This window comes from Rissa tridactyla, chromosome 3, assembly GCF_028500815.1.
Source record: "Rissa tridactyla isolate bRisTri1 chromosome 3, bRisTri1.patW.cur.20221130, whole genome shotgun sequence".
Lineage (NCBI taxonomy): Eukaryota > Metazoa > Chordata > Aves > Charadriiformes > Laridae > Rissa > Rissa tridactyla.
Genome location: NC_071468.1, coordinates 40,904,726 through 41,148,518, shown reverse-complemented (window position 1 = coordinate 41,148,518; position 243,793 = coordinate 40,904,726). Strand labels below are relative to the sequence as shown.

Sequence of the window (243,793 nt, the reverse complement as noted above, 5' to 3'; positions counted from 1 at the left end):
CCCACCTTCCTAGTTTTTCCTCTCCTTCCCCTACCGCGTTCCCTAGCTACGGGATGTGAGGCTAAGAATTTCATCAGATGACGAATCACTTAAATGGTGGGTGTTCTGACAGGACCGTAACCCTGTGTAATCGTTACTGCGAAAGCGTAACCCAAATTTACTTTGACAAGTGACACACACCTCGTAGAGTTAACATGAACCACCTGCATGGAAAGAGCCTCCGTCCAAAGCACAGATACATCTTGCTTAGGCATAAGAACTTTTTTTTTTTTTAACAATACTGTAACTTAATAATTTACAAGCTGAAACTGATCACCCAGTATTTGAAATACGTCACAGCGAGTTACAGTTATCACTAGGACTTCACAGCAAATAAAACTTGTAGCTAAACATGCACAGATCATTATATATACAGTGATAAAAAAATAACGATGTACATTTTCTTGTAAGAAGAAATTAAGTAAATTCTTTGTGCATTTCAGGATTGAAACATCTAACCTATATAAAATTACTTTAAAATATGAAGTAAATATTTAACCCAAAACTTGAGAAATCTTTCGTAATCTGCAATATAGCCTTCTCATTTCTCTTTTGCTTTCTCTGACACAGAACTTAGGAATTTTATCCTCTAAGATATTTAACAGTAATGTGCAGATATAAAAAAATACGTCCTTTGTGGCAAGCTTGAACATATATATATATATATTTACAAACCTCCAGAACAAATTAGCATTAAAAAACACAGAAGTAGCAGATTGACATAGTGCTTTATTTAAGCTGTCTGTACGAAGGAAAATAATGTGCATCCCTATCATATACGTGTAAAAATACTAAGGATGTACAGTGTACAAAAACAGTTTCTCGTAGTTATTTCACATCCTTGTGGGTCATATACTTAAGGAAATAAACAGTTTAAGTATGACCAACAGTAATACGGTTTCTTGGGTTCATAGTCGTGTCTGCTTAATATCCTTAACCATATGACTAGATCTTGCATGGATCTAATGAAAGAACTAGCAAGGTCAAGAAATGTCACAAACTCTAAAGCTACAGGGAGGTAATTCAATTACCAATTTAGAGGTTTTTATTTAAATAAATACTTTACATTTCATGCTTGCCTGTAATGCACTACCAGGAGCAAGATAAGGAAATTCTACTGTAGACAGTACAAACAGTAGCAGCAAAGTGTGTACATTGAGGTGTAATATATAGACCCTGCAGTTAGTAAGGAAAGACCTTACTTTTGTACTCTAGGAGAAGCACATGGCCCCTGCAAGAACAGTCAGCTTTAAGAAGCTGCAAGTAAAGATGGGAAAAAAACCATAAAACAATACTGGAATAAATGTTCTTGAAGCGACAGGAATGTACTGGAAGATGGATTAGTGTGGAAAGCGAAGCTGTGTGCAAAACTGCCAAAATCCAAACAGAAATGACCTATTTCCTCCGAGATGGCTGCAGTACAAGAGGGCATACTGTATGTCATGGAGGTCAGTACAAGCTGGAGTCAAAGTCTGAAACGTATTGTGCTCGAAAGGCTCGCCAAGGTAACCAGCCACCACCTCCTGTCCGAATGCAACCACAACTGCGAACAGCAAAAGAAGAGCTTCAAAAGTTTCCCTCGGCACCCCTGGCCCATTCGTCTTCCATCCGTGTCTAACACTGGAAAGAGAGAGAACCCCCCAACCCCGGGCAGCACGAAGTGGCCACTGGCTCCCTCCGTAGCATAAACTCGATCAATGACGTTTTGGAAGGCAGGCAACACAATGCACAGCAAAGTCTTAAAAAGGTTTTCAAATAATTCACTGACAGGTATTTACCGCGAACCGCATTCTAACTAGCTAGGCGATGGCGAGCTAACCACAGGGTTTCTTCCGCACGCGAGGACGGGCTGGCCAGAGGCACGGCGCCGGTCGGGCATTAGCTAGAGGTGCCCTGTGTCAAGAAACTTATTGCTATTACAAGCTGAAAACATAGGGGGGAAAAAAACCCACAGGCATGTAACACAGATTTTGAATCACCATAGTTTTAGTCTGTAAGTACGAGGCCTTTGCAGAGAACTAATTAATGCCCGACTATTAAATACTCGGTTATTTCAGTCACTCACTGGCTGTGTCGGTGCAGACACCTCTACGCTCCCGGTGCAGAACAGACCTGCAACGCGTTTGCTGCGCTCCTCTCTCTCCGTAGAGGGATAATCCCTACACGTGTTTAGTGTTACAAGGTGACAGAAGGAGATCCTACGTAGTTAGAATATACATCACGATAATATATTTCTGACTGATTATCCATACTACAGATAAAACACGAAACATGAAAAATTGTCTAAATTAGTCTGCATCTTTAGCTGCCTTGCTTAAAATGCCCGTCTACCCCTTGATCGTCCCAGCACATGCACTGCCAGCAGTGGGCTTCATGCTCGGGCACGCAACTTGCCGCATCAAGAGGCGAAGGCATCTGCGTAGGAACATCTCGCCTTTCAGACTCACCTACTCATTCACACCACGCAACCGGTAATACTCCGCGATATCACAGTCTTCGTGGGAGCTAACAAGACCCGAATGCAGAGATACTTCAAATGATAATCCCATGGAGTCAGGGTTTTCCGACGTCGTTAGCAAGGGCACGTGCAACGCTATCGCTGCATCACGTAACGTCCCGACTCCTAGCACCAAAGGGTTTATTATTAAGATTATCATTGCTGAAGATCAAAGCTGAAGTTTATGCACACCTTCTGTTAGATACAGATCTTCGGAAATGGAAAGACGTTCTCCTATCAGTTTCTTGCGACGTTTTAAATTCAGTCAATCAGGTACCACGGTTACACGTAACATGCTGGGTTTCGGGACTCTTTTGGGACTCTTTTGGTTGAGGGCAAGCCTTGCTTGAGAACAGGCTGATCCCAGAAATTTACTCTTTGAATTATTAAAATAAAGTGCTTTTCTTGTAATCACTGTGGTCTCGTTGTTCAAATGCAATTCCTTCATATAGAACAGAAATTTTCTATTGTGTTGTCAGGGTCTTACATCACCTTCATCCTCAGTGGAGCACAAGATGTAGCTTTTTTGTCTGTTTTTAACCCTTTGGCACATGAAGTTGGAATTCCTCACCTCCATTGCCAAACAATTAAAAGACAGTATTTCATTCACAAAAATCTGATTCTAAGCAGTATGTACAATTTCAGAGCCTTGTTAAAATTTCCACATGGGAGAAAAGTGCATTATTCCCTTCAGCTTGTACAGTCCTTCCATATATTACAAAATTAACTGCTATAAGCCTGTTCTATCTAAGATGTAGCAGCATTTGCAAACATGACACATACAATCCTTATCTCTAAAAATAAATACTACTGCAGTATAACCAAAAAAAAAAAACAAAAAAACCCAACCAAAAACAACAAACCCCCAAAGAATATTCAGAGTTAAACACCTGGAGAAAAAGCTAATTCACAAACTCAAAATAAAACGAGTAAGGCAAACACCTGTTTACCTTGGTGCACACATTTTGGTGAAAAGCAATACCATTATGCCTGTCTACATTCTTCAGCCATCAGAGGTGATGTATATCATGAAAGAAAAAGAAAAGCATGAGAAAGATGTTATCTGGTGCAAATTATAAGACCCCTTAAACCACTTCAACTGCTGCTTTTATGCCTTCATTTCTTGCATGTATAATGTTCGATTCTCCATGATTGCACGTGAACCTGGAAGTTCTAAGTGGCAGGCTGGGTGAGCCCAGCCCTTCTGCTTCTTCTGTAGTATCCAACAGTAATTAAAAAATAATATATATATATATTTATATATATCAACAGTTTAAGTCCTTCTCTCAAACGTTTCCCAAACAAATTCCAGCCAGATGTTAATGACATAGACCTGCTTCAAGTAATGATATGCCTAACAAAAACCTTGCATATGTACATCACCACCCCTACGTTTCCTTGTTCTAACCAGCACAAACAGATGCAAGAAAGTGTTATAGACTGGTCTTTTTAGACTAATTACAATTTTGATTCATCTTCTGGAAGAAGATAAGCTGGACCAACACGGTTTTTTTGTTTAGCCTCCACTGTGAGGAAAAATAGATGACTCCTTGTGCACTAAGTGTACAATGCTGAAGCCGAGTCATCTACCTCCAAAGAAACTGTTAGTAACTTCTTGACGTTGCTATTAGACTGAGACTGTGGGCAGCAGCAACAGCGGGAGAGCGCAGTAGAGAAAAATCTCATATTTCATGCAAAACCAAAACGGATTTTAGGTAGGTCTGGGAAAGAAACTTGTTCAATTTGGAACGGTCTCTGAAAGTGCCCCCGCTATCTTAAATAGCATCTAGTACTGGTGGTGATGTTCAGGAATCATTTTCAGTGATAAACCTAAGATGACAGTGAAGCAGCAGAACAAAAAAGTTATTCTCGTCCACTTGCAGAGTAGGAAAACTGGGGGAAATGCGGCCGCCTCTCATTGTCCATGCAGTCCATACCATCCTCGTCATCTGTATTAAGGAAGAAGTTCAAAATGTCATTATATTGGCAACAAAATTTTATTATTCACCTGAAATGCGGTACATCTTTCGGGGTTCAAAGCTGAAGGTAAAGGCTCAAGTTAAAGTAAGACTTTATTAATGTGAGCTTATGCTCATACAGTAGAATGATTCCCACTGAAAGGACATCAATAGTCACTGAAAGGACTTCAATAAGTCACCATTTATTTCAGGGTAGGTTGGTTGGTTGGTTGGTTGGTTTGTTTTATTATGACTATCACCTGAGAACTTCAATCATTACTACCCCTTCTAGGCTAATCGAAACATGCCAGCACGTCTCGCTTCTGGCAGCCAAGAAGGCGACTGAAGCAGCCAGTTTACACTGGTTCTTAAGCTGAGTTCAGGAAGTCATAGTCTTCCTGTAGATATCTTTAAATATTCCTCCATTTCAAAGGGAGTTAAAGGGAAGAACAGCTACAAAATGAACAATTCTTGCAGGTTCTATGTGTTTCAATTCTTACATGTTATTTTTTAGTAAACTACTTATTTTTACAGTATTTACTGGGATCAGAGGAAACACGGACGAAGCCAAACTCATAAATATTTTTATTTACATAATTCCTGCAGTGCCAATGGAAACCAAGCACCAGATGTTGCCTAACTCTGAGAATTTGGATCTACACTCTCACATGGATTTTTAAACAGTGCTTATCCTTCAAGACTCCTATTGAAACTGTTATTCTAATGATGTATTTATTTGCAACCTTTCAGAATCACGTACCTTTTGTATCTTCATATATTCCATGAATAAAAACTAGCGTTAATGCAGCTTTGAGCAACTGCTATGATTAGGCTGCTTGACTTCAACAGTGAGTCTCAGTTCTGTAACTTCAAATACAATCTGCCCTTTACACTGTCAATTTAAATTAGGTTAGTGTACAGAGCTTGTTTGTTTTGTTATCAGTTTGATTACTCTAACTACAAGATATAGTTTCAATACTCACTTAGTGTGATTTGTAAAACTTTGATACCTAAATAACTGGCCTAAATGCTATGAAAATTATTTCTGTAACTACGAAAGATCTTTAGTTCAGCTGGAACTTTCCGATACAGAGTTACCAACCTTCCATCCCTAAAACACATTTTGAGCTCCTTTTGCATAATTACATCAGAAGGAGGTGATACCGTATTGTAGATAATATAATTACTTATAGATTTTAAAGAAACATAATTAAAAATCATCATTACTCATTAAGCATAAGAATTTATTATTCTTACGATGGGGCTGGGGTTGCAGCCCATACTAAGTTTCATTCTGCAGCAGCCAGACCATGACCAGAGGCCAAGACAGGTACTTGAGGCAGGTAGGTCGTTTCCCTGCTTTGCTCTGAATTCAGTAAATTTAAAGCTAAAGTCTTGGTAGCATCCACATATTTTGTACTGTTCCAGCCTTCGATGGATAAATAGCCATTCTCGTTGCATATGTGGAGTCTCAAGAGAACGGACTTTCTGATATTGAACTAACAGACTCCAAGTTAATCCACATTTTAGCAAAATTTGTTCAAATTACAAATATGAACAAATTCTTATCAAGATAGATGGGAGAAGAAAGGTTATTTTTTCACAGCAGGAAGACTTAAAATCCCTTAAATGACTGTGTTCAAACATTACAAATGCAAAATACAGAAAATACTCCAGATCTGTAAACCAACATAAAACTGTAGCTAAATCTGGGAATGGCAAAATACCAAAAAATGAGATAGCTCTATGGAAGGGTAATCAACCTTAACTATAGCCTTTATTGTCTACCTTTGTGATCTTCCTTCCCCATCCTCCAATTAAAAAAGCAAACAAAAAACCCACAACAAACCAAACCTCACCTAGAAAGGAAATTCATGCAAGAACTCAGCAACAAGATTTCAGCTGCTCTGAGTGGGTAAGTAGCTCTGTTAAGCCCTAGCTTGGCCGATCAGATCACGATTCTTGTGTGTAGCAGAAGATGACAAAAATACAAACTGCAGTGAAACTACGTTCACTCCAACAAAGGAACTCCGTGCCAGGCCCAGCGCAGCAGTTATATCCCTATTAATAATTTCTTTAAGAGCTCCGCTGAAGCACAGGACTCGGTAGGAAATTTCATTTTCAAGTAATTTATATCTACACGAGAGACATCAACTTGTCTCTGGCCGCTCTTTTTTTTAATTTCTTTTGGTCTTCAAAGTATTTTAACATATGCCTAACTTCCTAAACTGAGACAACCCACTGAAGTCACTAGCAGTGTCCACATGCTTAAAGCAGGGTCCATGTTTCAAATACTTTGCCAAACTGGGACCTTAACTCCCAACCAGCAAACATTTGAAGCTGCTGTTTTCATTTATTTAAAAAAAACCCAAACAAACAAAAAACAAACAAAAAACCACCCATGCAACCCAGAGTGATCTAATATTCTAAGCTTTGTAATTACTCCTTTTTCAAAAGGGCACTATAATTGAGAGTTACTCTTACACACTTCCCTATGAAGACTTTTACCAGTAGCAGTGAGAACAGCTTTTCCATTCAAACTGAAAAAACCTTACACAGTGCTTTGTTACGAACTAATTATTTTTGAGGTAAGCTTATGCATAATTTCTGACTTACATTTTTCAGGCGGCGTTATTGTAATAGTCTGAGCTGTAAATTCTTCATCGAAATACCTGGTGTCTGTCTCAGATGTCACTTGAGGTTTAAAAGGAGGTACAAGCTGAAAGAGATCAAGGAACAAAATGAAATTACTATACCTGAAACCAGCAAAACTACTACCAGGAAAACAAGTTCTTTTTCCCTATGCCCCAGATCAAACCTCCCAGTGGGTCTGTGGAGAGGCACCCAAATCTCTAACTTCTAGCAAGAGACAGAAGCCATTAGAGTCAATCCCAAAAATACTAGTTCAGAATCCAGCTAAAAGCCCAACACAGTTAAACTCCAAGTACTGCTCTCACGTGACTTGCAGATAAACTGAGCTGCATAAAGATAATTACCCAGAAACCCTTCAGGCCATTCTAATTACCCGCAGAGATGTCAGGCAAGGGCACCTCTAGGTACTTCACCTCAGCTGGGTGGTATAAAGAGCTACGGCAGAAAGGACTGCAAAGAGAACACAGTAAGCACAACGCGTTTTTTTTCAGGGTGAAGGCCTACATCTAAACTTACCTTTAGAAGAAATTATGGGAAAATAAATTTTGTATTTGAAAAAAGGCCAGTTCATGCTTAAGTGAGTTGCTGGATCTCATCCTGCCTACTGCTTTCACAGTACAGTGCGGTATTTCCCAGCATCTCTAGTATTTGCTCACAGCTCACAGGCAGGACTTCTTGCCCCTCTTTTGAACCAGCCTTGCTATTCACCTTCTCCTCCGGAAAAACAGCCTACAGGCCACAGATTTTAACTGGAAGGCATATTCAGTATGGAATATCACACTGCATGGTGCCAGTCAAAAACAATACAGCAGTTTAGCATGGCATGATATTGCCATGGAGGGGGAAAGGAGGTGCAGAAGACAATGTTTTGTTTTGTAACTTGGTGCCCTTTGGTGTTATCTGCTCATAGGCAACTTAAAATGCACACCCTGAACATGGTGTAGCAATTTCCCTTTCTAGGAAAAGTTAAATTATGGTTGACTGATATTATCAGACCTTGTGTGTGGTTTTCTCTATTTTCATGTTATCTCTCTCCTCAACCAGAACACCAACAACAAATAATTAAGTCGCTAATTTACCCCAGAGCAAAGGAAGCAAAACTGCTGTTAAACCCCTTCCCCTCACCGAGGTTCAATGCACTAGACGTGATTTACAATACATAATGCACATTTCAGAAACTCTTCTTTTTGATGATAACTTTTTACAACAAGAGTCTTCACTATTTTACTATGTTCGATGCACAAGACTTTTTTGGGGTTTTTTACAGCTTTTACTGCATGAACCACGAATGTTAGAAGCAGCTCTGGATCTCAGTGCTAACCAAAGGAGACTACACAATTCACAAACTGAGCCATCCAAAAGCCAAAGCAAGCTAGCCTGCCCTAGGAGGACTAGATTGTGCAAGTATGTAGTGCTGCACAACCAGCCAAAGAAAGAGCTCTTTCAACAAGATGTTCTTCACACTAGATCTCTATCTAGATAATTATTAATTCCTAATACTTTACAGTTTGGGATTGTTTTGATCAGAGATCAGGCCTAAATGATTAAAATATGGTAAAGTGCATAAATGGGGCATCTAAACCACAGCAAAATGAAAGCAAAAAACCCTAAATGAAAGCACATGTAGATGCATATACTCACACAAAACCTCTCTCCATTTTTTATCGCCATTACAAATGCACGTACAAACTCCTATTGTTTCCAAACCCAGGTTGAAAACTGCCGCCCAGTTCTATTCATGTTTTCCTTCTCCCATAGGACATACTACACTGACAGGTGGTAACATGAAAGCCATGGTAGCTGGAGAAAGATACCTTCACTGTACCCTGCAATATGAAAACCACACCAGAATGCTGGGCGGTTCTTTGGCCATGGGACCAGATTCTGCCTCCACCCCTCCCTGGATACACCTACAAGTCCTTCAGAATTACCCTTCATTCAACAATTTGACTCTTTTTTTTCCAGCAACAGTTCATTTGTCCTTTTGAGTTTATACTAAGAGTTCTATTTTATCTGATCCAAATCATCAGTAACAGTCCAAGCAATTATTAAGCAAAAATAAATCCATCACTTGCATATACTTATAACAGTACAAAAGATCTGATTAATACTTTAGAAAACTAAATTCACTTTTCACTTACATTTTCCTGAATGTAAAACATACAACAGCAGAGGCGGTTTCAAGTAAAGGTTTTGGGCATAGTAAGACTAATGCTTAAGGAACTAACATATATAAACTCAACATCAGAAGAATCTTCCAGGTATAAATCCAGTTACATCCGGTGTTTAAAAACAAAGTATTCTGCTTTATCGTACAAATTCCTGCACTTTTATGAAAATTATTTTTGTATGCATCCTGGCCATCCCAATGAATTCTGCACTATGAAAACAGATTTCCAAATCTGTTGTGTGTGTATGTCCCCCAGCAGAGCAGCCACACGATTCCTAAGTACAGAGTTACTGCAGTGGAACATCCCAGACTGCCATTTTTCTGATGCCTCAGAGAAGAACATGCAAAAAGTCAAAAAAAAAAAAAAGGGGGGGGGGGGAATTACATGAAGCTAAGTAATGTACTCTACTCAAGGCCAAGTAACCACCAGACCACCGCTGCACATCCTTTTAAGAGACTTTCTGCAGTTCTCAGCAACTGAAGTAAACATTAGGTAAATTCGGTATGAAAAATATCCACTAGGTAACAGGTTATTATAACAATTTTACTATTTCCCTGATTGGGATTATTTTTGCAGATCAGAAACAGAAAATGCCATTTCACAAGAATTAAAACTCTTCATATGAAAATACAGGCTTAGGAAAAACTTTCTTGTTTCTCAAGTCAAGGACAAGAAACAATGTCTTTCCAATGGCGCAATGCACATCTCCACTCTTACTACGAAGTAAACCAGAGACCTTTCATGCTACAACCATTATGTGAAGAGAAGGAGAAAACACTCCCTATGCAGTCTTTAACAACTGTGATTTAGGTCAAAGTAGTTAATGAAACATTAAAGGAAGGGCAGGGGAAGATCATAATATATAGCAATGTATGGACGTGCAACCAGAGAGGGAAAAGATAATGCAATAGCTGACACATTTCTTCCTCAAAGTTACTGGCTAATTACTGGTTTACTCAAGGCTTCTTTTCCTTCTTTTTTTCTTTTTTTTTTGTCCACCAAAACAAACAGGCCTCACTACAACTTTAGATCACCCCCTTGTTCTCTCCATCTATCTGAAAGAGTAATGGTTATGAAAATACTTTGAAAACCTTATTTCAGAAAAAGCAGCACAGTACTAAATGACTCCTAAGGAACAAATAATCACAATAACAATTTCAGTCAGGTATGAAAAGCACCATTAAAACAAAATTCGTCAACCACAGGTGATGGGAGGAAGTTGGTGCTCCGATTCGATGCTCAGTAGCTAGGATTAATAGAAAACTGTTTATCAATAGCATTCAGTAAGACAGCTAACGAACCTTCCCGTTATGGCAGAAGTTTAGCTGACTGGGGAGGTGAAACAAGTAAACACACCGAACTCCAGGCTGTAACCAGAAGGGAGGAATCCAATTGAAATTTATGTCACTGGTGTTTTGAGATTCATCCTTCTTACAGCAGTACCTTTCATATCCTGGACATTAAAAGCAGTCGGAAACTTCAGTGACTGCAAAAACAAACCATGCAGCCACGTGGCTCTCTGCAACAGCTTAGGCTTGCGTTTATACAAGCTGTACCCTCACATACACCAACCATCCCTACAGCCTGTGGGAAAGAGGAAATGAAGATGCACAGATACAAGTCAACAGAGAGCAGCAGGAAGGTTTCTTAATTCTTTCCACACACTTCGCCTCCTTCCCTCACAGCACCATTTCCACCAGCACAACTATGAGGATGGCCAGAACTGAGCATCACTCCTTTTGACCTGCTCTACCCGACTCACACCAAAACAACTGTGGCTACAGTTTTGTGGACATCCCACTCCAGACTCTGGACCTGGCACCACAGGCACACCTCACCTCACCCCAAATAAATTATTTCTCTGATCTTCATATCATTGTTGGGATACTTGCAAGACACAGTCTCAATTTTAATGGGAGAATCTCTAAAATAACTTACTGGTTCCTGTAGAATTCTTACAAAGAAATGAGGAACCAGCACGTGGAGCTTAGGCATCACCTCCAGAAGAAAATGAGAGAAAGGCAGTAAGAAATCCTTTCCTAACAACCTTTCAGACAAACCAGGAGCAGAGTATGGTATAAATGATGCGCACAAGTATATGCAGAGGGACACGGTACTTCAACACCACATTCGGGAGACTGGAGACAGAACCATTCAAGACAGATTTTGCAAGGCATGTCACTAACATGCCAGGCCATGCTACAGAAATTTGGCAATCATCTTTTTGGAGGATTGCCACCTTTGTTCAATAATGGTTAGATTTTACTTAAAAGCAGAAAGTAAAATCACCACAAATTCCAGCTGTTATGAAATTGTTAGAAAGACAAATAAGGTGCAACTGCTGCAGAGATAACCACTGAGATTGACACAGAGCCTGCATAACAGCTGAGAAGCTTCACCATACATCCCAAGGGAGACTGAAGCTAAGGCTCAATGACAAAGAACAAAACACCCAACGTTAACTTCAGCTCTGACGGTCACAACATGAAGATGCCGCTCTACACCCAGCGGCATTTCATGTTTGGTGCTACAAGGAAATGGTGTCCAGCTGCTATCGCCACAGCTTTTCCCCACTTCTGACTTGAGAAGTCACAAAATCCAAGGGTTACGTGAGCACCGCAAGGCACAGCCAGTACCTGTGTCCAAAATGAGTAAGATGAGCTTTTGTTAAGAGCAGGCCTTGTCAGTCTGCGTGAGCATCGCACTGCTCGGTCCCGGCTGCCAAGCTTCAGTATGGGATGATTTTCCTGCACTAGTGGTCTGTAGAAATCCAGGCAGAACACACTTGAACCAGACAGGAGACTGCACCCGAGCACCCGGGAATTTACTCTAAGGACCACAAATACAGATTTCACGTGTGTGTGTCTGTGTACAAAGACATAAAAGTCTAAACTCAGTGCAAGTTAAGTGACTATAAGAGTTGATGTTCAAGACAAAAATCCAATTTCACACCCATCTGTCAAGCTGAATCTGCCCCAGCCTTTTCCAAGGCTTAGTGTTAGAAATGACAGCAGAAGCAATATCAAATTCTTAGTGTCTTTATTAGCTCTGGTGAATGGCACTTCCATTTGGCATCCATCGAGAGCAGTGTGTGAGAAACACCACTGTTTTTCCACAGTTGAAGACCTGGGAAACTTGCCACCCATCTCTTGGGGGAAGGCGAGGGGCAGGTACAGTACCTGACTGTTACAGTCACACGGAGACAAACAGACAGGCTCTGTCCTGCACCTTGAGCTTTCTCATGCTTACTGAACAATTACACAAATACTTCAGTATGAGAGAAAATACGTAATGTTACTTGCTCAAAGACAATCTGACAGGAATCGTTTGTCTTGGTGTTGTACAGGAAGTGGCTGAAGCTACCTGAAAGGAACTGCAATGCGCTCCATCTGCCAAATGAATAATATGACACTTAACAACATCAGTTTGATCTGCCTTTTTCTTTCAATTTAAAGGGAATTTTCCTTCCAATGAACTCAAAATTAACACTACTGTTAGAATCTCATCCACCAACAGACTGCAGCCGAACAGTGTTCCAAGATGAAGTGTGAAAGGAGTAAGAGGTGCAGCTATACACCACCCCCACTGAATTATTCATTTAAATAAACTAGATAGCTAGATTACAATCTCTAAACTCCCAAGCACACTCCTTCTTTATATGATTTTATATATATATATTTATATATATATATGAATTTATATGAAGCATTCTTTATGTATCATATAAGTAATAAAGAGTGAGCACTGTTGTTCAATTTCAAGTTTTATCCATAAGGAATAATTATTTGTATCTTATGGTTCAACTTCAGCATGACATTCCGAGTTGTCCAATTAAAAAAAAATAAAATCACTGCCACATCCCAACATATATGCCACTTCTTTACTAATAAATTACCATTTATGAGATTAACTCTGCTTTTCTCACAGCTTACGTATTTTGAAAGTAACAAAACAGATATTTCAATAATGCCTTGCATTGTCATCATATGCTGTATCTCAACAGCTTCCATGCAGTTTATTATTCAAGTCTGACATACACCAGAAACTGTGTCAGTTGTTACAGTTCTTTCTGGTTATGAAAGTTAATTAAGTATTGGTAATTAAGTGTTCGTGATCTGATGTCCAGAAATCAAACTTCCATCTACTTTAAACTTTCCTGAAGAACCAAAACGGTAAAGTTGTTATTTTCAAGAATGAAACAAGAGACAGATTAGGCAAATCAGAATGGTGAAAAAAATAAATCATACTGTGAGAAGAGACTGGGGTCACACATCACTGAAATATACCCTTGTACTTCGTCACAAGCATGCTCAGCTGGAAGTTCTGAAAACATGTCAATTCACAAAGAGACTTGCAAATTCAAAAAAAAAGAAAAGTATTTGTAATAACAAACTAGCTACCTTAATGACATTCCAAATAAACAGTCTATTTTCACGTAAACTGAAATTTATTAACTTACAAAATAACACAATAAAACATTTTAAAAGGATACTAGCAAAGCTTGTCTCAAAATGTGATGGTTTTCTGTTGCGTATCTGTTAATATGTGTTCCTTCATTTAAACGTCTTCTAAGCTCCCTTGAAAGCAAATGCTTGGTGACCCTAAAAATCATGCAGAGATACTAACAACGCCAACTCTTAGTTCAGCCTTCCAGCATTAGGTCCTCAACAATATTTTAACGAAAAATACTTAAGTCCTTTAAAACACTGTTTTTCCTGTCCTAACAACAACTTTTTGTCCTTTTTCTGATATTAGCTCAGTTACCAAAGGAAACAGGAGCTGATGAGATTATGCACTCTGTCAGTCTGTACGTCCTTCCCTAACAAATTACAAATGGCTGGGCAAACACACCAGGACAGAGAAAAGACTTGGCACATACACTTCCCACAGTGTTTCTGAATCTAGTTTACTGAATAGAAGAGAGACATCCCTGTCCATCCGCCTCAAATTGAGTTTCCACTGAGGGAAAGACAGTAATTTGAGTTGAGCTTCAAGCCAGTCAGTAAGCATTCATGCAGGCACTGGTCCATCCCCATTCCCGGCCCAGAGGCCGGCAGCCTGCTGCCCAGCCTGGGAAATAACCTGTGGACCCTGCTAGGACTCTGCATGTGGTGGTCCTAGGCCCGGGGAGGAGGAAGAGCTGGGATTTCAGTGGGGTGGATGGACACACAGCACAAATCCACAGGAAGGCAGGCTTCTGCAGGGGGTTTTGCCCCTGGACAAACTCTTTTCCAAGTGATACAATGCTGATACGATGGCCAGAGTGAAACCACAACCCCCAGGACTACAGCAACACCCCTTTGTATATTTTCCTCCCTGTAAATTCAAGTAGCTGGGGGAAGGGTGGTGATCAACCACTAGGTCTGCCCACGTAGTTTGAAGTATCACTGGAAACACAATGAAAAGATCAGACTGGTTAGCAGTTTTCTGATCTTTTTACTACTTTGCATGGCAACAACACAAAAGCAAGTAACGAGGGTCATTTCTAGAGCCTTTTTTGCACTGCAGATAATTGCACAAAAATAGTACGACTCAAATAGCAACAGCCTAAAACCAGATGTTGGTATTTTCCTATTTCCCTCCTGCCCTTTCCCTTAAAATCCGATACACCAAAGTACTTAAACGTGCATTTAAGATCATAGCTATACTGCAGATTTTGCCAGGCCTGAACCCAAGGCTTCGACCATGGGATTTTATCCTCTGCTGTCGTTGTGTCTTAAGCAAAGTAAAGGTAGCCACAGATGAAGGGTGAGGAGCAGCTTCTCACAGCCGTCGGACGTCATGCTGAAACGTCAGACGTCATGCCCGTCACAAGCGCGGGTGCCTGCAGCCAAGTCAGACACCCCAGCTTTAACCACTACTGCCACTTGCCCCTGCTCCCTTCCCAGTACTAACAAATAAATTTGCCAGCACTCCCTAATTTGCTTCAGGAACAATCGGAGGTATCATCAGAAATCAGGAGATATATGTATCTCAGCCCGAATTCCCATGTGGCTTCTTTCTTCTTTCATCCATATCACGTGCAGGAGGAAACCCAGGCTTCACTGAAAGGTCTGGCTCTCTTTTGACATGAGGCTACCTGAGTGCTTCAAGCTGCAAGCCTGAAGACATACCCAAATTCCTACCTTTAAATTAATGCCCATGTGGTTTTTGTTCAGTGAAAGACCTTAGACAGAACATCCGACAACTTAAGAATATTTTTGCATCCCAAATAAAAATATGGTAAAACAATTCTTAAATGAGTAACAGAGAAATTTCAAAAAGCTTCCTGATTCTAGCTAAAAATAAAACAAATATTTTATTTAAAAGTATAAGGGGCTTTTGAAGTCTTCAGAGTTTGCCAAACTATTCAATTTCTCATACTCAGGCACAGAGATGAAAACTCATCAGGGCTGAGATGATCACAGGAAGAACCTGGCACAGGCTGCTCTCTTTCATATGCCCTCATGGTTTTTCTGCCAAAAATAAATACATCTGATCACAAATGCTAACTATTATACATTTCTCATCTAAAGGCAATGACCTTCTCTGCTCCAGTGTGCCATACAACATTTTATTATCATTGTGTAGTATCAAATTAGTTTAACTAGTTAGCAGTATCAGAGAGCTAATAATTCCATTTGACCATTTGGATCCATTTGACCTGACAGAGCTACCGTTTGTTGCACGAAATAATCTAAATTTACAGATATATAATTCCATCTTTAATCACACCAGTAAAGTGATAACCTAGTAATCTCTAGGAAAACATAGATAACCTACTTAATCTCTAGAAAAAAATGCTAAAACTAGTGGCACAGGAGCATAGTGTGCACATGTAGAAAACTATCCCCCAGCAACTATTTGGAATATACGTGATTTTTTTTTTTGTTTCCATTACTCCGACTGCGAACTTCAGTACTTTCATTGCTAACAGAAACACACTCCTGAAATGCAGCCAGAAAATTACAGTTTCATGGTGCATAAACCTCAGGCAAGAATACTGTGAAATATTTTTACTATGCAAATAATTATATCAACTATCAATTTCATCAAATGACCCCACTGCTGAAGACTGTACTACTAATAATAACCAGCAACAGAAGCAAGCATAGAATAAATCTATTTGAAAATCAAATTTGTTTGATGCACATTCCTCACGAGGTATTTTAGAATACCAAAACCTCAAAAATATTCATATTAGCACTCTAATAAACATACTGAGTGAAAGTTCATTAACTTTATTATAACGTTTGAAGTTTTTCTTTCCGAGCACACTCAGCATACTTCAGAACCAGTAAGACTGCGTGTGCAGAAGAAACAACTGGATATTTTAACCACCTAGACAAATGGCTTCATAATCGGAAGAAAACTATTTTTAATTAAACACAAAAACATACTGTCAGAAGTAATTTTCATGAGTTATTTTTCCATAAAGAACACATTGTGTGTCAATACTGCACAAAGCAATTCCTATGATCCTTGAAGTTAACTGTTCAACTGAGGAAATTCAATTGATTTTTTTTGACGGCAAATTTAGTTTCTCAAAGCAACAGCAGACATAGTAAACAATGAATGACTACAAGGTCTCCAGTTGTAACACTCCAATAAGCCATATACACCTTATTGAACATACAAGCAAAATACCTGCATTTATATATTTTTATATAATTATATAAATTTATATATGTATTTATACCTGCAAAATACCTCCTTTTATTTTAATAGCTCAGAATAAGATCCTGACTGAACGACATTTGCCATGTTGATTTGTAAAGACTCAATGTGCATGCTTAAAAATTAAGTGTTTCTATATTTTCTTAACTAAATACGATGTTGAACATAGTGTAGAACTGAGAGCTCTATTTCTAATGTAAAACAATTAAGAAATCTTTCTCACCAGAGCAAGAGTAATGTAATAGCTTTTTCTTTCTCACTCACTCCTAGCACATTGCAATCCAATCAATTTTAGTGGGGGTTTTTTTAACCCCAGAAAGGTCCTCAGCTTGTATTTTTAGATTTTATCCTCAAAGTGTATCTCTACCATGTCCCTACAAAACTAACCAAAGGTTGAGCTCATAAAGTAATCCGATTAATATACGTGCTCTGATTATTTATTTTAGAGTTTCTTGACACCTCGTGATACTGCCAGGGAAAAATCGCACATGTATCAAGTAACTTCAGAGTACCATATTTTATATCATCGTGTACAGGCTCTTATTTCAATTCCGGTATTTGTTGGAGAAGTACCACACCAACAACCACACATTTTTAAAATTCCAGTTCAACAACAACTGAAAAAACAGTTTGTATCATTGACATTGTAGTATAAACATATTCTGCTCACTCATATGTCTTCCATTTTCCTTTTATTTGAACAAAGGGAAAAAAAAGGAGAAAAATCTATCATTTAAAGTTACGCAGCTCAACTGGCAGATTAACAATGTAAAACAGTTGGGGGAAAAAAAAGACTTTATCAAAATAGAAGGAGTTTATAGCAACAAGTAAATTCTTACACACGTACTGAGAAAAAAATCAGCTTCTGTATATGAAACAACTTAAGTCAAATTGCGTTTCACTACTGAGTAAGACAAATTCATTTTCTAAAATCATCCCCAAAGTGTTGATCATTACAGGAACAGGACCGGGTTTAGAGAAAACTGTTCCAATTGAATTCCCAGTACTCACTTTCTCCACAAGCTGTTTTGGCTCAGTGTTTTAATGCTATTTTAATTTCCTTAGATATCTCTTTAAAAAGAAGTTTGAAAAAGATTTCTACTTAAAGACAAACAATCAGAAAGTAGATTTTTTTGCTATGAGTCACTTCCAATCACTTCATTTTCCTATTTCCGTAAAACACCTTTTCAGTAAAAGGCAGAAATAAAAAGAAAATTCAGGATAAACTTCCATTACGTTTTGTCACATTCTCTTGAGTCATACACCCACTTTTCTCTTGAAGGTCCAGGAAGAAAAAGGAAAGGAAAAGATTTAGACATTTACATAATAAAAGAAAAATCTTTGCTGTGTTTAGCTTGGTTTGCAAAATTTATTTTTGGTCCACTGACAAGTTATTACTGAAAAACAAAAGATTAAGTAAGTACACCTAGTTCAGAATAATTACTCATTTGTGTCAACACAAAAAGTTGCAAAGAAAAACATGACTGACTTCAGAGAGCAGCAGTCCTATGACTATCGGTTGAAACCACCTTGCAGAAGCCAGATTATTCAATGTCATATAAAGACATACCTTTTTATCATATACATCTTGCCAATTTACTCCAGCAAAGAAGCTATGACGCATGATTTCTTTTGCATCATCTGGGCCTCCACCAAGTCTAAAGAGAGCGGAAAAAAAAATCATATTAAACAAGCGTTACTTTTAAAGGGAGACTAGGTTCTTGTGATGATTAAAGAAGTCACAATTTGTTTTTGACTATCTGGGAACAATTCTCTCATATTTAATATGTAATTCTCACCTGTTTAATATGGATTCAAGTGATCTCAAGAGAAAATGTGATAGTAGAAGTACCCATGCCATGGTCTATTCTATTTGATTATTCCAACTATGGTGCTCACTACTGTCCATGATGAGCCTTTTCAATAATTCATTCATTTTAAAAACATACTTAAGTTTAGTTTTCTTGAAAGACCAACTAACATTCTGGCACTATTAAAACCCGAAACCAACCCAACAATGCTGACATAAAATTTTTCCAAGGAGGTGCCAGGCACTGAATCAGTAATGACTCACACATCATTTTTATACAGTGTTCACTGCTGTTGCATCTGGGTGCTGTAACAATTAACCAATTACCATAAAATAGTCTCAATCTGAGTCAATTAGTATAAATTAATAAATTGTAGGCCTGCTGAGAAGGTTATTTAAAGGCCATTGTAAATAACCACACTATTCACTGTGGCCCATAGCTTGCCAAAGCTAGACTGTGGCAAATCATCTTCGGAAGTGAATTACACCTACTTTGGGTGGACTTGCCCAAGGTGATTTGAGTTCAGTGAAGTGGCCACCACTGCCAAAAGAGGAGGGTCCCACCCCTGCCCATACCTCTCCCCTCTCGCTTGCATCTACAGCATCATTCCCACTGATGACTGTGAGCTGAGTCAGCTCACTACCCTGGAAAAAAACGAACCCCGCAGTGAGAAAATGAGAAAGAACTGGCTATTTTTTGTCACATTAGCAAGTCAAACTTGACTCTACAAGTTTAGTGAGCTCTCTTGAGCTGCTGCTGTTGATGGAGAAAGAACCACACATCCAGTGAAGGGAATCTCTGCCCCTTTCAACAGCACGAGGACTTTCAGGACCGCTCAGCTCTCATCTAACTTCTTCCTGAGACTGGCTATCCTACTGGTCTAGCAGAGAGAAGCTGCAACAGAAAAAAAGCTAATCATAACTGAACAAGCAGCCCATGCTTGTTAAATATCGATGAGTGACACAAGCAGTTTGTGTTTCCTTAAAAGGAACTGCTAAAGATATAAAGACAAATTTTAAAAACAACCTTTTAAGTAAGATAAATTACTCTCAAAAGCATTTATTGCAAGGAGCAATAATTCCCACAACCAAGAAAAGAGATCTGTATTGGAATTACCCTGCTGCCAAATTACACAAATATTCTGGACTACTACCTCAGTCTTGCAATAACTGGGTGTAAAGTTCTTCTCATTTCCAAGCTGTATTCCTCTTTGTTTCTCAGCTACTCATTGTAAAATTCTCTATATCTCTGCAAAGCATCCCAGTTAGCCTGCAGTCTCCAGACTTCTCTCGGTATCTTTCCATCCAGCTGCTCAGAGAAAAGCTGAGTTGCAGTTAACCTCTGTGCTCCCACACTATTTAGCATTAGCTAGCACCAGAACTTGAATATGAATAAGCTTGTAAATGTAACACTACTGTCTGCAAAGATTAATTACGAGGAAGTATCTTTTCAATTCTAAAGGTTAATATATTTGATGGGTCAGATTGTTTGGAGGTTAAAACGCATTAGGAGTTGCTACAGGAACAAATTTTTACTTTGCTCTCCATGTATTTGGCTGGTTGGTGACAGTTTGCTTTCACTGCACACAGTAAATTCAGTCAAACAGGCACTGCTGGGCAGCAGCAGAAAGGCTGACCGCTTGAGCTCTCCTGGCTGCTGCGCTTGGCTATCTGAAGGCAAACCCCTCAGAGAGACACAGCAACCAGTCCTGCTCCGAGTGCCAGTGAGCAATGCCTGCTACCAAAAACTTCTTGGGAACAAACTGAGGATGAAGGAGGACTAGAAAGACAGACGGACAGATGAATGCCCACAGCCTTAAAACATGCCAAGACACTCGCAAGAACAACAGAGAGACTGGGGAAATAAGGGAACCTGCAGACAACTCTCACCGATTTACAGAGATTTGTTTTAGAACCACAGGGGACTGGACACTGCTGGCCCAGTGCAGGAGCCACTGGAAAATGGCTCTTCTAGGCCACAATCCCAGAGGGAAAAGCCCACAACAAAAGGGCACAGGCAGCAGCTGGGTGATACTTGCTTTCAAACCACTGTATTTAAATTTCCCTCAGAAAATGTATTCTTTATCAAGTTACTAGTTTACATGGTCTAATATGTGACTTATTTACGAGCCCTAATAAAATTTAGCTGTGGCGGTCTATACATGTCTCCTGGCATGATCACTTCCAAGATAAAGTGCTGTAGTCCCCATGAGACATTACAGACAACTCAGGGTTAATTCATATTCTGAAAAACAATTGAGAGCTTTCCCTTTCTTTCAGTATACAATCTAAACCTGAAAAGATACCTGTGTTTGCTGTGAATGATTTTAAAAGTGTTATCTTCCACATGCTTTTTCCCCTTTTCCTTGTTAAACTCGCTTCATATACTGTTCTGCATTGAAAAAGTGGAAATCTGAGACAGTATGGCTGCATATAGCCCTCTCCTGTGACTGACAGGTCCTTCAGCCAGGAAGACCAGGCACCACTGGCCTATTTTTACATTACTCAGTATAATTAGCGTATTTATTACACCTGTATACCCAAGGAATTTCACTTACCGCTTATTTGGATCCTTTATCAGAAGGCCTGATAGTAATGATTTTGCATCTGCAGAAAGAGTTCGAGGAAATTTTATGTCCTCCATTAGTATCAGTTCGAACAGTTTCTCATGATCTTGGTTGTAGAACGGTAATCTTCCACACATCATTTCATACATGACAACTCCTAATCCCCACCAGTCCACTGCACGACCATAGTCGTTATCTTCCAACACCTGAGACAGAAAGCAAAGGCAGCTGTAAGATGTGCACTACTTCAGACATGACCATTTCAGTCTATTTGATGCAATTCTATACTAATGTGTTTCCAAGACTTTATTTTCACAGTGTGCTACAAGGAGTCCGAGAACGTGGTTCAATACATGCAACTGCAGTACTGACCCAGGCACCTGAGCTCACTCGAGTTCCAGGCATAATGAGAACCATACTGCTAAAAGCAAAATAAAAAAATAAAGAATGACCTGCTCAAAATTATCATGACTACGTTTTCCCCCTTCCTATGTCCTCTACCATCCCATTTATAGTGTACACAGCTTTAGGAAGAGACTCTTCATCTACAGGCACTACTGCCTTGGTTAGCATTCTTCTGGGATAAGAACTGAAGCATCTCCTTGCTCAGTCACTTCCCTCTCTTCACCCCACCTGTAAGAATAAAGCCTCACATTTAGAAACACTTTAAGCTTACTAAGACAAGCTTAGCTTCTTGATGATCTTTGTTTATATTAAAAGTCCTCAATGCCTTTCTCCTGACAGTTTCATTCTGTTCCATGAAATAGTCTGTACTAATGCAAAGAAATACCACAATATTTATATGATACTATGTTTACATGATATTATATGATCACAGAAATATGGTAAAGTTTATGTAATTTGTTAACATAATGCCTCCAACGTTGTGCACCTAAAACCAACCTGCCCCACAGCCCTTCTCCCAGCAGCCCCAGAGAATTGTGATAAGGAATCCAAGCAGTGTGTCTCGACCTTAATGCACCTTCATATTAAATTGTAGAAATGAAGACAACATGACAGCAGCAAACACCCATAATGAAACCATAAGCAATAAGGAAAATAAAGGCTACTGAATATATACATATATAATTCCATTTTTTGCGAATTTCTAGAAGATCACACCCTTGGATTCAAAAAAGATGCAACAGTTAGAAGTCAATAAATGGTAATAGAGAAGGCACTACAACTGTACATGCCAAATTGCCAATATTTGCTGCAGAACGATCTATTAAAGAGGCAAAAACCTTAAAACAAGAAATTAGACTTAAATAATAAGTAGGTAGAAAGATAAAGAAATGCAACTGGTACAGCTGGACTATATTTATAAGATTTAAATAATTCTTTACAAAGAATTGCTTCTGTATTGCTTTGTAAAAGGCAGATGCTGAAAGGCAGCACATATGATTGACTTTTTTTAAAAAAACCAACAAACTAATCCACAGAAAATAAAATACTTTTTACAACACACAGACACACGCAATCACCACCACAGCGTTCACCCAGATTCAAACTGGAAGTAGACACACAAGAACAGTCATTTAGATAAACAGTAGCGAAAATCTGGTGATGTGCAGTAAGGCAACCTCTAACAGACCAGAAATAATCTTTTTCCACGGGTACGTTACCATTACTGTGATTGTATAAAAAGTGTAAAGATGACTTCCAATAATTTCCTCTGAAGCAAGGGCAGACACAGTCCTCACCCATCTGGGGACACTAAGTGGCCGTGACCACATCATAGGACACATTCACTACCTTCGTCAGTCCTAACGAGGGGTGTCGAGCTTGTTTCTCTGCCTCTCCTTTTTCTCCCCCAGGAAATCCAACCCTGTTCTCAAGTATCTGGTAGACGCTATTAGCAGAAACAAAATGCAATCTAATCCAGTGTAGCAATTTTGACAATCTCACAGTAATTAATGCATTCATATTCCTAGTTTTCACTGTCCTTAAGGATTAGTAGTAGAAACAAGATGAAAAGAAGTGTATTACAAATCCCTCTTGTGTATATAAGATTAAAAAAATCATAAATATTAACACATTAACACATACTATTTACAACTGTGCCAAAACACACAGACTCATTACATCATTGATATTTCCAAATAGAGGGTGAAATTTTGGGAAGTGTAAAATACAACAAATTATCTGAATAAGTACATATGACAAAACTAACTAAAATAACTCCTGCATTTTAAAATTAATTAAATGTTTTATGAGTTTGAGCATATTGCAAGCTATTTGCTGAAAAACTGTATATGAAATCTGTGACGCTTGTCTTTAAATCACCATTTCTTCTGCCACAGAATAAAAGCATTATATATTTTTCTACTATATCTATTAGCCCTGTTACTATTTCTCCTATTTGTACAGTTAGCTAGCCTTTTCCTTTGAAGCTAGCAAAATATGTAAAATTGTGAGGCAGTGGTAGATTCTTTTTACAAGTTGAGGTGTGGTTTGCATGTGTGATTTATAAAAGAAAGCAATGGGAAGATAAAACGTATCATTCTCTGAACAAGGCAAATCACATGGCCAACAGCTAAAGCAAACTGTATCTGGGGCTTTACCTAATTTATGCAGGACTTTACCTAATAATAATAAAAAGTATGAGCAACCTTTTGCTGCATTCCCACAACAGCAACAAAACAGTGGTACAAAGAAAGAGCCAAATGTGATTTTTAACCTCTTTTTACATAAAATCATAAAAAAGCATAAAAGCCGGATTAACTGCCTCCCGAACCCGCATATCACCAGCCGGGTTCTCATCCCCAGCTGGCAAAACTGGCAACTCTTTATTTTTGTTTAAATACCTGGTTTACAGCCAGCCAGACAAGCAAGAGCATCAAAAGGGTTTCATTTAGGCGAAGGGAAAACAGCCTGAAAATAGTCTAAATAAAGCAAAATGCATCTCAACTTATTTTAATATAAATGTAATAAAATTGTGCATAATGCGTTCACAGTAAATACACACAATTATTTTCTTTAAGTAATTTCTACTCCTCATGGTGCTAAGAAACTCCAGGATTTGTAGACTGTGACTAATCAATGGAAGTGCTGGAGTCCAGCAGCTCCTACGACCAAATCCATACAATTAGGGCAGGCATGAGAACATGTCTATACGCACCGCCCTAGCATTACAGAATCCTTTCCAAACAATTCTTGGATTTGAGGGATTTGGTTTTAATTACACGAAACATAGGTCAAGAAAGCTTCAACTCGGTGCTAAAATGAACAAGACACACAGCTGCAGGCTTCGTATACCCATGAATAATTCAGCCTTTTGCCTACCGTGAGGTGGATACCTGCTTTTAAAATGCCGCCTTTGGCTGCGAGGGCTGATACTGCGAGGGCTGATACTGCTGTCCCTCCAGTATTTGTGGGGTATCCTTGTACATGTCGGGTACCAGTCTAGAGCACTTCGCCAGGCACTCACACAGTGGAAAGTTTGATGTCTTGGACTTTGTACGGTTCCCTTAAAAGCTGCCTCCATCATCTCCAGCCAATTCTTGTCCCCACCTATAAGGGCCCACAAATTTGTCTTTAAGTGAAATACACTGTCCTAACAACCCAGTCCCTTCGAGGTCATACTAGGAAAGGCAGCAGGGCCACCAAAACCATCGGAAAGGGCACAAGCTCAACCACTCTGGTATCTGTTTTGAAGTAACATATTCATACTTCCTAGGGGTATCACACAGAACCCATAAGCTACAGAAAGAGCAGCTACACCAAGTACATACTCCAGTGAGGTGTGTTTTCATGGAGTAAAGATGAAGTTAGGTGCTTTCTTGCACAAAATTTGTTTAAACAGTCAGATCACTTCAGATATATGACTCTCCTTCTTTCATCTGCTTCACACATGTGGGGTGCCAAAATCCCAAGCCACCTCATCAAGATCTAGGTGAGGTTTTAGGAGATGAGAGCGCCAGCACAATGCAACTTCACTGTGTGGATAACATATATAGTCACTTATCCCTATTTTACACCTCACGTCGTCACTGTACCCAAGTGACTTCCCAGTGCCGAGTAAAGCAGGAGGTGAGCTGACTGCAGTTCATCCTGGATGATATCACAGATTATGGGAAATTAAAACTCAAAAAATTAACATCATTTTTATTACTTAAGGGAATCTTGCTCCCTTAGTTTTTAGGTCTCTGGTTCAATAACTGTCTCTTTCCAAGGCAGTGCCAGCCTAACTCACGCTCACCACAACTTCCCTTACCTTGCCGAAACTATGCAACACACTACATCCAGAGAGTAGACTAGTACTAAGAAAAAAAGGGAAAAAAAAGGTTTCGCCCTGGGTTATTTTTCACCTGAATCAAGTTTTCTGACCTAAGCCACTCAATTGCCACGTGAAGAGTTGTAGCAGCACCACTGAGAACACCACGGCAGGCAGCGTCGGATGCGGCATTGCAGCAGAAATAGATGCTTGTCAAACTCTGCCCCAAAGTTACACCACAGAAGTTACTCTGACTCTGCCCATTATTCCTGCACACACAGGCAGCTCCAACAGCTGTAATCACTTCATGGGAAGATCAAGGGCCTGATTCTCTTCACAACCTGTATTTCTCTAAACACTCCAGCAGTTGTCCTGGTTTCAGCTGGGATAGAGTTAATTTTCTTTCCAGTAGCTGCTGTGTTTTGGATTTAGTATGAGAATAATGTTGATAACGCATTCTTTTGGTTGTTGGCAAGTGATGTTTACACTAGTCAAGAACTTTTTCAGTTCCCATAGAAGCTGAGAGGGAGATGAAACAGGACGGCAGCGTAACAGGGCTCCAAAGTGAGCATAAACTCATTTGCTGCACTGAAACCCTTGTGGTTTTTACAGGTTGATGCTCCTTTAAAACTTACACTTACACCTGCAACACAAAGACACAGCCTGGGTTTAAACGGATGCTTTTAAAAAAGCTGCAGAGGTGCTACTGAAGTTTGTGTTTTTCCAGTCTTAGATAAATATGCAAGAGGTTAAGTAACACACGCACTTTCTAACGAGCAAGAAACATTAGCCAGGCATCTGCTTCCAGGCACACGCAGGTTACTTTAGAGCTTTTATGGATGTTTTTAGAGGCACTGGACAACATTATAGTTTCAGCTAAGGGAAAGCTATTTATTCACCTTAAAACTTTAATTTGTATTGTGGTCTAAAGGCAACCCAACTCATTTTTAAATTTACTGAGATAGCAGGAATAGCCAACTGGAACAAGGGAAAACAAAGTATTCTCCAGTGACTCCACCGCCTCTGGACACTTTGGCGTTTCTCCAGAGTATCATTGGCAATGGCCAAGTATACGACGGGACAGTGTTTCATACAGACAGCAAAGACCATCAAGCCCTACATACAAAATAAAAATTTCAGTTCACAGCCTAAACTTTGCCTTTGTGATGACTAAGGCAACACAAACACGCTGCAGTGCCGCTAAGAGCACAGTAATTCAATTGTGTTTGCCCCTCACACATAACAATTCATTTTGCTGACAAGTAACTACAGATCAGAAAAAAAAAAAATTCTTATATTTGCATTTATTGACAAAAAAGCAATCTTATAATAACACTCCCCACTACTGAAAAGTCCAGTGTCTTGGACTCAAAAATATTAATAAAAATCATTAGTACCACTGGAAGTTTTCTCTTTCCCAGAAAACAAAATCCATTAAGACTTCCTCCTCTACTTCACCAGTGGTAGCAGATTTTAATCTTTCGGTTTACCAGTCGATACATCTCCAGGTGTCCTTTGCTTTAGGTACATCGCTCCTTTAAGAGCCTAACATACAGTCCACAGAATTTTATGTCCATTTAATTTTTATGGTGAAAACCAATGAAAAGATATTTCTTCAGTTGCCAGAGCCGAAAGTTTCTGGGCTACAGCAGCTTGAGACACATCTGCAAACTCTTATTTACAAGGGCTTGGGGCAGAGACTTAGCAAGCAGGCAATTAAATGAGTCAGCCAAAGAGAAGTCGATACAAACATATGCAACGCTTTTACAAGATTCTGTGAAAATAAATTTTTTTTAGGAGGTTAGCCAGCAGTATAACAGGTGACCATAAGTCTGTGCCCATCTTAAGTCAATCATGTATTTCCCCCTGCCTTCAGTGAAACTAGGATTCTCTGATACTTCACTAATCACAGAATACTGGACAAGCTGTGACTGCCTCAGACGCAAACTGAGATGAGTGTAGAAAATCCCTCAATTCTGTTTTTACTGCATTTTCTTGAAACAAAACATCCCTGATGAGCAGCCTCTGGAAGATTTTTGGTTACACAGCAGAAATTCACACAACCAAGAAATGTAGTTCCCACAGACCTCTAAATGGCAGTTAGTTGCTGTAAATTCTGGACTCTGGAAGCACAGAAAAATTTAGCAATAACCTTGAGCATAATAAGCTTCACACAATTCTTTGTCAATCTTGTAAAATCGGGTTGACAGCTTAGATTTTATCTTTAAAAGAACAATATCAAAACACAGTATTCATACTTTCTGCTGGATAACGAGGCAACTTATTGGAAAAGCAATTACATTTTTGACCAGTTATGGTTTCTGTTAATACATTAAATATAGACTTTCTGATAGGACATCACAAATAGCTTGTTGCTCAATCAATAATTTTGACAGAACAGATGGGAAAATATTTAAACATCTAAACAAACTGTCTGCACACCTATGTTGTGAAAGAAAACTGAGAACTTGGATACACCAATGTACTGTTAATTTAAGGGGAAAAAACTGTTTTCAATTAACCTTACAGTTCAGGTGGAGTGTATGTTCTTTAAGTATTCCTGGTAACCCTTCACACGTTTTTATCACTGCAGTTGTTGGTCTGCTAACAAATATTCACCCACGTATTATTCAACAAAAGTTAAAAAGTATATTTGCTAGAACTTTCTATCAATTGCGGAAACAACTGCAGCAATGAGAAAGTTTATAATCTAACACTAATGAACAAAGGTAACGCACATTTCTAGAAACAGACTTTTATCCAAATGTATGAAAATCTTTCTTGCAGAAAGGTATGTTTGCCAAGTACTATACCAATTTAGTTACTGTAACTGTATTTTGGTATGAACAGTGAAAGCATTGCTGCATCAATAGTAAAAAACACTTGAATGAATAGTCATTGCTTTTATTATACAGAGCTGAAAAGACAAAATGTCAAGGTTATAGATACCCTGGGAAATGGATACCTGAGAATTAAGTAAATGAAGAAAGTTTTCTATTATTTTCTACTGCTCTAGTTTTTGCGGGTAGTTTTTCTCCGTTTTGTATCTGGCTTGCGCTGCTGTCTTACTTGTAGTCCTAATGCAGACCGTCTTCCCAATACGTTTTTGTACTAGCGATTTCCCCCATCTTACCTAGCTTTTCATTATGTATCCTTAAAAAAAAAATAGGAAACTAAAATTTTTTTCATTTACTGGTGCACATTGTGCTGCACCAGAAATGGTGCATTCTGGTATAAATGTGAATTAAGCAAAGCCTCCAAGAGTAAAGAGCATGCAATATTAATTAATATATTTAATCCAAAAAAAAAACCAAAAGAAAAGAAGGAAAGAAAAAAAATTTAAGCTATTGCAGTGCAAAAAAAGTATTCTCACAAAGGACTGTAAGAAGTCAATGGCAACCCTGGCAAACAAAGAAACAAACAAAACCCCTAACCCCCTCACCCCACCCCCCCAAAAAAAACCCCAAGAGCCTACCAAAAATCCCAAACGAAAACAAAAAAACCCAAGGAAAGAAATCCCATTAAAAAGACCCCTCATAGACACCTTTCATAGAAGGTAGCAAGTTAAAACAGAAGATTATTTCAGTCTACAGAAAGATGGCACTTGTCTCTCATAACTCTACCAGCTCGGAGCTGTTGGAAGAAAAACTGCAGACCTGTTCATATCTGTATTAATTATCACTGCACTAGCAGTAGTCTCCATAACATACACCGCCATAAGATGCAAGCTGTGTAAGAAGTAATAAATAATGATAATGCTGTGATACTTCTTTCCGGTTGTTCATTCTTCCTGAAATGATTTTGAATTTTTACTGATGTTAAACAGCATTTGTTCAGCTTTTGTTAACGCTTCATTACTCTTGGAAAAACTAAAGGCTTTCGCTGAGATGGAAATAATGTTTGCATTGATTAAATGAAAATTAATGGAAAAAAAGCTTCAAGAATGTTATTGAAATAGTCTTTGTAAGAATTGTCATGCTTATTTGTTTTACACAAAAATGTGGGGTTTATTAGAAAATTGCTCTCTGCTTTAAAGTTCTGGTTTGAATACAACAGTTTATTTATGGGCAGTGCGGAGCTAATCTTTTTCTAGTCTTTTGTTTGTTGTATTATTTTTGCATATTTGTTACATCTTTCCCCTTGAGAAGCCTGATACTTCATGTGGACAATTAGTTTTTGTGTCTGGTGAGATTAACCAGATTGCATGAAAATTCAAATTCTTGTTACATCATTGGTTATCTGGCTTCAGGAGAAAGTCTAACTCTTCTGCTAATTTATCTGTTGTTGCAGCAACTCTTCTGTATGTCTAACTGAGCAATGCTTCCATGCCCCTTCTAAATGCTCCCCATCTTTTGAGCCTGATACTGGTTATTGCAAATAAATGATGTTCTGCTCTGGACATCCTGCCTTGTCCACATTCTATCATGTTCATCTCAGGGCCCTGCTGGCAATGCCAAGCTGACAAAAATGCCCAAATTCAAATCACTACATTTTTGACGACTTAGGAGCATAACATGACACAATGTGGTACACTAAAATACAATAAGTGATAACAAAACAGAAAAAAGACCACATTTGAATTTTCATGACATGCTAGCAGTTCAAGATAAAACAACTTTTTGCATTTCCATTTCGTTGCAACATAAAAAAAAAAATAAATGTGGAGTTCTAGTGTAAAGAGAAAATTCCACATTGTGAATCTCCCATAAATCAAAAAGGAAAACTATTTTCAGGCATAGATGCTATTGCTCCTCATACCCCTCACTGGTCCTCACCCAGAAATAAAATGTAGCCAAATATACAACAGACAGCTGTTCAAGAGCACACGCCAACACTAAACCACATTTCCACAGGTAAAATAAATTCTATTGTGCTTCTGCTAAGAATCAGAATATGCATGAAGCATCTAGGTAAACAGAGAGTAAATAAACTTGAACTACCCTTCTGAAGCCAAAAGAAAATTAGTTAAGCAAAGCACAACAACATAACTACGGTGTTTGGGTGCTGAGCAAACTAACCATACTTTCAGGAAAATAAGTACAAGTTACCAGAAGTTGGGGCTTTTTTGGATTTAAGCAAAAGCCAACAATCAAAAGACAAGCATTCTCTCTCACCAGGAAGCAGTAATGTCTCATACTGTAGCATAAGACAAACACCTATTCAATTATAAAGATTTAGCAAATAAATATTTATCAGATTAGATACTTCTTATTTTATGGAGTAAAACACATCTCATCATTGAAATTTTTTAAAAAGGAATCTCTTTTTGTGTGTTTGTTTATATCACACAAATGTTAATACTCCATTTAGTAATGCAAATGAATAAGCAAATCTTCAATCCTCATAGTAGGGTAGGTCCTTGGATGTGGATGTTATTTTTTTGTTGGTTATACCTTCTCTACTTAGTTTTACATTTGCCTGCATGACAAAGAAGTAATGCTACCTGTTACAGATCAGCTGTAGTTGTCCAGCTATCCCCATTACATGCTTAATTTATTTACCATTGTAATAAGAGGTTTAAAATCTTTTTCATGACATCAGAAGCAAAATATTATCACAACCTACAACACTACCAATATGTGACATTAAAGAATGACCCTTTTGATAGCATTCTTTGAGCATGGGAAGCAATTGATTTGAATGCATCATTTTAAAAGGAATTAAAAATACAACTGCCACCTTTCCGAGTCTCTGGCTAAAACTTATGTTCCATCCTTGGACAAAACAACACTATAGAACATACTTTATACACACTGAACATCCATAGGTTTCATTTCTTTCTATCAGTAAAGTTCTTTTGGGTGGTGGGGTTTTTTTGGGGGGGGGAGGGGGCACTCTATTTTGTTCATTCTAACTTGGCGATCAAAGAATTTTTATTTTTACACTATTACAGAAGTGCATTTTTCTAGGTTTCCAAAACCACCTTATTCAACCTTCCCCATCTGTCACCATCTGCTTCTTTTTAGCATGTACTTTTTGTGTGATCACATAAGCATGTGAAAAATAACTAACATTCAGATGATTGTCTGCTGGTACATTTGAGGACTGGGCATAATAAAAGTGAACTGCCAAAACGTACTTAACACTTCTAATTTTGTTGGGTCTTGCATGTAAGCTACATTTGATTTTCAAACTGTTTTACAGTTGGAAAGTTGATCAGGTACTCTAACTCAACAGTAAAACTGAGACTACATAATTAGCTCAGCACTAAAAAGATTATATTCAAAGAGAGGAACAAAACCCAGAAATACATCCACACGAGTTCACACATCCATCCTGACTGAGTCTGTCTGCACAATGTTGCCTGAGGCACAGGATAAGATGCTACAAGCAGCCTACTTCTGGACAGCCACAGACTGTGTCTTCTCTCCAAGACACTACAGGACAAGGAATAAAGGACTCTCATAATTACAAGGGTGGATGCAATCTCTCAGAAATGCTGGAGAAGCAAAGACACTAAGCCAAGAGCAGAAATACATTGAAATGCAATGCGATTCTGTAACAATGCGGCAGATACTGCTTCTAGGTGCAAAGTAACTGGAAATTGCCATCAAGGCACAAAAGCTGAATGGCGGAAGTGTCTATTTCCAGAACTTTATCATGCTTCAGCAGGGCATTTCTGATTGTAAATGCACTTCTTAATACAGTTTTAATGTGAAAAGAACAAAACAGGTCTAAAGCTAGAGAAACAAACTTAACCTCCTGCCTTTCAAAAACACATTAAGCTCACTGTAGGAGGATTTCACGTATGCAATTCTTTCTGTCTTGTTAGAGCACCCTTACAGGCCTCTCAGGTCTTTAGCAAAATCACTATGAACTAAAATACCAATATATTTATATCAACACATACAATTTGATGGAGTGTCTTATTATCCGTTCTCTAAAAAATGAATTAACAGAAGTGAAGAAAATAAAAAGAAGCCTAGTAAGAACAGGAACTACCCCTTCCCCAAAATAAACCCAAAAAGCCACCAACAGTCTCCATTAATGATCACCAGAGGTAACCAAATATGCAAACTTGCGCTTTAGAGCACGATGGAAGACAGAGCCTAACATAAAGTTTCTTTTCCACTGTCTCTCTCAACAGCATTGTTCCAACTCATAGAAGTTCATAGTGGACTTAAAGTCTTGTGAATGCAGATGCCATTTAGCAACATCTTAATAGCCGCTTTCCCATAATTTGTGCCATTTTCCACAAATTTTCCCCTTTTCCCCTATTAGCTTTTCTCTTCAGTAGTTCTGGAGGTGGAAAATAATGGCATATACCTATTATTTATATAAAAGTTGCATAGAATTTCAAAAAGCACATTACTTCAATGCCTCAGTGATCTTTAAATTCAAATGAAATTTAAAGGAAAAGGAGATAAAAATGAAACTGCATCAGCCACAACAAAAATTATTCTGTCCGTCAGTTCCTCTGTATTCCTAACCAAACAACTCTCCAGCGAGCTCCTCTTTAAGTTGCTCATCAATTTCTCCTGCCTTTTGTCTCTCTCTGCAAAACATTCCAATAGTTTCTATTAAGAGAAAATTAACACAATAACATAACTGTCTTTTGTTCAAGCTCTTTCCTGACCACAACCACATTTTTCCCCATCAGAAAAACCTTCTCTATCTCTAAGCTGTGTTTTCTCGCCTATCTACCTGTGAGATCATTAGATTCGTTTCATGAATTCCTTTTACTTCCTGTTAACCTCCCTTGCTATCCTCCTTCTTATTTTACTCAAATTCTTTTTTTTCTCTCCACATTATTAAAAAAGAAAAAAAGAAAAAGAAAAAAAAAAGTAAAAGAAAAGGCCTTGACTTTTATCCATGCAACTTCATTTTCTCTGCAACATAACATGCTGGTCTTTTTACATCCTCACCTCAGCATATCTCTCTCTGTTGCCCTGCCTCAGTTTGTTGGCTCAGATGTTGGCTACTTTCATCAAGTCCTTTGCAAACAAGCACCTTCATGCTTTTTCCCACACCTGAAGGAGCTCTTCTGTAACATTCACATTGCCACTTCTATGTGCTTAAAATCCCTGTTTAAAACACCGCTTTGCTATGATGTCTGCAAAAACTAAAAACATCGATTTTCATGCAAGTCTGTTTCAGTGTATTTCTGTGGTTCTCCCTCTGCCTATACATCACTTAGTTTTAACTCCTATCAGCCAAGCTACATGGCAGATCATCATATTCTCAGCCAAAAAATTTACCAGACTGCCTTTGGCAAATATCCTGATCCAACACAAGCAAGCTTTAAAAGAATGAAATAAATGTAAAGTTGCACCAGTGACAAAATGCTTTTTCTGCCTCCGCTGCAACATTTTATAATCTGCATATACCACAACATTCTTAGAAAATTCAACTTCAGTTCCTGTAAACACAGCAAAAGTGCTTTTTCTTGCTATAACCGTCCCTGCAGTACAGGGTGCTGTGCTTCCCCTTGCTGAAATTCAGCCACTGAACTTTGACGGCCAAGCTCTAGATTTTGGGTCACAGCAACATCAAAGCCATACCCTTCCCAAAAAGAAATGCTGGCAGCAAGAAATTATGTGATAAGTGAAGAAAGACAGCAGTTGCTTCTTGATAAAAGAATTTTACCTTTCATTTCTCTGAGATAAAACTCAGGGAAATAATTGATTACATATGATCTCTCTCACTCCCATTTCTAAAAGAAAGATCACCAAAAATTACCAGACAATCAAGCATTGTGTAACTTATCTTAATATTTCCTGTGTCTTCCACTGGTCTCATTTTAAAGTAAGTTACAAGACATGCAGATCTTCTCATGCCTATAGACAAAGGCTATCAATCTACTCTGGTCACATGCCTTTAAGTGATAGTAACTGCATAAACTATATTGAAATGGTCTTCCTATATATTTTTTTTTTAAATAAAAGACTACCATTCTTATAGAAGAGCATTCATCTACCTAGTCTGTACTTTTACACTAATAAAACTTAACAAGGTCCTACCATTTTCCCCGTTACTAGAATACACCTAAAAATCATTGATTGTCTACATTTATGAACAGTCATTTGATTATCATCCACTAAGTCCCTTACAGACTTGTTCATAGCCAAAACATCTTCTCTCCTGTTATTAAAAAGATTAAAAGCTTCAAAATAAATTTCTGGTATTTAAACTTGTACCTCCTGTGACACCAAAACTTAGTACCACAGTGACTGCCGTTCTGTAACTAAGACTGTGCACTTACTCCTAAGAACCTGAACTGAAATGCAGAGAGCCAGAACTGCAATCTCATATAAGAAATTACCCTTACAAATAATTGGAGCTGCAAGAACTCTTATTTCTCTGCCCAAGTAGCTTCATTTCCTGAATGTTCTATTAAAGAAAGCCTGTATAGGTCTGTATCTTTATTAGCAGGTCTTTGATCCTTGACGATCAACTGAAAACTATTAAATTCCGAACTGCTTTTAAATGTCTTGCAGGTATATTTACAAGTACAAGTACTTTCTCAGTTTTATTCTTTCTTTATAAAGCAAGTGATACTGTCTGGAAAAGACATATGGTCCTGTCCTGCCTCTGCCGCTCCAAAACTGCAAAAGTAACATTTTGTGGACTTTCTCTGAAAAAAATCAAGAGTACATCTGTGCTTCCTAAATGGGATCACAATTCGTCTTTTTCTCATTGGATCTACGTTTATTGTCTGACATCACAATGATCTCTAATGTGATAGCATACTCTGAAGGATAACAGTGGAAACAGACTCCTAAGAAACAGTCTCTTCTTCCTGAAAAAACTACTAAGGAATGAGAAATTATAAAATATTTTATGCCTCTCAAATGGGGAATACTGCAGATTCTTAGAGCAAAAGGAACTATTAAGTATTACCACTACACTTACAGACAAAAAAATGATTCTTGCATAAGTTCTACTGCAAATGATAAAGGAATTTCACTACTTCAGATAACCAAATTATTCTCCAAAAAGTATATAATTTCCCAAATAAAAAGTTAACTTACTCATTCTTCAATAACTGTGACCAAAATGTACATCTGTACTATAAACATATATATAAGCCCTGCTATTTGACAGTGGCAACTATTTTCTTCCTAGAGAACATATTCATACCCTACCACCTTTTATGCTTAGCACGTAACTATGTAAGACAAAGCACAGTCAATACTACTTTAGTTTTCTTTAAACTGTAGAATACTGGCATTGGATAACAGGGAAGAACTAGGAGAGGACTATGGGAAGGGAATGTACCTGTGGACCACCTAGCTGGAAGCCCTGCAACAGCACAGTGCTTGGTGAAGGTACACATAAACTTGCAGGTGGGTGCCATGAACAATAAATCGGTGACGGTCCAGAAAAGTAATTCTAGCTCCAGACATGAAAATTGGCTCCAAACTGGCAATCTCATTACATTTTTTTTTCCTGTGGCCCACCATCCATTTACTGTTCATTTGGACAGGGGCATTTTTCTATCAGCAGCCAGTCTCAGATACTATATGAAAGGTCAGGCCCTATCAATGTGAGATGAAAGAGCCTTTTCAACAGAGCGTGAGAAGGACTACTTTGATCTCAGAAACAAGGTTTGCGTAGAAAACACAGCAACAGGTATGCTTATTTTCCAATTATGTGTAGTTGTGAAATCACCTTGGGAAATAATTCCATATGGATCCACAAGGACACCTTCACCTGACAGAATGTGATGGAAGGAGGAAATCCACCTTACCCTGGCTTAGCTACTTCCCTATTTTCCTGTTGGAAGCAACTCCAATCTAGTTTTTGCAAAAAGATGGAATAGTGAGCGGGACTGTATGCTTCAAACAATGGTCCAAAAAGCATTTGGAGAACCAAGCTCAAGTTCTTGTTTGGAGCTGAATCCGCAACACTGAATTAATACAAAAGAAAATATTAAGTCAGTTCTCAGGCTGATTCCCACCAGTGCAAGGTTCCTGGGACAACTGCTTCACGGCTGGTAGACAGCAACCTCAGGTTACCCCTACACATTACACAGTACACTGTCCCAGTGTCCTCTACCACCAGCCAACAAGTACATGGGAAACTGAATGAAAAGGCCCGCAGAAGGGATGCACCCATCACAACCAACCTAGATGAAAGAGGAGGATGCAAGGGTATTATTAAAAGGACAGATGCTGAATGGATTTCTCCACATAACTGGAGAACATCTTGCTTCTAAAGAAAGGCTAAAAGGTATCTGCCTTTACACTTATCACAACCAGGCAAAACATAAGTATATGCTGCCATTTGTCTTGGGATAAACAAGCAGGAATTCACTGTGGTAACAGGATTAAAGTCCAGCTGTAATACTAGGTTCTCATGATCTGCAATTTGTCAAAGGTAGTAAATCCTTGGCATCTGGTAATGATTTCTGTGGCCTGAACTGCAGTGAGAAGTGATTTCTGCACATTCATTCTCTGGCACATGCACATGAATAGACTGGAGGACCCAGTCTCTTGATGGTCCCTTTATCTGTCAGCTGTCCCAGGTATAAAAATGGATACAATTGTCTCAGGTGAGCAACTATCCAGCCAATGCACCAGTAAACACTATTGTAGCAGCAGAGAGTATGAAGGGAAAGTGCATTTTTTGCAGTAGTGTCCATATAGTGCTAGCTTCACCCTTTTAAATAAGAACGTGTGAATAAAGGTTGTTGAGTCTTCCTATGCCATACCAGTAACCTGTCTAGGCTGCTTGCTCTAAACCCTTTACCTCTGAGGTAAAAGGATATGAGTTCTGTGGCTCCCGGGGTTAATGAAGAGTCAATTTCTTTCAAAAGAGATTTGTACAGGGTGGGTCTCCAAAAATATTCATAATGCGAGGTGGAGGAGAGGAATGGGACTGCTAGAGAACAGAAAGGCAAACTGGATCAAGTAACTTGTGGTAAGTGTCTAAAACCCAGAACGATCCCTTGCCAAGTTCAATGGAAGAGAGCTAACATGTTTCCAAAAATGAGACATGGAGAAGCAGATGAAAGCAACTGATCAGGATATTTACACTCTTTGAGAATGTTTTCAAGACAGCTGACAAGAAGACAATGAGGGGGTAAGAGCTGGCAATGACACCTGTAGTCTATGCCAGTGATGACAGTATCATCCCTTGTGTTCTTATTGAACAGATTCTTGGTACAGAACACAAGAAAAGTGGCCACTGTACCAAGCCCAACAGGCGAATCTGCAACTTCTTCTAAGTAGCCATAAAAAATTCAAAGCAGGTTAAGAATAGCTCTGGAATCCTTAAATGTAGATAACTAATGAGTGTCCCTGCACTAAACACAAAGGAGATGTCAGAAATTGCCAAACAGGATACCAACAATCTGCATCTAAGTCTACCTTGGAATCTGTGGGACAGGATTCTGCAAAGGAGACCAGGTATCAGTGACTTTGCCTTCGTAGCTAGAGCAGCTGGTAACTCACCAAACAGATGAAATGAATACACTCAACCAACCAAAATCATTTAGGTACTTCAAACCTGCAATGTGAGAGCATGACTGCTCAGATTTCACTGCTGAAAGAATCAAGGAAGATGGAACCAGATGGATGAAGTTAGTGACTCCTAAGAATACTGATGTTTGCTTTCTGGTTGGAGAAAAGGAACGTATCAAAAGATCTTGCTGTGATCCAGAACGGTGGGGAGTCCCTTGAAGGACACTTCTTAAAACAAATGGTAGAACTGAACGGCCTTGTAAAGCCCTTTAGGTTGACTAGACGACTCAGGTCAATGAGCCATCTTGAATGCTGACAAGAATGGAAATAAGGGCTAATTCAGCATCCACAGAATCCTTGGCATTAAGTAAAAAAATAATGCTGTCTTTCACGTAAATACTGGAGTTGTGTTTGGCAACTCCAGGGGAGAGGCAGAATAACATTTCTGAGCACCACAATCAGTACTGTTGACTGAAGCCAGACAGGACAAAATCACAATTTGGATATTGCTTCCCTTGTTTTTTTCAGTAGGCATCAGTGGCAGAGCTGTCAGCACTAATACTGGAGCAGATCATTTGGGTGACTTGAGCTTCTGCAACAGGTTCTCAAGTGGCCAAACCAGAGCTGCAAAGGGAACCAACACATTGTCTTCACGTCCATCTTTTTATCAGTCCTCAGGAAGTGTGATGTTTGGCACTCCAAGTGCTAGCTAAAGGTAAAGATGGGGTGGCATGCTCTGGGATGCCACTTCTGCTCACATACTAGGAAACAGTTAAGTTTTGGTGCCCACCTCAACCAGTTCTGAGGCTGATACACTCAACTGTTTTTAGCAGAAACATCTAAAATTTCAGCTCCCTCTCCCTGCAACTAGGGGAGTTCGGATAAAACCCAGCAAACTCAGTACCTGCCTATTCCCCCTCGCCTCCACTGAGTCTATATAAACACCAGTTACGCAGCTCAGTTAAGCAGGATCATATGTTCCAAGTGACAGACAGATGGAAGATTATTTTTGAAGAAATCATCAGAAGATAAAACTTTAGCAGAGGAAGGCAAACATGAGAAAGAAAATGAATGTTAGAGGCCTTTTTAAACACTAAGAAGCACAGCATCGATATATATACAATCACCACAAAGAATAGTAGCACATACAATTCTGAATAACAACTGCCTAGTATTAATCGGGCAGACCGTCATTTCTCTACTACAATGAACAGTTTTCAGCATATAAACATCACAGTCTAGAATTAAATGAAAAGTAAACACTTTATACTGCATTACAAGAATATATTCTAAATCATACCTCAGGTGCCAAGTATTCTGGAGTACCACAGAATGTTTTCATAGTTGCTGCGTCTGTGATTCCTTCTTTGCAAAGTCCGAAATCTGTAATTTTTATGTGTCCATCTTTATCCAACATTAGATTTTCTAACTGTGTGTTGGGGGAAAAAAAATGTTCCCTTAGTATTTCTTAATAGCACAGGCCGATGCATTACACAATTTTGTAAAAAAGATACAGAGTTACTGCTTGCAAAAGAATGTAATTTGTTTGCAATTAAAAAAAATATTACAGGATCTATTATATCACAGCATTTAACAATGTTTACTGTTATACAACTTAAATAATTATTTAATACTTTAATACAGTTCACAATAGTAAATCCTGGGTCAATCAAAGCGTGACCTTTCATTCTGAAGTTTTACAAGTTTGATGCATCTGCCATAGACAGAAAGAAAAATAATTCTCTAAATATTCTCAAGATATAATCAAGTAATTCAAGGTTAAAATCACGACTAACATTTGGTAAGACTTCATAGGTTTCCTTTGCTGTTTCATGACCTTCAGTTATCAAGATGCATTTTACTTACTATACTGTCATGAAAGAGTTAGTATATATCCATAAATCCTTAAAATATCTGCATCTTCCACAACCTTTACAGTAACAGACAAAAGAGAGGCTACTGATAAAAACGAAACCCTGAGGTAAATTCCTCCTTGTATACTTGCAATGAACACTATTCTTGAATTGTGTATGTGTACTTCTGCACGCTTTTTAAATACATGATTCTTGCTTTGAAATATGAAAACAGAATGCAGCCTGTTATGAAGTATTTAAAGAACAGGAATACGAACTGCTGCCATATTTACTGTGGACTATCTCAAAAGCACGGCTAACATCACTTTCCCAAAAGCTTTTTATTAGCAATACTTTAAATACAGATAGAACTAAAAACAAGTAAAACATACTTCCAAACAGATTTTCTCAATAGATAAAGGGTGGGTTTTTTCTAATTACAAGGTGTGTAGTGAAAATACCAACAAAAAGCAATGATAGCCCTCTCTTCCTAAGTCTGCACAAAGCCTGAAATACAATTCAAAGGTATGTATTTCCTGTTGAGTCTAACAGTATCATACAAAGAAGACGCAAAGTAGATGAGAATAGCAATAGAAAATTAATGGTGTCAACTTTCTCTTTCCTTATTATTTAAAATTTAAATAAAAAATCATGACCTATTATTTCCTGACCAGACAATTCCATAGTTTTCCAAGATGTCACAGCATCTCACGTTATTACAACAGATTCTGCTACAAACAGGTAACCCGGTATTTTGTTTCTGCCTGCCTCCCTGAGCAGAACTTGCCTACCATTGCCTCCCTCTCCTCGGCTCCTGGACAAAGGAGTCCATGAATGAACTCCACTAGTGCACATGTATAATGGGAAAGCACAATTTCCCATACAAGAAATTAAAGGCTTGAGACAGAAATAGAATAGCCTGGTTGTGGAATTTAGAGGTTCTTCCCACATAAGTTAATGTTCCTGTTGAAAGCAGAGGTTATTTTCCATAGAACACAGCCATATTGTGTCACAGAGTACCTGGAGCTTCAGGCAACAGAGGATACACAACTGCATACGCAGGCAAATCTAAGACAAACTACATTCCAGTATTATGAATCTTTCACAAGACACAAAAGACAAAATAACTTTAAAATTAAGGTTGGAATTCTTTTCCTATTGAAGTATTCTGAATTGTTTTAAATGTTTTCAAATCATACAAGAACATAACTCTTTGGTGAGATAAACAGAATGCAGTCACATTGTCCCAATTCCCCATTTCCCTTGTTTGGGGACATTGAGAATTATATTTGAGATTTGTGTTGAAATCCAAGTTAAGTTATAAGTAATGGGGGAAAAAAAGGATCAGAAATTTAAACTTCCTTCAAGTGCTATCACCAAGGTATGCTGTTTCTTTTTTTAATCAAGTCAAGTAACGTACCTATCTATAGATTACTGTATCAAATGGCTTCCTTTGGCATATATAGAACTTTAAACTGAACACAGATTTTTTTTTTTCCCCCATTAACTCTGAATAGTGCAACTTTATAATTACTTCGTGTTTGTCCCAATAGTCTCTGCAAAAACAAAAATTTGATTACTTTTTTTTCTTTTTTTACCTTGAGATCACGGTACACAATCTTCCCAGAATGCAGATAGTCCAGGGCAGAGACAATTTCTGCACCATAGAAGCGTGTGCGGTCCTCTGAGAACACCCGCTCTCTCGACAAATGGAAAAACAGCTGCAGGGTAAACAGCAGGGACAGGATTGTAATAATTACTGATTTAGTGGGGGAAATTAACACAAACATAAAACACCTCTCATCACCATATTGTGATGATAGATAGTGTACTCTCAGTGGACACTCAGCACTCTTAGACAGCAGCTGGCTTATCTTTTCCAGGTTTCCAAAGGGAGAAAGCGAGCTGTTAAATCAGCGTTTTAATCAATATACCAATCTTGTTTAAGGCATTCTGCTTGCTACTCATTTAACCTTCAGTTACCAGAGGGGGGTGCGGGGGGGGGGAAGAAGTATGCAGCAACATCATTCTGTACTTCTCCCTCCACCACTTCCTCAGATTTTTATTTTAAGCCACTGAGAAATATCATTAAAATACTCAGATTCTGGATCCGCCTTAAGTTTTCCAGTATTTTAGTAACTTTTCTTTGAACTAAAAAAAGTCTAGTTCTTCAGCAGACTTTGACTGAACAGGTGAACTGGCATTTTACAGAAACAGCACGTTCATACTACTAGCAATATTACTAGAAAAAGCAAACCAACTGCTTAGGGCTTATAAAAATGAATCTATGTACTTAGTGTATTTCTCTGCTACAACGAAAACATTTCTTTGGGGTTTTTGTCTCTAACACTTTATAAGTGACAGCACTTTGCAGACACTATTTCAACTGAAGTCTTTCAGTGAAAAATATCAGTCATTACATACTGCCAGTAACTTCAGCTGCAATGAAAAAGTGCAAGGTGACATTCTGTAAGGTTGTCGCATCTTATTGGATAAAACGTCACCCTCAGAACCTGGAACAACACCTAAAAAAGCAGAATTTGGCTATGAAATTTAAATGCTTTCTAAAATGGTTAGTTTTATTTACTGTGTTAAGAAAGCCTGGGAAAGTCCTTAAACAACCATTAGTGAGTACATTTCTGTATTCTGCTTCAGACCAAAGGGTCCGCCTGCCTTACTCGTTCAAGTTACAATGTTTTTGGTTTTACCACAAGAGCTAAAAATCAATAAAACAGAAATACAGAACACGTGATCATTTATAAATCAAATATAGACAAGGAAATCCATAACAACATGGGTTTTTTTTATTTTCACTGTTGAAAATATCAAGTAGGTGAGAATTCTGAAATGGTAGGCTAGGTACAAAAAAACCTCCAAAACCAACCAACCAAAAAGCCAATAATGTGCTTAATCTGTCACTACCACATCCTACTTTACACCTGTAGGAAATCTAGACTGCTCACATGGCACAGAACTGTGTAAGAACTACTGCAGCTATTTTCAGTATGCAGACTTTTCAAAATGTAATTAAAAAGTCAATCCTATGAACACCTAGAAGCCAACTTCTTTCCTGACAGTTGTACTTCAAAAAATGTTCATTATTTCTGCTGAACCTAAACAAACTTCCCACTACACTGAACCCTTTGGCAGCATATATTTGTATAAGCAGAGACTTCACAAAAACAGAAACTGCAGTATGATTTAAATGTATCTGCATTCCCCTTTCAATTTCTTTTTGAATTCTCAAGGCACCCTATATAAAAATGGAATAGCTGCGTGGCAAGGAGAATCATTATTTTGTAGTTATTTCAATTGCTCCTGCTGCTCTTTCCTTGTTTAAGAACCAATCCCTGGTGGTGACATCAGCCCTCCGTGTAGTAACCTGCATTCTCTACTGAGGACTGCTCAACTGCCAGCTTTACGCTGGGCAAAAGACCCAGACAGACTAAGCAAGGAAGGCTGCCTTCATGAAGTGCCTCACACATTACAAAATCAGGAAAAGAATAAATATTTTTCTCAATTTGTGGGGTCTTTTTCACACATTTTTGCAAGATTTAAATAGGAAACAAATGCCACTAAGTAGATCTTCATCCCAATAAAGCAAAATATAAAATTTATGTAATTTATGCATTTATGGTTCTTTTGTGGTCTCTTTCATAAGTAATGAGCTCATGTCACTAATTTTTAAGAGTTTTATTTGTTTTGATAGATTCAAAGTAATTCAAAATAAAGGCCAAGTTTCCGATCCCTATTTAATATGTACAAATAGCAAACACATTCCAAAAATTTATAATATAACCTCCAGTTAGCCCTACCTCCATACCTATGCAAAAGCACTATTGCGATTTTCTCTATCAAAGAGACTAATCTGGTAGCTGAGCAGCAAAGTCTTAGAAAATTTTAAACCTCAAGATACTTGTCATCAACAGATGTATTTGTTTCTGTAGAAAAGTCTCCCAATTTGAATCTGATAGTTGATAACCTGACAAGTTAACATAACAAATTTATTTTCTTTTGTCTTTATTTCCAACAAAATATTCTTGCTATTCATTCAAAAGGCTAACTTCAAAGTAAAATGACCAGCGAGAAACAACTAGCAACAGCTCTGTTTGCCAAAGAGACTATGAGTTTCCAAGTCAGTTTATTTTAATGTTATATATGACACTACAGTCAGTCAGTCCAATATGAAGCGTTCTTCATATTGTTATAGCACCTAGCAGAGCTGTCATCAAACCACGCATGCTAGTCTTGAATGTACATTTAGATATAAAAATGCACGTTAAAAGTGAACTCATACACTCAGATATACGCTAAAGATACTAATGCAAACTTCAAAATTATAATAGAAAAATCTAATTCAGTGAGATTACAGCATTATTTTCAGCTAATTATTTAGTTGGTTCACTATTTTGGAGTAATTATGCCACCAGGCTCTATTTACAATTGTGAGAACATAAAGATTAGACTCACTAAGTGAGAGAAGGAAAAGAAGAAATCTGACGGAAGGTTATGAAAAAAGCTTCCAACATTCATACTATTTATTGACTTACAGTTATTAAATATGTGATATAAAGTCATTGCAACTGCAACAGAAATAGCTTTGGCACAAAGAAAGCCATTTTGCCCATAACATTTTTGATGGCATACACGAGGGTGCTATAGTTACAGTGAGGACTGGAGCTATAAATTTCCTGGTATGTCTTTATTTAAAACTGAACAACGATGTTTCTATGGGTTTTTTCCCTAATAAAAAATTTTAATGAAAAAATTTTAACAAATAAAAAAAAAAAGATCAAACATAAAAAGTATATTCAACTGCAAACCCAAGCATGCCAAATATATAAAAGACACAACCTTATATCAATCGATATGTTAAACTTCTACACATGCTAGTGACCTATTTAGCATGTTGAAGGTTGTATGACTGGCTCTTGCTGTTTGCTCAGCTCTGCAATCAAACACATTTTATATTTGACTGTTGATTTGACTCTTTTGCAAAGCATTTGCAGTAGCAGTCTTGAGATTTTGAATTATTTGTTTATTGTTTCAGACTTTATACTGCTTCTAGGTACATTCTATACCCAAAGAAATACAGGAGCCTTATCTTGGACTATTGTAATTTTAGGCTAAGGAACATTCTCTCATTTATTAGAGTTTAGGAAAACAAAACCAGACACAACCAAGACAAAAACAACAAAGCTAAGAACAATATTCAGTTACTTTTCATTAGGTAGGTTGTAAATCCTCTGTCTTTTTTTCTAGACAGTAATAGCACTTGTTCAATTACAACAAACCATTTAGTTCTCTCTTGCCTAATGAATTGAAGTAAGAGCTGTGGAAAAAAATTGCCAAGCAGAACAGAGATTCAGAATTCTGGTGTGGAGAAACCACCTGAACAAATTCTAGAGTCTAATTTTATTATACAGATAATTACCAAATAAGTTTGTTACAAAGTACGGAATTTGGAATTACCCTGAAAGTGCAAAGCAAGGAAGTTAATCAACTTATTAGTCAGGTGAATTGGTGTACTCTGCAGAGTAAAGTATGTAATAGATTTCATTCCTAAAGCTTTTCAACCTTTAAAGCAAAATGTTGGAAATAAAAAATGGGAAACATACACTCCAAAAGTATTCCCCAACAATAAAGAGCCATTCTTAGAATAACATTTTTGTACCACAGTTTATAGCATTCTATATGGCCTGAAAGTTGGGGGAACACTGTAATGTATTACCGACGTATTGCAATCACATAGTACTCAAAATTATATATGCTACAAAAGGAAGAGCAGGCAAATCAATACTACCAGGAAAACCATCAATACAGCATTAGTCATTTTTTTTCAAAATGTTAATAGGACAAGAACAGCAAAAACTGTACAAAAATGAAAAGGTTTTCCTGTCTTTAAAGTAGGCCTGTTTTCATCTATAAGTACTGATAGTTTTACTTATTTAAAAATATGTACATGAATTTTCTATATTTTGAACCAAGGTAAAGAACACAGTTTATCATGCAATACTGCATGTACTTTTTTAGCACTCACTCATAAAATATGCCATTTCAAAGACTTGATAATGAATTTGGTCATCTCAACTAAACCAGATGAACATTTTTTTCTAAAATCTAATGTCAACGTCTTAACACTACTTTAATGTAATTCCTTCAGTATAACAAAGGCATTGAGAAGTAATCATAATGCTAGAAGCATCCTTCTAGCTCTATACTGCAACATAGTTTATGACCAATACACATTGCTAAACCATTCATCCACAGAGTCCAATACCAACACAAAAAAAGTTAAGCTTTCAGCCCACAACAAAGATTTCAAGATTTGGCCCTTAAACAGAAGAAAATTAACTGTGAAAATTGTCAGTATAAGAAAAATGTATTCAATGTTTCCATCTGAATTATTTGCTTGAAAAAATCCTCTAATGTTTTGCTTAAATATATTTAGCTACAGAACATGGTTTTTTTTTTATTTAAAGGAAGTCAAAAGAGAATTCAACACGATAATACTTTGTACATTGTAAAAAAACACACACATAGACCAGCAGAACTGATGTAGTTACATTTTCATTATAACGTGTCCCCTTATTAACTGAGCCTAACTAACTTGAAGTTACATAGGCAAGGTAAGGCAAAGATAAATTGCTACTATTCTGGTGGGATATTAAATCTAGACTTTTAACAGCTATAGAAGATTCATCATCTTAACACAATTTCTTCTACAGAATAAAATTCAGTGACCCCTTATGTGAATGTTTTCCTTCCTAACCATAGGAAGAAGAACTGAAGACTCCTCGTACTGACTACACTTTTTATTACTGTTGTAGGGTAGAAGCCTCAATTGTGGCATTTTCTTGCTTTCACCTGTGTGAGAGTCAAGAATATGGAAACATAGTTCAAGAACTCCTTCATTCAGAGGACTGTTTGGGTGATGTGCTCCTGAAAGACATAATCCATGAAAATTCCCAAGCAATTGACTCAGGCACAACTGTTTAACTATAAAGAAATGTTTAATCTAAAGGAATTTTAAACAGAAACACACTGAAGGTAGTACAGCTCTGGAGAGAATCAAAAGCAACGTGGTACTGCTACAGTCAATTTCCCACTGGAAGAATATAATTAGAAGATGAGTTTTCAACACCTTCAACAGTGAGAAACCATTGTAAGGAAATGAAACTTCCTTGGAGCACAGAGAGAACAGCAGAGGGAATCAGCAAAAGAAAAAAGTCTGTGTACCGCATAGGAGATATGCTTCCCAATGGCTAACATGCTGGCTAAACTTATTGTAACTTACCTTCAGTAGTTCTGAGTTAATAACAAAGCTATTTTTACAAACATTTCTTAGGAGATAGCGACTGAAGTCTGAAATTCACAGGAAAATTCAGTAAGATTCAAGATTTTCCTATTAAAAAGGACAGCTTGTCCAACTTACTATTCCAGATCTCTAGTCAAAGAGAAGCACATAAGCAAATCAAGAGAGTTTCTTCAAAGAAAACTGCCTACTCTGAAAGGCCATTATTTCCCACTGTGGCAAGAACTTACGGTTAGCTTCACGGAATTAAGGAACCATCAGCAAAGAACATGAGCCACACTGACAAACTAGAGCATCATCCCTGGAAAAGAGCGACCCACTCTTGGCAAAGCACACTGCAATCATCCAAATCCCAATAAGCAAAAGGAGGCTGCCACCAAGAAACCCATGACACGAGATGTTTGCAGCAGTTGCCACAAAGGTGCACCACCCAATGCAGAGGAATGCAAGATTCAAGCCTAATCAAAACACAGACTATCCTCAGTCTTAAGAAAGAAGTCAAAAACTTTCTCTGTGGCCTGCATTCTGTTCTGCATTCAAATAGGACAAAAAGATATCTTTCAAAAAGGCGAGTATCTAAATGATAGGCTGACGTTAAAAACATACTTTCCAAGTGCAACCCCTGAGATCACAGAAATGCAGTAAGGTCTTACACAGAGGAAACTAGGAAGAATTAGCTAGTTTATAAGGCATCACTTTAAAAACTCATTGTAGACAGCACAGACTTAAAATTGGTGACATAAGTTCAATGTCAAATAAGCCAGCTGAGTGTCCGAGAGAAGGCTGTTATCCCAGTACTGCTGAGGAAGATTTTTGTGTCTAGTTCAACTAGCCAAAATGGTTCAACACCTGTGATGTCCAGAACTGAGTTTACACATATTGAGTCAAACAAGTCATCCTCCCATATGAGAGCCCTATAGCACCACGTTGAGCCATGGCTGGTAGAGGACGGCCATGGATGAGTTAGGATGTAAATGGGCCTCAGAATGGGCCTACAAATTGCCAGAGAAATGAATGCAAGACAGGCCCTCGGGGGGTGCGCAGACATTAGGAGCAGAGTTGAAGACAGTTTTATTGTAGGAGAACACAGCAAAAGGATAACACAAAACATGGTATCGTGCTGCAATAATTCCTGGATGAAGAAACAGTTTTCTGATAAAAACAGCTAGTAGAAACACTCATTCCTTTAACGTTACTATGCAGCATATAGTAGACAAAATAAGGAAAAAACACTGGTTCACATTTTAAGGAGATACAGGCTGAATAGCAAACAGCACCTAAAAGGTATCTAAAAGCCCTCTTCTTAGATTGCAATTCCCTTTAATTCCATTTGATGGGTATAGTTTTTGATATTCCATTCTTCAGTAAACAAGTAGAGGACAGTAACAGTTTAAAGGCTAATGACACTGTAAGAAGTTTAGCACTTAAGTTGAAATTTCCAGAGTACATAGCAAGTGAGGGGGACAAAAGTGATGAAAAATATGAACACTCTTTTCTCACAGGTATTTGCAACAGCGATAGCAAAGAAGAGAGCACAGCAATCATAGAATGTGTTGGGTTGGAAGGGACCTTTAAAGGTCATCTAGTCCAACCCCCCTGCAGTAAGCAGGGACATCTTTAACTAGATGAGGTTGCTCAGAGCCTCGTCAAGCCTGGCCTTGAATGTCTCCAGGGATGGGGCCTCCACCACCTCTCTGGGCAACCTGTTCCAGTGCCTCACCACCCTCATCATAAAGAACTTCTTCCTGATGTCTAATCTAAACCTACTCTGCTCTAGTTTAAAACCATTGCCCCTCATCCCATCTCTACATGTCCTTCACATTAGGGCAAAAAGACGACTAGTCAACATTATTTTTGCTTGTTTGCACCAGATTATGACCATTTCATGCCATAACATGCTATAATATGCTTGATGAAAAAACATCAAGCTATTTGTAGCTATTTGTAAGCAAGTTATTTGTAATTACTTCTCTACCAAGAAATTATCTTTCAAGATACAACAGTCTAGTTTTTCAATAATAGAAACTACTTTTGACAGCATAGATATAAAACACGCCTACATTTTTTTAAATAAAACAATTTTAAATTAAAAAAAACAAACCTTCAAAAATACTAGAAAGCAAAAATGGCAAGAAAAATTATATCCTTTAGAAAGTGTAACCCAGTGACAGCATTACCATTACAAGTGCAGAACATCTTTTTTAAACTTACCTCTCCTCCGTTAACATACTCCATCACAAAACACAAACGATCCTTTGTCTGGAAGGAATATTTCAAGGACTTGCAAAGAAAACAGCAAAACCAAACCAATTATCATCTTGTATTAACCCAATTTCTTGCACTTAAACTGTAACAAAATTTAATTTTATCCTCTTATGCAGACAATTCTGATTTGGTGAGAACTTTCAGAGTAATTAAAAGTGTAACTTCCTATCTGGAGCTTGAGATGAATTAACACAAAACCCTTCATGACTTCCCTCTGCCACGTGGCCATTCATAGGAAAACACTATGCTTATTATAATCAAATACTAAATAGTTACTAAAATACACAATTTCCTACTGCATTTCTTACTGCTATACAGGGTACCAGCTATTCTCACGCATCATATTTAACATAGTTAAATGTTGTTGATAAATCCCCATGACATAAAGACGTCTGCTTCCACAGTCCCCATGAAGAGAGAGGTCACCATATTCTTTTATTCTTTTTAATTTCTCCCAAATAAAATCTTAAAAGTGATCTTAACCTCCATCCTGCTTTCATTTCCAAAGCAAGGGCTCTCTGGTTTTGCATACTATGCAATGTTAAAAACACTGATTGCCAAATGAATATATTTATTTACTTATAATTTAAAAATTGTAACAAACATTATTATCTTAATTAAAACTTTTGCCTTATTGATGTTGAATTGATTTTGCTTGGAAAAATGATACCACAGAAAATCTACAGATGAAGGCTTGGCCTAAAAGAAATTAAATGCAGTAGAACCACACGTAACAAAATCAGAAGGAGACTCACATGACTTAAATACTGCATGTCTCCTTTAAAATATTTGTTTAATAATATCAGAAAGATATAAAGATACAACTACAGTGATATTGTTGCACAATTTGATTGGAATTACACCTACTCCTGCTTACCTTTACACTCTAATTTAAGAAAGTTTTGGTGATCTCATTTTTCTTGATTGAATTTCCAAGAATATGGCCAAGCAATGTAAATGCAATTCTCTGCTTTCTAAAGGGTTCGTTTATGACTTTCTAAATAGGAAAGCTTCCATGTTATACTTTGATATTTTAAAACAAAAAAGAAACATTTTTCCCTATGTTAAAATGCAACATGTTATTTATTCTTTGAAATCAATGAAAAGATTTTCTAATACATTCTCAAAGGAGTCAGAATTAATTCTACAGAACAGTCAGTTGTAAAATTAAAACTATTAATCATAATTAGTCATGAATCTCAAACTTTTCATCTGCTTTTCAATATTTTCCTTCTATTAAATATTAACCATATAAAGACAAAGATATTGAAGTAGGGAGGTTTGACTTCTGTTACTCCATGGGCTTATGTTAAGCAAGTAGTTATTTTTATAATTTTATTGAATTCTTAATTAAGCTTTCTTGGTAAAAATCAATTACTTGACACTATGTGAAATCAATAACTTTTATTTTAAAAGTGTTCATATACAAAAATTGCACGACAGTTACATTCTACAATTAAATTTGTTTTCAGTGCAGTTAAGCTTTACAAAATTACTAGAAACTGTATTTCTGAACTCTTAAACACATATTCTGATAAAGGATATCACAAGCACCAGGTAGGTACTGCTTGCTTACAAATCATCATGAGGAAGACTTCACATTTTGTCTGTAAATTATGTTCATAACGGCATACCCATCATGTTAAAAATTACCCGCTAATACACTTAAAACTAATTCCTAATACTTACTGTTAAAAAAGGGTGTCTGGTGTTCTTCAACACTCTGCTTTCTGTAAGCGTATGAGCCACTTCATCCTGAAAAATAAAGAGTAGAAGTATCTCTGAATTAAGATATAAAATTGTTATTTAATTAATTATGAGGAAAAAGTCAACACTTCCAAAAAGAGAAAGCTACAGTACAGTTTTGGAAAATGTATCAACCTGAAAGAAACATGAAAAATAATCCACGTTTTTTGAGAAAAGATGTTAAAGTAAATTTAAGTTTGGCGAAATACAATTTAATGTATTTTATTTGATTTGATTTTTCTTATTTTCTTGCTTTAAAATGAAGCCTTTAACTTTATATCCAATGCAGGGAAGGAAGAAATGATAATAATACTGGATTTGACAGTTTAAAAATATAGTCATCACAACTTTGCAGTCGTGGTATGAATCATCTGAACAAGGTATCTACAGAGATCGAATCCATCTGCAAGAAACATAGAGGTAGTAACTGAGAGGGAGAGAGTAGGAGGAGAGGATGGCAGGAGGAGGGCTTGCCCTGTGCTACAACAGCAGGCAGCTGCTAAGGACTAGGCAGAAAAGCAGGGCATTTAGGAGGTTCATATTATGAATGCACAGCCATTTTAACGCAATTCTCCATGTAATACATGCTGTGAATCCTCCCTCCCCAGGCTGCCAGGGGCTGGACCTAAAAAGCCTGTGAGCCACTGGGGTGGTTTAACCATTTTCTGTAGCACTAAGCTACCGCTGAGTATTATATTATACAGAATTGAAGACTAACTTAGCGCGACTCCAACCATAATCCTGCAGAAGTAAATATATTTAGTCAGAGTATACTTTATTATTGCTACAAATAATACCATTATAACATTATTGTACTGCACGTGCTTATCAGACTATGCTCTGAAGATATGAAACTAGAAAGTAAACACAGATGTCAGGAGTTTTAAATCAGACTTTTAAAATTGTCAAAATAGGCAGTTAAACAACAACAGAGTTAGTGGTAATAAATTATGATGCCATTTAGCTGAATAGCAGTGCAACACTGAGTGTATACACTAAAACCACATACTGGGGGAAAAACAAAAAACACTTCAAGGAAAAAAAGCAAGCCTAAAGTTTTATTTATTTATTTTTAGACCTCAGTGATTCACCAGATATGGGGCATAAAAAGCTGTCAAAGGCCAGTTTTTCTCATACTGCCTCAGAAGTTTGTAATACTGGTAGCAATTGCCTTGTAAGTGTGACATTAATCTGTCATGAAAATTTAGGATCAACAGATTTAGTCTGAACTGGGCATATGCTATACAGCCTTCTAGATACAGCTGTCAATGCACTACTTTTCTGCATCGTATTATCCTAACCGTTACAGGTATGACCTTCTATAGTGTATATTATATCACATTATAGGCTGAGTTGGGACTGCAGAGCTATGCTAGCTAGTGACTGCATCCTTAGCACTGATCTTCAGAGTTAAATGTTATTGATAAATCCCCATGACATACTTACACACTGACTGGACTAGACAGCTAAGTTCAGGCTCAAGTCTGCTTTTGTTTTTAGTTTGGGGAGGAGTGGAAAAAATGGTATTTGTTTATGTGCTTATAGGGAAAAAACCCACAATCCCTTCACTTGTGAAGATCTGACCATAGTCTATTTTTTATTCTTTCATCAGTTTCTTATCAATGTACAACCATACTACGGAAAACTTAGGACGACTCCCTTCAAAAAAAAATTCCAGTTCTGAGGAAGTCAAATTTACAAGACTGAGGTACTCCCATTTTCATCATAGGATGAAAGGCATGTTTCCTCACACACTTCATCGTCTTCTAGTCTACAAACAGGCAGAAAAACAGACCCTGGTCTGTGTCAGGGAGTGCTACGTTCTGCCCAATCTATCACTGAGCTAGCTGTCTGTTTTCAGGTAAACAGATCAATGAGCAGTTGCATCTCTGATCTCTTCAAAATTTTTCTGGCTTTATACGTGCTCCTATGAACAAGAATTTTCACTCAACAGAGAGAGACAAACTTATCCGAGAATCAGTTTTAAGCCTCCTATAAATTCAGTGAGATTGTAGCAGCCGGCAAAGTGAAAGGGAAAACCCTAAAATCAAAAAATGTGTTTTATATTTTATTGATACGAAGAAACAAGCTGAAATGCTCTGAAGTCTGGAAGGGTATAAACAAGCAGCAGCAGAAGAGGAGCTCATAGCAGTCAGACATAAGACTCCCCTGGGGACCCCCTGGGTGCCGCGGGCAGGCAGAGCACTGGGGAAGGACGTCAGGCTGGAGACTGGGCCACAGCATGCAGTGACCAGATAGACCCACAGGGCAACCCACAGAGATGGCTGCCATTTATAAAGTCTTACAAGGAGGGCCACTGAGATGCTCCTTCCCATGTAGCATCAGGGGAACGCAGCAGCGATACCCTCTTTTCTTTCTGTATCTCCTGATAATGAAGAAGAAAAGGGCACTCTCTGTTGCTGTTAGTCCAAATCGTATACATGCCGACCAGCCTGCCAGTGCACGCGAGACAGCTGCTAAGGGCGCACAGAACTCACAGGTCAGTCTCTTCTCTGCTGAAGACATAAATTTAAGTCTCTCCCCCTGCACGTGGGCTGGTTTTAACAAAACTCAAGGAAATATAATTGGTTTTAAGGTTTCTACTCCTCTATCAAATGTAATCGAAAGTGATCAACATCACAAATATAACACACAAACATAACAAATCAAAAGTTATTAGAAAGTGAGTGACAGACAAATGAACAGAGATAGACTGCAAAACTCTGTAAGCCCTGTTTTCAGAGGCCAATAGGAAAAATAGAAAAATCTGAAGGATATTTTAAAATAAAATATATGTAAACCACAGTAGTTCCCATCCACATTCAGTTTTTACAAATACTGGTATTGTTAGCCTCAAGCATTCAAAATTCTCAGTCAGATCCACATTCCTCAAAAACCTCCTTACTTAATAATTGGGATTATTTTTAATTGAGACTCATGGTGATAAAAGCATGTAGGTTTCTTGCTTTCAACTCATTCTGTGCAAGTGGGATTCAAAACTTTAGCATTGCTAGAAACAAAGCTCATAGTAGATGATCTTTGAGTTTAAACTTAGTAAAATTATGACCAAGCACAAGAGCTAGTAACACTAAACTAACCAAGTTTAAGTGAATGGACAATGTCAGTTTAAACCACTTCTTCAGACATCAGCTTCAGACTTTTCTTGTTCCTCAAAAACTGAAAAAATGAAATTGTTAGTCCCATGCACAACCATCTTATCCAACATATCAGGAACAGAGCACAGATCCATAAAATTAATTGCATTTATCTCAATAAACCTGCAGTTGACTTATAATTTTTTTTAAGTATATAATATACCCTATAATGCACTTTTTCTTGTTTTAAACTCAGATTGCACTATCTTCCTGCCCAGTGAACTCTGTCAATGTTTTAGCAAACTCTAGATTATAAGACACTGGAAAAAGGCATGCAAAATGGGTACACGTACGTTTTTTTGTACTCTTGTTTTCTGAAGATACACACATATTTCTATCAAATTCAGTTGCCATTAAAAATCATATACACCTTATGTATTGGATATTGACTATTCCATTAAAAATATTCCAATATTAAAACTATAACCTTCCTTACCTTTGCAATAATGACTTCTTTTTTCAAAATCTTCATAGCGTAGTATTTCCCACTAGCCTTCTCTCGGACCAGGATAACTTTGCCAAACGTGCCTTTACCCAGTAGTTTTAAATAGTCAAAATCATTCATTGTCTATAAGGAGCAAAGAACAAGGATTAGCAACACTTATGCTATGCAGTTCCAATATGCACACAAGTGTACCCGCATATAACCAAATACTGTTACCAATATAATAAGAACAGTTTACAAAAATAGGTACACTTCTATGATTGAGTTCATAATAGTTAAGCGTATCCTTAAACTGTTACAATATATTGGTCAATACTATTATAGTTCTCTAAAGTCAAGTACTGCACAGTATACTACATACACACACTTATTTTCACAAAGCACACACAGAACAAAGTCTTAGCCTATACCCGCATTTCATGAATGCTCCACATCTAAGAAAGCTCATCAACTCATGTACAACCAGGGACACAAAAACGTGGCTTATCAGTAGGTTTAGTGTAACACCAACCACTGCATTGATGGCTTTTTTGAAACATACCTGACCCTCACTGCAATATTATACCAGTAAGACTCTGCAGCAGTCTTTGCATTAGAGGTGGACTTTTAAATGATCATTTTAGTTCTGCAAGTTCATTTCATAGCCAGTTCAGGAGCATCAACCCTATGGTTTATGCATTAGATGCAAAGATGAAGATGTAGAAAAGCAGCACAATCTGAGAATGCAGAACTGCACAGGGTCACCTTGGATTGACAGCTGGGCTCCTTTGGCCAACTCAGGGCCAATCATTGGTTCCCACTGTGTGTTTGCACAGCACATCTTTCAGTATGCTGGGTTACTGGCTTGGGTGCAGCACCACAGAACCATACGCAGAACATTAAGGCACCCAGGAACCTTGAGGAAGGCAGTCAAAAGCTCTGAAAGGCAACACACTCACCTACTGTTGTTATAGTACTGTCCTGCAGTATCAATAAACTTCCCTTCTTAGTGAAGGGAACAACACATTTATAAAGAGTAATTATACTCCAAGTGTCAGTTTCGCTAAATTACGTATGTTTAATCCTGCTCTGTGTGAGGAAAAAAAAACATTGTGGCTTATCTTTCATCTTCCTAGTGTCTCCTTCTATCACTAGTTGCAGTGTCAGACAGTTTTCTTGAATACTGATACTTGTGTCTTCCACAATGGAATCAGTACTTTCCTTATCCCTAACAGAAACACCCCTAACAGTGCCTACATACCTCACACTTATTCCAAGTGTAGAGCTATCGGGCATACCCCTTGGTGTGCAATCACAAAGAGTGTCAGCAAAATATATTCTCTCCCGTGAGAAAGAATAAAGGGCAAAATTTCCTTCTGAAATTATTTATTGCTTTAAGTGCAAGCACATGATATTATTACTGTGAATCTAAAGTTGCTGTAGACAACCTGCAAAAATAATTTATGAAATTGCTCACTCAGAGTCAGTTTAAAATCTGCCCACTTAAGGGGTAGAACTTAAGTTCCATCAACGACATCAATGTTGGTTAGCTTTTAAGTGTTTAACGGGCAATTTAAAAGCTACAAAAATGTCTCTAACAGTTTACTTAAGGTAACATCTGGATAGCTGGATATTTCAAAGCTTTATTAAAGAGAAGATGCTTTCCATATATCAATTTTCAAGCTATATCAGCAGGAATTAAATCTTTTCCCCATGTAATGGTTGATAGCTTCTAAGCAAACTGACTTTGGTGAATTCCATTCTTTGTTCACACGTAAACATATTTAAACATTTGCACTGATAGATGTTGTTTTGCTGCCAAAACCACCTCCCGTCAGGAAGAACAGAACTGCATTTATCCCAGTAAGAAATATGAGCAACAGAGATTTCAAAGGCTCAGTATACATTTTACCTAAAGTAAAACCACACAAGTGAGTTCAAAGTTAAAGTTTATGACCACAGACAAATCCTTAAATGGTCACGTTTTCCAAAAACTAGTAAAATGTTTTACAACAAGCAAGGCATGATATAGGATGTAACGTTGTGATACAAATACTATGTGGCTACTAGTACTTAATCAACTAAAGGTTAAGATTTCTCAAATATCACAGTCAGTACTTTGGAAAGTCAGGTTATCTGCTTCGATAGTTCTACAATAACCATCAAGCAAAACCAACAGCCTTTGTGCTAAAGCAATGAAAACTGACAAAAACACATGAAAAAGTCTTCACCAACAAGTGTTCTAGCCACACTGCCCGAGTCGCAGAAGGCAAAGGCAGAGACTGTGAGAATGAAGAACCACCCACAGTAGGAAAAGATCAGGTTTAAGACCATCTAAGGAACCTGAAGGTGCACATATCCACGGGACCTGATGAGATTCATCCGTGGGTCCTGAGGTAACTGGCAGATGAAGTTGCCAAGCCACTATCCATCGTATTTGAGAGCCGGTGAAGTTCCTGCTGACCGGAAAAGGGGAAACACAACACCCATTTTTAAAAAGGGAAAAAAGGAATACCCATGGAACTACAGGCTGGTCAGTCTCACCTCTATGCCCAGCAAGATCATGGAGCAGATCCTCCCGGAAACTATGCTAAGGCACATGGAAAATAAGGAGGTGACTGGTGACAGCCAACATGGCTTCATTAAGGGCAAATTGTGCCTGACAAATGTGGCAGCCTTGTACAACAGGGTTACAGCATTGGTGGATAAGGGAAGAGCCACCAACGTGATCTACCTGGACCTGTGCAAAGCATTTGACACTGTCCCACACAACATCCTTGTCTCTAAATTGGAGAGACATGGATTTGATGGATGGACCACTTGGTGGATACGGAATTGGCTGGATGGTCGCACTCAAAGAGTTGCACTCAACAGCTCAATGTCCAACTGGCAGTCAGTGACAAGTGGTGTTCCTCAGGGGTCAGTACTGGGACTGGTGCTGTTTAACATCTTTGTCGGTGACCTGGAGAGTAGGATTGAGTGCAGCCTCAGCAAGTTTGCTGATGACACCAAGCCGTGTGGTGCGGCCAACACACTGGAGGGAAAGGATGCCATCCAGAGGGACCTGGACAGGCTTGACGGGTGGGCCTGTTAGAAACTCATGAAGTTCAACAAGGCCAAGTGCAAGGTCCTGCATGTGGGTGGGGGCAATCCCAAGCACAAATATAGGCTGGGTGGAGAATGGATTGAGAGCAGCCCTGAGGAGAAGGACTTGGGGATATTGGTGCGTGAGAAGCTCAACAGGAGCTGGCAATGTGCGGTCTCAGCCCAGAAAGCCAAACCACATCCTAGACTGCATCAAAAGAAGCATGGCCAGCAGGTCAAGGGAGGTGATTCTGCCCCTCTACTCCTCTCTCGTGAGACCACACTTGGAGTACTGTGTCCAGCTCTGGGGACCTCAATATGTGGATGCCCCATCCCTGGAAGTGTTCAAGGCCAGGTTGAATGGGGTTTTGAGTAACCTGGTCTAGTGGAAGGTATCCCTGCCTATGGCAGGGAGTTAGAACTAGATGATCTATAAGGTCCCTTCCAATCCAAACTATTCTATGAAAAATCCAAAATGCATTCAAAACACAATTCAGGCAGAAGATGAGTGTATCTTCAGTCTTCAGCTATCGCATTCCCCAACAAAGAATGGCCAACAGCTTTATTGATAAAGAATACTGAGTCAGCGACCATAACAACTTATCACTTCTACACAGTCAAAAATTTTATGGGATCATAAGCAGTGTCAAAGCGGTAACTTTTTCCCATACTTCCGATCTTCTTTGAGAAGCTGGATTTAGAGAGGGACCATCAGAGTATGAATAAAACCAGCTCAGAAAAGCAGCCCTTTGCCCACACACAGTAGGAGGATCTTGGCTCAACTGATCACAGACATGGGTTTGATGCTAAGGGCAGCAAGCCAGTCAAATCGAAAGACTCATTCGCCCAAAATTTGCTTACATAATGTTCATCAAAGCAGTCATGAATCTAGCTGCAAGCTCAGTGAAAACAAGTTAAAAAATATATGTATATTCATAAGAGGAAGGTAATAGCTTTGCAAGATTTTGAGCCGTGGCTTAACAGCAGGTTATGGCAGTAGTGCTAGTTCTAAGAATAAAGTCTCCTGATGCTCTCAATCTTTAGAAGCTCAGCAGAAGGCTTAGAGATGATACGCGGTGCAGGGTAACTCAAGTCTGCCAAAGAACACAAGACCTTAGGAGATAAAAACACAGATGCCATAGCTAAGGGTGTACTGAAAACTGGTGGAAAAATGGAAATACTTCCTAAACGTGAGGGATGTTGGTAAGCAACTTTGCAGGCTCCAGTAATATTGGATTCTTTCTCCTTGATAATTTCCTATCTTTTTCATTCCTACCAAACTCTGAGGATTGAATCTTTTTCCTCATAACGTTACTTTTTCGGTTCCTCTGAAAAATCTATTCTTCACTCATTCTGCACCCTGCAAAACAAGTTTGTAAACAAAGGAAAAGCAGTGAAGCTACAGGAAACTTCACTAACCAAAGAACCTTATGATATTCAGCCTTCTGTAAAGCCTCTTTACTCCCCTATGGATGATCTGTTCAAGAGAATACACCCTACTATAGCCGTTGAAAATTCCTACCAAGGAACTAATTTTTAAAAATTCCTGAATTGCACAAAGATTGTACCACTTGGAGCGTTCATCTGACTTCAATCAGGACGAAACTCCACTTACAAGGAATAGTACAGCAAGAAATAAAGGCAGTTTGCTAAGAATTTTTACTGCTCCAAAATTTACAGATGCTATTAGTATAAAATTTAAGCGGCACACTGACACCATTTTAAAAAATTGCAAAAAAACTAAAGTGCTTTTGGTTCTTCTAGCTAATCTGGCCAGAGATGTCGCTGTCATGCCTGTTCAAATCAAGTCCCACATCCTAAAGACTCTTTTCTTCATAAACCTTTTGCTACCTTTTTAGAGAAGAACAGGCCCACTCCTCTCTGTCTTGTTTCTTAATCTGATTATGCTCTTCTACTCATATGTATACCATCTGGTGCATGCACAAGCAAAATTCACTGGGCTTAGATGTAAAATCAGGTGACAAAACAAGCTTGTAGGACACATTGTGCAAAAAAACTCCGAAATGAAAAGAAATCCAATACCAAAAAAAGCAATAAAAATGCATTAAGTTGTTATAACTGAAATGGTTCTGATTATATTAACAACTACAAAAGCTTAAACAGAAGCTTTTCAGAAACATTTCGACAAAACAGAAACAGTTCTAAAAAATACATATTTTTCCCAACTCCAATTAACACCAAGAGAGTGACAACTCCCCGTCATTATAGTCACTTAATATTTTTAATTCCAAAAACTTTTGAGAACCTTTCGCTGAAGTCTTCCCGCAGTCAGAAATCCACTGTGGGATTTTGAGTTTGGGCAAAAAAATATCCCTGCTGCCATCAGTATGCTCTTCACTGGCTACAAAAACTCCATTCTGCTCTATTTTAGATGTCGAATACCACCATTTTTCATTTCACCTTTGTTTTGTAGAGTTTGCTTTTGGCTTGCTGCCAGAGCCATTAAATATTCTGCAGCACTGCACATGCACTGTCACAGCACCTTATCTCAGCATTTCTTAAAGCGTAAGCAGCAAGACAGGAAGAAAACTGATCCTCCTCCTCCTGTTCCCACAATCCCTTTTGTTGTATGGGAAAATGCACTGCACTGTGAACAAGGAAAGCATACATTCCAGATAAACTACTTATATTAAACAGCATTAATTTTGATACCTTGAAAATGCTTGTTGTTATGCAGCTGTTTTGTACTCCACTAAGAGGATACACAGGCTTGGAATAGTGCTCAGATCTTTAATAGAGCAAACCCAAATCCGTTCCACATAATCACACTGCCTCTCAGAAAGGCTGACACATCTCGAACGCTGCCTCTGTCTTGCTGTCACTTACTGGAGCACAACCATTAAACATCTATGTCGCAAGGCTAAAAGTTCAATGTCAACCTGACAATGTACGATGAGAGTATTGTTACAGCTGTATATAATTAGTTTTTACCTTTTTCTATAGTGGAAAAAGGTTAGAAAATTGCATACAATGAAGCAGCATGAACTATGTTTGCACTGCAAACTCAAGTTCTCAAAAGTTAGGACATGCTAGAACTACGATTTCCTATGACACCTTTGTTATACTCATCAGGGTATAGTTTTCAGCCACTGGTTTTTCTATGATTCTTACTTCATATAGTGCAATGAACAAAACATGCTCTATGATAAAGGCACACGTTCACTATTTCTTTTCATTGTTCATCGTTCAAAGGCATTCAGTTACATTAGCCGTAAGACTATTTTGCTCTGTCAGCAGACTTCCACTCAGTTTTCTACAGGTTTCACTTCCAGCTAGAAAGAATAAAGCCAGTCCTATAGAAACAGGTTATTATTTCTCATGCAACTTCAATGCATTTCTTGAGTCATGTCAATCCTGTATAGTAAATGAAAGACATCCATTTGAATGATCCATTTTTCAAAAGTAGTCTGTACTTACAGCAACGCAAGACAAAATGGAAACACAAAATAACAAGCAAATTTTTGTGTAGCACTGAATCTTTCAAACATGCTCTTAGTTGTGTGTTTACCCTGTTGACTCTGGAGATCTAACTACAAGTACTTTATAGCCAACAGTGTACATATTCCTACTTACAGCAAAAGCTCTGAAGGACTGCAAAAAAAATAAATCACTGTTTTCTCTCACTTCATTGAAAACTAAAGCAGAGTTATTTTCCCAGATAGCAAAAAACAAGGTCATTAAAAGCCAAATCCTGCTAGCCTTTCTCATGCAAATTATCTAATTTGTACTGGGTATTATTTGCATGAGAAAGGGGGCAAATCTACTCCTCTAAAGAAAATATTTTATTACCATACTTCTAAAAAGAGTAAACAAACAAAAAGGAAAAGATGAAAATAATATTCAAACAATAAGCAGAATGTTAACATGCACCTGAATGGTTGAACGTTGTTTTTCAGAAGTGCTGTATCAGATAGCACAACAAATAAATAAAACTAGAGCAGTTCAGCTTTATTGAAATAAAAAAAACAACTACTTTTATGCTTGTAATACACTGAAAATTTTGTAGAAATACTATTCCACTTATATTGTTTTACCCAACTAAACCATTCTATGGAAGTTATTTACATATTAGTCTTGTCAGTTATTTTTTAATCTCATTACCTTTCTTTTATGATGGGTTGTTGAAGCATCCATCTCCTCTTCTCCTATGTTGTCTATCTGTGAAGTTGGACTACAGTTCATCCTCTCCTCTTCTTGCCTCTGAAGTCTGTCTGCTACAGCCTGGATTGCTTCTGTCCATTCTTCCCTATCATGAACAAGCCAACATCCCTATTAGAAACTCATAAAATATATACAGATAAATGGTTTATAACGTTTTTCACACATTACATTGCTTCAGTGTTTAATTCTCATGTTACACAGCAGAAGACTGATATAAATTAATCACTTCAGTCTCCTGCCAAATACTGAATTATGTTAAATAAAGCTGAAGTTGACCAGCATCAAAAAGGATCACTGCACAGTTAGTTTCAAGAATTACCAGTGTCTGATTTTGTAATATTTTAATAGTAAAAACTTGAAAACACTTGCTCCAGGTGTAATACAGCTCAGAGCATAGAACGTCATCTCCTATCTGATACTATCTGATAATAACTTGCTATTTTAAGAGACATTTTTGCCATAACCCCTCCCCGTGAGACATTTTCACAGAAAATAAATAAGATTTATTAAACCACGCCACGTGTTCAACTCTTTGTCTCCTCTTAAAACTCAACTCTTTAGCCAATTTCAAACTCCCCTGAGAAAGAGGCCCTCAAAGATAATTCAATTCCTACAAGCTTCATAAAAAACAGTGGCTGCATGGAGGGGCAGGCCCAGATGAGGGTTTCCGTGGAGGGACAAGCAGGGGCAGCTGAGCCCATGGCTACTCTGCGTGCTGGGTAACCAGCCCAGATACACCAGCCAGCCCATCAGCACGCCACAGCCCCACACCAAGTGCGGTACCTGCTGCTTTTTGCTCAGCCAGCAAGGGATATGGGAGGAGTCTGGTGGTACTAGTGAATGCACTAAGAGGTACTTATGCTACACACATGGAAGAAAGACAGGGTGGAGAAACAGTACCAAGGTAGAACAAAAAAAAATTTTAAGTGAATATACTACTGAAAGAGAAACAACGGAAAAAGCAAAGTCATTGGTTATTTATTGATACAACCATATGAATAAAGCCAAATCATAGTATTAGTCTCAACAGGACAGATGCCCACCATGGGAAGACCCATGGTCCAAAAACCAGAGACACAATACCGAACATTTTAGCAAGGCACACCATCCCTTAACTCCTAAATGCTTTTGCTGCATTAAAAAAGTTAATTCTTAAGAGTTTGTGTATGTTTGCTGAAACAAGAAAAACTAATAAGCAAATATAAAATAAATTATAACAAACATACCGCTTTCTGTGACAAAATAAAAGGAGCATATTAGAAGGAGTAAAAGGAAAATTTAAGACGGCAAAGCTGGAAAACACTTCAATGCAGGCTTCTATTGTTCAAAATTTTAACACTTCAGAGACATATCATGACATAGTTTTGGCTTATTTGAACATACTCATCCCACCTACTCTCAGGCAACTCTTACACTAACTATGAGCTCAGATAATATTTTACAGAAGCTGACTTATAAATTCTTCAAATAACAGTTTAGATGTACTCAGAATGTCACAGTTCCAAGTGCTGATCACTGTGCGGTCCCAGCAGAGACTGTTCCGAGGCTTCTGCGTAAAGAACACATAAAGCAAAGCAAAAATAAAACCCTCACCGTTCCTCTGGAGTGTCTACATGGAATGTCCTCTCTATGACAGTGGTCCACTGAAGACATCTGATAATGAATGTGTTTGGCTTTGGTCGCTCTGTTTTCATTAGTTGACATTCTAGAGAAATACATAACATTGCCTCTTTTATACATTGACAGTTAACGGGTGAAGAGCAAATAAAATTACTTAGATAAAATACATATAGCTTATGTATACCTATCAGCATGTATCCAGCACATATAAGGAAATACAGAATGGCAATATAACCATGGGCTTGAACGAAAGGTAGCAGGTAATAATCATAAGGTGAAGAAAGCGTTCAAAGGAACTGATGGAACTTGTACTGTCACCCATATAAAGAGTGCAATCTCCATTTGCAAACTAGATCTGCGTTATGAGGGTAAGAAGAGTATTAGATCCTGGATTGCTCTAGTATGCCAAGGTAACAGCAGTAGCCACAGGCACATTTTTCCATCTGTACCTGGCAGGAGGAATATGACATTTTCCCTTCAATGGTAACCATGCCACAATTACCCATGCTACTGTCACTTCAGGATTAGATTTATTGCAAAATACCCTATCTGAGAAAATTCAGATGTTGAAACTAGTCTTGACTATTAAATATAGAACAACCGCTCACATGCCCCCAGTGGAGCTGCCTCAGGAAATCATCTAGTTCTCTCTGTGCCCCAAGGCAGAATCAAGTCTACCTATGCTATTTCTCATAAGTATTTCTCTAAACTCTTTCTACAATCCCTGAAAAGTAGTAATTTCAAAACCTCTGTAAGCAAACTATTCCATCCAACTATAAGGAAATTAATTATTTTTATAGGTGGAAGATTTTTCCTGGCATTTAATGCAACTGTTCCTATAATTTAAGTGTATTGTTTATTGCCCTATTGACTAATTTATTTTATATTTTCAGCAGGTATCCCTTTTAGACATTTGAACACTATTTTATCTCTCTTCAGTCGTCTCTGGCCTAAATCAGTTCAACCAATCTGTCCTCACAGGTTGTGCTTTCAGATCCAAGATCTTCCTTGTCACACAAACATAGAGTAGACTGCCTATTACTCCTTTGTCACAAGACCACATCACTGGTAACTCAGGCAATGGTTTAATAAGACTGTGTATTAGATTTTACGATATACCATACCACACTAAACATTACGTATGCAAAACACTGACCTACTAGAGCACTTTATTCATGCAAACATACTTAAACATTTTTGTGATGTTAAGGTTACTCTGTCAAAGGTATAATTTGTTTTCCTGCAGCTACCACAGAATAGACACAAACATCACATCTCATGTTCTGGAATGCTATCACTTGTTCAAAGCTGATCCGTATCAAACGTGTGATCTAAAATGATTTATCAGGTTCACAGATCAGTCAATAATAAATACGGCAACAGAATTCCTGTTCACTTACAATCCACTGTAACTTCCTTTTGGTAGAGCTACCACATAGCAGTTGACCTGCACCTTTTACTGATGTAGTTGACTATTCTAAACAATCTGGGACACGATCATCTAAGAAACAGCCGCTGCCTCCACGATATAAAGCCACAGCAAGTATCAGCAGACTTACTTGTACTGGACCATCCTTAATACAGGCATGAAAGAACTGATACTAGGGGGGGTCTTTGTGAGGACACCTTGATTTAAGAACTTTCATGCATTTTTTTTATTTGAAAGAGAAAAGAAGGGTGGAAGTGGATACGTCTGCTAACAGGATTTCTTTTCTGCAGCTTAGCAGAACACCTCAGAAGCTTGACAGACACATAGATAAAAACCAAGAGAGGAATAAATTAAATATTGCACTATGCAGGTGTGTATGGCTCAAACCTATACATTCACTATACATCTAAATATTATTATGCAAGTCAGAGCTCACTGGTCAAGGTGATGACTTTACATTTAGCAAACCTGCATATACTGTGGAGACTCAAAAGAGAAACAGTAATCCAACTTCACTGCTTTTATAAACTCAGCTAGGTCTTGGATGGGATGAGAGCCATCCTTAACATTTAGAGGAAAGAGCTAAAGCAGGATGGACACAGGACGAGGAAATTTAACACAACAGCTGGAAGAGGAACAAGGAGGACAGAAGCAGATGATAGGAACTTGGGGAGCATGATGAAGCAGAGCTGCTTAGGATACTTAACCAGGCTTGTAGCTGCGTCCAAGTATTACTCATGAGATCAAAGAAACCCCCATCTTCAGGGACATGGAAGTCCAAGTTATGATCACAATGATGGTGAGGTTAGGGTTAACAGGCTATTTGTTTTCTTTACCTCCTCGGCTGTAGCTCTAAGGAATGTGTCGGGCTACCTTCATAACAGAAGAGTCGAGAAGCATTGTCTGCTCTAAGATTATCTCATCCTACTCCTGACAAAACCATCCTCTCATCTTTAATGCTATCACACTTCAATCATGTAGGCTTGAAATTTTCTTTGCTGGGTGTCTGCCTAAAGCCGCACACTGCTGGAAAATACTACTTTTTGGAGACGAGACTTAAAACTTGGCAAACCAAGACCTTTGATATCCTTTTAGTATTCCTGTGAAAATGTAAGGCATCTGGACACACTACATGTGGGAGGGATAAGAGTGCAGTGGGAGGAGGGTAAAAAATTACAGTAACAATTACTAAAGCACAAAATCATTGAAAATATATGCATTGAGTATAATCCAGAGGCTACGGCTATCTCCTGTCTCTACACCTGCTAAATGGAAAGCTCCTTCTCCTATATACTTATAATGCCTCATCCTGTTCCTCCAACAACATGAAAAAGAAACTACCTCATTGAAGCAAAATCCAATACAGAAAGATGGCATCCAGCAAGTTATTTACAGAAGAGATGTCGGGAACAAAAGACTAGGGAATAAAAGGAGAAGAGTGGAAATGGGACAGAAAAAAAACTGGAACCTGCATGAGAAAGAAAAACTTGGTGGATAGCTAGAGTAGAGCTAAACTGGATTAGCTAGTTTAGGAACAGGCAAGTAAAAGAAACTGCCAGGGACAGAAAAGTAAGGTGACTGTATTAGGGCAATCTGAAGGCAAAAATGTACAGAGTCAAACCTGCAGAAACGTCTGTATGAATTAAAAAGCACATCCTCTCCAGTGCTGAAGATTTTGAATTTCACCATTCATTTTCCGATTGCAAATACATACAAAAATGCATACAATAAGATGCATTAATTTAAGTTTGCCAACTCAAGCACCTAAAAATTGGAACTAATGGAATTAAGCCTGCCTATGTCCGAATGCTATCTATAACATGGCCTTTATCTATACATATAGTATAATAAATATATTTTATATATTAGTATGTACATTATGTAAATCTGTATCTGATATGTAGACGTATTATTGGTACTATCTATATTATTTTTTTCAGACAGTGATGATGTGCATTAACAACAAGAACAAAACATATGGACGCATATACTAAGCTCTGTAACTACCAAAGTGTATTCACTCCTTGAGTTTTCATTACAAACTAAATCAATTAGAGGTAATAAAAAATACCTTAGCAATTGAAAATGATGCTGAAAACACAAAAACCCAAAAATGCCATTTCACTATCACTGAAGGATGATATTGAAAAATAAAATCTAGCAAAAGTTAATGAGCTTTTTTTAATATTCTGTTAAAAGTGGCTAAAGATTTAATTTCCTTGTGGAAGGTTAAAATTAAATATGTTCGTATCCTTCCCTTCTGAATCAAAAATGTTTCAGAAAGAAGTGGAGGACCAATGTATTTCTAAAAGTGGTGTGCTATCCATCCTTCTGAAGTAGACAAAAGTAACAAAGTCTGCTGATATTTAGTACACCCACACGCTTCATGTGCTGCTGTATACAAATGCATGGGCTAAATAACATTCCTGTCATCATTGCAACATGAATAAAAACTGCTTTGTCAATGTCTTTCACCTACAGTTGGGGAGGATCTATTAAGATGAATAAGTACTCTAATACACAGTTACTGCTAATTACCAAAATATTTTTCTACTAATCACTGGAAAAATCATAGTAGTTTTAGACAGAGAGATTAGTTTGGAAACTACAAAAGCACAGAAGAACGAGTGAAACTGGCTACTGAGAGCTGGCTCCAAACACTCGAGTGATAGTTGGGTCATTACCAAGAGTAGAGAACACTCTACCATAATGTCTTCAAGTTTGCTACTATACATAAACATATGTAATTAAAGGGCTGAATCTCAACTCAAAACAGTTGGAAGTCTAAATTATCATGCAAAAAGATGAGTAAGCCAGTAAACAGACAGACTCAACTTTGTGTTCTTGTATGCTAGCCATCTACAACTTGAAATTACACATTTTAATCCTAAAGCTTTCTGTCTTGCTGGGATTAAACATCGGTCACAAGAATTTTCCCTTTTAATATTAGAGGGGATGAAAAACCTTGAGGGAGAACACTTGTTCAAAGCAGCAAAATACAAAATCAGTAACAGAAACTGACAACTCCGTTCCAACAAGTCTGTAGCACTCATTTGGCCATTTTGGATCTATACAGAAAATGGAAAAAAATGAAGTAAAACCAGTATAAAGAAACGCAATGGATGTTTCTCAAGTATTGAACTTCTCTTTTTAAAACAAAAAAAAAAAGGCCAGGAACATACCAGAGGTTAACTTTTGTCTCCATAATCCACAAACAATCTGACAATTCTAAAATGTTAGACTGTCTTTTTCAAATAACTGCTACTATCTAAATTAAGTAGTTATGCTAGTTAAACTCTCCTGAGCAACTCTAACTACAAACTGTATTTCAAAACGTTCTGTTTACTTTACACCATTCTGAACCACAGATGACAAAGTTTGCTTGAAGCTGTAATTACTCTGCAAAGCTGGGAAGCCAATTAGAGGGCCTGAAACCTGCCAGTTCCAAAAAAAAAAAAAAAAAGCACAGATCATCTGTTCAGATTTTATTAAAAAGTTTAAAGTTTGAATTCTATAACTTTAACCATATAATCACCAGTGTTCTTCTCCTCAATACATTCATTCAGCATAAAAACTAGAAAGAACACTAATACCATTTCATTATTTCATATATGGAAGCTTTCAACTTCAGCAGAATTTGTTGATATGGCTAGACAAGAATACTAAACATACAAGCAGCCATAAAAAATTGCACTAAAAAAATGAACAGAAGGTTGCATATTTGAGAAATTATTTCTAATATAGACTGAGTTTTAGCACAAAAGATGACTTCCTGTGATTATCATACAATAGAAAAGAAATAGTGTCAAACCACCGCTTGCATTGTTTAGAATATATGCACTTTTTAAATATATAGAGTGCTATACAGATATCGGTATTTATGTATCTATCTGCTTGCATTACAATTTAACCTCAGTTTCTTATTCTTCTCTTAGTCTTTCCTTCACAAGATAAACACTTTTGTCCCAACCTTTGCCTATTCAATTGCTACTCCCATTTTTTCTTTCTCATGTCAAAATTTAATGAACACACTGCTCAAAAATACCTTTTTTCATTACTGCTACTCTGCACTCCTAATACACGCTCTTCTCTGATGACCTTTTCTGTTAGACAAGTAGCAGAACTAATACACCATTTTCATAACATTGAGACAGATACATGTGCTTTTGCTCACATACACATGAAATGCCATGGCTTTTACATATATGTACAAATATAGGTGTATGCACACACCCACACACGCCCCTTTAGTTTGGTCCTCTCTTGGTTGTCCCACTTGTTTACCTCCTCCCTATGGGAAACCTACTTTTCCGAGGCTTTCCAAAAGGCTCTGTCCTTTCTCACTACATTTTATCTGCGGGAAGCATGACACTAAAAATAAATTTGGACACATAGAGATTTACATGAACAATTTAATATCCCTTCTTTGGTCCCAACAAATGCAGTTTTCCCCTAAAAATGTCATCCCCAAAACTGTTGAACAGATTATTTTTCTCCATTGTCCCTTTGATCGTAACGTTCTTCGCATTCCTCATTTCTTACCCAGCCCTATCACATCAAATATAGGTATCTTTTCAACATAGTCTGGACAGACCACAGCCTACCCTCATTCTTGGTATCACCGTTTATTCAGTATCAAAATGCCACCCATACTTCTACTGTTCCAATTTCAGCACCGTTTCTCAAAAGCATTTCTAATTTCTCTCGGTTTGCCAAACTGGTTCTCTTTTAAATCCTCCTTAAAACTCTCCTTCACCATCTCTTAAAAAACAAGAGGGCGAAAAGAAGGGAGAAGAGAGTAAAAATCTAACCTTGACAATGGATTAGTTGTTGATGCGCTGAGACCACTGCCTGTACTACAGGCTAATACTGTCTCATTGTTTTCTCATACTCCCCCCATCTGTTTGCATCCATCTGCTGTCCCTTGTTTTATATTTGGAATTTTAGCATTTTGGAGCAGGGACTGACTTTTTGTTCTGTATGGGTAGAAATCCCACTTCTGTGGGTCTTGGCTCATGACAAGTACTTGTATGTGTTTTGATAATACAACAACATATATGACTGCATAATAAACAAAAAAATTAATTATATTCATTGAAGCTGAAAAAGATCATCCTTGATGCACTTCATCATGCTGGAAAGTCTTTTATTTTCAACATTCAAAAAAAACACTGAAGTAGCATCCATGTCTTTCTGTCATTACAACTAGTTTGCTAGTTGCCCCTTCATGCAAAGAGGAAGAATGAAAATAGAAGATTTCTGCATGTTATTGTTGGGGTTTGCCGGGAGTTTAGTTTGTTTTCACAGAAGACCATAAAATTATATACACCTTTCTCTGTCTTTCATGCAAACACTCCAATTCTATTTATGCAACTGGATATATCACACCAGCATAAAAACTCTCAGACCTGGCTATAAACGTCAACTTTGACACGTCATGCTCATACCAGACCCTATTTAGAGATTATTGGAAGTTACAGTATGCTATATTGGTGTCTGAGAAAGCACTGCCCATTAAAATGGAAGGATAAGACCAAGGAACTCATTTTCATTTAAGATCCAAGCGAACAACTGAATCCAAACGTCTAAGTCAAACGAGAGAATACCAGCTATACCAACTAGAAACCATTCAGAAAGCCTCCCAAAGAAAATTACTGGTCCAGTTTTCCAGGCAGCTAAACATTTCCCCATCCAACAGAGACAGTAATATTGGTTATACGCATTAAATTTGAGTTTGAATTTCCACAGATGTATTTGCATATGCAGTACATTACACATACATTGCCTTTTTCTCCCCACAAGTATTTTCAGTGATGAGCGAACATTATTTATTCAATCGCACCATTATTATTTTGGAATTATATGAATACTGTAATAATAAATATCTACAGTTACATGCTTACCTCTGGGTTCATGCCATCCAGTGTTGTGACAATTAAAAAAATCTAGGACTTTAAACTTAAATCTCATTGAAAAGTCAATTGTGGAGTTGCACAGAAGGTCATGTCTAATGCCAAAGTATTTTGATGCACAATTTAATCTCACTTAAAACATACATATATATTTTCCTACCCATTTCTTTAGAGACTCTCTTCAGAATTCTTTATAGCCCTAATATAACTACCCTGAAACCTTTCAATTTCCATGTTTTGAAGATTTTAAAATCCCCAAAAATAATAAAACCTTGTCTCTGGCCCACTGAAAGATTAAAACTAGGAAAAAGTAGCACAGCTTCTCCATTTAGAATAGCCAAGGTTCATCGATAATCATTTCTGCAGAGGAAAAATAAAATAAAATAAAATAAAGGAAAACATGTCATAAAGTGTTACTTTCTCATAATAAGTAGAATCTGCTTTTTCTTTTCAAAGGCAAGAAAAAGGGTAGCTGTACCACAGAGTGCTTAGAAAGTACTATCTTTTGAGATACGATAGAAATTCCAGGTGACATCATTTTTGGCTAAAGCTCAAAGGCTACTGTGAAGGGATACAGCTCTTCCCAATTATTCCCTATGTAAAGATCAAAATGAAGGCAAAGGGCCAATTCTTAGAGATGCCTCATCCCAAATGTGCTACGTGATTACCTACATACTCATTGCATGTGAGAAGTATTTTTTTATCAGTAAAGCCACAAATGCTCTTGAGCAAAACTGAAGCAACTGCCTCTTCTTCCCCACTCTGCTTTCTCCAATAATGATGACCATCAAAGACCAAAGTGGTTTACACAAAGCAGTATTGCTTCTACTTAGGCCACACTGGACCATTTAAAAACAGCATTGTGAGGCCATGTTGTTTTTTCAGGGGTGCCACTAAGGGTATACATCCTGCCACCCAGAGTACTAGTTTTGTTCGAAAAAAGCATAATGGAGTTTTAAAAGCCAGGACATTTTTTTTCAGGCATCTGCCTGTACAGAGAAGTTATACCAATCGAATCCAAATTATTTTTAAACTGGTTCTGACTGCATAAATGCCTAAGCAAAAGCAATTTACATCAACATATTTTATTTTGCAGTTGAAGTGGGATAGGAATGCACACCCACTCAGTCAGTCAAGAGCATGTCTTCAAGCTACAATAGCTTGATTACTTGCAACTGCTTGTCTCTACCTGAAAAGAGCTAAACTGATTTTGAACCAGCCAATTCAGGTAAGATCACACTTTTGAATTTACCTCGGAAAACCAGTATCAACCAGTTTTAAGTTTCCACAACAAAATTCCCACTAGTATAATTACATCACCTTAATTTATCTTGAAGTGTATGGTTAGATACTAAGCGTCAGGGGATGAGCATTAAGGAACTAAAAGCATACTTCAAATACACAGCTCTCTGAACTCCCATGTTAAAAAAATGACTCTGTTTGGTATCAAATAAGCTGGCTCCACAGGACAGAAACCAGAGTGATTCCTACACACTGTCCAGTGCCACCAGATCTGGCTGATTTGTTCACTCCTGCAACCTTGTGGCAGCTCCACAGATGCAGTGCAAGGTGCTCAACGCTGACTTTCGCATGTGCCCAAAGGCAGGAGAGCAGCAGCCATGAGGACGCAAAGCCCCTGCCCACGACACCCAAGGGTCAGTCACGTATCCCCTGCCTGGGTTCAGCTCCGTCTAGCCCACTTCCATCATACTCTTCAGTCAACTCCATCACATCTTCAGCGGCACACTTAAGCTCCGGGAAGAGAGATCAGCCACCCCCATCTCATGCACATGTGGTTCCCCTGCATTTTGGGCAGCCAGCAATGGGCTGAAGCGTGCACATGCTGCCTCAGGCTCTCCCTCTCTACATAAAGCTTGTACCCGTTTACATGTCCACTTCCCAATTTCTTCCCCCCACATTTCCTCCCAGATCACCCCAAGGAAAAGGGATGGCCTCTGAACACTCTGTTCTGCAACAATATGTAAAACAACTTCATTCTCTCTGGCCTTCCTGTCATTCCCGACGGAGTATGCGGACGACACAAGACCAAGGAGAGAGTAATGCTCACGTGCAGGATTTTAAAGTTATCTTGGAAGAGATCAGGGAGACACTCTAGGCAAAATGATACCAAGCCTTTTGCAAAAGTAAGCCTGGTGTCGCAGGAGTGGAAGGCAGCGGACAGACACAGGTGGAAAAATATCTCTATGATGGAAATAACTAGTTTGACAGAGCTGGATGTAGAAGTTTTAAACAACAGAACAAGTATCATACAAAGCAGAGCTGTGCAAACTTTCCAGTGTTCAACTCCAACAGCACTTCGAAAATAATACCACAGCCTTGGCCTTTTCTGCTTAAATAACAAGCTGTAAGCAAGAGCCAAAGATGTCTATCATTTAGAGAGCAAAAAGTAGACTGAGACCACACTCTCACTTTACAGATAGCTACAAAGATTACATGAAGATAGGGCTGTAAAGACATATCTTTAAGTCCCTGCCAACCTAATCAAGATGGTATTAACAGTGATCTCACACTCCATCTGCCTGGCTAGTAATTTATGAAAAACGTACTTCACTATTACAGGAAAAATATGTTGCGCTGCTTGTGGCCACAAACCTACTGCAGCAGCCCAGGAACTCTTGGATCAGAGGCCGTGAGACCAGTTCTTGACATTTACCAGGTACTGCCAATGAGACCTGATTCATTCAGATAGTGGTTTTGTTTGTTTGCCCTACTGACGATCTCATCTTCACACAGATAAAATAGCTGATGAAAAACTTACAGTCCTTTGCAATTTAGACTGCGATATCATAATGCTTTATATTTTCAACTTTTCCATGTGTCATGTAATTTTGTACTTCTTATTCAAGATCAATCATAATCCATTTAATTAAAACCAAGTTAAAAACTAGAATCTCATCCAAACATTTTGAATCTAGAAGACATTTGGCTTTTCATCCCGTGAATTCCACATAGGTACTTCACTTAATTTTATGGGATTCTTTTTATGAGTGAAAAATCTCCCTATTCTTGAACTGAGCAGCAATCATTTCCGATTAAATGACTCCTTTGCCTGCCAGGAAACAGCAAAACTCATCTTGCTTACCGAAACTGTATTTCTTCAATTAATATTGCATGCCTGTTCCTTTAGCTTACATTTCCTAAGAATCAGACCTATGGGGCTTGCTAGTTGCAGAACGGATTATTTTAAATTATTTTTTTTGTGGGGGTGGGTAGTGGTGGTGATGATGTCATTTTGGAAAACAATATGAAATCTTCCAATTTCCAGTAAGGTGAAGTTGAGGGGCAGAATTCTAATACCAGAATTACACAAGATGACCCGTAGGTATCAAAACAAAAAAAAACCCACCAGTATCAACACACTGGAATTAATTGCTAATTATGCATTTTTTTGCTTGGCAGAACCACCATTTGGATCATCCTTCTAGTTGCTGCAGCAAAGGAAGATTAGATATGCGATGAAGAATATGACAAAGCAGGACAAAAAACCCTACTGCAGTTCTGCATATGTTCTGTCTGCTGTGATCTGGGGAAAAAGTATCTAGGAAACTACTAACTGCTACAAATGTGTAGATTAGGACATTCAGAGCAATAACTAAGGAACAACGGCCTATGATCCTGTCAATTCCTACTCATATGAACAACTGAAAGACATCGCTGTTTTTTACACAGAATAGCAATGAGGCAAACAGAGCCTCTAATATCATTAAAGGCTTGCATGTCCAGTATCGTTTGGAAGACTTCTGTCACAACCAGAATATGCAGTTTTCCTCCTTTAGTTACGGGACAAGACATGGACTTGGATTGTATACAAGGGCTGATTCAATCTCAAGAATAATTTTAGCAAGAAAACAGGTAAATTCAATCTCAGTAGCATTTCTTCCATCTTCAGCACCCTTTTCCTAAGTACACATGCTCTGGTGGCTCCTATACTCCAGTATAAAACTAAACACCGCCATTTATTGTATTGCAATACATTAACATGATTTTGAAAGAAATTGGATAAATTTTCTAGCATTCCTTTGAAAATTTCTAGCTATGATATCCACAATTTACACTCAGGGAGATTTTTTGCTACCTTAGTTTTGCTCCTCAAATACTTTCATTTCTGTTCAGAAACACTCTTCTACCAATGTTACTTTGCCAGCTCAAAAAAAACCTCCAGATTTTTCTTTTAGAAACATTCTTGGAAAACAAGAAATCAAAATGTCTACACTTTATCCAACAGATACACACTTTGTAGCTTTGCTAATATATGCAAATTGTCTGATTGCTTGAAATTACTGATTAACCAGGCTGGAGAGCTGATTACCTGATTATCCAAGAGAAAAATAATTTAGCATGATTTTGTGTCATTTGACAGTCTAGATAATTTTCTAATTAATTTGAGTTTTCAAGCGAATTCAGAGATACTACTGAAAAAGAGAAGAGGTCAATAATCTGAATAAAGGTAAGCTTTCCAGGAATTTGCTTCTTACAACAATTATTTGTCAAACGTTATTGTTAGTTACAGACACTTCAGATGCAACACACATAAAAATGAGAATTTAAGATTTCCAAAATATTCAAAAAACAAACCATATTAAAATCTTCAGTGCTCTTGTAAAGATATTTTGTAGAGCTGGACATAAGATTAGTATTGCACTGGTCTGGCACACGGCATCAAACTTCCACTGTTACCAATAAATTCTGAACTACACGTGAAGTAATATGTAGCAGATATTTTGTCAATATGCTGAGAGAATAATAAATACTGGAAGTACATACTTGCCACTGAAAAGTTGTTGAGTGGATATGGCAGATCCACATCCTGGGGCTTCTCCTTATAGCCTATGAAAGAGCCATCTGTCTTTAGCAGGAAATATCTTGGCCGCCAGTTTTTTATATATTCTCCTAAAGGAAAAAAAAAAGTTCATTAGTACTGTAGAAAAAAACCTTTGATATTAAAACCCATAACATATTATCAGTGTCTAACACTAATTATACCAAAATCTTTTCAGACATTTTCAATTTACAGAGGAAACCTTAACTCCCTCCAAAAGAAGAGAAAATGGAACTGCAGTGGTAAGCCTGGACTATACAATGATGCCTCTGGAATAAGCTACAAGCACACTATAGTAATATTCTATAATTCTAAATTTTACCACACTATACTCTTCAAAATCCTACATATTTATACATACAAACACTTCAAAGTTTGCTGCAGGCAAAAATAAGCACTGCAGCATGACTTTTAACAACAAAATGAAATCTAAACTACTACAAAGTAGAGCATTTTTCCTGCTGAGCCAAAGCAAAACCAAATAATTTCCTCAAAACATACACTAAGCAAATACAAGAATACTGGGGGTAATGGGAAAACCTACACAAATTATAGTTAACAAATACATATGAAAGCAACAGGAATAAAAAAAGTTGAAGCCAATTACCTTTTAAGAAGTAAGTCCACCAATAAACCCACCACCACCACCATCCCCCCAGCCCAGTCTACGCAGAAGATTGTGCTAGCCATCAGGTATTCAGGACCAGAAACACAGGGAACAGTTCAGCAATAACTACGGAATAGCTAACTAAGGAATAACAGCTTAATTAATGCCACTTATTTGCTATTTATGGGTGAAAAGTCTCTTTAATAGCATTATACTTTACAACGCCACACCAAAATCTCAGCAACGATTTCATTTTTAAAGTGCAATTACTCAGTTAAGTACAGGTGAGTTTAGATGTGCCCAACTTTCCCTGTCTTTGATGTCTATCGACTCTGCAAAGTAAGTAATGTATGTACAACTACTCATTAAGCTTTAAATAAGTCACTATTTCATCATTATACAAGTGAACATTTTAAGAAAAGAAGTGTATGTAACAATGCAGAATTTCCAGCCCTGCCTAGGACTCCTCACCTTTTGCAAAATGCTCAGAACTCATCAGTCCAGGGGCAGCACTGGTCCTGGGCTAAGCCCCGCCCTGTAGTGCCATTTACCACCTCAGCACCCTATTAACTGTAGCTACGTAGCTTTTAGACAGTTCAAAGGACAAAAAGATGTTTACATCCATACGACATGGAGGTGATTCCATTAAAGGCTAATCTAAAAATTAATTAATCGTATCTTCACATTTCCATCAGAGCAATAAACTAATTGTCACTGAAGTTCAACATGGCAGTTCTTAATACGGCCTCGCTGAACTTGATCACAGCTTGTAAGGATTTTGACAATGCCCGTGGATTAAAAAAATCTAACTGCGGCCATTAACATTTCTGATTTTCAAGATGTATTTAAGTAGAGAAGCTGGATAGGGAGTAGGAGATGGAGAGGAGGAAAGAGTGAGAAAAACGAACATCAGGCTATTTGTGCTGACTTATGTTTCCTGGCCCTCAGTAGCAAAACTCTTCCTATTTAGTCCTGCTTTTAAATAGCAGGGTACCTGCTTGATTTTGTTATCTAGACATTTTCACGTAAGTCAAAAGAAAATTGAAAAAGTCAACGTGTTACTTAATTCGACCACAAAATTAATAGAGCAGATATAGCGCTAGTTACATTTGTATTGACTCAGAGCTTTCTATCTCAGATCTCTGGTGCTAGTTCAGCTGGGAACATCCCTACTGACACTGCCAGTCTGAACTGATTTCTCAATGGGAAATCTCAGCTAACATAAAAGCAAACAATTAAAAAAAACCAAACCAAACCAAAACAAAAAAGCAGGTATGAGATATTTTTAAGTCAGAGAAGAAATACAAGTGCACTATGGAAAAACAAATGTGTAACTTTAATACCAACAACAGTGGAAATTATGTCATCATTACATGAACAGGTAAGAACATTTCTTGAATTAAGTTTGCTGAATACTTGAAAATAAAATAATCATAGGCCTAAATAAAAGTATGACTTGTATTTTAAGAAAGTTTAAAACATGCCCTGTGACAAATTTGCTGAAATCTGCATGGCCTCAAAAGCTGAAGCTACAACAAAATCTTATGTATCAGATCATCCAGTGTAAGTTTTAAGAATATTAACATCCTAGTTGCTTTCTTAAACAGACCATAAAGACACTCTTCTTTACAATTCTAGGAAATTATGTCTTACTTAGTTGTAACAGTAAGTGACTGTTACAAGAGAAATTGCCTGTTACAGGTTTAAAATCTATCACGATTAGCCGTATCTAGAAGGTGCATTAACTGGAAGGCAGGCACCTAAAACCACTGAAGAAGAGTTCAAGGACAGCATGGAGAGAATACCAACGTGGCTAAAACAGGTCAGCCATCCAACAGTTCAGGTTTCAATGAGTGTCCTCCTTCCTGTAAGGAATAAACTGGACAGAGAGATAAGCAAACTGCTCTAAAATCAGAGCTGACAGCGTAAGTACGGTCATTAGTCACTTCAGGAAAGAACAGAACCCTGTGCTTAGTTACATACATACTCTCCAGAACTAAACCTGTAGAAGAGGAGCTCGTTCTAGCAGATGCCCTTAGAAACCCAGCGCAAAATTCCCTGATCACTTACTTCCTCTCCTCCTCTTAGGACAACACTTTAGATTGCATTTGACTTCTACTAGGTACCCAGAGTCTCTTAATGAGAAAACTGAACAGAATTTTGATCACCTATTGAGTTATGCAGCGGATGTTCTGCCTGAAGAAAAACCGTTAGACGAGCACAACTAGCGCTTCCAAGCTCCTCTGAAGACAACTAGCGACTTTGGACAAAAGCTAGTCACAAGAAGATATAAATATTGAATGTCGTATAAGTACCAGTTTATCCATGAGCACAGCTGTACCTCTGTCTTCACCCTGCTATAGTCAGACACAGGACATGTAATTTAAAAGCAATTGCAAAACACTATGGCTTCATAAGGATCCATCTATTTCTTTTATAGACCTATTTCTTTGAAAACTGTTTCTCCTAATCAGCTACCCAACGTGAATCATGGTCAGACCACTTTTTTCAAGATGTCTGTACAAACATACATACACAAAACCCCTAGTTTTGTCTTGAAATGACCAATATTCCAATCCCTCTTCAAGGTCTATACATGAATATTTATAATCTGCTCTTTATTTATTTTGTAATTTAATTTACAAATGGGTGAACACTTTTGAAGACTAAAGTAAACAGTGGTATCAGTGAACAGTTCACTTAGCTGCTCAAGTGGCTTAATGGCTCTCAAGATGCACTCTAGGTGCTCTCTTATAACTGCCTTCCTTCTACATAATCTGCTTAAAGATAGAAAAACATTTCAGTCCATAGTTCTTAATAGACATGTGCTTACTGAACTGCTTTGAAAGAGAATTCCTCCATACAAAAAATACTAAAACACAGCAGACTATTTGAAAAGAAAAAAACACTTCCACACATCTTCTAACTTGCCAGCCCCGCATTAAAAAAAAGGAAAAAATAAGTATATTTTGCAGTATGAGCAATATTAAATTACTTTAAATATATTTGGAGTGTATGTTTATCAAATACCTCAACATAAGCAAACAACAGTAAATTTACACCTGAAATTCATTAATTAAAGTGAAAAGAAATTCCATGAGAAAGGAGAAGTCCAGCCAGGCTAACCAAACCAAAAGATATCCTGACAATTTTATGAAATAGAGCTGCCGTACTTAAAAAAGCAGTGGATCGCCGTAGAGAATTAATCAGTTTGTACCCTGCTTCCTGCTGAGTTAATGTAAGCTAAATTATTATTTTGCTTAAATTTACACCCTTCTAAGTTGAAAAACATGTTCTTTTGGGATCTGTTTATTAGACAGTAAGAAGAGGTCTCTAATTTCAAACACTGCAGTGAAGAAAGCCAAGTAATTGCTACATCATTTTTAATTCTAGTCAAAGTTGTTAAAGCTACTTGAGAAAAGGGGCACTAGAATATATATCTCACAGATATATACAGACAATAAATACATACACACACACCTAAAAAAATACAAATTGTAAATCAGTTTTCGTTTGTTCAGGTCTGCTTTTTTAATAACTACTAAGAGAATGCACCCAGAAGACGAAATAAGAGAGCAGTATGTTCTTGAAGCACAAGAAAATGCAATCTGATCTTTAGGCAAAAAGCTCCCTCATAACATGCAACTCTTTAATTAATGTTGTATTTAATAATACACTGGCTAACAACAGTAACAAAGAATGCTTAATGAAGGTGTGTTTAGAACATGACCCTCGCGGCTGGCTCTGTATTCGCCTCTGTACTGCAACCTTAATGATTTTTCTTTTTTGCCTTTGACAGCTAGTAACAAGAATCCTGCCTTCGGGACATTTCACAAAATATGTTTATTCTAGTGATGCAGTTTTTGCAGTTTTGATACTGCTGAGGAGCTTCACAAAGAAGAGCTTTCTAAGCAACCTGACTACTATGAGTAGTCAACAAATCTGTGTTAGACAAATGTATCACTCAAAGTTCATAATTTTTTTACTTCACCTCAGAACTCAGACTCTTCAAACAGATACTTCACCCCAGATTTAATGGTTGCTAATGTTAGTCTCATCACTCGCAATCCTTAAGCATATGGAAATTTAGCAATTCTTGAAAAATTATTTAGTAATTTAAAATTAATCTTCTTATTAAAAAATGTATTTTTTTAAAAAAACACTTTTGCAAAACAACTACATTTTTCAATATGTAAATGGTTTCAGAGGTGTGAAGGAAATGTCTTCAATATACAGTGCTGATAGGCAACAGAAACCTGAGTTCAAAAACTTGCTTCCTAAAAAGAAGCAACAGCTGCCACACAGACATAAGTGAGATTTAAGGGAAGGAGGAAAAAAAAAAAAGAAAAAAAAAAAGCACTCTAAACCCCTCCAAGCAGAGAATACCAGAAATCTGCCTCTTGTCTGTGTCATCAGTTTAACAAAATGGATTTGATAGAAATAATACAAAAATATTGTTCTCCCTTCTTTTTTTTCTTTTTCCTTCTTAAGGCATTTTTTTGTTAAATCAAACTCCAGTTCCCCTACACTAACATTTAATAAGTAGAGGGGAGAAAAACTGAATTTATCTAAGAGCGCTTAACAAAATTATATAAAAGTAAATAAAATAACCATATGCAATTTTTCTCTAAAAGAAACAACTGTAATTAATGTCTGGTCAAGTAAAATCTCAGAAGTAACGTCAGTGGTTTTGAGATTGAATTTACTTACCTTGGCCCTCTGAGGGCAGTGTTACCTAACACACGATTAGAAGCATCAGCAGACTATTTGATTAAGTCAGTAGACACTAGTAAATGTAAAGCACTTCTGTTAAATATTTACTTACTTCTGATTTCATGATAACAAATTTGCAATACAGTTCAAAGCTACTGTAAAAAAATAAATGTTTAAAAAAGCTAAAAAGTATACCTGTCCTCATGATTCAATATTGGTCCTTCAATCTAATGTAAATGTGTAATTATACATCATGCAAAAGATTTGACAAAATCTTATTGCATACAAAAAAATTAATTAAACTGTGATTTTTCCTAACATGCCTTAGCATTTTAAAATCTATTTTTATTATATACCCCCTCCCAAGTATTTGCCAGCAGTTCAAAGAAAAGCAATATTTGGAACTAGCGCTTTCTGATTCTTTTACGCTGAGACGGTGATTATTTATTTATACTAACTGTTTTCCCACAGTTCCCAGTAATGCTAAATGACATTTTGAGCACATCTGTACCTACATTAGACAAACGAATTTTTCCAGTCACAACTGGGAAAAAGGAAACATTTCACGCTATGTGTGGGCATCAGCTTATCCCACAGCTAAGCTTCCATCAAGTTTTCCTGCAAATTGGGGAATTAAAGTGAAAAAGTTCCAAGTACCCTTACTGTCCATGACACCGCAAGGATCCAGTGCAGATATAAAGTCTGGTCAATTTATGTTCAGCTATTCACAGCTGTGTGGCCAGAAACCAGTGAAAATCACACAGATGTTAAGAGCTTGCAGAAGGCACCAAGCAGCCTTGGGGACAAGCTCTGGGAGCTCCTCTGCTGGGCAAGGGGAGAAGAAAGCAGAGAGACACCACCTCCTCCGTGCCAGCCAAGATGGACTGAAGAGCAGCCAAATGATAGGATCTTTTTTCCTGAAGAAGTCAGTAGTAGGTAGTGATCAAAGGGCTCCTACGAGTAAAACAGTAATTCCAAGTGGAGAAGTAGAGTCACCAGGCAGAGCGAAGCCACAGAGCGGCTCTCCATGGTCTCAGCGTGCACATCTGCAGCCAAAGCTATGGTAGGAGGATGAAGCTTCTCAATAGGAAGTTTTTCCCTGCTCTTACTGTGGGGTTTTCTTCCCCTCAGGCTCTAAATGCAACCCACAAACGTGTTCCAGCTAGAGGCTCACCAGGGTTCAAATCACCACCCACCCTGATTTTTTCATTACGGCTACTGGCGTGACTCAGTGTCCTATCTTGTATAAATGCAACAGTACTTCAGCTCCTGCTGTTTATTCAAGCCTTTCCTGTTGCATTAATAATCTTTTCTCTAAAATATCTAAAAATCTAGAGGAAAATATTCAATAACAGTCACACATACCGCTATTCAAACGTCAATGCAGTTTTCAAACTGAGCATCTACAATATCCACACAAAATTACTGATGTGCTTTGGCATCTCATGGAAAATAAATGTTCACAGCACATACTCAATTTTCATATGCACAAAATTTTGTCTTTTTAAAAAAATCGTACCAGAAACACTGAGTTAGCTGACATCCTGACAAATTGAGAATTGACCTTTACCATGTCCATTTTGAGCCAACAGGAAGAAAAACTTGCCAGTTTCAACATCACTCTCACTTCCCCTTCATTCTTGAAGAATAAGAATTAGAACAATAAATAAATTAAATAGGAGTTGATATTAACACATGCTGTCTGGAATAACAGAGTTCTGTATTGCATCAGCATCCCTGAACAACAAAGGAGATCAATATTTCCTAAATATGACTGTTATTCAGGAATGGAAAGCCAAGGTCTATGTCCGAGAAACACTTAGGGACGCTGCTGACATTTTAAAAATTTCTCTCTTGTATAAGGCTTTATAGGATCAGAGCCCAAAATGCTGCACTATTTAGCTGCCTCTCAAAGCAGTTTTGCAATTTTTAATAATACTGAGATGTATTGGCGGTAAATGCAAAAAAAAATTTAGAATATCACCTGACATTTTTTTTATAGCTAAAAACCTTCATGCCCTCTGTACTTTTAAATATTTATAATTTTTATATAGGACTATCAGCATCAAGTCGTACTTTGCGTAACAGAAAAAAAACGACTTTGCTTTCTTCTGTTTTTATCAAATGCTAGGAGACCAAAGGATCTTTTTCAGAATTTGAAAATACCTTAAGAATAAGAAAAGCATAAAAATATTCATCTATAAATTACACTAAGACAGTCAGATACAGCAGCAACAATCTAAATTCATGTATGCATATATATTAAATCAGATGATTAAATTTTAAACACTTTTTAAATGTAGCTGAATTAAACATCTTCTTAATATTCTCTACTTACAACTTTTTGTAAAACAGCCAACTCTAGTTTACACAAGAAATCTCAAACTTTCCATTGTTTGCAAAAGAGTATGATAAGTTTGACAATAGCACTATCATTCAGCTGAGTTTCTTTGACAGATTATTGTGTTGTCAAAAATTATGTGACTTTCTCCTCTTAAAACTGGTATACTTGCTAGCATGTTTTCGCAAAGCAAACTGTCTCACTTTTAAAACTGCCACGTTGCAATAATTTTAGAATAGCTCCTCTGAACTTCCTCCTTGTCACTAGGTGTGCTCCTAGCCCCAGACCTTGCCGGGTGCCAAAAAGATAGCACCAACATAGTTCACCTACGTTTCTTCCTCGAGCACATCGCTAAAGCCAACCTTTTTGCTTTATCATTTAGCCTGCATCACATACAAACAATCAGTCCAAGATATGCAGAAGCGTTCCTCAAACTGCTAGAGTTGAAAGAACAGCTCCACTACTGCTCCACATCAGGAGAACTCTGGTTGCATGAAATGCTTCACGATAAGCTGCAATGCAGCATTACCCAGAGTAACTTGGACGTCACACCACCAATGACAGAACACAGAAAATGGCACAATTCTGCGGAGGAGAACTGACAACCCAACTAAGAGCCAAACAGCATTTCTCCATTTTCAGTGCTGCTGACCTCTGTCTATCCTCAGATGCAGAAATCGGTACTTGGGTAGGAGGCAGGCACACCTGAATTTTCAGTTCAAATTAAGTTGACATAATCCAAAACTGACTTCTTCCACTCAGCCATGCTGATGATAAAAGGGGACATCAAATGCTCCCATCGGTAGTTACTGTTATCAATGACCTACAGACCTGATGCTTATCAGAACTACGACAGAAGACAAAGAAAAGGGGTTCCTTCACTTTTGGTGAGGGGTTGGTGGGAAGGGGTGCATAGGTTCATACAGATAATATTTAATTCATGCTGTGACTGACCAAAAAACTCTGATATATACTGGTAACTGGAAGACATGCCTGCGACTTCAACCACTATTACATCTTCCATTTTTCAGTTCAATACAGATATCAGAAAGTTGAATTTGCACACAATATTTAAGAAGAAAATTCATTATTCTAATGTTTCCACTTTTATCTTTAAAGTAAGAGATCACCTGGATAAGACAATGCTTTTGTTTAGCCTTTTGGGGCTAACTTAATTTCCCTCCATGCTTGTATCATTTTTCACATTCCATTCATGTTATCCTGGAAACTCAGAATCAGCAGAAATCACCAAACAAAAAATAAGAAAGGATTTTAGTGGAAGAAAGAAAACCATATTCTTATAGATCAATCAAAATTTATTTTACGTCCAACTGTCAAACAGGAAAATATAAGTTATGCCTGACCAGCTCCTTGCCTTTAGAGAAAGAACTGAAAATAAGATCAAGTGAAAGAGAAAATTAGTTGCTAATCTCATTCTAACCCCTAGCATTTACTTGTCTACTATATAATACTCGACAATCACCGATTGGCACTTTCTGCATAAGAAAAGCACAGGATGCAATAGCAGGGGTATGCACCGCATCAGTCTTGAGGTAGACAGACAAAGCTATGTAAGAACTTGTATAGCACCTGTCCACCAAATGTCTGAGACTGAAATAACTGCATTACACTTTCTACTTCCACAAGTACCAAATTTATCAAGTTGTTGGGTTCTTTTTTTTGAAAAGCACCACATGGAGACATCAAAAGTTTTCTTCCCTACAAGAAAAGGCTCTTTTTAGGAATAAACAACGGAGGGAGGGAAGATATTAAACTCCTGAACTAATTAACAGAAGTAAAGGAGGCGGTGGGGGACAATGATAATTAATATGTACCCTCCTCCTAACCAAATCTCCACATACATTCATTCTGTATATGCACACACAACAGCAGCATCATAAACCGTCTCAAGTTCTTGCCATTATTCAGTTCGACATCTGCACATGTTTATGCGTCTCTCCAAACAACCTCTTGAACACCCTGCTGGAGCTGTCATTTTTTTCTTCTCCCTATCTGGCAGATGGCAAGTCAACAATCGGCATCAACAGCAGCCGAATATCTCCCCCCTCCATCCGACCCCCCTAAACAGACACAATAATAACTTCTTTGTGCTTCCCCACAATGCAGCTGCTTAAACCATTTCGCTACAAGGCTGCTTTGCCTTAATAAAAAAAAAAAAAAAAAAAAAAAAAATCCCTTCTGTCAAGTCTAAAAAGCAGCATAATGTTAAGCAAGCTAAAGCCACAGCACAGCTGCAAACGGGCAGACACATTGACAGCTCCTCCCTTAACAAAGCCCTGTGAATTGAAGGGGGTTCATCTGAGGCTCACACAGTAATTAGTATAAAAAAGTCCGACAGCCTCTATTATGCTAGGAAAAAAAAACTGGACAGAACTGGGCTGCTGTTTTGCGTCAAGAGTTCTGCTGCAGAGTAGATAAATCATGTTGGGTTTTTTTCCTCTCTTTTTAAAGACAGTAATAAGGAGGATGAGAGAAGCTAATTTGAAAACTTGGACACAGTAATTGTACCATATGGTGAGCATTTATCCCTTCTGAAATACACGCTAACAGTCACTTACATGCACAGTGCTTTGTTTTACAGTTGTTATTCTCTCTACCATATTCATAAAATGGATCTGAATATCCGATACTCCAGAGAAGTTGTGTGTAATTAGCAGCAAAACTGCCTGAGCTTAATATATTGGCCTACCATAGCAATCTAGTTAATTGCAGAAAATCCCATGCCCCCAAAATTTAAGTAGTGTCCACTTCAAGGATTTTTTATTTCTCTCAAACTGGCTAAATATCGCACATAATAAAGTTCAGAGAAGTAATTTATTGACACTAATACTCCTTGATATTGTTGGCTCTAAAACGCATGAGCTGGAGGTATTTTCCTTTTCATCCATGCAGTATAGAGGAATTAATTCAAGAACCATTTAACAGTATCCACAAAATATTTCAGTGCCATCGTACTTGGAAAAGGAATTTCTCCATAAACCTAAAGGTGAAACTGAACTTCAGCACGGGGCACGGGAGGGAGACAAAGACTTCAAATCCACTCCCTCACCTCTGTCCCCATTTTCTGCCTGAATCGTATTTTACAGTATTTTTGTTAGCAAACCAAATGTTTTATTTTTAAGGATCTTCAAAATTTGGAAAATATACCGTACAACCCTCAAGGTCTGCTTGCTCTTTACCACATACTTCCAGCTTTTCACCCTGCTCATGCCACCAAATCATCCTGGAATCACGGAAGATAAGGAACCAGTTGAGGGGAGCTGGGACAATGTAGCCTTCTTTAAATAAAGCAAACACTGTAATTAAATGACAAAATTAATAGATCTTAGAAGTACTGCTCAGACAAAATAAGATGTAGCGAACTTCCAAGCAAGGGAAATAAAGAACTCAAGCAAAATAAAAGATGAAAAACTGTTGAAAAATTAACCAGACATAAAATGAAGTCTGCAACTGAAGATAATGGTATTTGCAAAGAACCAGAATGGTTCCTTTCCTTCTATTGATCTTTACCTCAGAAGACAACAACAGAAATCTGCTTCAGGTAACAGACAAATACTTTCACTGCCTCTGGATCAAAAAGGAGGTACTGGAGCAGAGTGCTAGGCACTAAGGAGTCCCAGAACTAAGCAGAATACATCCACAATTACTAAGGAATTTTAAGTGAGGTGAAAACTACTGGCAAAGAATGCTACCTTTCAATGATGACAGTTATACTGAAGGATTATAAACGGAGAATTACACCCCACACCCCAAAAAAGAACAACAAAAAAAGTTAAAGAAAAAAATATTTAAAATTTCAAATCAATTGGTTGAATGGTAATAGAAAAAAACTGTTTATATTTCTGCTTTTAATCATACGCTTAAATAACGCAAACTGCCTTTGAGTAGAAAAATAACACCCATCATACATATGGGATTTCTTTAAAGAATGTCAAGAAAATAAAATGGATAAAGACTAACTGACACAATTTATTTAACTTTTAAAAAGTTTAAGGAAACAGTAGTTGCGTGGAAGAAAAAACAGAACAGAAATAGGAAACTGGATAGAAGGAAGAGAGCAAAATAGGATCACGTAGTCAAATTTCAAACCGTGATGCTCTACAGTTCTCTGTTAGGAACATTTTTAGTTAATATATACCACAGTGATCTGGGATCACCACTGCATATACTGCAAGACAGTAATACTATTCAAGTTTATTAAGGATGTGAAGAATTTCAGAGTGGCAAAGCTATGCCAGTGAACTGAGAAACACCAGATAAAATGCAGTGAAGAATTACTTGAATTAATAAACAGTACAGGAATAACCTGAAATACTCATACACTGTGGTTAGGTTTAAATTAACATCTAAAGAGCAATTAATGTAACCTTTGCTTAAGTATGCGGTGCTGAGAAGAAAGAAAGAAAGGAAAATATTATCATTTGCAAAGTTACACAATTTTAGGAACACTGAAAATATTATTCCACGATAAACAGATAAATTACAGGTTTGCTAACTATATTAAAAAAAATGTCAAGAGAACAGAAGGGATTCAGAGACAAAACACAGACAAAAAAAACAGAGTTAGTGAGAAGCAGAGTGAGGAGAGAAAGACTGGATTAGGCTTCAGTTTCAAAGGAAGGACTACGACAAAAGGATTTAACAACACAAATGGCCAATAGTAGAATATCAGTCATCTCACAGGAACACATTTTCAGAAGAGTTCAGGAACAGATTTTCAAACATTCGGCATCTACAGTTCCAGCTGGATTCTGTAACATCACCCCGTAGCTAGCGGCTTTCACCATGGCAATGGCAGCCCCTCTCCCGCCAATTCAGCACCCAACAACTACTGGCACCTTTAGAAAAAGCCAGCCTCTCCTTGAATGCTGTGAGGCATCTCCACAATCGTGCGAGCACTTTTTCTTAAAAAATGAAAATCTCACATTCAGGAAATTGGAGTAAACATTCAACATAGGCAGGCTCTTCCTTTAATTGCTATGCCATTTTGTCCGGGCACAAATCTGGTGCTAGCCAGGGAGTACTGATGGTGAACTAAAGTCACAGTCCTTGGCCACTTTGGTTCACCTTAAACACAATCTACTGCATTTGGGAAGGTGAGGAACACTTGCAAAGGAAGTGTGCAGTGCATCCCATCTCCTACCCCACAGAGTCAGCAGTGGTATCCACGCAGCTGAGGCAGGTCTACAAAATGATCTAACCGAAAACACACCCCAAGAAAATATGTTTTGATCAGATCAAAACTATTTCAGCTCACTGTACCGTTAGTAATAGCACAAAGGAGAGAAGAGGAATAATGGGCTTGGGGGCAAGAAAGATGCAAGGGAAAAGGGGCATCTGCATGAATTTGTATAAGATTAAGAATACTGATTAATCGGACTGCTGGTCTACCATGTGATTGCAATTCTTGTTTTCCAGTTAAGCTAGAAAATCAGTTCAAGTGATTCAAATTTCTAAGATGAACTGCATCTAAGCAACGATGCCACAATAGGTCTGATGCAATATTAAACCAAGAATTTCCCTAATTCCCACATTCTATAAAAGCGAAGTATATTCTGACATGTCAGAAAATATTCTGACAACATTTCTGTTACACATGTACACAGAAATTGTAGATGAAAAAAGTGTAAACTATAAGGAATATGTATAAATATCCGTACTCTGGCAAATAACTGCAAAAGCACTTAAAATTCACAATTTGAAAAAAGCTAGAAATACAGTATTTTGACATGTATTTGTGAAGTAGTTATTACAATTTAATGATATTAACAAAATCTTAGCAACACAGAGATCCCAATATAAATTGATATTTTGAGTTAGCCATGCAATACTTCCCTTACTAGAAACAGTGCTAAGATAAGAACAATTCAGCCAGTAAAGTATTTTCTTAATTTGCAGACTACAATTAAAGTAATAAAAGCTAAGAAAAACACAACTCAAGTTTTAAACTTCAGGATTCTACATATTTCTGAAGTATTTCACTGCCTTAAAATGAATAAAACTGCTCATAACACCCACATAAGAATCATAATACAGTTCAATTTTAATATAAATATTTTAAAATATTTTATCTTGCATAATTTTATTATATTACAATTGCAATAAACATTCAGGCAAGCGAGGTGTTAAAAAGTCTTTTACTTCAATTTTTTCTAGTCCTCTGAATTAAAAGAAAGCTTGACTGATAGGCAGAAATGTGAAATTCTAGACCCTGCAATTCTCCTAGCACAACATTTTTGCCTCACTTTCAGTCACTTTAGAAACTTTTAAAACAGAACTACAAATTATGAACCCAAAATTCCAGACACAAGATGGAACTGAAAGATGACTGACCTGGATAAGACATATAAATTTATCTAGCCAATGTCAGGATGAGGTTTGTTACTGTTTTTCTGCTAACAGACACATATTTTGTGTCTTCTCCGCTATGAGCATACATTTTTTTCCCTAATCTGAATTACTGAAAAGTTTTTAATGACTTAGCTTCCAAAATAGTTTTGATGCAAAAGGCAGTCTAATAACTTACAGGATGACCTTAAACAGATCTCAACAAACTCTACAATTATTTTATCCGATGCAGAAGTCAAATTTCATACAAGAGAAAACACTGGTAATCTCCTCCTACACCTGGCCTTTCTGAAATCCTCATTGTACACACAATAATTAACTGGCACCAAATATTTAACATTTGTGACACCAAAATAATAGGGACCAATAAGGAATTGTAATTTTCAAAAAATATATTTGCATTACTAGTGAATTAACTAAACAAATTTGATGTGGTTTTAGTGGACGTTTTTTCCTCTAGAAAGTAAACAGCACAATTTTCTAATTAATAAAAACAAAATGGAAACTGACTTACAACACTGACTTCAAAATCCTTGTCAAAGTCTGTACTGGTGATGTCACAAATGCTGTCACATCTGAGCGCGTATTGTCTGTAGAAGGTTCAGAAATGTCCATTTTAATCAAAACATTTATTAGAGGTAGTTATGTCTTTTGTTTTTACTTTAATGAATTACATAATTCCTTAAGAATCATGGTTGCAATTCCCTTTAGAAATAATAAATTAGGTAAAATCTAAATAGCTGAAATATAAGGATCTGATCTGTAATGGATATTAGAGTGAGGGGAAATCCGTACTTTATGCTTCCATCAGCCTTTAATAATGATGTTTGCACAACACCGATGCAACACTCCCATTTTCAAATTTGCTTAAAATGAACTACAAATTATTTCCTCAGGGTACTCAAATGCCAGTGACAAAGTGCTACAGGACAGAAAACACCATTTCTCCAAGCCTACGGTCATTTTTAAATTAAACCTTTTAAATTCATGACACTTCAAAGCAACATGTATTATCTTCCATTTCTCCCCACCTTAAACCACTAGATACTAAACAATTACTTTTCTTATGTCAAGAAATCCTCACATCACTGGTCAAATCCCAGAGACAGAGAATTTAAAAGAGATGGGGACACTTGTTCACCTAGATGCAAGTTGTCAATGGCTGAAAAAAACCTTTTCCTTCTCTCCTTTCTCCCTGTGCAATTTGGGAGTATGGCACTACCAAAAGGACCATGCTGTACTATGGGGAGGGATTTGACCTGTGTAGGTGCCTGAAGAACTCTTAAGCATTCATCTTCATATTTAGAGCAATTATAGCATAACTATTTATATACTTAAGTTTCTTTTGATGCAAGTCATCTATGTTCTATAATCATTTCTGTATGTCCCCAGTAAAGATAACCAAAGAAAGAAGCCTTTCCAATAAAGACTTACAGTGCGAAAAATAAATCCAACCACAGAACTTCTTAAAACATCTTTTAAAATTTCCTATCTGTGACATAAGAATTGGAACAAATGACAACAGAATAAAGCTATGCTCCTATTTGAAATTCCAAAGAAAAAAATAAATAAAAATCTCATGCCAGAATGAGGTATGAGGACATATGGGCAGTCTATCACCTGACTACCAAACAACAGTACTAAAGCTGACACATGTTTGTTAATCCCGAGAGGTAAAACGCTGCTTTGTCTTCCGGGGGTCGTGCTGCAGATGAGTGCCCGTTATGATGCTGATGCATTTTTCCATGCTGACGTTCCCCAGGGAATTTGAGTTCCCCATCAGGGAGAAGCGATATGAATTTTTTGTCTCCTCTAAGCCTTCCATATTTTTGTTTACCAAGTGTTCACATAAGAATAGGAAGTACGAGAAGCACAGCTGAAACAGTTTTAACAAAAGCTTTTCTTCTGTATGTTTACAGTTTAATTCACTTAAATTTTATACCAAGACTATTCAGTTTTCTGTGACAGCTTGATCTTGTACCAACAGATCGCAGTTTGATAGGGAATGACTGAAATTTTGTGACATGATTATTGGTTACAGACAGCAAGCCCTCTCCAGACAATCCGAGGTGATTAAGGGGAGCAACATTTCCCAGAGATCTGGGCATTCTCTAATGTACTTTTGCTCTCCGTATGGAGCAGAATAAGGTGGGGTCAAGGGAGCAATGATCAGTAGGCTACAGAAACACCCTAGTCCTCTAGAAGTTTCTTATTCTCCTGAAATAAGTTTGTTTTCAGACTCCTCCAGTTCCAACAAAACCCCTCAGAAAATTCCAGGTGCAATTTTTCATTAATACCTCAGCTGATCTGGCTGAGGAGAAACCCTGTCTCCTCCTCCTTCCAGTCCTGCAGTTCGGCTTTCTTCCTTGTCTGATCTGTCACTTGTGCAGCTCACTAGTCCAACAGGAAAAAAAAAAAAAAAAAAGGAGGGGGGGGGAGGACGGAGAAGGGCAGGAATAGGACAGTTTCCCGCAAGATCAGAAAATTGACCCCATCAAGCTGGCAAGCCTTGCTAAATTCATCACGAGGTGGCAAGGGGGATATGGTCCAGGCAGGGTCAATCTGAACCTCCTCCTTCATTAGCACCTTACCATTAGATCTGATTAGGTATAAAACCAAAACATCTTCTGTATACTGTTTTCAAAACTTCTCTCTCTCTGACACACTGGGCATCTGTTTAAAGGATCTGGTTATGTGAGTAACAAGTGGGAGGACTGCATGTGTATTGTTGATTGTACAAGCCCCAAAGCAGACAACATACAGCTGCTTGTTGCGGCCTCTGTTTGCAAATGGATGGTCATGGCGCCCAGTTGCATCCTTTATGCGCATTTGCTCCTTAGGTGAAAATGCAGAAACAGTAACACCCCCGTCTTCATTTACGGAGGAAAATTAACAGTGACTTACACAATACTTTGAGCTCGCTCTCTGAGTCTGTATTTGTGATACCGCAAACCCATTTTTGTTCTTAACCCAGCAACACTCCACACGCTAGAGAAAGTGCCTTTACAGTGTCTTTAAACAACTCCATTTACTTAACCTGTCAAAACAATATTAAGAAATTACTTTATTACCATGAATCAGTACCTTCACATAGAAAAGTGTAAAGGACTAATGGGCTTAACTTAGTATAATGAGAAAACAAAAATACACAGCAAAGGAAGTATGTGGACACTCCGCATTCAGTAAGACAGCTCTAACTGCCCATGATACTGAGTACCAAAGTGTCAAACTGGTGGCAACAGCAGTACCCAGCTAAGAAAGACCATGAAACACACTAGGAACTACAGTAACTTTATCTTTTAATATTGATACAGTGTATCTCAAACAGCATGTCAGCAGGCACCTCAGCAAAGAGCAACTGGATTTTTACCGTTTCATTTGAATAACACTCTGAGCAAACCTTGGACAACTTCTCAACAAGGTCACATTTCATTGCTAATCTGAGTATCTCATGTGCGAATCTGTATAGGACATTTCATCATTTTTATTCATGCTATCATATATTTTAAGACAAAAAGAAACATCTCACCATTTCAGTATGATCTCTTCAAGGAAACAGGCCACAGAATTTTCCCCCGTTATGCATATACTGGTAAAAAACTACTTGGTTTTTTTTAGTGCTTATCTTCCAAAATGCACTCTGTCTTGTTTTGAGGGTATCAAGATGCTCTCCTTAGTATTTTTGAGATCTTTCTTAGTCACCCTCATCTTCGTTCTGAATACATCTGGATCCAACGTTCAGTCATAGAGCTCCATTACTTCCCAGGCTGCTACATTAAAGAGCCCTTTACATTTCCCCATTAAGGTTCTTTCTCATGGCAAGTCAATCCCATACCCCTCAATATCCGCACAGGTTCTCAGAATCTCATGTTCTAAAGTCATTTTCTCCAATGCTGAAAACTTTATAATTTTTCTTCCCTACTCTTTCTCCAGGATGTAAATATTAATTTTACTATTAAATATTAAAAGAGAAACTGGAATGGAACTCATAATTCCCATCTCCCTATGCTAATTTACTTCTCTGTATTTTTATTATGCATTTTGAGGGGCTGCAAGGAAACCATTTTCTCCAGAACTTGACTAGGAACTCTCAAGAATTACAAGTAATAAAGAACACAGAGATTTTATTTAACTCAATAAGTTTCAAAATTTTTCAATTCATGGAACCCTAACATTTTCTAGCAGAAACATGGAGTCCTAAATACCAAGAGAAGTGTTGTGTCCTATACCCTGGGCAAGCTGGCTGCGTTTTTTTTTTCAGTAACCTTTTGTAGGCTCTTACAAAGCAGCCCACAGATCCCCCTGAATCTGCAAACAGGATGGAAATTACTATTATTACTTTTAACTACTATTATTACTACTTGTTATTTAAAACAATACTACTTCTCTACTGGAAGATTTCTCCATCTCCCAGGAATCTATCTGAATACTTCATGAGCACATTTATGCCTAGAGTGGAAGAAAGCTGCCCAAGTAAATCTGATATGTAAATATTCAACATAAACACAAAAATATAGGTAAAAATAAGAAAAGGAAAAAAAAGCAAAGACTAGCTCAACAGACCTTACAAACAGGCAGAAGACTACTGAAAATACTGAAAGGTAAGGAAAAATGGCTGCCACAATTCAAAAAGAAAATAAAGTAGTTCTCCCTTCCTCTGTCCCCTTCCCCCCCAGCAAAATCCACCTGAATGTCTTAATGGAAAAGTTAAAACTGTGACTATATGAGAAGGTCAGTACTGAGAATTCAAAGCTTGCCCAAGGAAAATGAAAGACCATAAAACTAAGAGAGTTAGGAAAGAATTTGAAGAGCTTCTTGAAATGATGCTCATCATCAAAAGCAGGAAGCCAGACGAGAAATCAGTAGGACTTCTGATAAGACAAGCACAGAAAGGGAACTCCAGGATAATAAGGCCACACGAGAGAAGCACTACGAATTATTCAGACTGATTTTTACTGCTAAACACACTGGAAAGATACCCAAACACAGACCACTCCCTTTAGACAAGTGAAAGCTAAGACGACTTCATGCAAACATGCAGGAATTATTAGACATCAGTAAGATATCTAAGTATACCAAGACTGGGTAAGTGTCAGCCAGGATTTTCACTGAAAGGTGAAAGCACAGAGGTGCTGGCCAAGGAGTACAACCCTTCCCTACGGCCACACGCCCAGGAGACTCATGGATTGCTAATACAACTTCAAACAAAAAGCGACTCTAGAAAGGATCCCAGAAACTACCTGAAAGTCTGACTTCTGCTTCTGATAAGTCACTAGAGTCTACAATAAAAAAGGTCACAGAGCACACGAGAAGACATGGATCTGTTGGGAAAGAGCCATCACAGCTGCCATGAAGGGAAAGCCTGCCTCACTAATCTGATGGAGTTCTATAAGGGGAGCAATAAACGTGAGGGCAAAGGGCATCCAGAGGGCATAATGTGTTTGTCAAGGTTTCTTCCCAAATACAAATAAAAAAACTAAGTTGCCACAGGATTGGAGAGGAGGTTCTTAGACAGTCTGGAATCTGGGTAAGGAAGAGGAAACAAAACATAAGGTTTAATGGTCACTTTTCAGCATAAGACAGACAGTCAGGAGGTCCCCCAGGGTTCCATGCTGGGATCATTTTTATATGACATCTTCATCAATGACCTGGACAGTGGTGTGATCCATGAAATCTTATAAGCTTACAGATGGTATTACACTGCAGTGGATAGTCAAATGCATGTCTATGGCATGGAAAAACAGAAGGATCTCACAAAATTTGAGTGGGCAAAGGTGACGAATGAACATCAGGTACATGAACATGAGGTAATGTATCTAGGAAAGAAAATAATCTAAACTAGGCTTCACAATGTTTACCTTAGAACCATAAATTATAGGTTTAGTTGAGTCCTGGATTCACCACTGACAGCTCTATGAAATTGTAAGTTCATGTACAGCAGCAACCAAAAAAACCTGACAAAAATGTTGAGCATGTCAGAAAGGATACTGAGAACAAGAGAAAGGATGTCATTTGCTAATACAGAAAACACTGCTGCACCGACATCTTCATTACCCTGTGCAGTCTCTCATCTCCACGTCTCAGGAAGAATGTAGGTGAATTATGGGAAAATACAGAGATGGGCAACCAAAATGATCCAGGGGATGGAGCAATCACCTTTTCTAAGAGAGGATGAAAGACAGGGGCTCTTTACTTCGGAGACAAGAAGATTGAAATTTACAAAATCATGAAGGCAGCAGGTAAGTGCAGAACTGCTGTTCACCAAATACCACAATACAGTAAGTTACTTGGTGAAACAGGTCCATAAATGGATACCAGAAGGATTACACAGAGATACACCATCTAACTTTACTAATACAACAGTTCTGGACACTGGGAAAGTGCAAGGGGAATGAAAGGCAAGAAAATGGCCAACCTTGCAAGCTCTCCCTAAACAGCATCTCCTCTGCCACTGCTGCAGACAGAATACTGGGCTAAATGGGCCACTGGTACGACTCAGTAGGCTTTTTCTTATATTACCATTACTTGAAAAAAGTTTTGGTTTGTAAGCCAACTGCCTTGCAACAATTTAAAACCATAATTTCTTCTCCTCTCCACTGTACACATGAAGAACAGATTATATTATCACTTCTCTTTTCTTATTTAGCCTCATTAATTGCAATTTATTCAATCTATACTCATAGGCCACACTCCCTAAATTGCTGATCACTCTCATTGCTGGTCTCTGTTTATAGTCTTTATAATCTTGAACCGCAGCATCCAGAAATGGATGCAGTTGTCCAGCTAAGGTCTTAAGTGCTCAATGGAGCAGACAGATGCATCGTACAGGCTCTTGTTACTGTTTATGCATGCTTCTCTTTGCCTTTTCACAACAGTGAGATATAATTAATACCCAGCTTGTGATCCACGGTACCTACCCATAGACGTTATTCTGAAGAACTACTTATGCAGCTACCGGTTCTCCATCCATTTCTTTGTAAAGTAGACCATTCTAGAGCACGTTAAATGTTCCCCTGGATAGCTTCCAGCTCCTCACACACCACTTCTCCACATTACCAATACCATTCTGAATTCTAAACCCATACTCCAGATGCCTGCAGACTCTTTCATCTTGGAGACAACTCAAAACATTAATAACCATTCTCTTTTCCATAACTCACCTCATCAATGAAAGTACTGCCTAGGCAGAAGTCAGAAAACAGCCTAACAAAATTCTACTCCATATTTACTTCCATTTTGATACTGAACCTTTAATAATTACTCAGCGCAGTTTTCTAACAGTTTCCCTCTTAGAAACAAACCTCACAGTCGTTTCATCTAAAAAACCCCTCACAGTTGTTCCATGTATGTCTCGTTTCCTTATGAAAATGGTATTCACAGAGTATCAGAAGCCTAACTAAATGCAAGATGTGACATCCAAAGTTTCTCTACTATACAAAGACTGTTACCTTGTCAATAAAAGGAAGTTTGATTAGTTTGATAAAATTTAACCTTGCCAAATCCAGTGACTCGTTATTTTCTCGATGTTCATTAATAGTCTACTTGTTCTAGTATTTTCTCTTAAGTTAAATTGATGTTAAGCATTTTGCCATATTAAAACACATTTTGTTTGAACGAAAAAATCATGAAAAGCAATCCATGTTATTTTCTTAAGTGTTATTTACTACATTACAGTCTATGTTATCTATGAATTTTATCATCAATCATTTTGTATTTGTTTTCTAAAGTACTGTCAAATAGAGCCAGTCATAAAACTGATCACTGCAGAATACAAGAATATCATCATCACACACATTCATCTCCCAGATTTTTAGACATACCTTCCAGTTTGACTTTGGGTTATACAAAAATAGGAAGGAAAAAAAACGAAATCCAGCTCAGTATCATAAAATTATGAAGGAAGAAAAAAAAAGAATCCAGTTTAGTCTCAAAAGAAGCAAAGGCTTTACTAAAGGTCTTATTCCTTTGTGCACGACAGGCCACATGACCGATCTTTAACTCTGACATTAACACAACATAGTAAGAGTTAATAAGAGTTATGCCAGAATAATGGCATAATTAACTCAAAATGCCCACTGCAAATATAAAAGAAAAACACCTTCAAATATTCAACAAATAGCACCTTGCCACAACTATTGTTATCTGCTGCTGCCAATCAGTATTGTTATGGTTGTACAAAGACTCCAGTGCACCAGACTGTCGCTAATTATGTATATTCAAGTGATTAGCAAGCACTTGTTGCCTCGTTCACACCACCCTCCAAACAGCAGCCTTTGAGAGGAGAATAGACTGCAAATTTATTGAGAGAACACTGTTAATCCTTTGGGGAGAATGTAAATGTAAACAGGACTACTCTACATCAAGGTGCTTTGACAACAAAAATCATCTGCATAAACACATGCTCAACAACAAACAGGTGTTCTATTTCACAACTAGCGCCCATTTGATGCTTTCAAGTAAGCATTATGCACAAACTGTTAGAAGTACTTTGAAACCAGCTGCAATTACTATAATTAGCTGTTTTCCTGCACTTTGGGGTTTTTTTTCCCCTGTACCTGTTCAGCATTGTGTTGGTTGCAATCTGTAAACTCAAGTGAAGCTAAGGTCCTAGCCTCCTGTTTAAAGATCACTATCCTTTCGGTTCAGTATGTGCTACGCTAAGTTCATACTTATCGTTAAAGTGCCACCAGTTATAAGATGATGTTTGTATTAAATAACTTCACAGTCCTACAAAAGTCAGGTCACTCATCTAACACTCATTGTGATTAGGAAAACAAGGATTAACTGCCAAAACAGCACCATAAAAATAGTAAGCCTTCAATGTTCAGGATTTCCCTTTTTTATAGAAATGTCCCCGGGAACTAACATGATTTATTTTTAATAAAAAGAACTTTACTTGTAGTTTTATCAGACAATGGGTGGTGAAAAGTCTTGCTTGTAGACAGCTACTCCTTCTATGCTCCAAGTAAATGTTTTTTAAAATTATTTGGTCAGAATGCACATGCTTCCTTCTGTTTAATGAATGCAAAATACATACAAAGCACCTCTACCTTATTTTTTATTCTTATTAAAATGGTGTATTTAAGTGTCTTTCTATTCCTGCCTCTCACTCAGCCTTTTGTGGCATCTACACAGCTCTTGGTTTTCAGCAGTTCCAAATGCTCCACCACAGCGATGCATTTCTATAGGTGACTTCAACATGAACAATGAACGTGTCTAGGGGCGTCTTCTCCAAAGTCAAACCCTAATGTGCTAATTTCATAACCTAGGCAGTGCCGCCTATAGACAGCTAACATCTGATTCTCCTACCTTATGATTTGCCAGATTTTAACCACTGAACTGAATAATTCCACATTCAGCACCTGCTGAGAGAAGATTTTTTTCACAAATGAAACGCTTAACAAGCAAAGACTGGGGCTGCCCAGGGAGTAAGAACACAGCTGGGAGGAAAGGCTAAAAATGATAAATACACAGTACTAGAAGGAGGACAGGCTACAGGCAACGGAAAGAAAGAGGCTCTTTCACCTGGCGTGAAACAGGCAGGAAAATCCATGATACAGCACCTTTCCAAGACTGGGAGACAGCCCTCTGTTGACAGATTAATTTGACGTCCTCTACCAGTATCAAAATGTATCTGAGGTCTCCCTAATGCTTTTTTCATCTGTAACAGAAGAGTTCTATTTTTGTGGAGGTCCACACTGGGTGATTTACAGAGCTCTGCAAATTTTCAACAACATCCACTACTTTCTTCCTACCAACTCCTGCCCAGCTAGAAATTGCACAAAAGCTTCAGTTTTGTTGGGCCAGCCAAGCAATACACACTGTATTCATAGCAGTTATTTTCTAAAAGACCAAAAGAATGACCAAAAAGATTAATAAAAGGTTGTAGTATTACAAGATTTCCCACAGAAATGCAGGGAGCATCGTATGTCTAGAAAATTCTGGGCAAAGATAATTTTTGGGCTTCTTCCAGACACACGCTGTCCTTTAAGAAGTCCAAACAGAGTATGACAAACCAATAGTTGCTCTCATTTTCTCCATTAGCTCTTATGGCAAAGATATATGTAGTGAACCCAGCACTTTCAATTGTACAAGCAACCCCCACAATGACACATTCATTTCTTTTTCTCTGCTCTTTCTTTCTTGACAAAGAGAAAAATCTGGCAAGTTATCAAAAAAAATAGAGATTACTACATCTACAGCTTGTATATTCAAATATGAAGAAACATCAGATTCAGAGTTACCTTAAGCTTTTAATCTACACTAACAGCTGTAAATTAGAGAATGCTGTCTTGTATTAGAGTCATCTTTGCAATTTGTATTCCTAGCTCTTACACTGTAATCCCAAATCAAATTTCACAATAGAGTAGCACCCAGCCACTGAAAAAATACAAACAGTGCATAGATCAACATTACCATTCATTTGACTTGCAGTAAGGTAATTCAAGGAGCTAGACTTTTCTTTTTGGTATATAGTATTTTTTTATGCCAGTTTAATTCCCTGAACCAACACTGCTCACTTAGATGAACACTGCTGCTACACCAAAAGATGTAGCTGGAATGCATACAGAAAGGTGGCAGTTAACAGCCCCTTCTTCCCCCTTCTAGAGAGTACCAGACTTCAGTTTAGCTAATCTAAGTATATCATAATCTCTGTGTCTCAGCACGTGAACAGATATACAATGGTTTAAACTAACCCTTCCAATTTTGCAGTAAACTACACTCAGAGATAGTAATTTGTTACAGAACTTCTGATGGGAACAGTAACTTCTACTGTCACCACATGAAGGGACTGGAAGGGAGGAAACAATGAGCTGTGAAATGCTTAAACAGCTCCAAGTAGATATACAAATACGGTTCAGTTTTTTTATTGTTAAATAAGTCAGCTATATACTAAACAGAATATATGACTATAAGGGTGTTTACTACTCATTCATATCATCACCACGCACAAAGTTACACCACACACATCCGCTTTCTGTTTGTTTATTTAAGACTCTTTGTGAGACTCAAAGGCAACTAATTAGGAGAAATACTGTATTGAATTCCAACATAAGGAGGAGTTTAAAGCCTGGTACCCCATTTACACACACAAGCATGTACTGTTTCTGTGTTTCAAGTAAAAGCTTTGAGAGGGAGAAAAAGAAGAGTATATAACGGAGGTCACTATGAGCATTTGCAAAGAAACACACATTATTTGATAGAAGTATTAAAGCTTTACAAACTAGCAGCATCCCAAAAAAAATCTATGCGTATGTTTACATGCGCTTTATTACAGGGCATATATTTAAGCATTCATACGAGATCAACAGGAAAACATTCTAAAGAAATTCCTTGAAATTGCAAGTCTTAAGTGAATCAGTCAACTAAATAAGAAATATACTAAACAGCCCTGGGTTTCAGAGAAGAAAGAATGAAACATAATTTTAACATGAGACAATTTTGAACTTTATAGCATTACAGTTACTACTGATTTACTGCATTTCATTACGCTCTTCTCTTAAAAAACCTTTTTCCATGTATGCTGCATCCAGATTTCTCATTTTTCGCATGTGTTCTGATGAAAGGTGAGATCTTACTAAAAACAGAGCTGGGCAGATGAAAAGGACAGAAATTTTTGTATCCAGCTAGTGGTCTTAGCTAACACTCCTAGCAAGTCTCATATCAGACTTGCAGGTTTTAAGACCATACTCCTCCTGCAAAACACTATATAGTGGTTACAAGTGCATTATATCTGAGTAGGTCAGATTTGACTGCTGGGTTTCCTCAGGAAGACTGGGGATCTTTAGGATGGACCTGCTGCTCCTTCCAAAAGCCGAGGTAAGAAGGGGACAATCGGTCCTTCCTTTCAGGACTCCAAAGAGTACTTCCAGTTAGCTAGCATCCATCAGGAATAAAAAGGTAAGTGATCAGCATGGGCAACAGCATCGCACCTACACAAGTCTTGCATATACTTCTCAAGTTATTTTGAAGCCTTCCTGCAATGGAGAACTACCTTGCAATGCCAGAGAAATTATGGTATTTATTAATATACTGAAGAAAGCAGGAGCAATCTAACTGTGTTCAATATTCTCCAAAGGAAGTAATGTAGCCCACAGTTAATAGCCTGTAAGCTTTGGTGACTAAACTTTAGCCAAAGGTTTCAATGAGGTGAGAGTTTAATTGTTAGTAAGGAAAGCAAAAACATCCTTTCAGAAAGTCTCCCTTTTGTGACAAGGACTCCGTACAGGTTGCGTAAAAAATGCAAAAATGAAACACTTGGGGCTGCTATAAGGGGAGATCCACAGCAACAGAGGAGTTGCAGCCAACAGACTGGGTGACAGAGGAAGCTAAGAGATGTAGGTAATGGGAGCAGTTAGACACTACCCCAGTTTCAGAAACGACTAGCAGTGAACAAAGTTAGCAGGAGCAATTAAAAAGGCAGTCAGAAATAACCTGGCGTGGACCATGCAGTCTTCAAACCAAACCTTCCAGAGCACTAAAGCCTACACAATAGTGACCACCTAAAGCTGTAACTGCTCAGACAGCCCTGGAAACTGGGACCAATAAGCTACCCTGCCCATGAGGTATGACTACTCTACCAACAAACCAAATGAAACACAACTAGAGGAACAGATTAGTGGCAGGCTACTTCAGCAAGGCCTCATAGCCGTAGGAGATTTGGGTCGTGACTACTACCAACGTGTTTTGGGCATGATTACTGATACTGTTACGATTCTATTATCAATGGTTCAGACTTCCCAAATTGATCTTTGATTGTCTTTTACTCCTTGTAATGATTTCCTGCAATCGGCAAAGTACTACTTACAGACGGATAGAAAGCATAGTTTAGTGTCATGGTTTTCTAAGTAAGAAATGAAGTTGGTGATTTATTAAGAGTTTCTGTAAGGACCCTGTCAAGCACCCAACAACAGGGGTTTGGCAGAAGAATGGCATCCTTCCTCAAAGACCAAGCTTCTGGAACAAGTACATGCTCCCTACAGAAACATGTGCTGTAAGTTGTGTTCTGTGGCTGCCTCCATAGTTCATTCCTCCTTATTTCCTGGGAAAAAAAAAAAACAAAAAAAAAAACAAACCACCACTAAAACAAACAAGATCATATGGTTACAGAAAATGCACATACTCTCTGAAATCCTTCTTCAGCAAATTGGGTGAAAGTACTCTGCTGGTTTGTTGTTTAACAAATAAGCAATGTCTAGTGGTTGGAACAGTATTAAAAGGGGGTGAGACAGCAGTACTTGTACAAATATTTAAAATAAGTACACTTTCAAAAGCAGTTTAACAAACAGGGCCACATTATAACTAAACCACTATAATGCATTTACAGCTAAGGCTGACTAAATGAAATTTGCTTACGCCAAAATATCCATGGCAGAGCTAGCGCATTGTGATGGAGATCAGAGTCCCCCCACGCCACTCTAACTGCAGCACAGCAACTCTTTTTAAGTAGCCTTTGTGGTGCTCAGTTTCACAACCCCAATGCAGCGCAAAAGCAGTTGCTCCTCTGATACCCCGTTCCCAGAGCAGGCAGGGGCTGTGAGCGGCTTTCGGAGCGGTGCCCGGCCTGATGTCACTCTGGGACTGCAGGGGAGGAACAGCACCAGGAAGCGTCAAACCCTCGCATTGTGCAAGGGGATCGGCACATGGGGGCAGGTTGTAAATCTGGACGGGGACCAGCGAGACTTTAGATCACGATTTCACCCGAGGAGGCAGCTGTAGCAATAAACACAACGTTCACTTCTGTTCCACGGGATGTTTCAAATGTAAACATTAACTCTATAGCTGAATTCCCAGTTTACATTACACTAAGCACAAAGACGAAGAAATGCAAATAGCTGACCTCTAGTAAAGCTAATAAATCTCTAAGTGTTCATTCCCAAATACTTTCAGATAATTCTCTTCCCCTCTTCCACAAAATACCTTTGGAGTGACATCACTACAGTTTTAAACAGCGAACTACATTTATGACCCTGAGAAGTTAAACAGAAGGAGGAAACAATGAATGAGATCATCTGGGGGGGGGATGGATGTTTCTTTTCACAAATTACAGCCACTTACTTTTTTTTTTTTTAATTTTTACTTTAAAAAAAAAAAATTTGCATCCTAAAGCTTTTCTCAGTCTCTCCATTATGTAACAGTTCTTTAGGAAACCGCCAGCTACCCTGACAACTGGGATGTTTTGCCAGAGTGGCTTTGTCTAAATCCTAAAGCAGTCCTTGGCTATGCGCTGAGCCCAGTGCCTGCCTGTGATGTGAATGCCAATGAAGAGCGCTGCCCCTCTTGTCTGACAAGTCAGAGACTTCAAGGTCTATCTGAGGTCAGCAAACTGTCTGGGCTACTTTTGAGAGCTTAAGAGACTGAGAAACACAGCCAACAACACAGTCCTTTCCCTTAAGCGTCACATTGGGCAAAGAGCGTTTCATGTACAATTGTCAGTGCATTTTGTTTAAAGCAGAAAGAAATATATTCTTCATGTTTTGCTTCTCTTTGCTTCCGAGTCTTACTTTCATTCCCGGCATCAACAATGAAATTCAACCCCCTAGCGGACAGGTAGGGATGAAAACTAAGCTACTTGTACTTTAAAATCAATCAAATTAACATACGTATCCAAAATTCAATTTACAAGATTACCAAAAATTAATAGTGAAATACAGAATGAGTCCAGCTTGCCATATGCAGTCTAATTCTGGTGTACTGGCTCTATACTATTCAATTCTCCTGATTTCCTTCAAACTCCCATTCAAACAAGCCCTACATTGTATACTTAAAACTTATAATTTTTGTTGCAAATCATAAGAAATAGTGCAGTAGGCCAAAAAGCACTCAAAAATGCTGTTTGCCCAGATTTGTTATAAACACCTTGAAATTCTCTTTTTTTGACACTTACAACAGATCTTTTAAGATGGCAATGGATATAAAATCCATCAACATCAGTAGTGACAAGGAAGCAGTAACTTCCTTTCCAATCTTTCACATCATTTCTACTTTTGGAGGCAGAGACATCATTATCTGCTAGCTACACAAATGTTAACTTATTTCTTTCTTACTATTGCTTTTTATGTAAACACGGAGATCTTACTTTGTTTTATGAGCTATACAATACATGCCGACTTTTTTGTAAATATTTAGCTGAAACCATGAGCTGAGACAATTTTTTAATCTAAGGAACTGTATCATTTACATTCCCAGTTTTACCACCTTTCCTTGTAATTGGTGATTTAAGCTTCAATTCTTTTCATGGGAAATCACAGCTTAAGCACTCTGAATTCTTACACATGAGCATCTTTCATTAACCCCAAAAGGAAAGGACGCCTTGCTTTCCAGGATGATGAAGACAACTAAATTTCGCATGACATATTATCCTACTCTTCATGAATGTTTAGTGAGAACCTGCATTACTGGGTATTTACCATACAGAATTCCAAGAGATGAGATGAAGAAAAATCGTAATGTATCTACTGATTTTTAGACGGGATTTTGATTTTAGACATTACAGTTCAAAAATTAATGAAAAAGCGCAAAGTTGCTCATTAACTTGTCAGATAAAACCACAAACTAAAGAGAGAGTTAAGAAAACAGCTTTGCTGAAACCAAGGCGAAATCTCCCACTAAGAAAGGCTGCTAATATGCTTTTGAACTTGCAAACTATTCCTTGTATAGCTACGTTAAGAAAAGAACTTTCAGTTATATATTTTTGGCATATGATCGTGAGGGGGAGGCTGCTTTTTTACTTTATTTTACCTAGAGTAATTCATTCACTCTGAATGTTACTGTGAGCGAAAGGGAGAACTGGTACAGAATTACAGTTACGTAATTGATAAAACAAAATTCTGTGTGATATTTATAAATACATAGATGGATATTTAAAGCTGCATTAAAATACTGAAATGAGAACTAGGTTATAGAGATGCATCTTTTTTAAGGAAAGAATTTAATAAAGCATATCTTGTATTTTTTTCAAACCACGACCTTCATTACAATACCTTAATTTTCCTCATATCTCAAAGTGTTCTCCCTAATTCCTGGCCAGAAAGAGCATTTCACAGATACATCTCTACACAAAACTTATACAACACTCTCTGAAAAATATTCCCAAATCTTCCTCCCAACTTTTAAGTCAGACCCCCAGTACTTCTGCCACAGATGTCTACAAAACATGGTATGCACATCTCACATCAATGAGCTCCTCTCTGAAGCCTCTAGCTTTGGTATGACACATCTCCAACTTCTGTTTACTCCTCCATGTTGAGGTCTTATGGAAAACTTCCCTCCTAATGAAGTACTGAGCAAAATGCTTCTTAAGTCAGTGTTGTACAAGAAACCTCAGATGTCACAGAACAACAACTGAAATTGCACCATCGTTAACGTCAATAGTGGTTTGGGGCCAAAACATCCAATTTCCATTATGTAAAACTGAGGCATTTTCCACCCCAAGTACGAATTACGACCTTCCAAAGTGATCAAGAAGGCCTTGTGTGACCATGGAAAAATAATCCTTTATCTGATGAATTTCACAACCTTGTAAAGAGCAGGGGAAAAGCTAATGAAAAAAAAAAAAAAAAAAAAATCAATAAATGCTGCACCAACTTATGACCCCAAGTATTCAAAGTCTTCGGCCATGCTTTCAGTACTGGTGAAAGGCACACGCCTGACACCCCTTCCATAGCAATGCACACCTCCAGGCTCGCAGTCAGCTGATGAAACTCAGACAGCACTGGAAGACAAACTCCCAGAAGAAGAAATTTAAAGCTTCCTCCGCAGTTTGAAGTCCTTAGTTCAGTTCCCCCATGCTCGTGTCTTGGGGTGAATTCACCATGTTTTTCAGAGAAGTAGATTCTCAAGGTTTTGCAGCTTCTGTGTTAGACCAGAACTGCACTACTGATTTATCTTATCAGCCACTTGATTGCTGTCTGGCATCAGGAATAGCCATAAATTAAGTGAAACCTATTAAGAAAAAAAGCCACAGTAAAATTAACTGCTCATTTTTATTTCTATCTTTTCCCTTCTCTCCCAGCATCCATGCAGCATCACAGTGGTCATAGGGGAAACAATTTTACATATTGCCATCACTTACAACCTTCTCAATACACAGCCACAACCTCCACATCCCACTAACAGACAAAATCATTGTGCTCAGCACTATCCATCCGCAGTTGGAACACATAACAATTTCAAAAGGATGCTGCCAACCAGCAAAATATGAGCTGATGTCTAAAATACAGCAAGGTCATGCAGGTTTGACAAAGTCTCACAGTTACAGTACATTTTACTTGAAGAAAAAAAAAAGCCAAAACAAACAAAAAACAAACAAACAAACAAACAAAAAAACCCACCACACCAGAGTTTTACATCTTTTTGGGATATCTATTGTGATAAATATTTATATCTTGAGCACAGTAGAGTAGCAGTTTGCTATGTGGAATATAAGTAAGCTACCTATCTAGGCAACTTCTTTTAGGAAATAAGAAACAAAATATATTTTCTCAAACTCCTTTTTTCTTCCTCAGTTCTCCAGTCTGTGTCATCCTGTAATTCTATTTCAAGCCTGGTTCTTATATTTCAGTCTCCTTTCACTCACTTCATGTAAGCGCAGAGCTACTGTACTTTCAACAATTTTAAGAATTGCCTCTAAAACAAACCCCGAAACTAATTCAAGCTTACAGACTTAAGAGACTTTGTAGAGCAAATTGCTGGAACAGTAAAAGCCAGTGCACTACATTTTCTTCCAATGTGAGGAAGTCCACTTGATGAATCTTCAAAAAACAATTGCAAAGAAAGAGAATATCCTTGACACAGTGTATGCCAGATACATGAACACAATGCTCCCCTCAGATTTTGGGTTCACAACTGCGTGTATCTTATTTTCCTGTCTTTTGCTAAAACTTTGGATACGACAAGAAACAAAAAGGGAAAGTACCAAGAAAAAAAGATTGTCCAATGATGTGTTTCAGCATCCTGGACCATTGCAAGGTTTTGAGATCAGATGAGAACATCTTACACGTCTTGACAAGCAAATTCCATAACTGTCCATTACTGATCATAACTGCTCCCTTCTGATAACTCTGACCATTTTACAGCAGCCCATATGTGTACATTCACTGTCTCTCCTTCAAACAACACTGACTTTAAAAGCATTTTAATTACTGTAGATTTACAAGTTTGATCACATTTTTGAGGATTTTCACCAAGCGGCTGTACCAGAAAAGCATAGCTATAAACTTCTTTGGGTTTATATGTTAATAAAGGAAATCAGATCTAGCGCTTTATCAAGTCTCTTCCTGCTAAAAGACAAATGACTTAATGTAAAAGGTAACAGCTCTCCTTCAAAGCAAATATTCTTTGGTGCCTTGACTAGTCTTTCAAACCTTTGGCCTTTGTGAAAGGACGGTCTGCCTTTGCATTTTTGTATGTGTTGATAATTCAAGAAGTGCTACCTAGGCAGATTTTCCTGAGCAATTCTGATTTCTTCTGCACTCTTCCAATTTTTGTATCGCTTAAAGAAATTCTAATTTGAGTTCAAAAAGAGATCCAGAAAAACTGCAAACCAAAAATCTTGACATATGAATTGAGAAAATTAGTATAAACTGTTCTCAAGAACAGAATTAGTGGGCAGACAAATAAGTATGGAAAAACTGTCAAAACAACCTCTGTAAAAAGAAATTACACCTCAGAAATCTGAGGGTTCTTTTCAAACAGTTAATAAGCATTTAGACCATAAAAAAATGCAATTGACATAGACTGTGTAGGTTTCCAAACAACATTGAACAATATCCTTAACCTAAAAAAGCTAAACTTCCACAGGACAAAAGGGATGATCCTCACAATAAAAATAAATAAAATAAGCAAAATAAATAAAAGCAACCAGGGTCAGAAAACAGGCATCAAAAAGGCAGAGTAAATGGTCAGTTCTCGCAATTAAAAGCAAGTTCATCAGTAGAGACCTGCCGCGATCTACCCTTGAGTCCAACATGGTCATAAATGACGAGTAAAAGAAGGTAAGAGATGGTGAACCAAAGCTGGTGATTATACAAAGCTGTTCAGGCTAGTAAAGAGGAAAGCCGACTGCGAAGAATGGCAGAAGAATTGAACATCTCTGCCTCTTCTTTCTACTCTTCCCTAGCATCAAATGTTGGCTACTATCAGAGGCAGGATATGTGTTAGAGTGGTGCTATTCTTACTTCATTGTTAATTTGCAGGACAGGTGACTTCAGCAGATATAACCAAAAAGCATTAACAGTAAGCTCCTGACTGAGTTCCTTCACACACGTGTTCCAGGACTTCCTCTGTCACAACATCTAGTTTGGAGATGGATGCTGTTAAATGGTTTGTGTTTGCTTTAAGTGTCTTCTCATGAATGATACTTCTAGGCAGGAGTCTTCTATTCAATATCAACACATTTTAGAGATACTTTCCTAAACTCTGATCTCTACCTAGGTGAAGATCTCTAAACTCTTGGACGCAGAGACCAAGTCTCTCAAAAATTAGAATTAGAGTGTTTAACTTTTGGACACAGGTGCTGTAACCATGAGTACTGTTTCTTTCAAGGACAGATGAAAGGTCTTTTTCCTGTGTGAATCCTAGCTCTCACATATTGTTTCAGTAAGAGCTGGCCACACATAAGCTGTATTTGCTTCAAAATGCCATTTCCAAATTAAATCAGGTGCCCAACTTCCACATGTGTTGTATCAAGTGGGCAGTTACAAAGAGACCACAAATATTCTCGTACATAGGAGAAAGTACAATCTACAGATTATATGGATTTCAGTATCTGACCAATACAAAAATATCCTTGCAAAAAATACATATTAGGTGGGGGAAGAAAACCGCTGGTACTCTTAGCATTGAAAAGAACCTCTGCAGTTTCATTTTATATTCTCTACCCATAGAGTTCCGGTATAGATATCATCATCTTTATAAACAATTAGGAGCACAGATATAATTAGTAATATAATCCCCAATCTAGATTTTTACGTCTTGTTCCATTTCCATCATTCTCAAGTTCATCTTCCTAAGAAGGGCCATCATTATTTGAGAAACTCCCTGATAATAAGGAGCTGATCCCAGGAAAGCAGGACATTGATCATCTTGTCTCAGAAGGAGTACAGGTTCATGACAGTAACAGAAAGGGGAGAGAACTAACGATTGAAACAGATGTTAGAAAATTCAGTATATGAATGTGAAAGAAACTATTTAGTCCCATATTACATCTAAACAAATATTTGCAGTGGAAGAGTGAGAATAGTGGGACAAAAATTTTATTACTGAATAATAAAAAAAAAAACAAACACGAGAAGCAGGTTTGGGAACTCAGTCAACAAAACCCACTTTTGAACAGAAATACAGTTCCACTGGGAGCAAAGTGCTTAAATAACCATGCTAAATGGTACTTCCTTACTAAGCACATTCAGCAAGTATACACCAGCATTTCAAGCCATCTCCTTCCAAACCCATTAGCCTGACTTTTTTTTTTTTTTTTTTTTTAACACTCTTACAGCCTTCTTACATTAATAGAACCCCTCGAGAAAAGGAAGTAACAACTCTGCCACCACATACCTAGAGAGTCTCACCACACATCGAACACCAAAAGTACAAACTCTCTTCTTACACTTATGTAAGGAAAAATCCCAAGTGACATCTACTGTAAACATCATTCTCTCGTCATCTGGACTGCAGACAACTTCAAGGGTGTTCAACAAGATGCTGGACATACTCCTCCCTTGTGTACTGATTACCCACACTAACTGTCATACCTTACACATATTATTTTGACATACCAACAAGTCTGGACTTCTTGGGTAACCAAGAAGTAACCACTACCCAAATTCTTTGCACAATTAACATTAGGAATAATTTTCCAAAACTACACCTGGGAAACAATTTTAAGACTCTGATTTATCAAAATTCAGGCAATTTCATTCCAAAGGGGAAAATAAATACATAATTACATATATGTATGTACTTTATGCATCCTCTTAAACACACTTACATTTTGAGCTCTGTATTGGTTTACCTATTATATTTTTGTCAAAGAAATGGAATATTCATATTTAATGTATATACATTTAAATTATAAGTCTCGTATCTGCATTTTAAAACATTTTTTTCCTCATAATGCAAATCAAACCCTTTAAATTACTTTGGTCTTTTCAGAGAAAAGTATGTCAAGATTGTTCAACCTCTGTAACTTCCTCCTTTGCAGTATAACAACCATCAATTTCTGGAAGAAAATCTGAGAGTGCTAAAGGGCAGCGTCACCACATTCAAAGCAACAAAGAGCAGACAGAAGCGTGGCTGTCACCACCTCCTTCAGCAGGAGTAACCTCAGCAGCCTGAGCCAATGCCCATGTTACCTAGAGGTAGTCTTTGCACTGGTTTAGCTGAAGTTGAATACAACTTGAAACAAGTTGACTCAAGTCAGTTCTTTCTCAGGGAATTAGGGGGGGTCCACATCGTCATGCTATTGTATAGAAAAATTATAGCAAACCTTCTGTCAAAAAGCTCTAGTAACCAGGCTTTGAAATTTGACTTGGAACTTGCAGTTTGGCAGGGGATTCACCTGGTGTCAGAGATGTCTGTAGGAAAAGCCACCCAAATGTGATGAATATTTAAAAAAAAAAAAAAAAAATCTATCTATCTCTATCACTTCACACACGCTAAGATAAGACTTGTTGAGTCTGGCAGCCCAATTCTCCAAAGGCTTGTTACGCAGAACATTTTCTCTCCCCTGATGTGGGGACCAACCAGGTTATTTCCTGCAATTGCTTCTTCTGACAATCATTTTTTTGCAGCAGTGCCAGGCAACGGAATGAGAGCAGAGAGGCTCGTTCTTGCACTCCAAGCATTACCTTTGATGATGTCCAGGTAGCATAGAGATTAAGGAAGCAGTCCACACAGAATAATTCAGGTTGGGACAAATGCATTGCAGAATTCCAAATAGTGCAACGGGCAGCAGGAGATAAAAAGCACAAGATGGGCAGAGGATGGCTAGAAAGTTTAAGAGTTGAGAGAAATTCAAAATAGTCATAGAAATGAGCTGGGAGCAGAGAGCAAGAGCTGGGACTCACGATGGTCTGAGAAGACAAAGAGAAAGAAGGAGGCCAGGTCTGGAAGGTGTAAGTACAAATGGATAGCAGCAGGGCAACCAAAAGAGGACAATATGAATACAGAAGGAAAGGGTATGTGGGATTAAGTAGAAGGGGAAAGAAAAGTGAGTGGCAAGGTCAGAAAGTACATTTCCCAAAAAGATCTGAACTTAGGGGTCCAGAGTTGTTACATTATTCTGGCAGTATACAGCTGTGAAAACCACTGGAAGTAGTGTTTCATTCCCCTCTAGTAGCTAGTTCTCATTATAGATGAGAGCTTGTTACAGCTACCAATTACGATTTCAAGTGCAAATATCTGTTCTAGCCCAAACTGAGAGATGACATAACTCCACGTGATATAATTACTTTTCAGTTGGCTTTTAAATAGGAAATCAGATCCAAAGCAAATTCCTTTAAAAGGCTGACTAGTTACTTACTAAGTGAAGTATCCAAAAAGTTTTAAAAATGCCAGAACTAAAGTTGACTACACAGGCTTAATTTCAGGTACATACACATTAGCATGGAACTTCTGCTCCTGTCACTGAGCAAGAAGCTACTCAGTATTTCCCTTATTCTTTATTTAGGAGTTGGCCCCAACTTCATTTCATATTGTCTGTTCAAATTCTCTATCTGACACACTGAATTTAGAACCCTTACACACAGTTACTTATTAGAAAGCCCACCTTGTACGCACATTAAATGTAGTCTTAATTTTATTTGTATATATTTGACAGTGAATTTCCCATGCTACACTATTATTTACCTACATTTTAAATCATGTTTTTATTTCAAATAGTAACTGCTGGCACACCATATTTTTTCTTGCATTTCTGTATCTAGGGATCTTCACTGAAAAAAAAAAACAGCCCCCCAAAACACAACAAAAAAACCCCAAAATTGACACTTAGTATCAACTGCAATAACAATATTCACTCACAGTATCTAATAACTGAGAAGTGTACAACAGAAATTGCTCCAGCTCATACTTCATCTAAAATACATGAGTGTTTCTTTCACAGTGTTGAGCTGCTGAGGTAAACCTAAAAAGAAAACGGACAATTTCCTGTATTTATTTTCTATAATTGCATATTTTTTCAACAGGTAGCAAAGAGCTGGAATATAAAAATTCCTATAAATTTTTTGAAAATGCAGTAAAAAACTTGCAAACAGTTATCACATTCCACCTCCAGCCCCAAGAAAAACCCCGAATCACAAAAAAATGATAAACACAGATCTGTTCCTCAATGAGAAATGTCATGTGCCAAATGTGATATTTTAACATTTGAATGTTTGGAATTATTTCAATACTGAAAGCTGAAAGACTGTTTTAAAGAGAAAACAAACAAATGAATACAAAAATCATGCTTTCTTCCTTTCTGCTATTCTGAATTCCTTAAGAAAAAAAATCATTATGGGGCTTATATCAGGCAAATGAAGTTTATGCTGTGATCTAACACCTCTAACAAAGTGATCAGCAACAGAACAGGAATTTATTCTAAATTATGTCAGTCTTCCATATGAAACTATGAGGATCTTTCTTTCACATCTCTTTTTGTAAACTACCGCTCGCTCTGTACGTTATAGAACCTAACTGGTCTGATGTACGTTCTCAATACACTATCTTCCTAAACAAATGCAGATGGTGGATTTATTTCTCGTAACAACCTACTTTGTATACCTCTTTTTTTTTTTCATTAGTTTCATAACTTAATAAGACTAAATAATACTAAATTGAACATTCAAAGTTTAAGTAGCAAACAATGGTTTATCAAAATTGTTTTTACAATGTTTCAACTCAGAAGAGAAGCTGCAGGAAAAGCACACCAATAGTGGGATGGTGGGGTCTGGTGGTGACTCATTTTAAATGTGATTCATCAAGATTTTCCTCCCTCCTATGATTTATACAGCTATCAAAAACCACTAAGAGAAACTCAACCTTTCATTGTAGCATATACTTTGTGTTCTTTATACAGTATGCTTTTATTATTGTGCCTTAAAAAAAACCTGGTTTTATCATTTGATTAAGATACCATAGTATTTTGTAGTAAAATGGTATCTGGTGAAGAAAGAAATGTATCAGAATGATCTCTTTTATCTGGCTGATGCATAATCAATGATCCTCCCTCTACAGATGGCTATGAAAGCATCCAAAAATGCTTAGATGTGAGAGTTCATCATGTGCCACAAGATGCTAAGATGCTTTTGCCTTTTTTTTTTTAATTAGATTTTTAACGTACACCCTCCTCCCTGATCACTAGTCCCTTCAGGGCTTCAGCAATTTTTAACAATAAATAACTAAATATGTGAATACCTGGAGTCCTGACCTCATCACATCCTCACCACAATTTATGCATAGTAAGCATACTATTGATGATTTCAGATGCAAATACTCCAGAATTAAACACACCTACTTGTAGGCAAAGAGGCTAAAATAAAAACATACAAATGTCACTCCTAGGCAAATAGGCTAAAATAAAACTATATAAATGTCTCCTGTGTACAGCATATCAGACTTATCAGGATTGAACATAACTGCCTGTAGTCTTCCTCCCCACCCACGTCCCTCCACCTGTATTGTCAACAGGTATTCAATCACTTTCTGCCACCGAAAGAGTAACTTATTCACAAAGTTAACTTTATGTAGCCAAAATTATCATTTAAAGATTAAAGAAATATTTCAAATTTAACAAAAAGCAGAATCATCAAGTGTTAAACCAAGTAAGACTTCTAGACTTTAAAGTGCTTTCACTTATTTCCGTTTGTGATCGTGGTCTTAATGCTTCAGTGATATGCAGAAATAAATATTGAAGTAAATAAATAGTTTGATCAGCTAGATAGTTTTGGGGGGAGGTAGGCTGTGAGAAACTTAACTCTATGCAAAAATTTACTATATCCATTAAAAATATTTTCATGAATAATTCTTAGAACATGTTATAAGTGCCAGGCGTAACAAAAGGAAAGCAAATAGCAAAACACAATTTCATTGGTAGAAATCATTATTTGTTTCTCTTCTCTAGCTGAAGAACCTGCCAGAAAATATCATCTGAGCATCTTATACAAAAAACCCAAGAAACGTATTAAAGCTCCGTTTTACAAAAATTACCTAAAAGAAAAAAGAAATGTAATCAATGTAAGAAACAAAGTCCAAACGACACTGTAGATAGCGCTAGACGTTTTGGCTGCGTGAAAATGGCACTCCCAGCCTTATCTTTCTCGGGCTGTTTTCCTCTCCACTAATACCATAGCTACCAAGACATAATTCTCCATTTAGTCCTTCCAAGCAATATGAGATTTTCGCTCTTTCTCTAAGTATCAGCACAGATTTTTCACTGTTCTGTAAGAAAAGGATAGACACATTCAAGTAATAATCGTTACCATGCTTCTTGCGATAGTTAAACCCCTTCTTCATTCTGTAGCCAGTTACAGGCTGTAAGACAAGGCTTCAGAAATGAAGCTGCAGCTAATATGAATTCAGATTCTATGATAATCCAGCATCATCTCCAGCAATGCAAAACTGATGAGCAACGGAATTCCTTTAGAACGAAATTAATTAACTGTCATTTTTGTAGCAGTAAAACCCCCACATCTTTCATTTCATTTGATACTGAAATACAGACAAAGGCATGACTTGCAAAAAAAATTCTTATTCAACTCGCTACAATTCCCACACATACTTAGCCCCCATCAACATGCATCCTTTACCCTCTCCCACCACAAACAGCAGCTTTCTCATACATCCTTTACTTTCCCCAACCCCCCTCCCCCAGAAAACACTTTTCTCTTTCCATTTTGTTCCTCATTTTCATCTGAAACATTTTTATTTCCTTCCTCGTTTGTGTCACTATCACTAAATTATATATCACATTGCTCATTCCACTTGTTGACATTGAAATAATAAATTTTGAATTTTTCTCTAAATTATAATAATAGATAAGTGAAATATAAAACTATGTAAAGCTTCTCATTACTCTTACTACAAAATAAAACATTTATTTATTCTAATACAATCTTTACATACAACCTCCTAAGGAACGGCAGAACCGCCTCTCATGAAACATGATACGATTTATTTATGGCTTTGCTTTTAGACTGAATGAGAAATTGCTCCAAAAATACCTCTCTCCTCCTTTTTATGACATAATAAATTACAATAGCTTATTAAAATAAGTTTCAATATAATACATATAGGGGGAGCAACATGCATTTTCTACCAATCTTTCAAAAATGGTTTCGCTGTGACTTTCGAGGACACACACCTAAACATTCAGCAGCAAGTTTCATGTTTTAAAAAACACAGGTCAAAATGTACATAATCTCAATTAATGCTACCAAAATCAGGAGGCTATGACAGAGAGAGATGAATTGTCTGCCTCAGTAAATTTCACAAAGGCACAGCACTGTGGTAGTAATATTTTTTAAATTTCTTACAAACTTATAAAGAATCCTACTTCATGCACAACGGAAAGAAAATAAGAGGAGTTTAAATCGTAGTAACAAAGAACCACTAATAGAAGAAGTGAAAAACTGGAAAGTCTATATTTAACTTGGTGCTCAGTCATTAGAAAGGTGCCCCATAACGACCATATGTTACTCAAATATGTTATCACACCTACAATTTCATCATATGTCTCCCAAGAAATTAATTAGCTCTAACTTTTTCAACTTTGACAAAAATGTCTGCAGTAAGTCAGATTACTAGCTGTTGCAAATGCTTCAAAATTCAAAGCTTGCCTCAGCTTTTATTTAACCTTTTAATTACAACCATTGAATAACATTTGGAAGGCAGATGTTCCTTTTTTGCATATGTAGCTAATAATAAAAACGACCATTTATTTTAAATTAATATTACTTTTTGAACGACAAAAATGCTACAAAGACAGACATCGTTTTATACAGAAGAGAATGGATACATCAGCAATGTTAAAAAACCAGTTATCTTAACTGGACATGGAGTAACCTGAGGAGAATGAATGCCAATAAAAATCACAGTGCAAGTCATTTACACAAAAGCCTGGGAGCAAATTAGGACTCTCAAGTGATCCCAATATACTGAAGCAATACAAAAGAGCAACTTTCAGTTGCCACCTCAGTTCACAAAAAACGGTAAGAATTACTTTAAAGATTAACACAGGCGTGATAAGAATTGATTCATTTCACGTTTTGGAACTAAATAAAATGTAAGGGGAAAAGTCACAAGGTCGGAGCACCAAATAGCAATGATATGCAACCTGATCTAACAGTACACACTAAACTACAATCCCAGTAGTGGGGGTCAAGCCTATCTCACAACAAACCATAACAGTTTTGGGAAGTGTCATTCACAAATCTGATTTATTTTGTGGTGATAGTTACAGAAGATCTGCTAAAGTTATTCCAACAACTTTTTAAGTTTAAAAATTATCCAGTAAATCATTACCTATGGAAGAAATACTAACATAGTTATTTTAATACAGGCACACAGACATATTCTAAATGTTTTTACTGCAAAACACTCTGAAGCTTCTGTCTTGATATCAATAAAAATTAATAAAAAACAAATTAATTTTACAATCTATACTTCCTCAATTCTTAAAAAGTATTAGGCACATCAATATAGAGAGCTCTTTTAAGAAAATTAGTACTTCATCATAAAATTATCACATGAAAATAAAGAGATTACATCACAGTTGAAGCCTCACATTTGGGAGTTTCTTGAGGAACGACTCTATAAAGCTATTAACTTTGCACAGAATTAACAACTAAAGGTTCAATGAACAATCAAGACTTTCAATGAAAAAGAGTGAAACAATAATGTTTTGACCAACTTTTTCTTAAGGTAGCATGATGCAACATGTCACGATAAAAAGTAAAACAAGTAATTCAATACGTGATTATTTTCTCCTCCGAGCTCAGAGGAAAGTTCCCATCACTTCATCCACTGTCAAAACTAACCTTTATTACGAGAATGAAAATTTAACCATGCACATACATGCATGAGCATACATATGGAAACACTAAAATGGAATACATTTTTTAACAGGTCTGAAGATAGCTATGTTATTCCTGCAATTGTCTAAAAGTGTTATAAACCTAAGCTATCAAAGTTAAGCCAAATCTTAAGATAAACTTAGTCTTTTTAAATTATGGAGGGAAAAAAAACATGTAAACACATTTACCAAACCCATGTGCAATGGTATCATAACTGAATTAAAAATGAGAAAGAATGAAAGAATAAAAAAAGTGTCTCCCAAAACGAAAAATAATTTGAAAGCTCATTTGGGTCTACATATTTTCAAATACTTTAATCCAACAGCTACAGTTATTTGAAAGCATTCATTCCACTGCCTTTGTATACCTTTATGCTTATTTCATTCTAACTTTCCATGAGGTTTTCTGTATGCTGGAATTTCTGGAAACATAAATTATTGACGTGGATGATGAACTTTAATTCTGTCTTCCTCTATTTTTCTCTAGAAGTGTCTATGTTCTTACTAAAACAACAAGATGTCACTATGCAGTATTTCTAATTAAATCTGCTACTGTATAGTTGGGTATACAAAACATAATGGGCCGATTACAGTAAAACATCATCATATCCAAATATAATTTCTATAACGTCAAACATACAGGGACAATATGAGACTGCAAAACTGCGTTTGAAATAAATATTTAAAATATTTACAACATAAAAAGAAAAATTCATGAGTGAAAATTCATGAGTACAGCTGTACTACAAATAAAATACGAAAAAATGAAAAAAAAAAAAACAACTGTCTAGACAAGCTCTCCAAAACCAGCAAACCATTACTATCACACACCCTATAACTCATTCAATCCTATATTATAATTCCAAGTAGCTTTCCTACATGTCTTCTGCCTTGAAACTGAATCAAAATGCAAGTTTTATGTTTCTCCAGAAGACATCTAGAAAACAGTAAATTTAGAAATGTTGCTGTGTTGTCTCAGGGAAACTACAGTTCAGCCAACATATGCTCCAATTTCTCTTTGAGACAGCTTCTGCAGCAGAATTACATCTTTCATAAGTCAGCGCAATGGATGAGCAAAAGAGCCGAATGAGGTGAATTACAGGAAACACAGTTTTGCCAGGAAGCCCAGCCAACAACAGAGATCAAGGAAATTAGGTGCTTAAATAACTCTATTTCTTTCCCCTAGACCTTTTAAAACCAGCAGCTGATATAATCTAAGTATGACAAAGAGCAGGCATCTCTCATACATTCCCATAAAATTTGTGAAAGCAGACACCCATGTCAAAGGGAGGGAGAGATGTGTAACCGGCTGGGCAGGAGGAAAATCCCTGGTAGAAGATACATTATCGGATAACAGAAGACCCTGCACGGGAGAGGCCAAACACAGGCACAAACGCAGGAACAAGCTTTAACCCAGCCACAGCTGATGGTGGGGGCACAAGTGCGCAGGGAGCCGAGCCCCATCCACTGCAACCCCAACCCGTTCCACCCAGCAGCAGAAGACACAAGATTTGCGCGTAACTGTCCTCAACACCAAAAGCCAAACAGGACCATCTGCAGGCAGTGCTTCAGCATAAGCAGACTACTAATTTTTAAAAGTGTTCATCCTGTGTGTTGTGCTTAGAAAAAAAAGTCTTTCCAATCTAAAAAAGAGGCTGTGTTGAAAATCACACATACGCATGTTCCCATTTGAAATATAACACTGAGTTCACAATATTTGTCTAATAACCAGTCTCCATACACTTCAGAACAGGTATAAAGACAGGAAGGTTGCTTCCCTGTCCTCAGTGGACAGGTGTTGATTCACGTCTCCTTTGGAATGTTCTAAAAAAGCAGATGACACCTCACTCTGATAGAAATCATACCTACCTTCAAAGAAATCCTTACACAGGCATGTTTTATGGCCTTAAAGTGCTTTGATGCTTTGAAGATAGCAGACAAATAGCTGTGTTATGTTAAAAAAAAATAATTATATTTTTATATATATATCTCCTTCTAATAAACTTATTGTTAAACTGAAATTTTGTATGCTAGGAATATCTATATATTTTTAAAAAGCAAATTTTAATGTTTACCATCATCACCTAGTTCCCTTTTTTTGAGGTCAGCCACACAAAGAGGTGCAACAAAACCCCCCAAAAAAAATCAGTTGTGATTCGGACTGCTGTTAAGTGTATGAACATGCAAACCAAAGATGGTATGCAAGCCACGTCTTTTAGACAGTAACACAAATTTTGTTTCATATTCTCAAGCAATGATCCTTATACTTTTGCATCAGTGATCTTCAGACAACCATTAGTAAACACTGTCCATCTTTTTAGTGGACAGTGATATTTTTGATATTAATAATTTTAATTAACCACTTTAATATTTCTAATGAATACATGTTAAAAATATTCTGTATCTTAATAGAAAAAATACATTTTTATATTATATGCAACCTTTCCAAAGTCTTCACACGTTCTCTGATTTAAAAAAATAAACCAAACCAAACCTGAATTCCTTCACTACGAATGCCAATGAATTCACCTTTCTTGCCCTCCCACAAGACCCATGTGCCAGTGTGGATGTATCTGAAAGGAAAATGCCAGTCCACCATAAGAAACATTTTCAAGAAACGTTTTTCACCTCACTCTGGCAACCAAGATCCTTGAGCATGAAGATCAGCAGAAGTTATCCATGTCTCTTTCAACCCTAATCTATAAAATCCAAGAAAACCCGAGGAAACCCCGCCACAAGATACCATGCCATTATTGGCATTAGCAAAAAGATGCCTACAAAGGGAAGAAACAACCCAGGGACGCAACATGTACTGAGCACCTTTTGCACTGATCCATGTGGCTATTGCCCTTTTCCAATGGGAAGCCACCATTCTCCCAGTGTCTCTGAACACAGCACTGCAACTCCTAACAAATACAGAGCACTGATAAGAGACGATTCCACTCTGCTCGAAGGCCAGGTGAATATGGGTATTACCAGGAGTTTTGCTAAAGACAACGCAGATTTCTTCCGAGCGCAGGGGCAAAAATGACATGTTTCACCAAAAAGTTTCTGAAACTGGCCCAGTTAAACTCTCCAGATGTAATTTCTTTTGTAGCAATCAGACTTTACTTGTTATTTCATATCCTAATCAAAACAACACAGACAAAAATAATTTGCTTACTGACGACACTTTTTTCTTAAAAACTGTCTTTATAATGCTCTTCCTCTCCCACTTTCGTCGCATTGAAATAGCGACTGACATCAGAAAGCAGCTGTGCTGCGCACACCCCGCCACAGCACCACAACTGCACGAGAGCCTTCCAGCCTCCTCTGAAAAGCTGAAACCTAATTAGGATGCTTAAGATAGCATTATGGATATTGCAAACGATAAATAACTAACCCAAACATATAAGCTATCACAAACGTAATGGATAATTTTTTAATCTTTTTCATCTAAAAATATTCTGGTGTTCCTACATATTGCAGAGAAAACAATCGATGCCACTTGAAAAAATGCTTGCTTTTCTCTTTTGCACCTGCACTCTTCTGCTGTGAAAGTGTGTTTCACATCAAGATTTTTATCACCAGCTCTCGAGGTAGGTTGAATTAGAGTAACACTATTTCTGGAAAACAGACCACCAATGTACTGTGAGATTCCTTTGCACATATAGGTAGGCAGTAAAACATCATCTTCACATTTTTAAGAATATTTTGTGGTTTTGTCTGTATTCCATGAGTTTGTAACTATGTGAAAAGCACTTAAAAATACTTTTCCATTTTTAACATTAAAGAAATTATGCATATAAATATTCACATTACTTTGTAATTTTGTGAGTAAGCTACATAAGCATAGTTCTAATTTGTTTGAAGGCGGATCCTAAATCCTTTATTTAGGCACCACAATATTTAGAGACGTTCCAAGGTCTAAACATCACAAGTTCTGCAAAAGTTAATACATCCAGCAGGAGAGCAGTATCTTCAGAAAAACAGAGCGCCCTACCCTTGGGGATGTAAAATTCTGGTATTGATGTCTCAACATCCTGGTGACTAGAGAGAGGGGAGAAAGGGAGAGAAAGAACACAAAATGCATTACTGAACAAAGATTTTACTAATTCAGGTAGAGTAACAGCAGAAGCTTGGTAAAAACAATAGAAAGACCTGATTTTAAAGTTTTCTGATCAGCCACCAGCACAGGTCACCTAGGCAGAGTTCAAGCAAAACTCCACAGAGGCGCAGGGATCTACACAGCAACTCTATTCATGAGGTGCACCAGCCACAGGTGGGCAGAAGGCATCCGTAAAAAGCCCCAAGGAAGCCAGTACCAATCTGAAGGCAGAGTCTACGCTCATTTGTGAGGTCAAGACCTTTGTTCAGTCTTCTATTATTATGTTTCACCCTAAAACCAATCTTAAAGTATGTATATTTAAAATGCACTGCCATATTAGCTTGGAATCTGTAATTTTAAGGATAAATTACCACTGTGAGAAGTAAGGCTGTAACAGACCAGAGCAATGCACTGGCAAGTGATTCAAATTCATCTCAACAGGCCTCAGCACAGACATCAAAGACCCATACAGGCAAAACCTCCTGCAGAACATAAGTATTCAATTACATGATATAGTAACATTACAGAGTTTGATTTAACTGCTACAGGCTTTCATATTTTTATCTACGCAATGTTTCACTATACATGTAAAACATTAAGATATGCTCACAGTTTCATATATAACAATACTACAAATTTCTACAGGAGCTCTCAGGGTATTTAAACATAATTCCTGTCTGGTGTCACTTCAATGTCTGAAGCTTGATAATGAACTTCTTAAATGTATTCACTAGCAAATTTTTATTATTACAGATATAGTAAATATTTAATAGTTATAATCAGTTTCCCTTACACTCCCTTAATGCAGTGCAAGTTACAATTTGCATTTTTGACATGAACTAAAATGATTTTACTCACAGATCTTTATTCAGGCCCTTCCTCCCCACCCCAGACATAGATGGCTGGAATTGTAAGCATCACCTCCTACCTGCGTCTATTACCACACTTCTGTCAGGTTTCAGATAAGTCTTCCAAATCTAATGGCAATAAAGCAATGGGCCAAGGTACTACGGCATAACTATGAAAATATTTCTCTGTACAAGGGACATAGTCATAGTGCAAACATCTGTACCAAACCACAAAGGATCTTTGGGATATGATAAAACCAGTGAATATTTGAAAATATAATTTACTTTCCAATTTGTAATTTGTGCAAGTGTACTAATTCACAAACACATCCCTCATATTCCATTAAGCAAACATTACTTTATAGAAGGGAATGACAAAATGCAGCTCTTCCCAGAGGTATGTTTTCTGAAGAAATTGTACCTATCACAATGAGTTCTAAAAGTAGAAAAGGCAAAATTTGCTACTGCAAAGTTAAAGTGAATTAGGCCAGGATTCAAAATTGCTCCGGTATCACCATCTTGCACTACTTCAGTGATGCTTTATGTATCAATGCACCCAGATACCACAGAAAAAAATCTACAATGTTAAACTGCAAGAAAAAACTATTCAAGTAATACTCAGGTTTTTTTCATCCAGAAAAGTTAGTAACGCAACGGACAGTCAAACCACTCATTAAAAACAAGTCTCTATATCATCATCTAGATTGCTGAAAACAATGCCAACTGGGTCACTGGACACTCATATCCAATAAAAACAATTTGATTTTGAAGTAAGTTTATGAAAATTTAAAAATACAGCATGACCAAAGTTTGCGGCCCCATTTCTTCTGTTCCCTTGTTTCATGCTTCTTGGAGGAGGTACTTCAAAATTCAGGAGTATGTTTCAGAAAGCTGATTCATACTCCCAAAACATTTGACCCATTTGGATAAACATACTTTAGCTGATTATGGAGTCCTTATTGTGTCCACAATGCACCACAAACAAAGCATCTAACTACATCCACAGGTAAGAATAAAACAGACAAACTTTTTTAGGCTACTTGCAGCAATTGAAAGCAGATTTCTAAACATTTAAGAGCTGTAAGAACAAAGAATAGAAAAGGAATTGACTATTTTATACAGAACAAATGAAATAAAAATCTCTGCTGGCTAGCTTTCTCAAATTTAAAAAAAGGAAATTTAAAAAAAAATAAAAAAGAAATAATTATCAGCTGTTGGAAAAACAGCTTTAATGAGCACTTCTAGCACCACATTAAAACACCCAATTTGCTTAATAAGTAGGGAATGCGAGTCTAAAACTACAAAAGGAGTGTGAAATGCCATGCTACAATAAAAACCGTATCAGAAGAGGACAGAGTGCACTGAATTTAAGTGAATTTAATTCTACATGGAAATGTACAGTAAATTCCCAGGAAAAGTATACCAAACTTCGTATCTCCAGCTAGCAAGTGCTACACAGCACTCCCTACCTCCAAAATAATCCAAGCCCTCAAAAGCAAGTGAGTATCATGTCGCAAGTCCTAGATGATGGAGACCAGGGAAAGCAGGGGGCTGGGAGTGGGGGGAGCGAGAAGGGAAATCAGAACAAACACCTGTCAGAAAGAGTGTTTACTGTTGGCTACACAGTCCTAGGTACCCATGTATTAGGGCAGCCATGATCAGCAAGGTAAACCCGACTGGCCTGTCTGTAGGTTTTGGAGCTTCTCTTGCCACCAGCTAGAAGGTTTGAAAAGGAAAAGAACCGTTAGTGGAACAGGCCCTCCCTGCTGGGGACTGGAATCCCAGACATTTCTGTAAATACCCAAAAGCTGAAGCTGTGAACTTAATGGCAAAAATAACTGCTTTATGGGAAAAAAATGTTTCTTAAAAAAAAAAAAATTAAAATCTCCATGATAAGGTTTTATTTAGCATATTAGCAAATTCCTGCTAATATAGCTGTCTTGTTGGAGAAGTGCCTACCCATTGCATGAAACCCCCACCATTTACTAGGGCAGAACCTGGAGGAATTCTCCTTCACTGAGGGATTCGTTCTGGGTTGTAAGAAGATTATCTCCTCTTAGTGGCCTCAGGTACTACAGTCCGTTGCCGACTGCTAAATGGAGCAAGGTGAACTACTGTCTCCAGCAAACAGTCACATGTGACTGCTCTCCTAAGGATTACCTTGCTTGAGCACATGAGGTGTCTGACAGAGAGATGTTGGTGAGAAGACTGCCTGCAAATTTCCCAAAAAAGGGAGGCGGATCTGCTAAACATTCAGCATGCGTGCAGGAAACTTGTATCACACTCACAATTAGGAACACGGACATACGGCGTGCTCCCTACTCTATTTTGTTAGAGGCAAGAGAAAGGGAAGGAGGGAAAACACTTCAGAAACTTGTTTCCTGTATAACCACGTTTACACGCTGCTGGTACAAACGGAACAGCCAAGGAGACCACAGCACCAGACAAGCTCTTCACTCCCAAGCCCACCACAGCATCACAGCACAGAGCGTTTTTTTGCAAACAACCTGGGGCGGGGGGGAACCCACACAAACACAATTCAGAATATCACTACATTTTTATTCTCCTCAGGTGAAATCAGTATGCTGTATACTTATCAGTATAAGCAAACAGAAACTGATTTATTTTTCTTCCAGAGAGGAAAACATCACAAAAATATGTTATTTTGATTTAAAAAGGTCACCGCTTTCTTTAGAAAAGACTAAAGATTACTAAAATGTCCCAAACAGAAACAAAAGATTAAAAAACCCACAAATAGTTAAACACTATTTCCAACTCTCTTTATAATACATTTAAACCAACAAACAAAAAATCCTTAGCAAGAAAAGACAGTCGCAAAATGAAAATATAATAGGATGTGTTAATAAAAGATAAGATTATAATAACGCTACCACAGTTGATGGAAATCAACAGATTAAAAAAAGTATTTGAGTGTTATTCATCTAGCTTCCCAGAATAAACAAAACATTCTGGATCACTCTGATGTCACCACTCATTAAAAGCCAACCTAACTAACCTTGCCTCAGATTTCCTCCCCCCCCAACATTTTAAGTGATGGAAGGAAGAATAATTCCCCACTTCTTATTTCTTTGTATTGTGTTTTTATTGGTCAGTGAGTTGAATGTCACAGACACACTGAAGAGATCATTTATTTGGGTATAATGAAAGAAGCTATCTTTATCATCAACCAAAAATAAAATCACCACACAACAGTTAAGTACATCTCAAAAAAATTAGAAAAAACAACTTTGGATTAAGGAAGTTTTTAGCAAATCACATACAGAACAATAAAGAGCAAGACAAATATTCCAAAAGGTTACAAATCAGTCACATATGGAGACACCCATACAGCAAGAGTTCTTTAGAAAAGTAATCCAGATTTAGAAATTTGCTTGTCTGAAAAATTCTGCGAAGAACAAACAATGCAATGATGTTACAGAAGAGACAAATATCATTATGCTACACATTAAGAAAAATTTTGTATGTAAATCAAGGGAAAAAAAAGAAAACATGAATTTATTCCTCTCTATTAGGCAAAGATAAAAGCTCTGAAATATCACCATTTACCAATTTTGCATGCTAGCAAATTAAGAAAAAAAAATCAAAATTGGGAAAAGTCCTGAGAGAACAACAAGAGTATAAAGTTTTTTCTTTGTTTGTTTGTAAGAAAATTCCAAGTTTGAAGTACAGTTAAAATAACTGGCTGGACTTAGCCTAGAACAGAGAATATGGTAGGGAATAAGAGGAAGGCAGAATATAATAATCTTAAAATATGCGAGTCTCATAAGGAGGACAGCGATTAATTGTGCTTCACATCTACAGATGGCAGTACAAAAACTGATCAGCAGGGAAATTTAGATTACATATTGTTAGAAAGTTGGTCCAAATAAAGTTTGTTAAGTTGCAGAACAACTTCGTGTCAGAAGGTTGATAGAGCTTTCAAGAACACCCTAGACAAACATTGTGCAAGGATGTCTTTTGGTTTTGACTCAGCATCAAAATGGGGGATAGACAACTAACACTCAAAATCTCTTCCAGCACTACATTTTTAAGGCCAATAAAAAGGTATCAATACATAATCTAAATTGGCAGCCTTGTTGGGAACACAGGCCAATATTTTTGAAGTTAACTAGTTATTTTGGTACATAATTTGCAACATAAGGACAGCTGTAGTAGTTCACCTACCTTAGTGAGGTTAATGAGGAGGTGATATACTTTTCCATTTTCTTATTAAGACTCACATATCCACACTGCAACTAAAGCGCAACTGTCCATTTGTTCAATGAACAGTTTTTTATACACACGAAGCACTCTCATCATCATAAACACAACCTTGCCAACAATCATGGATCACCTTCAAACATTATAAAATTAAAGATTACTTAGATTTTAAGAAAAGTGGATTTGGAGGGGAATTTCTATTTTGTTTTTAACAGGATATGAGTTATACTTGTTATTCCACACTCAGTTTAATGGGGAAAACATGGAGCACTTCTCATTCCACCTGGATCTTTAACTAGACCACGTGGACTCATTGAGAGAGTCCGAGTCACATCACCTTCAGGCTGGCAACAGAAATAACTGTGGGCAGCAGTTGAACTTTGAACTTTAACTAGAATCCTAAACTGAATTAAAATAAAATGGTGACTTTATCCATACATCTCCTCTCATATTCCAATCCAGTGCTCTAGTTCCCTAGCTTGGGAAGAAGTCAGCTCTCTCCCATTTGCTTGTTGCTGCCTGACACTGTTATTCATGTTAACCTTAACTACAGGTAACTGTTCCTGGGAGGAGGGAGTGACTACATTCAGCAGTACACCCAAAGGGAAAGTGGAAGGAAATGCCAGTCTTCCTTCACAGGCAATTCCCAAAACATCTCAAACCAGCTACAATGAAAGGAATAAAGTTGAGTCAGGGACAAGGACAAAATAATGCAGGCATGCTGACCCTACGCAGCAGAAAAACAAAGACTGAAACATTCCAATTTTATTACAGAACTAATTTAGCCAAAAGTCTGGCATAAACTCAGCAGAGCTGTACTCTGGGAGCCCACATGCTCTCATCTGTGTAAAACAGAATTCTATACCAGAGAATCACTCATTCAAGAGCATCAACCCGGCCCTGTAGGTCTAGTTAGATTTTGACTGCATCGAAAGGGGGGGAGTGGTGAATTCTTCCTTCAATCTTTGGGAAAAATCTGCTGAGGGTCTCCCTTCATCCGACTGGAGACCCCCTATCTCTAAGAGATTAAGATTCTGTTAAATTACAGTTTGTAGTATATTGTTTCAAAACGTGGCAAGGAAAATGCATAGAAAAATACACCATTTCCATAAACAACTACTTCCTCAATAACTAGAATTCAGTATATTTCAAATGAAAATTTATGCAATGTTTTCTTTTTGTTCCTACTTTGTTTAATGCAATCCAACTGAATACTTTAAAACCCTCTTTCTCCAAGGTGTGTTTTTAATCCTCTGTTCCTGAAAAATAGTATCTCAATATTTTTAATGATCATCCTATAATTGTTCTCTTCAAACAAACCTTGAACAAACAATACAAGGCTACTCCTGCCAACTCACTGACCACAGGTCAAAGCATGTAGTAATCCTGTATTTTTAGCTCTTGAATATTTTTTATTGTTATGTACTGTTCAGCAGAAATCTTTAGCAGTGAGCCCAGGACAACTGTATTTCAAAATACTACTCAACACGTAACTTGAAATAGTATACCACACAATGTCTTTTCACTACTTTTATTTCCAGAGACATAACTTTGAAGCCTGCCTTTAGTACTACTGAAAGTACTTTATTACAAACTTAATTTCAGTTGCCAAGCAAACAAAAGGGCACATGGTCATAGAAACAAAAGGAGAGAAGATATTCAGGGGTGCACTGGGTTTATTTTTCCATGTAACATAACCAAAGGCTGCTCTGAATTTGGCAGAATGGAAAACCTCTGATAAAAATTTGTTATGCAATGCTTTACATACAGTCCTAACTGGATCTCATTACACAATAAATCAGAAGCAGAATCTGTTTAAGAAGGCTCTGAAGGACAGAAAACAGCTAGATCCCCTACCTCCAACGCATGGGAGGAAGGCATCTAAACTGAGTTCCACCAACACGAAATGTGTAAAGGGGACAACAATATCTGCAAATATTTTAAAAGAAAAGTAAAAACAAATTATGTTTCCTGAATTGTTGAGCCTTTAAGTGCAGCTGAATTGCATTTGCAAGCTCTTCTCACCTTTATGAGGCAATAAGAAATAATCGCTGTAACCCTCATGATACTGTAAGTGGAAGAAACAGAAAAGCATTCACTTTGCCTAAACTTGTTACCCTGCTAAGTGGAACTAACAGTCTTGGTTCACTACTTAGACCCATAAAATGCATCTAGAAGATGAACGAGTTGTTCAAACTTCTCACAGGAAGCATTCATTCCCACATGTTAGGTTGGGTGTCAATGAGATGATTCAACGAGGGGAAAAAACCAAAGCAACGCAATTTTTTTTAAAAAAGCCACATCACACACACGCACTTGCTTGGAGTGCCTCCATGTTACTGAGTGAAGACTTTTTTTTTTTCCCCCAGGAAAATCATAAGAGGAAAAAAGAAAACAAAACAATGCTGTTTACCAGATTTAAGACTGAATTACTGATTACTGAATACTTACTTTGGACAAACTTCATTCAGATTGTTATATCTTTAAAAAAAATGTTTTGCATAACACAAGATCAAGAGACAGATTGAGAGATTTGAAAGCTTACATTTCAACTACAAGTACTTTACGAAATTTTAATTCTGCTAAGGTGTTTCTAGTACAAGCCTCTGTAACATTAGGCTAATACTAGGGCAAGTTAAAAGACAGTATAGTGCAGAAAGCTGCTAGTTCAGAAACTCCAGAACTCCTGCAAAGTGACAAAAAGTAGAAAAAGAAAAGAGCAAGGGTTCTCAGAGAAAAGAAAATCTATACTACAGTCATTACCTGTAGGTTACTTGAATAAAATTCTGGAATTTTATCCAAGTAACCCTGAATGCTCTATTACAGATTAAGACAATCAGTGGGAATGCATCTGAAGATTTATTTAATTACACAACCTTCCTTCGCTTTTCATGGCTGAAGAACTTACACACAAATTCTAAAATAAATAAGAATGCATAACAATTAAGTACTGTACTTAATCTGTACTTTTTAATTCTGACCTTCAATTTTTAATCATCCCTTACTATCTGCAATCTTAACAGAAAACAACCCAAAACCTTCAATTTACACACACTGGAAAAAAATGGAAAAGCCAAAAAGCCCTGTGCAGTTTTTCCCTACTCTGAGCCACTCCTTGCACATCCAGTGCAATGTCACACCATTTTTTTTTACCTTAGGCATTGTTAAATGGAGAGGTTCTTTCAGTTGGTGCTTTTTGCGTGTTCCTCCAGCTGCCCAGTGGCATGCTTTCCATGACAGATGCTCTGGCTTCATTCTTAACATATGTTCCAGATGATAATTCCATCTTCTTTTCTGGATAACTTTAGAGCCAAGGGGTTTTTGAGCTGTCTAATGAATCTTGGCATCTGTTATAAATTCATTCCATTTAATACATAGTATTTTTCTAAGGCATTTGCTTTCAAAGGCATTTAGATGTCTGTACCTTTGTTAGATTTCCAGCTTTCACATCCATATGTTTAGATGGAAAGAAATATCTGAGTTGAAGTTTCACACCCTGCTCTTTAAAACATGGATTTTTATGACCATATCTTATTTAATTGGTAAATGAAACTGTTGCCTTGCTAATTTGTAATGCTATCTCCTTAATGAAATCCCCAAATTACAGGCACCTTACTACCATGATACATAAATTTATTCCCTTCTTGTATTCCTTTACTTTCCAGTGTAGTATTTGAGCTGGGAGTTTCCACAAATTAATTATATTTGTTTAGATTTTTTTTCTTATAATTACATAATAGCATTGTAAACAAAACAAACAAGAAAAAAGATAATGTTTTCCATTTAACTTCATCTTCTAATCACTGAAGGACAAGGACATGTTGCAGCATCTCAGAAGTTACTGCAATTACCATGGAATTTTTCTCTGTTACAGAAACTTCTTATGATTTCTTAAGAAATTAAAAATTACCAGTCTCTCCAATGTGAGCTTTCAGTAATATATTTTTCTGAAACCCTATCCTCACATTAAATTTTCTCTATTTTTTCTTCTTTGATGTTACTGTATCTAGTGACAGTTACTTCATTTCTATACCAAAGTTGGTCACGTTCCCAGACCGTCCAACCCATCTTTTAAATGTCTCCATTCTCTGTATCCTTCCCATTTTATCAATCACTCTCTACCTTCAACAGGCCACCAGCTGCTTAGAACCATGCAAAAATAGCATTTACCAGTGACTCTTTCAAACAAGACCAGAAAACAACTGTGGCCAAGGGAAAGGTGTAGCAAAACTACTGACAACTTTTACCCCAGGAATAGCAGTTACACTATGAACCATAAGGAAAATATCTGTAAAGCATTCTAATTCTTCCATTTTTATCATTTCAAATCAGGTATAGAATCTCCAACTACAGCAGAAGCTGAAACTATCACTGCATGTTTCTCTTTCAGAAATGAAAGCGCTCTTCCACACAGCATGAGCATAAAAGGCTATTTCCTCAGAGACTATCTTTACAACAGACTCTGAGAAAGTTCTCCTGATCTTCACCGCTCTCGGTACCTCGTCTGTATCCCAGGCTCCACAGCAGCTCACATCATTCCATAGTTAAAAAGGCAATTCAGTGCAGTTAGTTTTGAAAAAAAAGATCCACTTCTTTTCTCACAATGAGGACTTAAGGAAACTGACATCTTTACATGCCTTGTTCAGCCCTATTTTTCTGATTTTAAGCCTCTGTAAGGCTTTATGTACACTAAACCGTTTGTATTTAAGATGGTGTATTTTTAAACACCATTCTTTTCCTATACAGTTTGTTCTAAATAGCATTTAATAATGTGTTCTTCAAGCACTGGTTAAATCACGATGCATCGAATTTCTTGGTAGAGAGCAATTGTTAATATTTATCTATTCTGAGGAAAGATTAAAATGTTAATGAATGCGTTCATTTCTTGCTTTGTGTATTAAAAAATAAAATATGCACACTCTAAGGGAAGGAATACAAACAGATTTTCAAGGAACTCCAAAGAGTACAAGATATTTGGAGCATTTTTAAATATGTCCATCGGCAAAAGACAGAGATTGTAGTAAGCCACCCTTTTTATAAACTGTGCATCTCATCAGTATAAAACTTTCCTCTCCACTACAGCTACAAATACACTGACGTTAACAGCCTACCAACCACGGATGGCTTTTAAGGAATAAAGTGGATTGCAAGAAAGGACAGGCTATTAATATGCTAAAGCTCTAATGCAGGACTGTATTCACTACAAAAATACAAATGCCTATTGTGAGGCAATTTACCGGTGACAATTATTTCACTGAATATGAAGACCTGTGACTTTTTATCCAGCAAAGCTCACTTTATTACAGAGATATTTTCCTTTTGTAAGGAAAGGTCAGACACACTATGGACGACCAGACAGTGACGCTTTTGCACTCACGTTGCTTGTCAATAAAAAGAGCTTTTTTCTCCCCCTTATTTTACCCAGCTCTGGAGGAACAACTTGTTACCTCTATTACAGGAACATTCATTACAAGAAACCAAAACTAATCCAGATTTTATGTTCTTATGTAAGAATAAATTGAATTATTGGAGTATGTTCATCAAAAACACTCAAAATACCTATTAATATTAGAATTTTTTAGAACGTGACCTTGTTTGAGTGGGTCAAGCTTTTATTACCAAAGGTAATAATCATTATTACTTATCTATACAGCAGGTTATTTAAACCTTCACTACCAATACACTCAACAGTTGTGGCATTATCTGTTAATGACTATACTGATACTTGGGAGGCTCACTTAGACTCACTTAGACTTCTACATAAGTATGTATTACACAGCTATTATATACCATAAATAATGCACTATCACTGTAACTGTTTCCCTAACTCTTTCTTTGTAGACTAAATAATAGCTAAACTATCTTCTTGCAGAGGGTGCAGGGAAACACAAAGTGTTACAAAGGATCTTTAAAAAAAGCTAGGTTTATTCGGGGGTTTTTTGTTTGTTTTGTGGTTTTGGGTTTTTTGTTTGTTTGTTTTGTGGGGGGTTGTGGTGTTTTTTTATTTTTATTAGAGAAGAGAGCTAGCAGTATGGTTGAGGGAAATGGGAAACTACAAGGTGTTTGTATGTGCCTGGAGAATGTGACACTTCATTCACCATGAAATTTATCTATTTGGTCTAGTATCAGCATGGCCTCCCACACTGCTGCACATAACAGCAATTCCCAGTCTCCTTCGGAGCAAGAATGTTTGGATCATCAGCTCTACATAAGCCTCTCTGTGCCAATAACAGTTCCACATAAAATCCTATGCACATGGTGTAAATTAAATGGGTAAGATCTTGGCTGTGATCGAAAATCATCCAAAGGGATCCCAAATACAAACGTCTATGACAAAAATTCATTTCAAATATTCATTGTGCAAGTTGAAATCATAAAGATCTTGATCTATCTCCACATTTTGGTATATAACCAAACAAACCCAGAAGTGGGCTTGCAAAGAATGAATTTCAGCCAAAGTCTACTTTTACAGGAATTCTATCAAATGTAGCAGAAACTCTATGGAAAATCTACTGCAGAAACTCTACAGAAATCTCAAGAGGCTTAAAAATTAGCATTATCTGAAGTTTCACTGATTGTCCATCAACACAGTATATTCTGAACCCTGAGAACCATTAGTACAATTTTAGAGAAATAGCCAGAAGCCAACAAGTAACTAGCCTCAGAAGACTATCTGTCTATCATAAGCTTTGGGTATATTTTTGGTTAAAATACTTTTTTTAAACAGCTTTCAAACTCTAAAACCAAGAGGATTACAAAGCCACTGTATCATTTGGATTAAGGAACCACTTAATGTTTCAGACATTAGCCAAGTCAGTATTCTGTTCAAAATTACTGTTTGTTTAAAAACTATAAACACAGAGGAACAGGAACTAGCTAACCTCCTGGTGGCAATTTTGAATTCCATCACGTTTACAGCTAGTACAGAGAGTCAATCAATGGCCCTTTTCTAAACATGAACTTCAAAGAAAACCATCTTGAAATACAAACGGGTTGTGCTGCAGTCTGGTCATAGTGATAACCTAAGTTTTAGGTGCAGTTCTGTAACCGATTTACTCTTGCAAAGGTGGCGGCTGCCACTGGGAAGGAGGTGTCCTACCGCTCGCGCTTTCCCTGGTGTGCCAGCACTACTGTTTGTGCAGCTACACGGTGAGTCAGGTCAGGGAAATGATCCATCTGAAAGTCAGCTAGAAAAATAAAAATAGATTCATTTTCAGCCAGATAAATTTCCTGGTATGATTCACCATGTCACCATTATGAGCGCAAGTGCCAACACAACTGAGCAAGAAGAGGACATGACACTTCCCCCATTTCGGCAACAGCTTCCACTTAACACAAGTTTCAAGTAAACATGAAACTGCATCTATTGAGGGCAAGTTCACAAGCTCCTAATTAAAATACAGTAGTTGCTGCTGTTTCTCAAGATAAGAATAAACTTGTTCAGAAAAGTTCCCAATGTATTAGTCAGCATACATAAACTGTCATGATGTTATAAAAGCCAGCACGGTTCAAAACAAAGTGAATGAATACTAGCTTTAAAGCAAAGCAATCAGTGCTGTATTAAAGCACACTATTTTGCAAATATTTTCACATGTGTAAAAATTATACCACTTTTGGGTATATTATATATCATTGCCATTATATATCATTGGGTCAAAAGAGTGTAAGTACAGGTAGAGATGTTGTCATGTTCCTACTGATTACTCCCAGTAATCGCTGTTCAGGGGTCTCCTCCAGTCTCTCTTGAGGACATCTAGCAAAAAATCTAATCTTAAGAATTGATAAAGGACAGCTATTTTTTTGCATTTTATTAACAACTCCTCCCTTTGTATGCTGTAACAGATTTCACCTCTTCCTCTGCAACGCATCAGGAGGATAAACAAAACCCTAAAATCCACTGTTTCTCCATCAGGCTGAACTTCAACTACTGTTAGACTCATTCTACTTCCTATATAAACAATTACATTTTTAAAAGCATGAATATTGAAATGTAAGGCACTCAGAAATTTCACAAGGATGAACAAACTCACATTCAGGAGGTAGGCCTCTGAGGTGAAGTAGCAATACTATTTCCATTTCATCTGAGGGAAACTGACTTGGACAAACTCAGGTTAAAACCCACGATAGTGAGTGCCAAATTTAAGATACTGTTGGACCAATTCTTTACATAATTTTTACCATCTTACACATCTTTCTTCATTACAAACATAGTTGTCCATGAGCTTATTGCAACCAAGAGCACAGCACTTGCATAAAGTAGCAATCAGATCTCTCTTAGGTGGTGTGGTTCTCATTATCCAGGCATAGTTAGCAGCCATCCGTGAAGACTATTCTGGTTTTAGTAACTTTCTTAGCATGACAATGTTGATAAAAGACCAGCAGGAAGCTATCCCCAGTAAAATTTTTATATTTCAGCTGTTCAAATGTGAATAACTGAGGATTATGCAGTTTGAAATTTTAATGTAAAAATGGTAACAACAACTAATGAAACTGGGAACTTTCTAATTTTACACAGTTAATATGCTACCATATTGTAATAAATATTTTTAGGAAGACTGTCCCCAAAGGCAAGACAGACAACATTTTGAAAGTGAACTTCAGAACATATCTTGAAAAAGGGAATGTGTTTTCTTATCAGTGTGCTGGCTATCTGACATTAATTTCCTATCTTCCTATCAGTTTTAAGAAAGCACTCTGTAAGAAAGCAAATTCAGAATTTACAGTAAACAAGATGTCAATTGCGATAATATGATTACAAAGAAATGTACTTAGATTTATAAAAAGTAAGCTAACACTGCCCTGATTTGCAAGGGAAGTAATCAATAACAACACAGACTAGCTGGGACGTCATTAGAGACGGTACTAAAGAGGACTGGAAAAAATGAGACTGCAGGTAATCTACATGACAGATAAGGGGCATACATCTGAAGCAGATCTCCCAATTATCAGCTATTACGAGCTTTGGTTTACACGGTGACCACACCTCATACATTCCCACTGCCAAAAGACTCTAAATTCATAGGAACAGACAGGACAGCGAGTCCAAAGCAAAGCTCTGGAAACATACATAGATAGTGTGGACACCAAAATCCAAGTACCTCTTGACAGATTCACTCCTATCGTGCTATATTATGTACTAATGGAGACCTACCCTGAGACCCAGGAAACCCTCCCAGCACAAGCCAAGGTCTGTGCTACTGGAACTGAGCAACACTGTTTTGCCTGCAATTTAGGAAAGATCAAACTGCTCTCAATAAGTTGGAGGATGAATAAATCCCAGGCACCACCACCATCTTCTTACTATGTTTTGGTGGGAAAAACCCTTTCATTTTGTCAATGGGTTGTAGAGACGCTCATGAAGGGCCAACTGTTCCTCCAAGAAAACATATGGCAACGAAGACAGCACCTAAGTGGTTACAAAACCTTCTTCGCTCGTCCTCCACCTTCTGTTCATTCACTAAATCATCACTAGCCTGATCTCTTCTGAAAGCTTATTTTTTGATATCTCAATTTGCGGTCTCAATTCCCTCTTTGATATTCATGCCCTAAAACTTTTGACTTCTCAGTCCAGTCCTAGAACTCCTTCAGGACCTAGTTTCAAGTCACAGCTGTTGACCTGATTAATGTTTCTGACGATTACAGCAGGGGTAGTATAAAAGAAGTGGGTTCCACAGAGGCATAAGCTGATTGACCTAGCTGAGGTGAGAAGCACAGGTACATGGATTGCTTTTGAAATAAAAGGAAGCACAAAGACTTGGGAGATTTGTTGGACTGTCATGCAGGTATATTGAGAGAAGACTATTTTTTAATGAGATATCAAAAGCCCTGGTATTGCAAGCATGTTATCCTTACAATAACACCACCTTCCATGTTGAAGTAACACAAACACCAATGAATTTAGGTTTAATCAACAGATTCCAGAGTGCCAAAGGTATTCCACAGTGTGACTACTAAAGCTTTAAGTAAAAATAAAAAGCAGGAGTTTATTAAATAGAAAACACATATTTGGGAAATGGTGCCTCAAAATCTTCCCCAACAGCATACTTTCAGTATCTGCTGGTCATGCAGTACTGCCAGGCCAGAAGGGTTGTGAGCAGGAAAAGGACAATGAGTTGTTAGTATCTTGCTTCCCTCATCCCTGCAACAGAGAATGTTAACCTTTCTTCTTTTAAAAGCATTGCCCTCATGGGTAACAAACTGGTATCAATGGAGAAAACCTTCAGAACACGAGCAATAACGCAGCATTCATTACATAGGAAATGGAACAGACATACAAGAATGCCAGGGTGTCCAGAATACTCAAAAAACCCCACTGCCTAGGTGTTTTCCTGTATAACAAGCAACTTCTTGTAGTCAGGAATAGTAAAAGCACTTTTCTACCACAAAACTCAGGACACGTGAAAGCCCAAAGCCCAAGGTGATAAGAACCAGAAACATGCCTTAGAAGCCACTGAAAGGATAATAATAAACAGGGATTCTGTTTAGGTATTGAATTTATTCAACTTTTCAAAAATCTGAAAATCAACAGCACCAAGGTCAAACACGATACTCCCAGGTACGTTCCATGGAAACAAACCATTATTATACCATGAGGTATAATAATACCCTATTAATACAAACATAGGATAACATCTTCCTCCCTTTGAATGTATTACTTCTATCTGACATATTAGTGGTAGGAACTAGTATATTTAATTAAATAACATACACAGAATTTTAGCCACTATCATCTACAATACAGCTGCATCTAGAAGAGCATCATTTTTACCAATCAGAATCACAACTGTAGAACCATTTAAAAACTGGGAACAGGCTGTATTACAGCTACATTGAAACAAAAACAATTCAAAAATTAATCAACCATGCACAATTATCTAAACTGGTAATCAGCAAAGATATTGCAGAGAAAAATCTTGGGACTGTTTAAAATACCTTGTGTTTCAGGCTTCTGTTACTTATAGCAAACTGCTTTTACCTGCAGAAACTGGTAATATTCCAAAGTGGAGAGCTGCAAAAATAACACTCACCTATTTACTACCTAAAAAGCACCTGGAATAAACAGTTATTTAGCAAAGAGAACACCCCACACTCATCCTAGTTACATCTACTGTCAGATTTTCACATGGTTCTGACCTTCCTTCAGGGACAAGTAAGGTTAAAAAGGTTATAATTATTCCAAAAAGAAGAGCTTCGTACTCAACTACAAAGTGAATGGGACAGAGGAATGGTACAGAGGGCCCTTCTCCTCTCCCAGTGGGGCAGCTGCAGGAAAACAGCCTCTAAATACACAGATCTCTGCTCAGAGTGTATGTGGCAGTAAAAAAAAAAAAAAAAAAAAAAAAAGTGTGAGGTTTCCCTGACTGCAAGTAACTTTACAGGTTTACCTAAATCCATTTCTATACTGAGTGCATGATATAGAAATCTCTATTTGTGAAATTAAAAAAAAAAATTGTTCAGATAGATGGATGTATAAACATTTATATAAGAGAGCTTGCACTGTCATTTTTTCTCTCTTTGGTCCTCATGGAGCTGCCTCTTTTACATTCATGTATTTTATTGGAACTTTACAGTAATTCACATTTTCTATTAATTAGATAGAATTAGAGTAGGAAGATTATGATAAGAAAGGCTTACTTAGTTTCAAGTTGTTCATCAATGAAGACTTTACCTTAAACTACTATTCAGCAACACAATTAGAAAAAATAGTTTAAATTTCTTCTACTTTGTGTAGCAGATGTTCAAGATAGTCTATTTAAATTTGTCTTTATTAGAGGTGTGTTAAACTACTCAAATAATTCAGACAATCTGCAAACAAGATTTCTGACAGGTTGTGAATAACACTCAATTAGTACCATAACTTCTGAGATTAATTCTTCCATCAAGGCATTCCTGCCCCCACCCAAAAAAAAAAAAAAAAAAAAAACCAAAAAACCAACAACAAACCAAAACCAAACCAACCAACCATACCATATGAACTCAATCTCCAGTGTTTATTTCCAAAATTAACATCTGTTTGGTCTTAGTTCAACTGTAAAACCCAATGTCCATTAAATTAAATTACTTAGTTCTTCTTCTGGATTGGGGGGGGGGAGAGGAGGGGAGGGGAAGACATGTTACCCTAAGACTGTAAATAATTTGTACTTTAACCAACAATTGCATTCCTATTTGGAACAACAGATTTATTCCACTACACTATTTATTCTTCTTGATAGTAGATATAACAACAATAAATATTTTCCACGCGGTTATTTCTTAAAATCCCATGTTACCTGCATCATGTCCTGAATTGCAGAAATGAAAACAGACCAGCAATTGAGTGAATCTCATCACAGCAGATCAAACACATCTTATTCTATAAACTCTATGAGTTTAGAAATACTAACCCTACTTCAGGTAATTCATTTCTGGATACTAAGAAGTTATGAAAGGCTGTATTAAAAAAAAAAAAAACATTGAGTGAAAAATGGTATTACAGTATTTCAGTGATACACTGTTTACAGGACAATCTCATTACAGGAAAGCTTCATGACATCTGTTTTTAACCATCCATTACATCAAACTTCTTAATTTGTAATGGTTAAGCCACAGCAAATTTATACTCTCTATAAAATTGGTATACTGGTACTTCTGTACTTCAGGGGAACGTTGTGAGATAAAATGAGAACATCAAAAATTGTGAGATTATATTTAAGTCACCCCCATAAGCAAGTCAGACACATTATCTATTCAAGATAATTTGGGTAAAAACATATCATGTAAGGTATGTAAAGGTTGCCATGACAAACAACATTAGATAATGTAACACACTTGAATGCAGAAGCCCAAACAGAGGCGTGGTAACTGAAGTATGACAACAGAAGCACTGACTTAAACTGACAAGATTTTGCTTCGTCTTTAAGTAATGGTTTAGCCATCTTGTTATGCAATACACATTAGGTATATTCTCCCCAGATAAAAACAGGAAAAAAAAAAACAAAACCAAACCAAACAACACACACCCTACTCTCTCAATTAAAAAAAAAAAGTTAGTTAGTTGACATGATAAATTTAAAACTGGGTCCTTTAAAAAGTTAGCATCTGTGTCAATTTTTCCTTTGTCCCAAATGATCTTTTAATAACATGGTAACAAAGACCCTTAAAACTTCTCATATGTTTAAACTAATTGAAATCTTGTGCACAGGTTATATATAAAGAAATTAGGTTGCAATTAAGCATAGTTATTAATGATTCTTAAATCTAATTGTTGTGACTATTATAGACCACAGACAAGGTCAACTCTGCAACTCAGGAAACTTTAGCTTTAAAGAAAAAAATACCTCCTGAATTATATGCATAAAACCCACTTTTCTAATGATACAGCTCTAATCATACTAAGCATGTTCATTCATTCAAAAAAACAACTGTTTCCAAACTGATAAATTAAAAACATATCCCCCCCATAAAACATTAAATTTAATTTAGTATATACAGTAAAAACACGTTAAGTAAAATTAAAAATACTAACTCTTAAAATAATTTTAAAAAACCACACTCTGCAAAACGTTGGGATTATAAGCAAATTCAAAATGTAACAGTCATTTCAGCAATTACTGCAGTCCTTACACTATCTGCATAAATGTCAAGTACATATATTTAACTTCTGCATATGGGCAGCAAAATTTGGATCATTGTGTTTCAGATTTTTAGTCAAGATCACTTCCCTTTCACCTGTATGCATTAGAAGGAAAAACACTGGTGCCACCTAAAAAAGAAACTCATAAAGCAAGACAACACATCTCTCTCCTAATCTGGCTACAGAACTGGAGAACAGAAAGAAGAAAGAAAAATCGTTATCCTTTCTGAAACAAAACACAGTGAGCCAGTGAATTACAAGAATATCTTTGCAGCAGAGCAGGGACACAAGGCTGTGAGATGCTTGGTTCTTATCACTACATCTGAGACACTAAGTCACGGGCAACCATAAGACCACCTGTACAAAATACATTCCCACTCCTCTCTCGCCCGAGCAGAGACTTTGCTCTAAGAAGACTGTTCCGCTGGCTCTCCGCTTGTACAAGTTCTGATGTCTCACAGGGTACATCTGCATTAGTACTTTAGCTCAGATAAGGAGAGCACTTTTGCAACAAATCTTCCTATCACCCTAGTTAATACACTTTTGTTTGCTGCATGGAGCTGCCCTGGAGTGCACAAACCTGGTTCCTTTCAGGTGAAACTGAAAACCACAAGATGTACTCCAGGAACAATACCATTGCCAAAGGGGCACAGGCGAAGACAGGAACCAGCCCATTTCACTTAGCAAATGCACTGAGAGTAGATAGGTATCAGGTCCTCATCACTAATTATTTCATTCTCTGAATCTGTTCTCACTGGACTGCATTACTTGCCCAGACACTGTGCTTCAGGGTTTCCTTTCACCTGTGAGGTGGGACCTGACCGCACCTGAAATTCACTGAGCTTCTCAGGCTTTGTTACCTCTTGCATTTTGGGTCTTCTATTGTCCAAAGTTCTTACCTCCCACCTGTCATCTCTGCCTGTTTGACCATTCAGATATACCAGCTTACTCTTCCTCGGTATCATCTACTCTCACCACACTGAAACTTCTTCTCCTAAAGACTACTCAAAGTCTGAGTATGATCATCCTAATGAAATAAACTTAATTCTGGCATTTCTTAACTTTGAGTGCTGGCTGATTTTAAAATAGTAATACTTTAATGTGTTCATAATTTAAGCACACACAGAAAAACAGAGCATTTGAAGCCAACTGTGTAGCATCACATCGACTCTTCAGTGCTTAACATCAGGGTTAAAAGCTTACAAATGTATAGCCCTCAGCTCTCTGTTATTGACATGGATACAGCACTAAGGATAATAAAGCAAACATTTTCTCAGTGCATTTCACAGCCATTAAGAATTGTAACACTCTGCCCTAACAGACTCGGTCTTCCCCAGTCTCTCTCTATCAGAGCCTCAGCTCAGAAAGAGATCCCCAGCTCAACTTTCAGTCCTCCCCTCTCATTCCTACATTCAGTTCACTTTAACCCACCTTTGTAATGATCTATCTCATTAGCCTGCTACTCAAAACCGTTCTTCATCCCAGTACTTTCAGGTCATCTTCATACTCTTTTATTGGGCTGTGAATGCCAGAGAGAGATTGTTTTGTTCCTTTACACGTATCACAGACCTTGTTGACTGTTGAAGGGAACAATTTTAAAACCACATGACCAACTAATTGGGCGTAATAGAAGCAGATCAGTCAACTGAGGCAGCTAGTATCCAGGCCCCTATGTTTCAAGTTTGTAGGGTTTATGAGTTTTATTTCAAGTTAAATTCAGTCTGGAGCCTCAGATTGAACATTGCACCACACATGTGGTTCAGGGCTGTCCAAAGGACCGATCAGTGGGGCTGGAGTTCACTGGGTGTCCGCCTGGAGAAGAGACGTCGTGCTCAGCTTCCTCCAAGAGGAACCTGGTTTGTACCTGCCAAAACCACCCTGTGTACTGAGCCAATGGGCGTCAAGTGGGGATGATCAGAGAATTCACTTTAAAACTGTAATAGCGTGATAGCTTGCGGAAGTAGGGGGGCTTTACCCAATCCCACAATGCTTCTTGGTACAGAGAAAGAACATTTAGCTGCCAAAATAAGAGGTGTCTACTGAGCATATTCCAACTTTCAGAATTTCACTTAAGATTGGATACTTTTTCTTGGAAACAATAAAAAAAAAAGTGCTTAACAACTTCGATTCTTTTGCTCCAGAGCAAGGTCAGCGTAGAAATTGTAATTATGTGAAATGTATAACCATAGAATTAAATGCTTACAAATTCTTGGCATTGGAAAACACCACTGCACTTTTCCTTTTGTTTTCAGAAACAAACAAAATGAACGCTTTAATCCACCAACAACCAGACTTAGACACAGAAAATTAAGGACAATATTAGATCTAAGAAAAAAAAAAAAGAAATCCCACTTAAACCTACACAGTTACCTATAGCAAGAAGGGGAAAATACCATACAAACTTAATTAAAATAAGGAAAAATGTATGTCATGAAACATCTTTACTTAGAAATGAAAATAATTACTAACAAAACCGACATCAAAATGTCAACTCAGTAGGCTTTTCTTCAATTAATAGACAGTAAAACAGCATGAGGAGGAAAACCTCTATTTTACATTTCAGGATTTCAAATATTCAGTAAGACATTGAGTTTCACTGTACATTGTCCTTTTCTGGACTCCAGTCATTAATATATGCATATCTGATGCTCACAGAGTTGATAATAGGGTGTAACAAGAACAAGCAATATTACATGAAGGAACTGATGTAATGTAAAAGAAAATTATTTGGATCATCCTAACCATTTTCTAATACATTTGAAAGAAATTTGTATGAATTAATCAAAAAAGTAAATCAGATACCCAAGCTGAGTAAACGACAACAAGATGGGAAGGAAAAATAAGTTAAAATTTTAAATAGTTCCTGTCATGTAAAATTTGATGTTATAAGTATATATTCCAAAATAGGAAGCGGGCCTTACACTTCACATAGTTTAGCCTATTTTCATCTAAATTACCCATAATGCATCCTGAAATACAATTTATGCAGGAATAATAACAGAATAACAAATTTTTTCTCTCATTCTCTTGGTTTCTTTGACATTTAATGTCAATCTGCAATAACAAAGCTAATAATGATCTTTGTCTTTACACACTGCTGTTGAAACAATGCATTTCTTTGTAAATTAAAGGGTAATTTTGTTCCCACTATTCCAGCCTAAATCTTTCTAGGCTAGAATCACAGAAGCTCAGGGCATAAATCACCCTATAATCCAGAACACCTTCTTTCTGCAGGAGAGATTATATTCTTTTGTAAATAATCATGTGCACAACCACAACCCAAAGCAGACCAGCATGAAGCACTGAAGATTTCATCTGAAGTTCATTACATGATACAAATGCCAGATATTTCTAGAGGTTTCCCATTCAAAGCTTAACATATAGCAGCCTTCCCAAATTTGTAAATCACATGGTGACACGTTATAAAGCGACATCGCAAGAATTTACAGGAATTCAAATGTAACAGAAAATCATACTTTAGACTGGCTTGTAATTGTGAATATATTCTTTAATCATACAGCTTCCAGCTCTGCAAAGTAATTAGGTGTATGCTGAGCTTTATGGAAGTATTATGTTGTTTTTATGGGGAGTACTTGCATTCGTAATACAAGCTGAGGCACAGTGAATGATTTTGGCATCTAGGAAGTTTCACACAAAGTATCACATTCACAACAGCTTCTAGGCAACCTTCTACTGTGCACCTCTATTACTACCTCTTCCAGCTGCCACAACAGCCTACTTAGTCTGATACATGGGTGACAGCAGCTGCAACAGCAAGGTTAAGTGGGAATTACTGAATCCAACTTCCTCTTCACTGTCAGCTACCCCTATAAACAGGGGCACTGCTGAGGGTTAAGTATTAACAAGACCAAGGCCTTAATGGCCATTAATTCCATATGGTCAGATTAGCTTGCTACAGACCAGAAGATAAATCAAGAATGCTCATATGCATAACCATGTAATACCACTACACACAGCATACAATACGCCAGAAGAACTTTCCATTAAAAGGTAGAACTTACCCCTCTTCTGAACCCAGCCTTCCTTCACAATGGTAACATCGCTCATGATGGCTCCACTCTGAACCCCCAACTCAAAAGAGTATTTCTTCGAGTTATCAGCTTGTCTGTTTGGCTTCTCTTCTGCAGCTCTTCCCAATTTCTACTGATGAGTCAGCCTGGAAGGAAATATTAGAGAAAGAATTTAAGTCTTTTCTGTTTTTCTCACTTGACAGCCAACAAAAAAAGTCTTTGTTGATGTCTTCCACTAACTGAGCTCACATTAAAAATCTGCTTTTTTTCTAATTAACCATGTAACAGAATCATGTTTTTAGTCTTACAGCACATTTTCCATGAACACTGTAATACTTAAAAGATGCAGAATGTGTTAAATTTTTAAGTTGTATGGCACTTTTATAAAATGCGCACAATAGAATTCTCTCTTACTAATGCACAGGATGCTGTTAAATGAAAGGGTGCCCGTACTGTTTCACAGGTCCAACTCTGAACCCACAGGAGCTTTAACCATTCCCACATTTGTCAGAATCCATGCAACGGACAAGTGGTTCCTCTGTTATGGCGACGTTGATCATATCAAGAGTGCAAGAAAATGGAAGAAAAGGTTCTGTAAAGGAGCTTAGAACCAAAGCCTTAAGTATTATAGATACGGTTATCCTCATAACTCTTAAAATCTGTACTAACCAGTTTATCAGCCATGCAATCAGTTTTTTTTAATATTTGAATTAAAAAAAAAAAAAGATAGTAAAGGCTGCCAAAATAAAACATTTTTCCTGCTTCCACTGTAACTTCATTATAGCCAATACAAAGCCTTAACTTCCAGAAGTTTTTAAAAAACAGCAAAACAGCATCATCTGCAAGTACACGAACAGAAAGACAACTTCTTAGGAGTACAAATTAACCAAAAAAAAAAATGTTTAGTTTATGAAAAGAAGGAGCACACATTCTCTCAAGGCTTTAAGCCAGGCAGTGACAAGAGTGCTGTTTTCCCTACAAAACTCAGCTTGCAGGGGACAGAAGGGAAGTTAGCCCTGGAACAGGACACGCCACTCTCAGAAGCCACAACCTTCTCTTCTGACCACCTCATTCCCAGAGTACCTAACAGCTGTGAAGAATAGATAAATAGCACTACAATCAAGTAGGAAGAGAAGCCAGAGGGCAGGAGAGGTTTCCTTTTGCCAGCAGACTGCCTTTCCCCTCCATCCTTCAAAATAAAGAGAAGCACTCAAATAATGCTCATCTAGAAAACGGTGGAAAGCCAAGAAAAGAGATTTCTCTCATGGGGGAAGAACACTCTTCTATGGCTGTACACAGCGAAGCACATGTGTACACAGCGTTAGCATGGAACAGGAACCCGCACACCAGTTCAGCACTATCAAATGCAGCACATACATATCGATTTAGTAGACTGACCAACAAATGTAAACATGTGATAGAAACAAATACAACTGTGATAGAAGCAATCTGTGCAACAAAATGAATGGAGAACGGAGTGGGAAATAAACTGGTTTAATCCAACCAAGTACAGGCTAAAAACTGAACAATTACACACATGCAGGTCATTTCTTACTTATAATTTGAAAAATGTGTATTTGCACCACACAGCAGCTAGATGGAAGGCTACTTCTGTATGGATGCTGCGCTGTGCAAAATAAAATTTGGTATAAGTATTTTTTTCAAGTGGTATGCAACAAAAAACGTAGCACAATCTGGTTTTACAGAAACACTGAAGTGTGTCCATTTTACAGTTTTGCTTTCACTGAACTATTTTTTCTGCAAAGTTTAAGTAATATTGAATACAGGGCCTCTGAGACATCTCCACGGCACTGGCAGGTATAACAGCAAGACCTATGCAGGTGATGCACAGCTTTCTGCACTGGCATCATTCCCTGTTGTGTCTAAAAGGACACAGGACACCTGTGTTTATACAACTGCACCCTGCCTTAAAACTTAAATATTGTTTTGAGTTTTCATAAGAGTTAAAAGAAAATGTTATTTACAAGGTTCTGGAAGGACATGAAACTGATTCATTGCTGTTAATTGATCTCACTAGCTTTAGCTGTTCAGACTTTTATGTAAGTATGGCAGAAATAACCAGAACATGCATTTCCACGTCCTCCGCCTTACTACAGTGAGAGTTATCTTCTGGGTTATACATTATCAGAACTTTTGTTTGCGCGCTTCAAACTAGAGATAAGCAAGTCTATCAGCTGTGCGTGGAAAGAGATCCTGACAGATTAAGCCACGTGCCTGAAAGCAGCCTGCAGTTTTGCCATTCTGGATTACCACAGCACAGTATCAGCTCTTATTACAAACACACAAATCTTTACAAAGCCAGAGGTGAGTGTCAAACAACCGTGACCTAAAAGCAGCTGTTCTGTGAAGGAAGTGTAAGCACTTTAGTATCCAAATATCTGACTTAAGTTCGCTTTTCCTACAAGACTTTCCTTGCATTCTTTAAGAAGTGATCACAGGTGACTTTTTTTTTTTCCCAACTATAAAGACAAAATAAGCAATGTAACACAGACAGTACTTAGCTCAGGCTGGCATTTGCTGCAATATGTTTTACCCTTTTGGCAAATTTAATGTACTTTCCAATTTTGGTGCGTGCTTATGAAAAGTGCAATAATTTATTTTTATTGGTACAGACTAAGCTATAAGAAATGAACTTCTGTACTAAGTAGCAATAATCTTGTCTGCCCACATACTGATCAAGTCCATGATTTCAGTAGACACCCAGTTTTAAGGAATGAATTTATGTTTAAAGCTCCCTATTCATCCTCTCATTATGATTAAGTTAGTATTACATAATCAAAATCTGATCTGTGACCAATTTTCATGTCAGTGTCCCAACAACCTCAAGTGTATGTCTGTAGGATTGCATCCCACCCATCGCATGTACCACTTTACTGAATTTTGAACAAAAGCCCCAAAATACAAATAAATATGCTGACAAAACTAAGTTATCTCCAGTTTAGCTTCACAACATTACCAGGAACAACTTAAGTAGAATTATCAACAGTTGTATGGTTATAGTGATCGCTCCCTTAATGGGTAATTAAAAGTCAAGCTGAATTACATAGGAAGCTGAAGGAGACAAATTGAAGCATTAAAAGACTAATGAAAATAAAGGTTATACGTTCACACTACACTTTCAATAAGCCATTTGTAAACATCTGTAGTATTATCCCTTAGAAAATTCCTTTGAGGCTTTCTAAAAGCTCTATTCCTTTACCCTTAAAGTCACTCAACAAAGCTCTAGAAGAGCAGACATTTGAGAATTACTCCTTACCATGACAAAAACTGACCTTAATGAAAAACAGTCATACAGAAACCTTCTTCCCTGAAGATGTAATAAAGGATTTCTATAGACATAAAGCAGTTGCCTGAAACATGAAAATAGCATTTCATCTACAGTTCAACTATTTCAAGAAAAGCTACATAAATGTTTATTCTACACAGCTAGCATAGAACTTAAAATACTTGTTAGCAACCAACTGTGCTCTCCCAATGCGCATTGAGTTTCAGCAGCTGGTATACAGTACTTTTTACAGTTTCCCTTATTGCTATAGGATGAACCTACAGGAATAGGAAAAAAATGTGTAAGAACTGAAGTTGAAGATAGTTTGCATTCCAGCTGCTTCCTACATGGAAAAACTTCACTTGTTTTCATGTATGCTCCAGCAACTGGAGAACAGGTTGGATGGCTTTTTTTCCCCCTCATGTTATCAAACAGAACTTGAAAGATACTTTGCCAACAGTATATTGTGTGTATTCTGCAGACAGTATCAGACAGTCACATATATGCATAATACATACAAGAACATATTGCTTGTATGCTTTATGGTGCAGGTGTAAAAATTTATTCCATCGGAGTCAGTCATGTGAAGAAAACACCTACTTTTTTTGGATCTGGTAAAAAATAGTAAAACTTTTCCTTTCTTCTTTAGAAAGCTATTAAGTCACGTTTATAGCGTTAGATGAAACAATCCAGCACACTTCTAAAAAGTTAGTATTACAATTCTAAGTTCCTAGCTGTAGGCGTTGCAAAGGCATCTTTCTGAACAAAGATTAAGCAGAAACTATTACATGCAACAGAGTTCCAGATCTCTCTGCCGAGGCTCACAGTTTTCCCAAGCTGTGGTGAAAACTAGCCAACACCTTTTCAGTTTTCATCTTGAACTTTAAGAATAATAGCAATATAGAGAAGAATCAGCTCATTCCATGATGCTACCATATGGGAACTATAAGATCAACCATTAAAATGAGCAATGGACCATTCCAAAGGAAGACACCTTTTCCTCAACGTGTATTTTTAAATTAAAGGAGGCTCTCATGCCCATCACAGCAGTCAGGTACCTCCGCAGACCTGGTGGATGGGGAGAAGGAAAGAAATCCCTTCCAAGCAGAAGGACTAAAAAGAGTGGTTCAGGTCTACACTTAACAACCACTATGTGTAAGTGAATAATCATCGAGATTCCTAAGAACAGACAACACTCCCTTGGAATCTGGGCATCCTCCCATTTCCCCCGTGACAAGAGACAGCTGAGTAAAGAAGACAGTGCCCGTAAATTCAGTGTAAATTGTATGATTCAGGTCTCTGTTGTAAGAACTTTCATAAACACAGGCTCCTACTTTCAACAATTTTGGAGCTGAGAAAAAACAGATACTCTCACATTTACCAACTCAAGTTACCAGAGAGAATACCAACAGGATCGGTTTCAGCATTTCCAGACATTATGCCTATAACTTCTTGTAGCATTATCAACTTAGTGATTCATCCAACCTTATTCTCTTAATATATAAGAGAACTACCATTTTTCCCTTTTACAAGTAATCATTTAATAAAATATTTGGGGAAAAAAAAACAGCAAGTGAATCTTTCTGATTCATTTTGCCTGACTCACTAAGATTCTTTGGTCCTCAACGTAAGCAGAGTCAAATCTCATCATCTCTACCTCCTCATTTCTCAGAAAAGTAATTGAAAAATTTTGTGCAGGTACACACAAAACACACACTACCAAAAAAAGCAGCTCTCAGTCATCCTCTAGTGGCTTACATCACACACATGTTTGTTTCCCTGCTTTGGGGGCTTTTTTTTTTGTAGCAGATCAAGCTCTTAAAGAGGTTTTCTCCAATCTGAGTTTGAATCCTCCAAGACACCAAACATGCTGTAACCGTCTCCGTTACAGTGCCGGCTGCAATCACAGAGCAGAAATTCAAAAGATAAGACTGTAAACTAAAAGCAGAATTGTCTTTAGGATTGGATGCTGAGATCCAAGTTTTATTTATATGAAAAACGCATGCATATCCTCTTCCCCTACCAAAGTTGTTATCTAAAAGCCTGGTCAAACAATTAGAGGATATATTGCACATCATCAAAAATTACACAAAAGACTATGTTGCAGAACAGAGATTGCTACAAAACCTACTAAATCAAATTAGCCTACATTGCTAATGGAAGAGCCACATTCAGTTGAGTGCTTTATCTAAAAAGCATAGAGTATTTGCACAGTCTTTTAAGAACTGCCTATTCTGGAATTTTGGTTATACTTCAAACACAGCAGAATGGATTATGTCCCTTTTTACGGTCTCAAGAGGACTGACTGATTTAAATATGATCACTGCTTTCATTCAGAAAAAGAAACCTGCAGGCAGATAGTATTTGTTCGACTTATTAAGAGACAACTTAAAAAAATAAAAAAATAAAAAAACAAACAAAAAACACACCAAACCAACAGAAAACACAACATGAACGTTTTGACAAGAGAAAGAAATAAAAAAACCCCAGGATTATTAAAAACCAAGAGATCCTAAATTTATAAAATCCTATGTATGCACAATTAAGACACTTAAAGATACCCCTAAACACCTTGTAAGTAGAAACATTCATACTTTACAAATTTTAAAACAAATAAAAAAAAAAATTCAAGATATCTCCACAATAGGCATTGCAAATATTTTTAAACTATATGTCACACTAAAAGCCTCAATGTCTTTAAGAATATTGGTATCAAAAATTTACTCCTAACGACTTTATTTCATAAGCGTTGACTTGGAATTGTGAGGGGGATAACAGGAAAATAACATTGCCTACACCTTGTGATAAGGAAAAACAACGGACTTCGGAAAAAATAAACAGCTCTTTTTAATGCACGCTTATGCGTATGCTTTGTGCCTTAATATTTTCAGTGTTCTGTTTTCACTTTCAGTATGTCAAAAAGCTGCACATAACTAATATATGCTCAGATAAGCCTAGTTAGGAGACTACAGGTACAGTGAAATATTAATATACAAGTTAGATGTTTTCTTTAGAATCTGAAATGGAATAAGTTTATCAAAAAAGAAACCATCATTCTGTATTTCTTTTACTATTATAATGACAAAGCAAGTTATTTTAAGGGACAAAGGTATAATTAAAGTAAGGTGAACAAAGCCACCCTTGCCTTTGTTTACCAAGGTATAAAGGAAGTTCCTAAAAGTAACTAAATTGTTTCTTTAGAATCCCACGTGAAACATTAACAACCCATTGTTTTGCACTGTGTTTATTGACAAAAATGTTTTAAATCCTTTTCGATACCCTCCCCCCCCCCCCCCAAATCACATAGAACAATAACTGAAAATCAGACAGAAGCAGAGTGATAAAACATATGAGTATAGGTCTGAAATTCAACCAAAGACTACATTTAAAGTAGAAAACGTGAAGGGAGGGCTAAAGTTATGCATCACAAAAAAGTTACTGAGACAACAAACTCGGGAGAGTTTTAAGACTTAAAGGAAGTCAAATCAAGGATTAGCTGAGCTGAGTATCACAACTATGATAATGCTATTCCACTCACTGCTTCAAAATACATGTAATAAATTTATCTTGCTGAGGATTAATGTACGAATACTAATTCTTTCTTGCCATTTTAAGACAAAGTTCCTTTGCCCTTTGAAAAAATAGTTTAGTAATGACTCAAACAACCAAGCAATATTAAACCTAAGTTCCATATTTTGAAAACAAACCAAAATTGGCTTTCTATGCCTAGAATACTCTGAAAAAAGTAATCTAATTTTCAAAAGTTCTAAGAACCTAGAAATTTCTATTCATTCTGAGATATTTTTAAACATATCTTCAGGAGATAGAAAATAAAGTTTCGTTAAGCTTATATATTTAATTATTTGTATGATAGTAACTTTTCTGCAGCACAACATCATATTGTGTATAAAACACCAAGCACACTGTTGAAGATTATAAACCCCAGAAATACGTGAAGTGCCATGAGTAACAAGAAAAGCAAAGTACTGAGATAAAAATGTGTTCTGAAACTGGTAATATAAAAGATGGAAAAAGTTCAGTGACCTGTCTACCAAGTAGCTTTCTTTTAAACTCTTATAGTAGGATGTATTTATTATCTGGATATTGAACAAATTAAATTCTGAATTGCCTTGCAACAATAGGGATGAGTTTTGTGATTCCTTCCTACAAAGCAATCAAACAATGCTGAACCTCATAACGGTCAAATTCTGACACTGCAGTATGAGTAGAACATAATCAACTTCTAATCTAAAACCTTTGGGTCTTCCTGTTCACCTTCAAAAAGCATTATTCCCATCAACTTGAGACCCAAATTTCCTAAGGATGGAAGGAATTCTCTGCAGCCTTAAATGAAGATTGTGTACCTTTCAAAGGTATGCTATTGCTTACACACATTTAAGGCTAGATGCAGAGCTCACTAGATGAAGGTCTTTGGCAAATGATACATGAAAAGCCAGATTACATAGAACTCAAACATACAACCTTAACTCTCTGCCTCCAAGTGTATCAATATATTTAGAAAAAATATATAATTCTAAGAAAATCTTGCAAGGCAAGCTGCACCAATCACATATCTCAAGAAGCACACTAAATGCTTAGGGGGAAAAAATTATGTATGTTGGTAGAAATTATTTTGCAAGACTGCAGAGACTCAACTAAGGAATACTGCATTAATTCTGCGATGCTAAATCAGCTGTATAAGAAGTTTTTGACTATTGGGCACTGCCACTCCACACCTACAAAAAGGCAGTAGTAGGACCTTTACTGATCTCAGTGTAGCTGAAGCAGGCTTTTCATCTCTGCTCCTGCTATAGGAGGCACTCAAATAACTTTACCACATGGACAACACAAGAAAGACTGACAAACCATGCTGTCAAGTCACTCAGACATGCATACGAAATATTGAGGTCCCAGGTACATTCTTAAGGGAATTTAAAAATTACTACTGTCCTTTAGTCAGGATATTAGAGAAAAACAAAATAAAACAAACCACAGGCAACAGCTTGTTCTTAATGCTATATTTGATTAGTATGACTCACACATAGACATTCATGTAGAAATACGCGGAAAAAGAGGATCAGTCAAAATGGACTCAACATATATTATTTATTCTAAACATATAAGTGTTGCCTAAATAGTATCAAAAATGAAAGAACTATTTTAAGTGACCAAAAGTAAGCATCTTCATACACAAAAGACAAAAATGCATTACTCTCCTTGACAGTAACATTTAATGATATTCAATCCCAGGGGAATTTTTTTGTAAGTATTAACTTTGCCACAAATTCCTACTACACCTGAACAATGCCTTTAAATAATAAAGACAAAAAGAATCTGTTTGAAATCCACAGCATGCATCAAAACTATCTGAATGCCCATACTTAACATTGATCTAGAGCTATGGAAGGAGGAAAAATGTCAAATAATTGACTACTACACCCTTGCATTTCCTGCAGTCTTTTCATAAGCATGTATTAGAGATTTGTTTAAATAAGCTTAATTTATAAATTCTTCTCTTCACATAGGTAGCCTAGAATGTCATTCATACAATTAGTCAAGACGAAAACATAAACCAAAACTTTAAAGATTACTTTTTACACAATGTAAAACACTAACAAGTTAACTTTCACATTCTATGTTTTACTGTTTGCCAGCAGTTTTTTATTTCCCTGGATTTAACAGATTTTTTTTGTTAAACACTTTGAATCAGCTTTTCCATTTACTATGTAACTTCTCCTTAGAAAATAATCTTTTCTATACCACTTGTTGCAAAGAAGAGTAACTAGTGCAACACATTTACCAAGGAGACCCTGCCATAGTGGGAAAGTCTCTTCTGTACAACCAAGGGGAAACCCACTGGTTGACAGGAGAGATTCTCACTGAAAACACACCTCTCCTCACACGCAATGCAAAACTCCATGAAGTACATGCTGTGCTAGAAAGCATCCCCCGCCCCCTCTACAGTATTCTTATTAGGCATATCCTAACAGAATGAGAATCCGAGATGACATAAATTAATCTAATATTCTAGAATAATTTTAAAGGGCACTTAATTTTCCAATCTTTTCTTATAGAAGACTGTACTTAAAACAGTAAGTGGGTTGTAAATTTCATACAAACACTGAAAATAAAAGCCACATTTTAATGGTAAACGAAACTCATGGATGCACACATTTAACTATTCCCCTCTTTTTGAACTGTTACTGTTGCTCACAAAGGGAGTACTGCACATTTTGAACAGAACGTTTATTTTATTAGTTGGGAAAAAGAGAACAGAGGGCTTTCGGTATATAGACAACTAACACAACTACAAAACACAGTTACAGTGTGGTGCATTACTTTTAAAGCAAATTAATTAATTTATGCATTACCCATATCGAAATGGAAGTATGGTACAACAAGTTTTCACTCAGTGTATTTCAATGTCCTTCCACTCCCCGGTGTCTATCAAAACCAGCGGTATGCCCAAGCCAGAAAAGATGTCAAAGAATATTGGGTCTCTGTTGCAACACTGAAGGAAAGCTAGACTGCCATGTCACCAAGCCCACCTCTCCTGTTGCATTAACAACAAAAAATGAAACTACAACCAAACACGGTTGTAAGAAACTGTATCTTCTTTATACTAAGAATAGCACAGAGATTTCAAATTTGTTTTAATACAAACTGCTGTAGTAACAGTGTCATACCTTCCCAAAACAATTGAGTATTTCAAAGTTATTTAGCAAATAATGCCTCTTGGGTACAGAAGTGATTACTCGATAGGTCTCTTCAAATTGGGAAAACGTGTACCCAGAAAGTGAAAGAACACTCAATCAGTGCTAGACAAATTCCAAGTAGTCTGAAGGATCTCTTAGTTATTATACAAACTTCAGACACATGCTGTTTCAAACTGTAGTCAGAAGTCAAGATATGGTTTCTGGTAACATCTTGCAAACAGAAGCTTGGGTTACAAACAATAGCAGAGCTGCATTAAGTGTTTTGGGGTTAAGCTCGAAAAACCTCACCAAACTATTTTCCCTTTCATAAAGCACTTGTTAGGGTGTCAAAAAGTCAACACTTTCTATTGCAAATTATTGACATCCAGTCCTTAAAACTGCATCTACTTCAACTGGCGCAAAATAAGAACTAGTACCTGTCTGAATTATCATCGACTTCCCATAGAAAGGCAGCATTTTGCTTAATGACACATCATCTTCCCACAAAACACAGAACAAACGAGGGAGTAAGATGCTGAAATACTGCTTTCTATGAACCTATTTATGAAACTAAGTAAACTACTGAATTTGTTCCAACCTAGTTAAAGTAGGAATAACACCACAGAATAAACTGTCTAAAACAAGACAGTCTTGTTAATATTACCTCTGTATATGCACACACACACCATGCACTTACATCAGAGAAAAAATGAGTTATCCAAATATTATGTGTAGCCTTCTAGGAAGCTGAGACATTGTCTTATCTCTGCAGTTTTTCTTTGGCCCTTGTCTGAACTTGACTTACTGGTTGCATCCAACCAAAATATATCCACATGGACTATAATTAGCAGCCCAATCCAATTAAAGATATTGGGGTCAACTTAAAGGCTCCCATCAAAGAAACAAACAGTCCTACAAACAGAATCTTCTTAAGTAGTACACTTACTTTAAAAGTCAAAATAAGCTTCCTTCCCTATCTCCCCCTCCTCCCTATCTCCTGTAGACTCTTTCCATATTCCAGCGCAGAACAGCCACAACTGGCCTATTCAGAAGCCGGCAGAAACAAGGGACCATGCTTAAGATGCTACTTCTCAGAAGTTTAGATGTACTTATTTGCATGCTTCTTGCCTTGAGAAATAAAGACCTCTATATGCAAAATGTGGGGCACCATGTTTGCCTGTCAGCAAAGCTTTAGCAAAATCTAAACAAACATCATCAGAAGAGACTGCTTAAGTTTCTTCGGTCCTGAAAAAAGCTGGCGATGCAGAGATCAGGTATATCATAATTTTTGTAATAAAACTCTTAAACAGAGGCTAAGTGAATCAAGTCTGAGACATGACATGTTTTCACAAAAACTATGAGATGATGTAGATATATACAAGTAGACAGTCAACTAATAATTACATTAAAGGAAAAAATTTTGAATACAGGTCAAGAGAGATGAAATTGTTTATTCCTTTTCAGCTGCAGAAGATTTTTTTTTTTTCACAGACACCCTTCAAATAACGTATGACGGGAGGACATGAAAGAAATAGCAACGGTTATTTCACGCCTCCCTCCATCCAAAAGTAAACCAAGCAGCGCAGCTCCTGCAAAGCCACCGAGCAGCCTATGAGCCTGTCAACTGCTCGTTACATCACGACCATTCGCATTCAAACCACAACACATAACGGTGCGACCCAGCGCCCGTTTGCTCGGAGGCGCCGTCCCGACCTGTCACGACAGATCCGCATGGCGCCTTGGCGCTGTTAATGGACGCGCACCTACCCGGGCACCCCGCCACGCAGACAGGCGTGCTGCCCACGGCTCACCCCGCCGGAGCGCCGGGTGTCCCCCGCCCCGCAGCAACACCTGCCGGGACACCCACCCCATCCCCGTCACGGCCCGGGCTGGGCCTCCGGGCAGACCCCGGCCGAGCGGGCGGCCCTTCGCCCGCCTGCGCCTCAACTTTGCCATGCGGGCCGCGGCCTCCATGATGGCCGGGGCGGGGAGAGGAGGGGCGGGGGAGGGGGCCGGTTTGTTTACTTGCAGCCGGCAGCGGCATCACTTGCGCGAGGCACCGCCACCCGCGCTGCTATTCTTAGCGCGGGGGCACCGGCACGCACAGAAGTTCGCGGCGGTTAACGGCCGCGCTGCCCTCAGCGCCGACATCCCGTATCCCCCCCGCCTCAACACACATACACACCCCCACCGCGCGCGCGCGCGCCCGCCCGCCCGCCCGGCGGGGAGGGGCCGCCGCGTGGGAACGGCCGGGCCCCGCGCGGGCAGCGCCCCCGGGGGCGCGCGCTCTGCCTTGCCCCTGCCTCCCCCCCCCCCCCGCCGCCATCCCCGCCGCCCCGTTACATAACCCCGCCCCGCCCGCCCGCCCGCCCTCCCCCACCCCAGCCCCGGCGCCACCGGGAGGGCGACCACCCACCCCCCCCCCGCCCGGCATCCCCCCTCCCACCCTGCCGCCGCCGGCAGCGCTAGGCCACGGGCGCCCCCGCCCCGCGCTCCCCGCCGCCCCCGGCCGCGCAGCACCGCCGCCGCTCCGCATCCCCTCCCGCGCCGCCGCCCCAGCGCCCCGCCGCCGCCGCCCGGCCCCTCCCGCCCCGTACCTGCAGAGGAGGAGGAGGCGGCGGCGGCGCCGCGGGCGCTGGCTGCGGAGCCGGAGGGCGGCGGCGGCTCCGGGGGGAGAAGGGGAGGGAGGGCGCCGCTGCCTCCTCCCCTGTCCCCCCGCCGGGCTCGGCGGTCCCTGGCGGCCGGTGTCTCCGCGGGGGCGGGAGGAGGCGGCTCCGGCCCCAGGGCGCTGGCGGCGGCGGCGGCTACATGGAGCTGCGCGCCCCGCTACGCAGGGAGGCGCCCGGGCGGGCAGCGCGGCCGCAGCATCGATGCGCGGGGTCAGGAGGGCGGCGGCGGCGGCTCCCCCCGGCGCACTCACCCCGGAGCCGCCCGGGCCCCGCTCTCGGCTCCTCCCGCCGCCTCCGCCGGGCTCGTTATTGACTTTCAGGAAAACTCCCGACGTCACTGGCTCCCCCCGAGTGTCTCCCCCTCCGCGGCGGCGGCGGCAGCGGCGGCGGCATCCCCAGCTCTCGCGAGAAGCGCGGCGGGGACGGGGGGGGCCGCCAGACAGAGCGCGGGGAGCCAGACAGAGGGGGGCGGCTGAGGTGAGGGTGGGGGGGGCCGGCGGCGGGAGGGGGGGGGAGCGGGGGAGGCGAAGCGAGGCAGGCGGGGGCGGGAGCCGGAGCCGAGCCGGGCGGCGTGTCCCATCCCGGCCCTTCCCGCCGCCGGGCCGCGGGTGGGAGCGAGAGGAGGGATGGAGGATGGAGGCAGCGGCGTCCGCCGGCACCGGGCGCTGCGCCGCGCCGGGCTCTTTCCACTTTAGGCTGAGGGCCGGTGCCCGCCGGGCCGGGAGACCGGGGAGCGGCCGCCGGGGATCCTGCCCCTGGCTGGGCTGGGGGCCGCCGGGACGGAGCTGCCGGCGCCCCTCTCGGGAGCAGAAATCCCACCGCCGCCGCGCTGCCGCCGCCCCGCTCCCCGCCGCGGCCGGCGTTGGCAGCAGCACCTCTCCTTGCCGGAGCCGGCATCCCCCAGTTTTATTTCCTTTGTTCTCGCACTGGTGCGTTTCCGTACTCCCTCATCCCGCCTTGGTACCCAGAGCGGTCCCCTTGGCTCTGCAAACTCTCTCAAGAATAAAACTACCAGCCACGCAGCAGGAAGCTGTAATTCATCCCTTCGCTGAAGCCTTTAGTGGGTGCGCCAGCCCCAAACAGCGCTAAATTATCTGCGGGCGTCGAGTTATCCCAATAGGTAAATAAATACCTAGAGGAACCTTATGCCGCCGTTCATCGGCTCGTGACTCTCGTGACATTTCCTGCTGCCACACGCGACGTAGACGTGTCACTGGTGCCAACTGGGCAGCCGTGTCGCTGGGGGCCGAGCACGGCGTTCGGCTCGCTTAGCAGCCGTGTCTCTGGGGCCGCGCAGGCTGGGAAGCATCGGCCTGCAGCCTGCTGCGGCTACCATCCTGCAAACGCTAATGGGAGTGCGAGGTTCGTAGGTATAGCGGCCGTAACACGCTTTATTTCATGGCTAAGTGGCTGCGTGTACCTACACGGGTTTAGTGCACCTAAGTGTGCTTTCTGTCATTCATGGTTTAAATAATAAGAACAGATTAATTTTCTGCATCTATTATACGCGCGGTTGACACTGACTTCTGTCAGAACCTGTTACCGCAAAGGGGAAGCGGATATTTCTGATTGCCTGAAGTACAACTGTTTGCACTGTTTCATCAGTGCAGAATTTATTCTAGAAATGGACTTGAAGACGTTCATCAAAATTACATTTAACGAAAAAAAGTTTCTTTAGGATGTACCCCATATTTGCTTTTTAAGTTTTCCTTCCTTTCATGTTCCCACCTTCTGCTATAAGTATTTGAAACTTGAGTCCTCCCGTTCCCTGTGCCACTACAGGGCTTCAGAGAGTCTTTTTCGAGGATCTAAATAATCAGATGAGTTGGCACAGGACTGGAGAGTTGCCTCTGGGGGCAGAGAATCCTTTCGCTGCTGCGGCAGGCAACCACACCAATAATCCCATTCATAAATCTGCTGAGTTTCCTCTCAGGACTATGAAGTTTGCTTGCTGCACTGTTCTTACTCGCAGGCTGCAGCCTAAGCTCTCCGTCCCCCAAATTCTGAAGAAAAGCAAAATTAATTACGTATTTGATCAATGCATTTTCTTGAAAAAGAAGTTAAAAAGTACCTTGCCAAGCATTGCTTCCTTTCCCATAATTTACCCCTCGGTCTTCCTCTTTCTCAGAAACACTTTACTAAAGGGAGTATCTTATCAAGTATCAATATTTACACAGAGCCATAGTATCAATTATTAAAATACGTTTATTCACTAACGTCTCCTTTGATTGCTGTTGCTATGCTGCTCCTGAAAACCTAAAGGTAGTAGTTCTTGGAACGTGCCTTCTGTTTGCAGCAGTTCCTCCGGAGGACGCAGGACCTGAGGCAGGGTGAAATGTGCCCGGGCGGTAGCTGACAGCCTGGCCATCGGCTGGGCAAGTGCCAAACGCTGCCTGGCAAATCTGGACCCACAGAAAGTCGTGGTATTTGATAGCAGTTGGATCGGGAATTTCTGTTGCCCTCCTGCTGTATGGTAATCCCTGCCACTAACAGTCACAAGTTTCTTCTTAGTGTATTTGTGTAGTTGACCATCTTAGTTTATTCCTCCTAATTTTCAAAAAGCCACCTGTGAGAAACTTCTTCTATCATGACAGTAAGTTTGCTTCAATTTATAAATAGATACTTGGTGTAAATCACCCTGGAAAATCTGACATAAAAGCACATTTGTTTACAGCTAAAAAGAAAAAAAAACACGCACTGAGGTGAAAATATTTTTATTAGAGACGATAACATTTATCTACAAAGAAAGATAGTTTTCTACATTTTTATTTTGTTGCAAATTGCTGAAAAAGAAACAGTGGTCTGAAATCTGTCATACTGATCGGGAGATTAAATGTATTTTTTAGCAATACTCGATTAGGATAATTTTATCTACACAATATGGACAACTATTCATGGACAAATCATTTTTTTGCTCAATATGACTTTAAAATCAGATTCACTGTCTTCTTACTCCTTGGAAATCAAATATCATTGCTCTGTTTGGAAATTCATAGTTACTAGCTTCTCCTAAGGTTTTGATGCTGCTTAGCCTTATGTACTGACCTTGATGTGCTGAATCTAACCTGTCATTTTTTGTATGGACTATTAATTGTGTGATATAAATAAATGCTACTGTGCAACACTTTTGTTTTGTTTTTTGTTTTTTCTTTTTCTTAAAGCATATAATCATTTTACTGCTTGTCTTAGTATCTTACTCCAAGGCTTCAGAATGGTTTCTTGTAAAGAGTTAACCACTGTAAATTGGGCAGAAATGACCTCTTGATTGATAACTAAATAGAGGCATACCTCTTTCAGAAATAACGTGGCTGTGATGTACATACTGTGAACATAATGAGGTTGTAGGTTCTGCAGAAATTGCATCATTTTCAGATTAATTACAATGTGACATGAATTTAATGAACATATTAACAACATATGCTAATGAAGAAAATCTTGAAATTCACGTGAGAAGAACAATAGGGCTGCGTGTTAATTCAGGAGAAAATGGGAACTTCTGACGTTACGTGTTCCAAATACAGAATCATGAAACAAACTGAATAAAACTCATTCATTGTCATCTATACTGGCACTGCCAAGAAGGTTGATAAACTTTTATGCGATCACTCGTGGTCATGATTTCAACAGAAACCAAAGGGAAAACCTACAGATAACCTCCATAAATTCTGTCAATTCTTGGTCAAAAAAAGGATCTCCCCCTTGTTTCACTTAACATGTTTGTGTTAGTTGTTATAACTACCAGAATGATAGGGTCTAAGACTACAGAGATCTACGTCCTGAAAATAAATAGTTAAACAGGAGAGGAAAAGATTCTGCCTGCAGAACACCCGTTCTCTCTGCCTCTGTGGATTACGTCGCCTTCACTTCAATTTCATTCCTTGTTCCTCATGTCAGCTAATAAGCTTGTTTCCATGTAAGAAAGCATTTAAAAAAAAATAAATTACCTTGAAGTGGAGCAATTAAAAAAAAAAAAGAAAGAAAAAAGGACAGTAGGTCAGATGACAATCTCTGGTTTTAAACTCCCTGTTACCGCTTGCCTTGTTATTCTTTGGAAAGTACACACAAATATCAATAGAAGCTGACTGACAGGAGAGCAAGAAAATTTGCCCTACATAAAGTGATGCTTAAGATATAAATTATACATTTTGTTATAGTGAAGTTAAGGTGTTGCCTGCAAAAGTTGTGGCTTAAGTGTATATATGTATAGTTCTTAAAAAGCTGAAATGTCTGCTAAGGAGCTTAAGTTCAGCTAATAAGAGGGGTGAACATATTCAGCTTATGTTGAGCCGTGACTCTGGATTCTCTGTATTGTTGTAGGCACACAGACACCTCAGGACTTTAACCACTGCCATCCAAATTGTAGTTGTCTCTCCTGACAATTGAATTCCCCAGAACAAGAAAGAGCTCATTGTAAAGCCGCACAATTCAGATAAGCCATGTAGGAAAAATGTGGGCAGGGGATGTTGCAACCCACTGGACACTGGGAGGAAACAGAACTTACTCGTGGTTGGTCAGATTTTACAGTGCATTTTTTTTCCTCTCTCTCACATCCACTTCTAAATAACTTCATTGTTTTTATCCCTTTCTCCTTTGTCTTTACTCTCTTTGAGTCTCAGTTAATTTCTTTTTGGCATTTCTGCCTCTGAGGCTGTCCCAGAGGGCAATATCCCACTCTGTGTCCCTGGCTATTTGTGATGTGTTTGGGTAAAACACGTTAGAGGGTCACTCATTTATTTCTAACTTATAAAGAGTTGAGAAAAAAAACAAGTTGGACTCTAGATTTTACCTCCGCAGGCTGGCTGTGTTTTGCTGAACATTCCACCAGTTCCATGGAACTGCTTCAACATCAGCTGTGAGTGGCCGGCTGAGCTGCCCCAGGTTGCTGGGTGGCTCCTGCATGTATTGTAAAAATCGTCTGGACACAGAAAGTTCTCCTGTCTGCAGATGGTCACAGTTCATCAGTGCTTACAGAAGGCACTAATATATAGGCTCATATTTTTATTATTATTATTATTATTATTATTATTATTATTATTATTATTATTTTAGACCTGCAGGGTGTAGGCTATCTGAACAGGCAATAAAGCAAGGTAGCAATAAAGGAATTATTATTCTGTCCACCTATATTTTGCTGAGCAGCACTATAATTATGCTGAACACAGTAGAGACTTTAGATAAAAGACTGTGTAAATATCAGTTGATAGCATTTATTTTACAGCATGTTATTATTGCTTTATTATTTGTCCTCTGAAGATCTAAAAAAGTGTTTTCCTTCCCCTTCTTTCCTGTACTCCCATGCGCTGGAGCTCCACAAACACAGAGGAAGGCACATGCCCTACGCCAACGACCTTACCCTGCTTTGAAACCAGATATGACAGTAAGGATGACAAACAACGGGAGGGAAGGATGGGAAGAGGGCAGTAAGATTACACAGTTGCACAGTTTAGCTATATGCTTAACTTGATGTATAGGCCTTCAGCTGAACTTGGAAATTTTTCCTCGGTGAGAAAATAGTTTCCATGGTGCACAGATTTATCTGAGGGAGGTCAATCTACTACAGAAGCAACCCGCAAAAAAAGAAAATGCCAGCCTTTCTGCCTGAGCTTTTTTCTCCCTCTCTTTCCTATCCTATTTTAATTTCATCAACACAGATAAAATATGTCTTTGAATAAAATTCTGCAATTACCAGCACACAGTGATTTCTCACACAGAACCTTATCTGTGTCCCGGTCTCACTTAATTGAAGTCAATGAGAAAAAGCCAGTTGAGGCTAGTTAGGAGGATCAGGTCTGTAATGCATGAGCAAAATCAAGGAGTATAAAGCTTAATGGAGAGAGGGACAGAATTTTAAACAAATGTCTCCTCTTGGGAGGTTTTGTGACTAGGGAAGTTTTCCTCACGTGGTCCCAAGAGGGTCACAGCTGCCTGAAGAATTAGAAAGAAACAGCTGAGGAGAAAGCTGGCTGCTGATGGAGGGAGGGGAAGCCAGATTTGGTCCAGATCTTTGCCTTTATTTAGAATGTTCCTCTGTCTTAGGCAAATAATTGGGTTCTCAGTGGCTGAGTGCACCTTACCCTCTGAGAGTGTTAGTTGGAGCACCCTCCTGTGCCCCTCGCTACCACACGGACTTCACAGGGTGGTTTGCTGGATGGCTTCCCTACTGTGTCAATCACCTGACTTGTAGCTGAGATAGCCCTCCGTCTTTTCAATCTGTAAGAGAGTGGCTGAAGCACCAGGACATTGTTTTAGTGTCAACCACAAAAGTATTCCACTTGACTTGGCTGCTGGCTACCCTCATTGCCAAATGCTACTCTTGATCCATTACACGTCAGAAAGTACCCGTGTTTTCTGGAAACTAAGCTGTGACATGAAATCAACGAATTAGCATGAAAGTTTAGAAAAAGAAGACAGATTGGGGTTGCGATAACAAGGACCTCCTCAGATCTGATAAGTATGTTCTTGTTAATAATGAAATATAACGAAGTACTAAAATATTAATGGAGCATTCATTAATAGTCTTCAGAACTGACGGACAGATTGCCTTGAAGACTTCAGTTACCTTACACTAGTTTGGCTGGTTTAACTGGAAATAGATCTGCCTTTGTACAAGGCAAAGCTATCAAAAGATAATGCTGAATCTGTCCCTCCATGCATACCTATCGTATACAGGTATCTGCTATGAAATAAGATGAATGGCTACAAGAAGATTTTTCTGCCAAATTGGTTAGCAATCTGTTTAGTAAAACTTCACGATAACAGAAATCTGATCAATTATCACCCTCTTTATAACTTTATTTACCATGAGCTGAAGGGGAAAAAAAAAAAGTGCATTAGCAAAGAATGGCAAGCTGTAACTAAGTGCAAGAGACGGAAGTATTCACCCATCCTCTCCTAATGCCAAGATTTGAAGAGGGTGCTCCTGAGCAGATGGTTTAACAGACTAAAGCATTAGTTTGCTGATCCTCCATGCTTGCTAATTAATTCTTCAGTTTACTAGGATTTAAGATGATTGTTAAAAACAAGGCTTCTCTTAAAATAAACTTTAGGTAGATGTTATAAAATGGTGGTTAAGATTATAATGGCTGTAACAAGGATGTTCTGTATTTTCTAGAAAAGACTTCTGTTATCTTAATGTTGTAAGAATTATCCTTAACGATTCGGTCTCTGAAATTTTCTTCTTATAAGAATTTGCTTTTGTCTTCCCACCTAATTAATCCTCTGACTTCCTGTTGACGCTCTCGGGTCAAGATTATGTCCTTGACTTCTGTGAGAATGGTGTGTACATAACCATGGGAAGGATTTAATCTTTTGTAACAAAATTGTCACCTCCCCCTGAATTGTTGTAAGCCCATTATCATGCAAAATGTAAAAATTGAAATATCTCCTGCATTGTTTTTAAAGTCATTCTCATTTTAAACAGTTAGGATTTCATGCAGTAATTTACTTCAGGTTAACATTAAAGCCATGAATGCTCATTAAGTATATTAAAATGCAATATTGTAGAGCAGCTTGCTGCCTATCAGATTTAGACAGTGGGCAAATAATTAATTTATTTCAGATTTCATTTTTATAGCAGTTTTATAAACTGCATGCCAATTTGAAGACAGCAGAACTCCACCCAACAGAAATCACAGCATTTATTTCACAGAAATGGAAAAAAAAATCAAGTAAAAATATTATGATAAAATAACATTTTACAAACAAAAGTAGGAAGTAGAAAGAAAACAAAATAGCACTAGGAAAACAAGTTTTTCACTTGCTAAAGCTAAGGCATAGATTTTGAAGACCCATCCATTGTTGCTTGCAAAGGGGTGATCCACTCTGATATTAGTGAACTCTGAAAATTGTGAGTGAACTTTGAGAATGTCTCTCCAGTAGGCTCATGGTGGCCTAAAAGAAGTTCCTCTTCCGCAGTCTGGCTTTGCCACAGGAGGCACTGTGAAATTCTGCATTTCATTTTTGTGTCCTGTTTTGTTACACGTGTATTTGGAAGGGTTTTGTGATATCTTCCTTCATGTAGAGGTTTGGATTTACTGGTTAGAATTCAGAGTTTTATGTTATCTCTGTAACTGTACCTTCTGTCAAAACCAGTATTCGTTGTTTGTTATGTTAAAAACTCTTGGCAATTCCCCTTTCAGAACAACAGATAAGAATTCTTATTACTATTGTAAGGAATTCATAACTTGCCTCATTCTATAATCTATCCATCTTGTAAACCAAGAAAAAGCTATTATTATAGATGATTCAAGGGTGAACTTTTTAGTAAGCTGTCAGTATGTTGTCTTCATAGAACCAGTCTTCATCTCCTTTCAAAAAGTTATTTTCTTATCCAAAATAACTGCAAGGAATTTTGAAATAGTTTTAATATATCCTTAACAAGGAATCTGCACTGAGGCCACTGAGAATACAACATATTAATTTACATGACATCTGGATTGAAATGAAAGTAACACAATAACCTGCTCAGGGTAAATTAATGCTAGTAAACTCAAAGTATTAATTTTAATAATTTTAGATAGGTGGGTTATTACCATCTTAATTAAAGCAATACTAGAATACTATGTCCAGCCAGTGCTCACATTTTAAAAGCTGCTGAGAGAATTAAAAAGAATTTTAAAATTGATGATCTTATGTTGAAATCTTACTTTATAGTGAAAGATCATAGTCTGATCTCTTTAAGAAAGGAAGAATTAAGATTTCGTACCATGTAACATGTTTTTTTCTGTGTAATAAATTATAGTAGAGTAATTAGAGTACTCTATGGAGTACTCTACAGTTCAACACATCAAGGCAAAGGTCTTTCTTATGGATCTTTGGGAAGATCTGAGGAATGAAAACTGAGAGCAGGCAAACTCAAAATGGAAGTATAGCATTAGCAGTGAGGAGCGTTAAGTCTTGGAAAAATATTAAATTGGAACAATTTAAGCAATGTGTGCTAGATTCTCTGTTACTTTAGATCACATTTAAATACCCTTGTTCAGCTCACCTGAAATTATAGTCTTGACCATGAAATTAGGAAAATGCTGAAGTTTGCATTAACTTGGCAGTCCAGATTGATAATCACAGTAATCTTTTCTGGTCCTGAAACCCGAGCTTTCAACAGTTTGGTTTTTTTTCCTGTGAACACCAGTAGAATGATCTGGAGACAAATATTGGCTGTTAGACACAGGCAAATAATTTAAAAAATAAGATGTTCCATGGGTAGTGGAACTGAAGAAGCTGGGTTTCTTTATAGATTAATTCTGTCCTATTTCCCACATCATTACGCTTCTTGACTCCAGCTGCCTTGCAGATCCCTAAAATCTCACCTCTTCAAAAATACGCTAAGTTGTCCCTTTGTACCTGAGACCACTGTGATTCCTCCAGTTAATACTTCAGACTTTGCCATGTAGAAAACACTAACAGGCCAGGGCTCTTCCACTCAGTGGCCAGTTTTCATGAGAATTTTAGGAATTTACTCTCTCCGAGACTTTCACCTCTCTTTGAAAGTTGGTTGGAAGTAGGAAAATAGATAAAAAGAAGTTATTGGAAGAGAAAGGACAGACAGGGAGGCAGATGGGCATAAAGATAGACAGTGCAAGAATTTCCTTAGTTACCAGGCTGAAAATGATCAGAAAAAATGTCCTTATATATCTACTTGACTTACCATAAATTTTAATGACAACTTCAAGAGGCTGAGACTGCTTAGATAAATATCGATTCTAGGAAAGGTCCTATGCTTCTACCCGATGCTTTACGCTAGTACATGACAGTACCAGACTATTAAATGTCATTTTATTCACAAACCAAATCCCGTCTTTTCCAAGTTGAACAGGACAGCTCTCTATATTGCACATAGCAATGGTACACAACAGTTTCAGGGGATGGGCGGGGGAGAAGAATAGAAGAAGGTTATATTTAGAACTCTGAGAATATTAGGGAGTCAAAATCTGATTGCCAACCTTGTAACTTGATCTACAAATCTGAAATGCACATATGGTTGATATTTTTCAATTACATAGCATTTATTTCTGGGAGTCTTTTCACTTTTGTCCCTTTTTAATCTGAAAAACATTTTTGGTACCGCCTTAAGCTGAAATTTCAAATGAACATGCAACATTTAACTCCTTTCACTAGCCAACAGGGCTGGCTATCGGTAGGCACTTCAGCTATAATGTCTCCTTATGAATCATTAGTATGGGATTGTAATTACAGTAATATCTTTTTACTTTTTAATACACAAAAAAAGAAAGATATTGTGAGTTGAGAAAGTGCTTTGTACCATATTTTTCTTTGGGGTTATCTATTTGACAGTGACTTTTTAATCATAGCTAATTACAAATGATTCATCAGAATGTTTAAAACCCTACAGAAATGTTTAAATAACTCATGGCTTTTACTGCATAGTAGTACTTTAAAATATTACACTCAAAGAGTAAATGCACTTAACACTTGTTCTTATCTTCTTGAAGCAAGTTATAATCTGATTCCTTTTAATCATCTATGAAACATAGCACTACTAATAGACCTCACCTGGGCTGTATTTTCATAGAATTTTTATCATTTGTCTTGTTCCCAGTTATTTATTCCTCACTATCCTTCGTTTGTGCAAACCAATTCTATGCAAATGAGCCTGCCATTCCCCCAGCTTTTTATTTCCTCCAGCTTTTTATTTCCCACTTTCCAATTGCGAGCGAAGCTAGAAAAACTTTCCAAATCATACCAAAGGCCTGGGCTTAGTTCTGCATAGGCTGTATGTGAAAATTCAAATAGTTTTTTCCATTGTCCCAGTCCTTGCAACCATTGGCAGGTTTATTTGTTTCAAAAGGGCTGTAATTAAGAATTACTATAATAACTCTTGAGCCTGGCTATAGGGTTACAGGTAATCATGGGAATAAGAAGAAAATGGATTTCAGATCTCCAATCTTGATTAAACTTCCCAACTGCACATTTAAAAGTCTAAGTTATGATACTAGTTAGAAGGTGAATTCCCTGAGGGTTTCTCTGTTGTTAATGGAGTCCTGCCCTGAATCACCTTCTCAAAGAACCTGCCTGTCTCCTTTTGCTTTGTGAGTGGTCTCAGCAGATTTGCTTTTTAATTCAGAAATGTAATTTGGGTGTCTAAAGTTACACAAGGTGAATACTGCCTTGCTTCTACTTCTCAATTCCACAGCAATTTCTTCAATTTTTAAGGAATAATTTGATAATAGAGAATGCTGATACAGAAGGAAAGAATGTTTTAGTCCTGTGCTAATTATCATCTTGATTTGGTTCTTAGATTATATTGCACCAAAATAAATGTCCTTTGTTCCTTGTAGTGCAAAAGAAAAAAGTTGATTGTTAGAGAAGAGCCCTATCCTGACAACAAACCGTTATTACTCTAGGTTAGAAGAAGCGATAAACCCTTTATTCTTAATCTCTTTCAGTATTTCCCACTGTGTGCGAGATGCTTCCCAAATGTTTAATAAACGTGTGCTCCAAAGAAATTCAAATCTTGCAGCAATTGAATGGAAAGAAGTTGGAAAACTAGGAATGACAGTAAACAATGTTTGTACAGGTCCACAAGACAGAAGGCAGTTTTTCACAAGACTTAAATTTGAACTAAATGGACCTTTAGATGAGTTTGTGCAAACTGTAAGGTTGATACAAATATATTTTCAGCTCAGAAACAGAATGTGACAGATAATGATTGAATTAAATACTGTAGTTTTTTCCCTTGGAGGAAGCGAGGAAGCATTTAGATGTGTTTTTCCTCCTTGCCTAGCTACAAATTTTCACAATGTTTGTTGAAACAAAATACTTCTGAAATGTCTATATCCCTGCCAAATTTGACTGGAATTGGATGATGGATTCAAAAGTTATTAGGAAGAACTGGAAGATGAACAGACAATGGCAACATAAGATAACTAGATAACCTTATGAAACCAAGCTAAAACCTATGAAATTTTGATGCCATCAAGTTTAGAGGGCAGTGGAGCAGCAGAGCTCTTTGAAGTGCCACTTTACACTTGTAAGCACCATTGCCTTCTCTGCATCTGGCTTCTCAAACAGCAAATGAAGTGTAGACATAAGTTTTCCCAGCTTCAGCACACGGGACCACGTGGAACATCTGGTAACAATATTTTTAATTTCCTAGAAGTGGAGCAGCACAAGGTTTATGACTAACATTCAATGTCTTTTTATCTTCTAGTGGAAATCTGTTTTATTTTATAAACAAGGAAGTATATCATAATCTAAGAGATTTCTCCAGGAAACAACAAAAAAGTAGATGTAGCTGTTGCTGCTGGCTCTAAAAAGGTACAGATGCAAACACCTGAACTTTTTCTTGACATTCTCAAATAATACCGACTTAAATCTTTACCTTGCAATGCAGGAAAGTGAATTGCACCATCATCTAAGTATAATGTGCGAGCAGTATTTCCCAACCTTCAAACACTAAGTCCGAGTCTTTATTTAAGTCCATTATTTGGGGTAGGAGATTCACTGGGAAGTGAAATGAATAAATCTGCAATAGGATTTCAACACCTCTCTGAGTCTGTATCTCCCTTTCACAGTTAAGTGGCTAATGAACTTGCTGATATTTTAAAATATCCCTACAGCTATGGGAAAATTGGCCCTGGATGAAAGGAACCAATTCTTTGGTGGGTTCGTCTCCTGTCCACAAGGTGTGCTCCTGAAGTTACAGTAATCCCCAGAGAGGGATAATATTTTTATTATTATTGTTTACTTTTTTGAAGCTCCAGGTACTTTTTGAATCTCTATATGTTTGCAAAACTACATTTCGTTTGTGGTACCAAATTCGGTAGTCCTTTGTAAAGATCATCAACATAGGCAATAGAGGAGGTGATCTGAGAAGTACTCATAAGAGGAGTAAAATTCTTTGCAACTGCTAAAATCAACAAGATGAGTATTCTTAAAGTTCGATTTCAAACTCACATGCTTGTTTCAGGCATGTTTGCAAGAAGTTTTTGGTGTAGTCTTTATTAGTATTTTAGTTTAAATTCTGTATTTAAGAAGCCATTCTTCAATAGATCATATAAGTTTGTTTCACTGCCTTCTGAAAATCTTGTAATTCTTGTTTTCTGTGTTTCCAATTATAATGAACATTCTTTTAATTGCACTTTGGCCTGATTATGCTTACTCTCATAATGAACTCTTGTGTCTTCCAGTCCAGAAATGTCTTTCCACTTTGTTAACTGCTCTTCTTGATGAAGTACCTGGAGAATTGCTTGTTGATTAAATTCGTTCTTCCTTTATACAGACTCTTGAATCAGGTGTCCAAAACAGTAATTAAATGAGAAAGAACTTCTGAAGAAATATTTTCAGTACTATTTTTTCTCCTGTAAAATCATTCCTTTTGGTGACAACTGTATCACTAATTTGTGATTATATTGTATACAGATTTTTTCTTAAACCATAATTCTGGTTAAAGTATCTTCGCATTACTTTGTAATTTAAAGTATTTCCTGACATTTTAATGTTGACATACTGCATTGTCTGATTTTCACTGGTTCAAGAACTATGCCTTTTCTGTTTGTATGTGATCTTAACTTAATTTAGAAAACACAGTAAGAAGAGAAGAAGGCATTCTAAATAAATTACCTCTCAGGGTTTATGGTAGGGAAACTTTACTAATAAATTCTCCCTGAAATTCGAGGCAGTGGAGTAGTACAAGTTTAATTTATATCATGTTATTCATTTTAATTAGGTTAGTGGATAAGAAAAATCAAATTAAAGGTGGGTAAAAAAAAATGCCATTTAGTTATCCGTGAAAAAGACATCAATGGCCCAGCAGAGCAAGCTTTTCTGAGCAACTTAACCATTCTTCTTGAGCTCTGATACAGAGAATGGCATGGAAGTGCAGACTGATAGCTCAGTCAACATTCACATTCAGTCCCTAGATTCTTCATTAAGGCTCCTTAGACTCTTCATTAAGGATGCCAGACTGACAGCTGGTCAGATGTTTAGATGCATATTTCTGCAATAAGACCACCATAAGTTATAAGAAATATGCATTATATGTTGAGCAACTTGGACTACTACCAGTCTGTTCAAAACTTTAACTGGTGTTCCACAGCATCAGCTCCTGCAGCTCAGAACTGTTACATAGAAATGTATACGCAATCTGTGTGCTATCCTGAACTTAGATCATGCTACAACTTTGGACAATAAATCTGAAATGAAAAAATATTCACCACACCATTCTTACATAAAAAATGTAAGTACTAAAGGGGAATGGAAAATAAGTGCAATGCCTCAATTTTCAGGACAAATGCTCGTGACATTTCTTCTGTTATATTTTTTCTGAGTACAAAAGCCACTGCCAAGTTAAAAAATGTTAGGGGACATACGCAAAGAAAGAACAGCAATGTTTATTAATAATGAACATACTGATAGCTCAGGGCTCAGCAAGAACTTTATATTATTCAGCTTGTCTGGCAAATCTCAGCAACCTTGTTTTCCAGGAATTCAACATCCACGAAAAATCCTTCCCAAATATTTTAGATCAGAAGGATGATATTTTCCATTTCTGGGGTTGCTTAGCTTCAATTTGCTTTCTTTCTCATTTCTAATTCGTAGAATCTAAATGTGATCTAATTATAGGTATATATTTAAATCAAAGTTCTCTTTTCCAAGACTGAGCTTATTCATTTGGAGTTTAAATCGTTAGCTTTTGGGTAATTATTTTTTTCATCCATATTTAATTGAAGACGTTAATATAAAACATTGATACTTTTAATTAGTAATAGCATGTGGCGATGTTTCAGGACCTCGGAGAGCACCCGTGGTTCTACCCCGCACTCCTCGGACGTCGCACCAAAAAAAACCCCAAGGAGACGACAGCAAAGTGCTTATTTTTCAATGAGACTGATAATAATCTCTGGAGTCTTAAAAAATTTCGAGTTCCATCTCTTGAAAGAAAAACTGTCAAATTACTTTGAGAATGTCATACATGAAATCACATTTTGCATGTTCTGGATGACCTGCTGACTTCGCCTGTTCGGTCAGTTGAAAGAAATCTGAAATAATTTTCTCATAATGAAAATTTATTGATACTTCCCAGTTTGGTGTGAAGACCACTGGCTGTGACTTGGTCTGATTGTGAAAGAAATATGGGACAAGCCTTATTTTGATAAAATCACGGCGTAGACTTCACAGGAAGATTCTGTTTTAATAAAGCAGATAGATTCAGCAGAAATGAAGCAACAGCCCTGTCTATTGAGGCAGAGCTGGGCTAATTTGGCCTTCATTTCAGAAATGGTCAAGAAGACATCTGTATTTATATATGCATACTATTTTACATCCATAGCAGTCTGTCCTTTCATTCTCATGCAACAACCACTTTTCTAAATGAACAACAGGAGAATTTTCAGAAAACATTAGCTGCAGTCTAGACTTTTCTGTTTGTTTCCACTATTGTACAGCTTGTTTCAGACTGAAAATAGACTGGCAGAGGGGCAAAGCAACAGCATTGACTCTACAACAGAGAGGTAAGGCAGCTTGTTTTGGTACTAGCACAAGTGATGGATGTCTCTGCTGTAGTCTCTGGTTGTCTAGCACATCTAAGATTCATAAGATTTTTGAGGTAGATGTGGAACCTGCAGAAGACCGCTACTTTTCTAGAGAGGTAGTATACCAGGGGCATCTAAAATGGCATAGGTGCCTACAATATCCGAATACCATCTGTCCTGGGTTTGGCTGGGGTAGAGTGAACTTTCATACTAGCAGCTGGTATAGCATTTTGGATTTAGGATGAGAATAATGTTGATTTTTAGTTGTTGCTAAGCAGTCAAGGCCTTTTCTTCTCCTCACACCACCCCAGCAAGTAGCCTGGCACTGCACAAAAGTTTGGGAGGAGATACAGCTGGGACAGCTGACCCCAACTGAACAAAGGGTTAGCCCGTATCATATGATGTCATGCTCAGCAGTACAAAGGTAGGGAAAGAAGGAAGTGGGGGACGTTCAGAGTTACGGTGTTTTGTCTTCCCAAGTAACTGTTACACATGATGGAGCCCTACTGCCCTGGAGATGGCTGAAAACCTGCTTGTCTATGGGAAGTAGTGAATGTATTCCTTGTTTTGCTTTGCTTGTGTGTATGGCTTTTGCTACCTTATTAAACTGTTTTTATCTCAATCCATGAGTTTTCTCACTTTTATTCTTCTGACTTTTCCATCCTGCTAGGGGGTAAGTGAGTGAGCACCTGTGTGGTGCTTAGTTGCCAGCTGGGGTTAAACTATGACACCATCCTTGAAGATTCATGGCAAATAAATACCCTTTTTCAAAAATAAGAGGGGGAAAAATACATTTGTACATGATTGGAAATCTGTGTTACCTTGAAGGCGTGCTGTTTACAATTCATTTAGGGCTCGTAAACATTGTATATTGTAATAAGCCAAAGTGTTTATTTAAATCACTGCAGCTATAGCAGATATGTCATACCTAACCCATATCTCAGAGTGAGTGGCTTTTTTTTCTTCTTGATTTCTGTCACATTAGAAGGCTCTAATCCCAAAACACCATTTTTTTTTCTTTCTTTTTTTTTTTTTTTAATTTGTTCTGAGGTAAGAGCTAGTTTAACTGTATTGCCTATTGCCTTAACTGATGAAACTCACCCCTGAACACAAATCCTTAAATTTTTGGTTTTTTCCTGGGACAGTGGGAAACATTGTCCTGTGGCTTGGTTGAGATCAAGCCAGGTTCAGACAGCTAAATCAGAAAGCCTGAGATCACACCAAGTTCATGAAGCAAAGATCACTAAGCCGATACAGGGAAACTATAGGTCATGCCACAGTGTAGTCAGAGAGAAACTAATATCAAAGCCCAAAACAGGGTTAGGCAAGAAAGTTGATGATCTGAAAGATGGCTCTGCATAGTCCATAACTATCAGTGGGGGCTTACATAGACTAGAGACTGTGAGCAATATTTGTATCTCTCACATGAAATCAGTGACAAAATTTTCAGGCATTTTTCTTGGGTGTTTGGAAAGTATCCTCCAAGGACATGAGGAAGCATCCAAAGGATAGAGAAAGTGGGCTGGAAGACTTTCAGACTGAAAACTGATATTTTTTTAGCCATTTCTTTTCTGTTCAATTAATGGTTGCAATAACAGGCAAGCAAAATCCTAATGTAGACAACTGCTATCTATGAGACAGTGTTTGTGTCTGTAAAGGCAGCAGCCAATGGCTGCCTGTTTGAAGGATGATTCAGTCCCAGGTGCTGAGGGGATGATTCATCCTCAGTTGGGCAATGACTCACTGCAACTTTCTGCACCGTTTTGACTCTAGCCCTTAAACATGTATACGTAGATATTTGCCATCACATGTTGATACTACGTGTAAGAAAATTCACTGAAGGATAATAAATGGGTTTCAAATGTAAAAAATCCCAGGCAATTTCCCTTAACTTGAATCCAGAGAAGGGTGCTACTTACAGAAGTGGACCTGCAGAATTATGGTGAAAGAACTATTGCAAATGAGGGGAAAAAGAAACCCTGGATAAATAAAGTTCTGCTTCCTTTCAACCAAACTTTAAGAGTTTTCACAACAATTTCCATCTGAATTAAAATTACATAAAACTAATCTTTGAATGGTAAACTGATGAAAGAATGCAAGTATAAGAACACTGTTGCTATTCTTCACAAAGCATAAAACTCAAGTCAGGTACATCTCATGAAAAAGAAATAAAAATATATTTGTTGGGGTCCAAAATTCATCATACCTAAGAGTTTCAAGGGCTTTTTGACTCTCTGAAGCTGCACTTGGAGTTTGTTCTCCCATAATAATTTGCCAGTTAAAGGTGTACTGGAAATAACAAGCAAAGACATCTAAAAAACCTGCTGTGTCTATATGTTAATTATTATTCTTCTGCCTCATTATCTAGCAATCCAAAGTAATGAGATGGGTGTCTTACTCAGTAGCCACTGGTTTTAAATGTCACCCTTCCCATTTCCCTGTAATCCGAGGGAACAGTTCTTAGTATTATTCAAATAAAACTCCACCTTTCCACATCCTTGCTTACAAACCTGTTAGTACTAATAGTACGGTCCTTTATTCACAAACATATCTGTAAAATGTTGATTTGTCAGCAGAGGCAAAGGCACAACCCTGTGAAGGATTGCTACTGGTGTTCACTTCACCCCTGAGGCGGAGGCTGTCCCCTGGCAGCCCACCCCACTGATCCAGAGAGACCTGGAGCCACAGGCTGACTCTCCTCCAGCTTTATCCAGCCTGCTCGATCACCTGGGGCTTGCCTGGAGGTTGCTGGACCCTGGCTCATTTTGGTTATTTTCTCCAGCCTTGCTGAATGGCAAAAGTGCAGGGTCATAGAATCATAGAATCATTTTTGTTGGAAGAGACCTTTAAGATCACCAAGTCCAACCGCTAACCTAGCACTGCCAAGTTAGCACTGAACCATGTCCTTCAGCATTACATCTACACGTCTTGTAAATACCTCCAGGGATGGTGACTCAACCAGTTCCCTGCTTGGGAATGGGTTCCGATGCTTGACAACCCCTTCAGTGAAAAACTTTTTCTTAATATCCAATCTAAACCTCCCCTGGCGCAACTTGAGGGCATTTCCATTTGTCCTATTGCCTGTTACTTGGGAGAAGAGACTGACCCCCACCTTGCTACAACTTCCTTTCAGATAGTTGTAGAAAGTGATAAGGTCTCCCCTCAGCCTCCTTTTCTCCAGGATAAACAACCCCAGCTCCCTCAGCTGCTCCTCATAAGACTTGTGCTCTAGACACCTCATGTGGAATAATTACTGAATTGGCCAAGAATACAAAAATACAGCTTTGTTCACGCATTAAGGAAAGTCATAAAATCAAGAGGCTTCTGAGGTAGAATACAGCCACAGCTGGCACACGAAGAATGCAACATCTGTGATTCCCTGTACAAGGTTGTTTGCGAAACTACACGAGGCATGGAACGGAAAGCGCTTGTTCCGTGGCCTTCCCTTGTGACGAATAGCAGATACGGGGACAAGATGGTACTACAGAACAGATAAGCGGCCTACACGCCACCCAAGCCAACATTTCGTCAAATGTTGATGAAATGCTGTCCTTTGTGCGAAGTTTGCTCACTACAATGTACTAAAACACAGCTCCATCCTGGAGACTATCCGCCTCCGAGGTGCGAACACTCCTCCTTGAGTACATTAATCATAATAAAAGTACATATGACTAAAGTCACTCAAACTCCACTTTGAAGATAAAAAAATAGTATAAAAATAGCCCAAGAGAGAGGGGATGTCAGGGAAGACACCATCGCAAAGAATTCCGTCACTGATTTCCGGGATCAGTCAACGGGCTGAGCCTTTCTTCCCCCTCATAGGGACGCCTTTGGGTAAGACTTCGATTACACCAAGTGCTTTCTCGGGGACTTAGAAATTTCTCTAGAGAATCTCTACCCTACATTTATAGCCAGGCTGTATCATTTATAATTTTGTCGCGCGTTTTGTGTACTTAACAATATCTTTATTTGCACATGCTTTGCAGTGTATTTATCACCGGCAATCCTAAAGAACCTGTATATCTGTTGTTTAAATAAACTGCACTGTTTAAGTAGCTAGTCGTTTCGCTTTCTCACTGAACACAACCAAAGACTCGAGAGAGGCCGTGCTGGTTCATGAGCACGACTAGATTGAAGGTGCAGTCCACTATTAGTGTATCCAAATCATAATAGTTTAATACATATTAAACGTGATTGGACTGATAGTGCTGAATTGGGCATCACTCAGAATTTAAACCTAGCTGCACCTTGCCTCCCACCTTGGTGAGGAGTGTTAGAACACAAGGGGGTTTATTTTCTGCCAAAACCGCTTGGCCCCTTTTCACGCAACACCTCACCAGCTTTGCTGCCCTTCTCTGAACATGCTCCAATATCTCAGTGTCTCCCCTTGTAGTGAGTCTCCCTGAATGAGCACCCCTGACTCTTTCCCTCTTGCCCAGCTGGTGCTTCAGCTGCTGACCATGCTCATCCTCCCTCCTTTGCCCCCAAAATGATCCTCTTGCTATAATTCCCCCCCGCCCCCGAATCATATCAGCCCTTTCCTATCCAGATGTGTAAAACATTATCTTTTAGAAAATAATTTAAATGCTTCTGATTTATATAATATATCCAGATGGATATATTGGATCCAAATCCAAATACTCCCTCCTTCAGGGAAGGAGGCTCAGTCCCACTGGGTAGAAGCAATAACAATAACACTTCTCCAGAGCTTTCTCCAGCTTCTCTCAAGAGAGGGATGTGCTTGGTTTACTCAGTGGCCCTGGCATATCCTTTAGAGTCACTCATGTAATGTGGTAGTTGGCATGTGACATAGAAAGACCATGGACTAGCATTTCTGCTATCTTTTTGGGGTTTTTTCTTGCAGAATTCACCAGGTCAGAGTGCCTGACTTTTTTTCCCCACTATAATGACTTATTCAATATTGTGTTTCCAATGAGACTCTTGGGACAGGATCAGTGGGTGTATAAAAGGGCCTGAAGCTCAAAATATTGGTAGAGCACAGCAATTTTAAGAATATTTTTATCTAGGGGACTGCCCCTTCTTCCGTTTACAGTCCATTTGAATCCTTAACCCTGAGGGCATATTTCCACAAGGCACCCCACATTTCAGGGCAGGTCACCTACCATACATACTTCATATTGCTTAGAAGTTTCTCCGTGTTGCCTTTAGCAGTTCTATGGCCTTGGGCAAAGTAGGAACTTTGACACTGCTCTTGCTGGTACTAGAAATACACCTGAAATATTCCTTCAAAATAACAATGCCAAGTTGTAAACAACTGCCATAAACAGTAAGTAAAAAGCATGCCATCCTTGGATTAACAAAGCATGGAAATATTGAGGTACTGAATTTCTCGTAATCTGTTGCTTGTTCACTGTGATATTAACCCTCCCTCAAACAGCAAATCTTGAGAAATCTGATCAAATATAGTAAAAGTCGTACAATGACAACAAAAATGCCTTCCAGCAGGTTAAAATTGGGATGCTCGACCAGCCTATACATTGTGTGAAGTGAATGGAGTTGATACTTCTACTCTCTCTTTCATAGGTCAGTTATGCTTTCCTATGAGTTACAAAAGAAACCTTTACATCTCGAATGTTTGTCATCTCGGAGGAGGTCTGCTCAAGAAACGTTCCACAAATCCTGTTCTGGGACTCCTCCAGTCCTCTGAGACCCGTGGCCATTGTCATCCTTCGTGTTTACACTACAAACGCACATGCAGTGCAGACTGGCCTGCAATAGCAAACGCATATTACTGTCAGGCAATCACAATATTTTTGGAAATGAGAAGTAAGTGGTCTTTTGGACTGAACCTGGTCAGTTCCAGTGGCTTTTGGGGGCTAACTTACAATGGCATAAAATGCACAGGTGCCCAAATACAGACATAAGCGTATTTAGCAATTTGGTCCTCACTATCACATTTCTGGTATAAGTAGTCCCACTTGGAAATAAAGTAATTGCACACCTTAAATGTTTAAATGAGAAAGGGTTTTGTTATGATTTGATGATGCATAGTTTAAACACTGTGTGTTTGTGTTTTTTTTTTTTTTGCTTCTTTTGAGTCTTTCATTGACTTTTTAATCTGTATGGGAATTTGACTATTTCCATGTTTTTCACTATCTAACTATTTAATGCTCTTCTACTGTTTCTTTCCACTATAGCTAAAGAAAACAATTATAAACAGAAAATCATTAAAGAAATATTACATTTGGCTAGAGGAAAAAATAGTAATGAAGAAATAAAAGTAATAAAAGAAAGCTTGCTATGGGAAATCAATTATAAATATCTGAAGATTCATCTTATAGAAATTATTTAGTAGGGCACTGCATTTTCCCCCTTTATATTGATCCAGCTTCTTTTAGAAGTTACAAAAATAGACTATCCATAAGCTAACTACAAAGAATCAACATGGCATCTTGGGGTTGGGTATGAGCTCTTTCTACACTCAACATAGGGTTCAGAAATTCAGGCTCTAAATAATCTCTGTGCAGCTACAATCTTCAGGAATCTGAGCCAAATTGCATGAAGTGAACGAAAAAAAAGATATTTCAGCAGGATTCAGATGAGGCCACAAAAGGACGAGTTGTGAAAATTTGTCACAAATATAACAAATCAAAACTGAGGAAAGTGATCTATTTAGGAGGTACCACATTGCTGCGGTCTGAACACAAGCAAACAGCATTAAAGTTGTTGTTGTTAAAGCAAACAGATGTGGCTGACTAAGAACTGCTAAGCAAAAAGCTACCATTTTCCATCATTGATTTTCACTGTAGTGTCATACTTAGAAACAAATTTTCCCCAGACTGTCTGCATTGGCTTCAAATCTCATGAGGGTTACTTATTTTTTTTTCACTGACTCTAAACCATGCAGTTTTTCCTCATAAGAAACTTCTGAGTTCACAGTTTTTTTAAAAAAGGGGGGGAGAAAATTGTCCTAGTATAGCACTAGCCTACAAGCTTTTCAGTGGGAAGCCAAACTATTTAGTCATTCAGCTGATTGCGTCCTTGTCAGCAGAAAGGTCCATCTCACCATTCAGGACGACACTTTCCAAGGTGATGCTAATGGAAGCGACTTCCAGGCCGCTCTCCGAGGGGCCCCCTGCCACAGCCCCGCGCGCGGAGCTCAGGTGAGCTCATAATCTGTGTGTGTGGCAGGACCCTGATGCTGAGGTACCCCTGCTAAAAATTCCCAAGTGCTATGTAAATCTCTGTGTATATACCTGCAGTGAACCTGTGCATATCTACATGCTTGTACAGACCCTCTCCTCTTATCCTCTCGTGTATTTTTCCTTTTCTTTTTCTTTTCCATTCACCGCTCATTCCTACTTATTTCCCATTCGTATTCTTTTCTTCCTCATTTCCTCCTTCTGAGATTTTTTTTTTTTTCCTTTATAAGTTCAATGCCTACTACCTTTATAAAATACAGCCCTTAGGATCTTTTTTTGCCGTGCTGGTAGTTATGGAAGCGCCGCAAGACGAACGCTAGCAAGGTCACTGCAGTTCCTCTATGGCCTACTTTAGCTACAAACTGAGGAGGAAGGAATTTTATCCATTCTTATGAAATGCTTTGGGATCTATGCATGAAAAAGTGCTATATATGTCCCAGATAGTAATATCTTGCAAATTCTTTTTTTTTTTTTTGTAATTTCACCTATTTAATATTTGAAGTCAGCCTGCTTTCTGGCCCTGTCACTACTGATTTACAACTCATGCCAATTTGTGCTATTTTTTTCTCTCAATGATAGAAGTGTCTGTCCTCTTACCTTTGGAAATGCAATGACTCTTTTGGCCTTGTTCAGATTACACACCACCTAATTCTAACAATTTATGGCTTTTCTCAAGGAAATTGATCCACATGGAAGGAGCCATTTTCCCAGGCAGAGCTTTTTGGTTTCTTTTGGACTGTGTGGATGCAAATACCCACACATGTGTTTCCATCTGCAGATGTTCACCTTAATCTGGCTGCAATTATTTGCTGATATTGATCTTGATGCACACTGATGTTCTGATGTTATGGTCAAATTCTGAAATTCTGCACAGACTATACATACATTTCATTTTGTGCTGGTACACTTGAGGAGATGTGGGTTTGCGTGCCACTACAATAAAAGACTGATTTCCTACCTTGTACTTACACTTTTCTAGTCCTGGGGTTGTGGGTTTGTTTCCCATCTATCAGTCAAGAGATGCGTGACACCAGGCATTGACATAGCATTGAGAGAAGACATTCAAGTAGCGAGTTAGTTCTAACTTACATTATCAATTCAAAATTCAAAAAGGCAATTTGTTCTAGGTTTTTTTGCTTAGTTTCCTTTTTTTGTTATCTTGTGTAAACCTAATCTAACTAACTATTAATAGACAAACTCAGATTTCAGCGAGTTCGGGTGAGAGAAGTTGAACTAGATTCTCTGAGGTATTTACAGCAAATTGTTCCACTGACATTTACTTTTTTTTAATTGTATATCTTCCTAACAGAAGATGTATACTGTTTCAAATATTTTGGAGTACAGATTTTCATGGAAGAGAGAGCCTCTACAAGAGTTAAACACCTAAATAGACCTTTGAGAGTCTGGGCCTTCGTGCTGTATCTCCTTCATTAAACCCCTTATTGCTATGTGGAAAAGTTCAAGAGTTTACTGGGACTGAGGTAATAATTTTTGGCTGGGAAGCCTTTGTGAAGACAGATGGCCATTGCTCATCATGTTAGTAAGAAGGCTAATACTTCTTGTCTTCAGCTGCTAATGTTAGTGTATTTGGAGTAATTCTAACTTCAGGTGTCAACTGTGTTTCTCCTGTCCTTTTATACATGAAAATTTATATTAATGTACTGAATTTAGGAATATAAGGTATAATGTTCTTGTTTTAGCATGTGAAAGGAATAAAGAAGCCACTACAGGTCATCAGATCTTATTAAGATGAAAAATAAAGAATACTATTTTGTCACCAAAACATTATACCTCCGAAAAAATTTTTATAAGACTAGGAAGTTACTGGTAGATTTTTAATTATTTTTCTCAAGATTTTAAAAAAAATTAATTTCTTGTTTATTCCAGGTTATTTGTTAACAGATTCGTAAAACCATTGTTGTCTTTTATCTCCATCTTTTCATCAAAAGACAAAAGAAATTGCTGCTTATTTAATTTGTGGAGCAACGTTTCAAATTTGTGCATAGTTGTTTGTAATTTTGACAAGCTCCAAAAACACTTCTGCACAAGTAGCTCGAGACAATAAGCCTCGCTCTGTTCAATCTGTTCTTCAGCATCAACAAGCAAAGTGTAATAGTTTACATTTAGCCCAAGAAAAAGCAACATGCTTGCTCTGGCTTCTAATGACAGCTCACAGAAACCATTTTAATATGCTAAAATGAAGCGTGGGGAAGAAAGAAAAATGAAGGCTCTGTTAACAAGTGGAAACTTATGTGATGCCATGAGACTGCCACGAGCCCACTGAGCAAAGTTCAGGCTCTACAATGTTCTTTTTAGTGCAGTCTTGCTCATTTCTGCTTGTTATACACATAAGCAAATGGCTTGCCAAGTTATTTTGGGGATGGTCTGTGTTTTTCTGCTGCAGGTTGTGCAGAAGTGAAAGAAAATTACAAATGACTTTGTGCACGCTGGCTGCAGATTACTGGTGCTCACAAAGAGAGGATTATTACTTTAAGTGGAGAATGGGGGATTATTCTGTTGATAATGCACTACAGTAACCTCTGTTCATTCCTTTCATTCCTTTGAAGAAGCTCAAAATATGATCGCGCACCATCACAGCCCCTGCCAAGCGACATCGACTACAGCAGCCACAGGCATCCCACACCTGCTGCCTGCTAAGCCTTTCACTGAGCAGCAGCGTGGAGTGGCCCTTACAAGCAAACGCTCAGACAATCCCTCTCCTGGCTCAACCGTCTTCTGGAAGTCCATCAAATCTCTCTCCATTTTAGCCCTTTAAGACCGTTCTGTCACTGGCGGCAGTGCCTTCAGCCTACCAATGTGCTGAGGGCTCTTCTCCGTGGGTTTTCTGCCTGTAACACTCAGGCCAAAGTGATAAACATTCACATTTCCCTTGATAAAGGGAGAGGAAATATATCTCTGAAGTTAAAAGAGATACTTGTAAATATACAGAACAAGTACAGCGACAGATACTTCTCTTACGGTGGATGGTGCCTATTTCAATCACTGGCACACCAGGTCACAGTGTTCACATTTCTTTGATAAATTATTCTTTGACCTTACAAATAATAGATGTCTCAGTACCGTAACTTGCCGTCACCCTGAGTTCTATTTACAGCTCTTTTTACTCACACAAAACTCCCTGTGATTCATCCTGGATGTTTGTTTTCCCTTTAGGATTTCTGCTAAAGTTCCTAGAAAAAAAAAAGGAAACTGAGTTTCGGAGACCTTGATAATCAAGCCCCTGTGATTAAACATCGTGTCTGTCCAAAAGAATTCTAATGTGGCAAACCTTCAGCAGACACAGGTCAGTGCAACTCTGCTGAAATCAACAGTGGCATTTTGAGATGTTAAAGGTATGTTACAGCTGCAAAGTAAAATATCTGAGTTAGGAAGGAGGAACTGTACTGTTGCCCGTGAAACTTTAATTTGCCCCCCTTGCAGTGTGAATCAGACTCTATACTGAATACCAAATTGCGAATCTCACCATCTTCTCCGCAGGGCTCCAGTCACTGTCCTTTCCAACCCTCCTATGAGCACAAGCAGCTGGATTATACTCATGTTATGGAGGAACCTGAGAGAAGGTAGTTCAGGCCAACACCTTTTACTGTCCATTTGCTTAGGGCTCCCAGCCTTCAGCTCTGGTTTTCCAAGATACACAGCCTTATTGGAGTGCCGTATTTTTGCTATCCTTCCTGCACGTTCAAAGCAGGGGCTGTACAGAGAGCAAGCTGGTACAGGGAAGGTATGTTGCCCTGGAGGCACCTGGACACCCTGTACCCCAAGGAAAGCCCTGCTGGCAAGCGCAACGTCATCCGGCACTCAGAGGTTGCACAAGCCACTGAAATGGTAACGCAGGTCATGGATTTGCAGGATATAGGACTTATTATTTACACAGCACCCAAAATATTGGCTGTGTCTACACCATGCCTGAAGCGCTGTGACTAAAGACCCTCTTGAAGGTAAAGGCACCCTGAGGGCTGGTACCTGATGCTGCAGTGGACTGGACTGAAGGCCCTCTGAACCCACTACGGCCTCTGGCAGATCTTGTCCGGCTTCCAGGCTAGCTGGTGGAGCCTGCTTGCACCCGGGAACTACCTCAGAGCAAGGTGGGACTCGTGAGTTTTTCCTTGGTGTAAGACCAGTGCAAGCTGGTAGATGCCAGGCATGTCAGATTTGCAAGTGGCTCAGCTTGCCTCCACGGAGCGGCATGGAAACTGGACAGAACAGAGTCTGGTCTGCCCACCTGCAAAGTTTCTTCAAAGCTGTACAGCAATGATAAAAAGGGAAATGATCAATACCAAGATGAAGAAATTGCTGCACTTCCCAAAAACCTATTGTTCCCAAGGATGTAATTGTGATGGTGTTTTTCCTCTCGTGCAGATTATATTTGTTTGGCATCTGCTAAATTTCTAGCAAATTGATTCTGAACTTGGAGCTACTAAAAGAAGGGTTTGCATCATTACCCTTTCCTCTGCACCTGCACTACAATCACATCTCCTGCCACAGCCAGCACGTCCCTTGCACCAGAGAGGCCTGCAGAACCAAAGGCAGAAAATACACGTTGTCTCCTCTGCAACAAGAGGTGTGGGAGCAGTATTTCAGCAAAGGAAAGTCAAATGATAAACCAGTAATCTGCTTTATAAATACAAAGCGTTACCTGTGATAAGGTCTTTTACTGTAAGACCCTTGCAATTCCCCTGTGGAGAAATGAGGATCTCTCTCCAGTTCATGGATACAGTCAGTCCCGTGAAATCTGATTTCTTATGTCCCCTCCTTGAGTCTTCTGAGTCCTCTTTACCTTCTTATCAGATGACAAGCTGTGAGCTTTCCTGGTCAAACTCTGTGTCTCTAAAGATCCAAGCATTTCTCCATCCCTCTCTTTCTTTGTCACTTCGTTGTCTTCTTTCTTGCCACCTCAGCCCACTCAGGCTCTCCTTTTCTTAAAGACAGTTTGATTAGATGTCACTCCTGACTTGAACCTTTTGAACAATGCAGAGTACCGTCCAGTGGTCTCTACTGGGGGAAGAATAAGTGTCCAAGAAAAATTCCAGGATATTTACTATGTTAGAGAGCAGTATTGTTTGGGTTCGGCTTCCAAGATGACTGTGATTATTGGTAAACGACAATTTACCAATTGTAATTTTGTAGAAACCAGCATGGTGTATGTCAAACAACATTTCAAGGAAACTCCTATTTGCAAAACCCAGCTGACACAGTCTGGCTTCCAAACACAGTCACTGCAAATATTTTCCTTTAATTGCTGTTCATGTTACAAGTTTTATTGAAGCTAGTGCTTGCATATTAAAATTCTTTTTAAAAATAGTGGAAAACCAAAGAACAAAATGTAGTATTTTAAATACATATAACAAAAATAGAACAAAATTGATGTATTTTTTAAAAAACTGGCATATTAAATATAGTCATAAATATGCACTTCTGACCCAATCTTTCTTTCATTTAGGAAAAAATCATCCCTATATAATACGAACAGCATGAGTCCTATGTACCATGACAACCCCACTGATAAAGTTATCAAGGACTTTAAACTCCATTTGACTTGTGCCGGTCTTCTGCATGGAGATAGCTTTCTTTGACAGTGCATAATTATATACAGCTTCAGCGTTTCAGCCTTCAGAAATTTCTTTGGTGATGAATAGTTTTGATGTCAGAATCTTTCTTGATCTTTCACAAGCTTTGTTATCACAAAGCCAACATTTAACTCGGGAGATAAAGTCTCTTCTCTAGATCTGTTCGAAAGCATGTATTTGAATGGATTAAGGAATTCAATAGCTGTCTCTGGTTGTGCTCTTATTAGGCAATCACACCTTTGATTCTCTGCTTAAATGGAGAAGACCCAATACTAGCGCTGAATGTCTGCTGCTGTCTACCTTATCATACTTACACGTTAAGTGAAGAACTTAAACTCATTTCAGATTTGCACCCTTAGAGATGCCCATCCCTACAGTTAAAATACGTCAGAAGGAACAATTTAGATGAGGTTGCAAATTTGTGCTTTAAATGTTGACAGGCGTATCCTCTTCACCACCACGCTTGTTCTTCTATTATCATCTTCTCTCACGGTTCAACTTCAGTGCATGTCTAAATAATGTCATGGCACCAGTGACAGCACAAGTCTTGAAGTATTAAGAGTCTCAAGTAGGATGGCAAATCCACTCTGCAAATAGTTTCTTTTTTCTCTGTTGATCGTATTCTGCAAGTCACACTAAATGCTGCACTACCCTTCCATTTAAGTCCCATCAAGCCAGCAAATCATTGCTCATCGTGAGCACAGACTTAGGCATTTGGCCCTGAATAACTGGAAATAGAGCAGATAAAGGAGTAGTATCAGTCCAGTAGTGCTGTCACTGCAGAGGTATTTCCTCCTAAAGAAAAGACACTTTGGCTTTCCACCCAGGCAGCTAACCCACGGCCCATGAGCAATGGCGAGAGGGAAGGGACTTGGACAAACACCGCGGCACCTACCAGAGCCCCACGTTGTATCAAATAATGGGTTATGAAGGGCCAAACACAACAATCAACAGAATTCAAGTTGTGCAGAAGCTTCTAATGACCCACTTAGCGCTAACAGGTGCTTTACGTGAGTAAAGGCGCAAATGTGAGCAGAAAGCAACAGGATAAAACCAAATACAGGTATTTTTACGCATAATTTTGGCCTACATTTTTAAATAATGGCCTTTGAGAAGAGCATTCTCCAAACCACTTTTTCTTTCTGTTTCATCCTGCAGTGAAGCTGTACTTCTGTTTTTACATGAATTGCTGAGATGATAAGATTGAAGAGTCACCGGATCATCATTACGACTTTATTTTAAAGTCAAACAGAAAGAAAAGACAAGCGGTGAGGATGTGAGTCCTTCGTTTTGCACAAAACAACTGTAGTGCTTTGCAAGGAAGTGGAATAATCTGTCAAGGCAGATTAATAACCTGGAAAAGGTAGTAAAAGCTTCTTCGCCAATTTATAAAGGTACAGACTCCAAGCCATATCAGAAAATACGTGACTGCGAGTTCAACACACCTGTGATCATGCTCCACAGAGCTCTAAATAATAAAAACCTGCAGCTATTATGTTTCAGAGTTCCATTGCTTTTACATTTACTTATTGTTTTTTCATTTCAGTTGGTAGCAGCTGCAAGAAATGAAAAGTACAGAAAAATACATAAATGCATACAAATTTAAACAGACATTTCACGCCCATGAATTGAGTTATGTTCATAAATTGAGTTATGCTGGTATTTAAAAGATGCTTGGGATTTTAAATAAATTGGATATACAAAGGGAGCTGGTGGGTCTTGGGAGGGACTAGATCTTGCACAGCTTAGAAAATCCAAGCCCTAATAAGTATATATTAAACACAAATGAGCTATTGGATTAGTGTTCATTGAGCACTGAGAAAGACAAACAAAACCAGATTTGTTTGAGTTCTATATTTAAGACAAATTATAACTAACCACAATGAAAAGCTTCAAAGTATTTTCTAAAGCTTCTCCAAGTTTCAAATAACAAAATCTAAAATCGGGGAATAGAGCAACTGGGAAAGCATACTTTGAGGTGATCGCTATCTATAAGTAAATGTATATGTACATGAACAGATACATAAGATGCACAGCTAAATACAAAATGGAAGACATAGAACATATATAAGTTTAACTTTATTGTTCCATGTAGTTTAAACTGGAAGTCATAATGACTGTAGGCAAAATGAACAAAAAATCATGTCATATGCTTTCTGGTTCTTGAAATCAAAGCCACCATACTTAGAATGCTTTAAGTTTACAGAGACATGTGAAGAGCACAGGGAGACTTTTTCTTGGCTTGTTTCTACTGGGGGAAATTTCTCTTTATTGACATGCAAAGGAATGGCAAAATAAAAATTATTAGGTACAGTTTTAATGAAATGCATTTAGTTTAAGTAACATCAATCCAACAACATATCTAAATATTGGCAAAAGCAGTGGAATTAAATTAATAGAGTTAGAGGGAGTTTTCTCTTCCCCATGACGTCGCGTAAGACAATTAGAGGAGGAAGGCAAACTTTTCAGTAGAAATATTGAGCAGATGCTTGCAGAATATGAGCCTTGCTGCACTGTCTTTTTTTTTTTTTTTCATTACAGATGGGCTACCAATAAAGTAAGAATGAAATAAATTTACTTAGTTTTAATCAGGTGTTATCTTCCCTTGTCCACTTCTGCTACGGTGCCCAAGAAGTGTAGTTTTGAAGGATTTTTACCAGCAGGAAAAACTTTTCCTGGGTAAACATGCATTTTGAAACATGTAAGAAACTAGTGGAAGTTACAAGTTGGCTGTAGGAGGAATGAGAGATCCAACCAGTATCTGTGAGTTTACCACCTCAAAAAAACAGGGATTCAGTTAGGATTAGTGATCCCTGAGTGGCTACATACGAAACACAGGCAACCCTGCCTGACCCGTGGCCTGAAAGAGGGAGGACTCATCGCTCAAGGCTCCATTTCTTTCCAATGACCTTCCAACAACAGTTCTGTCCTGAAATCATTTCTATCTCTTGCAATTTTGCGCTTTAGCTGTATTTGACATAAAATGCCAAGTACCGTGACTGAGATTTACTCATGCTTGCAAACATTGCTTTTATTTGCATTGACTGAATCCCCTTGGGCATCTCTTATTTTGTCTGTAACAGGACAAAGTACAGTCATAAATATTCATGCTGCTGAAAGGTATACCAAGAGGGAAAGAGTAGTGCATGAGACCCCAGACAGCCCCATCCACGTCTTTCGATTGTTTTTGGTTGTACTGTCTCTCGGGTTGCAAAGAGAATTCAGTCCTTTGCTCCTTGGTTCCTGTCTAACAAGACTGCCAACAGGAGCGTGCCAGTGATGGCGATTTGCTTTAGCGCGTGGACACTTGTCCAATGGAAATGCCGTGAAATCACCAGCACATTTTACATAAGCCACTGAACAGTCATCAGCGAGTAGGAAAAGGATGCTGCGACTTGATCAGTAAATAAGTAGGTGAAATTCTGTCTTGTCTGTAGAGATGTTGGAAGTGAAATCTGCTGCACAGCTTGTGGGTTTATATGAACAGTTTGCTAATTAGAGTTGTATAAAATGACAATTTTTCAAGAAAATTTCCACCCTTCATAGCAGCCCAGTGTGAAATTTGATATTTTTTTAAAGCCCAACAAACGAGCTATTCTCATATTTTTAAAAAAGTTTCTACAGGCAATCCAATGCCGCTGCTCAATGCTGCAAATTTTTCAGTACCACCTAAACATTTTTTGCTGCATAGATATTTGCTGGGTTTTGGCACCCTTCAGCTGCTTTCCTCCTCTCTCCCCTGCCTATTTCTGTTGCCCACCAGAATAATGAAAAAATTGTCAGGAGAGCTCACACAAACTCACTGTCATTTTTTAAGCTGCAAGTAATGACATTCCATTAAATGAATGCAATAAAAACTAAAAATACCAAAGTGGGTTCATTCTTTTTGAAAGCCTGGGTGTTTTCTGCTGCAAGAAAAAAAATCCTTTCCAGTCACACCCATTGGGCTGTTCATGTGCAGAGTTTGCTGTGGAAAATCCTTTTTTTGGGAATTCTTCTGGAGGATTTTAAAGCAGATGCTTCCGTCTTTGTTACCATCACCCAGATGAAACCAGAAAGGTGCAAAAAAGCTGAGAAAGAACAGAAGCCGTATAAAAGTCTTCAACACAATCTCAGTTCCAATTACATCTCTTTTCCATTGCTTTGTTGAGTTCTGCTAACTGAGAATTTCCCCTGTGGGGGCAGCCAGCGTAGGAGAGTCTCTTGATGAAGCTTCCCTCTCCGTAGGGAGAGCTGCCAAAGGTGGATGTGGGATGAGGGCCGTTTTTGACCTTCGGCCAGTCCCAAGATCAGGCCAGCCAGAGAAGCTAATTGGGATGGAGCACATTACTTTTGCCCAGCATGCAAACCCTCCCTCTAAGTCAATCCAGATAGTCCCTCTGTGGAAAGAATGGAAAATAAAATATTTTGAATTCTCCATACTTTAATTTTTTCAGTTTATTTATAAAATGTTATTTAAAAAAAAAGATATCCTGAATGTGATTTACGCCCAGTGAACTCAAGAGTTGGACTTTAATAGGAACTGGCCTTTGCTGCCTACAAACACAGTAGTAAAGACACAATCATCTGGGGGGGTGTGAATGTGTGTACATTCATGTTAGTGTTATTGGTAGCGGTGGCAAGGACCAAAGTGAGTCTTTTTAAATGGCTAGTGCTCCGCAATGCCAGGTTTTAACACATAGCCCTCTCAGCCGCGTTCTCTTTCCTTTTTAAGCATGTAAGCTAAACTCAAGCTAAACTGGGAGGTGCTGTGTATTCCCAGTCTTGGGATTTATTTGTGTTTTTTTTTTTTTTTTAATAAGAAAAGTGACCTACGTTTGCCAGTTAGGTGGCAAACAGAGTGATTAAAGGGTCAGCTGTGCTGCTTGGGACAAGGAGGGGGAGATCCATGTAATTCAAGAAGACTTGAAAGAGGAGGAAGCAATGGCCTTTAGGGAAAAAGGGAATAAATCTCTTCAGGACACAACTGAAAGCTAATAATATCCCAGGGCTCTGCCACAATGCCTTCTCTTAAAGGAAAGGCTTGTTCTCCATCTCCCTGGCCTCCAAAACTTCTCCTTATTTTTTAAAGTCAAATATGGAAAGAATCCTATATATGACCCACCACCAAGGGCAGCATGAAACGATGGTGGTGACAAGTCCTTCTTCACTACCCTTCCCTTAGGAAACAGGCCACAGGCCATCAGCGAAGATGCCTGAGACACCCGGTGGGATGACACTGCTGGCAGGGACTACCTGCGCTGTCGAGGACCACTGTAGGAAGCAGTAAGGAGATAACCAGCTCCGAAAGACACTACTTCTACTGCTACCACACAGCAGCGATCCTCGAGCACAACCCAGTGCCTTATAGCAAAGCCAGGACCTGCAGTAAACACTGAAAAGCCAGCAGAAGGCCAAAAGGGCAGGGAAGGGAAGCTGTTCCTTCCTTCTGGGCCATGAGCAAATCTCCTGGATGGCTGCAGGAAGCAGAGAGTGTGACGGAAAGAGGCAAAAAAAACCCCAAAGGCCCTAGCCAACCTGATTCGCAGAAAAAAAGTTCCTTTTTATGCCCCGGACAAAATCTTTTCAACTCAGCTGCTGAGCAAGACAGCCTCGGAAATGTTTTCCAAGGACTTCTCCATAAGTCCTGCTAAGGAGGCAGAGGTGGCATGAAGCCCTCGCGTTGCTTCACAGCAGTGTGGTGATGGGGAGAAAGTATTATTTGGTTATTACTATCAGATGGTGTTTTGCAGCAGTCAGAGTGAAGACCAGAGACCCCTGTTGTTAACACCATAGAAATAAATAGTACCCATCTCAAGGCATTTGCTGTATGAGTACGGATAACGCCTGGCAGGTGGCTGCTGACCATGATGGCAGAGCTCGCAGAGTAGGGGGGACGGGGTGTCCTCCAGTTGCACAATTTGGAAATCCAAGGCATTTCTAAAGTAACGAATCACAGATTTCACCCAGAGTTGTGCCCGAGAAGCTGCGGGAGTTATTTCTTAATAGGAAATCTGTCCCTCTCATTGGCTGCCAATTCAGTTACCCAAACCAGACGCAGAAAACATTTCTTTCTTATTTTCTCTCTCTTTTTTCTTCCTGTTTCTTAATCCCATTGAAGAAAGGGGCAAAAAGATCAGACATGACTACACTTTGGTGCGTGCAGTAACCTCCCAGAGCTCAAGGAGCTTTCCAGATGAAATTTGTTGTGACAGCTGCAGGACAGGAGACCGAAGTGGTCTGCAGCATCACTGGGATCCTCTCCCTTACAGGAGCACAGGTTCCCACCGCCAGGTGGGAGATATCCCTGGCACGCACATCTCTAGGGCGCTGCTGGACCTCCAGCCTCCTTCTGCACCCACTGCCTTCCCCACCGTTAAATGCCTCTTTTCCCTCTGCCTCAGTCCCCTTTCCTAAATTAACCGACTCGCTATTTTTTTAATCTGTACCTTCTTTTGACGAGGAGCTGTCAGCTCTGCTCATTTCAATAGCTCGCAGTGGCAGACTGAGTTTATGCAAACCCGTTTTCTGGCTCCCCACATGCCAGAGCCGCATCTCTCTGGTGCCATGCTGCCGTCTGCGGTGGGGATGAGTAATTCTGCCACGGTGGGGGAACGCGGATGGGACCATGGGCAACACCTCCAGCACTGTGGGTCCAGGACATCGGGATGACGCGTATGGCTCCCAAGCTGTGAGCATGCTTATGCCCACGTGGGGCTGTAGGTGCTGACAGTGCCCAGTTCCTCACACACAGCAGCTCACAGGTTGGACCATAGTGCCAAGAGATCACATTGGACCTGCTGGGTCAGAGCCGGGACATGCGGGAGTTGGATCTGGGCTCGTCACTTGGGCTGAACGAGCACCCATGCGGTCACGGTCACCTGCAGACCTTGGGCCAGCACAGTATGCCATCTATATCCTACTTATGTTTTATACTGAAAGCTATTTTGAGCGGTATTAAACAGGGATGCAAAACCTTGGCTAGTTCTCTTATGTCGGAATGAACATTGTGATACCTGACAGTGGCAAATTTTGACTTTTCTTACTGACCCAGAGCGCCAAATCCCAAAGGATATGACGCACCCAGAAGTCCCATCACCTTCAATGAACATAACGTGATCTTTCAGGATGTGGTGAAGGACATCATAAACTGGGACAGACCTGTGAGTAAGCGATGAATCCAAATAAAGAGTGACTCACGGATCTGGCTTTCAGATATTACGTTATTAGTGAAGCACAGAAAAGGCAGACCACATGTCACCCGAATCAATGCAGGTTAACCTTGCCAATAGAAAAGCTACCGAGACTGGGTGCAGCCACGGGTGGTTGTGGAGGGCCAGTGGCAGCACAATGGCTCCCTCCCTCCTGAGCTGGACAGTCGTGGGGAGAACAGACCTTTAGCACAGCTCTGGTAAATGTGCCCATGGTCAGTACACATCCAGAGCTTTGTTTTCCTCTGTCCCTTGCAGCTTAAAGGTGCAACTAAACTGACATCGTATGGGCTTCTCCTGATCTGCAGTGGTGGAATAAGGGATTGGGACCAGGGCCTTCTCAGTCAGTATATCAATGTGTGGGCAATTTTTACTGTAACCATGGGGATTATTTACAGCCTGGATACCATGACCCTTATCCTTTTCTGTTCATTTCTCTGCAGCTACAACCTCTACAGGAAAAAAATAATCTTGTCGTTAAGGCAGAACTTGTATCATCACGCGCGATTTAATAAGATCAAAATAATTTTGACCGAACGCAGGATGACAAACGAAGTTCTGTTTATGGCGAGATAGATGTAAAGCAGTTGTAATGGTGATTTAGAATTGATTCGATCTAAGTGCATCTCAAAAAATTGTGAAATAGAATCTACCAGCTAAAACTAATGAGCACAAAACTACATTGATTTGGCCCAGGGTGGACAAATAGAACATCTGGCATATTTGGCACCGATGACACAGCTGGCATTGTTGGACCCGTTTCTGCAGAAGGTACAGATGCAGAAATGGGAGAATTGGTACAAACAGTGCAGATGGAACAGTTGGAACAGATGACAGTGGGCAGAGCTGGCGATGCTGGCACAGGTGTCATAACCTCAACAGCTGGCACAAGTTGTGACAATCCTGGGATTTCTTAGTGCAAGGCACATGTTCATTTTGGCTTTGGCTGCAGAGAGATAAGAGCATTTTATAATTAGTAAATGTGCCATTTAAAAAAGAACTTTTTTTCCCATCCTTAAGGACATCCACCTCCAACTGTTACAGCCTGGAATGTGGAGCATTTCTGCAAATTACAATTTCCCAGAGAAAGCCACAATTGATAAATACAGATTTAATATAAGGTAATTAGACATTTTTATTCTCATATAGATAATAATCATGAATAGGATTTCTTCATAAGAGGTTTGTTAAAAAACATGGTCAGATCTGTAGCCTGATCATGGAGATTAAAACAAGCTTTGTCTTAAAGCCAAGGCTTGTTTACCACCAAATTGGTGGGCTGTATTTTCCAAAAGTGCAATGCTTCACAATAAAATGGAGTTTGATAGAAGCCACCAGGAAGAGCAGGGCGGTGGGTGAGCACCGCAGAAACGGTTAACTCTTTGCCTGAAAAATGAACCACACTTAGGGCAAGAACGGAAAAACGGAGAAGCCACGATATTGCTTTTTCTTTAGCAACGTGCCTTTGTTAAACGTTATTGAAAATACCACCGGCGAGAATCTGATTTTCATCTGAGAAAGCAAATACCTTGCTCTCCCTCGAGCCCCTACTCCACGAGTACCTGTAACGAGGCAGGATCCTTTGATTCCCATGAAAAGATAAGCAATGAGATGAAGTTGCTTGCCAAGGATTTAAAACAGAAATTAATTCCTCCTTTTATTTAGGCTGTTAAATGCTGTGGACAGCAGCCAGGAAGTAAATTTTGCGGAACTCTGGGGCCTGATCCTGCAAAACCTTATTCATGGTTGTCTTCAATAGGAGCAGAAGCCTGCAATGGAAGGGCTTGCAGGATTCCACTTCCCTTTTCAGAAGACTTACACCCTGCCGAGACCTTGCTTGTTGGATATATTTCTGAATACACCTTTTATCATGCTGCTTGCACAAAACCAGTTTTCACCAACCTGATTTCACTGCACAAAGAGACCGTTGGTTGGTATTTTTAGTAAAGTGAATTCACAAGAAAGAGGATTTTAAAAAAAAAAAAAAGGACAAGACCCAGGACAAACTAATAAAAATACTGAATTGAAAAATATTTAACAGCTTGAAAAACCTCAAATGAGTACGCATTGCCACAGCTGGAGAGGTTTTCAGTACTCGGCCATTTTAAGCAATTCTTTGTCCTCTGTTTTGTCATGTGGTCCCCTACCTTGCGCTGTACAGTGCAAAACCACTAGTTAGTCAGCCGCACTTTATATCAAGAGGTAACTACAATTTAAACACTCATAAAACCAAAAGGGAATAGTTTGGAGTAGAGGAAGTTGAAGCTGTGTTGCTCAGCTGTAGTCCCAGCTATGCCAGAAGGAACGGTGATATTCAAAACCCAGTCTGTCAATGTCCATAAAATTCAGCGCAGGTCTTTTATACCGAGGTGGCTGCAGCAACCTTTGTTTTCCAGGTTGCCCAGCTGATAAGCTGACCCTGGCAATTTAAAAGCGGTCTGTTTCTTTCAAGCCAAGTAACAGCTATAGCTCTCCTGGTTCCCTGGATGTGGCCACTCATCCGGCACCACGGCCTGCTCCCGGTGGGGACCAGGAGCACCCTACAACTGGTCACACAACCATCCCTTCATCAGCCACCACTGGCTGGTCACTACTGGCCACACATGAACGGCGGATCTGCAGCAGGAGCCAACCTGAACGCTCGGCTCGAGGGGAGGGAGACGAGGACTTCTCCTGGGCTGCTGCCTCATGGCTCGCTGGGCTTCTTCAGAAGAAATAAACATGTGGTTTCCTGTGTTTTGTGAGCACTTTGCTCTCTGCCTTTTATTTAATAGCCGTCTGCACACCCAGCGCTTCATAACCTACGGATGTCTCATGAAAACATTCCTCTCTTGCTTCTGGCCGCAAGCTTTTACGACGTGCTTTAATCCCCCCTTCAAACAGTTGCTGCACATGCTGGCGTGCTGCTGTCCCCGGAGAGCTACCGCCGGGGTGTGATATTCCAGCTGGGGTGGCAACTGGGGGGGCAGCAGCTAATCCCCCCTCATACGCCAGCAGACACACCCTGAAGAAAATTTCTATCGACCTTGGGATGAGCTTCCTGCTCCTGGCACGTCCTACAGTAAAATGCGGCCACTTGTTTGTGGAAAAAAGGTAATAATGGACATCTTTTTTTTCCCTCTGCTTTGTATATGCAGTGGGTGTCCCTTCACGGTGTGCAACGACCTTTTACTTTTGTATTAGGTGTTGCATTTTTATTTAGTTTTCTCAAATTTCTGAGCCCACCATGTTCTAAAGAGACCAAAGCCTACTCATAAAATTAACTCCTATGCACCACTTTTATTCCACTTAAAACTAAAGGTCACGTGGGATTTAATTACTGTCTATGGCTGGTGCAGCCTCCCTGCACACAGACTGTATTTCACCCATCCCCCTGGAAAGGAAGCCTCTTAATCATTCTCAAGATGCTGCTCAGTCATCGCAGCTCAACGTTTTCTCTTATCTCAACACTCCGTGATTGAGGATCCCAGCAGATATGAATCATTACTTCTTCTCCAAAGTCAACACAACTCTGCTGATTGCCTTATTGAGGATCTGGCCCTGTATATTATGGTGGCAACATCCTCATGAAATTGATTTTGGAAGCAGAAGTGCAATTTTTCTAATATGATTAAAGCACACGCTGTTGCAACAGCAGGTACAGGTTGGACATTGAGTTAGTAAATAATGAGTAATGGCCCTTTGTACACTCAGGCACCAGCCTTGATAATCCCTTCCTTTCCCCAATTCACGTGCTGCCCACCGTGCATGGCGTGCTCTCCCAGTACCACGTAATTTGGTTGTCTGGGTACTGGTTTACCGCTCCATCACAGACTTCATGTGTAACCTGGAGCAAGTCTTCTGTCTCTCTGCTCTTCCTGGTGTGTGAACCTGGGAAAACTTCCAAATTCCTGGGTCTGGCTGGGTACCCCAACCCACTGGGACAGGACACCAATACCCACTCGTCCTCTTGCCTTTGCTGCACTTCTGAAAAACAGAAGCCCGAGCGTAGCAGCCACAAAGAGCTCTGGTCTGCCCTGGCCCGGTGGCTGACCCTGCCTGCATCAACAGACAGGGAGATCAGCTTTCCAATTTCCAAAAAACCAGTGCATAGCTTTTATTAAACCTCTGCCCCCACTGGATAATGCTGTCATCCTACTACTTTTGTCTCTTTCTCATACCTTTGCCACACTAAGTCTAACACCCAGAATAAAAGGAGCAGTGTCTTCATTCACCGCCTGTGAAGTGCCCAGAGCCTTGGAGTCACTGCAGTCGTGGTAAGCGTAACACTCACTAACTAATCATTTATGAACAGAGTGGCACCAGTTTTTGCTGTAATTCCATACCTTACCTTTCCTTGAATTGGTTCCTATACTGATGGAGTTCATCCAGCTTTCTACAGTAATTTTTAACCTGATTTCTGTTCGTTGAAATGACAAGCACTCTCTTGTCTAGCAGCGTCACTTCTTTGCTACATCAGAAAATTGTCTGGTTTGTTTTTTTTTTCCTCCCCAGTATTTTATGTAGATCTTAAATTCAAATCTGGACAAGGCTGCTGCAGGCTCTGATCCAAAACTCAATTAGGTCAATGGAAGTCTCTCCTTGGGCTCTGAATCAGGGTGTTTTCAAGATTACCTGCTCCCCACATCATTTCCCCAGGACTGGTCCAGGTCCTCAGACCACATGCTGGGGATCTTCTTGAGGCCCTGGAAGGAGGAAGGTGACTCACTTCTCTTACATTAACCCAGAGTATTTGTGCTTTCATCCAGAGGTACCTCTGGCTTCCTCTCTGAACAGTTGATGGAGTTAAATAATCAGGAATTCACAGCCTGTGCCCCAAAACACATGCTCCTGGCCCACAGGGCAGGTGTGCTTTTGCAGCAAATTCCCAAATTGTGGAGGTCCCTTGCCAGCCATTTTCACTGCAGACTTCAAGTGGGAGTTGGAGAGGCAGGTCTGCCTCTTTTTCCTTGTCTTGGGTAAGCAGTGAGCTCTGTTAGCAGAGCACGTCACAGGCGAATAACCTCCATCAGCGAGTTGCGTCACTGGAGCTAGCACTACGCAAACGCTCGGGAAACAAACGCTGGTGCCTTCACACTGCTCAAATTTAACTCCATAAATCGCCTCAAAGACTTCAGTGGTGCTGTTTGCTGAGCAAAGTACTGTTCTTCTGCATGCTATCAGAATACGGCCCTAAGTGCTTTCCTGGACTAGGGCCCAATACCTGTACATTCGCCTTGGAAGATAAAATAAGTAATGATATATAGGGCTGGGTGAGAGTCATCTCATTACATCGTCTGCTTTTTCTTGGCTACTGCAGGTTTTCTGATGTGTCTGTGGCTGAGAGAGGACAAATGTCTCTGCAGGTTCTGCTTTTGGGATTTACTGGGCTTTGCACACTCAAGAAATGTGCAGTATCTTTGCCAGTCTAGACTGGACCTTCCCTTCCCATTCAAATATGAGATTTCAGCATTGGGTCTATCCATGTACCCAGAAGAACCGCATGTCCTGGCTCTTCAGAGGTCTAATTCTGTTTCATGGGAGCTGCAATCACTTTGAAAAAGACAGCCTCATTTTTATCTCAGCGCTGGGTCTTCTTTGTCATCTTAAGCCTGTGCGACCAGCCTCCACTTTCACTCTAGGTGGCCCGTTTCACTTGTAACCCGAGAAAACTCGCGAAGTGTCCAGCGCTCTCTCGCTCTTTTCAGCTATTAGGCACAGCTCTGTATTTCGTTTCAGTTGACGAGCCTGGGCAGGGTTTGCACTCACTGAACCCCGCAGAGGAACCTTCTCCAGCGAGGAGATGCACTCACTGTTATAAATGGCAGTGCAGAGCATGATAAAAACCGATGATGCTTGTTTTGTCTCACTGGGATATTCTTTTCTTCGCTTTCTGGTACCCAGCACACCAGGATCTTGGATGAAGCACAGTTTATTGAGATTTCTGGCACCGACGTTGCTGAATTATGTTTAATTCAGCTCCACAGCCACAAACCCTCAGTGCTGACGGGCTACACATCAGGCTTTGCCGCCTTCCAGTAGGTTTCTATATTCTTTGGTCTTTTCATCTGCAACGCTCCCTTAAAAGCAGCTGATGTTCGGACAGTGTGTAAATTATTACAATAATCTCTTTGGGGCCACTCATCTTTCATGTTTTGGTAGCCGTCCCTACAGTGGAGATGCTTCTTACTTGTGTTTTCAGGTGTTTGCATATTTTTAAGCAATTCTAGCCTGAACGGGGGTCCTGATTCTGGGCCTGATGCTTCTGCAATGTATGTTGTGCAGTCACTATTGACAACACTAATAGTAATAGTAATAGCATGCTGCTGAAGGGGAAATGAGTTCCACACACCGTCGGTATTAGAAAATGGGACCACTTGTTTCCTGTAGCTGTGCTGATTTGGTACCTATAACCAGCATAAAAGAGCAGGTTTCCTGGAGAGGAAAGGTGAAAAAAATCAGTGGGTCACTGATGAGATCTAGCAGCATCTAACATGAGAGTCTCGGGGGAAACCTTTTCCTGGGCTGACAGAAAACAGCTGAAAATCACTTCTGTTTTGGGGGGGAGGGAGAGGAAGGGGGAGAAGGAGAGGAAAAAATAGGAAAACCAGCTTGCTAACAAAAAATGTTACGCAGGATACCATCAAAGGCTCAGGACAGCTAGTGTTTTGCACAAACTTTTGCGGGGTTGCTCTTTGAAATCAATGGGATTGATTGATCAAGGAGATGGCTATCTATTTCACAGGACCGCGACCCAGAAGTTGGCAGTTTAAGAAACCAAAGGCTAAAGGGAAGCAAACATTTGGATAAGAAGGAGAAAGAACAGCTGTCTCCTACGTGGGAGGTGATCAGCACATAAAAAATGTTTGGTGAAGGGGCACAACACCAGCACCTGGCGGGGGCAGATCCCCCTAATCCCAGCCAGCAGCTGGCTGCCCGCATCACCCCATGCCCGGGAGCCCTCACTGCGGTCGGGGCTTCCCGGCGCTGCCCACCGGCAAACTTAAAAGGCCCTTGTGAACCTCCCAAAGGGCCCATGGAAACATGGAAACACGTCCCTGCAGCCCGAAGCCCTGCAACCTTTCCCCATCTGGGCAAGCTATTCCTACCAGCTTTTACCGTGGGTAGAGACTGCAGCGTTCGACTTTCTCATACCTTTTGGTAATTATGTAAATAGAGCATCTAATTTACTCCTGTCATAACCACCCACTAATCAGTATGTGTGCCAGTCTTGGAGAGATGATTCGTGAGACTGGAGGACAAAGGAAAGGACAAGGCTGCACTCACCATGCAAGTGTCTCGTTCTTCCACTCGCGCCTGTCCTGCATCGTTTGCTTGTGGTGCAGGAGATCCATTTACATCCACCGCCGTGGCAACAGTCTTGGTTTGCACCGCCATAAGTCAGGACCCACTAAATTTGCATGAGAAAACACATAATTATGTGATTCTGTATCTTCAGATAGCTTATCAGCCAACGTTTCTAAGTTCCTATATACTTAAACACCAAGATACAAGGATTGCACTGAAGAGGTTCTTGGTGTTAATTAACACTTGCTCTCTCCTATTGTCCCTGCCTGTTTTCACAGAACGGGAGCTTTCTTCCCAGCTTCCACGTTGTGGCCACATCCAGTGCTGTACCCTGACTCTGTATTCAGCAAACCTGACAAAAAACCTGCGTGCTGATCCCAGACTTTCATTGCAGTCTGTGCATACTCCACACGCACACACACGGCATCTCTAGAGCCCTCACCAACTTTAGGTAATGCTTTCTTTCATTGCACACTGAAACCATGAAGAAGCATCTGAACAAGGAAAGTATTCCTATGAGACATCTCCCCTCCTGGAGGATAACGGAGATGAGATTTTGTGGGAAAAAGAAAGGGTCTTCTCTGAGTCCAACTGAGGTATCCAAGGCAGCCACCCTTCCGCAAAAAAAAATAACAAGAAACTAGTGTCTGTACAGTTTCTGTTACTTTCAATGTATAATAAGCAAAACAATCAAAACTTGAATATTTTTAGACCTGGTTGAGCTTAGAGAGTAATAAGTAGCTAGAGAAAAGCTCAGCGAGTCTGATATGGTTGTTACTGAAGAAAAGCCAGTACAGAACCCCGTGAACTGTCAAGGCAATTCTGTATCCATAACCAATGCCATCATGCTGGCAGGCATGTTTTTGTTAGGCTGTCACATCTACGTCAGTTCAGAAGTGGTGTCAGATATTGCCACAACAAATTCTCTTGTTATAAAAAATCGGGGTGCATATTTTTATAACATTAATATATAATACATAAAATGGCTGGAATTCATACCAGTTGGCACTCGGTATAAGAGTCTTGTTTTGGCTGATATATACAGCATATTGGGAGAGGGGGAAATTTGCTTTCTTTGCAAACACGATGACTTTCCACAAATCAGAATTCTTCCCCTCCTGTTGAATATTGCGGGGGCTTTTCACAATTGAGTGGAACAAATTTAGGGCTGTAAGTAATTGAGAGTTGGCTGCTTGCACACAGGAAAAAAGGAAGACAAACAAAATGTCACAGTGATTATTTTTATCTCTGTAAAGTGTGTGAAATTAATTTATGAAAGCAACATTTTTGCCCTTTTGAAAGTATACGTACACAAGTTAGAAGTCTGGGTGGTTCTCTCCAGGCTACCAGGAAAGCAAAACATGTACTGTATATCTGCCCTTTAATCTAGCAGATCTTTATTTGCAGATCTGGCTGTGCATAATGTTTCTATATCTGTGCTTCTGCCAAGTGCAGAACCAGATTTGGTTCTTAGATATACTGGTTCAAAGCTGGAGGAATCTCACTGGCTTCAGCACACGCTGCTGAAGGAGAAGAGGAGAGGAGGAGTGGGCATCTGTTTCACCCTAACCTTTTCTGTCCGTAGAGGTGTCCTTGCCTACACAGTGTTTTTCTGCTTAGGTATTATTTATTTTAGGTATTATTAGGTATCATGTCCATGGTTAGACAGACGGGAAGAAATGAGGTAACGCTCATGGGAGCTGAACCCTGTCATCTTGAAGAGGGGCTCGTCCCTGGTGTAAGACAATTCACGTTACCCAGTCAGTCCTCAGCTTTGATAAGGCTGTGAAAGCAGAATTGTTGCCTAACACCATGTCAGCCCAGTATGTTACCAGTCACCGTATTAAACCATCCTAGCCAAGCTCAATAGGAAAACCTCAAATTCAGGGATCAAACTAAGTAAACCAGCCCAAAGTAGCAGACAGGTCAGTCTATACAGGCTTGGTCTACGTAAAGTTAAGTTGACACTGGTTATCTGAGGAAGGAAATGTTCTGAAAGCCAGTTTTCACAGCGTGAAACCCAGAAAGGGCCACTATGGACAGTGATGAGGAGGCAAGGAAGCTGCATGCTGGGAATGCTGAGCTTCCTTCTGTCCTCCTTGGAGACTGCCCCAGGCTGCTGCTGGCTTTAAATACTCCTCCAGGGATTACCCTCAGAATAATGTATCCTTTTAAGGTCAAACACAAGTAGAACTCTTAGTGGAGAGATTTTCATTTGGCTTTTTAAATGGCAGATTCTCTGTCACAGGGGAGGGGTGGGAGAAGGGGTTACATTTTTAGGTGAAGCTCAAGCAGTTCAGCTCACAGAGAGAATACCAGATGTGCTCCTCTGGGGAAGAAAAACTGAATTAGAGTGAGAAGGTGATTGAGCTTTATACCCCTCTTCTTCCTCTTTCCCCTACCCCATCTGCTCCTCAGCTTTGCTGAATTATTTTCCTTTGACCTTAAAATTTCCTGTAGTTACTTGCCTTTCTCTAGACTTATATGGGTCTTTAACCTTCCCCTGACCCTTGAAAAGATCTTTTTTTTTAATTATTCCTACCCTGCCTCTAATGCTATCAGCTACTCATTCACATCACTTGTAAAAAAGTGCTCCAAACTCTGTAGAAACTCCATTGTACATTTTAATGTATTGGTACCGTCAGTGGTTAGCTGGTGGGTAATCTCAGCAGAAAATTTTGTAATAGTCTTGGATATGTGTGTGTGAGTGTGTGTGCGTACATACATTACCAAAGCTCTGAGAGAGCAATGCCATACAAAACAAGAACAGCACAGAGTATTCATTATCGATCTAAGACTATCAAGGTGAGAATGTTTAGTTGCCGTATGATGGAAAATAGAAAAAGTGGACATTATATTGTAAAGGACCTTTCTCCTGCCTGCCCCTTTTCAGGCTCGTTCTGTCACTGTGAGCTCAGGGATAGTCAGGGAAATCCCCACTGAGGGCTATTGTGCAGGCACCCTGTGCCTCCTCTGCCAGCAGGTATGGCCTCTCCTGGTGGGTCACCGTGCTGGGCTTGGCTCTAGCAGGGGCAACATCTGCATTTCACGCGTAAGGGAAATAAGTCTCAGAAAGATTTCACCACAGGCTGTGAAGTTCTGGTAGGGATGGATCAACCCTCCCCACAGTGAGAGCACAGATACTTGTCTGTTTAAAAAGTGGTGTGAGGAGCATAAGATGGACACAAAGGCACCACCAGCTGCAGGCAAGGGAAGGAGATGGTGGTCACCAAGGTGCTAGAGAGTAGCCGGAATTCCTTGCAAGATCCATGAGCCGCAATTGTCAGCAGAGTCAGAACCTCAGAGACACAGGGACAGGGGACAGATTAAGAAGAACTGCCAAGACTATGTACTCTAGGTGGCAAAGACACGTTGCTCTACACAGTGACCTTCAGATCCCCTCCCTCACTCTCGTTAGCGCTCCCACCATGAGTAACTCTGCCAAGACCACTTCACTGACCAAGCCATTATTCCAGGTGACTCAGGGTACCAGAAATCAGACCACCAGGAGGTCAGTATTACCATTTATTCCTGCCTGTGTCAGAAAGCTTTCTTGCCCTCAATATTTTAGGAAAGCGTGAGGGCAGCTTTACAAGAGTGTTTTTCTTCTTTCAGGAGTGCCAGTTGGAGAATTGTTCCTGTTACCAGCGTTGCCACTGATTTGCACCCCAAGTCTGATTACATTTCCTAAGCCTTTTGCATGCTCGCTCCACCGCTGGTAAAGTGAAACCGCCAATACTTGCCCGTCTGCTCTATCAATAGGCACAAGAAACAGTAAAACCATGAAGACTAACATAAATCCAAGTCCTCGTGAAACCTCTGTCTAAAAAAATTAACCGAAGAAACGTAATCCAAGTGCTAACAGGGATAAATCTATCTAGGCATGGAGATTATGCAAAGTTTCCTAAGATTTTCTAAATATGCGGCTAAAATGCGGAGTTTCTTTTCCAGTCTGCTGTCTTAATTAACTAGTCTATTGAGCAATAAAACGCTGGAAGGTCTTGCCAGGAACAACCACCAGTTACTGAAGAGCATGTTACTTTGGGGAATCAGATGAGGAAGCTGGGTGCCCTGGAAGCACTCCTGCACGTCATGGCATTTGATCAAAGCAGGTTGTAAATGTTCTGCTTCATCAAATGATAGCTTCAACAGAAAGCAATCAACACAGCAGGAGAGACAACCAGTACAGATTTCAGTATTTGTTATTTCTTTTTTATATTTGTTATTTCTTTCGAGTTTATTTTTGAGAGCAAGGGGTTGAGAAAGACTTTAAAATAAAATGGACTTGGCGGTGTGGTTTCTGAACCATAATTTAGATTTTGGCTACTTGTTTTCCAAGTATATCAGTGAATGCTCTCTCCACCCTCCTCTCTTTCAGTCAGAGGCATCTCCAGAACTTACCAGGGGCAGAGATGCTCCGTAAATAAGGTAGCCTATTACTAGCACCACATTTCCAAATATAATATCCCTATTGTCTTAATTATGTTACTATGACGGCCAATTTGGAATGGGATGGAAAAGCTTTTTGGAGGTTTTCCATGTCAGATTCCCTGCCTTGAGCATGGAGCAAGATTAGTTTGCTAATTATAATTGAGGGCTTTTCCAGACGTCATGCTCCTTCCAGCCAGAATGGGTATGATGTCGGAGTTTTGATGGGCATGACCTCATCTTGCCTGATGCTACACATTTCTTCCAAGGTGAAACACCCTTCACATTCCTGGACGTAAACAGTATGTAAACTTGTTTATGCCAATGCCATGGATGGTCTAACAACAGGGGAAATGTGTCAGATTTAATAATTATGAGTCATCTAATTCTTAATAATAATAATAACTGAAGTTGAAATATTGAAAGTGCTCACATAGACAAGGTGAACCTATGTATGATATTTAGTTGTTGGGTTTGGGTTTTTTTTTCCCATCAAAAATTTAATTTAAATTACCCCTCACAAATGTACCTATTACACTCTTCCATGGCCCAAACCCTGCCACCCTTACTTGCAAGACCTCTGCCTCGTTCCAAGTCTCTACCAGACACAAGTCGCCAGTTGTTCTGCACAGCTGTTTTGTGCTTTGCACAAGCCAGGGTTATAACACAGAGTAATGCATGGACTAATACTTTCTTGTGGATCCGGGTAGCATTTTGAAGAGTTAGACTACAAGCAAACGTAAGGCCATAACCTTAATTTTGCAAATATTGTGCACCTAAACCCATTACTAGCTCTCGGACACTTGCCACCACTCATGGCCTTGGGACTACTCCAAATTGTTTCAATGCAGAGTTACTCACGTTAGCTGAAACCGCCTTCACCACTGATTTGTCCTCACTTACTGCCAGGGGAGAAGGAGGAGAACCAGCTTTTCCACCCCTCGCAGAAGAAAGGTAGAAGCAACCAGTGTAAACGTGTGGCTGTGGTCTACCACCGCTGGTAACCTCAGCTTTAGCAGGCACACACCTTTCCACAAGTGGAAGGTTAGTTCCCTACTGAAAAAAATAAGGAAGATTAGGGCTTAGTTTGATACATGCATCATTATTAAGACCTCTCTCAAAAGAATCTGAAGAGCTTTGCCCCGAGGTAATAATCCTAACAGAGGGACTTAAAAAATGTCCATCAGCACTAAAAGTACACTTAACTGAAACACTGGAATTTTGTTGTAGAAAATATGGATGATGTTATCAAAGCTACTACACATATACAATGTATGAAGGGATTTTTTTGTTTCTTTGCTTTTCGGGTGTTTTTGTTTTGTTTTGTTGTTTTGTTTGGGGTTTTTTTTAAGTGGTGTTTGTCTACCTACAGTTGCAACTATGTCCTTTGCAATACATAATGTAATGTGGTGCTGCAGGAGCCCTGATACTCCAGTTATTTTAGGGCAGTTACGTCAGAATGAAAGGAAAAAAAAACCTTCTCAGTGCTTTACATTTAAAAACTACTGGCATGACATGTGCTAATTCATTAAAAAAAAATCTCATTCATCAAAACAATTCATTTTTTGTTTGAACAGGCTGAATAAACAATTTCTTACTGATTTAATCCTGGCAGCCTTTCCAGCGACAAGTGGCTCCAGTTCATGTACAAGCACCACAGTGTCCTTAAGTATCAAGAACAAATTGGGTACATAAAGGACATTTAGTGATCACCTCTGCATGACTGCCCAGCATTCCCACTAGCCTTTTTCTCCCCTTTTTTTCATTATTTTTCTATTGTAGCAAATGCCATTAAAACCTTGAGTTTATCGGAACATTCTGAGAAACATCTGGGTTGGATCCTTTCTTTTCTTTCTCGTGCCAATGATGGGCTGACATGGCACGAAATGTTGTCCTGAATCAGCACTAGATTGTGTAGTTTCATAAAAGGTCACAGAATAGTGCTGGAACAGTGAACAGGCGCTTGGAAATGTGCTTACTGTAGAGTTCACTCTTGTGAAAATAGAGGAAAACTTACAATATTTTCAATACTTTGAAATGTATATGTTTGTTTTGATTATTATTTCCTCTTTCAACCAACCATTAAGCATAAATGCAAAATCTTCCCACACCTCGATGAAGAATACATGGTGATATCCAATACCTACATGGGTGTGTGGCAAAAAAATAAATAGATTAAAAATACATGAACATCTAGTTCACTTTTCCTGAAGTGGTGAGGCAGTAGGACTAGATGATCATTGTATGGCCCTTCCAACTGAACTAGTCCAGTCCTGTCCTATCCTATCCTATCCTATCCTATCCTATCCAGGACTTTCACAACTAGAAACATATCAGCTTAAACATGGATTTGCCAACATCAAAAATCAGGTTACAATTTCCAGAATTAAAATAATTTTCCTACAAAATCACTTGTACAAGTAAGGTTTTTTCCTAAAACTTCCCCATGTGTCCTTGCTGCACTTGTCCTTAAAAACTACATGACACAACCTTGAGCTGAGCTGCTGGTACTCGTGTTAGTCAGTACTTCCAACTATAATTAACATCTTTAAGAAGAAATTCCACTCTATTTTAATGGGAACAACTTGAAAAAACAAATAACAAAGAAACCCCTGAAAAAACTCAGCTCTGCCCCTCCTGGTTATGCTCTAAGCTTAGATGTCCTCCTCTCCTCCTCTTCCAAGTGCACAAAAGGAAAGAAGGGACCCTGGCAGTTACTGAGTGATTTACAGAAAATCAAATCAACGCATGAGAGTTTCCAGAGACTTTGAAAAACATTTAGTTGCACATGTTCAAATGAAAGCCCAAGCAGAGTTGTTTTGGTTTGGTTGATTGGTTTTTCCATGAAAGTCATTTAAAGCTGATGGTTGGACCCACTTGTATTTTTAAATTAAAGCTTAATGATGGTGGAAGGCAGGGAGGACTCTGCCAACCTGATAAAAGTAGTACGGATGTGCCTGTCTGGAAGACACTCATCACAGTGTGCAAGCTCTATGCCCCGGGCAGTTGTCACCATTAGGTTGCCACTAATCTCACATGGGGAAACCCCCCAGGACTGATTTTGACCTCATGGTCTCCAACAGTCTACAAGCAGGAATTTAACCAGAGGAGAAAAGAACAACAAAGTGGCCAAGGCAGAGGGGGGATGAAGCCAAGCAGACCAAGTTCTTCTTTGACCTGGGAAGGAAAGACGTAAGCTTTAGATCTCATGCCTTACAGACTCATGGCACAAACCCATATTTTCAGGGAATATTGATGGGGGACCGGCTACAGCACTTTGAACTCTTGAGAAATGCAAATGTTAGGGGAGAGATTTGACCAGGCTGCCTCCTGACACTGCTCTTTTTAGGGCCCCCAGTAAGAGGATGAACACATTACACCTTCTAGGGGATCTGCAAGCAGAAGTCAAGCAAGGCTTTGGAGTATTGTTTTCACTGAGTATTAGGAGGACACTTATAATGCCATTGGAGAGCTTCCACCATTTCAAAATAAAAAAGTGGGTCCAGCAACTGGACGGGATAAGGTTCGCGTCCCTGCATTTCCCCATTTCTTTCCTCTGCCTTTCCTCCTCGGGACAGGCTCAATTCCTTCTTATCTCACTCACAGTCAGCTTTGCACACAACAGTTCTTCCAGTTTGTGTCTTTTTGTCCTCCTCTTCTTTTACTCTCAAGATCTTCCCCTTCAACCCCAGCTTGCTTTCTGTCCCACATCACCTTCCCCCATCTCTCTCGTCCTCTGCACAGCCCCCAGCTCCTTCTACCACTGCGGGGCCAAGCGGTGCTGGAAAACGTCCTCCTCTGGGAGGAGATAGCAGGTTTAGGAGGGCTGGTGGGCCCTGGAGGGCTTTGCAGCGGCGACTCCTGCATGCCTGCCTGCGGGTGCAGAGAGACCCAGCGCCATGAATCTGCACTCCCTTTGCATTTGGAAGACTTTTTTGGGTAATAGTGGGAGGAATTAATTCCTTAGGAAACATCTGTTGCCATATAATGTTGGAATAAAGCAGCAAAAAAGGGAAGCTCCTCACCTCAAATTGTGTCACTTTAAAAGCCGCCACTCCCAGTTTTTGCAGCAAAACAAAGAAGGTCTTGTTGGGGTAGTGGGCACCACTTCCCCTGCAGCTGGTGCTGGAGGTGGAATAGCTTTCCTTGCCAGTTGTGGGCCACTTCACAGATGTCCTTTTGTTCCCCTTTCACACTAGCCACAATTTCCTCTTAAACTTTAATCCTCTCTCCGTTTCTAATGTATGCAAATATATGCCAAAAATCAAGTCGGAGATACAAGACAGAGCAAGTTATTGGGGTGGGGGCGGGAGGGATGGAGGCAAGGAGGCAGTGGAATGTCTTTGTTAGTATAAATGTTTCAAGGATCAAAACTGTTCAGAAAAATATCTGAAAGCAAAGAGTGAAGCGCCTTTATTATCCGTGCTAACCTGCAGGAACGGGGAACATCTGAATTTTCTATACTGCACAGTTTACATGAAAAGGGCTCTCAGAGCAAGGAAGAAAACGTCTGCTTGTCCTCCCCGTATGCCAGGTTTCAGCCGACAGGCTGATGGAAGAGAGGCTTTCCCCCTTCTGGGATTCCTCAGGATTCCCATTTTGGCTCCTCCTCGGTCCAGGCCAGCGGCGTGCCTCAGCTCCCATGGCTGCTCAAGTCACACAAGCAACTGCTTGGAGGAACTAGTTCTCAAAAGAAGCAGATATACACATCTCCAGCAACAGATGAAGAGCATGGAGAAATGCCTGAAATGTAACCAAAAAAACCCCTGAACTGAATCGAAAAGAAAAAAAAAAAGATAAAGCATTAATTGCTACTCAAGTGGGAAAATCCTTCTGGTAGTGTGTCCAAGGGCCAGGCCAGTGATGTGGGAGCAGGTCAGGAGATGACAGACTGGCTCTGTCGCTGGCTCCTACGACCCTGGATAGGTCCTCACTTCTCAGTGTGTAAAACAAGGCTTTGGATGCTGGAAACTGTGAAGTACTTGAAGATCCATTCAGAAAAATTAGATTTCTGGTTTTTCAACACTGAGGAATCAAAAGGAAAAACAGGTATATTGCGTGCCCCAAACCTCTACTTTTCTACCTTCTGAATGGAAAGTTTCCCAATGCCCCCAGCATACCAGCCAAAACTCACTGCCACCGTAAGTGGGTGCAAACCAGTTGCATTCGATGAATTTCTGTCCCCTTATCTTTGTGCAGTGCTTAGTTTTCCTCACCAAACAGAAAACTAAGATAGCTGCTGAGATTTGAGGCTCTTGGAAGGGAAGCTTCCTGTGCAGTTGACACACTTTTACTTTGTTCTTGGTCTCCTCATTTCCTTTTAATGACACCTGCTTCTCTCTGTCCTCCTCACCTTCCCCTCACCTCGTTCTGTTCCCTCAGTCAGCCTTCTCGTCTCCACTTTTCCTACCATCATGTTCTACTGTTCTACTGTCCTACTGTCCTACTGTCTACCAGAGTCTTTCTCTTTCCCTCAGTCCCTTAAGTCCCCCGCATTTGCGAATATCACATTAAAAATAAAAACCCTGTGCAACCTAACTTGTAATTTTGAAAAGCTCAGTAGTAACCTTTTGATAGAAAGGGATCTTTTGGTCCCAGAAATGTTGGGTTCTACTAAAGAATACAGGAGATGAGGGGGACATGAAAAGCCTGCTTTAAATTTGTTGCTTGTTAGTTCAAACTGAAAAAAAATACACTGGGAGGTCTTCTCTCTGAGTCCTTTGTGCAGAACTCAGCATGGCAGGGGAGTCTTCTGTATGAAAGGGTGCATAGCTATATGAAGAAATGCATGCGTACAACCAAGACACAATGCTGTTGTGGTCTCACTGGGTGTTAGGTGTCCCCCTCTAGTTCCATCACGTATAGGTACGCTACGGTTTCCTCTTGTTCCTTTCCTGTTACTCCCTCGAGCTGCCAAGGTTGCAGCATGAGCACCCACTGCTAGCAGCTTGGGATGGTTCGGTCTCTACGGGACTGACACAGCGGTTGTCACTGGCATGGGATCATCTGAAATTTAAAGTGCTGTGGGCCTCAAGCATTTAGCACATGTTTTTGCTGGCCAAAGGAAACATGAAGCCTGCTGCCAGGATGTATCTTACTAATCTCCTTTTAACAAATTTATGGATAGCAATCTCATGAAGGTTTTCACTAAACTCATGTATTAACTTGTGAAGCTATCCATTTCAATCCAAGAGTCTAGACTATATTAAGATTTTTATGTGGGTCCATCAGATGATATCTGAGTGTCTCAGCATCTTTAACGTAGTCATTCATTGTGAATGTCTCAGTGAGGTAAACGAGTGCCATTGTTTCTCATTTTCAGAAATGGAGAATGAAGATATGGAAGGTTAAATTGCTTGCCTGATTTAATCACCCATGGGAAGTCTGTGGCAGAGCTTGAAGTAGGAGATAACTCTCTGAATTGCATCACCATCCCCACCTCTCCCATGAATCCATTCTGATTTCTCAGACAAAAGGCATGGGCAAACCTTGTGGATGCAAAACTAAAAACATGCTTTTTAAAGAATTACAGATACAAAAAATGCTTCAGATACCAATAACCAAGGGAAAGGGTCCGAGCCTGACTGTGAATGCCAGATTTGAGGGGGAAACTGCCACAAACTAAAAACATAAGACCAAGATTGATTATCTATTTCAAGTATATGTCTCTTGTGTCTATAAGTATCGATGTGCTGGTGTCCAAGACCTCTCCAATACCACACTGACTTGTAACTTCTGACTTGGGGTCCCTTACTTGTTCTGAGTGACCTGAGTTTGTCAGAAGACATTTTTGAGGTAGACCAGGGTAGGAAGACAGGCACAATTATGTGTTTTAGATGTTCCTGACTGCTGCTCTGATGTTATGGGCTAATGCCAGTCGGAACAATCATAATATTACCTGGTCTTGTAAAAACCATCTTCACTCTATTCAGGGAAAACTATGGACCCAAGAATTCCATAAAGAAACCTGCAAAAGAATTTACTGAAGGCTTGGTAGCTGTAAGGTCCACCTGAGTTATATTCGCATATGAAGGCCATAAATAAAGCCAAAACCCACCAAATAGGTGTTCTTATCTTGAAACTCACTCATGACAAACTTCAGACTCTTGAGTGAGATTTCTGAGGCTGGTACAAAAACCTCTGAGCCCAGTTCCTTGGTGGGAGGCCAACCCCTGAGTCCTGTCTAAAACCCAGAAAACAACTCTGAAGAAAAAAAGTGCGTTCTCTTGATGGGAAGATGAACAGTTTCTAAGGTAGCTGTTGCATGAAGTTTAAGATCGGTTAACTGCATTCATTAGTGGCACCCTTTGTTAGCTGTGCAAACACGAGAGAGATGACTGCAGATGGACTTAGGTACACGCATGGAGCAAGGTATAGAGTTCAAGCTATAGGTGCATCATACACACACGCCTGCTGTTCCAAAAGTTCTGCCACTTGACCCATGCAGAATATTTTTAAACTTTATTTTTTGGCTGATAAGTATTTCAATTTTGGTTTTTTGCTGAGAGAACTTCTTTTTTTATTTTATTTTTCAGCAGGAAGGCAAATCATCTTTGAATACTGCCAAATATAACAAACATCTACAGATGGGTTGGTCTGCAGCTGGAGGCTTTAACTTTGTAGTATTTATTTGAAATATCAAAGCCAGCAGAGCAAGGCTAAAACATAGTGGGCACAATTCACAGTGTTTTGGCTCTGGAGCAAATAGCAGTTGAACTTAGAGGTTGGGGTTTTTTTTCCTGCTGAAATGGAATTTATGCAGATGTGCTTTGCACTAAATTCATTAACAATTACATCCTGGTGCGGTTTTCACATTTTTGTAAGGGATCTGCATAAGCACTAATTAGATCTAAAACAATGTTACTGTGCAAATTACAGTGCTGATTGTTCAAGTCGCCTTACATTCTGCATCTGCTTTGCGACGATGATAACATAGGTGCACGCAGTACAAATGCCAGCTTTTTACATTTAGTAGGACGATTTATTTAAAAGATAGCATTGAACAGATAATGCTGCGGTTTAAATTTTTCAGAGCTGCTTTTAGGTAATATTGTAAAGTAAAATAAATACTAATGCTAATAAGTTGCGTAAACTAATTGCCATTTCATTAGTCAAGAGTGATCTTCTCTGAGGCACATCCACGTTCCATTTGGCAACAAGTACCAACTGGGTACAGCTAAATGAAAGCAGTGCTTTGCAAAGATTGCAGTCTCGCTTGAATGGGGGAAGGAGGAGAGCGAACATCTCAAATCTATTGCTTCAAACCATGGAAACGAAATCATTGACTCGCTTATTCAGCTTCGGTTCCAGATAACACGTGGTGGTGCAAGGTAATGTAATGTAAGGAATGTAATCTATTTTTAAGGAAAAACTAGTACTTCAGTATCTTGGTCCCCACTCTATCTGTAATGCCCCCACATGTGATAAGACAGCGTTAAGCTTTAAAGCCACTTTAAAGACAAAGTTTTAAATTCAGTCATTGTGCTGCTCTCCTTATTAATTTTAGTGCGAGTTGAAAAGGCGGAACGATAGGATGGGGTCGAGATGTCATGACAGCATTCACGTATGCAATGAACAATGCTGTCAGCCCAAATTGACTTTCAGGAGGAGTCATCCATAAAGACCTTCTTGCCTCCCAACCAGCTACACCTTCACTCAGGATACTAACCAAGCACATGGACATGCGGGCAGTGTCCCGGCATGCATGCGTCCCCCAGCCTTTCTTACGGGTGGAAGCAGTGCCAGGAGGTCAGTGCATGTGTGTGAACGCAAGGGCACTATACTCACGCTCACCGTATTAATCATCATTTTCAGGGAGAGCACCCGTTCTCACCTGATCAATTGAAGTCTTTGGGAGGGGCAGGGCAACCTACAAGAAATTTTCCAGTTTAGCTCCCTTACAGAAGGAGCCAGGAGGAAACCACGCTTTAGGGGAAGAAAGGGTTTCCCGGCACAGCTACTAGAGCATGAAGGATGTTTCTTGTCACCGGGCTTTCTACAGCTGTGATGGGAAAATAGGGCAAACGGAACACATGAGGTTTTGCTTTTTCTGGTAAACACTGGAGGAATGTTGTCAGCCCAAGAGAACCATCAGTAGGGTCTGCAACAGGAGTTACATCCGCCTTTCCTTGGGAGAGCCATGGGCTAGAAGTACCACGTCCATGATAGCCTAATCATTTTCCTGGTGGCCTGTTTACTTGTGCTTAAGCATTTCTGCTCATCTATCCACTCTATCTCCTCTTGAACAAAATGATTTAATTTTCAACTAACTTGTAGATTCATGCACATCGTATCAGGAATGACAAAGTAGACCAGGACTCTCCTGCCTGGAAAAGAAGGGGAGATGACAAAATGAGCGGTGTAAAAAGGGTGAACAGGGATGGATTGTTTATTGTCTTTTCTGATACAAGAACTACACTGTCAGATGGCAGGTCCAAAATACATGAAAGAAGATTCACCACCTTGACACACAGCATGCGGTTTAGCTAGAGATGGTCTGCCACAAGAAGCTGAAAGCTTATATAGGCTTAAGAAGCAGCTGGAAAAATTCATAGAAGAAAAGAAAATCCACCGAGGACAGTTAAACACCAAGACATCACCTCTGCCTCAGAAGGTGACTGAGTTGCAGATCGCTGGGGACAGGGGACTATTATGGGGGGATGTTTCAGTACATGGTTCTCTTGCTCTTATACTCTTCCCACAACATATTTTAGTCACTGCTCAGTGCAGAATATTTGACTAGACGGACACTTGATCTGACACAGCATGGCTCTTCTCATGTCCTTTGTACCCTCTGTCAACCATTGAACTTGTACTACCGAACTTCAGCTACAGAACTTCAAACATTTACTGCACATAGTGTCTTCTGTCTCACCTCTACGGACAAATGCTTTAGGCATAAAAAGCAGGCATTGTTTTGAACACACTATGGAGAGGATTCACACTAGCCTATTCCAAACACTTCTGTTAGGTACGTTGCTCAGCAGCTATTCTCTGCCACATTTCCCTTGTGGCAATGGTCCTCTCCCGGACCCCGAGTTTGGCAGGGCTCTGAAACACAGGTCTAGTGAAGACACCTCAGGGGAGTATGTTCATTGATTAGAAACAGAGTTTTAGGAGTCTGTCCTTATCAAATTAAAGTTAATATTAACGAATAGCCCTCTGACTTATACTCAGAACTGTCTTGAATGCCTAAATCCCGCAGACTTTCATGAGCAGGGCTATCGACATGCCTAATTTCTCTGCATTTAGGCTCTGCAGTCACTCACATGCAAATCTTATATGTCTGTTTGAAATAAAAAAGGAAATCGGAATAATATTAAAAATAAAATTAAATATAGTAGTATGCTTAAATGGTAGGCATTTTTCTGCTTATTTTATAAAAGCACAGTAGTCTCCTAAATTTAATTAAGCCAGTCTGAGGACATGATGAAAGGGTTCTTTAGCATAAAAGTCTTTGAAGTTTCTAGAAAAGAGTGAGGTATATAACTCTGAATAAGGGAATCCCACAAGATTTCTCTGTGCTGAAATTAAAGTGCAAGCTCTCACCTCTGGGATGCTATTTCCATCATCTCCAGGGTATTATTAGCTTTTGCAGCACGTGCTGCTCTGGGTTACATTGCGTTGCCCACACAACCCAAAAGGACAGAGAAAGAGAGAGGATCCAAATAATCCATAGGAATATGTTGAAGTAAAACCTGAGGGTATGCGCATCATGGTCTCTACCCATGGGCCGGAGGACATTTTTACGTGAGGTCTCTCCTCCTACCTCAAACGCAAGCCAGCTATTCTTTCTTTCATTTCACAATTTATACCAGGTCAGCTCTAGCAGAGGTGGAAGCCGAACCCTGGTTTCTCACATGGCACATTTAGTCGCTTTTTCTAGCTCTGAGACTCCAGCAGCTGCTTTCCTTTAATCAAGAAGAGACTCGGGAGTCTGGTTCTCCAGTACGTTATTGATGCGTTGCCAAATACTTGCGGAATCTATCACTTAAATCTCTATCAGATCCTCTTCAGTAGCTGGCCTACATTAGATACATCAGTTGCTTCCCTAAGTGGCATTTATCTGATAAGGTAACTGAAAGTTTGTAGTTTAAATCTGCACGATGACATATCTCTTGTCTTCTTGTCGGTTTTCCTTTTTTAAACCCTCCTGCTTACATAATGGGATAGCATCCCTCGCACACTTTTTTGCCACTAACCTCATGCAAATCTATGAGTTTGGCTAGTTGGGGAGGAAAACTGAAACCAGTCGCGGTTTGGTCCCTTGTCGCATGTTTCAACTGCCGGTGTTACACCTTGACAAACCTGAAAGGTGAGAAGCAGATTCCCTCCTGTTATGCGGGGCACATTTACGCTCAGAGACTCCTGCCATTGCTCCTGACTCACTTTATGTAAAACACACCAACTGCTGGAGGGTTATCCTAGCTCAATAATTCTTCTTGAGACCTAATTATCATAACAGCATTGGGGTGCTTTCGCCGGCTCCCTGGAAAAATCCAGTTATTATCATCAAGATGCAACAGCGCGCACATATTGCGAGGTGGCAGAACTCTTGTGTCATGAATGTAATACAGAAACATTTGCCTCCAGCTCAGACACATTCTGTCAGAGCATCCTCGACGCATCTCTCCCAAGGAGTCAGATCTGACACTTGGGATGGCTGGCTGTCTACTCATCCACCCACTTCTTCTCAGGGTTTCTCTTTGCCTAGCAGGAGTGGGTACAGGGTTCACCGAGAACCCTGAAAGTAGGCTATTAAGTGACCTAGATTATTGCAGGGGGGGCTGTGTTCTATTTCTGTTCTTCTTGGCCTATGGACTTATGTTAGTCGCTTTGTCTCCGGGGCAGCCTCTAACCAGCAGGAAATCTGGTAGGGGGAGTGGAAGATGTATTAGGGAGAGCAGGCTGTCTAGAGAGAGGAGAGAAGATGATGGTGAATAAAAAATAATGGACCCGAGGAATAACTGGAACACAAAAATGCAGTTGAAATCCAATCCTTTCTTATGTTTGTGGCTTAACATGTGTCAGTTGGCACATTAACAGTAGCATATGGGTTGCTCTGATGTGAGTTACTGCATACAGTATGTTATGTTCAGGCCTAAAATGTGTAATTCTTTTGGATTAGTGTTGGCAGATTTCAGTGTGCAGCGTACAGTAAATGTTCATAAATTTAATATATTTATAAGCTTTTCTGTGGAGCTTATTGCTGTCTGATCTGAGAACCTCCCAAGTAGCTCTGCAGAGCACAGCACTGGTAACTCGAACCTCCTTCACCAAGGTAGGGAACGCCACAGGGCTGAGGGCAGAGCCTAGACCACCCCCAAGTCCTAGCCCCATGACCTTAACTTCTTGATCTTTCTTCTTGAGGTTCCTGCAGGAAAGAACCCATGTCAGTGAAGAAAACAGGTTTGCCAGTGAGCTGATGACAGGTAATGCCACTTGAGTACTTTCTACCCTGCCCTTCCTCTGGGTGCTACAGGTGAAACTGAGTACCTTCCAGATGACTTCCTTGCAGCTCATCTCACCGTTCCTACAAAACCCAGCCTGAAAACAGAGGATGCAGTCTGAGAGTGTCATTTTTTCATGGAGCACATCAACAAATAAGCACACTTCATGTGAGCTCCATCCTACAGGACAGGAGTCAGTGCTTCTCCAGAAACAAGGTAGCCAGGTTAGATCTTGCTTCCTGGCTCCCACCCCACTGAAGGGGGGCAGGTGGTAGTACAAGTGTACAATCACCTGCCTCAACCCACCCTGAGGCTGAGTGAGGTCTCAAAGAAACAAACAGCAAAGTTCCAGTATCTAATGTTTTTGAAATAAAGGAACAGAGGCAAACCATATATTTCTTTAAAGCTGATTTCAGCGGAGTCTCTCTGTTCATTCCTTTCCCTGAAATTATTGCTAGCCCCGTGCTCTTAGTGAAGTGGGAAAGCTTTGGCTGTGGCCGGTTCCCAGAGGTCTTTGTCCCATCAGCAGAAGGCTTAAGTATCATCAGGAGAACAAAATCCTTGGCAGAGAATATCTTGAAAGCACGACACTATTGCTCAGCCTTGCAAAATGTTTGTTCATTTGGCTGGGACAAGGAATATTTTCTAGCGATGTGCATAATGTTTTTTCAGCCTTTTGCTAAAATTGGTCAAATTGACTTTTGCTTTTGGAAAAAGCATGCGACTCCACGTCAAGCTGGCTACTAGCAAGGACTGATACACAAGAAACCTTTGCATCATGGCACTTGTAGGACTTTATGATGACTAGAGACAAAATAAGACCAACCCGTGAAAAAAAGGCTGGAATTAATTTTTGTTAGCAAGATAATGCAACCTAACAATGAAAAGCAACCACACAAATTTGCATGAAAAACTAAAATCAAGATTTCTGCCCTGGCTCCAGGCCACCGTCCAGGCTCTCCACTAAGAGCTGCCTCGATGGACGTGACCCCCCTGTGTCATACGGGAGACCTGGAAGGTTTCCCCAACCAGAACAGCACCAGAGACTGAGGAGCATAAGCAGAGGGAGAAAACGGGACATCTCCAGAGGCATCTCCCACCTGGGCTGCTGTGGGGACCCCTGCACTCGGGGGGCTGCAACTGGCACCCACCCCCTGAGGGTGGCCCAGGTTAGGCTGTGGGTTGATTGGGCATTTGCCCACTTCCAAGATCCCCAGGACTTAGAGCGAGCTGGCACGCAGCCACCCCTCTACATCCTCAGCTGCACCTACGGAGCAAGTACAGCCCTGTGGCACTGTAGTAAATGTACAAGACAAAAAGGGAAAAAAAAATACAAATTAGTTTCTGGAAATGGGGGAGAAAATGTGGCATGTGGTCAATATTTTCCGTACTGATTTGAATCCTGTACAGCAGGTATGAAGATGACAGTGGCCAAGGTTATACAGCTTGACAGTCTGCTTGCTTTCCCCCAGTACTTTGATTTTTGGCAGAGTTGTTTGGGGTTTTTTTTACAGTAATGAAAATGCATACTTTTTTTTCCTGAAGCCCACTTGTACCTGTTCATCCTTAAAGCCTCACTGTGACTGTCTTAACAGCTCTGAAGACAGATTTCTCAGTTTTGGTTGTTATCTTTCTTTTTTTTTTTTAAAAAAAAAAAAGGTATTGGGAATGCGTTTTTAACAATGAAAACTTGGGTTTTCTTGGGATTTTTTAAGAAGGAAAAAGAAGGTCCTTTTTGTTGATACTACTGGTTGGCACGTGCAGCCATATAAACCACATGGGGGTGAATCTTGCGTGCCTGGAGGGCTGGGCTGGTGACGACAGCACTAGATGCCCTTGCACTGCACCCCCTTAGCGGTGAAGGGAAGGAGCGGTGAAGATGGCACCCAAAAGCCTCTGCACGTCTACAAACCCACCTTTCAAGTGGCGTTGCGTCAAAGGATGACGTGCAATGGTAACAACTGCGGTCCGCTCTCCCATTCACTCGAGTGCGCTGGAAGTCTTCGCCTCCTTTCTGGTAGTTGCATCACTTCCTCGGTCTTAGATACCAGTTCACTATGAGACATAGGAGCAAAACATCCCCAGTGACACCAAGCCCAGGACGGACCAGATGAATGGCTGGTGGCTCTGGAGTACACTCCAGTAACTCCAGGTACATAACTGAGGCTAAACATCAAAGAGTTGGTAAACCAGAGAGGAATCTACCACTGCTCGCACGCATGGAAGACCTAATTTTGAGGGAAATACTAAAGAGAAAAGTGGAAAACTGCTATGTGTCAATTAAATTTAGGGCATAAACCTGTTAATGTTGGAAAAACAGACAGGTAAGAGAAAAAGGAAGAGGGTTTCTTGACTCAGCAAGCCCCAGACTAATGACATGACACTAACAGAAAGGAGTGTTTTCCCAGAGAAACTGGGAAAAACCTTGTTACTTTTACTTAAGAATCACCCAACAAAGACCCAGCAACCTAGACTGCACAAAACACTCAAAATGGAACAACTCTCCATCTGCAGTAGGATGGACAGACAGGGATGGGAGGATTTAATACATATTTCTACCTCTATTTCATTACTCGAACAGTAGAAAATCAAATTAAGTTATTGCTGAAGTAGTTATTTGAATTACAGTGTTCCGTTTCTATTACTTTTGGGTTTTCAGAGGTTTCCTCTTTGGATTGAAACTTGTTGTGCTGAGTGTTAAACCGAAACTGTTTGTTTGAAAACTTGAGCAATGCCTCTTTTTTTCCATCAAGAGAATGGAGTAAAATAGATGCTTTTGCTGGTACACGTATCCTTGTACCCATACTGAAAGTGGTTGAAATGGCAAGTAAAAAGGTCTCCTGATGTGCAAACTTAACAGCATTTTCATGTGTGTGTGTGTGTCTATAGGCAGAAGAAAGTCCTGTGTGCCTGTTTAAAGACCCCAGGTGTTGCAGCAGGGATACTTAGAACAGAATAGAATCATTTAGGTTGGAAAAGACCCTTGGGATCATCGAGTCCAACCATCAACTCCACTCTACAAAGTTCTCCCTTACACCATATCCCTTAACACCTCATCTAAACGAGTCTTAAACACATTCAAGGATGGTGACTCCACCACCTCCCTGGGCAGCCTATTCCAGTGTCTAACCACTCTTTCCGTGAAGAATTTTTTCCTAATGTCCAGCCTAAACCTACCCTGCTGCAGCTTGAAGCCATTCCCTCTTGTTCTATCGCTAATTACCTGTGAGAAGAGACCAGCACCAACCTCTCTACAATGTCCTTTCAGGTAGTTGTAGAGAGTGATGAGGTCTCCCCTCAGCCTCCTCTTCCTCAAACTAGAGAGACGTGTGTGGATGTATTCTGGAAAAAAGGGTAACCGCTTTTATGGGATGATTTCCCACGTATGGGGGAGTACTGGGTAGCACTGACACGGAAGACTCGAGTATCATGAAGCTCATGAAGCGTGTGCGTGCTCACAGCCACGCAGGCACATTCACAGGGCAGAATAAGCATTTGTGGATGAGGATGCAAAATGCTTATATTTTGCTTATGGTATCATGGTTTCAGGATTTTAGCCTCTAAGTGAGAACTTACGGAGGGGGTTTTTTTGCCCCTCTTCCCTTAAAAGAAGGGAAGAAACTTGGGTCAATTTATGATGAGGTAAGGGAACAGATTAAGTTTGCAATGGGTTTTCTCTCCCCTCCCTTTCTCCTGAGTGGCATAAAAAGGAGCCTCCATATTCCTCTCCCACATGCTGTCCTGAATTTCTCTCCTTTCCTCAACACTTAACTTTTTCTTGGAATGCCTTTACTTGCCAGCTGACAGCGAGTTACTGTGCTAATTGCTTTATTCTTCAATAAGGACATTTACTATACCAAACTCCTACAATACTTATGTGTAAATTAAAATTTGGCCTTGGAACAGTCCTCTTTCAACAATTAAAAAGCTTTCTTGAATGGATAGCTTTACAGACTTAAAAAGCTTTGTCTTGGATAGGTTTTTGCTCCCCTTTTCTTTCTTTTTTTTGGCATTAGTGGCTGTTTTCACCCTCATGTACCCTTATCAGCCAAGAGACGACTAATAAGTCTCCCCAAATTGCTCTTGCTTATTAATAAATCTGCATTCAGATCTATTCCACGGTACAGAATTGTGGAGCCCCGCATGCAAATTCCCTACTTCAAATAATAGTGGTCTTCAAATACATAAGCTGAAGTTTTAGACAAATGTTTATCAACCTGTCAGCTATGCTGAACAGGGTTGCAGCTGCGTGGCGAGCACGGAGAGCCACAGGGAGTAAAAGAGGAACTTGCCACTTAGTTCCTTTTGCCCAGAGAAGAAATGATAATTTTAGTTATACTTTGCTCGCTTGCAACAATAAAAACAAAACGAAGCCACAGAAGAAAACTGTCATGTTACACCCCTTCCATCTGGCCTGTGCTACACACCCACATATCCCGTCATTCTACAAATTAATCTTTCACACATTTTTTAACAAAAAAAAAAGTGTTAATGTTATAGAAGAGAAAATAAGGTAAACAGAGAGCTGTGTAAAAATACATTAACATTAAAATATGGTGGCAGTTATGGATTTTCTTAATTGAATAGGAGAGTAAATATTCACATCAAATCAATGCCAATGGCATGCAAATTAAAGCTACATTAGGGCAGCCTTGATATAGGCATTACCATTTTTGACACTTCTGTGATTTAAAATAATGTGCAGACTTTATTCGTTAATTTTTTCCTCCCTTCTTTATGTTATTTTTGAGTGGGTAATTTGCCATTACAGAGCAAAATCCTTCTCCTGTGCCCTCTTATGTTACACTGTCTTATTTTCTTCTTCTGCCTGGAAGGGCCCATGAACACTGGCTCTGTTTAATTTAGGGTTACTATTGAAGCCTCCCCGTTGCAGGACGGACCTCTTTGAGCAGCTGCCTTCAGGTCGTACCTGGCCCCGGCACACAGCCAAAGAACCTGTTGGAAGAGTCTGAGGGAAGGTGCCTTTGATTCACTGCGCCAGGTCCTGCAGGCATCCCCCTCTCCTAGTTCTGCGCCTACATCTCCCCCTACATCTTTCTTCCATCTTCCGTTCAAAAATTGCTTAGAAAAAAAAAAAAAAGAGAGAACAAAAGCATCTCAAGGAGGAGAAACCTGGCGGGGGCTCTTAGAAGCTGTGTGGCTCCAGAGGTGAAAATAGGAGGTATGAAACTCGCTGCCTGGCATAAAAATCAACTTCACCGTGCAGGAAGGTGGGACCGATGGATCTATATGGGACAGAGATGAAGGAGTACACAGGCAACGTGAAATGCCAGCAGCTGGTGAGTAGAAGTTGTACCATGGTGTGGATTGTGCAGATATTTCCTCCTGGATGACCGGAGGGAAGTTCAAGCCCTGCCCTGTGCGGCAGCAGCAGTGCCATACATGTGCAGCCTGCGCTCCTATGGCACTTCATTTTCATTGGAAGCTTCTCTCTTCCCTGGCACTTTTTCAGTCCTCATCAATCACTAATGCTTCTGCATGCTGTCTCCAGATTTTAGGAAGATGGGTCCTCAATCACACCACCCAGAAGAAGCTACAGGCACGGGCCAGCTCATGCAGCGAGAGCCAGCTTGCGCCTCAAAGCCCTCTCCTCGCAGGGCCAAAGAGTGGTCAGATGGACTGGGGAAAGCACGTGCAGGAGGAAGACAAAGAGCAACACTCTGTCCCCAACTTCGCTGTTCACCCCCCATTGATACAGGCTCAGGAGGTGACTCTAGCTTCTTCCGTAGCGTACATCCATAGCTAAAAGCTCTACAGCTTAACAAAGACTATATGGAAAGACAAATTTGTGTTCTTCTAAACACAAAGTCGCAATAAAAAAAGTCTGTACTGGAACTTGTGCATCTGAATCCTATACAAAGCTACAAGCCAGCATTCAGGTTTTCTTTCTGCTCTTGAATACATCCCAGGAAAATCAGGTACAAATCAATCACAGGGTCACACTACAAGTGCCAGCGGTATGTCTCGGAGGTTGCAGATCAGAGCCCACACAAAAGGTAGGAAGGGCTCATGGCTGCAGCAAGGACAGCAAAACTGCCACCGCTTAGGAGGTTTTAGCACAAGAGAGAGCCCGTGAACCTTTGCTTCAGAGGTCACCGCGCTAAATTGGGTGACCAGCAAGATTAGCATAGAGGAGTCTGTGAAGAGCCTTTTCTGCTTTGACCTGGTGAGCCCTAACCTCATTCACCAAGGCTGATGTGACGGGGGAGAAGGGGGATAGGGGCTGCAAGGGCCCATGTTTTGGGTTCCAGTGAGCACCTTGTACCAAAGCAGAGAGCTCAGGAGATGCTCTCAAAGTTTCTCACAGGCACTGAAGACGATGTTTATATACATAATACGTAAACAAATTTCCTTCCCTTTACTGCCTAATTTCTTCCATCCTTAGCTTTACCTCTGACTCCCATTCTACTTATCTTTCTCCTCAACTCTTCTTTCCAGCTCCCTCCCATATCTTTTTCTCCCTCTTGTACATGTTTTTCTTCCCCCATACAGTCCCAGGTGGGTGGAGGGTGTTATTTTGTTTTTTTTTTTCTTTGTTACAAGGAAATAAGGGGACTTCAGAGTTCAGGATGCTGAGTTCTTATAGCAGCCTGACACCTCATGGTGTCATCTCATGGTCCATCTCTGCTTTTTAATCTGCAGAGCTGAGGTGATAAACGCCGATTGCAAAGACGGTTGGCTGTAATAGTTTAGTTAATAGTTAATAGTTAATAGTTAATAGTAAAGTAAGTAATAGTAAAGTAATAATGCAACACTTCACGTATCTAACCATTGTATCCGATCTTCACCACCAGAAACACATGGAGCTGCTGCCACTGCCACCCAGACTGTCTCTGAGCGTGATGATTAATGAGCTCACAGCCCTATTTTGCTGTTGGAGTTAATGTTGCTTCCTGAGGGCAACACGCCTGATGAGAGAATTTGCAGCAGTCCATACGCTATATTGATGCAAAATACCACTGTATGTTTTAATTAGCTTTTAACCATTAAAAAGTGGGGCTGGAAATGAAAACGGCACATATACTTAACACAGCACACATCTGTACCAAAAAGGTGAGCATTAGGCCCAGTTATCGACCTGTATGCCAAACCGCCACTGGCACTTAAAACCCATCTTGGTGGCAGTTAATACATTTCCATGGCTTTCCTTTTTGTTAGCTTTATGCCATATATCCACTTACATCTATTTTCAGGCCCTGAGGAATGTATTTTTTCACCCACCCACGCTACCTTTTGAGAGTTATAACATGCTAGAAAAGTTTAATTTTGCGGAGTTGTGGTTTAGGAGCTAACGTGAGGCAGCGGGCTCCGTTGAGGACGGCGAGTAAGTGGTGTGCTGGGATGGAAGGCTGCACCGCCACCCCTCCTTTGCACCACCAAACGGTTTCTATTAAGTCATTGGTAAGGCGCCCACTATTTCCTAACCTGTATTGTACTTATCCTTCAGCATCTGCATAGCAAAGGGCTGGCTGAAGCAATCTCCTCACCAGTAGCAGTCATTTTGGAGAACTCATGGAGGCATGTGACAAGGCAGGTATTTTTTTCCTTCAAAGAGCATGAAAAGAGAATTATGGGCCAGTTATCAAATTTAAGTTGTCAGACACATACAGGAACAAATAATTAAACATTTTAAAACCACCTAGAAGACAACAAGGAGATGAGCACTGGTCCGTATTGATTTATCACAAATGAAGCACGTTAAACAAATCAAATTCCTCTCTGAGATGGGTTAAGAGGCCTTGAGAGAAGGGGAGGTAATCACCACCATGTCTTGCCTTCAGCCAGACTGTTTGCCTTCTCCCACCTGAAGCTCTTGTGGCTAAACCAGGGAACGGGAACATGGTTAAGCCAAAACTAACCAGTGGTGGCAGGACTGGCTGAAAAGCCATACACAAAGGATCATTACCAAAAATTCACTGTCAAACTGAAGGGCTATACTGAGTCCAGTTCTCTAGGTAGCTGTCCTAGATTTGACACAACTCTTTTTTATTTTTTTTCATTAGCAATACAGATAAACAGATTAAAAGTACAACTTTTAAATTTTCAGATGACACCGCCTTGGAATGAGCTGCGAGCGCACCAGAGGAAACACTGTAATTCACAGCGGTTCTGGCAGATTGGAAAATGGCCCGAAAAAGCAGAGTGCACGGCAGATAGGGTGAAAGCAAAATTTTCTGCTTTGGTAGGAATAATAAACTGCGTAAGTGCAGGATCCACGGCCAGGGCACAGGCAAGAAGGATGCGGACCAACTAGAAGATGAAAACAACGAAACAAAATGTGAGAAACATGACCTACAAGGAATATGTGGGGCTGTTTAACCTAAAGAAGACGAGGCTGGACGAGGTGTGATGGCTGACCTTCAGTACAGAAGCTATTAGGGCACGGAAGAAATAAACTCTTCTGCATGGCCACTCTGGGTCGGACAAGAAGGAACAAGCTTCTTACAACAATACGTGCGAGAAGACACCAGGAAAAACTTATCTCTGGAAAGGCTAACGGAGCAGTGGGAAGGATTGCCTGGGTGGATGGTGGGGTCTACTTCACTGGAGATTTACAAGAACAGGATGGACCAGTGTTTCTCAGAAACAGCCCAGATACAGATGATCCCGACAGAGGTCCAGACAGGGAGATGAACTAAGTGATCTCTTGAAATTCATTCAATCTTTTTTTTAATTTTTTTTTTATTTCTATGTTACCCATGGGAGGTACAGAACTACTTTGTATCTCGACTCCATACCAGTGAAACAGAAGCATCAGGGGCCAAATTAAACCAATCAATGAAAATGACTCGCATTGAGCTTGGCTGTCTCAAACTGGTTAATCACTTGAGGTCTGCAAATCATACAATTTATCATCTGTCCCTGCTTTATCACCAAAAGCAGATATTTGCCAATCATAGTGTGGAGAAAATCAGATATTGTTGTCACGAGTGAATGCTCTTAAATGCATTTACAGCTTTACAGACTAGTGAAATGTAATGTATATTTAAAACTCTCGAAACCAGCAAAAGATCAGATTAAGGAAGGAGAGAAAGATGGTGGAACAGTGACACTGTGCAAGTTAGTTTAAATAAAGAATCTTATCAAATCCACTGACTACTTGTTCACATCTGTCCAAATATAACTTATGCCATATGTCCTACTATATAAGTCAGCTTGGAGGCAGGACACTTCCCCAAGCAGCAATTCACTTCCTGAGTCTGCTCTATCTTCTGGAGAATAGAGAAGGGGAAAAATGATACAGCACAGAAAAATCTGAGAAACAAACAAAATAACCTTCTAAAAGCCTCTGGGAAACAAAAATCCTTTCTCTACCTTAACAGTACGGTTAGCTGAATCTTTTGTCTTCTTGGGTATTAGGAAAAGTAATCACAGAGATGCCGTTCTTACCATAAGCTGCCTTTGAGGGAACCAGATGCCTTAGTCTTATTTCACCTTTCCAGTGTGCCAAAGCAGTAAATACTGTCTTGCCGGTCACCTCAGTGACCATCCTCCCACCATGGAAACATGGCTTATGGCCGCAGCCTCTCCGGTCAGACTCCCAGCTACAGCCACTCCATCCCTCTAGCATTTTTGGGCCTCCAAGGGCTTTGGTGCCACCCTGAGCAGCAGGCAGGGGTGGGGAGACCCAGCCCTGCCCAGCCGCCGTGCTTCCCAAAGAAACGCTTCCCGACGGGAGCTTCCAGCCGGTAGTGTCGGATAAAAATATCAGCATCAAAATCCCGTTTCGGATACCAGAAGCCTCCTTATGGCTCTAAGAGTTTAATTTTCATTTAAACATCAATAAATAGCGGCATAAGGGTTTAAGATGAATTATGTAAGCCCTTTAGCCATAGCCATTACATTCTGCCACAAAAATGAGCTGCTGTTCTCACTTTGTTTTATGGGCTCAGTGTAGCCTGTTGTTATTGTAGCTGCCAAATAAAAACCAGCAAACCATGCAAATGAAAATATAATCTTTTATGCTTTCATAGTCTTAGGATAAACTGGCATGTGCAGTTTTAGAGGAGCAGGGGTGGGTTTTTTTTTTTTGCAGTCTGTGGTGTTACGCCCCTGTCTCGGGAGCCTCTGCGCGTGGAGAGCAGCAGCAGCTTCTCGGTGGAGACCCCTCGGCCAGCTGCTCTCCCGCCTCCAACTGCGGCACCCTCACAAGCTCACTGGCAAGAAAACAAGAAAACAGCAATAGCTTCCTGAAGGTATGAAGGCAGAGTGGATTACGGGTCCTTTCATAAAACTGCAAAGTCCCTTTGCTTTAAAAATAATAGATTTTCCACCCCTAACTTCCCTCCAGCCTCCTCGTTCCCCGACGGGAGCACACACCCCCCATGGTTTGCTCCGAGCCGCGTGTTTCCCGAGGGTCTGTCACCCGGCAAACGTGCCAAGAGAGAAAAACCACGCAAAGTAATCGTGACAGGGAACAGCAGCTGAAGCCGAGTGGTAAAAGCAGATGACTCCGCACAGAAATACCTGGGACAAAATGTGCACCAGCACATGGAGAGACAGAAAAAGAAGAGCCAAGAGGGAACCAAGTCAGGGACGGGGTCTTGTTCATGTGATGTAAAAAACGGGACTGTAAGCTAATGAGTTAATGCGCTTTCACGCTAATTACAATAGAGCACAGTAACTATATTAACAGCAGAATATTGAGAATACGGGCGTGTGGACTGACACTTAACATTGAGTCCGTAACTTTTCCACCCAGAATTAAAATTCAAAGACTGCCTCCTTCACCTTTGCAATGCCTTGTCTCTTTCTTTTGTCTCTCGGTTTATTTTCATCGTCGCATTCACTGGTGATAACATTTTATATTTTGTGCTTCCTAGTGGGAGCTATGCTGGATGCTGACACCCACTCTTGTGCAGAGATTTTTGCATTTTTTTTTTTTTTTCTCTTCCACCCATTTTACACAAGATGGTAACATATGGCCTTGGGTGATTAAATGATTTAGTGAATGAACTGAGCAGAAAGAGCAGGCTGATTGGAAGAAGACAGCTTCTGTTTAGGCATAAATGTCTTTGTAATCTGTAATGATAGGAAAGAAATTACAGAAAAAGCATAAGACAATTTAATTGGGTTTTGGTTAGATACTGTATTCTCCAGGTCTGCTTTAAATATGGTGAAATAATAGTATAGCACCTACTACTTATTTTGATTCTACAGCATGTCCTTGCAGAAGGGGGACCCCCCAAATGTAGACAGATGCGTACACCCACACACAGCATACAAAGAGAAAAAAATTAAGCAAACGGTTTTGTAAAACTAAGTTGGCATTTTATTCATTAACTTCTGAACCAGGCAGTCCTGCAGAACTTGGTGTTGGCCACCACACCAGTTGAAAAGGCTTCACGCCTTCAAGCTTTCTCAGAATTACTCCGACTGCAATACCCACTGCACTTATGTGACCTCAGCAGGGACCGCAGAAGGTTTTGTGGCCGGAGGATATCTAGATGTCTTCTGCATGGTCCCACCTGTGACGCCTCTGCCACTGCAGGGCCCAGGGCACAAATTAACAACCACTCACGCTCTCTTCCTTTCGGGGCATCACAATTTGTGTCTCTCTTCTTTTTGGACTCTAGGTTTTGCAGTTGTTGTATACGTTTGGGGAAATACTTGTGTGTTCTTGCAAGCACATGCCACATGGCGTAGTTCTGTCCTGGACCAAGCATCTGTTCGTGGTTGGCCAGCGTTGTGAGAGACTGGACTTCAGCAGCCAGGCGTTCCTAGGCTAGAAATGTGAAGCCAATTCCTTTGTATCCAAAACAAGCTGTCTTTTGAGAAAAAACATTTCTATTCTGATTCCAGTGTGCGGGTGTGTATCACTAACGCTCAACAAACAAATCCGACTGAATTCCAGTTCACGTCTCCGCTCAGGAGGCCAATTCCTTTCTTTATGGTCAAATTTTTACGCGGAGCCTTGAAATTGTTTTGGGACTTAACAAAGCTGATCTGGGTAATTTTTGCCCATGCGAAGCAGAAGCTGTAGCTGAAAGCTAGACAAATCTAGGCGCCAGAAAAGGACCTAGCGAAAGTCTACCGGTGGTGCCCGTCCTCAACTTGCAGGCACCTTGGTGACAAACCTCCATGCATGGTGCTCCTTCTCCTTTACCCGAGAGCATTTGAGAGGATAGGGAAACTTTTGGCCCACGTGCTAACAAAAGCTCTTAGCTGAGCACGTCCCGGTGTCTTACCCAGCATAGCTAGGGCCGATAGGAATTACTGATCCGGTCAGACCCTGGCACAAGAAGATGCACATGTAGCCAATTCATGCAAAGGCTGTATTATATTATCTTGGCACTTGCCCAGCGCTGGTTCCCCAGAGAGAAAACTCAGTTCCATGGTGACATCAGCTGAACCTCAAGCGTGATGGCAGCTCCGGAAACTCTGTAACTTTTAATTTTTCTGAAAACCAGGCTGCCATTAATTAAGTTTCACTACAATTTAAAAAAAAAAAAAAAAGTAAAAAAAATAAAATAAATCAAGAATGCCATGATCACAAGTCCTCATTTTCACTCCTCTGGGATACATAACCCTGGAGATATTTGCTGCTATACCTCCGGTCCTATTAGTCAAAGCACTCTGGGAGAGTTTTCATTTACCAAGGGGGTACCCACTTTCCATTGTCCTATCGGTGAAGACAGTAGTAATGCTTACGGGCGATGGTGTCTGGTCCAAAATAACCTGTAGAGCATAAATCCAGGATATTTGACTACAGGAAAGCAGTTTTCATCGCCGATTTCTTTTTTTCCATGGAGAACAAAATGGATGGTATGTATGGTAATTAGAACAGCGCTGTTTTACAATTTGAAGAAAACATAGAAAATTGTGTTACCGCAGGTATAAGAAAGAAGTGTTAAGGGCCAAATTTGCAGCTGGTTCCACGGTATAGCTGTGTTGTCTTAACATCTAAACCTATAGCTCTGGACCCGAATATCACGCAGGCACCTTTGACCTTGCCAGCTCTCCCTCTGCTGCTGGACCATCCTCAAGAAGAGTTTCCAAGAGCGTAGAGCACAATTCAAGCTCCAGAAACTAACGCGACGCACACGTTTTGAGGCTTGCAGGCAGAGCTGGCATCCGCAAAGCGGCTCGTGACGTATTAATCCATCTTGAGCAGCAACAAACAGTGCCGGGAGATTTGCCGTCATAGAAAAGACGCCAGGAAACCTCGACGTTCCCAGCTGAGAGGCGAGCAGGGAAGGCTCTACCGGAGCCGCAGGCGCTCCCGTAGCACCACGCTGCAACGTCAGCATTGGTTATGAGCCAAAGGCCTTCAGGCTCGCTTGTTGCCTGGAGGATATAAATGAAAGTCAGCAGGTGCAAAGGTGCAAGAAGTGCAAAACCGCATCATGCCTCTCCAAACTCTGTTTGTGCAGGCAACAAGACGCATTTCTTTCCACGCTAAATCGAGACTGTTTTTATTTTCTTTGGCTTATGAACACTCTTAGTTCAATTTTCGTGTGCATTCTCCATGGTACCTTGGGATGCCTGAGGTGATTTATAAATATGTGTAGAGACCAGGTGTATTGCCAGATGTTTATGTCCCTTTACAACAAGGCTTCACCATCCCTTCCGACGGAACGCCCGTCTTATATTATTTTTTCTAATAGAGGATCAACTGGACTACAGGGTATTTGTGAGTTTTCCCTGTGTAGGATTTTTTCTTAATTCACTTTTCTATCAGCTTGTTTCCATATTTAAAATAATGCTAAGTCTTTAAACCCCTCTAAGTACTCTTTAAGGAAATTAGAGTTCATTTCACATTAAAAAAAAATCACAGGCAAATGTCAACGGTTCCAGGTTTAAATCAATGAAGTCTGACTCACTGCCAAAAAGATTTTTAATCTTAAAGTGTTACCTAGACTGGCTTTTTTCTGTTTCACTCTACCTCCTATTTAGAAATAGTAAAAAATTGTTTTATATAATAGCTGTATAAACAGTAGTTGCAGATCATTCTCTTAAATATAACGGTACTAAGAAATAACCTGTAGCCCCGAGGGTGAACCAGCCTGAAGAGGCAAAAAGGACAAAGGGATTTCACCAAGGTCATCTAGTCAAATGATAGAATGGAAAAGAAAATACAACCTGATTTAATCAGGAGTCAGCACTGTAAATACTAGGTGAGGGGCAGTAAGATTCTTCTCATATGTCTTAAAACATAAGGAGGCAAGTTCACGCGTGTGAGGAGGAAAGAATAAATGAACAGAATGTATAAACAGTGATGCCCTATGAAATTTTATTTTATGATTATTTTTAAATTCCGGGTCCTGTAAAAGCCTATAAGGAGCTGAGAAATCCATTTGCTAAATGTCCTCTTTAGCGAATAAGTACTTTGAATTTTTTCACACTAAGCAGCCTCGGTTTTTCCCAGAGTTTTGTATCATGAGAATGACTAAACCGCCTCCCTCAGTAAAGCTGCACTTGTAAAAGTAAGTATTCACAAAGTGAGGTCTTACTAACCGACCCCGAGCAGTTGGAAAGATGGCTTACACCAGGAAGCACGAGGCAGGGTGCAGTTGAGAGATCTAGGACAACATGGTTAATGTAATCGTTTCAGGCACATTCACTGACAGTTCAAACATATATATAACTGCATAAGTTATTTGTATGTTTCAGATTCAAAAAACAACAACAAACCAAACAAAAAAAACCCCTTTAGAACTATTTTCAACAGTATTTCTTATTAAAATACTTTCAATATTTATTTTTGCAATAGAAAGAAAAAGCAGTTTAGTAGTTATAGGGAAGATGTTCAAGAAGTAACAGGCAGCAGGGAAGAGATTTTTCTCTTCCTGATTTTTCTCAGGTGAAGTGATTATTAGCACTGAGGAGACAATCAGGAAACATGACGAGTCAGCATCTTAGCTGCTGTGTCTTGAAGACAAGGACAAAACCTCATCGAGTTCCAGGTATAATGGAATATGGAACATGATGCCAATGGAAAAAAAACCCCAAACTTAGACAGAATTGTATCAGTATCTACGAAGGACTGAAACACTATGAGGTTAATTAAAAAATCCCACGCCGGGTCTGCAAGAGCAACCAGTTCACCAGAGGGTAGAGAGAAAAGTGTTTTCTTTTGTACATATGTATATTTTATATATTTTTATATATATGTATGTAATGCTTGAAGCATATGGACACCTAGATGCTAGCTGCTGTGTGATATACATAGCAGTGCTGTCAAATAAATTAGGCACAGCTAGAATTCAGTATGTTTCTTTATAAGGGGTTCATATTACTGAAGGAGAATAAGTATGTGCCTTCAGCTTTTATATCTACGCAACTGATTTTGGTTATTAATACTTAACTGAGTTCTTTCTTTAAACTCTGGGTCTCTGTTAGTGAGCCTTTTTTTCTTCAAAGTACTTCTGTGTGTTAACTGTTTACCTGAAACTGAAGGGGCAATGGGGAAATACCCAGCTCCTTGGATTAGACTTTCATAAGGAAGTCCTTAGCTCTTCAAACCTGGCCTCCACTGCCCTATCCTAACCCACCGTTAAGCTGTGGTATTCTCCAAAGCCGTTGACCTCAATCTCCCTGTGAACCACCGGGAGGTCTGGAGAGCTCCTTTTCCCCTCAGGCTCCATCCTTCCCACCACTGCCCAGGAGCCGGCAAGCCCAGGCACCTGCACATCCCAAATGACGCCAACTTGCTGGTGCTGCTCCTTGTAACCTGCCCTGCCACAGTGGGAAGAACAAAGGTTACCAAGAGAAGCGCAACACCAGAGGTGGAAAATCTAGCCCAGGGCAGGGCAATCCATTAAACGAGAGGAGACAACACATACTCCCATCGTGCTCTTGTTAAAAGTTCACAACTGGCCTGTGCCAACCAAGGAGAGAGGGTAGGACACAAAGTAGGGAATTACAAAGGTAAATATTTATTCATGCGTATGAGGTGCCCCAGCCAAACTGGGCACACCCCAGGGATTTTTCTTTAGGGGCTTATACAAGGGTTTGATACAAATCACCTGATTTCCTACTAATGCATATTTCTAATTATCCAATCATAAATGTGGTACAGCAAAGCAACTACAATTTTTTAGGTCTTGCAGCAGCAGCATCCATAAGCATCCTTGTGGCTTATCTGTTGATCCAGATGTTTCTGCTGTGAACTTCTGCAAAGTTATCAGGCATCAGCAACTTGTGTTTCTCTTAGATATGAATCCCTCAGTAAATTTTGCGAAAAAGTTTCCTTATCTTAGTCAATCGCTTGTTCTTCTCAGCAGGGGCAGGTGATGGGTCTTGGATCTCAAGACAATCGCGCGGCAATTATATGCTAATGATGTTCTTGGCTCCTAACAGCTGCATGGTCTCAGTCATCTATGCCACACTCCATCCTAACTGTCCCTGAGGCAGCATGGTGAGTAACGCCCGGGCGGCGGGAAACGCGCACTGGGCCGGTGGCAACCGTGGGCAAACCCCTTGCAAGGCGAGGGAGGATGGCGCTGGGCGGTTTCCTCAGGGCGGGCACACCGGCCTGGCCAGCACCAGCGGCCACCGAGGCCTGCCAGGCCAGGCCAGGCCAGACCATGCCGGGCCCACCACATATGGCCTGGCCCGGCACAGTATCCCCAACACCTGCGTGGCCAGACGGGACCGCAGGGATATGCCTCACCGCTGGGACAGGGACAGGGACAGGGACAGGGGCATAGCCGCGGCCTACCGCCGACCGCGGCCCCGGCCCGGCCGCCCCCTCACCCCTCCGCCGTCCCGCCATGCACCGCGTCGCCACCCCACACATACACACACACCCCCCATGCCCCGCCCGCCCCGGCAACGGGCGCGAGGCCGCGGCCCGCGCGCGCCCTCCGGGGCAAAGCTCCGCCCCCTCCTCGGCCCCGCCCCCTCCGCGCTCGCCCCACCCGCGGCCCCGCCCCCTCCCCGGGCTCGGCGGGGCCCCGCCCCCTTCCGCCTCGGCTCCTCGCCGGGTCACGCCCCCCTCGCCTCGCCGCCCGCCGCCATTGGCGGCGCCGCCGGCCTTCCCGGGCCGCCCTCCTCCACTCAGCGCCCGCCGCCGCCCGTCACTCACCGGTGGGGCGCCGCGCCGGTTGGCGGCGGCGGCGGCGGGGGCGGGCCGGGCTGTCAGTCAGGGAGCGGAGTCCGAAGTGGGGAGCGGGGAGGGGGCGAACATCTGTCTGCCGCAGCCCGGGCCCGGCTGTGCCGCCGCCGCCGTGCGTGCGCCCGCCCGTGCTGCGTGCGCCCGGCGCCCCCGCCCTCCCGCACCCCCCCCCTCCCCTCCCCTCCCCCGTCCTCCCCCGCGCCCGGCCGCCCGGCCCCGGGCTCCGCGCCGTCTGCGGCCGTCGGTGCCATGGGGAGCCGCTGAGCGCGGGGCCCGCTTCACTCCGCTCCGCCGGCTGCCCCGCTCGCTCCTCAGCTGCCGGCAGGGGGGAGGCCGGGGGGGGGGGGGCGGCGGCCAGCGGGCGCGGGGGGCGGGCGGGGGGGAGGGAGGGAGGGGGGCGAGACGCGATCCCGGAGCGGCAAGTGAGCGAAGAGGAGCCCGGCGGGCGGCGGCGGCGGCGGGAGCGCGGGGACTTCGGGCCGCCGCGGAGTGTGAGTCCCGCTGCCCCCATCCCCACACACCCGCCGGGCCGGGGGCCGGTGCGGCCTCGCGGGGCGGGCGGAGTTGGCGGCGGGTCCGGCGGGGGGTGGGCGCAGCCGGCCGGAGAGGCGGGGTGGGTGGGGGGGAAGGGAGGCGGGGGCAGCCCTCCCCGGGCGGCGGGACCGGCCGCCCCGGCGCCGCTCCCGGTTACTTTTCTTTTGTTGCCGCCGTGACCCGGGGGCGGCTTTTCCTGCCCGCCGGGCAGCTGCTTCCTCCCCCCGCGGGGCGGCCGCCGGTGCGACCGGCCCCGGGCGGGGGCGGTGCTGCCCGGTGGGAGCAGGCCCCCGCGCCGCGGGGGGCGGCCGGCCCCGGTCGGGGCGGAGGGGGGACAGCCCCGGCGAAAAGTTGCCGCCGCCTGGTGGGGATGGGGGGGGCCGGGCCCGCCGGGAACTTGCCGGGCGGCGGCGGCGGCGCCGCGCCTCCCCCTCACGGCCCGGCCCGGCGCGGCCCGGGGACGCCGGGCCCGTCCCCCGGCCCGGCGGCGGGCAGGTGAATCCGCTCGACTTGGTATAGAGGCGAGCGCGGCGTGAGTGTCACCGGGGGGCAGGGGGGTCGGCGGGGCCGATCCCGCCGGCGGTGCGAGGGGGGGGACGGCACCCGGCCGCCGCTCCCCGCCTCGCCGAGAGGCTGGCGGGGGGCAGGGGGGGCTCCGGGAGTCGGCGTCCCGGTGGTGGTGGTCGGGCGGGGGGGGGGGGGGGGGGGGGGGGAGACAAATAGAGGGGCAGCCCGACCCCCCTTTACCCCCCCGCGGCGGGGGAAGAGCGGTTTGTGAGTGGAGCTGTACGGGCGGGAGCCGTGCGGCCCGGGCAGGTGAAGGGCTGGGCGGTACCGGGGGGCCGGAGTTGGGAGCGCTCGGTGTCACTGGCGCTGCCGGAGCCTTGAAAGCGAAAGGAGCGGCGGGGGAGCGGGGCGCCGGGAGCGGGGTGGAAGCGGCGCTGGGGCGATTCCTCCTCCCGGCGGAACCGCTGGGCTCGGTAGAACCCAAAGGGGTGCGGGTTTGTGGGGTAACCCCGCGGCCGGGCTGTGCTGTCAGTGCATAAAGCGGTCCTCCGGCTTCCAGGCAGAAGTGTTGCTGTGCTGCGAATACAGTACAGCCCCATATGTTTAGGATTTTCTTTTTTTTTTTTTCCCCCTCTTTTTTTTTTTCTCCTCCCTGTTAGAAAGTTTGAAAAAAAGAGACTTTGAAGTATTTTGTTTATACTAACAGAAGAGAAAAGTTCTCCTAAGAAAAAGCTGGTGGCAGGAGTGTAGAGGAGTAGCATATGGCATTAAAAGGAGCACAGCTGGAGGTAGCATTTCCATCTGAACATGATGTCAGAGCAGCTGACAGCCTGCCATCCCTCAGCCTTTTATTCTAACACACAGACAGGGAGTTAGTGTGTGCAGATCTGTGTGTGGAGAAGGTATCTCATTCCTCTCTAACATCATCTCCACTTTGCATCTGTCTCTCCTAGTCTGCTTTTTTTCCACCGATCTAACAGACCTGGAGCCAGCAAGACTCAGAGGAAAGGACTTAATCAGGTTTATGTGTACTAAAGGTAGGAGTAGCAATAGATTAGATACAGCGTATTTCTGTTTTGGTGTGTTGTTTATTGAATTTCAGGAAAAAAAAATCACATTACTTTTCTAACCAAGTTTAGAGGTAATCTATGAAATTGAGTATTAAATAGATAAGTGGACTTAGTCAAAAGGCTTGGGCTACAGTTGGAGAGTATCAGTTCTTGGGCACGTTGTTAGCATTAACTTTAATGCATATTGTGAGAATGTCTTGGTTTGGAAGAAGGAGAGAGTAAGTTTATTCTTCGTGTCTGAGACCAAAACTGCATTGGATTTAGTGGCAAGCGTAAAAAGAGTTCTGCTTTATGTTCTTGCCTTGCATCTTTTAAATGACTTTACTGGGGTTTTAGTGAAATATACAAAAGTGTGCTTTTTTTTTTTTTTAAAAAAAAAAAAGGACTGTTCTGGCTAAAATGTGTTTGTGGGGAAGTCTTCCATTAAACTTCACGGTTAAATATCCAGCAGCTCAGAACCGTAGTAGCATACAGCTGTAGTGCTTCTGAAAGATAGAAATCAGTTACGTGTTTAGAAACTTTTGTACCCGGGAGAATGGCTTGTCTGGTTTCCTCTTTTCTTTCTCGCGTGTAGCGTTTGAAATCTTTTATTTCAGCATAACAATAATTATTTGAAGGAGTTTTTGTATTTGCGACTAATTTAGAACTTGTAGATTTGAGCTGCCTGAATTGGCCAGACAGCTGTAATCGCACTCCTCTATTCTTAATCTCTTTATCTGGGCAGCAGCTGCCATATGGCCACAGTCAGCTGGATCAGATGTTTATAAGCTTCCTTCTTCGTCCCTCTCTGTCCTTTCAGCCTCCTAATTTGATCACAGCTACCTTGTGAGCTGCCCTCCAATCTTTATTTTTAGCCCTCTTAAGGATTAGGATTGATGTTGGCTGTGGGGCACTTAAAGTGATTGTATTGTAAATCTTCGTGCTTTACTTTAGCAATGGTATTTTACAGAATATAGTAGGGGTTGTGTTGTAAGTTTTAGTACATCTTGGTTTGCGAGGGATGAGGATTTTTCAATAGTATCTGCGAGCCTAGAGCCACGATCTGCTTAGTTGGTTTGGGAGAGCATTGCTATCAATCAGTGAAGAATAGATTAAGACAGGTTTTTAAGAGATTTTACTTTCTGTTTGAGTTTTGACTTCTCTACTTCTTTGAAGTTTATTTTTTTCTTTATCATCGAGGAAGGTGACTAGAAAATTACTTGGGTAAGAACAGCACTCGGGATACTGATTTTAAATATGCACACATGCACACATGCTCACGTTGAATGACTTTTTTTTTTTTTTTTTTTTTTTTAAGTTTGGTACTGCAAACTCTGCCTGGTGTGGGAGGGGAGGGAAATTTCTGTCCTTCTACATAGAGGAAGCGGTGCTTGTTGGCGTTTTGGTTGTTAGGGGTTTTTTTTCTTAAATTCTGCATGTTGGCAAAAAATGTTGATGTTCTATTGTACAGTATGGAGAAGGTTTTAAAACTGAAACTGTACTTACAACAAGAAGAAAACCACGCGACCTGAATTTCGAAAAGCCTTGATTTTGCTGTCTCTATAAATTGACACCTGTAAATAATTTTTATACTCGATGAATGTTAGACCTTCAGATTTGGGTATATTAGCATTTCTTCATGCGCAAACCTCTCCTCTTACTACAATTTGACTTTAAAAATAAGGTTGATGGTCTGATTTTATTTCTTTTTTCTTCCCTCCCTGTGAGCTCTCAAACTTAGTGTTTTAAAAAAAAAAATTTTTTTTTGGGTCTGCCCTCCTAGGGACACAATCTGGAGGAAGTTTCCCTAAAAAAAAAAAAAATAACGGTTGAACAGATTTTATGAACAGCAGCGATCCTTTAAAAAAAATTACAAACATATCTATGCGCTTATTAGAACGGCTTATTTGCCATGGAAAGGAAATTGTAACTTCAGTGGTTGATCGGGGAAAGAGTTGCCATCGTACACACGGGTTAAATAATCTTTGCATGGTGTCAGTACCAGAATTCTGGCAATATAAAGATGAGGTTTTTACAGTGGAGTAACTTGGACTCGTAAGTTCTGTAATTGCGACCTACATTTAATTTTTAAAAATCTCGTTGCTTATAGGTTATGAAGACAGTATGGAGTTTCCTGACCACAGTAGACATTTGCTCCAGTGTCTGAGTGAGCAGAGACATCAGGGTTTTCTTTGTGATTGCACTGTTCTGGTAGGAGATGCCCAGTTCCGAGCACACAGAGCTGTACTGGCTTCATGCAGCATGTATTTCCACCTCTTTTACAAGGACCAGCTGGACAAAAGGGACATTGTTCATCTGAACAGCGACATTGTTACAGCCCCAGCTTTCGCTCTCCTGCTTGAATTCATGTACGAAGGAAAGCTCCAGTTCAAAGACTTGCCCATTGAAGACGTGCTAGCAGCTGCCAGTTATCTCCACATGTATGACATTGTCAAAGTCTGCAAAAAGAAGCTGAAAGAGAAAGCAACCACGGAGGCAGACAGTACAAAAAAGGAGGAAGACGCCTCAAGTTGTTCAGACAAAGTGGAGAGCCTCTCCGACGGCAGCAGCCACATGCCAGGAGACTTGCCCAGCGATGAAGACGACGGAGAAGATGAAAAATTGAACATCCTGCCTAGCAAAAGGGACTTGGCGTCTGAGCCTGGGAACATGTGGATGAGATTGCCCTCAGACTCAGCAGGCATTCCCCAGGCTGGTGGAGAGGCAGAGACGCACACAGCAGCAGCTGGAAAAACAGTAGCCAGCCCCTGCAGCTCAACAGAGTCTTTGTCCCAGAGGTCTGTCACCTCCGTGAGGGATTCAGCAGATGTTGACTGCGTGCTGGACCTGTCTGTCAAGTCCAGCCTTTCAGGAGTTGAAAATTTGAACAGTTCTTATTTCTCTTCGCAGGACATGCTTAGAAGCAGCCTGGTTCAGGTGAAGGTGGAGAAAGAGGCTTCCTGTGATGAGAGTGATGTTGGCACTAATGACTATGATATGGAACATAGCACTGTGAAAGAAAGTGTGAGCACTAATAACAGGGTACAGTATGAGCCGGCCCACCTGGCTCCGATGAGGGAAGATTCGGTCTTGAGGGAGCTAGATAGAGAGGACAAGGCAAGCGATGATGAAATGATAACTCCAGAGAACGAGAGGGTCCAGGTGGAAGGAAACATGGACAGCAGCTTGCTCCCTTACGTGTCAAACATACTTAGCCCCGCTGGCCAAATTTTCATGTGTCCTCTCTGCAACAAGGTCTTTCCTAGCCCCCACATCCTGCAGATCCATTTAAGCACGCACTTTCGAGAGCAGGACGGGATCCGCAGCAAGCCTGCTACCGATGTCAATGTCCCCACCTGCTCGTTGTGTGGTAAGACTTTTTCTTGCATGTACACCTTGAAACGTCATGAGAGGACTCATTCAGGTGAAAAGCCCTACACTTGCACCCAGTGTGGGAAGAGCTTCCAGTACTCCCACAACCTGAGCCGCCACGCAGTGGTTCACACGCGGGAGAAGCCTCACGCTTGTAAGTGGTGTGAACGCAGGTTCACGCAGTCCGGAGACCTTTACAGACACATTCGGAAGTTTCACTGTGAGTTGGTGAACTCATTGTCTGTCAAAAGCGAAGCACTGAGCTTACCTACTGTCAGAGACTGGACCTTAGAAGATAGCTCACAAGAACTTTGGAAATAAAATTTTTATATATATAAATAATATATATATAAATCTATATAGTTGTGGTACAGTCTAAAAGCAATCTTGTTTCCTTGAACTGAAAGTTTGGCTATTAGCTTGTTTTTGCACTTTAAGGCAGCATGAATATTTCACTAATTTAGCACTCCGATAAAAACGAACTGTAGAGGTAATCCGACAAAGTAACAAATTACGGAGCGTATTTTTCCCCCTTTTCGGAATAGAAGCCAGCGGATACTTTACTTCTAAGGAATCTCCAATTCAAAAAATTCGGACGTGGCTTTATTCTCCCCAAAAACACTGCGTTCTTTTAAGGTCTCGATCTTTTTCCTCTTAAAATCTGAATGTAGAAATCCTCTCCCAATTTTGTCAGTTCCTTTACATTTCTATAATTGCATGAGTCCTTTCTAGCTGTTGGAAACCTGAATGCTTTTAGACCCAAATGGAAAATTTCTGAAATGCTGGATTATCTATTTTTAAACAAGCGGTTGACTTAAAACTTATTATGGCAACTTCTGGATTTCTGACAGTTCCCACTGGAGAAAAAAAAAAAAAAAAAAAAAAAAAAAAAAACAAACAAAAAAACACAAAACAAAAAAACCAACACAAAAACATAAAACAAAAACCCTGAGAGTACACTGGGATCACTGGGACTCTGTCTTACGTGAAGGTTTGCTTGGGATGAAAAAGGATATTGCAGCTTCAGCAGTGATGAACTGTGTGTTTAAAAAATGTGAATTACTGTTATTGTATACTGTAATTGATTACATGGGCCGGGGGGAGGTATCAAAGAACTTGGCAGGTTGTGTTGATGCTCTTAGTTGAGTCTTGAAAAGTAAATATTAACGCTACAGAAATGCATGATTTTCAGTATATTTTTGTCTTTGTTTGCATTGTATAACTTTAACGAGTGAGTTGAAAATTATTTAATTTCCTTAGGAAAAAAAACCCGACACCGTTGAAAATGCCGGTGTTATGAAGAAGAGAAATGCACTGTTTTTATTTTATCTAATTTAAATTTACTTTCCCACTGTCTTTAAGTTCAGAAGAACTTAAGCTACGAGTCGCCGATTTAGCTACGATAACAAGGAGAAAAAAAAAAAAGGAAAAAAAAAAAGAAAAAAAAAAAAAAAAAGAATGTTTACAACCAGGCTTCGAGATTTGCATGTGCGGTGTGCATTTAACTAACCCCAGACCCCTTCTAATTGCACAGACCCCACGCCAGCTCCGACTGAGGTGCGTCCATTTCCCCAGATGAGCATTGGTAGGATTCCTGCTGCACCACTCCACCACAATAGGGCGTTCTTTTTTTTTTTTTTCTTTTTTTTTTTTTTTTTTTTTTTTTTTCCCCTCCCCACCCCACCCCCCCGCGTTGAAAAGAGGCTGTGGACTGAATTAAATTAAAAAAAAAAGTTTAAAAAAAAAAAAAAAAAAAAAAAAAAAAAGGCGAAAGCCCCAGGCTGAAAGGCCTGGGAAGGCCTGAGTGACAGGGGGGCCGGGGGAGGGCAGGGGAAGGACTATGTGTATCCAAGCAGCAGAGGCTGCAGCCTGACGTGTGGTTTTAATGACCAACACGCAGGTCAAAAGCATTTTGCACAGTGTTTGTTTTCCTGTCTTGCACTTACAAATAAGGTCTATGGGAGTAGCATGGAAAACGTTTGCTGGTTTTTCCTTCTTTTTTTTTTTTTTTTTTCCCCTTTTTTTTTTTTTTTCCCTCTGCTTTTGTTTAAAATTTGATCGCCTTAACTACTGTAAACATAGCCTATTTTTGTGCTTAAGATACTGAATGGAAAACTCCATTGTGTATTGCTGGACTGTTTTGGAAATATTTGGTCAAATGTGTGTTAATTTGGCTGTAATGGCATTTAAAACAAAAAAAAAAAAAAGCTGTGAAAATGGCCTTGGAGCGTTATCTTTAGTTACTTGAATAGTTTCTAGGTTTTAAAACTACATTCTTTTCTTAAGTTAGAGAAGACAATCAGTGTCTGAGGAAAATGGACTTTCTCTTGGATTTTTTTGTGGTCCTCGTGAGTGATTGCTTTTTTCCTTTCCTTAGTTTCACATTCTTCTTTTGTTCTAAAACTTAGACTGACATCTAGCTTTGACAATCATAGTATGTTTTATTTTCCTGAGGGGGGAATAACTTATAATGCTGTTTAGTTTTGTACTATTGGTGTGTTGGTGAATTTTTAAACTGTGTGCTAACTGCAATAAATTATATGAACCGAGAAATCAATTCCCTTGTCTTTTTTCCCTCTTTTAAATTATAGTTACGGAGTATTTTTTATAATGTGTAACTTTATTACTTTTGTACAGACTTCTATTGCTAACTGTGTATGGAATATGTTTTCAGTATGCTTTTGAGCACTTTTTTGCTAACGTACATATTTACATCTCACTTAACATTTAAAAAAAAATTAAATGCTTGTGTTTTGAAAGCATTTCTGTGTGTGTAGCTCTTGATCATTCTGTAGGGGGATTTTTTTCATAATTTTTTTTTTTTTTCTTCCCCAAAGACCTTAGCAGAAGCAAGCTATTAAATTCCAGAAATTTTGCTACCGTGCAAGTATCTGTGCAGACACACAATTCCTTTTCTGGCCTTAATTTCACCCCAAGGAGCTCTCTCGGGCTCACTCTTTTGTGTTTTAAGTCTCTATCAGAACATTAGAGCAGAAGGCAACAACTTCATCTGAAGCACTGGCCGGGTACCCACTGGCCGTCAGCGTTACAGTAGGCAGGGAAAATGTCCAGAATACCGGTAATACATCAAAACTGCCTGGACTACAGAGAAAAATTAAAATAATCCTAAATCTGTTTGGGGATTTCTCTTACGGATGAAGCGTTTCTTTTAAAAAAAAAAAAAAAAAAAAAAGAAATGAAGCTTAGCGAAAGCTTTGACAAAGAGCTGGGTTAGGTGCTTGTTGCAGGATATACCCAGAATTCTTGTTTGAGGCCGCTCCATCCCAGGAACAAGACCAGCCCTGCCGAGTCCAATGGGAATACAAAAGTAGAGCTAAATTAGAAGTCTGGAACAGAGACAGCGGGACCAACTTGAAGGGGGGGGGAATTATAATAATTTAAACATTTGATTACGTTTGTCATCTGCTTGGGTACAACTGAAGTTGTGCCTTGACCAAGTGAATCTCGGTGCCTAACGCTATCTTCCTCCCTCTACAGTAATTTGTACTTCGCCGAAATGATCTTTTTTCACTGTTCTACCCTTTGTAACAATTTTCAATCCTCATTTGCCGTGCTTGGGTTGGGGTTTGGGTTTTTTTGAGTTATTACAGATATTTTGAAAACGTTTCCTTCTGTCAATGTTAGCGTCTTCAGCCGCGTAGATTTCTCTTTTTCTAGCAGCAGACCTCTTCTGTAGGCTTTCGTATGATGGAATATTATGTGTAGTTAAGACGGTTTAAAGTATTGTCGAGACTGAAAACCAGCTAATGTTGCAGTTCTGAAATCCATGTAGCTGATGAGCTTTGGCTGTGGCTCTAGGCAGATTCACCATTTGTTCTCCAACATTACAATTTTTCAAGGATTGCAGATTCCCAGGTAAAACTAGCCTTAGAAGAAGCCCTTCCTCCGTAGGGTAGCAGAAAACATAACTTAGCCATTAACGGCAAAATAATTCAAAATATCCTTTATGCTTTCGGGTTGTCTCTAGATGGTCTCTACATGTGCAGCACACACTTGCTTGTGGCTATCAAAGTGTTTCTTCAAGGAAAAGATGAAACATACTCCCGTGTGCTGCCTCTCTCCATAAGGTTTAATGTACTGACATATCCCAATAGCTGTAACTTATTTTTTTTTCCTTTCCTTTTTTTTAATACAGTCCCTAGATAATGAAGCATGAGAGAACGTTTTATTTGGCTGGAGGTTATGTGGTAACAAATCCTCACCCTTCACGTTGACATGATAGTCGCAGGCAAATTGCGGGAATGGAAACTGCATGCTCTAAACTTCAGAGGTTTGGAAGGTTTTCTCTGACCGGTGATAGTCATCATGTTTT

The 243,793-nt window shown here is 39.6% G+C and overlaps 2 protein-coding genes across 8 annotated transcripts; one reads left to right on the top strand and one right to left on the bottom strand.

The window, feature by feature from the left end:
• Positions 1-632: 632 nt before the first annotated feature.
• On the bottom strand, positions 633-157,708 carry AKT3 (AKT serine/threonine kinase 3). 3 transcript variants are annotated; one of them, XM_054194073.1, is made up of 14 exons: positions 144,664-144,769; positions 90,340-90,415; positions 75,741-75,866; positions 63,588-63,699; positions 61,935-62,079; positions 54,741-54,872; positions 51,093-51,158; positions 49,350-49,418; positions 41,422-41,544; positions 39,271-39,399; positions 21,342-21,556; positions 18,544-18,631; positions 7,111-7,213; positions 633-4,485 (listed from the first exon to the last, which is right to left on the bottom strand). In XM_054194073.1, exons 4-14 carry the CDS (start codon positions 63,686-63,688, stop codon positions 4,400-4,402), a joined length of 1,257 nt encoding a protein of 418 aa, XP_054050048.1. In that variant the 5' UTR covers positions 63,689-63,699; positions 75,741-75,866; positions 90,340-90,415; positions 144,664-144,769; the 3' UTR covers positions 633-4,399. The 3 variants fall into 3 exon arrangements, with proteins under 3 accessions (XP_054050048.1, XP_054050047.1, XP_054050046.1); XM_054194072.1 differs by lacking the exon at positions 90,340-90,415 and adding an exon at positions 157,574-157,708 and having other exon boundaries at positions 634-4,485; positions 144,664-144,818; XM_054194071.1 differs by lacking the exon at positions 90,340-90,415 and adding an exon at positions 157,251-157,686 and having other exon boundaries at positions 634-4,485; positions 144,664-144,818.
• A 75,482-nt stretch (positions 157,709-233,190) lies between these two features.
• Positions 233,191-241,081, top strand: ZBTB18 (zinc finger and BTB domain containing 18). 5 transcript variants are annotated; one of them, XM_054196457.1, is made up of 3 exons: positions 234,358-234,489; positions 235,993-236,076; positions 238,199-241,081. In XM_054196457.1, exons 2-3 carry the CDS (start codon positions 236,064-236,066, stop codon positions 239,779-239,781), a joined length of 1,596 nt encoding a protein of 531 aa, XP_054052432.1. In that variant the 5' UTR covers positions 234,358-234,489; positions 235,993-236,063; the 3' UTR covers positions 239,782-241,081. The 5 variants fall into 5 exon arrangements, with proteins under 5 accessions (XP_054052436.1, XP_054052432.1, XP_054052434.1 ...); XM_054196458.1 differs by lacking the exon at positions 234,358-234,489 and adding an exon at positions 235,044-235,064; XM_054196461.1 differs by lacking the exons at positions 234,358-234,489; positions 235,993-236,076 and adding an exon at positions 233,191-233,299.
• The last annotated feature ends 2,712 nt before the right edge of the window (positions 241,082-243,793 follow it).

Excerpts from the sequence above, each read along its gene's own strand:
- AKT3 (XM_054194072.1), bottom strand. The coding sequence starts at position 144,709 with ATGAGCGATGTTACCATTGTGAAGGAAGGCTGGGTTCAGAAGAGGG. Across the intron at positions 63,700-75,740 it reads CAACAACTTTTCAGTGGCAA|AATGTCAACTAATGAAAACA; the intron begins GTATGTACTTCC and ends GTATTTCTCTAG. Across the intron at positions 4,486-7,110 it reads AATAACGCCGCCTGAAAAAT|ATGACGAGGATGGTATGGAC; the intron begins GTAAGTCAGAAA and ends TCCTTAATACAG.